This window comes from Sorex fumeus, unplaced genomic scaffold (genome assembly GCF_029834395.1).
Source record: "Sorex fumeus unplaced genomic scaffold, SorFum_2.1 ptg000008l, whole genome shotgun sequence".
NCBI classification, from domain to species: Eukaryota; Metazoa; Chordata; class Mammalia; order Eulipotyphla; family Soricidae; genus Sorex; species Sorex fumeus.
The window spans coordinates 7,137,492-7,425,849 of NW_026606065.1; the positions used below are offsets into that span (position 1 = coordinate 7,137,492).

At 38.0% G+C, this 288,358-nt stretch overlaps 1 protein-coding gene across 1 annotated transcript; it reads right to left on the reverse strand.

The window, feature by feature from the left end:
* Positions 1-58,318: 58,318 nt before the first annotated feature.
* MEI4 (meiotic double-stranded break formation protein 4) lies at positions 58,319-218,518 on the reverse strand. Its single transcript, XM_056110066.1, has 4 exons — positions 218,278-218,518; positions 184,418-184,953; positions 116,175-116,306; positions 58,319-58,567 (listed from the first exon to the last, which is right to left on the reverse strand). Exons 1-4 carry the CDS (start codon positions 218,507-218,509, stop codon positions 58,319-58,321), a joined length of 1,149 nt encoding a protein of 382 aa, XP_055966041.1. The 5' UTR covers positions 218,510-218,518.
* Between the last annotated feature and the right edge of the window lie 69,840 nt (positions 218,519-288,358).

The window sequence follows — 288,358 nt, forward strand, 5'->3', positions numbered from 1 at the left end:
CTTGGGGTCTTCTATGTATAAAGTCATGCCACTTTAAAATACTGATCATTTGAGTTCTTCTTTTAAATTTGGATACTTTTTGACTATTTTTTCTTGCCTGATTATTGTAGCCAGAACTTCTAATACTGTGTTGCACAAAAGTGGAGAGAGTAGAAATCCTTGCCGTGTACTGATCTCAGAGAGAATTCTTTCAGGTCTTTGCCATTAAGGATGTCACTGCTTGGTCTTGTTATAGATGGCCATAATACCCTCGAGTAAGGTTCCTTCCACCCTTATTTTGTTGAAGGTTTTGTTATGTCTTTCTGTGAATCAACTTATATGATTATATGATTTTTGTCTTTCCTTTTACTAATGTGGTGTACTGTTAATTGATTTGCATATGTTGAAGCATCCTTGCATTCCAGGGATGAATGCCACCTGATAGGGGATATGAATTTTTGGTAATCTATTGGAGTTAATTAGCTAAAATTTTGTTAAGGATTTTGGCATCAATATTCACCATGAACATTGCTCAAAAATTTTATGTTTTGGAAGTATCTCTGTCTGCTTTGGGTATTCATGTAATACTAGCTTTACAGATGGTGTTGCAAAGGATTCCTGTGTGATATTTTGGCAGAGCTTAAGCAATAAAAGCAGTAAATATTCTTTAAAGGTTTGATAGAAATCACCAGTGAACCCATTTGGATCATAACGTTTTGCTCTTGGGTAAATTCTTAATTACTATTTCAATTTAGTTACATGTAATTGGCCTGTTTAGGTTACTTCCTTCTCATTTAGTTTTGGAAGACAACATGACTCTAAGAGTCTGTTCATTTTGTCTAGGCTCACCAACTTCAGAACAATGTTTATACAACTTCTTGTTATATTTTGAATTTCTTAAGCATCTTTTGTAGTTTCTCCTCTTTCATCTCTGATTCTGATTTATTTGAACATTTTCTCTTTTTTACCTCATGAGTGTAGCTAAAGGTTTACGTATCTTTATTTTTTCAAAGTACATTAATTTTTTATTTATTTTTGTTTTATTAGTGAAACACCATGAGGTACAGTTGTAGACTTACAAGTTGTTGTGCTTGAGTTTTAGTTATACAATGATCGAGTACCCATCCCACCACCAGTGCCCATTCTCCACCCCCACCAATCCCAGTATACCTCCCACCCTGCCCCCCCATCTCCCATTCCATTCTGTGGCAGGTCACTCCCTTTTGTTCTATCTCTCCTTTTGGGTGCTGTGGTCTGCAGAAGAGACATTGGGTGGCAATCATGTTCGGTCTATAGACTACTTTCAGCTTGCATCTCCCATCCTGGGCGGATCTTCCCAGCACCCTTTATTTGGTGCTCCCTTCTCTATCTGAGCTGCCTTTACCCCTAGAGTGTGCGGCTGGCCTCTAAGCCATGGAGTGAACAACCTGGTATTTATCACAGCTGTACTTGGGTGTTAGTCTCTTATTTTGTTAATCAAAGTACATTATTTTTTTTTACATTGCTTTCTGGTTTTCTATTATTATCTCTCTCCTTCTACTACTTTTTTGATTTGTTTGTGATTCCTTCTCCAGATTTTTTGAGATGTATGTTTAAGGTTGTTGATTTGGGCTTTTTCTTTTTCTTAAGGTAGGCTTACATTGCTATGAATTTCCCTCAGCAAAACTTTTGCTATATCCCATAGATTCTGATATCTTATGTCTTCATTCTCATTAGTTTCAAGGAATTCTTTTTATTTCTTCCTTAATTTCTCTTTGATCTCTTGGTACTTAGCAGTGTTTTGTTCAGCTTCCAAGTGTTAAAAGATTTCCCCTCATTTTTTTCCTGTGGTTAATTTCTACTTTCATGGCACTGTGGTTGAGAAGATAGTTTGTACAATTTCTATATTTGTGAATTTATGTGTGTTTGAGTTATGTCCTAATAATGTGTTCTGTGCTGGAGAATGTTTTATGTGCATTAGAGAAGAATGTGTGTTCATGTTTGAGGGAATACAAAGCTCTGTATATGTGTAACAATCCCACTTCTTTCAGTTCCTAGTTTAGGGGTCTTTTATCTCTACTGATATTCTGTCTAGATTATCTGTCCAATAGTGAACGTGGTGTAGAAAAATCTCCCACTACTACTGCATTTTCATTAATGGGTTTCTTTAGATTTGTTACCAGAAGTTTTATGAACTTTACTAAGTCTTAATTTGGTGCATAACTGTTGATGAAAGTATCTCTCGATCCAATAAGTAGTATTCATCATTATATCTAATTACTTTCTTTATGTTGAATGGAATTTGGTCTGATATAAAAATGACTGTCCCAACTTTACTTTTGTCTACCATTGACTTTTGTGATTGTTTTCCATTCTTTCTATCTAAATCTGTATTTATCCCTGAGTTTAGGTGTATTTTCTGTCAGCATTAAGTGAAAGAATTTTCTTTCCTGATTCAGTCAGCTACTTTATGCACTTTTATAGGGGAATTAATCCATTGATATTGATAAAAATTATTATTTTTATTAGTTAATCACTGTGAGGTACAGTTACATAATAAAAAGTTCCGTACTTGCATTTCAGTCATAAAATGATGGAGTACCCATCCCTCCACAGTGCTCATTCTCCACCACCAATGATCCCAGTATCCTTCCCACCACCCTTACCCCACCCCACCCCGCCTCTGTGGCAGGGCATTCCCTTTTGTTTTATTGAGAGAAATTATTGACACAAAGAGCTGTGTGTGTGTGTGTGTGTGTGTGTGTGTGTGTGTGTGATCTTGTTATTTTTGCAAGAGTTTTTTTTTTAAATGCCGCCTTTCAGTAATTCTTACAGGACTGGTTTGTTGTCGTGAATGCTGACAGAGCTTGCTTGTCTAAAAAAGGCTCTTAACACTTTCTCAAGTCTAAATGTTAGATTTGCAGGGTAATGCACTCTAGGATCGAAGTTTTTTTTAAGTCATAACTTTGAATATGTCATTTCATTCATTCCTAGCTTGTGAGATGTTATATGGAAGGTCTGTTGTGATTCTTAAGTTGTTTCTCTTATATTTGAGGGTTTTCTTCTCTTTTTCTACTTTAAGTAGATTGTCTTTGTCTTTTGATTTTACCATTTTGATTACTATTTGCTTTGACATTCTTTTGTCTGAATCTATTTTGTTTGGGCCTCTTGAAACTGTGCAGGATCTTCTCTCAAAATATCAGAAAAGTCCTCAATTATTTTTTCCACCAGTCATTTTTCCCCTTTTCCTTTTTCCTCATGGGTATTTTTATGATTCAGAATCTTCCTCTTTCTATTATCTATTACAAATTTTACATTATCTTCTATTCATTTAGGTTTCTTTTCTCACTTTGATATTGATGGTGACTACTATTTTGCCTTCAATATTACTGATACAGTCCTCTGCATATTAAATTCAATTGCTATGATTCGCTATTATATTTAACTCATTCAATTCCATTTGTATAACTCTTTGATATCCTTGATAAGTTCATCTTTAAGTTAGTTGAATTTTGTTATCCCTGTCTACTACAGCATGTGAAAGCCTTTTTTTCACCATTGTTTCTAAAGATTTTTGAGTGCTATGATGTGAGCCTCAGATTCCCAGATATCTCAGACATGATGGAATTTGTTATTTTTCAGCAAGCAGTACGTTTCATAATTGATAAATCTAACAATTTCTGTTCACTTAGAATGATATTTCACTGGTAATACAGTTCAATATATAATATTTCTGTTTGTGAAGAATGGCTAAAATAGATATATTTGGGGAAATATATAAGACACAAGAATCCTTGGTATTGGTGGGAAGAAGGGGTAAAGGGATAGTATTGTTTTGTAGATGCATAAGTAGCTAAAGGTTCGAGAGAGGCGGAGAGGGACTTCTTGGGCCTGAGGGACTCAAAAAGGTTAACAGAATGTGCAGGTGCCACAGGCGAGACTGGGGCTGGAGAACTCAATATACCTGGATGATGAAAGGAGCCAAAAACAGCATCTGAGTCCCTGGGTATGTGCCTGGGTTTGGGAGAGGGGCTTTATTGGTTGGGGAACTGAATCAGTGGTTGCAGATGGTGTAGCGAGAGCCATGGAGTAGAATGAGGGTTGGAGCCCTTGAACAGCTGGGTAACAACAACAACAAAAAAGAGACAACCGTCAGCTTTCGGGATCATCAGGGCATTACTTAGGGTCCAGAGGGGCTCGAGAGGAGATTCTTCAGTCAGGGGGACCCAGGAAATGGTTGCAGACAGTTGTAAGAGTCATGGTGCAGGATCCAGACCTGAGTTCTTGATGCACTTGGATGATAAAAGATGCTGGTGGCAGTTTTCTGGATCCTTGGGGGTGTGGTAGGGGCCTAGGAAGGACTTCCTCAGGGACAGGAACCAAGAAAAGAGGTCTCAGAGGGCACAAGAGTCAAAGGACACGATTAGAGCTAGAGCCCTTGATGCACTTGGATGAAGAAAGTGGCAAGTGTCAGTTTTCTGGGTCCTTGTGGGTGTGCCGGGGGTTCAGGAGGGACTCGGTCCTGGGGGCCAAAGAAGAGGTCTCAGAATTTGCAGAAGCCAGGTGTACTTGACATACACAGATGACAAAAGAGGCCGTAATCAACATTCTGGGTCCTTGGGGGTGTGCCTTCGGTGTGGGGAGTCATCTGGAGGGACTATCTTGGAACGGGGAACCAGGTAGAGGTTGCAGACTCCACAGCAACTGAGGAGAGCAAGGATGTCTAGGCTGAATAGAGGCTGGGTCCCTTGAAGCATCTGAATGATAAGGGTCCAGTGTCAGCTTTCTGAGTTCTTACGGGTATGCTATGGGTTAGCGAGGAGTGGTGTGTTCCGGAGGGTGTTCCTAGGTTTGAGGTTTCCAGAAAGAGGTCACAGATTGTTCAGGAGTCATGGAGTGGTGTGATGGCTGGAGTCCTTAACATACCTGGATGACAAAAGAGGCTATAGTCAGCTTTCTGGGTCTGGGGGTGTGCCTTATGTTCAGGAGGGACTCTAGAGATGTTTTCTTGGTCCTGTTAATCAAGGAAAAAGTTGAAGATGACTGCAGGAAACAAGGTCTGGGTATAAATAAATTTAAGTCAAGTATATAGATACATTTAAGGGAAGTGATATTTTTCTTCACCAATCTTAGATATCAGTAATGTATTATATCTTAGTTACTAGGAAACAATCAGCCATATAGTTGGCAGTTCTATTTAAGGCATCGTTGTGTACAAAGGTTCAACAAAAAATTATATATTTATATTTATCTTATTTATTTATTTATTTTGAATACCCATCCCTCCACCAGTGACAATTTCCCACCACCACTGATCACAGTATCCCTCCCACCCCCCATCGTCCCCATCCCACCCTGCCTCTGTGGCAGGGCATTTCCTTTTGTTCTCTCTCTCCTATTTGGGTGTTGTGGTTTGTAAAAGAGTTAAGCCTGATTTTCAGGGAGAAACGTTGTATGATTTACTTTCCATTGATAAAAATTTTGTAAAAAAATTTCTTCAGCTTTTAATGTTTGAAAAACCATATTGGCTAGTATTTGTGTGGCTCAGAAATCAGTCAAATTCTTGATATTTTCTTTTTCTAAAGTATATATGTATTATAATTTAAACAAAAATATTCTAAAAATTAATACATGTCCTGCTTAAATATGAGTGAAGGTTTTAATGTTAGGAAGGGAATATTAGAGATGATTAAACCACAGTTCATTAAACTGTTCTGTTGGAAAATATTTAAAAAGACAATTTCTAGAGCAACAAACGACTTAATGATTTTTTAAAACTACAGGTCTGCAAGGCAGTATGAATACTCGTCTTTTGCTTTTTCATCTTTCTTTTGAAACAAATTGAAAAAGAGCATTTGAACCACCTTTTATCTTTACCAATTTTTATTAATGTAAAATCATAAAAATTTCTGAGAAGTCTGATCCTTTTCATATCACCATATTCATAGCAGTTTCAATTGTAAGTATGTTACCTTGCAGAGACAGAACTTTAATGCTGATGAAATACATTCTGAGTTGTAAACCTTACTAAATTGAAAATAGTCTATGAAAATGGACTATGTTGAATTAGTGTCAAATAGATTAAACAATTGAGGAAAACTCAATTGCAAGTGGAAGATTATTAAATCCATAATTTGGAGAGTTCAGCAGTTTATTTCATATAACTATAAAATATAATGAAATTATATATAATAATCCCTCTATATAAACTTACTCTGATATGAGAGAGAAAGGAAATATCTCACACAGGAAAGATTTTATAGCAGAACTGAGATGTATCTTGAATGATAAGCAGAAATCAATAAGTAGAGAAATCTGTGTAAATTATATTTTAAATGCTGCATATCAGTTTCTGAGTATAGAAGACAAGGTCAATGTTAGATCAATGAATTATGCTTACCGTGTATTAAAGTAGTCAAGAGTCCAAAGATCATTCTGACAGCATGACTGCGCCAGACTAATAAAAACATAAGGCAAAATAACACAAAACAACCAAAAATATATCCACATGTTTTCTTGATAAATATAGTAACCAGTAGTACAAAAGTAATAGCATGAATAATATAGAGGGAATGGAATAGGAATCCTGCAGAAATGTTACAGAAAATGCCAGAATAATGGGAACCATGACCTTTGTGTCTTCTGTAGTTCAGTGTGAAGTTAAGTGACTAGAACTTTGTAGTTTTGATTACTAAGAAGACTGATTAGTGAAGGGAACAAAGGACGGATTTCCTTAAATGAATGTAACTATATGAGACTGTGAGTATAAGATGAGTCAGGTATATACTAATATTAATAGAAATATTGGCTAAAGAGGATCCAGTTTCAAAGGATTGGAGAAGAAAGCGTATGTTCATTTGGGGACGCTTGATATTTTTAAAAGACTTTTGAAACTGGTTAATGTCTTCATTGACCTTTACTCTTCATCAGCAATGAAGGAGTGGGTGTAGTATGAAGGAAATATGTGTGTAAAAGATGTATGAGGAGAAAACAAAAAGAAAAAAATAAATCTTTGTTTTTACAAAAAATATTTGTATAACAAAGAATCTAAGAAATAGTAATATTAAAGTTAGCAGTTGATATCAAGTGAAAATATAGATAATTAATCACTTTGTTTTATCCATCTCCCTTGGATTATTGTAGACCATCTCTGGTGTATTCCCAACAGAAATGTGTTTTTTAAAAGAACGAATAAAGGACTGAAGTTTTTTAATAGATAATGGAAAAATGAAATTTCCAAAAGACAGCAAAAAGTTGAAAGAATTTATTAAGTTGAGAAAGTGCATACATGTGAAAGGAAGTTTGTGAAGAGGAGGTGATCTTAATTTTTATAAAAAGGAACTATGTGGTCAAGCTTGAAGAAAATTTACAGAACAAAATGAACGTAAAAGAAAGTGCTTGAGGATTGTGTTTTAAGAAAAGAAACAGTTGTCAAACTGGATTGTTTTAAGGAGTTCTTTAAATTGTATCTGCAGAATTGTTCTAATTCTTTTGATTTAAGGAGGTCTATAAAAAAGACACAAGCTCCAGACTCACCATTAAAATGAAGAACAAAGTTACAGTGCTCTTAGAAAATAAAAAAAGAATTAAAAATAAAGGGAATTAAGGTTTTCAGTATGGGACTAAATGGATTAAATTAACATATAATCATATGTTCTACCTCTACAGATTTTAACAATAACTCCTGGATCTGACCCACAGCAAAAAGGGTGGGTTGCGTTGTATGTAAGGTGAGAAACATTTTGCTTTTCTCTCTTCTTTATACCTTTAGTATTTTTTTTAGAAATTTGATTAAAGCACTGTGGTTTACATAGTTTTTCATAGTATAGTTTTAGTCAGACAATGTTTAGTACTGATCCCACCAACAGTATCAATTTTCATTTTTCCTAATAGGTGCATAGCATTCTATTATGTAAATGTACCATAGTTTCTTTATATAGTCATCTGTTCTGGGACTCTCCACTGAGTTTTTTATTTCATGTACAAGTTCCGTCATTTCTGTCTATAGTCTCCTCATTTCTTCTCACATATCCTCTTGAGTTTTATTGGCAGTCCATTCCATTGTTTCTTTGAGCTCTTTATACATCCGCAAAAAATTCATCTCTAAGGCAACTATTATGTATCACGTTTCACTGGATAATCATTGCCATGTTTTTCTAACATATACTCACAAATATTCTGGGTACCCTAATGTTGTACCAAAGGTTGGTAATGATTTTTAATTTATTTTTCAGATTTTTTATTATAGTTTATTGTAACAAGGATATAGTAAGTAGTATCACCAAATTGCCCAAGACTCTCTACCACTTTTTCCATGTCACCTCTAGTCTGCCTATTCATTCCCCCCTCAAATGATTTTAAGCAAAACTGACAATATGTTTCTTCAAGTAATGGTTGCATTCTACCATTTTGCAAACAGGCATTTTGCATGAAAATCTGCAATGACTGTAGTAAAATAAAAGTCATTCTATGGCTATTTTGTTTTATAATTGTGAGGCATTTTTTTTGTTTAGTTTTTGGTCCGCAGCTGGTGGTACTCAAGGATTACTCCTGGCTTTGTACTCAGGAATACTCTTGGCAGTGCTCCATATAAAATGCAGAGGATCAAGCATGTGTTGGCCCATGCAAAGCAAGTGCCCTTCCTGCTGTACTCTCTCTCCATCCTCATATTGTGACAGGTTTTCTTTGCTATTCTTAAACATTGATTCATGTAATCACTACAAAGTCAGTAATAAAACAATCAAAATAGATCTACTAGAAACTCAGTACTATCACTCACATATCTATGTGCCTCTTTTAATTGCAGTGTCCTTTTTCCTATTGATTCATCACAACCTTGGCTTTATTGATGAACATTTATTAGCTTGTATTTGGAGATTCAGCATTTATGCATATTTCCCAAGGCAACATATTTAAGTTTTATTTTGAACTTTAGATAAATGGAATATGGAGACTTATTCAATATTATATATTTAATTACAAATATTATTGAACACATATTATTCTTTCACATTATAGTATAAAAGCTTTTGTATAAATAAATTTAATATGTATAAAATATGTAGCACTCTCCAACCTTTGTTCATTGATATCTTGAGCGGGCACCAATAACATCTCCATTGTGAGACTTGTTGTTACTGTTTTTGGCATATCGAATACTGCACAAGGAGCTTGCTGGCGGGATACTCTCGGTACCTTGCTGGACTCTCCAAGACAGATGGAGGAATCGAACCCAGGTCAGCTGCGTGCAAGTCAAACACCCTACCTGCTATACTATCGCTCATAAATATATCTCTGATAAAATATATATTTATTTTAAATTCCCATTGAATTATTTCTATTTTAGAAAGAAAGGATTGTAGCACTGTCCTCCCATTGTTCATCGATTTGCTCAAGTGGGCACCAGTAACATCTCACAAGAAATTGTGAGACTTGCTGTTACTGTTTTGGGCAGATTGAATACGACACAGGTAGCTTGCCAGGCTTTGCTGTGTGGGCAAGATACTCCACTGGGTAAGACCTATACCACTTCCACCAAAATGAAAATTGTCATTATTTGTTATTTGCACTTTTAAAAAAATATATAAAATTAAAGCATAATGAAAGGTTAATTAACAAGAGGAAAAACATAAAAGAGAATCAGGGTCTAAAATAAAATGAATGGGAAAAAAATAGTCTATAGAGCTGAAATTCACTGAGTCTCTTTATCAGTTTTTTTCATTTGAAAATAAGATCATTCTACCACCAAATTACTAATGTTTGCTGATTACTCATGATGACTCAAAAGATAGTTTACATTTCCTTAAAATAATGCTGCTAGATTGTAGATAAACAAGCATTATGTCCTACACTGAATTTTCTGCATTATTTTTCTGCACTGTAGGGGTAAAAATAACTTACATATAACTCATAGCTCTTGATTTGTCTTCCACTATAGCAAAATAACTATTTAGTGGGTTTTTGTATTATAAGTGTATACATTGGGGGATTTATATGCAGATATGTAATACTTTCTTTAATCTGCAGGAGACTAAGGAATTATGGGCTGGGGGATGGAGGGGAGGTGGCCACAGTATTATTATTGTTTTGAAACTTTTAATGGAGTTAACTTCTGAGGTTTTAAAGATATTAGCAACACTATAATTTCTGTATGATGAGTGTAAGCATCCATTACTTTACTGGGGAGTTATGTAGCTCTTAATTTCTTTTAAAATCCGTGCTTTCCTTCAAATAGCAGGCTGTCATGAACCTTTCTGATGTGATTGTGAGTCATAGCATATCTCACGACCTGTTAGTTTTGTTTCTTTTGTGCTATGTATTCTGAAAACATATAAGACATATAAGAAAAGTGTCTTTGGAATGTCATAGTGAAAAATAAACTATAAGTTTCTGAAGAGTTAGATGATGATGACTGAAATTAGCACTGCACGGTAGCATTATCCTCCTGTTGTTCATCGATTTGCTCTAGTGGGCACCAGTAACATCTCACAACAAATTGTGAGACTTATTGTTACTGTTTTTGGCTTATCAAATACATCACGGATAGCTTGCCAGGCTTTGATGTGCGGGTGAGATACTCTCGGTAGCTTGCCGAGCTCTCAGAGAGGGGTGGAAGAATCGAACTCTGGTCGGCCTCATGCAAGGCAGACACCCTACCCGCTGTGCTATTGCTCCAGCTTGACTGAAAATTATAGCTCAGATTTTTGTTTTTTAATTTTGGGTTTTAAAAGTTTACATGTGATATTATTTAATTCTTATAGTAATCCTTTAAATGATGTACTATTTGACAGATGATATAAATGAGGCTTATGTTAGGCCATTATCAGATAAGAAACAGTAGAATTCTCTGTAAGAATCTGAGGTGGAATCTTTTGAACTTTCCAAATCTGTCCTTAAGAATTAAAGGAGTGGCTACACCCCTTAACAATAATGGCAATGATCCCTTTTCTAAAGAAAATCTTCCTTACAGGATCCTAATGGATTTTGGGAACCACTCCTCAATCAAGTAATACTACTTATCTTAAATAAGAAAAATATTTTCAGAAGACTAAAATATTTGTTAAAGAACATAGACTCTTTCACTGTCACAGTTATAGCCCTCAAATGTGTAGATTTATTGTGCTTAATGAAAGGTTAAATTTGGATCTTGAGTAGATACCTAAAAGTAAATACAATTCTATTAGCATGCAATATTTTGTTTTAAGGAAACCAGATGCTTCATTACCAAGCTTTTCAAAACTGTGAACTGTTCCTCAAATTAGTTCTTATGTTGAGATGATACTATACTCTAGAAATAAAGAAAATCAGAAAATGTAAGAGGAAGTTTTAGAAAACAATTTAAACCCAGAAGAAAATTATTGCAAGTGTTATTTTTGTATATGAAACCATAAAGGCTTCAGAAACAAAAAAAGAGAAGGAGTATATGGAAAAGGAGAGATATTGAGGGAGAAGAGATTGGAGGGGGAGAATGAGAGGAGGAAAGAGCTAGAGTGGTAGAAAAATCATTCTGTTACATTCATATGTCTGGCTTGCGTGTAGTTTGGTATGAAATTCTAGTGTTTCTCCTGCCCCAAAAGGAAAAGTAAATGAGAAAATATAATGAAGATCAGAAAACAGAAACAGTAAGCCTACTTGATAAGTCTCATATCATTTTGATTCCATTGCCACAGCAACAAAAATTCAGTTTAACCAAAGCCACACACCACCATATACAACTTTTTACATATCATATAATTTGCAGGAATTTCTGTTTGAAAATTGAATACTGAAAATCTTGTGCTCACTGGTAGAGCAAGGTTTTAAATTTTCCAATACTCTAATTCAACCAAGGCAGTGATGCTTAAGAAACAGCATGCCTGTCTCCCTCGTTACCTAGTTTCCTTAAGAAGAGACCACATGCACAGTTCTGGACATTGGGATGTAAGCTGAAGCAATTTGTGTAATTTATTCTCCCATCTAAGGTAGGGTATTAAAAAAAAAAACCTGATTAGTCTTTGGTTCAGTTCTAACCCCTTTAGGAGAAGACAAAATAACAAATGTTGGCAAAAGCATAGTTATGCTTTTGAAAGAGTCTATATCACTGAGCTGTCTCATCAAATTTGGCTTCCTAGAGAATTCTAAAACGTAAAGTACACTGTACATGATTGAAACAAAAAGTTTGCACTATACAGCAGAATTAAACTTGATTCTCAAGGACTATACAGGGGTGGGTGACCTACACAAAAAGAGAGATTCTGTTGACTAGCATGAGCAAATTCGATGCACACATTTTCCTTTATTTTGAGATGAACTTCGAGTCTCCTAAAAACTAAGAGATCTGACTGGTTACCAAAAACTTTGTAATATAATTTCTGTACAAATACTTTGAATTAGTCTTGATAGTTTTAAGCCTTCTTCAGAATTGCCTGGAATATTCCAAGACCCAGAAAAGACCTGGTTTTACTCAGTTTCATTTTACTTGGCTTAGAATCAGCCTGGATGGTTCTGGGGCTGAATGTAGTCGATACATATTAAGACTGATATTCAGTAAGCCAGAATTAATGAATAGTTTTACTTAGCATTTAAGATGTTTCGAGAATGACCTCAAGATCTATGGCCCTTGTTCACAGCTGGATAAATATTTTATTTGGGGAAATTAATGTCTATTACATATTAACTATTTTTAAATTTAAATATATTTTAAGCTATTGAGGTTTGTGGTTGGAATATTATCTCATTACAATCTACTCTTAAAATAGAATATAACTGAATTGTTTGAGATTAGCTGAAGTAATTCTGTAGTTGATGGGAAACAAAATTAGTTGCTACAAAGTAGACAGACTATTAGTCACTTTTATTTTTAAAAAGCTCTTTGCTGATATATTAGTTTTCTGTTAAGAATAAAATTGTATTTGTTCTGGATATGAATACATTAGTAGCTATTTTCATTTTTACCAACAGAAAGATCTTTGATTGTCAAATTATTTATATTTTCCTTAATCCTTATTAAGGTAACTTATTTTTGTAAATATGTGGGGGAAATTTAGGGAAACATACATTTATAGAAATTAACTATTTTATTACATAGTTATAAATTACACATATTAAACACTTAGTAGGACTGGATGAAAGTTTTAGTAAAACCAAAGTTTGTGTTCAACTTTGTGTTTTGTGTTACTTTAATGAATCTATTAGAATAGACTTTTAAACACCACCAAAACACTAGTAAATGTATCCTAATAATAAAGGTTTGACTAGTAAGCCATTTTACTTATACTGGTATAACATATAAAAATTATTACTAGGTTTTGGAAGCCCTGACTGCCACCTATTTGACAAGGATTCTTTAATAAGTTTTCTGTGTGTGCTGATATATCACCAGTTAATTTGTGAGAAAAGAGACAAAATGAGCCCCTTCAAATAATGGAGATAAAATAATGGAGATAACTCATATTTACTAAAATAACTTGCATCTTCAAGGTCATCAAGCTGCACAGGTATATGGAACCTGTGATAAATAGTTGTACAGATTCTAAGTAAATATTGGTAAGTTCCATGGCCTGAGATAAGATGGGAACACTTTGTACACCCATTTAATATTACTAACAAATAATATGGTTCAATAACTAAATTTTTCCAAGTGGGAGGAAAAATATCCAGTTTCGTAGAGATTGGAAGATTCCAAAGATTTACCCTCTCTATTTATTTTTAAATTTAGGCATTGTGATTTACCAAACTATCGATAAGAGCTTAAAGCATTCAGTGTTCCAATTCCAAACACACCATCAAGGTCAATGTCCCTCCACAAATGACTGAATGTTCCCTTTCTCTTCCCACATACCTCCTTAGCAAATACATTTTTCAAAATGTACTTATTATAGTTTGGATCTCATACTTACAGTAGCATTGAATCTAATGGCTTAGATGCACATCTTTGCCACCTCATTGAATTGGGCCTGCAGTTCATCACCTAACATTTCTGCAGTCCATCACCTAACTTTGCCCCTGGTCACTTCCCTCCTTTCTGGATTATAGCACAGTAGCACTGTAGTACTGTCCTCCTGTTGTTCATCGATTTGCTCGAGCAGGCACCAGTAATGTCTCCATTGTGAGACTTGTTGTTACTGTTTTTGACATATTGAATCCATCACAGATAGCTTGCTAGGCTTTGCCATGTGGGCAGTATATTCTGTGTAGCTTGCCAGGCTCTCCGAGAGGGGTGGAGGAATAGAACCCAGGCCAGCTTCATGCAAGACGAATACCCTACCTGCTGTGCTATCGCTCCAGCCCTTCTGGATTATAGACATTCTTATTTGTATAATCCAGGACCAAGAGTTTACCATAATTTTATACCTCCCATTCCCTCCTCCCGCCCTTTATACTCTAGATCAGTGAGTGATCCAGTATGTGTCCTTCTTCCCCTGACTTATTTCAGCCACCATTTCCATCCACATTGCAGCAAATAGCATGGTTTCACCTTTTCTTAAGGTTTCCTAGTATTCCTGTGTCTTTATACACCACAACTTTCTGTTCATCTGTCATTGGGCATTTGGATTGTTTCTATAACCTGGCTACTGTACTAACTGCTGAAAATTGATGTCCATATATACTTTTGCATTCATATAATAGATTTTTATTATTTTACAACACCCATGTAACACTGTTAGAATAAATTATAGAGTATAAAATTTCACATTACTTCTGAGGTTCTATTACCAAATCAAGAAATTCCAAATTTAGAGGGCATCACCTGGCACTGTATGTACAGTGTGAATAGTAATTAAAGGAAGATGGAGAATTTTTTCTTCATTTATAGCATTCTTCCATTGTTCCCTGATATTTCTTTCTATTGATGATATAGTACACAGGCTAAACATTATATCTGTACTGTAATCCAAGAAGATATTGTACATTGTTGTATTTTTATTTTGCTGCGAATATCAGGAAGTATCCTGACCCACAAAGATTGAGCTATGAATTAAAGGAGTCAAAGGTTCACTATTTTATCTACACATCTTCATGATTTCATCGTTCTAAAAAGTATTTTATTTATTTAAATGGAATTACATGTAACCATTGAGGGATATGAAGAATTTATTCCATCAAAAATATGTACAAAAGATAATTAGAAGATGTATTTGTATTTGTTTCAGAACACTTGTATGCTCTGAAAGTCTCTGTTAGTATTCCATTTTAGACTAGGTAGAGAAGACTAGTCCATCGAGGACCAAAGGGATTAGCCCCTTTTATAAAGCTGAAGCAATATGGTACTAAAATATGCATTTAGCTTTCAGTTAAACTCCTGGACATGTACTTACTTAGTAGGCAGAACCAGTGGTGTGCTCTTCATTATAAACAGTCAACTACACATTCTTTAATTTTTTGTTGTCTAATGTTCTTTGTACAAACGTGAGGTGAATAATCCGAGGACATTATTAGCCTAAGTAAATTCAGCAAATAAGATTTCTGTAATTTTAGCTGAGATCCAGACTACAAAGTATCATTTAAAAAATTAGGAGAGAAAGTTCTTATGGGTGATATTTAACAAAAATTACAAATTCAGTAATCTTTACCTTAAATGTATTCATCAGTACCCATAAGTCCTCTCACTCCTTCCACATTCACAAAGAACAAATACTGCTAGTTTATTATGACCTGTTTCCCTTTCTCTCTAAACTTAGATTTCTTATGAAGCAAAAAAAAAATGATCATCCATCACTAAAAATAGGCAAAAGTCCATCTACTTATATATGCACCTCGTTTATAGCATAACATGGTCTTGCTATTAGGAAGGGTATATTAAAATTTTAGTGCATTAATAAAACAAATGCTTTTTGCCCCTGGTAGCCAGTCCCTAGCAGGTGCTTTTCCTGTTGGTTGGGTAGAGAATTCTGTTCAAGGACCTAAAATTGGAGTTTGTACCATCATGAATACATTTAATAGGTCCATACTGGATTGATTTTCAGTCTGCTGAGAGAAGAAAAGAAAACACAAAATGTATCATCTCTTCAAAAGGAGAGGGTACTTTGGATCCTTTGACCCAAAGAAGTCACATTCTTTCTACTTATGTTCAGTTATCAGGAAGTATTCACAAGACCCCACTCAGATGCAAGAATGATAGTCCAGTATAACCCCATAACCGGGCAATCACTTATTAAAAATAACTCCACACCACTCAAGTTGGTGATGAATCTTTGGTAAAGAGTTGTTCATGTTTCATTCCTAACCTATAGCACTTATTCTCCAAGTCACTTTTATATACTACTCAATATTTTAATAATACATTCAATTTATTTTATAAAATATTGTGAATGAGCCTGAAAAGCACCCTTCTGCTTTGTGGAAACACTGATTCATTACCCTGTAAAGTAGTATAGACTGACTCTGGTTATGATCAATGTTGCCACACTAGAGCAATTTGCAGAAAATATGTGATATATGATACTACTTTTGTATACCTTACCTAATGCAAGCATGATCTGAGACCAATAAAAATAAGCACGGGTTACTAAATGTGTTTACATAATGTATTCATCTCTAAAACTAACATTTCAAACAAACGTCCTTTCATTCTATTTCCCAGCTTTTTAAAGAATGTATGTGTTTTGTAGGTGTTAATGGAATCAAAGGATCTCCTAAGAAATAAAGCATAATTTTGCATTTCCAGTATGTAGTTTAGCTTCTAGAATAATCCAGGATATTTTGTATTATATTTTTGGAAAATTTTTAGTTGTGGAATTCACGCTGTTGTCAATGATAATGCAATGACAAAACAAGAATCAAAATTCAATTATTTCACTCTTGTACTTTCTCTGAATCTGATTAGTATCCAAACCCATTAGAACTTTCAGTTGCTGTGATACAATGCCCTGAGGCGGAGTGCCCTCACTTACTTGCTATAGTAGACGGCCCTGTGGTAGAGTTCCCTAAGGCACTGCTCTGCAGTTATCTCTGAGACTGTGCTATAAGTCATGACACAGTCATTGACCATCGTGCATAATAACAAATTGGTTTTTTGGTAGTGTTGGATTGTTTTTCTTCTCTTGCTATTCATTAAAATCCAGGTTTTTTGTTGTTGTTTGTTTGTTTGTTTGTTTTTGTTTTTTTGGGTCACACTCTGTGATGCACAGAGGTTGCTCCTGGCTTTGCACTCAGGAATTATTCCTGGTGGTGCTTGGGGGACCATATGGGATGCTGGGAATTGAACCCAGGTCAGTCACATGCAAGGGAAACACCCTACCTATTGTACTATCGCTCCAGCCCCAAAATCTGTATTTAACATAGAGCAATGAGCTTCAAGTAACTTCAGATACTGCTGGGTGTGGTCCAAATACCAAAAACCAACCAAACAAATAAATAATATTCTTAAAAATGTATGAGCCGTCAAACTCTCAAGGTAAGAGAAACAAATACTCTAGTTATTGATGTCTACAAGCTAACACAGTAGCAATAATTTTAATAATTGAGCAGACATGCTAGAAAGTTGCATAGCAGAATTTTATACCACCGAATCTTCAAGTTAGAATTCATCATTAACATCTCTGCCTCTAGCACAATTTCTTTCTATGATGTTGACTCAAGAAAAACTGTTGGATGAATTTATGTACAGGTACTAAAAGTTATAATACTCTGGTTTATCTTCAGATTGTATAAATCTTTTGCCTTTTACTAAAGCTTACAAAAAGCATTTAATAATGCTACAGTAGGATTTTAAAAAATTGTATCGTACTTCCTATTAGTCAATAAATTTGATGAACAAGAATTATATTAAATGTAATATTAAGTTAATTTATATATTTTTGTTTGTTTTTGCTTTTTGGGTAATACTCAGCAATGCTCCGGGGTTACTCCTGGCTCTGCACTCAGGAATCACTCCTGGCAGGGCTCAGGGGACCATATGGGATGCCAGGGATTGAACCCAGGTCAACTGTGTGCAAGGCAACTGTCCTACCCACTATCCTATCGTTCTGGCGCCTAATTTGTATTTGCTTAACATAAAGTACTCATAATATATTCTGTTCCTGTTAAGCAATGTAATTTCAAAGATGTTGTAAACAAAATAAGCAACTTAACCCCTATACTATCTCTCTGGCTCTTGTGCTCTTGTGGTATATACCTTTGACATAGGCAACTTAATGTGGAAAAAAACATTACTAGAACTATTAGTTTGTTCAGAGTAAGAAAAAATAACAGTGTTTTTCAGACTTAAACAGGTAAGTGTATAAGCAATGTTTGCAACATGATTTTTGATTGTCATGATCTCAATGCAAGTTTTGACACTTACTGAAAATTTATTGTAACTTGGTCACATAATCATTTTTCTCTTAACCAGAAGTAACCTGGTAGAGTAAAACGACCCAGACAAAAGCAGCCACTGGAGGGCGCACTAACACTGTAGAGACTTAGAAGCCATTCTAATTCCTAATTAGTCAAATCCTATCACTTGGTATTATATGTATGTGTATAGAAATAGTTTTATAAGTTATGCTTTAAAATTACAGGACAATTAATGTGACCTGAAATTTTTTGCTCTACATTTTCATACTGTGGTGGAATTATTTTGGCAGAACTTGTACTGTACATATTATTTGGTGACATGTAAAATATATGTAGAAAACTAAGATCATGTTTGCCATATAATTATATATTTGCAACTGATAGTTTATGAAATTTATACATTTAATTTATGGAATTTATTATCTATATTCATACTTATTTCTATAATTTATGAAATTTATACATTTAACTTCCTCAATGGAACAGATACATGATCATATTGGCCTCTTTATTTACACTTTTTAAAGTTATGTTCTAATATATGTAACTATAAACAAATACACCTACTTAGATTAAAATTTTATATTATCAAGAATAAGTTTTTAAAACCATAATAGTCAAATTTGTCTTAATATAGTTGTGTAATTTCATTGTTTTTTGTTTAATGTTTTTGTCTTTTCTGTATCAATATAATCCATTAATATTGGCTTTTAATTTCTCTTATTATCTTTTGAGTATATGAAGTAAAGTCAGGTTTTATTTGGAAGTTTTGAAGAAGAGATAGAAAGAGAGAGAGAAAAAAAGAGAAAGAGAAAGTGAAAGTGCTTAAGTGAGAACACGGGCATTTCCAGAGTGGAAAGGGCGCCCCAGGACACAACCCAGTATAAGATCTGAGAGTACGCACGCACTCATCTCAGGCAAGAGTGGAAATGCAGGTGACACCTGCCCTTACAGCAACACATGAGCACAGGCAGCATATGGGCTCGGGCAGCATATGCGTGCACTTCCTTTGTTCAAGTAGCTTTTATAGGGTTTCTCCCAAGCTGCCCATTCTAGGTACCACGAGATACAAAGTTCTTGGAGAGTGAGGTTCAGTCATACAATGTTCCTATACCCATCACTTCACCAGCTTATGCTTCCCATCACCATTGTCTGCAGTTTCCCTGCAACCACGCCCACAGCCTGCATCTACAGTAGACACCTCTCTCTGTCTCTCTCTCTCTCTCTCTCTCTCTCTCTCTCTCTCTCTCTCTCTCTCTTCCCTTTCCTTCCCCCTCTCCCTCTTCCTCTCCCTCTCTGCCCTCCTCCTCTTTTGGGCATTATGGTTTGCAATACAGGTAAAGAAAGACTATCTTGTATATCTTCTTTATCACTTTTCAGCACTCAGTTCTTGTCCAGAGTGATCATTTCCAAATATCATTGCCGCAGTGTTCTCTTCTCTGTCCTAACTGCCTCTTACTACCCCTATGCTCTGCCACTTATAGAAAACTTCCAACCATGGACCAGTCCTCCTGGCCCTTGTTTCTACTGTTCTTGGGTATTAGTCTCATACTTTGTTTTATTTTTTTTTTTTACATCCCACAGATGAGTACAGTCAGTCTGCTTGTCCCTCTTCTTCTGACTCATTTCCCTCAGCATGGTACTCTCCACGCCCAACCATTTATAAGCAAATTTCATTTATCCTGGTGGCTGCCTAATATTCCATTGTGTAGACCTACCATACTTTTCTTTATCCAGTCCTCTGTTCTTGGGCACTAGGGTTGTTTTCAGATACTAGCTGTTGTGAATATTGCTGCAATAAACACCGAAGTGCATAAGGCTTTTCTGTGTTGTGTTTTGGGGCCCCAGAGTATATTCTCAGGAGTGGTATAGCTGAATTTGGTTGATAGAAAATGACTTACTGTGTTCAGGTTCTTCTGAGTATGGAAGCACCAGGCCATTCACTTACATTGGACCTGGTAATAAGGATGTTTAATTACAGAAAACGTTTTTTAATGAAGATTTATGATCTTCCAAAGAGGTTACCAATATATTTATTTAAATAAAGAGATCCAACAGGGCAGCCATAGGTGCTAGATAGGGCATAAGCCCACACAGCTAGCACACACTTTAATTTTGCATACTGGTGGGTCCACTCCAGGAATGTGTTAGGCCCTGTTTCTGTCAGCTGCATACAAATAACTATTATTAGGAACCATTTGGAATAAAGAGATATGATACTTAGCTTTTAGATGAGGAGTAAAGGTAAAGGTAAAGGCCCTCCCGTTGATCATCGAGCAGGCCCAGTAATGTCTCCATTGGAGATTTTGTTGTTACTGTGTTTGGCATATCAAATACATCACGGCGAGCTTGCCAGGCTCTGCCGTGCAGGCGAGATACTCTCGGTAGCTTGCGGGGCTCCCCGAGAGGGGCGGAGGAATCAAACTCGGGTCGGCCATGTTGGCTGCGTGCAAGGCAAACGCCCTACCGCTGTGCTATCGCTCTAGCCCCAGATGAGGAGTATTCCCTAGTTTTCCTAAAAAAAAGAAGCTTTAGGTTCTTGATGGGTTTACAGGAGTAGGATGTTCTACTCCTGTAAACCCAGTTGGAATTTCATCACTGCTTGGTGTAGATGTGATGCCTCTTGGGTCTCTGGTTGACGTGTATGAATTGGGGAGGAGAGAGCAGGTAGAAGGGATTCTCCAGAAGGGAATCGGCTATTTTCCCTCTATCCAGCTTTACTACCAGGGGAGCAGCTGGGACTATGAGCCTTGCCCATTAGATGAGAGGAACGTCATTTCTAGGCCTTACCCAGGGTTTTAGGGTCCTGACCTTTCCACAAAGAAACTGATTTTAGGAGAGAAGTGAGTAGTGAAGAAAAAAAAACAGATTTTATTGGGAAGTTTTGAGGAAGGCAGTAGGGGTCTGAAGCAGAGCAGAGGGAGGGATGGAGGGAGGGAGGAGAGAGAGAGAGGGAGGGAGGGAGGGAGGGAGGGAGGAAGGAAGGAAGGAAGGAAGAAAGAAAGAAAGAAAGAAAGAAAGAAAGAAAGAAAGAAAAAGATTCTCCAGAATGAAGAGGGAGCCTCATTATACATACCAGGATTAGACATAAAGTATACATTTCAAGAGTGGAGATGCAGGTGACATATGTGCTCATGTACGTGTACTTGACAGCAATACATGGGCCGACCTCTTCATTCCTCTCCTACCCAGTTAAACCCCTTGGTAATTTCAGTTTAGTAATTCAAGGTCAAGAGCTTATAATTCATTACTATCTCCTGCCCCCCCCCCCATTTTTTTGTTTCTCGCTATTTTTCTCACAGATGAGTGAGACTGCATTTTTCTTTCTTTCACTTAACATGATAGTTTCTAGTTATGTTCAAGTTGCAGCAAACTGCAAGAAATTCTTAATTTCTGATCCCACATCAGATTCCATGTTTACATAACGAAGGTGCATTCACATATTTTAAGATAATTTTCAGTTTAAATCAATACAAATTAAAGTCTAAGAACCACAAGGAGTTCCATGGTTTAGTATGGAACTGATCATGCTTTTTCAACTTGGACCACCAAGATAGGATATGACCTAGAGTTGGCCAGGCAGAGCACCACAACCTTAAGGTTTATTTGCTTGGTTCAGTGATGGTTGGGAAAACCAGCCTATGTAAATGAGTTTCTTCCATGACACTTGCCTGGACTGTTGAGATAGCTCTATCTATTAAGGTTGCTCAGGACTTCAATTATAATCTATAATCCACGTGGTAAGTTTTTCATTACATATAGAGAGAGTTTGCCTAAGACTAAGACAGCATAAGAAATAAAAGGCAAGGAAGCCAATTCTCCAGAACAGATGGATGGATAAACAAGTTAAGGTACATATACACAACTGAATATTGATCAGAACTAAGAAAAAAAGAAATCCTGAAATTTGCTGTTTGTGGTGGGATCTGGAGAGTAATCATGCATACTGAAATCGAAGGGAGAGCATCAAATGCAAAATTATCTCTATTATATCTCATGTGAGATTCAAGGAAACATAGTAAGTGAATGACAAAATCCCAAAGGCAATAGAAACTGAGTATTGGTTTTGATTAGAAAGCTTATGGGGACGGAGTGGGTAGGGGAGAAATGGTATGGAGGGACAATGGTGGAAGGAAGCAGATGATCTGGCGGAGAGTGTAGTGCTAGAATGTGTTTCCTATTCATGAAACTCTGACATTAACGGTATTGGAAACCATGTCACTGTCACTGTCCTCCCATTGTTCATCAATTTGCTCAAGCGGGCCCAGTAACATCTCCATTTTGAGACTTCTTGTTACTGTGTTTGACATATCGAATATGTCACGAGTAGCTTGCCTGGCTTTGCCATGTGGGCGAAATACTCTCGGTAGCTTGCTGCTCTCTCCGAGAGGGGTGGAGGAATCGAACTCGGGTTGGTCATGTTGGCTGCGTGCAAGGCAAATGCCCTACCCGCTGTGCTATCACTCCAGCCCATTGGAAACCATAGTGCCTAAAATCAAAAAGAGAAAGAAATTAAAGGTAGGTTAGGAAAGTATAGATGGAGAGAGAAAAAAAAAGAAAAACAAAAGAGGAAAAACAGAAGAGATGAAGAGAAGGGAGAATAGGAGAGAACAGTAGTTGATAGAAGAAAAGGGGAGAAAAGTGGGAACGATCAAAAGGAAAATATAAAGAATTACTATCCATCATTAGGCCCTAAAACCATCTGTGCCTTGAACCTCATCACCTGGGAGAATTTGCAATTACAAAAGCCATTAAATGATACTCCTTAAGTTGGAGTTAACTTTATGATCCTTCCAAATAAAAAATATCCTAATTGTACAGACAATGAAATTGTTTCCATGAGGAATTAAATTACTAAACTGTCAGTGGTCTCAGTGTGCCTTATATTTAGAAACATGCTTTGTCAGCCTCAGCCTGATTTGCTCTTTAATGTATTCAACAAAGCAAGCTCACGCTTAAAATTCTGGAATCTCAAAAACATCTTCTTTTCCTTAAAATGTGGTGCCAGTTGATTTTGTTATAATGACTGTGTTGGTAGTGGATAACAAAAATGCCAGGGTTTGGAAATTTTACTTTGTGATTAATATTTCTTGGTCTAAATTATTTATTAGTTCCATGATTTTGAAATTAAGCATTTTCTTAATATATGATTGTGTTGAAATGCTGAAGTACATATTTCTGAAGAGTGCAAATGAAAAAAATCAAATTCTGCTTTCATTCCCACCCTTCCTATTCCTTGCTCTCCTCCCCATCCTCTTTCGTCTCCCCTCATTCTAGTTATGAAAAACGTTTCAGGGGCTGGAGAGATAGCACAGAGGGTAGGGCGTTTGCCTTGCATGCGGTCGACCTGGGTTCGATTCCCAGCATCCCATATGGTTCCTTGAGCACCGCCAGGAGTAACTCCTGAGTGCAGAGCCAGGAGTAACCCCTGTGTATCACCAGGTGTGACCCAAAAAGAAAAAAAAAAAAAGAAAAAAGTTTCCAATAGATAGTATATGACCTTTTCATGGGAATATTAAATATGCAAATAATTGCAAAGGTAGGATTAGGCATAGCTTAGACATTTATATCATTGGAACATTTATTTTAGGGGCTCTTTTTGTTTTATTTGGAGGGGTGGAATGAAGCAAGATTTTTTTAATGAAAAAGTTTGCAGGAGCGGTAGCACAGCAGGTAGGGCATTTGCCTTGCCAGTGGCCAACCCGGCTGAACCAAGTTCGATTCCTCCCCCCTTCTCAGAGAGCCCAGCAAGCTGAGTATCTCACCCGCAGGGCAAAGCCTGGCAAGCTACCAGTGACGTATTTGATATGTCAACATAGTAACAACAAGTCTCACAATGGAGATGTTACTGGGCCCGCTCGAGCAAATCAATTAACAACGGGAGGACAGTGCTACAGTGCTACAGAAAGATGTGAGTAGGGACAATACCTCTATTGCAAACCACAACACCCAAAAGGAGAGAGAGAACATAAGGGAATTTCCTGCCACAGAGGCAGGGTGGGATGGGAGTGGTGGAAGGGATACTGGGATCATTGGTGGTGGAAAATGGGCACTGGTGGAGGGATGCGTAAAAGGTAAAAGGCCCTCCCGTTGATCATCGAATTGCTCGAGCAGGCCCAGTAACGTCTCCATTGGAGAATTTGCTGTTACTGTGTTTGGCAAATAGAGTACATCACGGTGAGCTTGCCAGGCTCTGCCGTGCGGGCGAGATACTCTCGGTAGCTTGCCGGGCTCTCCGAGAGGGGCGCAGAAATCGAACTCGGGTCAGCAATGTTGGCTGCGTGCAAGGCAAATGCCCTACCGCTGTGCTATCGCTCCAGCCCCAGCTCCAGGGGCTGGAGCGAGGGATGGGTACTCGAGCATTATATGACTGAAACACAAGCACAAAAGTTTGTAAGTCTGTAACTGTACTTCACAGTGATTCACTAATAAAAAAAAATTTAAAAAAAGATGTTAGTGGGGAGAAAAAGAGGAAATATATATTCACGAGAGAACAGAGGTCTCTTGAGCATGGAAAAAGCAAGCAGATACATAGAGATAAACAAGAAAAAACAAGGTAGAACAAAGGCTTGAGATGACAAAATTAGCTTCTTAAATCACTTTATTTTTAGAAAAGATTTTCACAAAAGTGAAGATTATTTATCAAAAAATTTTTAAAAATTAATATTGCAGCCCTATGTAGGTAGGGCGTTTGCCTTGCACGCAGCCAACACGGCCGACCCGAGTTCGATTCCTCCACCTCTCTCAGAGAGCCGGGCAAGCTACCGAGAGTATCTCGCCCACACAGCAGAGCCTGGCAAGCTCCCCGTGACATATTCGATATGCCAGACACAGTAACAACAAAGTCTCCAATGGAGACGTTACTGGGCCGCTCGAGCAAATTGATGATCAACGGGAGGGCCTTTACCTTTACTTCCTAATATGATGATGCATATTTTTCTTCCCTCCAGTAGCCAGACTTTTCATGATAGAGTTGGCATAACAATTGTGCTAGTTTCTGCGCCTATAAAGAGAAGTTCTTCCTTTATTCTTGAAATCCATTTCTTTTTATTTCTTAACATTTTATCTGGGATGGGGTGTGTTGAGGCCACATTCTGCAATATTCAGGCCTTACTTCTGGCTCTGTGATCCTAGAGATGCTCCAAGTATTGTATTTCGGGCCTGGGATCAAACTCACTTTAATGCTGTGCAAGACAAGCACCCTATCTACTGTACTATCTCTCTGGCCCTTAGAAATCCAACTTAAATTAATTTCCAGAGAGGAATAACAAAAACTATTTTTCACTGGCAAGCTAAAGTCTCCTGCCCCTGCACCTGGCTGTCCTCGCTGGGGCCCCTTGGAGGAGGTGGGTTGAGTTTCCCTCCTTGCCCCGAGCAGAGCTCCAGCAGCTGACGACTTCCAGAACCCACCACAACCATGCTGAGACCACTGTCCACATGCATGAAAGTACTGGTGGAGGAACAAAGGCATGCAGGTCCTGGGGCTGAGATCTCCAAGCCTGCTCGGATCAGGGCTGAGCATCCTCCATCCAGATCCTCCATCTTCCAGTAGAGGGGGTCACACCCACCAACTGACCCCTGGCGCCGTGTAATCCCATCAACGGCCAAGACCCAGAGACTATAAAACCTGGATCCCAGAAGACATCTTATTATCTAGTCCTTACTCTGGAGAACCTGGCAGGCTACCGAATGTAACCTGCCCACATGGCAGAGTCTGGCAAACTCCCCGTGGCGTACCCAATATGCCAAATACCAGTAACAAGGATGGGTCTCATTCTCCTAACCCTGAAAGAGCCTTGAATATGGCACTTTTTAAAATCTCAGGGCTAGGATGAAGGAGATGTTACTGGGGCCTGCTTGAGGCAATTGACGAACAACAGGATGATTGTGATTGCGATTTTTCATTTGGTCAATCTTCGAACAATTTTGATTAATTGAAATATTTTTAGGTTCTGTGGGAACCTAAAAATTTGGGATAGAAAAATGGATGATCCATTGTTCTCTCCTTGAATACAATATGTTATTTTAGGAAAGCAATTGAACATTGGAAGTCTGAGAAAAGGCCCAGCTTACAAATCTTCTTGAGAGTTATTATCAAAATTTCTATAAACCTAGATTTCATCTTTCTCCTTCCCAAACTGAGTTTATATCAAAATTTGTACATGTCCTCATGAAAAATTTTTTTCAAAGCCTGTTTCCTTCCAACATATACCAACTTGCTGGGATGCATCTCCCACTTACACCCACTATAAGGTGTTACGGGAGCCAAGGTCAGAGGGCACTTAGGTCTATTTAGAGAAGAGTGTGAAATCTAGGGAAAATTTCTAGCATATTATTTTGTATTTGAGGTTGATCTTAAAATATTAGAATGATACCTATAGTGGAGAAATAGGAGAAAGAGAGTCTAGTTTGTTTAAGTGAAGGCATGAGTTTTTGGACACAGCCAGTGGTTCTCAGGGCTTATTCCTGGCTCTAGACGTAGGAATCACTCCTGGCAGCCTCAGGGGACCATACGCAATGTCAGGGATAGAACTTGGGTTAGCCTCATGCAAGGCAAACACCCTATCTGCTATATTATGAGTCAGGCCTCTCTACAAGTTCCTCTTTACAAGGAACTTCACACATTTCTCAGGTTATGGGAATGAAAATAAAACAGATGACATGATTTTCCTATGGATTCATGGGTAATGAAAGATGGGTCTGATAGGAGAATCCTGTTTTTCTCATTCAAAATGTATTCTCTATGGCTTCATGCTTGTATTTAGTGAATAAAGTAAGTTTGACGTACCTGGGACACTGTTCATTGGGGTTATGAACTTCTTTGACCTTGTAGGACCCACCAAAGTGTGAAAAATGACTTCATGAACAACATAGTAGTAATTGAACTATCTCTTAACATATTAATGTTGATGTTTGCACTTTTACAGACTACTATAAAAATTAAAAGCATTTTCCTCAAAATCCTTTAACCTATCTTCTCTTCCTCATGGTAATTTCTGTTTGTATGCATAAGTACTATATATGTGTGTGTATACATATATTGTGTGTATCTATATAAATACGTGTTTGTGCATTTCCATTTTGATATATATATATGATCAATATTATATAACTTTATTCATATAGGGCTGGAGCGATAGCACATCGGTAGGGCATTTGCCTTGCATGCAGCCAACATGGCCGACCCAAGTTCAATTCTTCCACCCCTCTCTGAGAGCCCGGCAAGCTACGGAGAGTATCTCACCTGCACGTGGAGGGTCACGGTCCGTGTTTCCCACTTTGGATATATTTGTTTGCAGAGCCTGGCAAGCTCCCCGTGACGTATTCGATATGCCAAACACAGTAACAACAAAGTCTCCAAAGTAGACGTTACTGGGCCCGCTCGAGCAAATCGATGAACAACGGGAGGGCCTTTACTTTACTTTACTTATTCATATACTCAAAAATATGTAAAAATATCTGTGACTTCGGTATGATTCCTCTACTTTGTATGTGTCTCAATGTACTCTATCAGCAGGCAAGTTTTATTCTAACAAGAATGTGTCACAGCTATTACATGAGCAGGTAACCTAGCAGCTTCCTGAGCTGTGAATTAAATGCAAATCAGTGACATGATCTTTCTAACGGAGACTTCTTTCCAAATAAAGATAGTTTCATTTTTCAAAACACAGATTTTCAAATCTAATATGTTTTGTAGATAAACAGTCTAGCTTCACATGTTCTTTTGCATGTAAAAATGCCAAAGAATATATTCTTTCACTGTCCTTTATCAGTCATTTATTCAACCCCAAATTCAGTCAAAATCCTTTGACTTATTGTTACTCAGACCAGAAATGCATGGCGTGTGATCTTGAAGGAACAGAGGATATTTCAAATATGAATAGAAAATGAATGTGGGGCTGTTACAGTAGGCCAGACACCTTATCTAGCTCTCTGTATGAATTTCCACCTCGCTGCTTACTGAGACTGGAAAAGACAGACTTCATTCACCCTGCTGAAAAAATTGCAGTGCCCGAGAGCTCACCCTCCTCGCTGATTGCCTCAGATAGCTCTATGCACAATGCGATTTTAAAGGGATGAAAAGATTCATTTTTAAGAATTATAAACTGAACATAATCTATATTTTATGTATGACAGTTGGGTTTTTAAAATGCCTCAAGTGGAGAAAATCTAGTCTTTTATATAGGCTAAGTCAATGAGTCCCCTGACACATTCTCAGTAAATGTTAGACATGTAAAGTGAAGCTGCTTGTACATCACAATCCTTTTCGTGATAAAAAAAAATTGATAGCATCAATGTTTCTTTTCACATTTTCTTGGGAGGACAGTGCCTTCTTGAATATTCACTTCCTACTTGGGTTTTGTGTTATTTTTATAGGATGCACATGAGAAAAAGAATCATTTTGCCTTAATGGACATCAAAAAGATATTTTCTACTGCTTTCCCACTCAAACATGGCTAAGGGCTAAGCAATTTCCGGGTGGGGGGGAGGGGGGGGCAAGGGAAAATGTATTTTGAAATCTGGTAGAGAGGCAAATTATGTGTGAGAAGTTCATTAATGTTACCTCTAGGGTCACCATGTACGATTAGATCCGTTTCATTATTAATCGAAGCACCATGATTTACTAAGTTATTCATAGTTGGGTTTTAGACATACTCTGTTCCAACACTGATCCCACCACAAGTTTCAAATTCCATCCATCAGTTTTTCCACAACCCCTTCCAAAGCCTTGAAAACACCAAATCGGCCTTTTTAATAGTATTCATGGTGTTTTTTGACCAGCAGAAACTGCCTTTTCATGCAAAATTAAACTATTCTCTGATTTTTATTGAGCAGTTAATATAAACAAAAGTACATAAGAGAATTGTTAGCTTCAATCCCTATTTGAGTGTACAATCCAATGACAAATTCTATTTGAAGCTTCATTTACTCAATCCTTAAATATACATTTCTAAACTGAAGTCTATTAAAATAATAAGGTATGTAGAAATTAAAAAAAAATCTGGCCCCTGGGGGAGAAGGCAGTTGGGATAGAGAAAGGACCATTATGACAATGTTAGTTGGAAATTATCATTCTGGATAGGAACTGCTGAAAGTAGGTAAAGGAACAAACTAATAATCTCTCAGCATCTGTGTTGCAGACCATAGTACCCAGAAAGGAAAGGGTAGAGGGGGAGAGGGAAGAGTGGGGAGAGAAGGGAAGAAAGGGGAGGAAGACTGGAGGAAGAGAGTCAGAGAATGGGAGGGAGAGAAGGAAAGTGCCTGCCATACTCTATGCCAGAGAGGCAGGCTGGGGGAGGGGGGAGTGGGGGAAAACTGGGGTCACTGATGGCGGGAAATGACACTGGTGCAGGGATGAGTGTTGGATCCTTGTATGATCGAAACCCAATCACGAACAGCTTTGTAACTGTGACTCAATTGAAAAAGAAAATTCTGGCTCATATTTTAAGTACGATGTAATTTTACACTGTAGTTGTTTTAGAGATGCAGAAAAGTTATGAAGAGATGACAGTGTTCTCATATACCCTACACCCTGGTTTCTAAGTTACTTCGGTTGGTAATTTGTCGCAGCTATTTAGTCAATATTATTACATATGTGAAGTCCCCAGTTTTGGGGGTTTTCCTCTTTATTTACCAAGTATCCTTTTTCTATTTACAAATATAATTCAGGGTACCATATTGCATGTAATTATAATGTTTCGCTCTCTCTGTTTGCCTCTGTTAGTTTCACATTTAACCTCTTGGATTAGATTTTAGATTCCAGTGATGGGTGTCGGAGAGAAAAACAAGAATTAAATCACAGCGCTAATCACTGAGTATTAAGGAACATACTATTAATATGACTCATCATTCAGTGTTAATTTTGTATTCTTAGCTGAGAAAGTGTCAAATTACCTCTTCATTATGCTGATTTTTCCTCTTCACACTGTACTCTGGAAGAAAGCTAATACTAAGGAATGGATAATTCCATCTCCATGAATGGGGAGTCATATTTAAACTATTTGAAACTTTTATTTTTTAAAAGTTTGGGTCATAAATGGCTGTGCTTGGGGTTTACTCTGTGCTCAGGGGGAACTCCTTGATGAGCTTGGGAAACCTGGGGATCAGAACCAGCTTGGCATCATGCAAAGCAAACATGGTATTGTACCCTCTGTACAACCACTTCAGTCTCTATTCTTAATGGGAGGTGTATATAGTCTTCTTTTTTGTTTATTATATTTTATTTGCATCAGTACAGAGTTATGAGTTTATATTTTAAATAATTTTCCAACACTAGTTATTTAGTTGTTAAAATTGTTTTCATTTTGGTTATTCGTAACACTTTTGGGTGACTTTTATATCCCTTTGATAAAGCATCACTATTGGTATTTTAGTTAGTTGGTTTTGAATATTTTTGCCCAAACAATCCAAGTGCATCTTGTATTTCCACTGATCACTAGATAGTCTGTGAGGATATTTCTTCCAGTAGCTCTATTTCTTTGTGTTGGGAAATTGTATTAAAATCTGACCTCTTGTGCCCTGATTGTGTTCATTGCTATAATACTCTTGGTATTATGAAACCCTTCTGGTTAACATTGCAAGGCATGAGTATGCATTTTAATTCTTGTATGTTCATACCAAAAATAGGTTAAACATGAGTTCATGATGGTGATTCTAAGTCTGATCTATACCACAATTTATTCTAAACTTTCTGCTTTGTCTGATTTCACACTTGAACCGTGAGAAACCTTTCTTGGAATATTTTCAATTTATCATATTTATTGTAGTTTCACAATAAGTCTTGAAATCAGATAAAGTCCTCAATTACTATTGTTCTTCAATACTTTGCTAACCTTTCTATATCATTTGCTTTCTGTATAAATCTTAGCATGTGTTATCTATAGAATAGCTTGCTCAGGTTTTGATTATTGCTGCAAAGGATAGTTATCTCAATTTAGAAAGAATTAATAATACGGAAGCCCAAGAGATAAGCTGGTAGGGTGCTTACCTTGTAATAAACCAACCCAAGTTTCATCCCCAGTACTGCATATAATCCACTATTTCCTGCAAAGAATGATACCTGAGCAAGCACAGAGGGAGGGGGAAAAAAAACCCAAACAAAAATAAGAAAACAAAAAATTTAAATGTTGGAGAATGGCACAGGATTTGATATTTTTAGAACTCTGATTTCTTTCATCAGTGTATGTTAATTGGTTCATATGTTTTTTTTGTTTGTTTGTTTGTTTGTTAGATCACACCCAGGAATGCTCAGGGATTGTTCCTGACTCTGCACTCAGGAATTACTACTGACAGTGAGTGGGGGACCATAAGGGATGCTGGGGATCAAACCCGGGTCGGCTGCATGCAAGGCAAACACCCTACCCGCTGTACTATGACTCAGGCCCTGGTTCATATGGTTTTATATATGTTGTTACATTTCTACCCATGTACTTGCGATAGCAAAGGCAGTAGGGCATTTGCCTTACATGCAGGCGACCTGGGTTTGAGTCCTCCATCCCTCTCAGAGAGCCCGACAAGCTACGGAGAGTATCCTGCCTGCAGGGCAGAGCCTGGCAAGCTCCCCGTGGTATATTCAATATTACTGGTGCCCACTCGAACAAATTGATGAACAAAGGGAGAACAGTGCTACAGTGTCACTTCTAGTAAACAGTGTATTTTTTTCAAATTCTAATTTAAGTAAATATGGTTAAATGTATATATAGTGAAGTAATTGAGTTGTTTTGTTGATATCTAGGATTATTTAGATACTTGTAGGTGTGTTTTTTCTCCAGATTCTTTTGGGGGACTTCTATAAGATTATGTAATCTTCAAAATAAAGCAGTTTATCTCTTCATTTCTATTCATTTATCTTATTGTATGAGCAGGACATTCAGTATGTTGTTGAAAACGTGTGGTAAAATGAACTTACTTTTTTGCATTGTGGTGGGGAAGAATCCGGCTTCCTATCATTAACTACCGTGTTAGATGTAGTTGTTTTCGTTTTATAATTTTCTCAAATTCTTCCTCATCTATTATTCTCTATACTACTGAGTAGCTTTGTTACATGTTAAATGTGTCCCATACTCTTCAGTAACTTTTTTTCCCTTCTTGCATGCCTTTGTTATGAATTGCATTGTTAAAGTTTCAAACATTAAACCAGCTTTGGATACCTGGGGTAAAATCCACTTATTCCTAGGGATCAATCCCACTTACTCCTAGGATACATTGCATATCGTTGAGTTTTGTTTGCTGATTTTTTTTTGAGACTTAGATTCTAACCTATATTCTTTCTTGTAATGATATTTGTTTATATACTAAGAAAGTTTTGCTGTTAAAGAAGAAATTAGGGAAAAATCTTTAAGCTTGTATTTTTTGGGAAAAGATTATAGAAAAGTATATTAAATTGTCTTTAATATTTAAATGATTCACTGTAAAAATATCTGGGTCTAATTTTTAGAAGGTTTAACAATGTGCAATTTCAATAGTCAGTGTAGATCTCAGCATGGTGGTGGCTGGTCCTGGAGGTCTTCGGCTGCTGGAGCCCTGGTCGGGGCGGGGAGGAAAGCTCAACCCGCTCCCCTCCAAGGGGCCCCGGGAAGGAACACCCAGGCGCGGGGGCAGAAGACTGCACTGTTCTCGTCCGGGATCTGGATTTTATAGTCTCTGACATCTTATCAGAAGTTTTTTTTATGACATCTTACTGTCTCATTCCTACTTTGGACAAACTTGCAGGCTATTGCATGTAGCCTGCCCACAGGGTAGAGTCTGGCAAACTCCCCGTGGCCTACCAAATATGCCAAATACCAGTAACAATGATGGGTCTCATTCTCCTAAAGAGCCTTGAATATAATCTCAGGGCTAGGATGAAAGAGACGTTACTGGGGCCTGCTCGAGGCAATCGACGAATAACAGGATGATGAAATGAAATGAAATGTAGATCTATTGGGGTTATCTTTTTAAAAACATTTTTGCAAATTCTTTCAATAAGTTGGTTCATTTTACCTTCGTTAGTAAATAGGTCAAAATAATGTCTGAATATGTTATAGTAAATGCTTTTTATATATAATAATAAATAAATATATAATAAAAGATATATAATGCTTTATATATCTTTTTTAAAAATTGGGGGCTACAAAAGGCAGTGCTGTTGCTATTAGAGCTTTCTCATTTTCTAAATGAAGCGTTTAATTCTATAAAATTTCTGCATTTTGCTGTACTGCTTACTCTTTTTTTTTCTAAGTACAAATGAGTTCTTTATTCAGTGATTTCATTCTTTTTTTTTCTAATTTTCTTTTTTTTTTCTTTTTTTATTAGTGAAACACCATGAGGTACAGTTATAGGCTTACAAATTTTGTGCTTGGGTTTCAGTTATACAATGATCAAGTGCCCATCCCTCCACCAGTTCCCGTCATCTATCCCCACGGGTCCCAGCATCCCCCCCCCCTCATCCCTCCCCCCCCCCCCACCCCGTCCCATCCTGCCTCTGTGGCAGGGTATTCCCCCTTGTTCTCTCTCTCTTCTTTTGGGTACTGTGTTTTGCAAGAGAGGCTTTGAGTGGCAATCATGTTTGGTCTATCGACTACTTTTAGCATGCTTCTCCCACCCTGGGAGGGCCCTCACAACACCCTTCATTTGGTACTCTCTTCTCTATCTGAGCTTCCTTTTCACCTAGAGCCTGTGGCTGGCCTTCCATTCATGGAGCAAAATTCCTGGTACTAATCTCAGCCATTCCTGGGTGTTAATCTCCCTTTTTGACTCTTGACTCTGTGCTTAGTAATCACTCATGGTAGTACTGGGGGTATGGGATATCGAAGATCAAACCCAGGAAGGCTGTATGTAAACCAAGCATCCTACCCGCTGTCGTGTATCTCTACTACCAGTGATGATTTTTTTTTCCATATCTGATACTGGTAATTCATGTCTTCTCTCCTTTTTCTTGGTTTACTTGATTAAAAGTTTATCAGATTAGTGGATCTGTGCAAAGAATCAATATTTTAAATAATCCGTTTCTTCTTTTCAATTTTATTTCTAAATTGGATTGTTTTTTCTTTGTATTCCATGCTGTTTTAGAATTAAAGTGCTCTTCTTTAATTACCTAAATTAAAATAGTAAGTTGTTGATTTTCGAGCTTTCTCATTTTCTAAATGAAGCGTTTAATTCTATAAAATTTCTGCATTTTGGTGTACTTTCATTTTCATTTAGCTCAAAATATTCCAAAATTTCTTTAGGGACTTTGTATAATTGGTTGTTTAAATGTGTGTTGATTTCAAATATTTAGGGATTGTTCAGATATCTCACTTTAATTTGATTTATTCCATCATAGTCTGAGGGCATGCTTTGTATGATTTCTATTTTAAATTTGTTGTGTTTAATGGTCTAGAACCTTGAATATTTTAGCAAATGCTACATGTAATCTTGAGGGGAAAAAGCAGATTCTTTTTTTAAGTGTAGGATTCTCTACATGACAATCACTTTAAGTTCATTGATAGTTCCACTTAGCTCATCTATATCCTTACTGATTTTCTGCCTGCCTGATCTATTCAACAATGAAAGGGTGTTAAGGTCTCCAATTAAAAATGGATTGGATGAATATTTGTTTTCTAAAAATCAGGGGCCAGAGAGATAGTAAAAACAGAGGGTGAGGCAGTTGTCTTGCAGTCAGCAGACCTGGGTTCAATTCCCTTAGCAAAGAGCCTGAGTACTACCAGGTATGGCCCCTGACCAAGAACAAAAATTCCAGAATGGGATTAATCAGGTCCTGAGAGATAGTCCAGAGATTATGGTGCATGTTTTGCTTATGACTGACCCCAGTTTGATCCCTGGAACTATGTATTCTCCCAAACACTGTCCGGTGCAACCTTGGAGGCCCCTGTTGCTATGCATATTCATTAGATGTAGGATGTAGTTTTGTCTTTCCTGCATAGCCTCAGGTAGTTTAGGTTTATTGGGTTGTTCCCATCACATTGCTCCCATTCCTCTGTGCTTATTTGTAACTTCTTTGTGCTCTGTTGACTTGTAACTATTGTTTTTCTCTTCTTCCTAACATATCAATTCTTATTATGTTCCAGTGAATTACATCTTATCCAATTTTTGTTTTATATTAGCATCAACCTAAAAAAATTTTAAGTACATATACTCAAATGGATATAATTATTGTTGGGCATAACATCAGTATTTTTTTAATGCAGTAGAGTGAACTAGTATAAACAAGGGGGAATACCTTATATACTTAGAAATAAGTTTATTGTATCATTTGGAATTTTGGCCTATTAGAGCCGTGACAATGAAGGATAGCTGGTTACTGGTACCCTAGACCAGATCTACATAAAAAAATAAAATAAAAATAAAAGTAAAACAATTCTTCAGGCTAATCTTTGAAGTAAACCACTATGGTGCCTTTTACTTCTTCATGAAAGTCTCTTTTATTATCTTTACATTATTTTTGTAATTCTTATGAGCATTATCACTTGAAAGACAAAATTTGGCAGAAAAAGAAACTTTACTAAGAATGACAATATTATTACCACTTCTAAGCCATTGTTCCCATGTCAAAACAATCTCAAAGAGCACTAGCACTTCATATTTTTGAAACAATGTCTGTTGAGCAACTGTTACTGGTGGTCAGCTTAGATTCTGTAATTATTCTGTGTTTTCCAAAACTTGTATTGAAGATTTTGTAGTTTTTTGTTGAGAAAATACTTCTGATATATTTCATTAAGCTTGTTGGGATAAGACAGGATACTATTGAGCAATAAGTCAAAGGAAAGACTGGAAAACTTATTTTGATCTTATTACTGTAACATTTAGGCATATTGAATTCCTGCTTAATATTCTGCCTAAGGCTTATAAAATGAGAGTAAAAGGAAAGATGCCTCAAATTCAAACTTTTTAGTGGAGAGTAAGATTTTTCCCAAATCAACAGACTGTTTAATTTCTACCAGTGTTATTTTGGGAACATATCAATAGAAGAAACTTAGAACAGGTTTAAGGACTCAATCCTCAGAGATGTCAAAACTTCTGCTTCAGGGGTATAAAAATAGAAATGCTTCTTTCCCAGAAGTTTTGTAAGCCACAGATTCTCAATCAATTTTTAAAAATTAATAAAATTAAAAATAGTTTTTTTACCTTTGTTAACAAATTAGATTTAATTAACCAGAGATTGACAAGAATTCGTAGAGCTTTGAACATTCAAAATCTGATACAACGTGCATGGGCATAGTAATATGCTATCAGTATGCTCTGTGTTTTGATGGGTTAAGGAATCCTGTCTTGAGATAAGAGTGAGCAATATTTTAAGATAATAAAAAAGACCATTAAAACACTGTATTTTCTGGAAAGAAAGATGGCGGCCACACGGGAGCCTTGTGGACAGCAGGTTTGAGCCGGGCTCGGCGGGAGCGGCGGGGACCTCATGGGAAGGGGGGCTTTGTGGGCCGTCCCCCACGCCCCACCGAGGTCGCCAGCTGCCCCCCACGAGCGGTTCTCCGGCACGGCCACGGCCCCGGAGGCACAAGGACTTAGCATAGAGAACCAGCCGCTTGGAGCAGAAAAGCAAATGGACTCCAGGGCACAGAAGCCAGTCTCTTAACTATCTAACTTTTAATAGAAATTCTTCCAGGGTCAATAAGTAAAATAGCAGAAATTCAAAACCGCGCGGCCGCTATCACGGCTGCGCGGCATCATTTTATTCTTAAACCAAGTTGTAGAAAGCAGATCATTTCACAACGCTGTTTCAGCATGTCTGATTGTGGGGGGTGGGTCGTAAACTCTAAACAATAATTGTGCATCTTCTATCGAAACAATCTATCTAGTCAAAGTAGATAGAGTATTAACTAGAACTCATCTGCCTTACAAGAATTGGGAGGAGTGGGAGGTGGGGGTCTATTGGGGTTCGGGGTTAAAAATAAGTATTGGTAAAGGGAAATGTGTTTGATATTTACATGACTCAGACCTAAACCTGAAAGCTCTGTAACTTTTCCCACAGTGATTCAATAAATAAATAAATTATAAAAAAAAAAAAGACAACTTGAAAAAAAAAAAACACTGTATTTTCTTATGATAGTTTTTATTTTAATAAGGACACAATGAGCATATACTGATATACATTCAGAAATAGATTCGGTTTTTCTAAAGGAGTCCCAAAATAAAACATGCTCATCACAAAGTAATAAATATTATTGACCACATACTTAGAAAAACTTTTAAGATTAGTTCAAATATATTTTTATGCCTGTGCTACTTTCAACAGAAGGGTGGTACTACTTTATCTAGGTTGGGCCTTAGGTGGTAGAAGTGGAAGGGTATCCTTTTAATGCATGACTGAGAGGCATGGTGAAATAGAGAAAGAATAGAAATGGATTTTTGTGATTTATTAAATTAAGTTATAGTATTAAGACCAAGATTAAGATCAAAATTAAGCAGATGGTGTTTAGAGGATAATCTAATACTTCTATTTGGGTAACTAACATGGATGTGAATTCAGAAAAGAATTATGGATCTTATTATTGTTGATTAAAATTTTTTAAAAAAATATCATATCAGACCAATTTTCATTATGTTACGTTATATACTAAAACTTGTGCTAATTTCAAATCCACTTTTTATACTCACTGGAATTCAAAGTTTTGACAGATACTTTGGGGCAGACTCCCATGTCATTTTCCCTGAGAACAGTTACTCATTTCTAATAGTGTATCCTTTGGAACTACAGTTCTATCATAGTACACTTGTTCTCTGGTAATACTAGAGGTGGCAGGATTATCATCTATCTCACACCCAGTTTGTACATTTGTCTTCATGAAAATGAAAACCACAGATCCTGAGACTTCAATGACTAGCGAAAGATTTCATAAACTCTTGATAAAAGAAAAAATCAAGAAGGACTATAGTCCTGTGGGGTATCATGGTCCATCTTTATAGTGAGGATGATCTCATTGAAATAGGTACATTTCAGTAAATTCCTGAAAAAGAAGTTAACTGTGAAATTGTTACCTGAAGGCATGTACCCCAGAAAGGACAGGAAAAAACCTGTATGCAAAAGTAGCACTGTCCTCCCATTGTTCATCTATTTGCTGGAGAGGGGCCAAGTAACATCTCCATTGTAAGACTTGTTGGTACTGTGTTTAGCATATCGAATACGTCATGGGTAGCTTGTCAGGCTTTGCTGAGCGGGAGAGATACGCTCGGTAGCTTGCCAAGTTCTCCAAGAGGGGTGGAGGAATCAAATTCAGGTCGACCGCATGCAAGGCAAACACCCTAGCCTCTGTGCTATCGCTCCAGCCTGGATCAAAAGTATATCTGGTTTATTCCAGAGATACTGAAGAGAACAGTATAATAGATGTAGAGTGACTAAAGAGGAGTCACAAGAAAGGACGCTGAAAAGATAGTGGATCAGGAGGACCCAGATCATTTAAGAGTTTGTGTTTACTTTTACTTTGATGGAAAACATTGCAGCGTTTTTAGGAAAGGGAAAAAGTCAGTTTTTTTATTTCCCCTCTCTGACGAATGAGGGGCTACTTAGGCAGAAGAAAGGAGACAAGTTATGAAACTTTTACAATAACCCAGCAGAGCAATAATGATCTCAACATGACAATGAGAAGTAGTAAGATTCTTAGATTTATTTTATAAAAGGAAACCAAGACAACTTTTTGATCAATTAAATATTGAGTATGGGAGGTAAAGAATTAAGAAAACCTTAGTGTTTCCGATGTAAATTTCTTCCCCATTTACACACAAATGCCCTAAGTTTAAAGCATAACTCACAAGCAATATAAATGTATGACTGTAATATGGAATGTCTGGGATTAAAAATACTCCAAGCAGAAGTTTCTTTTATATGCTCAGCCATCTCTGAATGTGCACTTTAAGCCTGCATATGAATATGGGTATGTTTTTAAGCCTAACGATTTAGAAACATTATAGACATAATCTGAAATTACTCATTAAGACATCTTTATCGTCTTTCCGGGCCAAGGGAATAACATACTTTATTTGTTTTTGAATTTTGCGGTAGACTCACTTTACTCAGAAGACATGATGAAACTTACCCATTTATCCAGGCTAAAGAATCAGTTTGTGAATGACCCTATGTAAATTCTATATTTCTTATGCCAGTAACTGAACTAAGGTTAAAATGGATTCTCACACACAATCTTGTTTAAAATGCTTATCTTTATTGTTATTTTGCCAAATACATCAGAAAATCATTTGACTAACAGTTAACAGAAAACATAAGGAACCAGAGAAATTGATTTAAATTCAACATGTTCTCATTTTTGTGCCAACTTCCAGTACATCTGTGGAAGTGAACATTTTTTCCCCCAAATTAAACTAATTTTACAGAAGAGAATTACCTTTTTTTTTTAGTCTACCCCATCCATAAAAGGGACCATCTGTTCAATGATCTTGACTTTCTAGAAGCTCAAGAGAGCAGCAGGAATCATTTTTCTAATTTAAGTCCTTGCTGGACTTTCAATAAATAAGCAAGTATCCCTTCCTGTTCCCTATATTCCTCCAGGTCAGTATCTGGAAAAGGATGCCTTCATCATTTCACATTCATTCAGTGTTAGGACTTAATGATACGTCGATGGGTCGCTGACCTCACCCAGCACAGACAGAGGGACATAGAATGAGTCAAGTGAAGAAATAGGAGAAGTTTAGGTGAACTTCTGGGTGGGTCCTACTGGACCCTGGAGAGGCTGGTGTAGAGTTGTGCCCTGGGAGAGGCTAAGTGTGCACTTAAGATATCTTGGGTGGGCAAAGGGAACAGAGATGGGTAGGACTGATGTGCTTGGTCCAGTCTATTATCTATATGTAGGGGGTGAATGTGAGACAGCATGGATATAGCCTGGTAGCTTCCAGGCACCAGATGGACCATAAATCCTGTCTTCGAGCTCTGTGCAGGGTGATCTTTGATTCTGGGAATGTCACTATCATATCAGCTGGTCCCCATTTCGTCCCAAGTGGTTGCCATTTGGTCTACAGCTGTCACCATTTGGTCCTGAACAAACCTTACACTTAAGTAGGACCTAACATTTTCCCATTTTTTAATTAAGAAAGCAAAACTGTCATTTCACTATAAAGATCATGAACTCTTTACATCTGTTGTTTAGGAAAAGGAGCACTTTTCTCACCTGATTTTCCTTAAACTATTTTGGAAAATATAGAATTTATTGTTTTTATTTGATCATTCCTCATTACTTCTCACCTTCCTTTCCTTTCTACCTGTATTAAGGACTTATCAAACATCTAGCATGTACCAGATATTTACTGTATACTGACAAGTGATGAATATATACAGGCTCACCTTTAAGCAATTCAAGTAAAAAAGAAAATAATAAATAATTATTCACAAAATAAATGGCATCCATATCAGCGGGATTAATGTTTCTCTTAACTCATTTTATAACCTACACTCCTGCCTACTACAATATACTCTCCACATAGCCAAAAGATTAATCTTGCAAAGATTAGATCACAGAAATCTTATGTACACATTTTTTCAATTAAATTAAATTAAAATGTGAGTCATTTCCTTTGTCATGCATAACCTACAGGACACTACACAATTGGGATAGACTCACTGCTTTTCCCGATCATGATGTTCAGGATATGCTGATTTGTCTGTAGAACTCTTCCAAATATTCCTTCTTCAAGACCTTTGCAAATATATCTGCTTGAAATCCTTTTCCAGAAGACTGTTTTATAATGCATTCTCTATAGTGTCTATTGAAATGCCATCTCTTCAGAATACTTCCCTAATTATTTCATTTATTTGAATCTGGTTAATGAGGAGATGGTGGGGATCACTCTGTAATATGGTCATTGTTGGCTTTTTGTTTTTTTGTTTTATTGTTAGGCCACCTCACACTCAGTAATACTAAGGGGTTGGCTCTGCATTCAGAAATTACTCCTGAGTGAAATGAGTCAGTTTTAAGCTATCCTGAAAGCTGAATTATAGAAAATTTTTCCTTTGACTAAGATAAGAAATATTAGAAAATAAAAATTTGCTAACTGTATTATGTATTTTACTACATTTTTGCCCAAAATGATTATTATAAATATCAAATTATAAATGAAGAAATTTCTGGAGATAAGGAATTTTAATTTATTTTTAACTTTTTAAGTTTTAGTGTAATAATTTTTAATTTTGTTATAGCCTATATATCTATATAGTTGGTGTTCTATTACATGCAAAGAGTTGAAATACATTATGAGACATGGTTACAGAAAGAGAATTATGTTATCACTCTCAGCAATGTCAAAACTTAATCTAACTAAAATGTCAAATACAAATTTGAAAAGGTTTTTAGTGCAGATAGTTACATAAGTTTTTGACCACCCCCACCTTTTCAAATTACTTAGTATAAAAAATGGCCATTTAAGCCAAATGAATGACAGTATCTCTAGGTTATTGCATTTTAACATACAGGTATGGAGAAGTCAGCAGAGAAGTTGGTCACCCTTGAAAAGTTAATCTGGTAAGCTCACAGATACCAAGAGGAGAAGGAATATGTCAAACCATAGTAGATGCTTGAAATAGCTGGGTCAGAGAGGAAGCACTGAGAGCAGAAAAGAATGATGGTAATAATAGACTTTATTGTGGTTTCCACGAGAAGGAACAGTAAAAAAGTAATCAGGTTTTGGATTGGCTAATTTGAAAGAGTTCAGCAATCTCTGCCATAGAAGATCTGAGGCCCATACCTGAATTTATTAGAGCTGGTGGAGAGTGTTGGGGTCCCATAAAGGAAAGTTGAATATTGTTCCTGGACTAGTTGGTTTACTTCTGGATGGAAGGTGTGATCTCAGATCACTAGTTTACTATCTCCAGGAATTGCTTGCTCTGAAGTAGTATCTTCTCCAGAGTCATTGAGGCCCCAAATGTTAAAAAATCAAAGATATTGAGATCTATGCCCTGTCTGTTAAAGGATAGTATTATGGGGGATTGAGACACCTATCCACTAACTCCCCACAGAAGAAATGTAAAGCAGCCTCCCCAAAAGTGAACTACAATAAGCAAAGTGGATATACTTATGTTTCAAATGTAGGATTTTAAGAAGGTTCAGATTATGACAGCCAGAAACCTGCCAGGTTACAAATTTGTCTAGTAGAAATAGAATCTTCAATAGTGTCTTTGATCTAGTCATGATGGTATGCAAGTTACATTGTACACAATAAAGATACAAGAAACTTTTGACTCAATATATCTCAATATAGTTATTAAAAAAGTTATCTGTCTCCATATAGAAAAAATATTATTGCCGTTCACTTTAATTATACCAAAGTCCCCTTTATAAAATGTTTCAGAAGACCACAATGCAACTGCTTTTTAAGTCTTCAAGGCTGTTTCTCATAGTTTATGCCCCTAAATTTGCATTTGTATGTTAGCTTTTGCAGTATTTAAATATGGCCTTGGAGAATACATTCTGATAACTCTTATGCACTCTTCAAAGAAACAAGGTGATTGAAGGTAACACATATCTGTGGAGAATTTGGATTCACTTTAAAAATCACCTATGAGATCTGCCAAATAGCTAATATCTACTCTAGTCATGGTGCTCATTAAGATACCACATTGGCTCATGATTTATTTATTGTAGAACAAATATCCTGGAAGACTCATAAATTACTCTTTGAATGGGCTTATAAAAATCCTGTCCCATATACCCTACCTGTAAAATTATTCAGAATTTTTTCTACCTGACATTTGCGATAGCACAGCAGTAGGGCATTTGCCTTGCCTGCAGCAGGCCCGGCCGAGTTGGGTTTGATCCCTCCACCCCTTTCAGAGAGCCCAGGAAGCTACTGAGAGTATCTCGCCCGCATATATTCAGTATGCCAAACACAGTAACAACAAGTCTCAAAATGGAGATGTTACTGGACCCGCTCAAGCAAATTGATGAACAATGGGAGGATGGTGTTTTGTTTTGTTTTGACATTTGATGGGAAAATTTATTTTTCCTAATTTCTATATCATTAGATAACTATAAAAAAAGATGATGGAGATAGAGTGTATTTAAGCAAAAGATTTTCCATTAACAAGACTAAATGCTAAAACCATTTTAAGAACAAATGTCATTTCAAATCTAATTTTAATACCTGAGAGATTCTGATGATATTTTCCCTATATATAAAGGATGGTACATTTACAAATATCAAGCTATAGATATTTTTGTTCCAAATAGACTTTCATTTGGAGAGAAAAATCAAAGTATTAACACTTTCTAGGTTTTTTAAAAAATCTATATAAAAGATATTTAATTCTTGAATCAAAAAATGTGTCAGCATTCTGTGCCAGCATGAAGTGTGAGAAATAAAATACCCCCTGGTTTCTGAAACCAATTAAGGCTTAAACTAACATAATTTTATCCAAGAAATAAGCTGTATTTAAGAAGAATAAATGAAAAAAAAAGAAAGAACAAATCGACAAATCACGTGATGCAAGCTAGCAAAAACAGTACAATTAAAAAAATGTTTTTGGATCACACAGCAGGGTTTACCCCTGGTGGTCACAGTCACGGTCCCTGTAACGTCTCCATCATGAGACTTGTTGTTACTGTGTTTGGCATATCAAATACGTCACAGGGAGCTTGCCAGGCTCTGCCATGCGGGCGAGATACTCTCGGTAGCTTGCCGGGCTCTCCAAGAGGGGCAGAGGAATCGAACTCGGGTTGGCCATGTTGGCCGCTTGTAAGGCAAACGCCCTACCGCTGTGCTATCGCTCCGCACGGTACTCAGGAGATAATAAGTGACACCAGGAACCATAAGGCAAGTGCCTTGTTTATTCCTGCACTATTGTAGTGTTATTTAAAAGAATCTACCAAGTTAAAAATAAAGCTGGACATGGAATTAAGTTAGTAGAACAACAAAATAGCCAATCAAATTGGAATTCTGTCATGAAAGCATTTTCTACATGCCATTATGTATGTATTCTATTTCATAACCTCATCCAAAATTTATTATTAACAGTCTATGTTCATATTGAAGAAACAATAACACACAAATGATCTCTTATTATGAAACTCAAAAATTTCATGGGAAGATAAATGTCAAGCAAGTTATAACAAAAAAGAGCAAGACTAAGCACTGCCTCTGATTTTTTTTTTTGAGATATGGTGGATTAAGGAATGAAGGCATTGCTTCTTTAGGCAATAATTTTCATTATGGATCACGGCCACGGTCATGGTCACGGTCCTCCCGTTGTTCATTGATTTGCTCGAGCGGGTCCAGTAACGTCTCCATTGGAGACTTTGTTGTTACTGTGTTTGGCATATCGAATACATCATGGGTAGCTTGCCAGGCTCTGCTGTGCAGGCGAGATACTCTCGGTAGCTTGCCGGGCTCTCCGAGAGGGGCGGAGGAATCGAACTCAGGTGGGCCATATTGGCTGCATGCAAGGCAAATGTCCTACCGCTGTGCTATCGCTCCTCATTATGGATATAAAGAATATATAGACATTAGCTTAGTGATAGAGTACTTTTCACGTGTGCTCAGATTCAGTGCCAGAAAATTAAAAAACAACAAAAACAAAAACAAAAAACCACCATCATTAGAAAGGAGAGTGAATGGATATAGTAAACCAGAAGGAGTGGCAATATTAGAAACTCGATGTGGTCGGATGGTGAGAAAATTGGTTTCAGACAGAATATGTAACATTGGGAATGTATTTCTTTCTGAATTTTGTGCTCCAGGGCTAAGTGTTTGTTATAGTTTATTCCCTTGTTTTATTTCTCTATAGACTACAGATGAGGAAAATGATCAGCATTTGTCCTTTCCCATTCAACTTATCTTGCTTAACGAGATACTTTTCAGTCCCATCCAAGTTGCAGCAAACTAAAAAATTTCTTTTCTTGAAACTGCAGGGCACTCCACTGGGTAGGTTTGCCACAGCTTCTTAATGCATTTATCTGTTTTGAGATATTTGGTTTGCTTCCCTATTCTGGCTATCGACCTAAGTGCTGCATGAATAAGATGTGCATGCATTATTTAAAATTATCAGCTTCTGTGTTCTTAAGATAGATGCAAAGAAGAGGGATCTCTGTGTCTTCTTAAAACTGGTTTAGAATGGTTAATAAGCGTTTTATATGTAAAGTATCTTTTGTTTGCTTTTGAGTCATACCCACTGGTGCTGGGAAGCTACTTCTGGTTGTGCTCAGGGGATGCTACTGGTGGTGCTTGGGGACCATTTGGTCCTGGAGATTGAATCCAGATGTTCTGCACGCAAAACGTGCTTAGCACACTGAGCTCTTTGGCTACAAAACTATAACTTTTTTTTTTAGGATTGCTAATTCAACTCAGGTGATTTTGCAATTGTTGTCATCATTTTTATGACCAACTGATGGGTTAAGATGAATGTATTGAATATTTTCTGATGCACCTAAGGGTGTAGCTTACATTACATAGCTAGTTTCTTGATACAATCAGAGATAAAGTTTCATAGTACTCACAGGACCCTGGCAGATAATAGCCATTATCTGAATAAAAAAAACCCAACCAGCATTTAAGCTTAGAGGCTCTGTGTGTGTGTGTGTGTGTGTGTGTGTGTGTGTGTGTGTGTGTGTGTGTGTGTGCACAGAACCATTTCTTAGACAGACTGGTATTTAGCTTTTCAGTGTGAGGTTATTACCAGTCACAGTATTTTACTTTTATTTGTTATTTCCTTTATCTAAAGATACCTTGATAGAAGATAGTTATGGTACAGAATATGGTCTATAATTTAAAGTGATGGAAGTAGCACAGAGAGTAATCTTCTGCAGACACCAAGTTAAATTTGCTGAAATGGAGGCTGTGAGAGAATTGGTCTGAGATCTTTTCATCTTCAGAGTATGTAATGTGTCGTATGTTTTAACACATAGACTCTATCTGTACTGGAATGGAAATAAATCACTTTTATTAAATATGTAAGAAGTACTTGAGGGTTTTATCATAAAATTAATGGATATATCATAAAGTGTAAAATGTTACAAAGTTTCTTGACTTCTCAAACATACTGGTATATAGGACTAAAATTTCTTTCCAAGAAAAATGTAAATATCATATAAATTAATGTTTCAGAGAGTTATATTTGGATTTACAAAACTGTTCCATGCAAATTTTGTACTTATTACATAATAATTTAGGGGAACATCTATTTATACCCAATTAGTATTTACTTGAGATTCTGACGGAACTGGTTTTAACTTCTTGTATGCATACACGATTCCTTTAATCACTAATTTAGGGTGATATAGAGTTAGAACAGCTATGACCAATTCACAGACCTGGTAGTGAACCTAAACTGTGGTCAAAGCATCTGACTTGCCTATTTCTCTATAGAAATAATCAAATAAACAATAAACAGTACAAATTAGATTTGATCTAAGATGCTATAAAATTTGAAACATTCGTTTCTCTATTTGGCTAAATATAAAAAAAGAATATGAATTATTTTTCTTTTAAAATAAAAATATGAATTCTAGTGCCTTCTACCAAAACAATTAAATTAAAATACAACTATTAACAAAAGCTAACCATAATAGAGATTTTAATCCAATGATGCCCATACATGACTTCATGAATAATATCTCTTTAAGAAGACTGGATGTTTTATCAAGGGGTTGCTCTATTATGTTTTAAATGTTCTTCAACTATTTTTATTAATGATCTAGAGAGATAGCAAAAATTATTCTAAAATCTGTAAGGTGTAGAACTTTTGTACTAGAGCATATAAAAATATTTTGTATCAAAATATTTTCCTTTTTGGGTACTCGGGTTATTTCCAGATTCTGGCTATTGTGCATAGTACTGCCAAGTACACAGATGTACAAGTAGCATTACTTTTGTGTGTTTTGGCACTCCCAGGGATATATTGTCAGGGGTATTGCTGTGCAATATTGAAGCTCAACTTCTAGTTTTTTGAGGAATGCCCATATTGTTTTCCTAAAAGTCTGGACCAGTCAGCATTCCCACCAACGAGTCCCTTTCTCCCCACATCCACACCAGCGCTGGTATTTTCTTGTACATTTTGATGTTGTTGTATCTGAGGTGCAAGATGATATCTCATTGTTGTTTTGATTTACATCTCCCTGATGATTAGTGATGTAGAGTATTTTTTACATGCCTTTTGGCCAACTATAACTGTGTTACATCTACACAATGGAATACTATGCACCTGGTAGGAACAATGAAGTCATGAAATTTGCTTATAAATGGATGGACATGGAGAGTGTCATGCTGAGTGAAATGATTCAGAAGGAGAGTGGCAGACATAGAATGATTGCCCACATTTGTGGGAGATATATATATATATATATATATGTATGTATACATATATGTATATATATAGCATAATATAAAACTGATACCCAAAGACAATAGAAATATGGACAAGGAGTATTGGTCCACCGTTGGAAGCCTGCCTCAACCAAGTGCTGGGGGAAGGGTAGTTTGGATAGAGAAAGGAAAACTATGACAATGATTGTTGAAAGTGGTTGCTATTGATGGGAGATGCATGCTGAAAGTAGGTAAAGGACCAAGCATGTTGACCTCCCAATATCTGTATTACAAACCATAATGCCCAAAAGTAGAAAGAGAGAAAGAAGAGAATTTCCTACCATAGAAGAAGTAGGGGCGCATAGCAACAGGGATACTGGGGACAATGGTTGTGGGAAATACATACTGGTGGAGGGATGGATGTTGGAATATTCTGTGATTGAAACTCAATCATGAGCACTTTTATAACAATATATTTCACAGTTAAATTAAACAATTTTCCTTTTGAAAAACCAAAGAATCTAATGGAAAATATTTCTTGGTATACAGAGATTTTGCATGTTTGTTTTATAATTTTTGTTTTTGTATGTAATCTAAAAATGCACAAAATTGAATTATTAACTTCAACACAACACTATTATTGTTGGTCCATCCATCATAGCCCTCTTTGCTCACTTTCTCCTTAACCTCCTTTTTTCTATTAAAAAAATACTTAGGAATTACTAGACAATAATAGTCTACATCTAATCCAGTGGTTTATCTTGGCTAATTTGTTCTCCTATCTTCTGCTAATTTGAAGTTAGTATATTCTATTCCTTTATTTACTATTTTCTTTTATTAGTATTTATCATTTTTATGTCTCCATAAGATTACGTATTTTCTTTTTCATTTTTAATTCTGTAAAATTATTTTATGCTGTGTAAAATCATTGGAATTTATTGATTTTACTTTCAGTCCTATTGCTGTGTATTACTATAGTTCTTTTAACTCTAAGATACTGTAATACTGATTGAAAATAAGACAACTTATTCACCCACATTCTCATTTATAAGCATTTGGGATTTTGCTCTTACAAAATCCTGAATTAATTTTGCCTCTAACACATATGCAAGAATTTCTTCTGGGCTTCTTAGCAGTGTAATTATTGCATTATAGGATATTTATGTATATTTCCTATTAATATTTTTCAGACTTAAGTTTTTAATATTTAAAATTAGGCTAACATAAAATAAGAAAATTAAAATAGGAACATGGTTTCTTCAATGGAGGCTTGAAAATAGTTATCAGTTTTAGTAAGAAGTGAATATAAAAGAATGTAGAATAATTATATATAAATGACCCCTTTGAACTTTGAAAAACTCATTTTTCTCATGATATTATTTGCTGTTATGCATTCAGTGAGAAGTAAGCCGCCATCTTAATTATAAAGCAAGTATCATACTGACAGCTAAAAGCCAATAGTTAGCTGGTATGTTATTCTAATATTATTCTATAACATGCTGGACAAAGGTGAACATCTGAACAACTCTTGAGTATTTACTCCCCTATAAGAACAAATATCGGAAAAGAAGATCTCTGCTATATAAATACATATCTTCTTGCCTGATAATGTTTACTTTTCATTTTTAAAGATCTTTAATATTTTCTACAAAATGCTTTTGCATTACATGCACTCAATTATTTTCACAATAACTAAGATACCAATAATTTTATTTTCAAACATGAATTTTGTGTACTTAAAATCAAGTCACCTTATTTATTCTGATAGCAAGGTCCAATGTAGTTTTTGTTATATAATTGCCTGTTCAGAAATGTTTCCTACTTGTTAACATTGCCTCTACAATATATATTTTGTGACACTGTGACATTTTAATGGATTTTACATATTCCCTCTGAATAGCAGCTTGACTTGATGATAGTCCTTCAGACTGTTAATAAATTCTGCCATCATTCTGTCATAAATTATTATATTTATTGCGATGCTTCTCTTGCTTCACACATGGCACTTAGAAGGTTGGGAGCATATTCTGCAGTTTCCCAAATTGTGTTCCATCTGCTCTGAACTGGATAGTTGCAGATCAATTCAAAGTACTCATTATAAAGAGGAAAATTAAGTATTTTCTATATATTCATTTAAAAGACATTAAGATTTCCTATGAATTGTCCCTCTTTTAAAAAAGTTGAATCACAGTTATCAAGTTCTTCATCTTGGGTTTCAGTCGTACAATATTCCAGTAACAGTCCCTTCACCAGTCCAGCCTGCCTCTCTTTATCTCTCTCTTGTTCTCTCTTTTCCTCTCTTTCTCTTTGATTAAATAGATGAAGTAGATACAACTTACAGTAATCACAAAAATATAAGCCAAAGCCTAACTTATTTTTCCTTTTTTTGGATGCTCTTCCACATTCTGTTACTGTCATCTTCATTCTTCTTTTGTCTTGGGGTCACAGCTTGTGGTTCTCAGTGCTTCCTCCTCGCTTTATACCCAGAGATCACTTCTGGCATGCTCAGGGGACCGCACGGGGTGCTTGTGCACTACCCACTGTGCATTCTCTCCAGCCCTTCCCATCTTCATTCTTGAGCTGGCAAGAACTAGAAATGGGTCCTTATATAGCTTCAAACATGCAGAAAAATGTAGCAATCAAGATTGAACTACACCATCTACTTGGTTCACATTCTTACAAACAGAATCCTTTCAGAGGAAACAAGGAAACGAGAGAGAGGGAGAAGAGAAGAGGAGGAGGAGGAAGGTGGAGAGAGAGGGAAAGGATGGGGAGGAGAGGATGAGGGGGAGAGAGAGAGACAGAGAGAGAGAGAGGAGTAAAGTTATATATCATGCATGCAGTCAAACCTGGTTAGATACCCACACCATATACTTACCTGGGCATTGCAGAATATAGGTTCGGAGGCCCCTCAGCACCAAGAGGTGTGGCTCTGGATGTACCTGAGCATGACCAGAATGGTTCTCATGCTTCCTGGCACTGAACAATTTGAGCAATACTACATCAGTGAGCCCTGTGTTATGGTTCCAAGCCCCAGATTATGGTTCCCAACCCTGCAAACATCACATTCGAGTTCCCCTACAAAGAAAAATAAATACAATTCCATCATTTTATTTCTTCACTAATCACTAAAACATAATATGAACTTAAAATGAAAATCTTATGTCCATCTTTCCACTATAAGCAACACATGAACTTCCATTATATTTCTTTCTTACCTTATTTTCTACTACTTGCAGTATTGAGAAGACACTTTACATGTTCAAAATGTAAAGCTTATCATCAAGCAGCTCTGTTTGGGGTGTGGCTTTTTTGGAGGGTGCTGACAGAAAATTATACCTGGAAGTATTCAGGATCTCCTGATTCTTTGCTCCAGAATCATGGTGATGCTCAGGGGAGACCATATGCAATGCTGGGGACAGAATTAGGATCAATCACATACAAAGCAAGCACACTAATCCCTGTACTATGTCTCTGGCCTCCACTATCATGTGTTTTTAAATTAATTTTTTTTGTTATTTAGCTCAGGTAGTGATCTGTGTGACATGAGTTCACTGCTTATCTGTATCTGGCTTTTATTATTATAGATGTTTCTATAGACGTTTCTTGCATTTATTTTATAATCTATAATTAAGAGCAATGAATTAGGTAGCATCAAGTTAAAAAAATTAAGTTAAAAGATGGGGGACAAATTCAAGCACAGAAATGGGAAATATGAATGACGGTTCATTTAGTGATAGAGGAGAAATCATTGAATGGTGACTCATTCCATGTTTCCTGTCGAAAGCCTCCATATGTTCTTAGCAAGAGTCTTGAGTGAGAGACAGTGAGCTCACCAGAAAAAGAGTAGAAAACATAAAAATATCAAAGTTTGGACTCACAAGATTCGATGAGTATGCAGAACTGAAGTTTACTTTGGTCAGATCATTTTGGAGGCAGTCGGTGTAAGATATAAATTTCACGGAATAGTGATGTTTAGTAGAAGGTCATTAAAAATGCTTGTGTCCACAGAAAAGACGTTAGGATTGATGCAGCTTAGCTTGGTCAGTCAGTGAATGGAAAGTCACCAGATGCTGGGAGGACTAAGAGTAAAATATTGGAAGTTTAGCTCAGCCATGATAGAAAAGGCAGTCATAGTACTAGACAAGTGTGCAGGACCGCATTTCAGTGGGCATATTAGTTAAGGATCAGCAATTTTAATCTACTGAAAAGGTCTCTGGTTAGCATAAGCTGAAAAGTGATGCCATCAAAGAACATCTGGTAGCTCACAGATTCAACTGGCAAGCTGGAGAGTCAGCTGAGAGAAAGCGTGACCAGGCAGCTCTGGGAGTCCAGAAAAAAGAAATGCCCAACAGTCTCATCTGTGTACTGTCACCACAATGGATGACTGACAACTAACAGACTGCACACAAAATCCAAATTTTAGAGAGGTATCTTTCAAATGGCTTGACCTGTGTGACAGGAACAAACACCTTACAGGTAAGAAAAATATTACAACAGACAATACAAAGAAGCAAAATCCACAAAAACAAATTAAGATGTTTACCTCCAAAAGGAGAACTGGTGTCTAATATTACCAGCTAGCTTTCCAAAGGAAAAGAATGTAAATTAGGAACTCGGGCAGGAAGTCTGCATTGAAACTTGTGCAAAAAAAAAAAAAAAAGCATCCGGGCTGATAGAAAAGAGATTTGTTAAATATATCACTAAATCTCAGTGACTCAAGACTGTTAAAGGATGGAAATCCTATGGGAAATTTAACATATTAATTTATATAATATGACAAAGCACATTGTATAGCTGTCACTGTCACTATCCTCCTGTTGTTCATCGATTCCCTTGAGATGGCCCAGTAATGTCTCCATCATGAGACTTTGTTGTTACTGTGTTTGGCATATCGAGTACATCACAGGTAGCTTGCCAGGCTTTATTGTACAGGCATGATACACTCGGTAGCTTGCTGGGTTCTTGGAGAGGGGCAGAGGAATCGAACCCGGGTTGAGCTGGGTCAGCTATGTGCAAGGCAAGCACCCTACAGGTTATTATTTATGTACATAAATTATATATAAAGGTGTCTTTTATGTATCATTTATGTGTAAACACAATTCTCCTAGCTAGATAATCTTTGTACTTTATACTTAAAAATGAAAAAACAGATTCTCTGTAAGGAAAAAATGGTGTATTAAATTCTTGTCCTGAATTACAAGATGTCTTGGCCAATGATGGTGGCCTGACAATTTCTGTGCCTCCCTATATGGGCCCCAGTCTCTCTCCCCTTTTGTCTACATCTTCTAAAAGGAGTTGTCTCCTGGGCTTTATTGTTTGTTTCATCATGGTGTAAAGAGAAGCTCTCTTAGATGACATTGGAATGTAGTGCTGATTAAACAGGAAGAATACAAGTGAAGTCCTTCATATTGCTAGTCCCCAGATCTACGGACAGTTGCATAAATAACAGCTGCTTAAAGGGTTTTTGTTTCGTATATGTTGGGGGAACAGATCACTGGGATGTTTTTAATTAATTTTTCCTTTGGTGATACAGAGAGCTATAAAGACATATTCTTTCTGCTTTGTAAGATGGCTTAGAAACATGAAATACTAAGAAAAGATTCAGATCAAACACTTCTCATCATTAAACTGGTCTATTTCCTTACACATGCAACAATAAAAGTATGATTTTGGAATCAGCACAGAAAAACTATACTTCACATATATTATTTATTTCCATGTGTTAAGACTTAGGAATTAACACTAATCCATACATGGTTGTCTGGTCTTGATCCTTGCATTTTGGAAGATTTAGCTTGCTTTATCCTCATGAAATGTTTTGCAAACTGATTACAAAACAATCAAATGCTAAAGTAGAACTTTTATCTATTTCATTTAAATAAGAGTTATCAATTGGAGACCTCTGGTATCTTCATTTTTTCTTCCAAATTTTAAGGAATATGTATCATTCCACTTTTTTTTATTATTGCACAAATTTCCCATCATGATAATTGTCACTAGCACATGTACACATGTCTAAATATGAGTGTATGCCTGCACACATACACATATCCAGGCATACAAGCAAGGGTGCAACAGGAGTCAGGATAACTTTACTCCTTACATTAAATTTTACTTCTGCATAATTAAGACCTGACAGCTGTGGAGAGCTGAGTGCCAGCTATAGACATAGTTGCTGACTGACTGTATGGATCCTGGGCATTTGTTTTCTTTTCTCCAGCCCCATTAATGGCAAATTAATCACGTGCTCTGAGACTGCTTCCTCTCCTGAGGATAATCATATAATTCATTCATGTTGTTTGAAGGATTAAGCCAAATACACTTTCAAACTTAGTGGAATGCTTGGTACATACCAAGGTCTTAAAACTGTTGATTATTACTATCTGGTTAATAAATTGATGGTGCCATGGATATAGGTTACACACAGATTTTTCTTTTAGAAGAAATTACTTGAGAGCCAAGACTATATTTCCGTCTGAAATGATTTTGTTTCATCAAGGAAATATTATATCTATTGAGATCAGGAGATATTCTTTTCTATAAAACAACTTCTAATTGGGGCAGCTACATTCCCTGAGTTCCTGGATCTCTTTCCTAGGCTTTTTATCAATTTGCAAGATAAGGTATCTAGTCAGCAGGGGATCCTTTACTTCTTGGTCATGAAAGGGAAAAAGTCACATTTTCACAAAGATGGGGCCCTCCAGCAGTGCCTGTAGTTACTAGAGCTTCACTAGCGGGTGTCAGGGGGTCTCGTACTGTCAGGCACTGAACTCAAAACTTCACACATGCTAGGGCTGTATGCTCTACCACTTGCACTATCCCACACCATGAGCCCCAGGGCTCACAGGCTTGTGGTCATTTCTCCTAAGGACCTGCCTTGTCCTGAGTTTCCTCAGAGGGGAAGGTCATGCCACAGTAGTGCCAGGATCTGTGCCACATCCTTCATGTATGTCAGCACAAAACGATGCTGGTAGCACCCCTTCTGTGTGCAAGGCCAAATATAACACGGTCAAGGTTACGGTCCTCCTTGTTCATGGATTTGCTCGGGAGGGCAAAGTAACGTCTCCATTGTGAGACTTGTTGTTACTGTGTTTGGCATATCGAATACGTCACGGGTAGCTTGCCAGGCTCTTCTGTGCGGGCGAGATACTCTCGGTAGCTTGCCGGGTTCTCTGAGAGGGGTGGAGGAATCGAACTCGGGGATTTATTTTCACAAAATTCAGGCTAAAGAAATTTGGAACTTTTTTTTTAAATGAATATGGAATTTGAGTTTTAGAGATGAAAGAACAAATGCACCTCTTCCTCTGCTGGTTTAGTAATTGGTGTTTCTTGTGTTGGTTAAATGAGGACTCATTCATGAAAAGGATGCCTCCATAGTTGTTATGCAAAGTGAGGGCAGAGGTAGCTTTGTTCCCTCCTGACATCAGAGGTTATGTTGTCCCAGGACAGCTCTGGGACTCAATAGAAACACAGTGAAAAGTCAACATGGTAGAAATAAATTGAGCATGGGAGTTAGGAACAGGCAAGCATTTGTTAATTATAACACACCGTGTTCTAAAAGGATTGGAAAAAGATAAAACTACATCTCAAGCTTTGAGAAATAAAATGGCAGAGACTTAAGATATCTATCATCTATCTATAATTTATATAGTTTTAACTCTAATTTGGGCTAGAGTGATAACACAGCGGGTAGGGCATTTGCCTTGCACGCGGCTGACCCAGATTTGATTCCTCTATCCCTCTCGGAGAGCCCAGCACGCTACTGACCGCCCCCACGACAGGGTCTGGCCTGCTCCCCGTGGTGTATTCGATATGCCAAAAACAGTAACAACAAGTCTCACAATGGAGACGTTACTGGTTCCCGCTCGAGCACATTGATGAACAATAGGAGGACAGTGCTACAGTGCTAACTCTAATTTATATATCTGTAATTTATATAGTTCTGAGGTATCTATACATATCTACCTATATAATTTGTATAAAAGCAGGTCTCCTGGAATGAAATGAATATTCTAATATTATTAGAACCTAAAACCACCGATTAAAAGTAGCATCATGTCTACGTCTCTGCATGTATGTCATTCTGTAGCAGGACTCATGCGGAAAGCGGGAATTGATTTAAACTGGGATTATAATAATAAAATGCCACCTGTAGGGAGTAATCATTGTTGAGAAGGAACTACAAGCTAAGTGTAAAGAGGCTAATTTTTCAGATGCTCTGAAAGTAGAGCGATATCTTTATACCTCTGCTACTCATTTTAATGAGTCACGAGTAATTTGGCTTCCCCAAACCTTTCAGAATGTTAAGGCACAGAGAGAAAATTTTTAAATATCAAGAAAGTAATTTTGGGTAATTTAATATTTATTTCGAATGATTTTATAAGTGGTCTTCCTGCCGAATAAAAGCAATGATTATCACAGTGGTTCTCAACTCTAGAGGACTTAATAAAACATATATCGAGGAGTGCTAGCATTGGCTTTCTGAGTCTGTAAACAGGGTTCTAGAAGAGCTATAGAATTTTGTTCTAACTGGTTCCTATTGCTAGCTGATATTGCTGGGCTAGAGATTTGGGAACTGTTTTATCACAGAGAGTCTTCATATTATCAGCTAAATTTTGATTATCCAACAGATTGGCTTTGGGAATCAATGCTATACAAATGCATGTGTTTATATGTATATGTATGTACTAGGACTTGTTAACATTTTTTTTATTTCCTTCATTTTTAGGATTGCTCCTTAGTCCTCTATTTCCTGTCATATTCAATTCCAATGTAGCATAGTTTCTATTATTCTAATGGGCCTCTAGTATTCTCTCCTAAATCTCACTAATAAAGTTATTTTATTACTTGACACTTACAATCTATATTTTGACATGACATAACATTAGCTAAGTCCGAATTGCAACATTTAAAATTTTATTTCAGTCATTCATTTCTTCTCAAATTTTCACTGTTTTACTGAAATACAGAAACAGGATAATGAAGGGTTAGTAATCATATAGTGACTAAAGTTGATTTTTACACTAAAATGTCAAAAAAATAGAAGTGCCTATTTTGTGTATTAATGACTGACACAAACACTTTGTAACAATGTCGATAACTAGTACATCTCCTGGGATAATTTTCAGATCTGGGAACATTAAAAACTACCAGAATTAAGCTATCAGTTCTAGTTACAAAAGGCTACAATGGGAAAAGGGGATATTGCTATTCCTCTGTATATATTTCAAGCTTTATTAACATTCAGGAGAAAAGAGAGATTATAGAAAGATGTTCTGGGCAATGGACTTTAAGTAGTGCCATCCACTGATATGATTCAGATAAATCTTCAGAGGTTCTCCCAAAGAATTAAGTTTAGAGAAATGTCTCCTAGCATCGTATCTGGAATATCCTCCCTTTATTTCATTGTATGTATGGTGGGGTCAATGATTTATTAGGATTAACCACACTATTCTGAATCCAATGTCCTTTGTGATGTAACTGAGAATTCTTCCATTCAAGGTGTTGGGTACTTCCCTACCCTTTACCTTTGAAATTCACCACCTGACATAATTTGGGCAATGCAGCAATGCATGTGAATAATAATAATAATAAAAAAAGTATTATACTTGTCAACTAAACCCTTTTCCTCCCGCAAGTCTGCCTTTGGGACAAGGAAAGCTACTTTAGAATAGCTGCTTTCCCTCAATCCAGCCCTAAAGTAGCACATTTGCAAGAGACCAGTATCTAGTTTAAATCCAGCAGTGTGTCCTCATTGAGACTAACTTAAGCAGTCTTGCACTGTTCAGAAAAGATGATCCCCAAGTGATCTGAATACATCTTAGAAAAGCTTCTTGCAGGTCATTAGGATTTTATGGTAATTTGTTTCATAATAATATCTGTTACATCATGATTTTCAGTCTTTTCTTTGGTAAAAACCACCCTAAAAATTAATGTGGCAGATAATGGTGTAATTTTGTCTATGCTGTAGAAAAAATAGTTTTTTAAAATCCTAATGGCATTTAGAAATGGTAATTAATGTATGAAACAATATCATAGTAATTAACAAAACGAATTTGTAGTTCTGTAAATTAAACTATAGGAAAGTACATAATGAGTGCTCATTAAGTTAGTTGGTTGTGATTTTTTTTAATTGAAATAAAGTCAATGAAGCTATGAGAATGGAAAATTCAACCAGTTCTTTTAATAAGCATAAAGTATTTTTTCAGACAGATGTTACAATTTGTAAAAATATTCTTAGTGGCTTAATTATACATGACAACTACATTCTACCATAGCAGGACTGTTAAATATAATAAACAGAATCAAAACAAACATTTTAAAAAAGAACAAACACAATCAGTACTTTTAAAATGACTTGACAAATATTGATTATATGAAACTTTGGTCATTAGGTTTCCAACATTGAAAACGTCTCTACTTTCACATAAGTCCTCTGAAATTATGTTTTAAAATAGTTCAAAATAATACAGTTAAAATCACTGATCTTTAATACTCCAACTGTAAAGCAAAAATTTATAATCTTTTTTGATATATTTATGTCTATTACATGCAAATCTAAGATGTCAGCATATTTTATGATCTAGAAAAAGGACCCATTTTAGAGTACAGAATTTAACTATATTGAGTGATGTTATCATATACTTACATGTGAAAAAGGAAGAACCTCTCACGATACCTATTGTAATATAGGAATATGCTACATCATCTTTTGTGTGAAATCTAAGACTAGTTAACTGAATTACAGCTTGTATTTGGAGATTAAAAATGCTCACTTAAAATACTCTTGAAAATACTTTAAATACAGTATCTTTATATGTCCAATTTTAATATGTTTCTGATAGTTGGAAAATAACATGGAAAAGAATCATCTTCAAGTTTCTGTTTCTTTTGAGTTCAGGAGAATGCCCAATCTCCATAAATAAAATGTAAATAAAGGAAATGCATCAGAGAGTTGGGAAATAGTTTCATCGTGCTTCTGAAGAAATTTCTTGATTTCCTGGTCATCTTGTCCTTTGTGTGAAGTATTACCATCTTCAGCTTCCTTTTGAAGAAGCTGCTCCAGAACCCAGAGTAAGGAGAAAATATTTTCATAGCGTGTCACATCATAACTGCATTGAACCTACAAATAAACAACGTACTCTTTGTAAAAATGCTTCTTGTACTTAGTTCAGTAAAAAATGAAATAAATTATTTTTCAGATAAAGAAGTAGATACTTATTTGACACCTTTATTCTCTTCCTTTAATTGATATTGGGAAAGAACAATATTTTATCAAAAAATTATACAATATTAGTGGATGAAGTGTTGTTAATTTTGTTTGGAAAGTCCATACAAAGGTCCAAATTCTTTCTGTGTATTTCTTAGTCAAGCACTGTAGCACTGTCCTCCCGTTGTTCATCGATTTGCTCGAGTGGGCACCAGTAACGTCTAACAACAAATTGTGAGACTTATCGTTACTGTGTTTGGCATATCAGATACATCACTGGGAGCTTGCTGTGCGGGGGGAGATATGCTTGGTAGCTTGCCGGGCTCTCTGAGAGGGGTGGAGGAATTGAACCCGGATCGGCCATGTCTACTGCGTGCAGCAAGGCAAACGCCTTACCTGCTGTGCTATTGCTCCAGCCTTCTGAAAATATCTGGTAAAGTCTTACACATTATATTCATTTTATATCGAATCCAACAACTTCTAGTGTCCGAAATTCTTGCTAATAAAAAAATAAGATTTGTTAGGGGTACAGGGTTTTTAGGACTCTATTTGGAATCACAATTAGGTCCCAAAGCAGTGAGAATAATGTCTGTAGGTGAAAAAGATGTGTTTGCAAACTGAGACTGCACATATCAGGCTGTGTAGAATCAGATCTAAGGTCATTAAGAAAAATGTAGGTTTGTCTTATAGGAATTTTTGTTTGACCAAGATGACTGAAAAAGGGGTGAGTCAAAGACAGAGAAAGAGGACAAGAAAATCATAACAAGAACACAGAAATAATGTAAAAATACAAACTATAATTCGCCTACTTAAAAATGTGCTGGAAATACCCAGCAAATGTATTCACTGAAATGAAAATTACAGGAAACACAGATGCAGGAACATTTCTTTATACTCTGTATAAATGTATTTTTCAACTACCTGACCCAATAAACTGCACATAGTATGCAAAATGAATTATCTAACCAGATACTTGGTTCTTTCTTGAAAAGCTTGTTTTATGATGCTTTCTTATTGCCTTAGACTTCTCCCTCCTACCAAATTGTACCACACACTCTTAAGTGAATGAATATACCTATTAACTTGATGCTGATCCCCCTCTGGAATGAATGGCCTCATTGATCTCCAATACCAGAGTGGTGTAAATAAGAGCTGCAGTATGAAAGTATGTTCCCATAGCTTTGTACATGCTCCGGGAATCTCAAGCTGAGGTCTGCTTACTGATGGACTAGAAGTTTTTAATTGAGGGTCCTGTTTCTTTGTGATTCTGAACGTTACTCTGACTCTCACCAGAATTGATCTGTCTTGAGTTCTAATTATTTTGATGTGGGAGGGAGGCACACTTGGCTGTGCTCTGGGATCACTCCTGGTGGATTAGAGTGTGGTTCCGGGGATCATTGTGGTTCTGGGGATCGAACCCAAGTCAGGATCAGCCACATGCAAGGTAAGCATCCTATTTACTGTATTATTGCTTTGGCCTATTGATTTCTACTCCTATCCTGTGTTGCATCTAACAAGTATTTACTCTTTTTTTGGGGGGGGAGGGGGATGTCACACCCGATGATGATCAGGGATTACTCCTGGCTCTGCACTCAGAAATTACTCCTGGTGGTGCTTGGGGGACCATGTGGGATGCTGGAAAATGAAGCCGGGTCAGCCATGTACAAGGCAAACACCCTAGCCACGGTGCTATTGCTCCAGCCCCTGGATAAACTCTTACACTTCTAGGTATTTACAACTCATAGAATACTAATTTGGAACTAATTCCTTTGTAATGGAGAGTATGCACAGAGCCTGTATGCCTTAGCTGTCCTTCCTCTCCTGGGACTGAAAGGCAGTTTTGGTGCAGAAGTGGTGGAGTTTCTTCCTGAATTGCCTGGACTTCATCACTCTAGGAGCTTCCTGTTCTGCTTAAAGTGCCTGGGCACTTTCTGAATAAGTGAAAAAGCTGAATTTTTTTCTATTAAAGTCCTTCAGGATTGAAGGGATTCTGAGAGGGAGCTTTATAGGACCAACGTAACATTTAATTAACTCCATCTTGTTTAGTAGTTGACTTTCAGAAGAGAAACTTCTACCTTCATTAAAAAAAAAAGAACTCACTAAACATTTTTTGTAGCACATTTTCAAAATTAAATAATTTCTTATAGTTATATTTCCAAGCTGCACTGAAAAACAAAGTATTAAAATATTTTAAAATTTTGAGGAATATTAGAATTTCTTTACATGTTATTGAATTCCTTTTACAAACTGTAAAACTGAAATTGAGGGCCTGGGCAGTCATGAGTTTCCTAATTGCTATTTTAGATGGGACTCAATCAAGGTTAAAATTATATTTTTATCATGGCTTATTATCTTTGTAGTTGATGCTGATTAACGGGTTACTTCTCCATATCTATTTCTTCCTCTGTTTTGGAGAGAGATAGAAATTAAAAAAAAAACTTGAAAAAAGTAAATAAATACACATTCACACATACATGCAAGTATTTTATGGTAAAGAGATCTGAGCTTCAAACGCGCTGTCAACTGATTTAGAGAAATTACATGCAAACATAAAGCGAGGGGGGTTGAGGGTAATTCTGAGAAAATGAAGAGATAGATAATTGAAGGGTGGGTGGAGATACTAAACTAACTGAACACAGTGAAAAAACTGGTGAATCTACTGAAGGTTATATGGAAATTCCTTGTCTAATTCTTGCAACTTTTGACTAAGCTTGAAATTGTATCAAAAGGAAAGCAACCTTATGCTCTATATCCTAATCTCTCTCCAGAAATACATCACTTTGGTTATTTTATAGAACATTTTAAAAAAATTACCTGAGTAAGTTAAAAACCAAAACCAAAACAAAACAAAAACTGGGAAAAAATTTAATAGCAATCATATTTTGCAAAATACATCTTTCTTTCGCCGTCCCTTTTTATCATTTTTCCTACTTGTATTTCCTGTATTGTTTGAAGTCGAGAAGCTGTCTTGTGAGATTCAGAAGTGGGGTCAGCCAGCCCCATTGTGGAGGGCTGTGCTGCCCGATATACCCACACAGGTACAACGTTCCATGCTATGGTCCCCCTTTCATTTATACAGGAAGAGACCTCTATGGTTTCCGAAATTTGAAAATGAGATGCCTTCTGGATCTCACACAGGAAGAAAAGATTCTCTAAAAGGATGAATATAAATCCACATTCTTGGGCAGTAAAAAATGGAGAAAAGGCTAGTACATATTTGAGGTATGACTTGCAGACTGGATGCTTATATTTAAGCTCCAAATATCAAACTGCTTAAATGTTTACATCTTTAAAACTTTGATAATTGACAGTATGTGCTAGCCAAGGACACTGTCACTTTCAGATACAGACATGATACTACAGGAGGAGGAACACAAACATGACTTTTTTTTTTTATTATTGCTACAAATACCAAGAGGTGAAGGAGAAAATTGGATCATTACTGAGTAGAAAATCAAGGCAAAGAGTATAGGCACCTAATCTAAATGTTAAATTAAATGTTCACCGACTATAATGTACCATTGGCTCAGTATTCTGCATGCCAGGTTTTATTAGACAGAAGCAATAAGGAAGATACAACTAAAATTAGTGGCCTCTAAGAGAATGAATTCAACACAATACTTTAAAGGAAAAGGTCAGTTGTCACGATAATTAAGTGGGAATCTTACTGCTGAGTTTTAATAATTTAGCTTTTAAAAAAAGCTTCTAAAAGGCTAGGAAGGCAGTAGATTTTGGTCAAGGAGATGAGGAGAATGAAATTAATTTCCTACTAAGCAGTCTGGAGAATGCACCGAAAGAGCTGAGCTTTGCTGGTGGGGTTGAGCAATACTGCAAGGACTGGTTAGCAGTGTGCTTTAAGCACAGAGCAGAAGAGTCATATGCATATGTAAACATATGTATATACATATATATGCATGTGTATATGGTGATATATTATACATTATATATAAAATAAACCAAATGGAATTTATTTATTTCAAGCAGATCAATACAGCATCTCCTACAAATACTAAATATATATGTGTGTATATTATATATAATATATATATATTTATCATGATCACGATCATCCTGTTGTTCATTGATTGTCTCGAGCAGGCACCAGTAACGTCTCCTTCTACCAAGCCCTGAGATTTTAAAAGAGCCATTTCAATGCTCTTTCAGAATTAGGAGGATGAGACCCATCATTGTTACAAGTATTTGGCATATTGAGTACGACTTGGGAAGTTTGCCAGACTCTGCCGTGCGGGCAGTATACTTTTTGTAGCCTGCCAGGTTCTCCAAAAGAAAGATAATAAGATGTCGCTCAACCGCAAATGCGGCCGCACGCTTCTGGGAGCTGGTTTTATAGTCTCTGCATCTTGGCCTTTGATGGGACCAACCTGGCGCTGGCAGCAGCTGGTGGGTGTGACGCCTACCTACTGGAAGAGGGGGGTCTGGGTGGAGAAGGCCCAGTCCCAATCTGAGTAGGCTTGGTTTTGGAAACCTTTAAATATATATATATATATATATATATATATATATATATACACACATTCTTTTTTTTCTGGTCCTGCAGCCTGTGTGCCAGACCCATACTGAGAAACTAGAAATTTAAAGGATGATCAAAGAGTCAAATTAATTATGGAAGACTTTCTAGAGATGAACCATGAGCCAAGGTTTCAAATGGTAAAGGTTATAGACTGATGGATTATCTTTAGATGACATTGGGCACTGAGGAAGATAAGAATAATTTAATTGAATATTAACCTATTTTGTACTATACAGATGATAACATGCTTATCTGCCTGAAATGGTGAATCCTAGAGTCTGGTTCTCAAGAACTGAGATCTGATTTGGGGGTAAATTACACAAGGATTTCTAACCAATTAAACATCTTTATTTTAATTGTTTTTTTAAATTATTTTAAACATCTAATTGTTTTCATTAATTAACATCTGCATTCTTGTGCCACTACTGTGTTTCATATAGGAATTAGTTGAAGTATGCACATTTTACACATAAAGATATTGATAAAAATTATATATATATGTAATTACAACACCATATTTCATGGGGTTCAGACAGTAGGCAACAAATAATAGAGAAATATATATTATATATGTATATAATACATATGTATGTATATATGCCTCTCGGAGAGCCCGGCAAGCTACTGAGAGTATCCCGCCCACACAGCAGAGCCTGGCAAGCTACCTGTGGTGTATTCGATATGCGAAAAACAGTAACAATTTAATGGGTCTCATTCCCCTGATCCTGAAAGAGCCTTCAATACAGCAGCGTTGGGAAAGATGAGTAAGGAGAGTCTGTTAAAATCTCAGGGCTGGGACAAATGAAGACATTACTGGCACCCACTTTAGTAAATCGATGAACAATGAGATGACAGTGATACAGTGATAAACAGGAATTCAAAAAATCACAAGTCTTGTATAAAGTAATAGTTTTCATTTTAACTAACTTATCTATATATTTAAAGATGTCCTTGAGGCTAAATTCATATAATGTAATACCTAGAAATACACTGAAAAGGAAATGGCCTACAATGGAAGAGGAATTTTGACACGATTATCAAAAGGGTAGCACAGTTCCTATTTGTTTGACTCCCAGCAACAGAAGATGTGAGAGAGGCTGCCATGGGTTGAGATGCCATGGGTCTGAGAAAAACATAATTTCAGCACATTAGGTTTTCATAAAGAAATACTGTCAACATACATCCTATACTTATTAAATTCCAAAGCCATTCACTAACCTGAGACCTGGGCCAGTAATTCAATCTCATTTACAACTTGGACATAATAACAATAGTCCTTCCATTGAGATGTGGATAAAATTAGTTATACATTTAAAATGGTACAGGAACACACACACTGTCAAAGAATTACCAATTTGATGTCATGATTATACTTAAAATAGCTTTTTTAGAGTATTATAAATGCACCTGCTATCATTCAGGTACTTACCATGGTTAATTGTGGGAAATATGTCAAACTCACTAAAAACTGTTTAGTGGTGCATAAAAATCTATGGGTGTATCTCAATTTTTTCTTCTTTATCAAGAAGTTCCTGAAGCCAGTAAGGCACTTGTTTGCATGTGTACAACCTGGATTTGATCCCTGGAACCGTTTTCAGTTTCCTGAGCACCACTAGGAGTGTTCTTTGAGCACTGTTGTGTATCAGTACATTTCCCCACCACCACCACTGGAAAAAAAAAAAGGAAAATTCCTTGATAGTTGATAGTTCTTTGATCGTAGCAATCTGGTGGGAAATTCCAGTTTGCATAGCAGGATGTTATTGAGAAACCTAAATGCAAGATGAAATTTTCAAGTCCACTGATGTTATAAGGGCCCTAAAAAAATTTTAAGCGTTTGGCTACAAATAGAAGTTTCTTATAGGATACAAACAATTGCAAAAAGTTCTATTTCAGCCTAATCTCTTATTCCCAAACAAGGCATGCTGTTTAAGCAACCATTTGATTATGCTTTTCTCCCCCTAACTAATATTTCTCATTATCTGAAGTATGATATGATGGGTATTTGTTCTAGACTATTCCAGAGACAAGTTGTGGAAAAAGTGGTGTATATATATATATATATATATATATATATATATACATATATATATATATATGTTGCTTTTTGGGTCATACTCAACAATGCTCAGGGATTACTCCTGGCTCTGCACGCAGGAATTACTCCTCGCGGTGCTTGAGGGACCATATGGGATGCCGGGAATGAAACCCGGGTCCTCCGCATGCAAGGCAAACACCCTACCCGTTGTGCTATTGCTCCAGCCCCCAAAATGATGTGCTTATTCCTAAGCAGTATGCCTTTTGGTTAGTGGCTCAATTATATCATAGGTTATATTCCAAATGTGCTTTAAGCTTTATATTTGCAGAGTTCTCTGGGGAATTATCCAGTAGTTTGATTCCAATGATCAATCTTGGTCATTAGACTAAGCAGATTGTGGATATGATAAGACAGGCTTCATAACAATTTGGATTCTGATTTTTTTTTCACCTTGAGTGTAGTTCCAACAAAGAGGTATCACTTTTCTGTGTTCTAACAACTACAATGAATCAATTAAAAAAATCCTTTATGGCTTCTCTACAACCTTCTCAGGATCCAAACCCTTAATAGTGGGTCCATACCCCCAATTACAGGACATTTTTCCCCATTATGTGTACCATAATATTAATACACTGCTAGAACTTCCTTTCAAGAACATTTGAGAAACACGTGGATAATTTACTAATCTTGATTTTCCTCATAGAAGTTCCTGACAAGGCAATACACAGCAGACAATGCTGTTATTAATGATAGCACAGTGGTAGGGCGTTTGCTTTTCATGCAACCAGCCTGGCCGAGCCAGGTTTGATTCCTCCGCCCCTCTCGGAGAGCCTGGCAAGCTACCGAGAGTATCTCGCCTGCATGGCAAAGCCTGGCAAGCTTCATGATGTGTTCGATACGCCAAACACAGTAAAAACGAATCTCAAAATGGAGACATTACTGGGCCCGCTAGAGCAAATGGATGAACAATGAGAGGACAGTGACAGTGGACAATCTATTAAGTCAAGAGAACACAATTCACTGAATTAAGTAAAGGCTATATTCTCTAAAGACGAATTCAGACAAGAGCATATACTTTTTCTTTAATGTTTTTGCCTACCTTGCCATTTTTGCATACCTTGCCATCTCTCCCTTCAGTCCTATTACAAACATTTAATGGTGGAAACCCTTACATGTCTCACACTATGGTTAAGTGCTGGGGATAGAGAGGACAGCTACCAATAGAAGAGCTCGATGCATCGAGGGAGACAAAAAGTAAATCCAGGACCATACAGTGTGCCAGCTAGAGGAGCTATAAGAGAACTCCAAAGAGACTACTGTTATGAGGTGAGAAAACATGAAAAGTCATAAATAAAGTTTAGCCATATGATCACGGAGAGCCCGGCAAGCTACCGAGAGTATTCAATATGCCAGACACAGTAACAACAAAGTCTCCAATGGAGACGTTACTGGGCCCGCTCGAGCAAATCGACGATCAACGGGAGAGCCTTTACCTTTACTTTACCATATGATCACACATTTCTAGATGGAAATACAGGATTCTTTTAGAGAAAGAACTTAAAATTACTGTCAGCATACATAAAACTGTTTGACCACTACCACCCACTGCCACAGGAGCCTCTATTTCTGGCAGAGAGTTTGAATGGGGAATAGGCAGAGTCATCGCCAATCCCTGTAAAGGCTCTGTCAGCAGAATCTGCAAGACGTCTTCTCTAAGGCCACTGTACCAGAGAAGAATAATTTGTAATGTTCAGTCAAGAGCCAAATCAATTGTCCTAACTACACATTAGCTTGTATGTTCAGTTTCCTTAAGTCTATGGTCACTTAAATACTTGACACCTCCTCAGAGAAAGACACAAATAAGGAAACACTAATGTAAGTTTTCTTGAGAAAAGATGTACTAAGTTGTCTTCCCTAAAAGTTAGTAAGGCTGTTTAATAAAAGTAAGTTGGCATATATGTTTGGGTCAGTAATTATATTCGGTAGGATTTTTTATTTCATTAAAACACCATGAGTTACAAAGGTATTCATGGTTGGGTTGTTGACAAACAGTGTTCCTCCACTCATTCCACCACCAGTCAATTCCTTCCACCAGTGTTGCCAGGTTCCTTCTCCAACTCTCTAAACTCCAGCCCCAGCCTGCCATCTTTACAGGAACCTTTTAAGTTTGGTTGTTTAAGTTTGGGTCTCATGATTTCAGCGTTGTTGACTCTGGTTTGGATTGTTAGCTCTATTCTGTATGATTCTTTGTTAAAGGAAAATAAATATCTAAATAGCCAGCAGGTGTGAAATCAATGAGATACATTCTTCTTTAAGAGTGCCAAAGATGCTACCCACAGCAGCATCAAATTATGACAAACCAGGCAGAATGCAAGAACCAGACTTATTGGAATTGTATCAGTGACTACCCACTCAGACAAGGGCCAGAGCATCAAATAACCACCTGTGGGGACATATAGCTTAAGCTTTGATATGCTCGCCAATGTCAAGCAAGAAATGTACATATTTTTATACTATACTGGATCCAAAGCTCATGATTAGTGATAAGAAAGGGATGAGTTCATAAGTGACCAGATAGTTAATAACAATTTTGTTTCAAAATTGTAAGCTAAATATGATTGGCTCATATAATCTACTAATTACCTCCCAAAGTCAACGGAAAAAATGTTGGATTCACAGACATTAGTCAACACATTTGTCCCTACCCCCATCTCAATATGTGCATTTCATCAATAACTGAATAAGTTTATTGGAACTTGATATCAAAAACTAAGTGGAACTGCACAACATAGGAATTTGAGTAACAGAACAAAACCCCATTCTTTTAAACATTTTCCTTTTCAACTAGATCTGGGTCTAAATCAAAGTAAGCAATACATTTCTTTTTTTTTCTCCCTTAACTAATCACACATTCCAGTTTTATAAAATTAGGTTTTGGCATTGATATAATTGAAATACAGTAAAATTTATCCTTTCCAGTGCTTAGTTTTGTGATCTTGATAAAATATTCTTAAGATTAGGAAAAATAATAAAAGTAGTACCATTTAAAGAGCAATAACAATACAACCTTGTGATATCCTTTAAGACCATGTAAATTCTTTACTTCCTCCTACCTAGTATGCATATTTCTATATCTTTATCTAATATTATAGACTTCTCCATATCTACTTCTTTGTTACCTGAAGATACTTTGCATCTGTTTTTATTTCAATTAATTAATTTTGTTTTTAGGGCCACCCTCACCAGTGCTCAAGTCTTTCTCCTGCTGGATGTCAAACCTGGGTCATCTCAGTGCAATGCAAATGTTTTACGTAGTCCAACCCCTCTACAGACATTTTAAAACAGATTCATATACCTGGTAAGCACTTCATTCACTGTTCTATTTCTCTTTCATCCCTGGCATCCCACATGATCCCTTAAGCATCTCTAGGTGGTTCCCCCATCCCCCCCCAAAAAGTACAAGGTCCATATGTAATATAGGAAGTTTAGGAAAAGGAAGTACACTACAAACTGAGATCGATTTGCTGGTTTTACTGTTTTCATTATCTTCAGTCTGAGAAGCTGCTGTGGAAATTCATCTGTCATAAAAATACTTGCTGGCCATAAAGAAAGCTTTCTTTTGTGACTGCCTGGGTGAAGTCACGACTGATACCAAAATTAAAAAAACATTTTAAAAGAAAAGTCATATAGAACTGGAGGAGAACTTAGACTTCATTAGTTTTCCCCTTCAAATAACACATCCTCAGTAGCTGCTGCCAAGCATCATGCTGAGGTGGAAACTGCACAATGACAAGAGGTTTGGCCTTAGGAGTTCCAAGGAGAGTCATTTATGTAAATGTGTTACATATGTAAATAATCACAACACAGTAAGTGAGAGTGTTATTATGGTGGCAGTGCTGCTTTAAAAAAATACAGGAATGCACTCAGCAAATTTTCAGTGAGAATTCTAAATGCTACTGTTTTGGAAAATTAAACTAGCAATGACTTACAAAGAAAATTAAACATGGGAAATCCACATGCTCATTTAAATGCACTGAAAGTAAACCAAGTTGGAGGATAAATTAGTATGCATTATTAATACATCAGCTATAAATGTGTTCTCCATTTTTTTCAAATACAATTATAAAACTATAATCAAGAATTTCGAGAAGGCTGCATCTATGAGACAGTAATTGGTTTATTTAACCAACAGTGCTATGCACTTAGATATATGCTTTATAAGCAATACCAGAAAAGAATGAATGTTTCCTGGAAGTTAATTAAAATTGGTTAATTTGGGAGTAGTGTCCTCTCAAGCAGTTCTGAGGGATTCCAGGGGCCACTGATTCTGGGTGACAACCAGGTCAAGTGGTCCAGTACTTAGGTCTAGCAATGGTGCTACTTGGGGCATGCTAATTAAGAGCCATGGGAGGAATACGGTGTTGGTGACGGAATTCAGGATCTTGTAAGGCTTCAGACCTTTGAGCTAACTCTCCGGTCCCTAAAATTGGTTCATTTTAAAGAAATGTTTAAAGAAACACTGGCCACCTTTTAAAATTGTATTTGACATTTTAAAATGTAAAATGTAAAATGTAAAATTTGACATTTTAAAAGTATAATTTCAGTTTTACCTGTCTTTAAAACTGTAATTCTGCTACCAAGAAAAATTTACGTAAATGTAACAGGTGAATCTAATGCAACAATGTCATTGAGAATGATGATATATTCACAAAACAACAACAAGAACAAACACTCTAAATACGGTGTCTGCAAGAAAAAAAATTCCTGCAAAGGCTTTCTTTGTATTGTTCATGTTTCATACGTATGAAATGCACAACTGACTGATCATTTTAACTGGTTGATTAAACATGCTGGGAGTGGCCTTGGAATACTTAAGCCTTACTTCGAGGCCCTCTACTCCACAAAAATTAACTTTGCGTGGGAGGGGAAGCCCCAATTACCTGAATGTCTAGCTTCCAAACATCAAGCACCTTAGAATATGTAGATGCAGACAGGAAAAGGGCTCTGTGAAAGCAAGCTTGATAGACTGCCCATGGGTCTACAGGAAAGATCACTGATTCCTCACTTACATCCTTTCAAATCCATCAGGATTTCATTCTGATGGCAACACTGAGGTACAGAAGTTTCTCCCAACCCACTGTGGTTCTTCTGAGGCCAGGTCACTGAATGATATAATAGAAGTTACATGCAATGCATCAGGGACCTGAGGCGTAAGAGAGGTGTGGGAAGTTTCACATGCTGCAAGACCACAGTAGGTACACTGGAGGTGACACAGGTGTAGTGGTGGGCTTTCATACTTCACTTTCTTCATCACAAACACCAACCAGACACAACATCAAGATAGACACAAGAATCTCAGATGAGGAATTGGAAGAAAAGAGACTAAGAGACATGTACAGGACCTTCCACCCACAAGCCAAGTACACATTCCTCTCAAGGGCACAATGGAACATTCTCTACACAATTTGAGTGTTTAAAATGTCATGAAAATAGAAATCATACCAAGTATATTTTTCATACCAGTGTCATAGAGATAGAAGTATAAAAAGAAATTAAGGGAAAACCAATATTCAGAAACTGATAAAATTCTTGAATTCATTTCTTTGAAGCCAAAGTTTTTACTGAAAGAAAGTTAGAGAGATGTGAGGAGAGAAAAGAAAGAAAAGAGACAGAGGATGAGAGTGTGTGTGTTACATGTTCAAGAGAGAACAGGCTTTTCCAGAGTGGGGGGGGAAGCAAAGGAGAGAAAGAAAATTCCATGTTCAGGAAAGAACACAGTCTTGAAGTAAAGCAAAACAATTCTGAACAGCTTTTGGGAGGAGATTATAGATGATTCCTCTGAATTGTTAACATCTGGAGTTCTCCACATATATAAAATTTATTCTGGGTCCTTGAACAACATTCTTTATATTTTTACATTTAAATTAAAAAAATTATGAACGCACTGGGAATTATATACTCACAGATGAGTTTGCTGGGTATACTGTTCCAATACCAATCTTACCACCATTGTACCCAGGATCCCTTCCACTACTTTTAAACTGCCATGGGATCAGAGAGAAAATCAAAGGAAAAAAATAAACATTCCTCAAAACAAACGAGAATACGAACACAACTATTGGAATCCATAGGACACATCTGAATTTTTTTTTGGGGGGGGCTGTGGGGTACACCCAGCAATGCTCAGGGGTTACTCCTGGCTCTGCACTTAGAAAGTAATCCTGGAGGTGCTCTGGGGATCATATGGATGCCGGTGATTGAACTCAGGTCAGCTGCTTTCAAGGTAAATGCCCTACCCGCTGTATTATCACTCCAACCCTAGAAAGGGATGAATTCTTAGACTCATACAACTTCCCATGACTGAATTAGAAGAGGAAAACCTGAACAGATAAAGTATGAGTAAGAAAGTTAAAACATCAATTTAAAAATATCCGCAAGAACAAAAACCCAGCTCCAGATGTAGTGAGTTCACTAATGAGTTCTACCAAACCTTCAAAGAATAAGTTTTTCCACAGTATCAAAACATGGAATTCTTCCAACAACTGACATTACTTAAATGTCATACAAAAACTAACATAACTTTTTAAAAATCTACTACGGTAGATTTCCGTAGTCTAAGAGAATACAGAATAATCACAAGATTTTCTCCTCATTTTTCAAACTTCAATGAATTCACAAAATACTGTTTATTAGAGGTCACTTTTATTGTTTAAAACTCTTAACTTCATTTGGATTCCTCCTTGTCCAGCTCAGAACATTTTAAGTAGAGAGGGAGGTAGCATAGAGAATCCAAAACACAGTTTTTTATGACTAACAGTTGATGTAAACAGCAGATAAAAATTTACTCTAGTGGCTAAGGCAATTGCCTTGCATGTAGCCGACCTGGTTCAATTCTGGCATCCCAGATCGTCTCCCAAACCCCACTTAGAGTGATTCCAACCCTACATGGAGTGCAGAGCCAGAAGTAATTCCTGAGCATCACTGGGTGTAGCCCAAAAACCAAAACCCCAAAACAAAACAGAAGAAAATTTACTCGAAAATACTTACCCTTATCAGAAATCATTAGAAAAAATCTTATGTTCAACAGAGAGGATTTTATTAAAGCAAAATTTTAAACGGCGTATTTAGTCTAGTTCCCCTACCTCCCCCAAACTCTGGAACCATTAGTTTCTTTCAGAAGGGGATTCTGTGGGTGGAGAAAGCAGAGAACAGTGTGTATTATAAATATTTCATTGTAGACTAATAATTCATTCAGTATTTGAAGATTTCAGCAAATTAGTTATATTAGAACAGTATTTTACATTTCAAATGCTTTTTAGTTTTTCATGGAGAATTACAGTTTTGTAAAATGCAATGCTGATATTAATAAGTGGTATTAAGCAGCTCATATGGGCTTTAAAACAGTAGTGGAGTCACTGAAAAAATATATACCTATATTCAAGTGGCAACTATAGATGGGATCATGTTTCTCTGTTATTACTAAGTGTATTATCTTAAGAAACAAACTATTACCATACACTGTATTTTTAGTTAAAAACTTTATCTGAGGTCTACTTGATTTTCTATACTTACACACCGGTATAGATGTAGAGCTAAAAGACCAATTCACCAAGGTGAATAAGTCATAAAGGAAACTTTCTATTTTCCTAGAGTCATTTTGTTGAAGAGAAATCCATTATCAAGCTTTCAGGCATTTCCATCGTATTTCAAAGGGTCATTTACATTTCTCTGCAGCTAGCCAGTTTCTGAAATGTTCAGAGGGAGGGAGGTGTCTTTTTTCATAACTAGTATTCTTAAGGTCAAGAACACCTTGCAAAGTTCTTTGCAGATTCTCTCAGAATAAGCAAAAAATTTTTTTCTTTATACTCATAATTTTATGTTCAACATAGTCCTTGGGAAAGGTGGAATGTTTTTCCAATTACTTCCTCTTCCCCCAAATTTGTAACCATTAATAATACATTCCTCATGCAAAAATGAAATATGGAACAGTATGCCACTTAAAACATACCCACATTAATACCCCCAACAGAGACAGTTCTTTCCAACAAAGTAGATGGACAGTATATGAATAACTGACATAAAGATATAGAAAATCTATCATAATTATTATAAAAGTCCTCTTCAATAATTGACAGGCACTTGCCAAAAACTTTAAAATTAACTGCTGAAATCTCCTTTATATTAAACTTAAAATTTGAAGCCTTACCTAAAAATTAATATTGCAGTAGTTATTCAAAAGGAACATGTCAATTATTTATTGCCACAATTTTGCAGGTATTCATTACCAATTCAAGACACATGCTTCCTTTAAAAATATGCTTCCTTGCTCTCTATAAAGAACTTAATAATGCAACTACCTGGTGAAAACCAACATATCACAGTTTCACTAAGTATAATTACAGTTCTGCTTGCTCTGCGGCATTCTTGTTTGTAAACAGCTTGAATGGCATGTAATTATCTGTTTTCCTAACACATCCCTTGTATCTCTCCCTTAAATGACTAGAAAAGCCTTTCCAGAATTTAAAAAAGTCAAATTAAAGCTAAATACATTAATGTTACAATTTGGACATATCACTTGAGGAAGTAAAGTGACATTCAGCCTATTGCTAAACTCAGTCTAAACCTAATTGATGGCTCTTTGGTTCCCTTTTCCCAGGCATGCAAAATGAGGATTTAACACACACCATTAAAATGTTTGCATCTGAAGGGAAGTAGTTTACCCATGTTCTCTCCATCTCTCCTTCTCTCTTCCATTCTCTCTACAATTTAGGCAAATACTGTGGCTCTTCCTCATTTCCTCTCTAGGGAACTATTAGTTAGCCCTTAACCGCCCTTCCCCCACTTATTACTAAGAATAAAGTCTACTTAAGTCTGGGACCTGCATGTGCAGAGAAAATGGAGTTTTCAGGAGTGGTGGAAGATTGTAGGTATTCAGTTCATCCCATCTTTATCAAATCAGGAGGTACTTCCAAGGACTGAGCTCTCCACATTAACCATTCACATATTCACCAAATAGTTATACCAAGTACTACACAATTCCAGGACCTCTGTGCCTGCAGCCCTCACCCTGAATCTCTTTACCAAAAGCTCATTATCTCTTCTTTTATTAATCCAGGATAGTGTTTACATTTCACCTCTGTAAAACAGTCCCCCCTGCTGCCCTATTTGATGTCATAAATCCTTAAAATCCTATCTCCCTTCTGTCATGTATCTTTTTCCTGATGACATTTATTTAACATAATTTATGTTTGACAACAATCACACAACATTTATTATATGCCAGACACACAGGGTTAAATACTTCGTATGTACTATGGTAATTAATTTTCACAACAGATCTTTATGATCAGCATTCTAATATTTTAAAAGTGATAAAATTCAATCACAGAGAAATACATGAACTTGATTAAGTACACGCAGTTATAAACGTCTGTGTGAGGTTTTGAACTCATTCACGCTTAATACTGAATTTAAACTTTTATAATTATACTGGACTCTCAGAGAACCACAACGACCCAGAAAAAAATGAGAAATTATATGTAGTAAAATATACTAAAAATATAAGAAAGCATTGATCACGATCACGATCATCCTGTTGTTCGTCTATTGCCTCGAGCAGGCATCAGTAACATCTCCTTCGTCCTAGCCCTGAGAATTTTTTTAAAAGTGCCATATCAAAGCTCATTCAGGGTTAGAAGAATGAGACCCATCATTGTTACTGGTATTTGGCATATTGGGTATGCCACGGGGAGTTTGCCAGACTCTGCCGTGTGGGCAGGTTACATTCGGTAGCCTGCCAGGTTGTCCAAAGTAAGAATGAGAAGAAAACATTAAGAACTTATTAATAACACAAAATCTCTACTAAGTGCCTGATATTTTCCAGGAAATAGAAATAGATCCATTGATATTAGAGTTGAGTAGACTATAGTCCGAACAAGATTGCCACTCAATATCTCTTTCCCAAACCACAGCACTCAAAAGGAGAGAGATAACAAAAGGGAATGCCCTGCCACAGTGGTAAGGTGGGATGGGGGGTGGGGGGAAGGGTGGTGGGAGGGATACTGGGACTGGTGGTGGTGGAGAATGAGCACTGGTGGAGGGATGGGTATTTGATCATTGTATAACTGAAACCCAAGCACAAAAATCTGTAAGTCTGTAACTGTACCTCATGGTGTTTCACTAATAAAAATTTAAGGAAAAATAAATCCAGTAACCATGACAACAATGCTATTCTTATTTGTAGAAAGTATTACGTGCTTGTTGGTTTTTTGTATGGCTAATTTGCTGAACTGTGCTTTTCCATATTTTTTTCAGTTACAAAAATTGTCCATGATTGTCAGTCATACAAGTTCCCCACACTCATTTGTTCATCAGTGCATATTTCTTGCCACCAATGTCCCCAAGTTTCCCTCCCTCTTATCTCCCACTGCCTCATCCACATAGCATGCCTCTTTGGCAGGCTCTCTGTCTCTGTCTCTGTCTCTGTCTGTCTCTCTCTCTCTGTCTCTCTCCCATTTTCCTTTAATACACAATTCTGTTACTTAAAGAGTATCAAGCATATCTCTTTACCTCCTTTAAGCACTCGGTTTTTGTCCATAGCTATCATTTCAACTGTCACCGTTACAATAGAGGTAACATTTCCATGTCCGAACTGCAAACTTCCTACATGGATCAGTCCTCTTGGCCCTTGTTTTGACTGTCTTTGGTTATTGTTTACATATTATCAACATATTATTTTTTTATATCCCACAAATTAGTACAATAATTTTCTTTGACCTTCTGACTGATTTCATTCAGCATAATACTCTGTGTGCATCTGTGTATCAGCAAAATTCCTGACTTCATTTTTCATAACAGCTGTGTAGTGTTCCATAGTGTAGATATACCATAGTTTCTTTGTCCACTCATCTGTTTTGGGGTACTTGGGCTATTTTCCGATAGTGGCTACTGTAAATAGTGCTGCAATGAACATAGGAGTGCAGATGGCTTTTCTGCATTTAGTTTTTTGGTCCCTAGGGTAGATTCCCATGAGTAGTATTGCTGGGTCTTATGGGAGCTGCAATTTCTAGTTTCTTGAGGAATGTCCATACTGTTTTCCAGAAGGGCTGAACCAATCGGTATTTCCACCTGCAGTGAATAAGTCCCTTTCTCTCTGCCTCCATGCACTGGTTGTTCTTTTTGTTATATGCCAGACTCTGTGTCATGAGATGATAGCTCATAGGTGTTTGATTTGCGTCTCCTTGATAGTGATATAGAACATTATTTCCATGAGCTTTTTAACAATCTGTTATTTCTTTTTTTGAAGAAGTTTCTGTTCATCTCTTCTCCCTATTTTTGGGTAGGATTGTATTTTTATGTATTTTAGATAGTAACTGCTATGAGATGCACGATGCACAAATATCTTCTCCCTCAAGTAGGATGTCTTTTGATTGTAGTTTCTTTTGCTATCCGGAACATTTTTAGTTTACTTTCACTTTTGTTACTCTTGCTGCTAGAATTCCCAAATACCTCTCTTGGTATCAAGTTGTATTTGGAATATGCTTTCTACCACGCAATTTTGTGGTTCTGGGTCACATATTTAAGTCTTTAATCCATTCTTAATTAAATTTCTGCATGATAATAGACAGTGATCTACCTTCTTTCATTTTTATAAAGCTTTCCATATCTCCCAAAAACATTAATGTGACTTTTCTTGTTTCATTGTATGCACAGGGTTTCTTTGTCATAAATTAACTCTACATACATGTGCTAGTATATCTCTACTCTCCACTTCAGTGATCTTTGTCTATCTTTATTGTAAGACCATATTTTTTTCTTTTTTATATTTTTTAAATTTTTATCATTTTGTATTTTTAAATTTTATTATAAGACCACATTTTTTTCATTTTTATTAACAAACAAGCAAACACTGTCCTCTTTTTCATCGATTTGCTCGAGTGGGCCCAGTAACGTCTCCATTTTGAGACTTGTTACTGTGTTTGGCATATTGAATACGTCACAGGTAACTTGCCAGGCTTTGCAGTGTGGGCGAGATTCTCTCGGGAGCTTGCCAAGCTCTCTGAGAGAGGAGGAGAAATCGAACCCGGCTCATCTGGGCCGGCTGCATGCAAGGCAAATGCTCTACCACTGTGCTATTACTCCAGCCCATTCATTTTTATCATTCACTGTCACTGTCCTCCCGTTGTTCATCGATTTTCTCGAGCGGGCCCAGTAACGTCTCCATCGTGAGACTTTGTTGTTACTGTTTTTGGCATATTGAATACGTCACGGGGAGCTTGCCAGGCTCTGCCGTGCAGGCAAGATGCTCTCGGTAGCTTGCCGGGCTCTCCGAGAGGGGCGGAGGATTTGAACTCTGGTCGGCCATGTTGGCTGCATGCAAGGCAAATGCCTTACCCGCTGTGCTATCGCTCCAGCCCTCTGTGCTATCCCTCCAGCCCATTATTATTTAATTCAGGTACTATGATAACCTCCAGTCTTTTCTAAGATTGTTTTCGTTATTTTTGTGACTTTTGTGTTTTAATACCAATTTTAGTATTACATATTCATTTTCTTGAAAAATACCACTGGCATACATCATCAACAGTAATTATTAAAAATCTGGAAATATAAATTAAAACTATAATGAGCTATTATCTCACACCTGTGAGAATGGTCTGTTATCAAAAATATTAGAAACAGCAAGTGCTGGCAAGGGCATGGAGAAACAGAATCCTTTTATTTTTGGTTGGGGATAGAAATTATTTTACCTTTGATAAAACCCAGCTCCCAGAAGAGAGCAGCACAGAGTCTCCTGCCCCTGCATCTGGCTGTCCTCACTAGGGTCCCTAGGAGGGGGGGCGGGTTGAGTTTCCCTCTCTGCTCCAAGCTGAGCCCTGGCAGCCGGAGACCTCTGGAAGCAGCCACAGCCATGCTTAAGACCACTCTCCATACGTTCGGACGAGCCTCACACATGAAGGAACTGGCAGAGGAACCCAGATCTCCAAGCCTGCTTGGGTCAGGACTGGGCCTCCTCCACTCAGATCCCCCATCTTCTAGTATGTAGGCGTTACACCCACCACCTGTCCCCAGCACTGCATTGTCCCATCAATGGCCAAGACCCAGAGACTATAAAACCCAGCTCCTGGAAGTGCACAGCCACATTTGTGGCTGCGCGACATCTTATTATCAAGTTTTTATTCTTGGAGAACCCGGCAGGCTACCAAGAGTATCCTGTCCACACACAGAGTCTGGCAAACTCCCCGTGGCATATTCGATATGCCAAAACCCAGTAACAATGATGGGTCTCATTCCCCTGACCCTGAAAGAGCCTCGAATGTGGCACTTTCTAAAATCTCAGGGCTAGGATAAAGGAGACGTTACTAGTGCCTGCTCAAGGAAATCGATGAACAACAGGAAGAGAGTGATACAGTGATGGGTTTTACTAAAAAAAATAGAAATGCTACATAATTCAGCAATTATATATCTAGGTATTTCTCCAGAGGGTAAGAGGACATTAATTTGAAAAATACATGCAACTCTCTTTCTTAGCAACACTTCCCTGTTGATATAACCAAGACTTGGGAATATTTTAAATGCCCATAAATGAATAACTGAATAATTATGTAGAATACACACTCAGTGGAATACCATGCAACTCTAAACAAAATCTAATTTTTGTTTTTGCAATTCTACTAGAATTTGAGATGATTTCCTAAGTGAAGTAAGATAAAAGATGAAATCTGTATGGTTTTCCTTATATACATACTATAAATGAAGCAATCTAAAAAAACTCAACAAAAATAACTCTGAGAAACTGAGAAAAATCATAGTTTCCAGAGAAGTGAAAGAAGAATAAGAAGAACAAGTGCTGGGGTTAGTTTGATCATGTGAATGGTGCTAGCACTCTGCAGTGTCTGTGATATGATTTGCGCATTTATCAAGGTACAAAACTATGCCCCTGAACAGTATTATTCTAAACCAACGGTACATCAATACAAGTAATGAAGAAAAATAGTAAGATTATTCTCAGTTGGTACAAGCCTCTTTAAAAAAAAGAGTCTTAGAGTCGAAACAAAGTCTTTCAATAGAAGAATCAGGGCCTAGAAAGGTATATTGTTATTTTTTGGGTGATAGGAGACACATAAACAGTTGTGCTCAGTGCTTGCTTACTCCTGGCTCTGTGCTGACTGGGGGCATGGGGCATATGTGGTTTGAGGGACTGAAACTGGTACATTTCACTTTATCAAGCTTTAGAAACCAGATACCCCATTTATTTATAAATGTGTACAACTGATTAAAAGGACACCTGGATCACAAATGTACTATTAGTGACACATGGATGGGCACAAGGATTTAAAGATTTTCCAAAATCTCTCAAATCTCTAAAATGTGTTTTAGACAGGACCTCTGAGTCCCGCTGTTCAGCTCAAGTGTATCTTGAACTAAATGAAGTCAGTCACTCAAATAAATGAAGATTGCTGTTTTTCATGAATTTTGGGGGGTGAGCAGTTCCAATAAAAATCCTTCTCAGGAAATGCCCTGCCACAGAGGCAGGGTGGGATGGAGTAATGGAGGGTGGGAGGGATACTGGGATCAGTGGTGGTGGAGAATGGGCACTGGTGGAGGGATGGGTACCCGATCATTGTATAACTGAAACACAAGCACAAAAATTTGTAATTCTACCACTGTACCTCATGGTGTTTCACTAATAAAAATTAAAAAAAAAATCCTTCCTCACTTAAGTCCCTTAAAATTCTACTTTACCAGGAACTTAAAATCAGAAAGATAGTAGAAAAACAACTTATAATGGAAATAAGAAAGCATTTTTTAAAAAATAAAATTCTTAACTCTTACTACCTCCCCAAAGATGTAGCTTTTTTTGGGTGCCTAAAGTACACTTTTTAATAGATTCTCAGCTACACTTAAGTGCATTTCCTTAATTGCAACCCTTTACAACTCCTAAATGTTTTTAAAAAGAAAAATGATTTTGTAAATATTCTAGTTATTCAATAAATATTAAGGAAACTTAGAAGGTTCACAAAATATAATTATATGAACAAGAACAAATTCCCAATTACCACATGTAATATATGAATTATTGTTTCAAAATACTTTAAAATTGTTATGATAAGTAAGTTAAACATACTGTTAATGCATGATGATCCTTTTTGACACTGCTATTTTTAAAACAACATTACTAAGATTATGACTGATTTAAAAGGTTCTGGTCAATTGTACATGCCTCGGACTATGTGTAAACAAACTCATTTGTACAGTTTATGTATTTTTCTAAGATTAGATACATTTATTAGGTGACACTGCTTTTTAGTAGCCTCAATGAAAAACACAAAACTTAATCTGGATCCTTTTTTTTTTTTCAAAAAACAACATAAAACTGGAAAATGAAGTCATATTTTACCCAAGAGTATTTTAAAAAGTTTTTTTAATTGATGTAATGTTGGTGTAAAAGATTATGTATATATGTGTGTGTATATATGTATATATACACACACACACACACACACATATATATATATATATATACTTGGTTTACAAAACTGATCAATATATGGGGGAGTGAGTGGGGGAATGAAAACTGGAACAGAAGTAGCAAAGAGGCAATGGTGAAAGAGTTGAGAGTTCTTTGGTGCTGGTGAGGTGCAGTAACTGTCCATCAATACCATAAGCTTTAAATACTGTTGTAACCATCTTGCCCAGATTAAAATAATAATAATGATAATAGTAGTAACGAGCAGGCCCAGTAACGTCTCCATTGGAGACTTTGTTGTTACTGTGTCTGGCATATCGAATACTCCCGGTAGCTTGCCGGGCTCTCCGAGAGGGGCGGAGGAATCGAACTCGGGTCGGCCATGTTGGCTGCGTGCAAGGCAGACGCCCTACCCCCTCGGAGAGCCCGGCAAGCTACCGAGAGTATTCGATATGCCAGACACAGTAACAACAAAGTCTCCAATGGAGACGTTACTGGGCCCGCTCGAGCAAATCGATGATCAACGGGAGGGCCTTTAATAGTAGTAACGTTAAAGGACAATATGTGTTTTAGGAGTACATTTTCTTTTTTTTTTTTAGACATCAATTTTTTATTTTCAGTATTTTTTTAAAAGGTTGCATAGACATATACAAACACATAGTCTATAAGTATATAATATAAAATGTAGGAATATATATAGATTTATATAATTTCTAGTTATATAAATATCTATAAATATATAAATATTTATATAAATATAAATATCTAATTATATAAATATTGCTGGAGCGATAGCACAGCGGGTAGGGCGTCCGCCTTACAAGCGGTCAACATGGCTGACCCGAGTTCGATTCTTCCGCCCCTCTCGGAGAGTCTGGCAAGCTACCGAGAGTATTCGATATGCCAGACACAGTAACAACAAAGTCTCCAATGGAGACGTTACTGGGCCCCCTCGAGCAAATCAATGATCAACGGGAGGGCCTTTACCTTTACCTTTACCTTCTAATTATATTATATTTAAATATATATAGTTTTGAGACGTTACTGGGCCCGCTCGAGCAAATCGACGATCAATGGGAGGGCCTTTACCTTTACCTTTTATTTATTATTTATTTTTTATTAAAAATTTTTTAATAGTGATACATCATGAGGTACAGTTGCCGACTTACACATTTTTGTGCTTGGGTTTCAATTATACAATGATCAAACCATGGGACACTGGGATCCGTGGTGGTGGGAAATGGGCACTGGTGGAGGGATGGGTATTTGATCATTGTGGGAGTACATTTTCATCTCTCCTCAAAATATCTTACCATATTGCACATGCCTTCCATTACTAATAACTCTCTAACATAGTGAAGGGCACTTCTTTTGATGGAAAGATTTCTAAATAAAATTTTTTCTATTGGAAAACCAAAGTAACTTTACATAAAAACATTTATGGACTAAATATATTATCAATTCACAGCTAAATATGTGATACATTTTTTATAACTATAGACATTATTTACAAACATGCAGATATGGCAGCATATTGTTGAAACATATAAAAATACCTATGTAAAGACTGGTGTTTCTAATGTAATTTTCTTACTACTGTGATACAGATTATATTTTATCAGCAGCATCCTGAATGTTACTTTGCACAGAACGTCCCCAAAATAAAAGTGGCTTTTATTTATGAACATGCTTCACAGGAAGAAATTATGCACTTCAAAAAATTTTGCTTGCTTGAGTTAGCACTTTGCTAGTTTATATATAGTCCATCAATTTATTTTATACTTTTCTCTTTACTTTGTATATAATGTACACAGCCTACTGCACTGTTAAGTAACAAAGAATATATAAACATTCAACTGAACCAACTGTTGGATTTCAAAACTGTATTAGAAAATAACTTAATATGGAAACATTACAGGTAGGAAAGAATTATTTCTAGAAACTGTTCCAAGAATCATATGGAACATAACATGAAAAAATATCTGCAGATGGGATAACTCCTCTGGATAATGTGACCAAAGTGGTTCTAATGACCAAATGTGAAATGGTCAGTTGGACCAGATGGACATATACAACTAGATTGTCTGTTAGGATGGCAAAATTCTATCCTAAGTCATACACCTGAGACTTTACAGTGGTGGGGAATGTCTGGCCCATGGTTTTAAAAGGTGTGAAAAATCATGTAGTCTTGCCCTAGTATATGCTTCATGAGGAATGTCAAGAGCAAATTTACCCATGAATGTTTATAACTATTCAAATGACCCTTTGCAAAAAAAGGTTTCTAATCCCTGCTTTAATAAAAAAAAAAAGGTAAAAGTCATACACCTGAGACTTTACAGTGGTGGGGAATGTCTGGCCCATGGTTTTAAAAGGTGTGAAAAATCATGTAGTCTTGCCCTAGTATATGCTTCATGAGGAATGTCAAGAGCAAATTTACCCATGAATGTTTATAACTATTCAAATGACCCTTTGCAAAAAAAGGTTTCTAATCCCTGCTTTAATAGGTAAAAAAAATGACAAATTATAGCATGGATTTCCCAAAATTTCCACTTGTGAATCATGAGAAAATACCCAAGTAACAGAACAGAATTTTATATATATATACAAATTATATATACATGCTTGCATGTTACATAATTGATATACATAGCATGTATAGTTCTATATGCACATAGTACACATAGTTCATGCAGTATTGGGGATCAAACTTGGTTCTCTCTCATGCAAAACATTCCAACAGAATCATTTGAATGGAATTAATTTTTCACCCTTGAACAGTGTTCTTACACAGGTCATTCAGAACTTCCTATTCCTTCTAACAATTTGCTTAACGGTAATGAAAGTTTTAAACTGTTTATATTTTAAAATATCTCAAGTTGTTTTTTAAGAAAATGAAATTAAGCAAAATGATAACTTTGGTCTTGAGTAATGATATTACTCAGCCAAATATACCTTTTCAGGTATCTGACATCTCTAGATTCCTAAATGTTACAATATGATCTGAAAATTTCCCTCACAAACTGTTTCTTTAATGTTAGAGATGCTTGTCCAAAGAAATGCTTAAGGAAATACTTTAGCAGATGAAAGAAAACTGTAAAAAGAAAACATTTCATAAGGATATAAAATGGAGTAAACACAGAAATTAAAATGTAAGCTTCACTTAATCACTTAACTTCCCGTTAATCGTTGATTTGCTCGAGCGGGCGCCAGTAACGTCTCCATTTGTCCCTGTCGCGTGCTAGTGTAGCCCAATGGCATCTGTTCGCTCTAGGAACATGAAGAGCCTCAAACCGATTGTTCATGATCTTGATGAAGAAGTCTCTCCATCTGGTAGAAGGGCGGTCATGTGGTCTTTTGACATCCCATGGAATCCAATCAGTAACAGTTCTAGTCCAGCGGTTGTCTTTAAATCTCATTACGTGACCAGCCCATCTGATTTTTGACACCTTGGCAAATGAGACAGCGTCCCTGATTCTTGTTCGTCGACGGATGTCGGAACTCCGGATTCTTTCTCTCATTTGAGTGAAACGTGATCTTTCAAGCATAGCTCTTTCAATTCCTCTTTGGGAGACCCGAATAGTGTTCTCATCCTGTTTGCGTAGGGCCCAGGTCTATGAGGCATATGTTAATGCAGGAAGAACAGTGGAATCAAAGAGATGTGCCCGGAGCCAGAGTTTCTTCGTCCTCTTAGCTATTTCTTCGACGCTCTTGAAGGCGTTCCAAGCCACTCTCTTTCTCCTGCACAGCTCAGGTGCCAGGTCATTTGTCATGTTGACCTCTCGACCTAGGTACACATAGCTGTTGCATTCGGAGATGGTCGTTCCATTGAGAGCGAATGGGGCGTCAGGAACAAGGCTGTTTCTCATAAACATTGTCTTTGTAAGATTCAACTGTAGTCCGACCTTTCCACACTCACGGTCAAAGTCGGCCAGCATTTGTGCTGCTTGGCTGATGTTTGGTGTTATTAAAACAATGTCATCAGCAAAGCGGAGGTGGTGTAGTTGCCGACCATCTATCTTCACTCCCATTCCTTCCCATTCCAGTCATCGCATGATGTTCTCGAGGGTGGCACTGAAGAGTTTCGGTGAAAAGGTATCACCCTGCCAAACCCCTCTCTTGACATCAACGATCACTTCTTTGTAGAATGGTGAGATCCTGGTAGTGAATCTGCAATACAGCTCACGGAGGATCCTGATGTATTGGGCTTGAATGCCCTGATTGGCTAGGGCTTCAGTGACCGCTTCCGTCTCAACAGAATCAAAGGCCTTCTTTACATCAATGAACATTAAACAGAGCGGCATCTTGAACTCCCGAGAAACCTCAATGAGCTTGGTTATCCTCTCGGAAAGACTGGCAAGCTACCGAGAGTATTCTGCCCTCACGGCAGAGCCTGGCAAGCTATCTGTTGTGTATTCAATATGCCAAAACCAGTAATTACAACTGGTCTCATTCACCTGACCCTGAAGGCTTCACCGACATGGCAGCACTGAGAAGGATGAAAAAGGAGAGGCTGATAAAATCTCAAGGCCGAACTAGGCTGCCACAACGAAGGAAGACAAAAATGTTCATCTGTTTTTTCAATGCACGTACTCTAGCATCAGATGCATCCATTGAGGACCTGATGGTACAAGCATGAAAGATCAAGTATGACATCATTGGTCTGACCAACACAAGAAGGCACGAATCTCACCATGCCGTTTTCGACACTGGAGAAGAATTGTTCCTCAGAACATTCAATAAAAGAGGTGTCCATGTCGGATGTGTTGTTGTCCTTGACAACAGAAACTTGGCCATGAGCATTGATTCATTCAAATGCCTAACAACTGGAATCAGACGTTTACATTTGAATAGATGTGGTTCACTGCAGGCAGTTTCTATCTTCATTGTCTATGCACCAACATCTCATTATGATGAAAATGTAAGCTAACAAACCAAAATTGTGTTGTTGAAAGCAACCAGTGCAAAGAACTTTATCCAAAAAATTATTACTATAAAATGTAAAACACAATGTATGGAAATGAAAGTCTCACTTGGACACAATATGTAGGGTCATATGCATGTGTTCAATGTAGAAATAGATGAAAAAAAATAAGAATTCTTGGATTGATTAATAAAAGCACAATCTCAAAAATTATTTGATATTTTATTATATCTAAATGTAATTTGAATCTTCAAAGCTATAAAGTGAGAAATAAAATACAAAAATTAAAATTAACTAAATACTTAATAGTAAAATAGAAAAAAAAACACATCACATTTAGTTTCTCAATAGTCTCTTTTTCCATAGGCTTATAAATATTCTCTTTTGGGGTGCCTCGCCACCATCTTGCTTTATTAGAACAAAAGTCCCATAACAGGGAGCTTTTTACTTCATGTCCATCCACATATATTCTTTGTTACTTGTCAGTGCAGTAGGCTGTGTACATCAAATAAAAATGAAGAGAAAAGTACAAAATAAATGGATAGACTATAGATGAAGTAGGAAAATGCTTACTCAGACAAGCAAGTACAAATGATAGACAAAACATAAGTCAAGGTAAAAAGCACTGAAAAGATGCAAGGTATATTTATTACTGGGGAAGTCATAAGTCACCAGAAATATACATAGCTCATTTATCATTGTGGAAAAAAAAGGGAACAAATGAAAACTCAAAATAAGCTGATGGGCTTATATCTTATTACAATACACTGACATTTCTAAGATTATAAAAGATTAACCTTAAGACTACAAATTATATGGCTAGATATTTAATATACAGAAAAGTCATCAAAAACCAAACAGGTATTTCATATTATTGGAGATTATCACGGGAGATTTAAAAGCCAGGTCATACAGTAGATAGACTACAAAGAGAACCCCTAAAACACACCAAAAAGGTCTAAATCATAGTATCCATATTTGAACATAATAAAATTATGAAATAAAAATAGCAACAATACAATATTGACCAACTTGAAAATAGGTATACAGCACAGATAAAGACAATATTGTAAAAATGTAAATTTTGCTTTTTGAGAACAATCACTGTAACCCCAGCAAACATTCTGAGAATTTTTGTTATACCAATGATTATAAATTTCACTGGAGATAGAAAATAATGTATCAATCTATGGATAAATTAACAAAAACATCCATAAATAAATGACTCATTCATGGCTTAATCTAAAATGCAATTAACAAGAATAATCTGTTATTTGGATATTCTAGTAAAATCTTAGATTGTTTTTGAAGAATGACAGTCCTCAAAACAGATCTTCTCTAACACAGACCCCTGAGTACTGTTGGGAATCCTCCTCAAGATAGAAAAATTCTCCAGATCTTTACCTTTCTTAAGAGTTTCGATTTTGTTTTCAAAGTACCTGTTGCACATTGTGTCACATGCTTTTCACAACTCTCAAGTTTTTATACTGTTTACTAAGATTCCGACTATGATTTACAAAGTAGTTCATAGTTGTTACAGGCCTACATGGTCCCTAAACCAAATTCACCATCAGTGTCCACCTTCCCTCATCTCTGTGCCCAGTTTTGATGTAATTCAGAGTAGTCCTACTGTTTTTCTGTTGCCTTTGACAATGGATTTCTATCACTTTTGAGGTCCAGATCTTGGACAGTGCTGTCTATATTTTCCTCAATATATGTTATGGGTTCTTGTTTGATTTTTGAGGCCTTCGGAGTATTTTGAATCGATCTTTGTGTAACGTGTGAGATACGGAGCCAGCTTCATGTTATAAAAACGTGCTTATTTAGTTTTTCAATACCATTCGCTGAGGAGGTTATCTTTACTCCATGTATCCATCTCCCTTGTGGAAGTTTAGCTGCCCACAGATTTGATTATAACCTATTGGTCAGAGACTCTAGCATTTAGTATCACGCTGTATGAATCACTATAACTTTGTAATATTATAGTTTCAAGTTAGGAAGTAAGATATCTCACAGTTTCTTATTCTGAATATGGCTTTGGCTGTTTGGGGTGTCCAATGATTCCACACAAACTTTATCACTGATTGTACTAAGTCTTTGAATAATATCACTTGAATGTGGAGGTCATCAGAATTTGAATTATGTAAAATTACTCTTTTCATTCATGAACATGGATATTTTTCCATTTCCTAAGGTCTTCTTCTATCTCTTAAGTGACTCAGTTTTCATAGTACAGATGTCTAACCTTTTCATTTTAAAGTTAATTTCTAAATACTTGATGTTTGGGGACACTATTCGAAATGGAGTAGACTGATTGCTTTCACTTCAGTTCACTAGTTACACAGAGGTTTATTTATACGACAAATTTTTGTGTGTTGATAGTGTAGCCTGCTACTTTGCTATAATGGTTTACTGTTTCTGGGGTTTGGTGTGACTCTTGAGTGTCTTCTATGTAGATTATTGTTATGTTATCTTCAAACAGTAATAACTTCTTTTAAATTTGGATTCCTTTGATTTTTCCTTCTCTTACCCCTATTTATTTATTTATTTATTTATTATTAGTGAAACACCATGAGGTACAGTTGTAGACTTACACATTTTTGTGCTTGGGTTTTAGTTATACAATGATCAAGTACCCATCCCTCCACCAGTGCCCATCCTCCACCATCACGGGTCCCAGCATCCCTCCCACCCCCCGTCCCCCCATCCCACCCTGCCTCTGTGGCAGGGCATTCCCTTTTGTTCTCTCTCTCTCTCTCTCTCTCTCCTTTTGGGTCCTGTGGTTTTCAAGAGAGGCATTGAGTGGCAATCATGTTTGGTCTAGAGTCTACTTTCTTACCCCTATTTTGTTGAAGGTTTTTTACTATGAATTGCTACAAGTTTTAAAGTTTTGCACACACACACACACACACACACACACACACACACACACACACTTGACTTCAACAGAGGAACTGAAACTTAGAGGCACTAAGCAATTTTCCTTAAGACCACAAAATCTTGAAATTGTAGTTCAGGCAGAGCACTCCTGTTCCTGGTACTCTTGAAATGAGCAAACTTAGGCACATTAATGAACTCCTTTAAGTTCCCGGTAATTTATTAATGGGCTGGAACAATAGCACAACGGGTAGGGCAAGCTACCGAGAGTATCATGCCCACACGGCAGAGCCTGGCAAGCTCCCCGTGGCGTATTCGCTCTACCAAAAACAGTAACAAGCCTCACAATGGAGACGTTACTGGTGCCGCTCAAGCAAATTGATGAACAACAGGGTGACAATACTACAGTGCAGTAATTTATTAATAACATACAGAGATAAATCCAGTTGACCTTTTATTATTCTCAGGACAAAAACTGAAAGTATAAATAAAATAGGCTTGATTTCATGTTCAAGTATGATGATGTTCACAAGAAATATGAACTGTGTAATTAAAGTGCAGGCTTAACTACTTTTTACATGGAATAAGTTTTAACTTCAAAAAATAGCTTAAGATGGGGCCGAGAGAGTACATTAGGCAGGACATCTGCCTTGGACACAGGAGACCTGAGTTCACTTCCTGGCATCATATATGATCCTCCTGAGCCCCACTAGGTATAATCCCTGATTTTAGAATCAGGAGCAGCTCTGAGCATGGTTGAGTGTGGTTCCAAATAAAACAAAACAAGCTAAAAATATCTGTGAATGAAGTGAGACTATGATTTCAAACAAATTTTGCTAATTATTACTAATAAATTCATTTTTAATGTAGGAGTACTGCTATTTATTCGGCCATTGATTAAGCTGATTGAAATGGTCATGAACTCCACATTACTTTTTTTTAAAAATTGAATCACCATGAGCTACAGTTACAAAGCTTTCATGTTTGAGATTCAGCCAGACAATGACCAAACACCCATCCTTCCATCAGTGCACTGTTTCCACCACCAGTGTCCACTCCTTAATCCCAGTCCTCACCTTGACTCCATGGCAGGCAATTTTCCCAATACTCTCTCTCTACCTTGGGGCATTGTGTTTTACTCGAATTTTCCCACCACCATTCAAGGCTGCCTGCTTGAATGCTAACATTTATTGTCCACTGCTCATTTTGAATATCATGGTTGCCATGGCCACATGCTTCTGGAATCATAGATTGTAAATGGTTAGGTTCCAAAGACATTTCTGTAGGGCACTAATCCATTTTGGGATTCAGTTGGGCATCTCTGGACCACGGCTGTTAGTGCACTAAGATGGCTCCCAGAGGCACATTGTGGATGTGACAGTCAAGCCATTGAGCTGGCAGGGAGCTGGGGAGGGACAGCCCAATTGCCTCTGCTGCCATGAGGCATAGAGATTTGGTCCTGGAACCTGCATACCTGGGCCTTGCTTGTGGAAAGCTCTTTGTTGCCAGGGTTCCATTTGGAGTAGGCAGGGAGAGTGCACCTGCTCCATCTGGGGTGCCCCAGTGAAACTGGCTTGCTATGGGGCCCAGAGAGACCTCTGGCTCTGTGATGTTTTACGGGACTCGCTGATGCATCTCTGGCTTTTGATCTCTTTTGAAACTTATTTATGGGTCTCTGAAGCAAGGTCAGTAATTGGGTTTACAGGGTGGCACTGGAGTTCATTTGTGAGGGTGACTGCCAGAGCTTTCATGTGTATTGAGAGGTGGGGAAAGGTAGCCCGCCCCAACTCTGGAAAAGCCTGGAGATTTCAGTCACAAAACCCGCATACCCGAATTTACAGCAGATTGTATCTTCTGAGGTCTGTGCTGAGACAATGGAGTGAGACCGAGGGTATGGCAGCCATTTTAGATTTTGGAAGCAAGGAGCTCTGCTTGGGCAGGCACAGGCCAACCTGCCCCCCTCCGATATACCCCAGTGTGTCAAGCCATGCTTAGGTCCAAGATTAACTGTGGCTTTTGATCTCTTTTGGGATTTATCTATGGGTCTCTGAAATAAGGCCAATCAATGAGCTTGTATAGCTGAGCCAGAGGTGGTTCGTGGGCATGACTCCCACATACTTAACTTTTGGCCATTTGATTTCTTGGTTAACTTGGTCCCAAGTTGTTGGGGGTCTGGACAAAGGCACAGCGGCAATTCTGGAGTGTCAGGAAGCCTGAATGCACCATTAGGCTGCTGGTGCACTTGCCTTTAGAGGTACGGATTGACCTGTTGGTAGCACCAGAGCCCCTCAATTCAAATTTTAAGCATTAAAAAGCTTTAAATACTTGTATCTGGCATAAAGATTCAAATGTTTCCTAATACTTCAAGACTTTTCTGATTGGATTAATGATAATATTCACAGATTGTGAATTTTAAACATATTTGTTAGAAAATGTATAAACTTGTGTAACTCAGTGAAACAATATTTTCCAGGTGGCTTAAAACCCCCTCAAAGCTCATAGCAGACCAATGGAATTTAATATAAGAGAGTACAAAGGTTCACTGTTATAGTTTCAAATAAGTTGACTCCCATATATGGCTTTTCTCATCCTTTGTGAGTTTTCTCAATGTGTGTATGTTCTTACTTTTTAAGGTTTATCTAATCTAGCAAAGAGGAGGTACCAAAAATGTAAACAAATGCATTATGAACCACCATTTTCCAAACGTCAATAACTTATGAAAAATGATTTATTGATTATTTCCTTTAAGGCATTGAGGGCTTAGAGGTATACAGAAGATACTTCCTGCCTTGAGGGTATAACATCCCTCCTGCACAGTCTCTTCCTACAAATTCACTACTGCAACCGAATCTCTTGTGGTATTTTACCTTATATTGTGGAAAACACTTACTTGAAGCCTGTCAGTTCTATGTTTTCAATATACACTTCACTGCTCAGCAAGAGTGCAAAACTGATGAAAGCTTGCTGAAAATGTTCTAGCACAATGAATAATTCATCTGCTTTCCTGTCCAAACATAGATATATTAAGATCATTTAGTTGTCTTTTTGTAAAATTTTTTTTTGTTTACCAACTTGATTTTACAAATAATCAAATCAGTTGGGGCAATGTATGTGCCTTATACATGATACTGTTTATAAAAAAAATAGGCAGACAATACTAATGAGTAGGGCTTCTATTTTTAATATAAATATGAAAACAATGATAACATAAATAATTCAGACTCTATCAAAGTGCACTAATGATACCTATTAGCAATGCATACAGCAATAAACCTTCTGACTCCATCATTATAATGTGGTTCTTTTTAAATTTTACTTCACAGAACACAACTTGTTGATTTGTGTTAAAATTTTAGACAGATATAGCATAAGCAAAATCAAAATTTAATTCCAAACTGATGCTACTCATGTAATTCATTAACAAAAGATAACAAGTGTTATTTTCAATTCAAAATATATTTTAAAACCTTTCAATGTTTGACAGAATGAATATTTTAGGTAATATATTTTTATTAAATTAGTGTCACTGTCACTGTCCTCCCATTGTTCATCGATTTGCTTGAGAGGGCCCAGTAATGTCTCCATTGGAGACTTTGTTGTTACTGTGTTTAGCATATCAAATACATCACAGGGCGCTTGCCAGACTTTGCTGTGCAGGCGAGATACTCTCGGTAGCTTGCCGGGCTCTCCGAGAGGGGCAGAGGAATCGAACTTGGGTCGGCCATGTTGGCTGCATTCAAGGCAAATGCCCTACCCGCTTTGCTATCGCTCTAGCCCATTAAATCAGTCTATCAATTGATTTAAAAAAAAAAATCAAATAGAATGCTGTTGGTGCAGATGTGGCAAGAAAGGAACTCTCCTTCACTGCTGGTGGGAATGCCGACTGGTTCAGCCATTTGGAAAACAGTATGGACGATTCTCCAAAAATTAGAAACTGAACTCCCATTTGACCCAGCAATACCTGGGTCAATATATCCTGGGAATATATCCCAGAGATGCAAAAAAGTATAGTCAAAGTGACATCTGCAGTTGCTTATTCAACGCAGCACTGTTTACAATAGCTAGGATCTGGAAAAAAACTGAGTACCTGAGAACAGATGACTTGATACATGTATACACTGGAGAACTATTTAGCTGTTAGAAAAGATGAAGTCATGAAATTTACATACAAGTGGTACTACATGGAAAGTATCATGTTAAGCGAAATGAGTCAGAAAGAGAGGGATAGACATAGAAAGATTGCATTCATCTGGGGAACATAAAGAAGAAAAATAGGAGAATATCCAAGAATAGCCAAGATAAGTACCAGGAGGTTTACTCCATGACTTGGAGGCCAGCCACACATGCTAGGAGAAAAGGGAGCTCAGATAGAGAAGGGAGCACCAAATAAATGGTGTTGGGAGGATATTCCCAGGATGGGAGAAGCATGCTGAAAGTAGACTATAGAACAAACATGATTGCCTCTCAATGCCTCTTTTGCAAACCACAGCATCCAAAAGAGAGAACAAAAGAAAATGCCCTGCCACAGAGGTAGGGTGGGATGGGAGTGGGGGGTGGGAGGGATACTGGAATTAGTGGTGGTGGAGAATGGGCACTGGTGGAGGGATGGGTACTCGATCATTGTATGACTGAAACCAGCACAAAATTTTTGAAGCACAAAAATTTGTAAGTCTACAACTGTACCTCATGGTGTTTCACTAATAAAATTTAAAAAAAAACAATTCTAGGTTTCAACTTCTATAGATGCTTTTCAATACATAAAACCTTTAACATCTAAATGAAATAGAATATATAACAGAGTTTTCTTTCCAGGTCCTTAACCATTTTGTATATATTGAAGAAGATAAAATTACAATCATTCATTAAATTCTGTCACTACCATATTTTATTATTAGATGTACTAATTATTAAATCAACCTGCCATATGGAATCAATGCTTCCAGAGCTGAATAGATTATGCCTCAAACGTTAATATAATACTGCTTAATAAAAGCAGCTCCCCTTAATAGCATCAGATCCTTAGAAATAAACATACACTAACCTGCAAACCAAAGAGATGGTCTTGTGCTGCTACAGAGATTCTCATGGAATTATAACACTGGTATGTGAAGCACCAGTCTCTAGCCTATCATAAATTACGTACATAACCTCATAATCTATTACACATATAACCTCATAATCAAGATAGTTTAAAGAAGAGGACTTTTGTTCATCCATATCCTTGCAGCTCTTCATGTTTTTTTTTCATTATATTCTTTGGACATCTAAGGAATTTCACGAAAATATATAACCAATACCAACATCTCAAAACTGTGAAAACATTTATGCTTTTATTGTACAAAAGTATAGTAGCTCAGGACCTTGAAAAGGCTCCAAACACCCACCCATGTTATTATGTTACTTGAGTCCCATTTTTTTCACTCTCCTTTACCTACCTCCTTGCCGCTTCACCCTGGCCACACACACACATACTGTTAGTGATCACCAATCAGTAATAGAATTAGTAAAGAAACCGGTATCTCTTTGAATGAAAACTATTGGGTATGATTAAGACTGTAAGTCCAAAGAAATGATTAACTAAAATACTGAGCATGGTTTGTTTCCCATGGTAAAGAAAAATGCAGATAGGATCTTTTCAGCTCACCTTGCTCACATGTCAAGTGTTGGTCCAGGCCATCAGGACTAATCTATTTAAGTCTCATGCTTACTCACTAGTTCATCTTACCTAGCTTAAATCCCTTTCTGTGTGTCTGTCAATGGAATATTCAGCCACTTCACACCCCTATAAAATTCTTTAAAGTTCCCACACTGCACTGAAATACCATCTTACTATAAACATATTAAATTCTCTTTTTGTTGGCCCTCCCATTGATCGTCGATTTGCTCGAGCGGGCCCAGTAACGTCTCCATTGGAGACTTTGTTGTTACTGTGTCTGGCATATCGAATACTCTCGGTAGCTTGCCGGGCTCTCCGAAACATATTAAATGATCCACAGAAATATCTCTTCAATCATTTTGTTTAATTTCATACAAAATATTTACTGATGACCCACTTAGGTCTGGATGCAATGATTTCTCTTCACGGCTAAACTATGAGTCCCTAAAACATTTAGCACTATGCCCATCTCATGGTCAGAGATGAATATAATACGAATACCAATCATGGAGAACAAGAGAGTTTTAAAAGAAGCTACAGTTTATATTCAAAATAATGTAGCTAATGACAGTGTAGAACACAAGATGGGCAGCACACTATTTAACAGTGTGAGTCATAATTATCTGCCTCTGTGGTCTCACAGAAACTAGGCTTTATGCATACTATGCTAATAGCTTAGAAAGTGGCAATTTAGTTAGGAAGGAGTTGCAGCAGTATCTCAAAATAGAGGGGATGAGTGCATCAGGACCAAACCTGACCTTCCCAAAGATCTCCGAAGAGTGAAAACCAATGCCCAAAGCAGGGATTTTAATCATTCATCCATGTTTCTTTTACTCTCTATCTTTATTTCTCTCCACACTCTTTCTCTTTTTGGGGGGGTGCCACTCCAGGCAGTGCTCAAAACTTACTCTTGGCTTTGTGTTCAGAGATCACTTCTGGTGAGCTCCAGAGACAATATGGGTTGCCAGGGGATGGAACCCATGTTGGCCATGTGTGGGGCAAATGCTCAACCCATTGTACTATATGGCCATATTCTCTACTTTCATTCAGTGTTTTCATTCATTCATTTTACTGAGGTACTATGTGCAGTGTACTCTTTTCAGAGGAGGTAAAGGGGCATCCACGGCGGTGGTCAGGGCTTATGTGCTCAAGGATCACTGCTAACAGGGCTCCATGGACTATATATAGTGCCAGGAATGAACCTGGTTTGCAAGCATGCAAAGAAAGGTCTTTGCCTGCTGTACTATATACCTCTGGCCCCAGAAGAATAATCCCCTGATCAAAATACAAGTCACATGTCTCTCAGGGCCATTTATTTTCATTTCACAAAGAGATGATGACATTTTGAACGACTCTTATGCCCCTAAGAAAAACTACCTAAGGCCCTGACATAATTTCTTGACCCAGTAAACTGCAGTGAACTTCATTCCTACTTCAACAGTGTTGGCTGAAAGTGCTTCAATTCTAAAACTTTAATTCAAACATTTCTACATTCAGATTATAGCTTTACTTATTCCTGTTTTTTTAATGACTGAACTTGCCACTGGATACACACAGGGCATCCCAAACTCTTCTGTCACTGTACTTAATACTTGCTTTATTTCGTTTTTCAGTTCTATTGAGACAAAATGATTTGACACATGTACGTAGTGTAAAATTATTGCCACCATAACTCTAGTAAATATTCATCAACCCCCAATGTTTTTCTTGTAAAAAATTTAAAGTAACTTTCAAATATGTAAATCACTTAAATCACTTAACTTCCTGTTAGTCATCGATTTGCTCGAGCGGGCACCAGTAACGTCTCCATTTGTCCCTGTTGCATGCTAGTGTAGCCCAATGGCATCTGTTTGCTCTGGGAACATGAAGAGCCTCAAACCGATCGTTCATAATCTTGATGAAGAAGTCTGACCATCTGGTAGGTAGGCGGCCACATGGTCTTTTGACATCCCGTGGGATCCAGTCAGTAACAGCTCTAGTCCAGTGGTCGTCTTTAAATCTCATTACGTGACTAGCCCATCTCATTACATGACCATCCCATCAAATATGCAATATGATATTATTTATTAACTGTAATCACCATGCAATATCCACATGGTTTATAATAGAAAAATTGCAAATTTAAATACCAAAATAATTTGAGTTTTAATAATTTAATAATGGGCTGAAGCGACTGCACATCAGGTAGGACGTCTGCTTTGCACGCCACCGACATGGCCAACCCGAGTTCGATTCCTCCGTCTTTCTCGGAGAGCCCGGCAAGCTACTGAGAGTATCTCGCCTGCACGGCAAAGCCTGGCAAGCTCCCCGTGGCATATTCGATATGCCAAACACAGTAACAAGTCTCACAATGTTCCTGTGACCGCTCAAGCAAAATCGATGAACAACGGGAAGACAGTGACAGTGAATTTAATAATAATATAAATGAGAACAATAGTGAATAGTGGTACCTCATGAAAACACTGATTTCATCTTGAAGAGGAACTGCTTAACCATAAGGTTACTCCATTTTTCAAATATTTTGAATCTCCATGCTGTTTTCCCCAATGTCTATATCATTTGCAATACAGTGTACATGAGTTCCTTTGCCTCTATATCCTTAATAGCCCATGTTATCACTACCTCTTGGGTGAGAGTTACCCTGCGAAGTATGGGGTCATAATCTCACTGTGTTTCTTATTTTCTATTTCCTAGCAGTGATATTCAGCATCCTTTAAATGGAAGAGTTGGCTGTGTGTGTGTGCATGTGTGTATATACACACATATGTACACTTATCTATATTTATATGTATATGTAATGTCTTTGTTGTCATTTCCGAACATAAATTTTAATGAAGCTTTAAAATTGGCAAATATTTTCTCCCATTCTGTATGCTGCCTTTTGTTTTCTGTTGATGACTTCCTTTGCTGTGCAGAAGCTTTTTCCCTTGCTCAATTTTGCTTTTGTTGTCTTTGTTTGGATGTCAAGCCCATTGTTATTTATTCCTTCAAAAGTACTTTTTTGAAGTGCTGAGATGTACTATGCATATCTCCTAACTTTTCAGAAAATATAGAGAATCACAAATTAGTCCTTTGCCTCAAAACATTATTTTAGTCTTTTGCTTCAAATCATTCATTTGAGACACTTAAAGAATTTCTGCATAAAGTGAGCATGATGAGAAGATGCAGATTCCAATAATATTTTCTTTCATTTCTTTTATCTAAATTTGCGCGAGTCACTAAAAAAACTGTATTGAGTTTCAGGGTCACTGAAAAGTGTTGATTATAGGTTGCTTTCTTTCATTTAAAGTGAAGTAATTTTAGTCAATACATTTTTTTTCAATCACAGAAACAAAACATTATTAGTTACAGGAACAATGGAGAAGACATTTTCACTAACCTTAGCACATTCAGTAAGGAAGGCATAAAGCACTGGATCATAAGCATTTCCAATAAAATGTCTTAATATCTATAGTGCAAAGATGGGAACAGAAAAGTTTCTGGGTGTTTCATGAATGAAGACTGCAGAGAAGCCTAGGTTTCAACTACATCAGAAACTTCTTCAGGGCAATTATCATTTGAACAGTGAGCAAAAGAGAAAGAGTAAAGAAGATATATGTTATAAACATTATGGTCACGGTCCTCCCGTTGTTCATCGATTTGCTCGAGTGGGCCCAGTAACATCTCCATCGTGAGACTTGTTGTTACTGTGTCTAGCATATTGAATACGTCACGGGTAGCTTGCCAGGCTTTGCTGCAAAGGCGAGATACTCTCGGTAGCTTACCGGGCTCTCCGAGAGGGCAGAGGAATCGAACCTGGCTCTGCCAAGCCAGCTGCATGCAAGGCAAACGCCCTACCGCTGTGCTATTGCTCAAATTTTCTCACAACACAGAGGTGAGTCTTAATTTCAGTTATTGACAGACCTTATCATAATACCATTAAATTACACTTATGCATTTGAGCAAAAGCACGTGAGGAATTTAATCCCTATTTTATCTCTAGCATGGCAACATACTGAGGAAATGAGTGCCCCCTTCCTTTCTTTACTCACTTAAAACTTCTTTTGGATTTATAATAATTTAAGGCACAGAACTGTTGGATTGGCAACTGAGGTTCCTTCACACTCATTGGTTCCTGAATCCTGTATAGAATACTCCATGCATTTTTAAAGAGTGAATAGAGAGCACCACCTTAATTTTTAAAAATTCAGCACATTTTCAATTTTTTATTAACTCACCAAAATGGGTAATACAATTTCCTCAATTCACCTGGTAGTAAAAATCAGGGATTCTTGTTAAAAAAATGACCTCATGAGGCTGGGAAGAACTCAGAAGGTTGAGTACATGCTTTGTTTGATAGCGGCAGGTTTGCTCCCTGGCATCACACATCCTGAGACAAGACTGCCAAGCACTCGGCCAGCAGTTTCCCGAGCATCACTGAGTGCAGATCAAATCCCTCTGTCACCTACCTCCAAAAAAAAAAAAAAACAGAAAGAAACCAACAAATAAACCCCAATTGCCTCCCTAACAAATATTCACCCAATTTCACACCAAATAATCTGACAGAAAAAAGTTTTTTAAGAAAGAAAATAGTTGAAGTAGCTAAAGAATCATATTCCAGCACTGAACCCCCAATACATTCTATGTCTCTCTCTCATAGGTATTAAACAAAATCATGGGGAATCAAGAAATAATGACACTGTGTTTACAGAAAGATTCAACGATCAGAGAGAACAGGAGTGCTTAGTGCTTTCCGTTTTTTTGTTTTTCCCTTTTTTGTTTTGTGTTGGGGCTGTGCTCATGTCTTATTACTGTCTCTGCAAGCAGGAATCACTACTGGCAAGACCAAGGTCATCCATATCAGGGCTTGAACCCTGGGTTGTTGCATGCAATGAAAGTGTCTTATCTGCTATACTATCTGTCTCTCCTAACCAAGTCTTACTAAATACAATCAATGCTTTGCTGCGCTATTGCCGAGGGTGCAGGATACAATTTCAGGATTACCTGAAATGTTCCAGCAGAGGAGAGATGTTTTGGTTTGTTCATCTGTTTTTGCTGAGACCTATGGCGAAGGATAAGGACCATCAAAATGTACATATGGGGAACCTCAATCAAATCCAGTAATTTTATCACTATAAAAGAGGATAAGGAAAAAAGGCAATGAAATAGGCAAAAAGTATAGAACCGATAAGAAAATCTGACACAGGAAAAGCAAAAGTTTCTAAATATCAAGAAGGAAAATCAAGATGGAAAATAGCTTAATACACAATGAGCAGAAGAGATATGGTTGACTTAACGTGTTCAGTGGCATAACAGGGCAGATGTTAATTTGAAGAGATTGAAAGCCAATATAAAAAGAAGAGAAACATACCGAATCATAAAACATATATAAAGAGTGAAACACAAATGGAATGTAGTAAAGTTAGGAAGATTATTACTAAAATTCCTATAGAAATCTGAAATACTTATTGAAGCAACAAGATCGAAAACTAAATGGGTAAGGCATAACTTAAGAAATTTACCTGTCATGCAGTGAGAAAGAGATAAAAACGAGAAAGATGTTAAATATCAGTAACAGAAGCTCTAAGCCACAATAACTGATCTTTTATAGTATAACTTTGTATAAAAAAAGATCCCTGCAAAAATTTAAAAGAAAATAAATTATTTTATCTTTTTTTTTTCAGGGGGAGCTAGCTATATTCAGGAAAAATTCTCAATTAAAAACTATAGTTTTATCTTTGAACTTTGAAACAATTATTCTTAAGAACATTTGGAAGTATAAATAAAACACCCAAATAAAAAGCAGTCATAACATAATAAAGCAAAATTAAAGAAAAACCTAACTAACTCTGGATAGTAGCGGCAAAGAATTGAAGGCTGGAGAGAGACAGTGGGCAGGATGCTAGTCTTGCCTGCTGCCAACCTAGTTTCAATACCTGGCACCTTACTTGGTCGCCTTAGTCCTGCTAGGAGTGATCCCTGAGCACAGAGCAAGGAATAAGAAAACTCCTGAGCACTATCTCATATGTCTCACTTCACCCACCCCAAAAACTTAACGGGAAAATTAACAAACACTGCATATATATGTAGACATATATGCAGACACACATAAACATATATACATTCATCTATAAATGTACAAGCTATGAAATACTAAAAAAACTATTAAAATATACAAGCCAAAGAAAGAATTCAAATTATTATTTTACCAATTTTTCCACTTGGAACTTCACTCTGTGAATCAGATACTTTCCAAATATATTAAGTAACTAAATGTAAAATGGAGGCAACAATTAAAATACATTAAGTATAACTATATCATGAAGCAGGTAACTAAATTTACCTTCCTGCTACAGACTACCTAAGAGCATAAAGTAAGCATGTTTCTCTTCACAAACACAGATAAACACATACCCTAAAATTAGCAATAGAAGCTAAACAGTCTGGAAAATAAAAAAAAAATCACATTTGAAGGTCAGAAATAGAAAAACTAAATGCAAAGAGATTATCTGTTTGACAGTGCTAAATCTGTATTCTTAGGAGAATTTTCCCATCCTAGCTGATTTGTATCTTGAGTTTTACCTGGCCACCTCCACACAGTGTAGAAGACAAAGGCTGCTGTCTACACAAAGTGAAATTGTCAGACGAAGGCGCCCTTACATGCCAGCAGTCATTCAAAGTAAGCATCAGTAAGTGAACTAAGAAAAACAATAAGATTCAGAAGAGTGAGAATGTGAATTTCTGCCTCCTCTGCCAGGTTCCTCAGGAATATAGAAATAGGAAGTCTCTCTGAAAATGGGGGGTCAATAAATTCCCCTCAGAAAAGATGGGGCTGATGTTCACTTCTATTTTAAAACGCATAAGGGTTGTCTTGTTTCCAGAAGGTTTAAGGGGTCATAGTTTAGGCTGCTCTTAATTTTTCTGGGAAGTCAAAGGAAAGGTATGAAGATCATAGATTCCATTTTCATCTCCGAATATCATCCATGTGATGTAGTTATTTGCTATTATATAAAGCATATTAGACACACACAATACAAATAGAATAAAATCTAAACGATTGCTTTTTATGTCTTTTCACATCCACGATATGTGGGTGAATTTGTGGATAGTAATATTTATAAATAAACAGTAAGGGTACTCTGATATATTCATTGCATAATTTAAATTTTAAAGCCCGAAAACATTTACAAATTACAGACTTCTGTGCATATAGTGTTTTGTATTTATCCCATCTCCTTCAACATAGAGATTACAGTTCGTAATGAAAACTTCTGAATTGATACACAGTAATTTAGGGAGCTGAGAGGTTTAATCAGTTCACTAAGAAAAGATTACCTCAGACCTTCAGAATAGAGGAAATTAATCCAAAGCAATAAAGTATTGCCAGAAGACTTAAGTTTTTAAAGCTTTTGAAAGATGCTTTACTGCCAACGTGTAATGTAGACAGAGAGCTTTTATTTGCAGGTATAAAAACAATTAGAGATTTCTAAATCTAAATCATAAGACACGTTTTGTGATTATGAACTCTACTCACACACGATTCAGAAAGCAATGTCTAATGATTGTGTCAAGAGAAAGACAAACACAAACAGATTAATGAGCCATTCAGCAAGCATTGGTAATGTTGTCAGGCTTTCTGTGGGCATCTGTTCTACCGAACCCTTGAGATACTTTCCAAATTAAAATGGCAAAAGGGCCAGGAAAGCAGGGTGATCATGATTGCAATATTTTAAGAACAGCAATAAGCCACATGTTAGACTGGCAGCCACTTCAAAGACTTTGATTGAACTGCTTAAGGATCAAAAACAAACATAGACACAAAAAAGCGACTTTTGAAACCTCTGATTAGAGACTTAGGCTGAGAGGGATGCGTTTTGCAAAGCCACTACACGGGATAGTGTTGAGCCAGAACAGAGCCGGGAGCTCCCAGGTGGTAAACACTTGCCTCTTGCCGCAAGTTTTTATCAGTTTCAGCGCAGTGCTACTTTCATACGAGATCAAATCAAGAGTAAGTTAATGACTTTTCAGACATGTCAGGTCATTAAAGAATAACTCATTTTCCTACTTTGGATTGCAGTGTCACAGGGTTTTCAGATCCAGCCTCTGAAACCAGAATGTAAAGTCCATCTAATACCCACAAGTTTATCGGGCCTTTAAGTAGAAATCATCCTGGTTTTACACTCATTCTGTCCTCTGGCATAAACAAGATGGGAATTCAAATGGTTATCACTTGTCATTGAATAGGTTTAATAACACTCGTCTGCATGTTCACCTAAATCTACAGAGCTTTCTCCTGAAATGCTTTTAATTCGACAACCATAGAGCTTTGATTTGAAACAAAGGGGCACTAAAATGATTTTCAAGAAATCTTATGGTAAAATTTTGCAAAATACATGTTCAGTGTTTCTAATGAAATTTTATATATAGATAAAACAGATCAAAACATTCGGTCATTGTATGTTAACATCTCAGCATCTAAGTTGGAACTGATCTTAAACAAACAAACAAACAAACAAACAAAAAACTGATGGTGTTTTGTTTTTAACTGCCACCATTTACCTGCCTACAACTCTTCTGCGAGTACAGCAGGAACATGAGCCTTGTTGCATCAGACTGCAGAGGAAACAAAACCAAAACAAACGCCAAAAAGCTGTCAAGAGCCCCATCCCTATTCCTCTTGTCAGAAAGATGCTTCTGTAAAAGAACTGCTATCAAACAAACACCTTACAGTTCACTGACTGGAACTAATTCTGGGTAAAACACAGAAGAAAGAAGAAAACTGGCAAACACATTCTACGACATTATGTCATCTTCAACTTTGTTCTCTTAAATTCACATGCTGATTTTCATAGTTACTTTTTCACATTAAAATCATTTTACTAGTTTTAATCGATAGAAGAGACTGCTACTAAAAAGCAGTTTGTTCCTTCCTTCTCATCCTGCACCCTCAGATACACTGAGCTTTAAGAATTTAGTTTTATTCATTTGATAGTCAGCAAAATTTATTTTCTGGCCTCTCATGGCAAATTTTTCAACCCCCTTCAGTTCTTCATCACCACTTGACTAATCTGATATTTTTTCAAGGTGTTTCTTAAATACTCAGTATTTATTTTGTGGGGAATAAGAATGCCATACATTTATATCCTACTATAAAATGAGACTCTTTATTGTAATCCATATCCAACTTTCACAGAAGAGGATTTAGATACCATCAGTTTTCAAACAATACCTGAAAAATTGCTCTTTAAGATAGTTCTACTATCACAACACATTTATAAATGCATGAAAATATGAGTGTTTTATAATTTTTATATACGTTGTTGAAAAGTATTAACAATAGGAGCTGACCGTCTTTGGGTACATTCAATGTCAAATTTCTTTTTTATTTGACTTTTTTTGGACACACCAGGCAATACTCAGGGGCTATTTCCAGTTCTGTATTCAGGAGCGGCTATTTGTGGTGCTCGATAGACCATGTGGTGCGAGGGCTTAAACCCAGGTGCTTTTTAACTCTTTGAATTATCTCTGAGGACCCAATGTCAAATTTATTAAACACTAATACAGGTTACTTAATAAGACTCAGAGGAACCGTACACAATAAGTATTACTGCTGCTAAGTTTAGAAGAAGAAAAAAATGAAGCTTGAAATACTGTTTATTTTAAATCTTATTTATTCCTTAGTGTAAATACTTCTAAAAGCCAAGGCCTTATAAACACAAAACAAAAAATCACAGGCACAAATAAATAAATCAGCAATTTATTCATATCTTGATATTCTTCTAGATTTCCTCACCCATTTAAAAACTGTATTTTTGGGGAGGGAAGGGAATGGACCACACCCAACAGCTCTCAAGGCTTACTCTTGGGCTCTGTTTTCAGAGATCACTCCTGATGGGTTCAAGGGACCATACGGGGTGCCAGGGCGAGCTGTGTGCAAGGCAAGTGCCCTATGCACTATATTATGGCTTTAGCTCTAATATGTTGTATTTCCTGAATTATTTAAATCAGGACACAAATAAGATTTATATATAGCAGAAACTGGGCAAACTTTGCAGAGTCAGATAGTAAATATTTGGTGCTTTGGAGGCCATATGTTCATCTCTGCTTCTGTAGTGCAAAAGCAACAGACAAGACTAAAGAAATACATGAATGAACATGGCTTGCTCCATTAAAATTCAACTTTTAAAAGAAGGTGGCAGGTTAGATTTGGCCCGCAATCCATTAATCCTGATGCACGGCAATAAGTTAATATGTCTTTTTGAATATCGGTCCTTCTTTCTTTCTGCCTCCACTTCTCATTAGAATGCAATCTATTTGTTAAATGTGTGGTTTTTCCAGTACAGTCTGAAATTTATCAGCTGCAACTTCATGGTTAATTTAACACGTTCCTCTGTTCCAGTACTGCCTGTAAGTTGTAATTCATTCTAGAGCCATCTGACTTGATGTGTTGGCAGGAGAGACTACTGCAGTGGTCTTAATGCATTTTAACCAGGCATGATTCCAAAGTCATCCTTTCACAAACCCTCGGTGATTTTTTTAAACAGTCTCAGCCAGTATTTTAAAAGTGCCATAGGATATTTGCATCCATTATGCTGACTGAGTACACTGATAGAAGGCTTTTGCTGGCTTTTTTTTTTGTTTTCAGTTAATGTAGGTTTTGAGTTTCCAAAAGAAAACTAACATAAAAATTATTTTAAAACTAAATATCTTCTAAAAGTAAGAATGAATTAATTAGGTCTTCCTGCAAGTAGCAGTATAAAAATGACGTGATATAAAAATTTAAGGCTAATTTTGGGAAGTTTTAAGCTTTATTTTATTCTCAATATTGTTTTCACTTTTAAACGTGGTTATGGAGTAGCTTCACTAATCTAAGTTAGAATGATCAGGAATTTCTTCTAAATTCTGATGAAACAATTGCAAATAAAAGAAGAAAAATCAGGCTCAGGAAGACTCCTAATAGCTACGCTGTTCACTTGAGTCTGATGTAAACTGTTAGTATTGCTGACAGCTGCCAGAACCAGGTTTTCTAGATCTTAGCTTCGGTAAAAATATGGGGAATTTTAGAGAACAATATGACTCCTTTCTCAGCTGAACTAGGTCACCTCTTTACCACTCAAATTACAATTACTTTTTTTATCCTATTAAAAACGTTGATTTTGTTGCTACATCTCCTCCTAAAATATAAAATTAGTTTACTTTGAGGAAAGTGTGTACAAACTCACTCCAGGTTACTTAAGGTTCTATATTATTTTGGTTGTTGCAAGGGCCATACCTGCTGACACTCAGGGGCTGTCCAAGTCACACATGAGGGTACTCTGGGAGGCCATTTGGTGTCAAGGAAAAAACCTGCACTCTCACACATGCAAGGCATGTGATCTACCATTTGGGGTCATAAATTCTGGAATTTTTAAAAGAAATTTTAAAAGTGATAAGCTGAAAAAACATTACATGTATCTGAGTATTTGTAAGTTGTTCTGTGTACACAGTTCTGAACATTGGTATATATGGGTATTTCTCTTCCCTGGATATTTCAAACTTGTTTATACTCAATTATTGTTTCAAAATCTTTCCCGATTACTGTATGAATACTTAATCCATTCAAATTTAAATGCCATAAGATACTTATTTTTGAAGTAATTTTACATTAATTTTCTTGAGTCTGGCAAACTCCCCGTGGCGTACCCAAGATGCTAAATACCAGTAACAATGATGGGTCTCATTCTCCTAAACCTGAAAGTGCCTTGAATGTGGCACTTTTTAGAATCTCAGGGCTAGGATGAAGGAGACGTTACTGGTGCCTGCTCAAGGCAATCGACGAACAACAGGATGATCGTGATCGTGATCTTGAGTTAATGGTGGTTTGTAATTCTGAAAGTATTTCACGATTACAGTGTTATATTTCAAAATCTGTGATGACCATCAAAAGTCTTGTTCCCACCTACAACCATGCACCTGACCCCCTTTACTAATTTATTGACCCCTTAAAACATTTACCCTTCGGAAGTCACCATTCTGTTGTCAGAATTTAAGGCTTTGTTTTGTTTTGTTCTTACATATATATATGAAACAATTATACACTACAAGTCTTTTTCTGACACACTGCACTCAGCGAAATACCTACAAGGTCATTCCATATAACCAGAATTGCGAGGATGCCTTTCTTTTTATTTCATCCTTATTAATAGCTGAGTAACAGTCCATGTGTATATATACACCACCTGTTCTCTTTCGATTTCTCCATCAAGGATTTCTTAGGTTGTCATATAGCTTAGCTACAGAAAATAGTACAGCAATAAACATAAGGGAAAAGCTTATGTGGCATAGCTGTTGGAATTGCTGTTCTCATTGTTTTTAAAGGCATCTCATACTATTTTCTATAGTTGCACCAATCTGGGTTGGCTGCATTCAAGGCAAGCATCCTATCTCTCCTGCCTCCTACGTTTATTGTTGCTTTTGTTAATTTGCAGCCTAATTAAAAAAAAAAAAAAACCTCTCAGGCTGCTATCAAAGAGGATAATACGTATTCTCTCCTGTGTGCTTTGTGGTTTCAGATATCATATTTAAATCTTCGAGTCATTTCATTTACAGTTTTGGGGCCACACCTGGCAGAGCTCAGGGCCCACTCTTGTGGTACGTGGGGAACCGTCTAGGGCGCCAGGGATCATACCTGATTTGGGTGTCGCATGCAAAAATTCACTTACCCACTTTAGTATCCTTTTTACCCCTTCACTTTTAATCAATTTCATGGATAGCACAAGATACTGATATGATTTCATTCTTTTGCATTTGGCTATTCAGTTTTCCTAACATCCTTCATTTAACTTTATTTCTCCATGAAAGGCTATTGGTCACTTTTGTTATAAATTAGCTTTCCTAATATATGAGGGTTTATTTGAGGACCTTCTGTTCTTTACCATTAGTTTGTATCCGTTTGAGTGCTGTTTTGTAGTCGTTTGAATATATTATGACTTATTTTCTTGGTATTGCTTTGCTATTTGGAATCTTTACTAATTCCATGCAATTTTAATATTGCTTATTCTAGATCTCAGAAATATGTCACTGGAGTTTTGATAGGCATTACACTGAATTTATATATTGATTAGGTTAAGATGGTTATTTTAACAATATTCTTCCAGCACATGAGCATGAAATTTGTTTTGATTTCACTGTATTATCTTAATCTTAGTGTAAAACATTTTAAGAATTTTTAGTATACAGCTATTTCATGTCCTGATTTAAGTATCTTTACAGATACTTTACTCTTGATGCCTTTTAATTTCGCTGTTTGTTAATTATTTGATGCTGTAAATGCAGACAAAATTCTACTGATTTTTTTTTTTAGTGGAGGCACACCTGACAATGCTAAGGGTTTATTCCTGACACCTTGATAAGGGAAAATCATGGGTGCTTGGGGGACAGGATACAGTATCAAGGATGGAACCGTGGTTAGTTGCATGCAAGGAAACCTCCTTACACCAGTTACTTTAGCTCTTTACTAATATTTTTGACACTTAATTGTACTTACCATTTATAAGAGCTTTAAGTGAAGACTTTAGAATTTTCTAAATACAATATCATGTTAACTGAAAATTATGATAGTTTTACTTCTTTCCAATTTCAATTATTTTACTTATTGCATTGTATAAGACTTTTACTGTGCTGAATAATAGTGGGAAAAAAGCAATAATAATAAAAAAAAGAAAACAGCATCCGGGGCTGGAGACATAGCACAGCGGGTAGGACATTTGCCTTGCACATGGCCGACTCAGGTTCGATTCCCAGCATCCCATATGGTCCCCTGAGCACTGCTAGGAGTAACTCCTGAGGGCAGAGCCAGGAGTAACCCCTGTGCATCGCAGGGTATGACCCAAAAAAGAAATAAAAAAAACAGTATTCGTACTTTTTCCCTAATAAAGTTTTCCTAGGGGTAGATATAATTTTAGTAGCAGTTTTCTCATATACCATCGTCGTTATTTTTAGGAATGTTTCTTCTAGTCCAAAAATAATGAACTTTATCATAAGTGGATATAGAACGTTTTCAAATGTCCTTTCTGCTTATATTGAGAGGATCATATTTTTCTTTTTTCTTTATTATGTGATGTCACCATAATTTTTTTTGTTGTTGTTGTTATACAGAACCTTTGTGGATCCGTGGAAGAAATTCTACCTGGTTATGATATTTGATACTTCCAACATACTGTTGAAAAAATTTAATAGATTTTGTTAAGAATTTTTGCATCTAACATGCTTTTAAGCTATTAATTACTTGTTGAAGAGATTCTCCATTTGCTTCTAAATTGTTTCTATGGGTGATTCTTTGCCTGCAAAAGTGTCTGGAATAAAGATGAACATGTTCTCACCATAAAAAAAAAAGAATTTTTGCATCTATTTTGATTACAGAAAACATCTGATAATATATTATAGGACAATAATTTTCTTTTGTGATTTACTGTCTGATTTTGGAACCAAAGTTATGTTGTACTCATAATATGATGGAAAGAATTCTCCCCACTTTTAATTTTTTGAATACTCTGACGGTGATAGTTTTATTACATTTCTTAAATATTTGGTGTTCTTGATATGATTTACTAGTGAAGTCTTATGGTCCTGGTCTTGGATTTTTGTTTTTAGAGAGGGTTTTCTATTACTAATTCTATTTTATTAGTTTTTGATCCGCTCAAATTTTCTGTTTTTCTTTTTAACAAATCAGGCTTAAAAAGTTGTTTGATTCTATGAATCTATAAATTTAATTTAGAGATCCCTTAGTGTATGTGCACTTGTTTTTTTTTTTTTTCATTTTGCTGATCTGGGTGAGTTCTATTGCTTTATTTCAACTCTCTTATCTGTTCCTCTATTCAGTTTGCAATTGGACTTCTCCAATAAATTCTTTAAATCTATTATTTTGTTCATTAGTTTTGTGAGTTCTGAGTCTTTCATAAACATTCTAGTCCATTCACTCTTTTTCTGAGACGAGTGAATATCTTTTAAACCATTACCATGAAATCTTCTCCAGATATTTGCTTATCTCCATTTCATCGAGGTGTTTCTCCAGGGTATATGTTTTATGTATTGTTCCTCTTTAACTCCCATTTGCCATTTTTATATCTGTGTATTTGCTTTTATGTGTCTGGCAAATCTACAACCCCTCCTAGTCCTGAAGGACTGTTTTAATGTAGGTAATATCACATAACATCCAGTTCACCTGCGATTGTCCTCATCTTTGAAATTATGCGTACAGTTGCTATAGAAAAAGGTCTCTTTCATGGAATGCAATTTGACAGACAAATTATTAGTCTGTTCACAGATGTCAGCAGATATTTTGCCAGAACTAAGACCTGAACTCCTATAGAATCTATAATTCTAGTTTCTATCTGCTGCAGCATTCTCTCTTTCTGCCTATTTGATTTTACTCGGCAAATTCTATAACTAAGTTTCTATTGATTTTATTTTGATTTTTAAAAAAATACCTTGTTACTGGGCTGGAGCAATAGCACAGTGGGTAAGGCATTTGCCTGGCACACAGCTGACTTGGGTTCAATTCCCAGCATCCCATATGGTCCCCTGAGCACTGCCAGGGGTAATTCCTGAGCGCAGAGCCAGGAGTAACCCCAGTGCATCGCCAGGTGTGACCCAAAAAGCACACACACACACACAAAACAAACTGCGTTACTTCCCTGTAAATTCTTTCCTCAAGTAACTGTTCAATTCTATTTACCATTCTAGCACAAGATGATTTGGGATTGCTATAATCAGAGCCTTGAAAACAAAGAATTAAACACAGAAAAGTAGCACAGCAAATGATTTTTATGACATTTTTTCCTGTGTGATATTTTGTGTGTGGGGGGGGGGGTAGAAATTGCTGAGTACTGAACCTTGAACTTCAGACATGCAAAGCATACTAGTGAGTTACTTTCCTAATTCCCAGTTGTTTTAGTTTAAATGGCATCTAAATTGGAATTAAAACTAGAATTCAGATTCTTCAATGCAGATTTAAAATTATAATTCACAATTTGTAAATTCAAATTTAAATAAACTGCCCCTCTTGGAGATCCCGGCAAGCTACCGAGAGTATCTCGCCCACACGGCAGAGCCTGGCAAGCCACCCGTGATGCATTTGATATGCCAAACACAGTAACAAGTGTCACAATGGAGACATTACTGGGTCCACTCGAGCAAATCGATGAACAATGGGAGGACAGTGATAGTGACAGTGATAGTGATAAATCTTCATGCCACTTTTATCACAATCACTTGATCACTTGACATCCCCTTACTCATCGATTTGCTCGAGCAGGCGCCAGTAACGTCTCTATTCGTCCCTGCTACGTGCAAGTGTAGCGTCTGCTTCCTCCAGGAATATGAAGAGCCTCAAACCAATCACTCAAGGTCTTGACAAAGAAGTCTGACCATCTCGTAGGTGGGTGGCCACACGATCTTTTGACATCCTGGAGAATCCAGTCGGTAATGGCTCTAGTCTAGTTGTTGTCTCCAAATCGCATTACGTGTCCAGCCCATGTGATTTTCAACGCCTCGGCAAATGAGAAAAGCATCCTTGATTCTTGATCATTGAAGGAGGTCAGAACTCTTTCTCTTTCTCTCACCTGAGTGAAGCATGATACTCCAAGCATAGCTCTTTTGTTTCCTCTTTGGGAGACCCAAATAGCTTTCTCATCCTGTTTTCAAGCTGTTCACTAGAGTCATCCTGAATGGGATTGGCAGAACACTAGATGAAGGAAAACCATGTGAGCAAGCCAGGTTCCGAAAAGGATTCAGCACCATCGACCATATCCACACGATAACCAAGCTCATTGAGATTTCTCGGGAGTTCGTGATGCCACTCTGTCTAATGTTCATTGATTTAAAGAAGGCCTTTGATTCTGTTGAGATGGAAGCGGTCATCGAAGCCCTAGCCAATCAGGGCATTCAAGCCCAATACATCAAGATCCTCCGTGAGCTGGATTGCGGATTCACTACCAGGATCTCACCATTCTACAAAGAAGTAATCATTGATGTCAAGAGAGGGGTTTGGCAGGGTGATACCATTTCACCAAAACTCTTCAGTGCCACCCTCGAGAACATCATGCAACAACAGGAATGGGAAGGAATGGGAGTGAAGATAGATGGTCGGCAACTACACTACCTCTGCTTTGCTGATGACATTGTTTTAATAACACCAAACATCAGCCAAGCGGCACAAATGCTGGCCGACTTTGACCGTGAGTGTGGAAAGGTAGGACTACAGCTGAATCTTACGAAGACAATGTTTACTAGAAACAGCCTCGTTCCTGATGCCCCATTCGCTCTCAACGGAATGACCATCTCCAATGCAACAGCTATGTGTACCTAGGTCGAGAAGTCAACATGACAAATGACCTGGCACCCGAGCTGCACAGGAGGAAGAGAGCGGCTTGGAACGCCTTCAAGAGCGTCTAAGAAATAGCTAAGAGGACGAAGAACCTTCGGCTCCGGGCACATCTCTTTGATTCCACTGTTCTTCCTGCATTAACATATGCCTCAGAGACATTTATCACAATAACTAGAACAAATTATTTTAATTAAAATTAAAGAATAAAATACACTGACAAACCAGCATCAATAGTATAAAAATGTTATTGATGGGTGATGTAAATATTTAATTCTGGGGCCAGAGCAATTCTGGGGCCAGTACAAAAAGTGGGCACCCGGATTTTTTTGAAAACATGTTTGCCTGAAGAATTATATTCCAGCCTTTGATTGTGAGTCTGTGTTTGTTCCGATTGTTCAAATGTCTTTCTTGTAGGTAGCAGAATGTTGGATTCAGTTTTTACTCCATTTGTCACTCTGTGTCTCTGAATTGGTGCTTTTAGACCAATGTCATAGAGTTTTGTGCTATCCCGATGCTTTCTGCAGCTCATCTTCAAGCTCAGTGATTCTGTCTTCTACTGTTGAGGGAACTCATTGAGATCTTCATTTCATCTACTCATTTTTTAATTTTTTATTAATGACACTTCTGTTTGTAGTTTTCTTGTTTCTACTCTCATTTCCTTCTGTATTTTATTGTATGTCTGTTCTATTGCTTGAGTTCATTAAACATGTCACCATTTCACCCCTAAATTCTTTATCAGAGAGATTAGGTATGTGGGTATTATGTATTGAGGCTTCAGGGATCTTTTCTTCATCCACTCCTCATGGAGAGGATCTACACTGTTTCCCCATGATGCTGTGGTAATCTGACGTGGATCCTTCCAGTTCCCTATCAGTGTCCTCCTCTCACTGCCAGGTAGGACTTTGGGGGATTTGGGTAGATGGTGGTCATTCCTTTTCCCCTTCAAGAATATTACCTTACTCTTTGGTGCACCTGTGTGACATGTGGAGCGTCTAGCACTAATTCTGAGGACATGTTCTTTTAGATTGGGGTTGTACATATATGAATATGTATATATTCACCATTTTTGGGTGAATTTTGGGAGTATTTTGATTGGGATAGTCTAGCAGACTAGTGGCCTTATGCGGTTAGAGTAACCAGGCTGCTCTCATAAGAGGTCAGTACAGGAGGCTGAGATATGGGTCCAGTGCATTATGAAAGCAAAAATTAACGCTGCTGGGAGGCCATGCACACCACCACTGGTGTACGTGGGGGAGGAGCAACCGTGTGTTGGCACAGATTCTGGGTTACAGTACAAGTCCCACAGCCAGCACACTTCTAAAGAGGCAGGTGTCCCCTTTCATCTAAGGGTTTATCTGGGCACCTGACTCTTCTTTTCTTAAGCACAAATTGAATGCTTTTGGGTAGGGGGGAGGTAGTGGATAGAGTAAAGTAAGTTTGAAAACTATATTTTAGGGATATAATGTTATGCTTTTTAAAAATGCTTATAACTACACCAAAACCATCAGCAAAGTATCAGTATTTCTCCATCACAGTCTGGTGGATCCTAATTCTTCTTTTTCTTAGATGTATCATGATTTACAACGCTATCAGAGAGACAGTCTCATGCATACAATGTCCCAACGCTATATCCTCTAGCAGTGTTCTCTTCCTTCCATCATTGTCTAGGGGTTCCAATTTCAGCCTCCTCTCCCCACTCCTTAGTATGACTAGTTCAATTCCATTCACAACTGCACCTCAAAAAAATCAAGTCCCAAAGGTCTGATCTCTTTCACCGTGTTAGAGTGCTTACCTTAAGTCTTCTAAGAATTTAATCCTACCACATGTTTTGTTTTATTTTCTTGGATTATTGTTCTTAGTATAGAACATTTTTAATTCATCCAGGCCTTTGTGTGTATTGCTGCTTTAATATATTCTGTAGTCTAATAGTATTACACTGCATATGTCTACAATCATTTATTGACTTTCTTCTGTTATAAAAATAGGAACTGGTTTTCAGACCAATATTCCTAAAATTAAAGACACTGTGAATATTTATGTACATTTACTCAAATATAGGTGTTAAATCGATCAACCATATGGTTACATGTACAATGAACTTTCTGAGAAAACGTCTGTTTTACAAACAGTTCACTTGATTGATATATATATTGCCTTTATTTTTATGTAGAAATTTCCTGTTTTCCCCTTTATTACTCATGCTTTCTTTAAAAATCTTTTAGCATATTTATAATATCATCCTTAGCACTTGCATGTAAATTCAATTATTTCTGTCATTTCTGTTTCTATATCTATTCTTGTCTCAAGATTATGGGCAATTCTTCCTTCTTGACAGGTCATAATTTCTGAGTACATGTTAAGGCATTCATGATTTCCCACTATTGAGCTTCTCTATTACCTTGCTTCATTAAGCAGTTAACTCAGTTGTAAATCAGCAAGTCTCTTTTAAAGTTCTCTAAGCAATGCTGGAATCACTCTACCCTAGCCCTTATTCTAGGACTATTCTTTATCACATAAGTATAAGTGTTGCAAGTTAAGATCCATTATCATTGATTGTCCAGGGTGTCAAGAAGGTCTTGCTATTATGGCTAGTGCAGACTTACAAGTGCCATGTGAGTTCACCATTTGTTCTGCTCAGATCTTTGCAGCTGTTTGTTCTGTTTTGTTTTGTTTTGTTTTGGGGTCATGCCCGGTGATGCACAGGGAGGGGATACTCCTGGCTCTGCACTCAGGAATTACTCCTGCTGGTGCTCAGAAGACCATATGGAATGCTGGGAATCGAACCCAGGTTGGCCGTGTGCAAGGCAAACTTCCTACCCACTGTGCTATTGCTCCAGGCCCTCTTTGTAGCTATTAATTCCTAAATTGTTATCTTTACTAGGCTTTGTTAGGTGTGTGTGTGTGTGTGTGTGTGTGTGTGTGTGTGTGTGTGTTGACAGAGATTGAATCCAAGTCCTCTTACACTGCAAGGAAACTTCTCTACCACTGAGCTACTTCCTAGCCCTTTCACATGGCTTTGTGGAATATGCTACTGTATAGGTACAGTTTAGCATTAAACAAATAATCAAGAAAACCGATGTTTAAATTTTTGTCTCTTCTCAACTTTCTTCTCTTTATGACCTCAAACATGAAATACCAACTATGCCATGATTCCTAAATGCCAATCTCTACACCTCTCATAGTGTCAGAGCTGCAATTTATGGTAGAATCTATCAAAGAGTGCAAAAGTGAAGGCAGTGATGGGACTTAGACTATTTGTTTACTTTAGGTCACAAGCTATAGTTTTGCACTGTCTGGTGCTTGGGATGTAATAATTCATGTGTCCAAAATTTTAGGATAGTTTATTTTTACTTCACTGTGATTTGGAGGTCATACCTGGCTGTGCTCAGGGCTTAATCCAGACTGTGCTCAAAGATCATACCTGGTGGAGATCCAGGATCCACAAGGTACTAGGTAGGGACCGAGATCCTAATTCAGCTGGATGCAAGGTAAGCAACATACCAGCTGTACAAGTTCTTTGGCCCACATACTCTGTTTAAATAATACCCAGTGCCTCTATATTCTGCTGTCATCGATTTTTCAAGTAAAATTTATCTTGAAAGTTGTTTCTTACCCATGAAACCTTTTCGGGAACTTTAAGCTACACTGTTCACTTTCTAGGTCTTGGAACTCTTTAATTCCAGCATGCATTTTAATACTTTGTTCCCTTTTCAATTAGTAAATTCAATTAGTAAATGCATTATTTCTTTCCAAAATGGATTTCAGCTCCTTCAGATCACCAATTAATTACTTAACAAATATCTGACAGGTCTTAGGAAAGTTTACAGCTCATTAGTCACTTGAGAGATGATTAGGCATGAGATATACCATATCGAACTATGAATAGAATTAGATTATAAGGTTGCTCAAGTTATTAAATGCAGATAAGTTAGCTGTACATGCTGGACTTAAGCTATTTCATATATGTTTTCCTTAATAATTTCTTCTGGACCAAAACATTTCTACCTGACTCTGATTTTCCTTAATTATGCTTTGTAATTCTAGCATGGAGACAGCAAGAATATTAAATGAGTTGGTAAAGTGAACACATAATATCCCAACATCAATAGTGAAATATGGGATGACTTCTGTTTCTTAGGCACGTTTGTCTGCAGTGATATATGAGACTTTGCATAGATTAAAAGGTTGATTTAAAGCGCAGGTTTTCAACACTGGCTGAGAACAGAATCACTTGGAGAGCCTTAACAATACTAATACCTGCATCCTAATGCTAGAGAGTTCCACTTAATTAGTTTGGCATATGGCCTGGCAACAGGCTGAGTAATTAGTGGTAAAAACTGGTAGTTACCTATTTCTTTCAATTTACTCTTCTCCTCCGTTTACTTTTTTTTCACTGCTTTAGCAACATGCTGTGAAGCTCAAGTCATTCATCTAAGCATTCCCTTCACTGTCCTTAGGGCAACTTTGGCACATATGTACAATTACAGATGATTCAATGGGCTTATTTTAAAACTGTTCTCTAAATGTATCTTTCCATAATTTCGGTAGAAAGTAACAACATCCACAAACATTAGACATAAGGTAATTACTATGATATAAACCGGACAAGGAGAGAAGCAGTGAAAAGGAAGAAAAAGCCCATAGATATAACTAGAAATGAATTATTGTTATAAGTCACAGTTATACATACCTGACTGATGGTACCCAGATCGTCAGCAAAGCTGTTTATTTCTGATAGCAGTAGCAATATTGTAGGTTTTCTCAACAAGCTACAACTTCCCAGGGTTACTAGGTTTTGAGAGACATAGTGCTGCATCTGAAACTAAAGATGAAAATTTTTAAAAAAAGGTATTTATATAGTAGTAAATTAAGTAAAAATATATTTCTGGTGGGAAATTTTTTAAGACTTCATTGTGAGATTTATGGAAAGTGTCAGTGTGTTTCTGTGTCATTCTGAAGCACTTCTGTTTCCCAGGTGTGCTGCTGAGTCACACAAAGCAGTGCTCATACCTGACCCCGGTTGGCAATGTACAAGAGAAGCGACTTCCTCACTGTACTAGCTCTCTTGCACATCCATGTGATTCTGAAGCAAAGCTATGCAACAGGCAGATTGTAATAGCATTATGCGATTAGCTTTTCTATGAAGCTAGTATTATAAAGCATATGACAGAGCTAAACAAAACTTAGCTGAAGTATTAAAAGGTAACTGGATAATCATTGGCATACATAATTGAGGATAAAAGAAGACTCTTAAGGACTTACTAGAATATGAATATGGTCGTATATCCAGATATATTGGCAGAGATGAGAGAAAGAAGTCTGAAGCAGTCTTTAGGGAGATCTATTCATTCACTCATTTCTAGGCTGAAGTGAGAGGTGGTGGAGTAACTTCTCTTTTGATCACAAGTCAAAAGAGAGTAACTTTCCCAGCAGTGCACAGGGGACCATCTCGGTTGTTGGGAATCAAACCTGGGTTGGCTGCCTGCAAGGAAAATGCCCTACCTGCTGTACTATAGCTCCAGCCTTCAAAAGAGAGTAACTTTTGAGGAAAAACTGGGGATTCTAAACTTTTATCTAAAGGTAGCAGAAGTACTCATAAACAAATTAAAGAACAGTGGGAGACAATAAAATATATCTCTTAGTTACTAGAAAAAAATCCCATTGGATTATTAATCACACTAAAATTGTGTAGCTAATAACTGGAAATTTATTAAAACTGTCCTTTACTAAAGTAATAAAAGGATATTATCAAGGGTATAGCAGAACACATGCAAAAAAGAAGTGCCTATTTGACACTGTTCTATATGAAGTTAAAATTATTGGGGATTTTGCTTTCATGTATATTAAATGCTAAGTAAATATGTATAAAAACTGTAATGTGTATATGAAACTGTAATAGGTATATGAAATTGTCACCTGTGGCCTTGTAGGATGAGCATTTATATATAATTATTTCTTAATGTTTTGAAAAAATAAAATCTAATAATAAGAATGCAAATGAACTGCATACATCAATAAAAATGTCCACTTTATAAATCTGGATATGAACTAACTAGCTCTCCTACGTTTTCAGATCAACTTATCAACTTAATACCAAAACGTATATTTATCACCATAAAAATCATAGTTCATTATCATTCTAATTTCCATATAAAATATTTTTTTTTTGCCCAAAGCATCTATAATCCAGTTGCTGCCATGTTCACAGCTGGACTCCACAGACTCAGGGCTAGCCTCAACCAGGAATGAATCTATTGAAAAGCTCAGGTATGCAGATTCTGTGACCAAAATCTCCAGGCTCTCATGGAGTTGGAGATTGGCGACCTTTCCCTATCCTCATTCTTCCGGGAGCCTGACAGTCATGTCCATGAATTGTCTCTGGAGACAATTAATAAGCTCATTAACTGGCCATCATCCACAGATTCATCAATAAATCTTGAAAGAGATCAACAAACTGCAGGGATGCTTCCAGACCCCAGAGATGCTTCCAGAACCATCTGGTGAAAAAATGTAACTCTACCTGTATCACCCCATTCAAAATTTTAGAATTCCTAAGGCGCGCACAACATCTCATACTCTACAATACTGATATACCAGAAGTAACATACCACACTGAATGCGACATAAAGTGGAAGGTAAAAAATATCAATTAAGAAAATATTAATACACAAAAGTTATCCTGAAAGAATATGTTAGTTATCTCTTATACAAAGGCTTTAGTGGCTTCAAGGTGAGATACAACATTCCTTTTTTTTTTTCCCTTAAATTTTTATTAGTGAAACACCATGAGGTACAGTTGTAGACTTACAAATTTTTGTGCTTGGGTTTCAGTTATACAACGATCGAATACCCAGCCCTCCACCAGTGCCCATTTCCCACCACCACGGGTCCCAGTATCCCTCCCACCCCCCATCTCCCCATCCCACCCTACCTCTGTGGCAGTGCATTCCCTTTTGTTATCTCTCTCCTTTTGAGTGCTATGGTTTGCAAAAGAGACATTGAGTGGCAATCTTGTTCAGACTATAGTCTACTCTCATCCCGCATTTCCCATCCTGAGAGGAACCTCCCAACACCCTTTACTTGGTGTTCCCTTCTCTATCTGAGCTGCCTTTTCCCCTCGCATGTGCGGCTGTCCTCAACGCTATGGAGTAATCCTCCTGGTACTTGAGATACAACATTCTTAAAACATTTTCTTCAAGGAATTTTTTTTCATTTTTAGCAAATTATTCATAACAAACAATACAAAATAAATTTTTTAGGGTCCACTATTGGGGCAGCCATGGGTAGTGGTTGGGAAAATGGAAAATAATGGTGGTAGGAATGTGTGATGGCAGCGGGATTTGTGGTGGAATAGTGAATGTAATAAAACATCATCACCAACTTTATAAAAATAAAATTAAAAAAGTTATCTTTGGTTTCTGAGCCACAGCTGTAAGTGCTCAGGGATCACTCCTGGCAGTGCTTGAGGAAACTTAAAGGTGATGGGGAATGAACCAGGATAAACCACATGCAAGGTGCCTTAACCCCTGTATTATTTCTCCAGCTCTCCATTCAAATATTTTAATATATAATGAGCTGAGATTCAAACCATCTGTAGCTTTCTAGGACCAGTTACTAGGTTTTACTTGCTTTTTTAAATGTTTTCCTTTGTACCTGAATAAAAATGTACCTGAATGAAAAGCTCTACTAAACTGTTTTGAGGTTGCTTTTTTTGTTTTTTGCAGTGAGGGTGGTGCACACCCTTCAGTGTTCAGGGCTCATTTCTCTCTCCCTGGCTTTATACTCAGGAACCACTCCTGACAGTGACTGAACCCATGTACAAGGCAAACACTTTATTTGCTGCGGTCTCTCTCTGGCCCCCATTTGAGTATTTCACTGATGCTTTCACTTTTTATGTTCTTCCTTTCAAAAAATTTGTGTATGTAGAGGTGTGCGTGGCCATATCTGCTGGGTCCAGGGCTTACTTCTGGCTCTGTGCTCAGGGATCAATCCTGGCAGGGTGGGGAGACCATTTGCAGGGCCAGGGATCAATCCCATTTGGCTTCTTGCAAGGCATATGCCTTACCAACTATACTATCTCGCAAGCACTCGAATATTTAATTCTTTAAGAAGATAACTCTTAAAAAGTTGTCACACCGAAATAAGAGATTTTAGGGGCTGGAGCAATAGCACAGCGGGTAGGGCATTTGCCTTGCACACAGCCGACCTAGCTTCAATTCCCAGAGTCCCATATGGTCCCCCGAGCACTGCCAGGAGTAATTTCTGAGTGCATGAACCAGGAGTAATTCCCGTGCATCGCCGGGTGTGACCCAAAAAGCAAAATAAATAAATAAATAAATAAGAGATTTTAAAGCATGGAAATAAAATGAAGGCAGTCATGAGATTACTTGTACACTCTGGCATTCAACACTGTCTGAGTAGAATCCCATCACAGTACTACTTATAAATATGCACCACCAATTACTCATTAACCTTTTAGACCATAACTTGCATATCTTCAAACAGCAACTCTGCTGTCGGCCACCTCACAGAGCTGTATGCTGGCAAGAGCAGACAGCAAAAATGCTTACCAGTGTGAAGCATGTAATAAGTTCTCAGAGAATTATATTATTATAAGATAGGATGAGTGTAAAATCGCTGATGGTTATATAAATTTAATTAGTGATGCTTGAAAAGTTATTTGCTAAAAATAAAATTAAAATCTACTTAGTAGAATCTATTTTCTAGAATTAGCATGATTAAAGAACACTACTGAGAGAAAAAATTCATTTTCAAGTGTTTCCAAATTCTTCTGTAAAAATTACTGTTGTCTCCCAAATATGACAGAAGTTCATATAATTATAGACAATAACCGTTTGAGTGGATTAAAATTCTGTGTGCATTATAAAGATGATCTCTATTCTACTTTACAATTTAATGATATTTGTCCTTTGGTCAAACTACAGTGGAACATCTTTTTTTCTTTTTGGATCACACCCGGCAATGCACAGGGGTCACTCCTGGCTCTGTGCTCAGGAATTACCCCTGCCAGTGCTCAGGGGACCATATGGGATGCTGGGAATCGAAGCCTGGTCGGCTGCGTGCAAGGCAAATGCCCTACCCGCTGTGCTATCGCTCCAGTCCCAACAGTGGAACTTTTAAGAGAGGATAACACAGAAGCAAAAAGAGACAAAAACAGTCTTTGTGAGCTTACTTAGTCAGAAACTGTAAAGTGTCTGATTTAATAACTGCTTAACAGGGAAATCTTTTTAATTTTTTTTTATTTTTCCGTGAAGCACATCTTTATGCATATCATGAATCAGAGAGCCAGAAATAAAATTTCCCAGTTCCCTCTGTATTTAGAATTTCAAATATGATTCCAAATATGATTTGAGTTCTGCTGATGAGACGTACTTATTGAGACCTTGACTTAATGTAAGAAGAGAACCAGGACATGGGGTATACATTGTTATACAAATTTAGGCAAAGGTGACACTGTTCTGGCTGATTCTCAACTTGGTTAAGACATCCTATGGATGTAATTTCTAGAAGCAGCAGGAGATATCTTGGTATCCCAGTGCTTTATCAAGTCATTCCTGCAAATTCAATCTTCCCAATGATGCTCTGATCTCTATACATACCCAAAGCACTCACAGAGCTCAGTGACATAAATCAGTCTTGAAATTTGCAGAGGTAGATACACTTACCCATATACCCAATAAATCTATTCGACCTGTAGAGAAAATAAATCTTGGAAAATGAAAGTCAATTATCATACCCTTTTCTCCTTCGAAAAATAAAAATCTCATATTGCCCTAATTAGAAGTCATTCAGTGCCTTGGAACAAACCCAGGGCCCTACATGTATAAGGCTTTTCCTTTCCTCAGCCCCTTCGGTGGTGGTAATTCTAATGCTATCATTCTATTCTTCTAGACGTTATTTCCTTCCTAGAAAGATCAATGCTGTAGTGTTCAGGATGCTTCTATGCATATTTTGATCTAAATACTTAAAAAAAATACGGGTAAACTAAAGCAGTTTGCATTCACCAAGGAGAGAGCAATATAATTTTTCTGTCCAATTCAGTTTCTGTCAACTCTCTAGCTCTGTTTGATTGGTTTACAGGACCCTGAACACCAAAACACCCTATTGTTGACACCATACTGACATGGAAAATATTTTGAAGACCTTGATAAAACATGCATTCCAGAGACTGCATCACAGAATTCGGTTTCTTGATAAACTTGGGAAGTTTCGTTATCTGATTCATGTCAGAACACCCCTTGGAAGGGAAAACCAAGTGACTAATCAAAAAAGTTTAACGGGTATTATGTCGATTTTTGAGGCAATATACTTTCATTTGCTCGAGCGGGCCCAGTAACGTCTCCATTGGAGACTTTGTTGTTACTGTGTCTGGCATATCGAATACTCTCGGTAGCTTGCCGGGCTCTCCGAGAGGGGCGGAGGAATCGAACTCGGGTCGGCCATGTTGGCCGCTTGTAAGGCGAACGCCCTACCCGCTGTGCTATCGCTTTTAGACAGAGCATTATTCCATAATCAGCTAAAAAATTAAGATCAAATGGCAAATAAAAACAGAATCTAGTGCTCCTTGAACAGCGAGTACTTAGTTTCAACTAGGAAACCACTTCTTTTTATTTTCAGTTACAAAGTTGTTCATCATTGGGGGAAACTACTTATTACAAAGCTGAGTAACAGGAAATCTATGTTCTAAACAAGTACATATAGATCTGTAGATAGAGTTATATTTCTATATACATATATATGCATCATATCACTGATAATTTCTAGTAAGAGAAGCAAACAGAGAACTACAGAACCCAGATGAGACAGTAATTTCATGAGGAACCATAGGTCAGATCTTAAAGTTTAGAAAATCTAGCTAAATCTTACTACTGATGTCTAAGGACACTGGAGAATGTGAATGGCTACAGAGGATAAGCAAATTTGAAATTATGGACTTCTGATAAATACTAGGACTTAAGGTCACAAAAGATAATTTTTTCCTCTTAGTATAACTTATTCACAAATTACAATATACAAAACCAGAATTATTCTAAATCTAATTGTTACTATATGATCAGATGAAATTGTATTACAGTACATGAAATAATTGATGAAGAGGCCCAAACATTTTGACTTCTGTAGCACATAGTGTGAACTGTATTTGTAGAACACATCGCTACTGCTGAGAAAGTTTGAAGTGGAATAAAAGGGAATAAATAAAGGTTGAATAATAAAAAACTTAGTCTACAGTATACTGCAGAATATACAGTTGAACATTCTTTGAACCTGTTTCCAGCGCCAAAAAGAAAAAGAGTTCTGAATGCAATTCACTTAAAATTCTGAACTCAATTTCTTAATCAGGTGATCTTATGGAAAAATAAAAAGTTACCCGGGGTCAAAGGCAGGCAGGCTACAGGCAATCCTTTAGAATAAAGCTACAGTCTGTAATCAGTACACTGTGAGTTTGGAAAAATTATGATGAGAGTTTTAATTGGAAAATTCTGGATTCCAGAGATCCTCAATTAATGACAGAAAGTGCTAGTGTTGTGACTCTGGAAATCTTGAAATTTTATATATCTGCCTTCATCATGGCAGAAGAAGCAGCAACTCTAATTCTGAAAAAAGAACATTTATATTATAATTTTGGCAACATTGTTATTGTGATGTTAATATTTATGTCATTGTACAAGTTACTTGATCTCATCACCACCAAAGTGCTCATTATAAGATAGATATTAGAACTATGCTTAATACTAGTACTGGCCAAAAAACTCTGAATGCCCTCAGAAACACTCATGGAATATGTTTTAATAATTTCTTCAGTTTTGATAAGAATTTCCATTTATTACATATTGAGCTAAGGACATATAATTGCTACTGTGTGCCCAATCAATTTCTATTAACAGACTAAACAGTAAGAAAGAAAAAAAATCAACATCAAAGACTCAAATTCACAGGAAACTTGGTATTGACTGTTAAAGTGGGCAGATGTTGTACACTAAGCATTTCCACATTTCTGAAGCAACTAATTTTATATTTCACCCTCTTTAATTTTCTTTTTTTTGTTTCTTTTATAAAGTAAGAAAACCAGTGTTTGGGGGGAAGATATCTCTAAAAGATATTATTTCCAAGAAACTGAGAAAATAAGCATCTATAATTTTTTTTGTACCATAGGGCTATAAAGTATACTGGTAGAACACTTGAATAACCAAGATTATTCAGCAATATCAACCAGAGCTATTAATATAAATGTATCTTATCAGTGTGTAAGAAACCACAACAGATACACTTCTTGTAACCAGAAACATCCAGACAATGAAACGATCTAACTAAGGCTTTATTAAAAAAAATTCAAGAGTAAGAGGTTCTTCTCATTTGCTGGTTCTTCAAAACCAGAGCAAAACCAATTAGTCCTGTAAAACAGAAGGTGTTTCACCGAGATTTTAAAACTTTAGTGTGACAAGGCAAACAACCCAATTTAACAGAAAGTAAGTTATCATATGAAAAAAAAATGGGCTCCACGTGAGTACCTATGTTAGTGTGAGTCAAAGTGAGCAAGGCAACTGATTTAATAAAGTAATGCAAAAAATAACTGGATGTATTAAGATTGACTATAATAAATTATTCATGAAACCGTCATGATGCTAAAAGATAGGACCCAACAAAGTTACCGCTCACGAGAAGCTAAAAGTAAAAAAAATCAGAATTAAATAGAGAATCATTCAATCTCCAGAACAAATCCTGACTGCTTGGAATCCAAGTGCCAGTGACTAGGCAAAAATCCCATATTATCACTAACAATCCATAAAGAATAAAGTAAGATTATTTTGCTCCAGTGCTGGTAATGGTAGGCAACATACAATAAAAAGCTATCAAAATGCAATCCAGCTTGATCCCGATGTGGAAAGGATACTTTTCTAAAAGTTAAAAACGTGATTCTTAGACAAACTTGGAGTGAACACATATCAGTGAGGGATTTATATCATTAGTGAAAGTAGAGAAAGTATGCTAACTTATTCTAGCAACTAGAAGACAGAAATATAAAATTTTTTCCATCACTACTGAGATAGTTTGTCCATCATATAATTTAAAATGTACAATTTGTGATGGTTTCAACATAAATGCATATAATAGAATTTCCTCATTAGACTTAGTTAACACCTCCCATTTCCTCACAGTATACGTTGTGTAAGGTGAAACACTTAAAATCTATTCTGCAATTTCAGTATTATTATCATGTAGCAATTAGATCCCTAGCACAGATTCATTCTTTGTCCACTGTCTACCCAGTTGAACTAATCCCTTTACTCCCAAAGTCTACTATGTGTATCTGTTCGTTTTTTAGATTTCAAATGTACTAATATTTAGCATTTTTTCTTTCCTTCACTTATTTCACTCCATATAATGCCCTTAAAACAAGGTTGTTACAAATGGCAGGATTTTCCTCTTCCTTGTGGCTAAATAATATTTATGTAAAATCCTCATGTTTTTATGTATATACACATTCTTTATGAGCACAGATCCTTTTTCCACTTATCTATAGACAGATGTCTGTGTTTCCAGTGTTCTTCCCACCGCCTCCACCCCCCATCCTGCCTCTATGGCAGGCACGTTTCCTCCTCTCTCTCTCTCTCTCTCTCTCTCTCTCTCTCTCTCTCTCTCTCCTCCCACCCCCACTCTCATTTTGGACATTATCGTTTACAACACAGGTACTGTAAGGTCATCACGTATATCCCATTTCCTACTTTCAGCACTCAATTCTGTCCAGTGATCAGTTTTCTTTGAGAGAGAATATATATATAGATATATATATACACACACATATATGTATATATACATATATTCACATACACATAAGTGTGTGTATATATAAATGAACATGGAAAACAATACAGAGGACCTTCAGAATTAAAGCTGAGCTACCACATCATGCAGAAATTCAATATTTCTGAATCATATGGTAGCTCAGCTTTAATTATATATAGATAGCACAGTGGTAGGGCGTTTGCCTTGCGCACAGCCAGCCCGGTCGAGCCAGGTTCGATTCCTCGGCCTCTCTCGGAGAGCCTGGCAAGCTACTGAGAGTATTCAATATGCCAAACACAGTAACAAGAAGTCTCACAATGGAGACGTTACTGGGCCCGCTTGAGCAAATGATGAACAACGGGAGGACAGGCTATATACAGGCAACTTAATCCCCGTTATTCATCGATTTATTCGAGCGGGTGCCAGTAACGTCTCCATTCATCCCGGTTGCGTGCTAGCGTAGCCCAATGGTATCTGTTCGTTTTAGGAACATGTAGAGCCTCAAACCGATCATTTAGGGTCTTGACGAAGAAGTCTGACCATCTTATAGGTGGGCGTCCACGTGATCTTTTGATGTCTCGTGGAATCCAATCAGTAATGGCTCTAGTCCAGCGGTTGTCTGTAAACCTCATTACATGTCCAGCCCATCTGATTTTTGATGTCTTGGCAAATGAGACAGCGTCTCTGATTCTTGAGCGTTGACGAAGATCAGAACTCCGGATTCTATCTCTCATTTGAGTGAATCGTGATATTCCAAGCATAGTTCTTTCGATTCCTCTTTGAGAGACCCGAATAGTGTTCTCATCCTGTTTTCGTAGGGTCCAGGTCTCTGAGGCATATGTTAATGCAGGAAGAATAGTGGAATCAAAGAGATGTGCTCGTAGTTGGAGGTTCTTTGTCCTTTTAGTTATTTCTTCAATGCTCTTGAAGGCATTCCAAGCCGCTCTCTTCCTCCTGCGTAACTCAGGTGCCAGGTCATTCATCATGTTGATTTCTCGACCTAAGTATATATAACTGTTGCATTCGGAGATGGTGGTTCCGTTGAGAGCGAATGGAGCGTCAGGAACAAGGCTGTTTCTCATAAACATTGTCTTCGTAAGATTCAGCTGTAGTCCGACCTTTCCACACTCACGGTCAAAGTCCGCAAGCATTTGTGCCGCTTGGCTGATGTTTGGTGTTATTAGAACGATATCATCAGCAAAGCGGAGGTGGTGTAGTTGCCGACCATCTATCTTCACTCCCATGTTTTCCCATTCTAGTCGTCGCATGATGTTCTCGAGGGTGGCACTGAAGAGTTTTGGTGAAATGGTATCACCCTGCCGAACCCCTCTCTTGATATGGATGATTACTTCTTTGTAGAATGGTGAGATCTTGGTAGTGAATCCGCAATAGAGCTCACGAAGGATCCTGATGTATTGAGTTTGTACGCCCTGATTGGCTAGGACTTCCATGACCGCTTCCGTCTCAACAGAATCAAAGGCCTTCTTTAAATCAATGAACGTTAGACAGAGCGGCATCTTGAACTCCCGAGATACCTCAATGAGCTTGGTTATTGTGTGGATATGGTCGATGGTACTGAATCCTTTTCGGAATCCAGCTTGTTCACATGGTTGTCCTTCATCTAGTGTTCTGCTAATCCTATTCAGGATGACTCGAGTGAATAGTTTGTAGATGACAGACAATAGGCAGATTGGGCGATAGTTGCCAATGTCGTGGATGTCTCCTTTCTTGTATAGTAGTACAGTCTTGCTGGTTTTCCATTGGGATGGAACCTTGTATTCAGACAGGTAGCGTGTGAAGAGTCGAGCTAATGTATTGATGAGTACTGATGGTAAGTTCTTCAGGTGTTCAGGTCTGATCTTGTCTGGGCCAGGTGCTTTTTGTTTCTTTACCGACGAGATGGCATGTTGGATTTCAGAAGGGAGAACATTGGGAACGACATATCCATCATGTGGTATGTGGTATGTGGGCAAGTGGATGTGGCTATTAAAGAGATCTGAGTAGAATTCATGAATAATCTTCTCCATTGCCCTTCTGGAAGATGTGATAGATCCATCATGATGTCGGAGGGCAGTCATCTTGGTTTTGTAGTTGGTGAAGGACAGGCGGGCATTACGAATGTTTTTCCCAGCTTCTGCTGCATCTACCAGTACTGCTGCTCTCCTGTTTTTGAGGTCATCCTTGATGGCTTTTCTGCACTGTTTTGCCAGTTCGGACGTTTGCTTGTGGTTGCCTGAGGCACGTGCCACGCCACGTTGGCGAATAAGTTCAAGAGTGTTCGAAGAAAGACGGTTTTTTGTGGTTATCTCTCTCTTGGCATTCCTTGCACAATCATGGAGGTGTTGAATCATTCGATCGTATTCCTCATCAATGTTGTCAATGACGGCATCTTCCCATGTTGCTGCAACAGAGCCAAAGAGTTCCCAGTTGGTGGTTGTTCTGGGAGTCTTCTTCTTAAACCTTGCATTCTTTTCTCCTCGTTCTGTGAGGTAGAATTTTGCACGAAGAAGACGGTGGTCTGATCCCGTTTGGAATTTTGGGACAACAGCAACATCGGTTAGGCAAAACCGCCGATTGAATATGATGTGGTCTATTTCATTGTGGAACCGTCCATCGGGAGACTCCCATGTCCAACGTTTAGATTCAGCCTTTTGGAATTGTGAGTTACCATGGAAGGTTTTGGTTGACATGATGAACTCAGACAGTCTGTCACCTTGTTCGTTCCATTCCAGGCCATGGGTTCCGATGTGGAGTTCATCGACTGATCTTCTTGGTCCTATCTTGGCATTAAAATCGCCGACAATGATCTTGTAGAAGGTGTGATCTTCTTTATAGAATTTCTCCAGCTCCATGTAGAATTTCTCAGTTTCTTTTTCACCATAACTGGATGTTGGTGCATAGACAACAAAGATAGAAACTGCCGGTAGTGAGCCACATTTATTCAAGTGTAATCGTCCGATTCGGGTTGTTAGGCATTCAAATGAATCAATGCTTGTGACTAAGTTTGTGTTGACAAGGATACCGACACCACCGACGCCTCTTTTATCACATGTTCCAAGGAACAGTTCTTCTCCAGTGTCGAAAACAGCATGATGGGATTGATGTCTTCTCGTTTCGGTCAGACCAATGATGTCGTACTTGATCTTTCGTGCTTGTACCATAAGGTCTTCAATGGATGCAGCAGATGCCAGCGTACGAGCATTAAAAGTACAGACAATCATTTTTGTTTTTCTGCGTTTTGGCAGCCCATGTCTGCCTTGGTGTTTTATCAGCTTCTCCTTCCATATCCTTCTCGACTCTGCATAATCAGGGTTAGGGAAATGAGATCCATTTATTACTGGATTTGGCATATCAATTTGGTCTATTTGGCATAGATCACGGATAGCTTGCCAGGCTCTGCCGTGTGGGTTGGATATTTAAGGATATTTAAGGTATCCTGAAAATTATTAAATAAATAGTCGCGCGGCCGCAAATGCGGCCGCGCGCTCCCGGGAGCTTGTTGTGATAATCTTTGGATCCTGGCCTTTGTTGGGGTTACACGGCAGTTGGAGGGTGTAACTGTTTAGCTACTGACAGGTCCAGTCCCAAACCGTGCAGGCTTAGAGATCTCAGTCCCGGGTCCCACACACCTGGGTTCCTCTGCCAGTTCGGTTATGTCTGAGGCTTATCCAAGTGTGTGGAGAGTGGCTCCAGTAAGGCCTTGGTTGGGGCCTGGAAGTCTTCAGCTGTTGGGCCCTGGCGAGGATAGTCAGACACAGGGTAGGAGACTCTGCCTTGTGCTCTCCCGGGAGCTTGTATATATATATAAAGATATATATATATATCATGATCACAATCATCCTGTTGTTCGTCAATTTCCTCGAGCAGGCACCAGTAACGTCTCCTTCCTAGCCCTAAGATTTTAAAAGAGCCATTTCAATGCTCTTTCAGGATTAGGAGAATGAGACCCGTCATTGTTACTGGTATTTGGCATATTGAGTACGACACGGGAAGCTTGCCAGACTCTGCTGTGTGGGCAGGATACTTTTGGTAGCCTGCCGGGTTCTCCAAAGGAAAAATAAGATAATAAGATGTCTTCCGGGAGCTGGGTTGTATAGTCTCTGCGTCTTGGCCGTTGATGGGACCAACCTGGCGCTGGCGGCAGCTGGTGGGTGTGATGCCTATCTACTGGAAGATGGGGGTTTCTGGGTGGAGAAGGCCCAGTCCCAATCCGAGTAGGCTTGAAGACCTCAGCCCCGGGACCTGCATGCCTGGGTTCCGCTGCCAGTTCCTTTATGCATGAGGCCCGTCCGGATGTGTGGAGAGTGGTCCCAGCATGGCCGTGGCTGGCTCCAGAGGTCCTCAGCTGCTGGGATGAGTTCAACTTTCTTGTGTTTTATATATATATATATATATATATATATATATATGTATATATATATATATATCCACAAAATGGAATTTCTGGATCATATGGTAGCTCTGTTTTACTTCTGAAGGCCCTCTGCATTGTTTTCCACAATTATTCCACAGTGATTGTCCCAATTTACATTTCAATCAGTGGGGCACAAAAGTTACCTATGCTTTATATCTTTGCTAACATTTCCTATTCACTGACAACTATTCTACCAGGAGAAAGGTGACAACTCATTGTGGCTTTGATGGCCATTTTCATGATTAAAGATGTTCAGCATCTCTTTATCTTTGTAAACAATATTTCTATGTCTTCTTGGGAAAACTGTCCATTCAGCTCTCATTTCTAGATTATTTTTTTACCCAGATTGTTTAGTTTTTTGTTGTTTTTCTTGCTGAGATACATGAATTTATTTTAATATAGGTTGGGCTGGAGCAATAGCACAGCAGGTAGGGCATTTGCCTTGCATGTGGCTGACCCAGGTTCGATTCCTCCGTCCCTCTCAGAGAGCCCAGCAAGCTACCAAGAGTATCCAGCTCACAGGGCAGAGCCTGGCAAGCTCCCTGTGGCATATCTGATATGCCAAAAAAAAAAACAGTAACAAGTCTCACAATAGAGATATTACTGGTGCCCGCTTGAGCAAATTGATGAACAACAGGAGGACAGTGCAGTGCTATATTATATGTTAACTATCAGGTATATGACTTGCAAAAAGTTTTCTCCCATTTGTTGACTTTTTTTTCGTTTTCCATATGGTTTCCCTTGCTGTGAAGTAGTTTTTAGTCTGAAGTTGTCTCCTTTGTGGTTATCTGATTTTGTCGCTTGTGCTTTTGTTGTCATATCCAAAACCTCATTGCAAGACAGCACTGTCAAGGAGCATTCTCCCTGTTTCCTCATGGAGTTTCACAATATCAGATCTTACATTTTTCTCTTCAAAACATTTCAAGATAATGGGGAATGGTGCAAAATAATGGTTCGAATTTACTTATCACATTTGTTGGGAGACTTCTCTTTTCCCTAATGAGTATTCTTGGTTCTATTGTCAAATGTTAATTGGCTATCCCTATGGGATTAATTTCTGAGCTCTGCATTCTGTTCTTTGTGTCAATTTTAAAATCAGTGTAAAACTGTTAATTTCTTTAGCTTCTTGATCTATTTATAAATCAGGAAACATGATCCTTTCAGATGTATTCCTCATTCCCTACTGTATTGGTCTGCTTTTGGGGTTGTTAGTGGTTCCACTGAATACAATTTTTATTTCTATTTCTGTGAAAAATACCACTGGAGTTTTGATAAGGTTTGCACTGAATTTATATACTAACTTGGGTACTATGAGCATTTTAACAATATTCTTCTAATTCACAAACATGGACTATCTTTCCATTTACTTATATATTTTTATTTCACTCACTGGTATTTTACAGACTTCAGTACACAGCCATCTTCTACTTATAATTTATTTAGGTCTTTTGTAGTACACTTAAATCTGCACCAAAAGAAGCATGTTTGAAACTAATATTTTCTGATATGGTCATAAAACTACAGAGTACATAGTGAATAAAATCATGAAGAAAAAGTTTAAGTCCTTGGGAAGTTAAGACAAACTCAAACTTAATTAGTATACTGAAATAATAAATGAAGAAAAATAGAGAAAAGAAGATTCACATAAAGTTAGATATTATGAAAATCATTCCTTGAACAAGAAAGTTGAACTCATCCCAAAAACTCAATGTAATCTTCCTAGAACACTTAAGTACAAGAAACTAAAGGAATTCATGTTCCAACAAATTACAATGAACCCAATACCAAGATCTGTCTAGGGTATTTTTAAATTCCCATCCACAAGTGTTTATATTTTAAACAGAAAAGAGAAAGCTACCACCTAACTTCTAATTCTACAACATCATGTAAAAGTATTCTTCATATTGAAGTACTCATTGGAGGAGGAAGAAAAGAGGAAACTGAAGAAAACTGTAGAAATAAATTGAACTATCACTGAGTAATTATTAACATCCATATCAATTTGAATTAAAAGTAGACTGAGAGGTTACTGATTTCTCTTTTTCTTTCTGGGCCTACACATGGGTGCTAAAGACTTTATGGAAAGGTGGGAACTGAACCCAGGTCTGCCAAGGGCAAGGCAAGCACCCTGCCTGCTATACTATCACTCCAGACCCTGAAAGGTAATTTTTTAATACAAGGAATAATAGCAGAAAACAATTAATTGCAGTGTTGGTCAGGTACTGAGTCTTTCCTAAGTACTGTGAAGAAAAATGATTCAGGCCAAAAACTAACCTAAAGAAAAATTTTAAACTGTAGGTAATAACTTAAAAAAAGAGAGAGAGAATAAACCTACTGAACATGACAGAAGAGTCAATAATGATCATTAAAAACTAAGCAGTTAAAATGTTTTCTACTCTGTAAGATTATTAGTAAAAATATAAATGGCTGATTCAGAGGAAAATAAACAGAAATATTAAAATAAACTTAAGGGAAATGAGCTCATACTTTGTTTTAAACATATTTAAATGTGAAAAATGAAAAAGCTGTATGCTTACATTGAAATTTTATTTTTTAACTACTAAATGTTACTGGGCCCGCTCGAGCAAATATCTAATAATAATACACAGCAAGTATTAAAATGGTGAAATAGGTATCTTAATGTCAAAATTTTTTTCATATGTTTACACAGAACAGAAATCAAAATTTAAATTTCTAGAAAAGTTGAAATTTAAATGTAATTTGATTAATTTTCAGGGGAAGTGGTGATACTTTTGTTCAGAAATTTCAAATAGGAACTCAGGAAGCCAATTTAGATTGGAATCAATGTAACTCATATTTTAATCTTCCAATGGGACATACAATTTTTTACCATATAAAGACATAGTCAAACAAGGCTTTAATTTTGAAAGATCCTCTTCTACTTTCCAGATATGAGCTAAAGAAAAAAAATAGATGTAAAGTTTTGCAGTAATATTGCTTTTAAAAAAATTTTAAATAAAAACAAATGGTCATAAATATAATAGAAACAAAACAATGACATTTCGAAATGTAATCTATATAGCACTGGACTTTAAAATTTCCAGACCGGGGCTGGAGTGATAGCATAGTGGATAGGGTGTTTGCCTTGCACACAGCTGACCCGGGTTCGATTCCCAGCATTCCACATGGTTCCCTGAGCACCATCAGGAGTAATTATTCCTGAGTGCAGAGCCAGGAGGAACCCCTGTGCACCGCTCGGTGTGACCCAAAAAGTAAAAAAAAAAAAAAAAAAAAAAAAAATTAAAAAAAAAATTTCCAGCCAATATGGTAGAAGGAGGCAATCAAGTTCTTAAATAGAAACCCTGAAGCCATTTTCAGTTTGATGACACTTTGAAAAAGCCCTTCTTTGGCCAACTTCAATGATCTGATTTATAGATTTAAAATCATTAATTTTTTAAATGGAATCACAGTGATACACAATAACAAGGTTCATGATTGGATTTCAGTCATATAATATTCCTATCCCTAACTAACCCCTCCCTAACCAGTGTAGATTTTCCACCACCAATGTTTTCCTCCCATCCGCAACCCCTGCCTGCCTTTATGGAAGGCACTTTTTTTTTTCCTCTGTAACAGACACAGCATGGTACTCTCTGTGTCTATCCATTTATAAGCAAATTTCATGACTTCATTTATTTATCCTACAAATGCATTGTATTCCCCTCAGTCGATGTACCATAGTGTCTTTATCCAATCGCCTGTTCTCAGGCACTCCGGTTGATTTTAGATCCTGGCTATTGTGAATAGTACTGCAATGAACACAGAAGTGCAAATGTGTTTCTGGATCCCACGGGGTATTATTCCCAGAAGTGGTATTGCTGAGTCAAATGGGAGCTTTACTTATTTATTTTTGAGAAATTTCTATATTGCTTTTCAAAAAGGTTCAACAAATCGGCATTCCCACCAACAGTGGTGAGAGTCCCTTTCTCCCCGCATCCATGCCAGCACTGGTTGCTCTTGTCCTTTTGGATGTTTTCCACTCTCAGTAGTGTGAGATGATATCTCAACTTTTTTTGATTTGCATATCCCTGATGATTAGTGACGTAGAGTATTTTTTATTTGCCTTTTGGCCATTTGAGTTTCTTCTTTGAGAATGTTTCTTTTCCTCTTCTTACTTCCTCTTTTTTTCAATTCTTCACATTTTTTGATTTTTTTTTTCTTGTAAAAGCTTTCTGTACCTTTGATATTAACCCCTTACCGGATGAGTACTGGGCATAAAACTCCTAGAAATAATAGATTTATGTAGTAGAGTGGCATTACAAAATCAGTACTCAGAAGCCCCTGGCTTTCCTATACACAAATAATGAAAGAGAATTGATACAAAAAAAAAAGAAATCCTGTTTACAACTGTGCCTCAGAAAATTAAGTACCTCACAATCAGCTTAACTAAGAAGATAAAGGGCATGTACAAAGAAAATTACAAAATGCTACTCCCAGAAATAAAAAAAGGACAGGAGTAAATGCAAACATATCCCCATTTGGAAATTTTTTTATTAGGGCCCCGCGTTTATAGTCGTGTAAATGTTTATGCTCTAGGCATCAGCTTGTTCCTGCACCACACCCGCCACGGAAGCGGGCACTGTGTCTCCGTGGCTGTTCAGGTGCCTTCCAGCTCAACCCCTCCAGCTTGCTAGCCTGAGTTCTGTAGTCAGGGCTTCATATTTTCTTTGTGTTTGGTGGTACCAGGGATCTTCCCCAGAAGGCTACTGCTGAGCTCATGCAGTCCCCCAGGGTTGAAGGCTTTTTATTGACGTTGGCTGGTCCTATCCTTTGTTTCCCTTTTTATACCATCTATGAGTGAAATGGTACTTTTTTTCTGAGTCATTCAATTTGATTCCCTTCTAGGTCTGTGTTGTAGCAAAAATCAAGATTTTATTTTATTGCCGAGTAGTAGTCTATTAGGTGTATATTTTCACAATTTGACATGTTCTGACCCCCCACTTGGCTGTCCTCACAGGGACCCCTTGGAGGGAGGTGGGTTGAGTTTCCCTCCCCACCCTGAGCAGAGCCCCACAGCTGAAGACCTCCAGAACCAGCCACCACCATGCTGAGACCACTCTCCACATGCATGAAGGTACTGGCAGAGGAACAAAGACATGCAGGTCCCGGGGCTGAGATCTCCAAGCCTGCTCAGATCAGGGCTGAGCATCCTCCACCCAGATCCTCCATCTTCCAGTAGGCAGGGGTCACACCCACCAACTGCCCCCCTTGCCCCCCCCCCCCCCCGCCATGTAATCCCATCAATGGCCAAGACCCAGAGACTATAAAACCCAGCTCCTGGAAGCACGCAGCCACATTTGCGGCTACACGACATCTTATCTCATTCTTACTTTGTTCAACCTGGCAGGCTACCGAATGTAACCTGCCCACACGGCAGAGTCTGGCAAACTCCCCATGGCGTACCCAACATGTCAACTACCAGGAACAATGATGGGTCTCATTCTCCTAACCCTGAAAGAGCCTTGATATGGCACTTTTTAAAATCTCAGGGCTAGGACGAAGGAGACGTTATTGGTACCTGTTCGAGGCAATCAACAAACAACAGGATGATTGTGATCGTGATCGCCATTTGGAAGTACTGGAAGAATTAACAATATCAAAATGGCAATTCTCTCCAAAGCATTATACAGATGCAATGTGGTCCCTATAAGGATATCCATAACATTTTTCAATGAAACAAACCCAACATTTTCCTGAAAGTCATAGGGAACAATAAATCCTCACAAACAAGTTAAAACAATCCTTGGGAAAAAGAAGATGAGAGGCATCACCTTCTCCAACTTCAAAGTGTACTACAAATCAATAGTAATTTAATCAGCATGGTATTGGAATGAAGACCGATCCATAGACCAATAGAATAGAGTTAAATATCCTGGCACAGATGTTCAAATTTATGATTATCTAATCTTTGTTAAAGGAGTATGAAATATAAAGTGGATCAAGGACTGTTGCTGGGAAAACTGGCCTGCAACCTGTTCGAAAGTGAATTCAGAACTCATTCAATGCCACGCACAAAAGTTAAAGTTCTCAACATCAGACCTGAGTCCATAAAGTACATGGAAGAAAATGTAGGCAAAACCCTCCATAATACTGAAGCTAAAGGCAACTTCAAAGATGAAACACCACTGCCAAAGCAAATGGAAGCAAAGATTAACGAATGGGATGACATTAAATAAGAAGCTTCTGCACCTCAAAAAAGAAAAAAAGAAAAAGGTGACTAAGATACAAAGAGTATTCTTATACACTGGCTAAGATCTCTGAGATCCATGAGCTTTGCACTTTAAGCTCACAGGAAAACAGAGACTCTGGGTAAAATGAACTAGGACTACTGATCAGTGACAGAAGCACCTGGACTGCTGCACTTGAAAGGAAAAAAAAAGGTGAGCCACAGTGCCCTTTCTACTTTAGGACCCTAAGCCTTGGGCTTTCATCAGCCTGCATAGTTCTAGCCTATTTTAGAGAGGGAGGGAGAGGAAGTAACGTCTTTTATGAAGACAAATAAAAATCAGAGTAGTATGAGTAACTATTACAGAAACAGGAACAGGTTTTATAGACTAAATGATTATGGTGTGGTCTATGACATATGGTAAACTTAATTCTGATGGTATAGATTTATGGGAATGGAGAAAATAAAAAGTCAACAAAAATATTCATGAAGGCAGCTCAAAAGGACTAAACTTCAGGCTGCAGAGGTCATCCCGATGTGAGAAACTGAAGGAAAGGATCCTATGTTCAAGAATGCTCCTTTCCTCTTGGGGCACTTTTTTTTCATTTTTCCCCACTTTATTTAAACACTGTGACTTACAAAGATGTTCATGATGCCTTTTTTACAGGCATTCAATATTCCAACTTCAATGCCACCAACACAGTTTGTCCAGGGACATCTTTTTTTCTGCTTGGGACCTACTCTTGGCTCTGGCTCTGTGCTTACAAGGCCATATGTAGTATCAGAATTTCAAACCAGCGTCAGTCACATGCAAGGCTTACCTCCTATACTGCCTCTCTGGCCCCAGCACTCTTGTACTTGATCCTTTTTATCCTCACAGCAATATATATCTTCCTAAACATATACATGAAGAGCACTACAAAGAGGGGCGGGATCTGTCAATATTTGGCTTTTCAGGGTCTTCTCTGAACCTAGCCCAAAGAGGATTGAAAACAGCTCCTTCCTACGTCATCCAGTCTTTTTTTGGTTTTTCACTGTTTCAGTTATGACGAGAATAATGTACACAAAGTAAACAGAGAATTAAACTGCAGGGAAAATGCTGGTGAGCAGGAATCTTTGGTAAACAAAAACAATAGTGTGCATGCACGCTAGTACTATCAAGCAATAAATACAGAATGAATTACAACTCCCCCCAGTTACAATGAAAGTGAAAAGAACAAAACTACAGAATACAGAATAATTCTATTTATAAAGCTTGCTGAAAAGAGAAAGCTGTCCTCTGTAGAAATATTTATGAGATATGATTATTGATGGGGGGTGGAGGTCTCCAAAAAAGTGCTCAAGAGGCCTGGGGGTCCACCAGCAATTAAATGAAGGGCCTGAGGATGTGATGGTGCTTAAATCCTACAGTGCTACTGATCACCTGGACCACCCTAATGGCGACAGGGCCTCCAAACTGATACATGTTGATGCTGGGAACTCCTAGCCTATGTCCAGTAATGTTTAGTACTAGGAATGCATTGCAAGCACTGTACTATCACCCTGTTTCAGTACGATTTAATTTTAAAGCAGAATTTATTAGCTTAGAAACCAGCAAAGTGTTTATCTGGAGAAGGAAAAACGTGTTTATCTGGAGAGAAAGGTTTACTTTTTACCTGATATGGCAGTTGTGTGGACCTCTAATTTTATGAATTGTTTTAAGTTTTTTTGCTATTGGGCCACACCCCACTGTACTCAGGACTTACTCCTGGCAGTGCTTGGTGGGGGCACATGGGTGCTAAGAACCGAACCCTGCTTGGCCATGTGCAAGGCAAGAGTTTACCTACTATACTATATCTTCAGTTCCTATTAATTATCTTTGTAAAGAAAAGGCCTCAAATAAAATATTACATTCTTCATACTCTTGCACATCCAAGAGAAATGACAATGGTTGTGCCACGGATGTATGGGTCCACACACAGAGAATATTCCAATCAAACATTTGGTAGAATGCTCAGACCTTCAGGATGTCCAACACTCAGTTTTCTTGTGAGGAGATACTAAGTACAATTTTAATGAATCACATAAAAACAGGATTTCTATCTAGGAATAAAATTAGACTGTGGAAAGACATGCACAGGAGATAAGAAAGATTCGTTTGGAGACATGTTTCATATTAGCAGATTTTGTTGAGAGTTTGAATAAAGACCTTTGAGAGTCACTATATCACTTTGTCTCGAAACTACATGTCCTTCTCCCCCACACAGTACGGGAAGGACTGTGACTCTGCGTAGAGCCGGACCAAGATCTTGCTATTTTCCAGATTCGGGTTTATCATTTGTCAGCACTCCAAAGATCTTGTTCCTTGTCCTACAGGTGAAAAAATAAAGCAGTGATTATAGGAAGAGGAAGTGATGTGTTGTCTCTAGTGTCAAGAACCTATTTTATGTGAGAGGAGGCAGCAGAGTCAAGGCCAAGGAGTCTACGGTGAACAACAGTAACCTGCAGAGAATGTCCCAGAGGCTGTCAGAGGAGTGGAATGGAAATGCCTCGAGATGATTTCCTTTGGCTCTTGGGGCTTTATTTGATTTTGTTTTTCCTCATCTGGGTCTTCACTTTTCTTTGGTCTATCAGGTGACTTCTATTGAGCTGAGGCAGATTTATTGTCCACCAGAGGCCAAAACTAATTTCTAAACGTGCCCTCACTATACACAGCACTGGCTCAGAGCCCTTTAGGGGATCTTCATAATACCTTTTATGTCACTTCTGCCGAACACTTGAAGTATAGAGCTAATATTTTATGACCAAGACATTTTTATTAACAAAAAAAGGTTACTGCTTCTTTTCTTATTGACACTTCAGACTAAGCAGCTCTCTCTTTTTCTTATTTGTCAGTTTTCTTTGATTTGCCCTTGATTTTTACTTACTATAACAACCATTCACTAATTCCCTTTCATCCCTGATGTTTCTATAAGCAAACTTACTGGCAGTGTTCTGGGTTGATCTCGTCCTATACAAGATGCTTTGTAAGAGATGTCCTTGTCCGGGCTCTGCTGTGAGGGCCATGAGTTTCCAATCACATTTCTTTCCAGGAAGGCACAAATGGATCCATTTTCAGTTTTTGAGAAATCTCCATATTGTTTGCATTTGGGGAGGTTGTTTTGGTTTGGGGACCACACCCAACTGTACTCAGGGCAGACTCCTGACAGTTTCCTCAGGGATCAATAATGGTGGTACTTAGGGGGCCATGTGGTTCTGAGTATCAAACCAGCATTGGTCACAAGCCAAGCAAGTACTTTACCTCCTGTGTTAACTCCCTTGTCCCTTCATACTGTTTATACAGGGCCGGTAGCAATTTCCATTACCATTACAATGTAGATAAATCACTCTTCTTAACATTCAAGTCAACACTTGCTTCTTGTCATTTTGATAACCTTTAAGAAGTGTGATATGTTTCACTATGGTTTTGATTTCACTCGCCTAATAAAAAAAAGATGATGAACATATGTCTTGCAGTTGGATGAGGAGAATCTTGGAGAAGAGCTCCAAAACTCAGGAAACTGCCAATTCGATAAAAAAAGGGGGGGGGCTGAATTCCATGAGAAATACTTTAAAGCTACTCAACAACGCTGCTTAGAATGTTGACAAATAAAAGTAAATCTTGTACTGCATCAAACTGTTGAGATTTAGGCATTATTAAATAAATTGACCAATAATAATTAATATAAATTTTGTAAGATTTTTCTATTATAAAGAAATTCATGATAAAACCAAATTCATATGGCAGTCTTTATTGTTTTGTTTACAAAGGATTATATTCCAATTTTACTTTAACTATGTTTAGCTAATTCAACTAGTTTAACAAGTTCAGTATAAACTGAAGGATTAAATCAGTGTTCTTGGTTTTTCGGTTTGCTTGTTTTATTGCAGTTCATTAGAAATACAGGCGATAACACAAGAAAACATTGGAAATACTTCAGGAATCAAATATCTAATTGCTAAAATAATCTACATCAAATCAAAGGTTGAGCTGACTTAAATCCTAGCTTACTAAAACCACTGTTTGCAATGGACATATGGTGCCCAGAGAAATACCAGGAATGATCCAAGAGTCAGGAGAAAGTCCTGAGTATCACCAAGTGTGGTACAAAAACAAAACAAAAATGTTGAAAACTGCAATTAAGCAATACTGGGTACTGACCTTCTGTTAAACATTAGTAGCTAAAAAGTCTTATAATCTTTTCAAAGCTTAGTTGCTTGATGTGTAAAGTACTTTCTGAAGACTGATCAACCAGTCAACTTTAAGATTTACTTCATTTGCTATGTCCATTAATCCAAAGTTATTCCATGAAAAGATCTTCCCATTCCCTATCACTTCCCTCCATTTATTAACAAGCACCTAGATATCACTGAGCTCAGCCCCCAAAACTCAGTAAATTATCTTCCCTTATTTTCCCACATAAAAACACTATAAAAAACTTCATGGGCAATATGTTTAGTTTTTCTTTATCAACAGTTTCTCTGAGGTGATCTTTTGGGACATGAATACTAGTGATCCTAGAGTCCTCACCTGCTCTTCCATAAATTAGGAAACAGAAGGGCTCATGTGTGTATATAGTAATTCTCCCGATGGTGTCCTAGGGAGAATTACTATAGATTTGCTCAGTATAAACGTCCTGACTTTTTATCAGGCTTCTCAAGTCACCCTTACCCAGCAAGGATTCAAACTTCCTATTACCCTGATATGACCTACTTCCACAACTTCTTACTACAAATGAAGTTAGGAATGAAAGCTTGACACAATACCACTGAATAATCTATACGATATAATATTTGATTTTTATCTTCCAAAATCTCTACTTAATGTTTTTCCCTACTCCAAATAAATTTTTATCACTGGTAGTGTAAATCTATCAGCATCTAAAGAACTTTGGCATATCTAACATTTTTATAATGAAGGGATATAGGGACTATTTCTCAATTCCTACAGAAACTAGTTATCAAAGTGAGTTCATGATAGATTTGCAGTGTTTATTTTTTCAAGATTCAATCACGAAATTATGTACTAAGGCCCCACACCCTTACAGAAAAATGCCTATGCTGTTGGAAGTGTGTTTCATAAGAAACTGCCAAATGCATTGAAAGAAGATCTGCCACATTTACAAGCAGTAAATGAATTTTATTGTTCCATATTCTCACAGTTTATTTGTGGTGTGTGTTTCACAAGTTTCGATCACCCTAACTGACATGCAGTGGCATCACTATTTTAAGTTTTCCTAATTACAAAGGATGCTGAATGTCTTTTAATGTCATCATCTACCATGTCTATGTTTAGATCTTTCTAAAACTTTATATGACAAGATTTACGACTTCTGTCAATGATGAAGTACTTGCCTTTCATATAACTGACCTCAGTTTTACCCCCTGTATCACATAATCACATTATCATATGATCACATACAGTTTCTGAAGACCTGCCTGGAATGATCCCTGAGCACTTCCAGATATGGCTAAAATAGCAAAAAAATAAATTTTAAATAAACATTATAGTCATTTTACTAGTATATCTGATTATTATCTACCAAGATATTAAGATTATCTAATATTTACATCTAAGGTGAATAATTATAGGAGGTACGGCAATTGGCTTTGCATGAGGCTACTTCAGACTCACTATGTGTTCTCTCTACTTCAGCACACTATGTGGTTCCTAAGCACTGGGGTTCACTCATAATCACAGAGTCAGTAATAGCCCTGAACACCAGTGGATATAGCCCCAGACACACACACCCAAAATAAAATTCTTCGGAATAGTTATTTTAAAATTACGTCATCATTGACAGTAGTCATAAATCTTGTCATATAAAGTTCTAGAAAGATCTAAACATACTTTAGATCACAAACTTTAATTATGTTAGGGAACTTGTAGTATTTCTAAATTGATTAATCTTTGTTTGGTGTTTTGGGCCACACCCAACAGAATACAGGGCTTACTCCTAGCTCTGATCTCAAAGATCACTCATGACAGGGCTTGAGGAACCATATGATACCCGGGATAAACCCAGATCTCCTGCATGCAAGATAAATACTGTCCCTGCAGTACTATTTCTACAATCTTTCAAGATTACTTTAATTCTTTTTTTTCAGACTTATTTTATTATTATTATTATTATTATTTTGCTTTTTGGGTCACACCTGGCGATGCACAGGGGTTACTCCTGGCTCTGCACTCAGGAGTTACTCCTGGCGGTGCTCAGGGGACCATATGGGATGCTGGGAATTGAACCCGGGTCTGCCGCATGCAAGGCAAATGCCCTACCCGCTGTGCTATCTCTCCAGCCCCTTATTTTTATTATTTTTTACTTTATTTATTGAATCACAGTGAGAAAAGTTACAAAGCTTTCAGGTTTAAGTCTCAGTCATACAATGATCAAACACCCATTCCTTCACCAGTGCATATTTTTCACCACCAAGAACCCCAATATACCCCCCATCCCTCCCTTCCCCATGCGTGTGAGGCAGATGATTTCCACTTAACTCTCTCTCTACTTTGATTACATTCATTATTTCGACAAAAGATGCACCATTATTATTTGGAATTCTCCCCCAAAAATCAGAACTGCTGAAAAGGCATTGTGAAAAAATTTGTTTTCTATTGCTGGTTATGAAGACCATATGATGTTGCGTGATGCACTAGTGGCTGCACGATTTTGAATTTCTGATATTTTACTAATTAAGTCTGGAGGGATTTCTGCCAAAAGCCAGATAGTTACGAGATTGGTTTGTGTGCCTCTGAGGTCATGGCCGTGCTGGAGAGACGCTGGTGGTGGGGCAACTCATGGCCTTGGCAAGGTGGGAAGGACATGCCGGTTCCACCCTCCATTCCATGAGGCTGCAGTTTCCCCATCACCACTGGCTCATACCTGGCTGTCCAATAAGCTCTGAGGCGGGGGCTACTGTGCTGCGGGGGGGGGGGGGGGGGGAGGGGGGAGGGGAAGGTGGAAGAGACAGACACCCTTTCCCTCCCAGGGGTGTACGGTACCATAGTTTAACACATAGCCCATTCACATTTCTGCTGCAAGCTGCTGGGTTCTGAATTAGGTCCGTGTGCCTCTGGGGCCATGGTCGTGCTGGAGAGTCACTCGTGGGGTGCCCTCAGCAGGGTGGGAAGGACATCTAGATTACTTTAATTCTTAGAAAATTCTTATGAATTAGGTACAATTATTTGTCCTCTTTTACAAGATTAGAGAAAATTCATGGGGGGGAAAGTGACATTTCTAAGATAGCAAAGGTGAAAAATGAAGTCTGAGGATCAAATGTAAGAGTCTATGTTCTGAACTACAACACATACTAATACGTGGGTGTGCTTAAACAAATTTGTTTTCTGTTACTAGAGATGCATCTATAAACAATGAAATGCTGCCACTGACGTCTGTTTACAAAACTTTAATCAACTGTTTAAAGAAACTTAGAATACAACTAAGCTTTAATTAAGTATGATTGGATATCCAGCTGCACAATCAATTTCAATATAAGTATTTCTGATTTTAAGTATAAAGTTTTTCCTTTTCTCCTGATCACAATAAGAGCTCTAATCAAGAAGATATATTCAAATTCATTAATTTGGAGACAGATCATGGATTCTTACAATATAAAAATAAACCATTTATAACATTAAGGACAGATATTGCTACTTTAATGTCTTAAAAATTTATTACTTTTTGTAGCCACCAGCAATATGTGCCCAATTTTTAAAAGACAAATTATTAAGAGTTTAGGGTATACATTCCATGCTTTCTCTTTAATAGCTGAAATGTTATACTATTAAGACCAAATATTTTAAAAAGTCCTCAAAGTCTGAGGTCTAATCACCTTTTCACATTATCCTCAGATTATAATAAGCTTTAGATAAATACAGGTGTTCAAATAAATGCTGATGAAACGTACTTACCGACCTTTATTCCTTGGGACCACACAAATGCTTTCTTTACCTCTTGTTGAATAAGCTCAGAAACAGTTTTACTTCTGTGATTCAACTCTTAAAAATGCCTTCTTGGCCATAAGCTGGCCTAAAGATCAGAATCTAATTACGGCGAACTGGGACAAATTGTTCATATTGCCTTACTTCCCAGAACATTTCCCATTCTGGAACAGAGCAAGGCTGCCACAGTCCTGAACAGGTGGCTTGCAGGAAGATTTGGAGATCCATTCAAGTGTTCACTACCTATTTGTGCTTCTTGGCACTAGGAAACGCTAGACCATCTGCCAGGTACACCTCTACACTCATTAAAACTTTCTCGTCATGTCTCTTCTCACCCAGGAAGACTGGGTGAACATTAATGCAATTCTGCATCTGACAGTGAGCAACATTTACAAGCCAGGCTTGCCCAGCAGACACTGATCACTACAACCTACATGCATTTACTCATGGCCATCAACGCAGGTCTTATATTTGGCAGATATTAGATTTTTAGTAATGTTCAGCGGCAGTTACAGGAGAGTCAATTCTCCTTTTTTTTTAAATTTTTCAATACAGACTGTACACAAATCTGAAAATTTCATTGTCATACAGCAACAGCTGTCAGACTTGGCAAATTAATATACAGGAAACCCACCTAATTTCAATTTCAGATTACCAATGAATTTTTTAGTATAAGCAGGCTCTGAAATATTGCATTTCATATCTCAACTCCACAAACATTATAATTATCTGAAATTTACTAACAAATATTTAGATACATCCTAATTCTAACTAGTTAATAGATTTACTCAATTTGATGGAAAAACCAGTGGGAGCCATATCGAGATGTGGGTCTCAGTTTCATCCCACCTCCTACTTTGAGTTTAGATTTAGATATATCTCTTGTTTCTGTGAACTCCAGTATCCTTCCTTATAAAGGGAAAAAAATGGTGCTGAGGACCAAATAGAAAAATATCCAAAATTGCAAAATTTAAAGTATTACAATCACATTTGTGACTATAAATTCTTTTTGATAAAGGCAGTTAACAGTAATCCTTTCAAACAGAAAATCTCAGCTCACGTCTATGAACATGAAAGTGTTCAAGCTATTCCACTGTTTCTACCCAAAACACTCCACTCAACTATTTTAAAGGTCACAAACAACAAGCTACGTAGACAAGTATGTTCCAACTCTGCAGTCTCTATTATTTAACTCTGTTCATTTAATTCACGTTACAGATTCCAAGGCATAATAGTTTTAATATTTAACCACCAGCGCTTAGTTCCCTACCCAGCACATACTTGGGTCTCAGTAAAAATAATGCACGTGTAAATTAGCAAAGGTCCATTACAGGTCATCTAGCTTGTCTTCCCTGGTAGACCCTGTGACTCACCCAGACCCTCATTTGGGAAGGGCTTTGTCTCAACTGCTCTGAGGGCTGTCTGCAGACTGACTTCAGGTACAGCCACTTCAGATACTGAGTCAGCAGCAGACAGCCACCTGGCCCAAAGCTGTGCCTGTAGGAAAGTGGGTCGTGCTCCAGAGAAGGTTTAATGATCGGCCTTTTGAAGGATCTCAGGGCAACTCTGAAAGACCATTGAAGCTCCAAAGCCCCCCAGGGGCCAGCCAAGACTAGTCTGTTTACAAATCCAGCTCCATTTACCCTCTTAATCTTCCTTTAAATTCTCTTCCCAAAGGCGTTCTAAAGAAACATCCTATACACTGTACGACTTCTCAGAATTTGCTTCCCAGGGGAAATTTTGATAACCTGACATTAGCATTAATAGAAGTTAAAGTCCCACTTTGAAACAGCTTGTTCCCAAGGTTTTCATCCTTTGACAGTCCTCTTTTTCCTCTTATAAACACTCAGATATTAAATTCACCCTGAGCCAGTTTGGCATTAAGCATCTCTGCGTTTCTTGATACAGGGGGATTCGAACACTAATCTCTGATCCACAGTACTCTCCGAATTTCACAACAGTACAGTCAACCGTGCATTAATGAATGGCATCCCCATTTGACTCCATTGTGTGGAAGAGATAGATGGTGCTATTCATTTCTTCATACAGTGACTGCTAACTACCCTTTAAAACTGATAGAACCAGGTTATTCTGTTTCAGTGGTTTTCCACTTTGTTCTTAAAAATTCAAATACCTTCTGTTATTAAACGTAGGCTTGCCTGGCATACAGGCAACCTGAGTTCTTTTCCTGGAACTCTGTATGGTTGCCAGAGGGCTCTCAGGACTGACTCCTGAGTGCCTAGCCAGGATTTAGCCCTGATCACTGCTGGGTGTGGGTGTCTCAAACAAACCAACCCAAATGCTGCTTTTTATATTAGTAAATATTCACTTTTCATGTTCAGCCTCATTTATAATTATTTAAGTTGGAATCCTTTAGAGAGTAGCACAATCCTTAACAAAGAATTAATAATTATTCCAGGAAAACAGAAAAAAATCAGAATTAAATCAGGTAATTGGAGACATGGGCTGGAGTAATAGCACAGTGGGTAGGGCATTTGCTTTGCATGTGGCTGACCTGGTTCAATTCCTCTGCCTCTCTCAGAGAGCATGGTAAGCTACCGAGAGTATTTCATCCGCACAGCAAAGCCTGGCAAACTATCTGCTATGTATTTGATATGCCAAACACAGTAACAACAAGTCTCACAATGGAGACATTACTGGCCCTCTCAAGCAAATCAATGAACAATGGGAGGACAGTGACAGTGACAGTGACAACTGGAAACATGTATTTATTCTATGTGTAAGGCACCAAGTACATTGTCTTTATATTTTTGAACTTATAGAATATACATCCTGTATTTTTTATTATAAATAAAGTTTTGTTTCGTATTGGGATCACAACTAATGCTGCTTAGGGCTTACTCCTGGCTCTGCACTTGGATACTCCTGGCAAGATTGGGATATCATATTGGATGTGGGACCGAACCCAGGTCAGACACATGTAAGGCAAGCACGGACCTGCTGTACTACCTCTCTGTCCCTATCAACAGTTTTCACATCTAGGTATTCAGAGCTTAGACGTGACTAAGGTCCTGAAATTACATTATGCTTAAAAATTAAGTAACTGGGCACATATCCCACTTGGGCGGAATCACATGATCTCAACCTGAGGTGTGCACTCTCAGATTTTGGTTCCCCCTCTTTGAAGAAGCCTATTTGTTCGTCCGTCCGTCCGTCCGTCCCTCCCTCCCTCCCTCTCTTTCATTTCTCTCCCTCCCCTGCGTCCTCTCTCTTTCCTCCCCTGCATATTTATCTGAATGTAATTTTTTACTTCCAAACAATTATGTATCTAAATTCTGTGTAGAAAACAGATGATGATTTTCCTGGACTTGTAGCACTTGGTGCTCACTGACATTACCTCTGTACATTTTCTGGCTTTTTGGTGCTGAGATCAGGAGTGACTCCTGGTGGTGCTCAGGGGACCACGTCTATTGCAGGAGATCTAGCTAAACTCAGCAACATGCAAGTTGAGTGCCTCACCGCGTGCGTTGTCTCTCTGGCCTGACCATATTCAAAATGTACAACCACAGGACTTTTCCAAGATATCAAATCAGTATGTCTGGGTCCGGATCGAACATTTTGGAAAACTTCCTAGTGAGAAAGATCTACTCTATGAGAAGCATTGTCACAAATATATTTGAAATTCAGTGGGTAAATACAGTAATATTGATTGTGCCTTTATTTTTAAAAAAGTATTAGTACACTTAGTAGTGGGCTGGAGTGATAGCACAGTGGGTAGGGCATCTGCCTTGCACGCGGACAACCCGGGTTTGATTCCTCCGTCCCTCTCAGAGAGCTCAGACAGCTACCAAGAGTATCCCACCCTCACGGCAGAGCCTTGCAAGCTCCCCATGGCGTATTCGATATGCCAAAAACAGTAACAGCAAGTCTCACAATGGAGACGTTACTGGTGCCTGCTTGAGCAAATCGATGATCAACGGGATGACAGCGCTACAGTGCAGTGCTATACTTAGTAGTACTGATTAATCATCTTAGACTTTGTCTTTCTTTAGACAGAAAGACATAATACATGTCTTTATACTCCAGAAATATATTTTTGAGGAGTTGGGATAGATGAAATATTAGCAACTTTCGATGTTAGTAGACACTGAACATACATAGCAATGTGTCCTTACTTTTACATATAAATTCAATAGCTACAATTTAAAAACAATACTCCTTATTAAAGATAAAGGTTCATTAACTAAATGATCCAGTCCAGCTAATTCTATTTCTTTTTTTTTTCTTTTTCCATTTTTTTTTTATAATTTTATTTATTGAATCACCGTGAGAGCAGTTACAAAGCTTTTGGGTCTAAGTCTCAATCATACAATGAAACATCTGCACCTTCACCAGTGCCCATTCTTCACCACCAAAAATCCCAGTATACCCCCATCCCACACCCTCCCCCTGCCTGTGGGGCAGATGATTTCCACATTACTCTCTCTCTACTTTGATCACATTCACTATTTCGACACCAGACCCACCATTATTTAAGATTTTACCCCAACACTCAGATCTGCTGAAAAGGCAAGAATAGACAATTTGTGTTCTATTGCTGGTTATGAATAACATGATGTTGTGTGGCTGCAGTAGGGCCATGTGGTTTTGAAGTTCTGGAATTTTAACACTTAAATCTGGAGGGATTTCTGCCAAAAGCCACTGGGTTTAGAGATCTGCTACTGAGTCTCTGGGATCATGGCCGTTGAGCAGCTTGATGAGGAGCCAAAGAGGCCATTCATGGGTGATGACTTTGGGTCTCATTGGGGTGGGGAAGACAGGCCCAGCTCTACCTCCCCCCCATCCCATGAGACCCAACAAGTTTCGTCACTGCGGGCCCAAGCCTGACTGTACAGTGGCCTCTGGAGGATGACAGCCACCAAGTCGCCAAGAGGGAGCAGGCGGAGGGACAGAACCCTTTCCTCCCTGGGGTGGCCCGGTGACAGTAACCTACTGCGGGGTCCGGGCACATTTCTGACAAAAGCCACTGGGTTTCAAAATCTGTTTCTGAGTCTCTGGGATCAAGGCCGTTGATCAGCTTGATGAGGAGCCAGAGAGGCCGTTTGTGGGCGATGACTTGGGGTCTCGTTAGGGTGGGGAGGACAGGCCCGGCTCCACCTCCCCCCCCCCCCCATCCCGTGAGACCCAACAAGTTTCGTCACTGCGGGCCCAAGCCTGACTGTCCAATGGCCTCTGGAGGATGACAGCCACCAAGTTGCCAAGAGGAAGCAGGCAGAGGGACAACACCCTTTCCTCCCTGGGGTGGCCAGGCGACAGTAACGTACTGTGGAGTCCAGATGCATTTCTGCCAAACGCCACTGGGTTTTGAGATTTGTTTCTGAGTCTCTGGGATCATGGCCGTTAAGCAGCTTGATGAGGAGCCAGAGAGGCTGTTCGTGGGCGATAACTTGGGGTCTCGTTGGGGTGGGGAGGACAAGCCCGGCTCCACCCTCATCCCATGAGGCCCTGTGTGTCTCGTCACTGGGGGCCCAAATGTGACTATCCAGTGGCCTCAGACGGATGGCGGCCACTGGGGAATAGGCCATGGGGAATAGGCCAAGGCACGAAACCTATTCCCACCTGGGTTGGCCCAGCACTGGTAGCCTACTGCAGAGACCAGACGCATTTCTACCTAAAGCCACTGGGTTCTGAGATTCGTTTCTGAGTCTCTGGGATTATGTCCATTAAGCAGTTTAATCAGGAACCAAAGAGGCCTTGCCTCCTATTATATAGCTGAGCCGGAGGTGGTTTGTGGGTGTGTTTCCCACATACCTAACTTTTGGCCGTTTACTTTCTTGGTAAACTTTGCCCCAAGTTTTTGGGGTCTGGCCAAAGGCACAGCAGCAATTTTGGGGTATCTGGAAGTCTGAAGGCGCCATGAGGCTGCTGATGCACTCGCCTCACAGGTACAGATTGACCTGCTGGCGGCACCATACCCCCGCTAATTCTATTTCTTAAATTACTTCAATTACTATTCCCATAAGCCTTATCCCAAACCTTGATATCTTACCTGAAATCTGAATTTACTCTTCTGAAATACTTTTATTTGGTAAACCATGATTTACAATACTGTTGATTATAGAATATCACCCATGTAACATTCCAATACCACACCCTCACCAGAATGTCTGCTTCTCTGCACCATAGTCTCAGACCCCACCCTTCCACCATCTGTCATTGGTAAACTCAGTTCTTAGGTGCCTTTGGCCATTGATACTACTATATTGTGTTTCTTTATGTCACACATATGAGAGGGACTATTCATTTTACCTTCTACTTTTTCTTTTTAGCTCATTCTGATATCCCTTATGAATATATTTAGTAATTCTTTCATTTGTTTTTCAAAACATCTTCCTGAAGCATGTCTATTTGCAAGAAACTAAGATGTGTCAAGAAACCACAAGTATTGTCTTAGCACTGCCAAAGTACTCAAAATCATAAACATATCAGGAATTTTCCAGGAAAAATAATACAACTAATATAGAGATTGGCAAGTTTTTTGTGTGTGTGACTGTAAAATTGTTAGATTTTGTGGGCAAAACGGTCCTTAGTTTGCGAGTACAGTGAAAAAGCTATAATAGGTAAAAATCAAATGAATGTAAATAAGTTCCAAAAATGCATGTGTAGGGCCTGGAGCAATAGCACAGCGGGTAGGGCGTTTGCCTTGCACGCAGCCAACCCGGGTTCGATTCCCAGCATCCTGTATGGTCCCCTGAGCACCGCCAAGGGTAATTCCTGAGCGCAGAGCCAGGTGGAACCCCTGTGCATTGCCGGGTGTGACCCAAAAAGCAAAAATAAAAAAATGCATGTATACATGGTAATGGTCCTCCCGTTGTTCATCAATTTGCTCGAGCGGGCCCAGTAACGTCTCCATCATGAAACTTGTTGTTACTGTGTTTGGCATATCGAATATGTAACGGGTACCTTGCCAGGCTTTGCCATGCGGCCGAGATACTCTTGGTAGCTTGCCGAGCTCTCCAAGAGGGGTGGAGGAATCGAACCTGGCTTGGCAGGGCTGGCTGCATGCAAGGCAAACGCACTACCGCTGTGCTGTTTCTCCAGCCCCAGGTATATAAGAACAGGGAATTAAATTTATTAGTCTAGCTTTCTTACCCCAAACTTATATTAACAAATATTTTAAAGAGTAAATCTAGAGTTTTAATATGTTCCCAAACTATCTTTGTCACTGTCAAATAAACTACATAAAATTAAATATCTGCCAAATAATATACAATGTCATGTTTTGGAAGTTCCTTTTAACTAGCTGTTGGCAGAGAACATATATTCTGGACAAACAAAACTCTCAGATATAACTTTACTCTGTACCAATATCTTAGCAGAGTTAGCACCACCCCATAAATAACTGGATATAAAATTTGGAAAACTTCTTTTCACATATTATAGATAATTTTTAATATATCTACTACCAATGACCTTGTTAACCTGAAATTAAGGCAATTTCTGGGTCACCAATAAGCATAATATTACAAAAACCAGTCTCATATTAAATATGCCTTTTCTATAAAAAGATAACATAGCAACACTAATAACATTATTTTTCAAGTTCAAATTAATAAATACATAGAAATATGACTTTTGAAAATAATACCATAATTAGCATGCAAATTATGTGCACGCTTTTTTTCTAGTTTCTCTTGGTCCTCATTTTTTTTTAACAAAACCCTATAAAGTCTTCGAGCAAAAAGTTCTACTCATACAACCCAGCATAAATTAAATACCCAAATCAATGGTTGGGAAAAAGAAGAAGGGAGGTATCACTTTACCCTACTTCAAACTGTACTACAAAGCATTAGTAAATAAAATAGCATGGTTTTGGAATAAGGATAAAACTTAGGTCAACAGAGTAGAACTGAAAATCCTCAGACAGACCTTCAGGTATAGGATCAGTTAATAATCAACAAATGAGCAAAAAATATGAATTGGAGCGAGAAAAGTTTCTTTAGCAAGTTGTGCTGGGAAAACTAATTGGTCATAAGCATTACCCAGATATCTATTAATTTTAATTTATCATCATTTCTTCAATTTACTACTCACTTTCAGCAAATTACAGTAAGCTTACATAATTTTACCCTATTGCACTACTATAATATGTGTGGTTTTGTATATACAATGTGCCATCATACATTCTGTTCATTTATGTGTCTGATTTTAACTTTACTGAGAAATATTTGTATCAAAATTTAACAGGTAAAATGCAGAAATATATTTCCTTGCCTTTTGCCACTTCTGGTACTCTTCATTCCTCTTTAGATCCAAGTTACCAACTATAATGATTTCCTTTCAATCTAATGAATTTTGTATTGTTTGAAGTGCAAATCTGCTAATAAATTTTCTTAATTTTCTTTCTTTGCATTATCTTTAATCTATCTTAATGGTATAAGGCATAGCTACTTAAAAAGGTACAGCTACTGAATCTAAAAATTTAGGCAACCAATTTTTCTTCTCAAAAAAGTATTTTGTGACCTCTGAAGCTTCCATCAACAGAAGCAGGGTATGATACCCGATATTTTGCCTGGGATAACATGAGTGATCTAATTCACAGAACATAAATTTTCATGAAAAAATATGTGTTTAGACACAGAAATGTGTGTATTATTGATACAGGTAACTCCATCTGGAGAAAGGAGTATGGGTAACTTGATAAGGCTCAATTGCTGAGAAAGCATTATGCTTTAACACCGATTTCCTGAAAACTCTGGATAGGTAGCTCATTAGAAAGAAGGCTACAGAATATTAATAAAGGTTGCCAAGGATGGCAGTGAAAAAGAACCTAGATGGTCAATTATATTTTATTCTCTATTTATCATAGAGTAGAAAAGGAGAAATCATGCAAGTAAATATGGTTCTCTTATAAAAAAAAAAAACAGGGCAAGTCAATTTAATTTGACATTTAAATTTAACAATGCTCAGCAAGTAGTCATTTGCTATTACTTACCAAACTGCAAATTTTAAACCAGCTTCTTAATAACCCCTGTGATTAAAATGTTGTGCTGCCAGCTTTAATTGACACTACTCCACTGGCAAACGTACAATATTCCTTCAGTATTAACTCCTTGGGTATTAAACTCGTGAGCAATGCAGCCTCACGTTCACAGACTTGAAATGCACCAGAGAAATATATTAATCTATTTTTAAGTAGCATTTTTCCATGAACAGACAATCTCTTCTAATTGCTGAGTCAGGTTCTATCAGGCCAACAATTGCCAAGTCAGCCTGAAGTGGCAGTTCAGGAGGAGTTTCCTCAACAGAGGCTGAACATAAGGATACACTATGAGAGATGAGAGCTTACCCCAGTCCACACCACTGACTTAAAAAAATTTTAAAAAAAACCCTTCAGTTCATGAAAGGGACATTATGTACATTTATGTGGGATGATAGTACCCATGTATGTAAATATACTATCCCTGAGTGTAATAATACTATCTTTATGTGTGTTATAATACTACCTTCATATGTAAATATATACTATGCTGGAGCGATAGCACAGTGGGTAGGACGTTTGCCTTGCATGCGGCCGACCCGGGTTTGATTCCTCCGTTGCTCTCAGAGAACACATCAAGCTACTGAGAGTATCCCACCCGCATGGCAAGGTCTGCCAAGTTACCCATGAAGTATTCAATATGCCAAAAACAGTAACAATAAATCTCACAATGGTGACATTACTGGTGCTTGCTTGAGCAAATTGATGAACAACGAGAGGACAGTGCTACAGTGCTACAGTATGTAATAGTATTCATGTGTGTAACTATACACCCCTGAGTGTTTAATACTACTATGGATGTGTGTAAATATATTACTCTTGTATCTCAGTGGTTCACTACGTACGGGACACTACATTCATCTTTCAAATTTCTAAAAAAACATCAAATGTCCCTAACTTTGTTTTGATGACTCTGGCAAGAAATTCAGGTACAAGTGTTTAAATAATAATAAATAAATAAATAAATAAAAATTAGAAAAGAGGGAAGAGACATCGTTCAAAGAGCCTTGCTTAAGCTTTACATGCAGAGCTGGGCGTAGCTCTGAGAATGACTGGGTGTGGCCAACCACCTTCTCTCCTCCAAGAAACAATAAAAATCATAAGGAAACATTAGTAAATTCATGACAGTAAACATTATTTGAAGATTAATTCTACACTAATGTTGTCTGAAACCATCCAATGTTATTTCTCTTAATTAAATTATTTAAGATTAGGTAGCAATAAAAAGGAATTTTCAGTACTCTGAAAATTCAGTATTCTGCCCTGTCTCGGTGGCTCAGCAGTGACACCCATAAGCCACCCCTGGCTGGCACCAGATAATCTTGACATCGGCCACCATCCAGATCACACGTCCTTCTCTCCCAGAAGGGAACAATATGATGCTTGCCCTAATCATATCACCCGACTCTGTACCATACTATTTCACTTGGGGCACACCAGAAGGGTACATGTGAGGCCCCTCCCCACCACAGGGGACCCAGCCCCGGCAGACAAAAATCTCCAGAACTCAACCGCTGTCCTGCTCATGGCTGATCTCCACACACTTGGGCCAAGTCTCACCCACATGTGAACCTGTCTCTGGACTGTGCAGGCACATTTTCGGTTGTGTGATACTTCATAGGATACACCCTACCCTTACTCCAAGAGTATCGCACCACATTTGATGGGATTCAAAGTAGGAGGCAAACAATCTTAGAGGGAAATATTATATTATTTTGGTTCTACTTTGGGCCAGGGATTGGGGTTCAGAATGGAAATACCCAAAATATGATGGTGGGAGGGTGTAATGGTGGTGGGATTGGTGTTTGAATATTAGATGTAATCAAATATTGTGAACTACTCTATAAAATAAAAAAAAGAAAAAAGCAGAAAAAAAGAAAATTATGTATTCTAAACTTAGCAAGCATAGCAAACAAATATTTGTAAGTACCTACATATAATTCTTGGTTTAAAAGCAGTATAGATAACATTTAAGCATTCTGATTTTATTATTTCTATTACTGCCAAGCAGTGAAAAGATCAGACTGACATTTAATTCTTAGTATTTTGTTAATACTGATCGTCTTTCACAAGGAAAAATATGCTTATAATGTAATAAATATTCCTGAAAAACTGCTAAAATAAAAGGTAGGTTGAAGGCCACCCATCTCTCAGTAATATTTGATGGAGGAAATCAGAGTTCAACTCTTTGGCTTCAGGCAAAATATATACCCTGTTTTCCTCTGAATGTGCATGCAGCGATGCTATTGATCTCTTAAAAGTGGATTTGCTAAGAGATACAACCATCACTCCTAAATTTCAAAAATCTGTACATAAAGTCAATCTAAATTGGGGTTTAACAATGTTAATGCTGCATTTATTCAGCTGCAAATTTGAAGGTGCTTTATCTTTGACTGAAAATTAAAAAAATTATATTTTATACAAAGTAGCACTGTAGCACTGTCCTCCCGTTGTTCATCGATTTGCTCGAGCGGGCCCAGTAACATCTCCATTTTGAGACTTCTTGTTATTGATTTTGGCATATCGAATACGTCATGGGTAGCTTGTCAGGCTTTGCTGTGCAGGCGAGATATTCTACGTAGCTTGCCGGGCTCTCCGAGAGGGGCGGAGGAATAGAACCCAGGTTGGCTGAGTCAGCCGTGTTCAAGGCAAACGCTCTACCCACTGTGCTATCGCTCCAGCCCTTACATAAGGTATTAATTCAAAATTCATATTTAAGTTACCTTTATTTTAATGTTATCATCAACAATAGTCATACCTCTACTTTAATTATTTCTACATACTTTTTGATTTATGCATAACGTTTTGGCTTATATATGGCAACAGCTGAAACTTAGAAAAGAGATTTAACCTTTCATTCTCCTAATCTCAACTCTACCCACCTCTCTCCTTAAAGATAGTCTATGACATCTCTTAGGAAACTTTTTCCTTATTTACGTAAAGATGATTCAGTACCACCTGGCTAAATATCTCAATCATAAAATAAACTCTGTCACATGTTAATATTCATTTAATATTTAAGGCATAGGACTATCAGAAACAAAAACAAAATGCTAGATTTGGGGACTGGAGAAATAGTAAAGTGGGTAGGGCAACTGCCTTGCTCACAGTTGACCTGGGTCCAATACTTAGTACCACATGAGGTGCCCTCAGCAAAGTTAGTATCCCTGAGCACAAATGGATGTGGGTGAAAAATAGAAAAATAAAAAGACAAACAAAAATTTTGTCTCCTGTGAGAACTGTAGACAAATCTTAAGTACATTTTTTTTTTTTTGCTTTTTGGGTCACACTCAGCAACGCACAGGGGTTACTCCTGTCTCACACACTCAGGAATTACACCTGGCAGTGCTAGGGGGAACCATATAGGATGCTGGGAATCGAACCCGGGTCACCAGCATGCAGGGTAAATGCCCTACTCGCTGTGCTATAACTCCAGCCCCTTAAGTACAGTTTTTTTTTTTAAATTACATATTTTAAGGCAGTGTTGGTTACTTTAAAACAGGCTAACATAGCTTGTTACAAATCTAAGAAAATGAAGACAATATTTTTCTAAATTAGTGCTCCTTTCTGTTATTTCTAAAATCACATGATATATGGCCAAGAGTAAAGATGCGTCTACTTACTTCAGTTTAGGGGGTCTAAGGCAAAAGGGACTCAGGTTCTCTCCTCTTTACTCATCTTTTCTTTACCCCAACAGTTTGACTTTTATTATCCTAAGTGAATTCTAATGAAAGACCCCAGCTACATTCCCAACAGTCCCCCATCTCTGTTCTTACACCTTAACACCTCAGGTGTCTCCTTAAGGATAGAACACAAAAAGCCCACAATTATGCACATGGCTCTTAAACCCTCCAGCAACCAGGGCAGAGGGAAGGTGAAAATTCTCCTGAAAAAGTCTTCTAGTTGGCCCAGAAGGCAGACAGAGATTCTTGGAATTTAAAAGAACAAAACAAAACTGTTGGAGCATAGGGTGCTAGACTATGAGGAATTAAAGCTATGGATTTGGGAAGGTAATGATTTTAGGATCAGGGCTTCTTGGTAAAACTGCTTGGGTTAGATCCAGGGCTTAACTAGCTGTGCCCTCTGGAAAGTTATTTCCTCTTTATGCCTCAATTTTTTCATCTGTAAAATTTGGGCAGTCAGAAGACTTTTTCTGTTTGATAAAAGGATTAAGTGATAAGATCAATTGAAAGTACTTCGTCATAATATTTTGGGGATGAAGAACAAAATTTATTTCATAATACATGCTTCTCAAAATTAATGTGCATTTAAATTACCTGAAAATCATTTTGAAATGTGAAATCAGATTCCATAATCTGGGGTGTGTTTTGAGATTTTTGGATTTCTAACAAGCTCTTTCACATTTTAAGAATTCCTTTTCCTAAGAATTCCTTTTCTTAATAATTCCTTTTCTTAAGGAGGGATGGGTACTGGATCATTGTATAACTGAAACCCAAGCACAAAAATCTGTAAGTCTACAACTGTACCTCATAGTGTTTCACTAATAAAAATTAATAAAAAAGAATATCTTTTCTAAATTTTAACCTTCACGTGTGTGGTTAAAATTAGGCATGTTTGGTGCTCCTGGCTTGATGATCTTGTCATACACTTTCAATGTATGAATTACTCCATTCAATTCTTCAGTAATAGCACATTAGAATTAAAATTATTTAATTCAATTAAACTAAAATACAGTAGGGACTCCACTAGGCCCAAAATTATAAGTAAACTAGAGAAGCACATCAGCCGATTAACAATTTTATAATAAAGTAGAAAGGCAAATCATGAGATGGTTAAAGGAAGTACCTACAGCCCAGGCTGCTTCTGACCTGCTTGCCAAGTCAGCCTGCATTTTTCCAATAACCTATTTTTTCTTAAAGCAATCTGAAGAAATTCCTGTTTCTTGAAATCTCCTATAGATGCAATTCTATTCGATGACTACTTATAAACTCCTGACATCCAAACATTCCAAACTAATTTCAAGTAGCTATTGTTTCCAAGCAGTCCTGGGTATTTTTCATTAATATAAACCAGCGTTTATCTGAAAACATTAAGGATTCTCCATATGATCGCAGGCAATTATAGCCATCTAAATGTCATATTTTTCTGTTATATATTCTTAGGAATTTCTGAAATTTTAAAAGAAAATACAAAATCAAAATACAAAACTGAGGGGCAATGAAGGAGCTTTCTGACAAAACATTTTGATAGAAACTCAGGAAAGGAATAAATTATTAACAGCAGAAAGACAATTGTCGAGGGTTGGTACAATAGCACAGCGGGTAGGGCGTTTTCCTTGCATGTGGCCGACCTGGGTTCGATTCCCAGCATTTCATATGGTCCCCTAAGCACCGTCAGGAGTAATTCCTGAGTGCAGAGCCAGGAGTAACCCCTGTGCATCTCTGGGTGTGACCCAAAAAGCAAAAAAAAAACAAAAAAAACAAAAAAAAAAACAAAGACAATTGTGGTTAAAAAGGTAACATCTATATTCACTAAACACGCTGTGAAGAACTGCATGGTTCATAAACCTTAAGGAAACCATGGCCCCTGGATGTGTCCCCTGAAACAAAACAACAACAACAAAAAAAACTCAAATTTTTGTAAGCACCTCACCCATCACCAAAGGACAAGTATCTTTCACCAATTTCCCAGTCACCTTCCCTACCTTTCCTCACACCTGCAGATTCCTAGCTAGCAAATAACTTTGCTTATCAGAGGCTAAAAGCTGTGTTTTTATTAGTTTATTTATATTCCACATGAGTGAAACTATTAGAAAGAAAATGTCTTTCTGATTTAATTCACTATTTCCATTTCCATCCATGTTGCAAATGGCAAGATCTCATGATTCAGCATACGCTCAATAGGCAAAGCTCAATTCTGTTATCCGCTCATCTACCGATGGACATGAAGATATTTTATAACTTGGCTTTAACAAATAGTATGGCAATACACATGGGGATGTATGTATCATTTCCAGTAAGTGGTTTCACAGACTGGATAAACACCCAGAAGTCAATTGTTGGTGCATAGGAAAGTTTCTCATGACTTTGAGGAACTATCAAATTGTTTTGTATAGTGGCTGGACATTCCCACTAACACGAGAAAATTTTTCCACAATAAAAATTTGTTGTTTCTAGTCTTTTTTTGAAATATACAAGTATTAACAAAATTTTTATGTAATTATTTTAATTACATGAAACGTTAGAACTCTTAAGCTGGCCATAATTGAACATATATTTACATATAACTATATGGAAAATGTTCTCAGTTGAAAGTCTTACAACACACAGAAGAAGGTGAAAAACACTTTAAGATATCATATACATGATGTCATTCCACCATTATCTTTCTTATGCCCCATATCTAAGGAAGATCCAACTCAGTCAAAAGGTGGGGAGAAGAGATAAACAGAAACTTCCTCGAAGAAGAAATACCAATGGACAAAAGACTCATGAGAAAATGCTCTACATCACTATTCATCAGAGACATGTGTATCAAAACAACAATGTGATGTCATTTTATAACACAAGGACTGACAGAGCAAAAAGAACAAGAGAACAAGAACAATCAGTGCTGGCATGGCTGTGGGGAGAAAGGGATTCTCTTTCAGTGCAGCTTTTCTGAAAAATACGGAAATTCCTAAAAATAATCTAGGAATTGAACTTCTGTTTGATCAAGCAACCATACTTTTTAAAATAAATCTCCCTTCATTCTTGGGGCTGGGGAGATATACAGGGATTAAGGTTGTCTTGCATGCAACTAAACCGAGATCATCCTTGGCACCACAAGATTTCCTGAATATTACCAATCAATTATGAGATATAATAGAAAAAACATTTTTAAACCTTAAATCATGATCAGTTATATTTTATTTATGTTGTATATTATCTTATAAATTGAACGTAAGTTTACCCTTTATTATAATTATAACTTGCATTTTCTATATAGCTCCTTTTTAGACTATAGCTTCATACTAATTTCTACCAAATTATATTAATGTTCACTATCTTTAGAAACCAGATCAGTGCCATCATTATGTGGTTGGAAGTATGTCAATAATAATTAAAAGAATACTGACCAATACATTTCTTAATCTATGCAGATACCTTTGAGTGTTTTGAAAATGCCTTTTAACTCAGAAAGGGCATATTGAAAACATGCCCAGTTCATACATTTCTAGTCTTTTTGATATACAGGATTTTCACAGGTATGAAACAGTATCTCATAGGTTTGAGATTTCATTTTCATTTCTCTAATAAGTACTGATGAGCACTTTTCCATAAGACTTTTGCTTTTCTTCTGTGAAGTAGTATTTATTCTGCTCTTCTGCCTATTTAGGGCTGGAGCGATAGCACAGCGGGTAGGGCGTTCGCCTTACACGCGGCCAACATGGCCGACCCGAGTTCGATTCCTCCGCCCCTCTCGGAGAGCCCGGCAAGCTACCGAGAGTATTCGATATGCCAGACACAGTAACAACAAAGTCTCCAGTGGAGACGTTACTGGGCCCGCTCGAGCAAATCGACGATCAACAGGAGGGCCTTTACCTTTACCTTTTATTCTTTATTATTGTTACATGAGATGTTATAGATAATTCTGAGTCTTAAATCTCTTGTTAAATAAGTGAAGTACAAATATTTGCCGTTCAGTAAGATGCCTTTTTATTTTAATGATAATTTCTTTCTTACATTCTGCAGATTTTTATTTTGATGTAATTAATCCAGTACACTTTTTGCTTTCTGTTTTCCTTACCATTGGAGTTGGATTCCCAATGGTATCTTTAAAGTCAATGTCTAGGAATTAATTATTTACCTTTTTTCTGTGTATTTTTACAGTTTCAAATATTTTTTGTGAATATGGTGAGAGAGTAACCTTTCTTTAATTCTCTTGGATGTGGCTATTTTTCTCTTTTTAAGCACCATTTACTGAAGAGTCCTTTCTACATTAATTCTTGCTCCAATGGTTATCACTGATTTTTGTCTGATTTTATTTTGAACATACAGTAATCTAATTATGTCTACTTTTTATTTTTGATATATTATTGCTGTGAAGTATAGCTAGAATTTAGAGTGTGTGATTTCTATACTTTTTTCACCCCTCACTACTGTGTTGTCTATTTAAATATTTTCATTGGTTCAAACAAAAATTTTTATACTGCTTATTAAATTTCCTTGAAGGATGTCAAAGTAATTTTGATAGTGTCTGAATTAGATCTATATATTGCTCTCAGAGAACAATTCTTATGTTAGTACAGTTCATAAGTATAAAATATATTTTCATTATATTATGCATTGTTCTATTTAGCAGTATCTTCTAGTTACTAGTGTAAAACTTTAACTTTGTTGTATACTCCCATAATCTGATATTTTATCTTTTTGATATGACAAATTTTTTATCTTTTTGTTGGTGTGTATTAAACTGAAAGTTGTAGTATGCCAATTCACTGTTGCATCTTAGAATAAATTTTACAATTTGATGCATTATTTTAATGTATTTTTAATTTCATTTTGCCAATATTTGGGTGAAGATTTTATTACCTACATTTGCACAAATACTGGTCTTATGTTTTCAGGTATGGCACTAGAAGCAGGGTAACTCTGGCTTCATGATACATATGTATCCCTATCTGATACTTTGGAAGAATTTTAGAACAATTACTAAGTTTGGTAGGATATATTAATTAAGTGATCTTGGTTTTAAATTTGAGTATTATCAAGTTTAATATTTGATATTAAATCACTTGAGTATTATCTTAGTCTTTCCTTATCTATTTAATCCTGATTTGGTCTTGTATGGTTGTATTACAAGAACTTGTTCCTAAGAACTTGTTCGTTTTTTTCTAGATTGTTCAATTAGTTGTATACAGATGTACATAGCAGCAGCATATTATGATACATTATATTCTAAGGTATCTATTATAAATTTCCTTTTCACATCTGATCAGTTTAAAGTCTTTTCCCTTTTTTATTAGGGAGCATAACAAACAAATGTTTATTAATTTTGTTGAACTTTTCAAGAGATAGCTCTTGATTTCACTGATCTTTCTGTACTCTTCAATTTCTACTATTTGTGCTCTAGTTATGATTACCTCCTTCCTTTTCCTGATTTTGGGTTTACTTATTCTTTTTTATGAGATACATGAAATGTCAGGTTTTCTTAAAAAATTCATGACACAGACCTATGTTGCTATGAAATTTGCTTTCAGTTATCACTTTTTACTGCATTACCAACTTTGAATAGTTGGTATCTTCATTTTTATTTGCTTCCAGATAAATACTTCTATTATTTACAAAATCAATTGAGAGTTATTCACTAACATGGTGGTTAAATATTTACGTGAAACATGTAATTAAAGTTTTCAGATAATCCATACTATGTTGCCCCATGGAAAGTATCATGTTAAGCGAAATGATTCAGAAAGAAAGGGATAGACATAGAAAGATTGCATTTATCTGGGGAAAATAAAGTAACAAAATAGGAGTCTAACACCCAAGAATGGCTGAGATTAGTACCAGGAATTTTACTCCATGACTTGGAGGCCAACCACACATGCTAGGGGAAAAGGGAGCTCAGATAGAGAAGGGAGCACCAAATAAAGGGTGTTGGGAGGATCCTCCCAGGATGGGAGAAGCATGCTGAAAGTAGACTATATACCAAATATGATTGTCACCCATTGCCTCTTTTGCAAACCACAACACCCAAAAGGAGAGAGAGAGAGAACAAAAGGGAATGCTCTGCCACAGAGGCAGGGTGGGATGGAGGGGATGGGGGTGGGAGGGATAGTGGGATCCATGGTGGTGGGAAATGGGCACTGGTGGAGGGATGGGTATTTGATCATTGTATGATTGAAACCCAAGCACAAAAATTTGTAAGTCTACAACTGTACCTCATGATGTCTCACTAATAAAAAAAATTTTTTAAAAATTGAGTTCATAATACCTTCCTACCTAAGGTTAAAAAAGTAATTATATTCTATATACTTGCTATTGTTCTATACTGCAAAAATATTTAATAAAATGAATTTTCATGGTAAAAAAATAAACTTATTTAATGTGTAAATAACATGATCATCAGCACATTCAGATTTGAAAGTATCTTCAGCAAATTTTTGCCAGCCACCCTAAATTCTCTAGCCCTTGGTTACATAATGAAAGTATGAAAAGAGCTAGACACTGAAGTTGCCATCAGACTTCTGAATAGTATGGAGCAAATTGCTTATACCCTTCATATTGAAATTGCTTTTCCCTTCATGTCCATTACATGAACAACCCTTTCCTAATTTCCCCCCTGCCTCGTTTTTCTCATAATTGCATCTTTCCTGTGCAGGTTCTTCTCACTAAAACTAGTAAATGTCTAGTTCCTCTAAGCTCAGTTCTTGGGCCCCACTCTCTGGTGGTGGTTTCTTCTTATTTTAAATAATTTCATTATGCTGATGACCACCAAATTTATCTTCAAATCAGTTTTCTTCTTTGAGATTCATACTGATGAAGTTACCTGCCGATCCATTTTACAATTAATCTGCAATAAATCAATTTTACGGAGTATAACTCAGTATAACTCAGCCTATACCTCTTTTTAATTAATTGATTGATTAATTTTTTAATTAGTGAAACACCATGAGGTACAGTTATAGACTTACAAATTTTTGTGCCTGGGTTTCAGTTATACAATGATCAAGTACCCATCCCTCCACCAGCGCCCATCCTCCACCACCACAGGTCCCAGCATCCCTCCCACCCCCCGCCCCCCAATCCCACCCTGCCTCTGTGGCAGGGCATTCCCTTTTGTTCTCTCTCCTTTTGGGTCCTGTGGCTCACAAAACAGGCATTGAGTGGCAATCATGTTTGGTCTCTAGTCTACTTTCAGCACACATCTCCCATTCTGAGAGGAACCTCCCAACACCCCTTATTTGGTGCTCCCTTCTCTATCTGAGCTTCCTTTTCCCCTAGCACATGTGGCTGGCCTCCAAGTCATGGAGCAAAATTCCTGGTACTAATCTTGGCCAATCCTGGGTGTTAGCCTATACCTCTTTAGGTCCTCTTTGAACTATAAATGATATCTCAGTCACCTACTCAGCAGTAAAGAGAAACTTAAGGAATCACACTGGATGCCAAATTAGTCCTCATACTCATACCGACTCGATAACAAAATACTGTTGATTTGTAGATTCTCTAACGGAATTTTGTCCAGCCTTCATGATTATTGATATTTAACAGGCATGTACTGCCAGCAAGTTTTATAGTATCTATCTATCATACCCTTTTTCACCATCATTCCCATTATAAAACTCTATTTGATTCTTTTGGTATTTACCTTATACTGAAATTTTAAAATGCTTTTTAAAAGTCCTGTTTTTCACTAGGGAAGCTTATGATTTTACGACCCTCCTTTGCCCTATACTTATGTCCCTCTGTCCTCTCTCTCTATCCTGTTATTACAACTATCTATACATGATGTGTAGTCAAGTGCTGTACAGTACATCAACTTTTCTTTTTCTGTTCCTTTTTCTGAAAATTAATAATTCTGTTCAATAGCTATTGCACTTAACAAAAACTCACCCTAAACTTTTAAAAATGTATTAATGCGCTGATTTTTTTTTGTACAGGCACTGTAATTTATCTATTTCATTATCTTAAACACTTTCTCCAGGAATCCTTTGACTTCCCACATGTGATCCATAACAGTGTTCTCTAGGCTTTGCTAAAATCCTGATATTTCCGTTCAGAATCTCCTTCTCTCACGTATTCTTCCTTAAGTTTGTTGTATGTTTTATCTCTTATTTTTGGCTGCCTAGCTCATTTTAGTACAGAAGTCACCCGTAGTTTAATGAGAACAGGAATGTAGGACTTTCATTGACTAAACAGTGTGTTCTGAGGCTGAAATAACTTTTCTGAAAATATTGAGACAAGCTCTATCGTTTCCAATTGTTTGCAGTTTCGCTACCTGAAAGAAGTAATTGTATTGCTGCTTTTGTTTATGAACTGTATTTCCCCCCTTTATCTCTGAATTTATAAAGTCGCTTTTATTTTTCTAAGTATGTTGACATTTCACAGTAGTAGGTTCCATATAAATTTATTTTGATCCAAGCACAGGGAAGTTGGTAATCATTGTTTTTAGATAAACAGGGTTTTTTTCCCCCTTTCAGGAATTTTCTTAAATTTTGCCTTTAATGTTTCCTTTAATTTTCTTTTGTTAGTTCTCTCCAAAACCTCTTCTTTTCAAATATGACAGTTCTAACATCAGGGCCTCTAAATTTCCTTTTTTTTTTTAAACTTGCATATTTTCTATTTTTTCTCTACTTTGCGAAATTTTTCATAAACAAATTTCAGAATCTTTGTTTAATTCCTATGTTTTTACAATCATAGGATTTTTTTATTTTCAATTTTTAAATCTACTTATTATTCCCCAAAGTATTCTTTCAAGTACCCATTTTCCTTCACAAAACATGTTTTAACTTTTCTTAGTATATTAAAAATATGCTTACATTTAAAAAAATTAACATTGTAAAGTTTGTTTTATTCAACAACAAACTTTGTATTACGTATTCTCAGAAATATGCTAACTCTTCATTGTAAGATCTAGATCAGGAATCTAACTCAAAGCTTCTGGTTTGTTGGTGGAAAATGAGTTTGACATGTTTTCAAAGCCTACTCCGTACTAGTTCCTATATTTCATTCTAACACTGGAATTTTCCTCTTTCCAGAAGTAACTAACAGAGCTAATTTCCGAGTCACTGAAATATTCATTGTCTAAATTAGCTGCTTATTAACTTCTTCAAATGATATTCTGTGTCCTGTTATCTTGAATTTGCTAAGGCACTTACCAGTTACCCAAGCCCTTTCTAGAATCTAAAGTCCTACTGCTGTTTTAAGTTTCTCATTTCCCCCAATGTTTATGCCTTTAAAATAAAAGCATGCTATTGTTTCAGTCAAGGAAGGCATCAAATAAGATGTGTTTTCAATATATCAAATTTAATGAGAAATCTTGCAATATAAACTTTACCTTGGTATTTATTTCAAATTTGTCAATCTTTCTCTATTTTACTTACACACTCTAGCTCAAAGCATCATTAACATTAATCTGGACTGTTCCATGGAACGACTGATTTCCCTTGTTTCACCTCTCTAATCAATTATCCCAGTCACCATCAAATTAAGTTTCATATCTTAAATGAAATTCAAATTCTTTGCCCTAGTGTGTCCAAACATGTTTTGTTCTGCAAGCTGCAGTAAACTAACTCAAACCACCTTAAATGACAATCAAATGTACTCAGTCCCACAACTATAAACCCAGAGATTGAGCAGACTGCTGGGTTGATTTAACTTGGCTCTGCTGGATTTACTGGGAATCTCAGGGCTTTACCCTTCTCAAAGCAGTCGTGTTGCCCTTCAGATGGCAGTAGATGATTTTAAGAGTTCCAGCCTTACATCTTTACAAGACAGTTACCAGATAAAGAGAAAGAATTGCCTCTGTAAATCTCACAGAGAATTAGAAAAACCTTTATCCAACGTCAAGAAGAGGCATGGCATGATGCCTCCTTGGGCCCAAATACCTTTATGATTGTTTCTGGCAAGGATGGTAATAGCAAAATTATCTTTAGAACATAGAGTTATGGAGGTAGATTAAATGTTGGATAGATGTGGTAAAGTGAATAACAAAGGTCTTCCCGAATCTTTGTATTAAGTCCCTGACAATTCATGAATATTGCTTCTTATCTAGGAAAAGGATCTTTGCAAAAGTGTTTGAGGATAGTGGCATGGATAGGTAATCCTGCATTGCTCAGGGGAAAGCCTCTAAATGCAATCACAAATAAACTTTTAAGAGAAAGGCATAAAGAGATCAGATACAGAATGAAGAAAGCAGTGTTAAACTGAAAAGAGAGGGTGAGAGCCATAGTAAAGTGGATAGGGCATTTGCTTTGCACGCAGCCAACCTCTGTTCAAACCCCAGCATCCTATATGGTTCCCCAAGCACCTCCAGAAATAATTCCTGAGTACAAAGCCAGGAGTAAGCCCTGAGCATTTGCCCAGTGTGACCCCCACAAAAAAAAAAAAATTCAAGACGTAAACAGAGTTGTGATCAGAAGTAAGTCAATACCAGCACCACCAGAATTTTGTTCAGAGGCATGAAATAGACTCTCCCCAGCACTCCTATTTTAGACTTAAATGACTGAGGGGAAAAAAACAAAATTCTGTTTTTCAGTTATCAGTTTCTGCAGCCTCAGAACACCGATATGGTAGGCAATATGCCAATCCATTAGCAGTCTATTCTTGCCAAATTCATTATGCTGTTATCTGTCCTCCGCTTTCTCAATTTGGAGCATTTTTACCTACTTTCAAATAAATATATTCTATCAGATTCTCTCTACAACTGTTTTGAAACTCCTTTTCCAAAGTTCCTTTCATTCTATTTAAGAGGAGCTATTACCTCCATAAGGTCTATAATTCTCCATTAATTAAAATTAGGCCTTAACTTTTTAATTCTCTCTCATTGCAGGTTTGTATATAATCATTTTACATCTATCTATTCATCTATCACGTGGATCTCAGATCTCTGGATTGTTGGTTCATTGTGTATGCAAGGTTCTATCTTACTAGTTTCTCACGCATATCCAATATCAGTAACGATAACTAGCACACAAAAGGAATTCGTTTCATATTATGGACTTAGCACAAGAAAAACAGCATTTTAGGGAGAAAACAAGTACATGATTAACCCATATATGTTGCTTAAAAACTACTATTGCATATAAATAAATGAGAGGCAATTTTATGTTTTTAGAACGGAATTTTTTCCAAGTCTCATATTTGATAACTATGATTTAAGTTTTTCTTATTCCCTTTTACAAGAACAACCAAATGTAGGCAGAAGTACAGTAAACAGGCTGCAAACTCAGAGAAAAAACACTACAGCTTTTAAATTCCCATTTAAATTCCCACTTATCAAAACTTGTTAAAACAATGAGAGGAATATTCTTATGCGGACACAAGCAAAATCACATAGTTTAAGATTATGGAACAGAAGCTCAAGTGGTAGAGAAAATAGGTAACATGTGTGAGGCCATGAGTTTGATCCATGGCAGTACACGGCCCCAAAGCACCAAACACCAAAAGGTCTCAGTACAGGCCAATAATTATGGGTAGTAGTGTCCCACATATGCAATTAAAATTGCCTACAGATTGCTACTTACTCTCCAAAAATAGGATGTGATCTTATATATTATAAAACGACAGTTTTAGGGACAAATTGACTTTACTATGACTTTCTTTAAAATTTTATCTAGTCATGAGGTAAACTTCTCAATTTTCTTTCATCCTACAAATAAAATTTCTCCCCCTCTACCTCCCCACCTCGTTCTTTTTTAGTGTGAAGGGACACACCTGGCGATACTCAAGGCTTACAGGATCATATGGGGTGATGGAGATTGTACCCAGGTCAGCCGTGTGCAAAGCAAGCACCCTACCCACTGCATTATATGCTCAGGCCTCTGAATTTCTCCTTTCCGATTCGTAAGGTAACACATGAATGAGTCTACTTTTGTGTATGACTTTTTGTAACTGGGCTAAATAAGCTTTCCAGAAAAGCAAATTAGTTAAAAAAAAAATTATCTAGACTACGACAGACACTTTAAACATGTCACAAGCTGATGACCGTTCTTAAAAACAGTTGAATAAATGTACCTGATTTAGGAAACAAATTCAAAGCTAAAATCTAAACAATGCACATGAATTTTTAACTGTTTTGGCTTGTGACTGATTTTTTAAATCATGGGACTTTCAGGGTTTAGCTTAAATAAACCTCTTAATAATATTCACCAAACCTACCACACTGAAGTTCCAGTTCCAAATAACCACGGAAAGGATCTCAGAGTTCCCTCTTAACACCCTCCTCTCCTCTTTGCCAGTGATATTTGCCAGAACTTTAACTGATTCTAAATAAGGTAAAGGTAAAGGCCTCCCGTTGTTCATCGATTTGCTCGAACGGCCCAGTAACGTCTCCATTGGAGACTTTGTTGTTACTGTGTCTGGCATATCGAATACTCTCGGTAGCTTGCCGGGCTCTCCGAGAGGGGCGGAGGAATCGAACTCCGGTTGGCCATGTTGGCTGCATGCAAGGCAAACGCCCTACCGCTGTGCTATCGCTCCAGCCCAATTCATTCAAGATTTTGTTTTGTATTATTTATATTCCACAAGTGACTGTTCAGCATCTGTCCTTTACTTCCATATTCACATAACATATTTCACCCTAACAACCATCCACTGCATCACTTAAGCCACAATTTTATTTTAGTTTCAGAAATTTATTCTATTACATACAAAGGGAGAATACTGCATTATCTGTGGATGGGCATTTATATTCAGTTCATATTTGGTCTATTATTAAAAATTCTGTAATGAAGAGAGAACAGTAAAGATCTTTTGAATTAGTGTTTCTGAATCAGCCTGGTGTGGTATTGCTGAAAATTTGAAATTTCCATTTGTTTTCTTGCAGTATCTCCACATCATGTTCCATAGAGGGTGCTGAAACTTAAACTCCCTGCAATAATATGCCACAATACCTTTTTCTCTGCTTTCTCACCAACAATTTCCCCAATCTTTCTGGCATAGTCATTTTCTACAGAGTTTTCCTTTTTACTCTTCACCAAGGACACGATATCTCGTTCTGACTTTGATGTGCATTTCCTCAACAATAAGTGATGCTGAACATTTTTTTTCATGTGTCTATGACCCTTCTTTAAGGAGTCTTTAGAGAAATATCTAATTAAATATTTTGCCCTCTTTTAAAATTGAGTTGCTTATTTCCTGTTCATTTCTAAAAATTCTTTATAGATTTTGGCTATTAACCCCTTGTTGGATGTATGCTGTGCAATTATCTCCTTCCAATAGCTAAACTGTCTCTGTTTTCCCAATTGTCAGAATTGAGCCTCCAAATGTATCTCGGATGTCAAGACCAGGAATGATTTGAGGTCAAATATTTTAGTCTTTAGTTTGAGCTAACTTTTGTGAAGGACCAGCATCACCAGTTTTAATTTTTAAACCTATTGTCTTTTACACATATTACATATATCATATGGGCTGGAGCAACAGCACAGCGGGTAGGGCGTTTGCCTTGCATGCAGCCAGCCTGGTCGAGCAGGGTTCGATTCCTCCTCCTCTCTCGAGAGCCGGGCAACCTACTGAGAGTATCTCGCCCACATGGCAAAGCCTGGCAAGCTACCTGTGATGGCTTCGATCTGCCAAACACAGTAACAAGTCTCACAATGTTACTGGGCCCGCTGGAGTAAATTGATGAGCAACAGGAGGACAGTGACAGTGATACATTCTATATTCTTCCAGTTTTTGTAGCCCATGTGTATCTTTATGATGCTCTTCCGAATTCATTTTTACCTCCACCAATTCTGGATCTTTTACATTAAACCCTCTGAGTTTTGTCATTTTATTTGAGGACTTCATTGAGACTTTAAACTATTACCTACAGAATCTTCCAATTAAGCATTTGGGTTTGCTTTTCCTGTGAATACAGAGCTGTAGTTTCTTCTATGAAGTACCAGTGAGACAGATGAGACAGAAACAGCAACTGGGAGTTATTCTGTATTTACAGGTATTGAGTTTCATGCTCAGCCTCAAACTTGATGACCACTCTAATTTTGATTCATGCCAAACGTCTGTATTATAGTTCTGAACTGGTGAATCATCTCTGTGCTATTTCCTGAAAGAAGGGGGGGGGGGGGAGGTCTCAATCTGTCCAGCTACGAAGCAGAAACTAGCAAAGACTTTGGCTTTTTATCCCAGAGCTCAGTTCTCAACAGCCTCTGTCATTCACCTCTGACATTAGGTTTCTGATTGTGGATGTTTCTAACAGGGTCAAGTTTTGTTAGAGCAGGGTTGGCTGGTGCTACCCTTGTGTATATTTACCAAACTATATTCTTTGATGCGGTCACCCAATTTCAGATAGATGCATGGGTCTTTCAGGCACACCACGCTGTGAGCTGATAAGGTTTTCTTTTTCCCCCCTGCAATATGTAGTTGATTTCCAGTTTTTCTTTAGTTGAGGGTATTATTTGGCATCTCTCACAACATTTCTCTGGTGTACTTATTTTTATATTTGCATTCTGTAAACATAAAATATTTGTCACTGTCACTGTCCTCCCGTTGTTCATCGTTTTGCTTGAGCGGGCCCAGTAACATCTCCGTTGTGACAACTGTTACTGTGTTTGGCATATGAATACGTCACGGGTAGCTTGCCAGGCTTTGCCGGGTGAGCGAGATACTCTTGGTAGCTTACTGGGATCTCCGAGAGGGCAGAGGAATTGAACCCGGGTCGGCTGGGTGGGCCGCATGCAAGGCAAACGCCCTACCCACTATACTATCGCTCCAAAATTTGAGCAGCTTATTCCAGCATACTAAAATTGTTTTTATTAATAGCTTCATTTTCTAATCAATTTTTAATTCATTAACAGTCATTTAAGAACAGTATATATTAAATCAGTGATGCAAATAAAGTAATAGGGAGACAAGAATTTGTACTCTTATACTTAAGTTTTAGTCCCTGGTCTTCAACGACTTTTTTAGATACTTAGAATGACTCCTTTACCATAATAATCTGAAAACTTGATTATTTATAAGGGTAAAGTATATAAATATGAAGATAAAGTTGTTTACTCTCTTAAAATGGCTATAAAGTGAACAGTCTCAGTACCTTCTTCCTTTTGCATGAGCAAAAAATTAAAAACACTGCTTTGGGAACGTTTGACTTACACACTGACAGTGAGAACAAATATTTAAGAGTATTTGTATGATACAATTGTCTTAGTAAATGCTTATCAGTGTGCATTAAAGTACCACACCAGAAACACTAGTGCAATTTTTTTCCTTATTTTTTATACAGATTCACACAGGCATGGTGCTTTAACCTTAAACTCTGCTTCTGTTTCCCACAAAAATTTTAAGAGCTAAGTCAATTTGAGTAACTTTACAAATCCATCAGGGGCGGGGGGAGGATGGCATGGCTTTTTTTGGGAAGTGAGCACAGAAACAAAGGCTATGTCATTACTAAAATGATTGTTTATACTCTTCTCCTACAATAACTTCAAAGAAGAAAGTATAATAAATGCTGCTGTTTGGACAAAGTTAAATTTAAGTCAGTCAGTATGATTTTAGCATGAATTAAGCTGTAAGATGCAACTAAGAGATATGCCCTGGTGAAAAAAAACAGATAATTTTGTGAACATACACTCAGGGATGTGACATCACTAATAACAAAAGCAATAATGACAGGGGCTGGAGCAATAGCACAGCGGGTAGGGCGTTGCCTTGCACTCGGCCAACCCGGGTTCGATTCCCAGCATCCCATATGATCCCCTGAGCACTGCCAGGGGTGATTCCTGAGTGCAGAGCCAGGAGTAACCTCTGTGCATCGCTGGGTGTGACCCAAAAAGCAAAAAAAAAAAAAAAAAAGCAATAATGACAGTCTCAGAATCCCTGTAGAAAATCCCAGATCAAATGTGCTAAGGCATACATCTCTATAGGAAAGAATGACATGAAGACTAAGTGAAACTAACACTTCAATAACATATTTTCTATATTGAGAAAGAAAAAAATGCTGATGTATAGTAAGTGCTCAGGAAACTTTGGCAGAAGCAGCAACAACACCATCGGATGACAAACCAAAGGATGGGTCTTCATGGAAGTGTGCTTAGTATAATGTCATTTATTTTCAATGAAAAACGTTCTGTTTTGCTCCTAATACAAGCTGAACATTATACCAGAAATAATGCGATAATGGTATAATGGGATATAACTCTTTCCTTACGAAGAGCTGCAACAAGAAACATTTGTTACTCACTTAGGTTAATATACACTTTTCTCACTGAAAATTTCCAACAACCCTACTGGTAGTAAGATTTATTGCCTGTTTTTCGGACCCGTGGGGATGGATGACGGGCACTGGTGGAGGGATGGGCACTTGATCATTGTATAACTGAAACCCAAGCACAAAATTTGTAAGCCTATAACTGTACCTCATGGTTTTTCACTAATTAAAAAAGAAAAAAAAGATTTATTGCCTGTTTTTCAGATGTGGAACTTGAGGTTAAATGTTATGAAGTGACAGCTAGGAAATAAAAGTTTTGGAACTCTGTGCTAATAATTACCACTAAAGATGTGAAATTAATAAATGTTTGAGTCAAGTCTTGCAACATAGGTAAAATATAGATCAGAAGATGGCACATAGGAGTGTGCAAAACTCTTTAAATTTCCTAAATGTCTGTTTACTTTAGGGATCAGAGCATCTATTCTGAGTCAGGTGGAAACACTGGGCAGGTTCCACGGGGTGTGTGTGGAAGCCAATGCTGACACAGAAAATTGTGCCTGCAGTTTTAAATTGTGAGCCTTGGGTCTGCAGCGGAAGAAATTCAAGTACTTAATAAAGCGATAAGAACTTCTGCTCCCTTGACCTTTTCCATTACTTTGGGCCCATTCCTTACTGAGCTCCACTTCCCCAACAAAAGTCACAAACATGTGGCAGTTCCTGGTCTCTGTTCTCACAGAACCTTCCACCATCATTCATCCAGCAAGCAGTCAACCTCAATTTTCCAGATAAATGTTAGAAGCTGGAAACACTAAACATGCAAAACAGTCATCAAATGTGATAGGAAAAATCAAGAGCAAAAGAAAACAAAAGCATGTTTATGTGTGTATACAAAATAGCAAATGTTAAAGAATATAAACAGAAACATTGATGTGACAAAGAGGTAATAGCTATTAAAAATACCTCTAGATGAGGCAAGCTCCCAGATTTTAAAAAATTAGACTATATATATATATATATATATGTATGTATATATACAGTTTAGGGGTCATACTTGACAGTGCTCAGTGTCTGTGGGCCCATACAGAATGCCAAAGATCAAACCTGGGTCATCTATGTGCAAGGCAATGATCTACCTTTTGAAATATATTGTTCCATTTTTCAAATAAATTTCTTAATGATTTATTATGAATGTTTTATTTATATACCTATTTTTATATGCTAGGTCCTCCAAGGTCACAAATTTCTCAGACAAGTTATAAAGTGAAAGATAATTACCAGATGATTCCACTTCTAAATGGAATGCAAATAAAATCAAACAGCAAAACGTTTTTAAAAATCACTTAGGTTGGAGCGATAGCACAGTGGGTAGGGTGTTTGCCTTGCACGCAGCCGACCTGGGTTCGATTCCCAGCATCCCATATGGTCCCCTGAGCACCGCGAGGAGTAATTCCTGAGTGCATGAGCCAGGAATAACCCCTGTGCATCGCCAGCTGTGACCCAAAAAGCCAAAAAAAAAAATCACTTAGAAAAATATGATGGCTACCAGTGGAAAAATAGAAGTCCAGTACTGAAAAGATGGGTCATTTGCATCGTTTAATCACTGGTATTGGATATAGGCTACTGAGCACCACAAGGGTCACTCATGAGCATGTGAGCCGTGGCCCCAAAACAAGGGAAGGACATTGACATGTTTCTATGCCCACGATGTGCGCTTACAATCTCTATGCCTCTTACTATGTGCAAGTGCAAACCCAAAAAGACCGACTGACCAGATAAGGACAGATACAAAGCTTGTTACCAGATTCAGTCTAAGCTTGAATATTTTATTTTAAAAAAAATATCAGATGTTTAAAAATATCAATGAAAGTACAAAACAGTAAGTTCCCTGGATTTCTTTTTGACTTATATGCTAGACATGGAGTTAAGAAAACAAACAAACAAAAAAGCCAACAATCCTGAAATACCAGTGAGCACAGACGAAATATAAACACCACACAATAAACGTTTGTTCTCTCTGGCCAAAGGATCAGAATAGAGTCATCCAACCAGGACAGAGCAACTTTTCAAAGGTAACTTCTCTCATGTAGTCAAAGACCAAATGAGGGACATCTACCTGCACCCTACCCAGGCTGTACTGAGCTGCCTGATGCCCAGGCACTGCAGATAAGTTAAAGCATATGAAAACAAGACAGTTGGTGCAGTTCAGAGTACTGTGCCTCAAGCTGAATTTACGTAAAACATGCACAATCAGCAAAGGGCAGAAGCTGGGTTTCTTTAAAGAGTTCATCCAAGAGCTCAATTTGTACGGACAGATGAAAAAAGAAGCCAAATGGGTGAAGGGTGTTTTAGGGCAAGGACATGTCTGACAGATACTAAGGCACAGAGCAGAGGAATATAACAGGAAATACTTAGACAACTATAAATAATTCGGACAAGAATGAAGAGTACTTAGGATGGAATGGAAAAAGATGATGTCAAAGAGATTGGATCGAGGGCAGCTGGAGAAGGGTCTTGAGAGCGAAGGTGGAGGATATATGTACCTTCTGGTAATGCATAAGGCCACTTAAGGACTTGGAGGATGGTGAGGGAAAGGGAAGAATCTGACAGAGCTTTACTGCAGGAATCCAGACAGAAAGGAAGGCTGTAACAGCTGGTTTGCTATTTGTCATTTAATAACATTATTCAATATATATTTAATTATAAGTTTAAATATATGTTTAGGTCAGTTTTACCAAACCCACAGATTGTCAGGAAATGGAATGAATAATATTCAAACCTAAGACTAGGGGACAGGGATAGCACAGAGCCTGCAGTGAGTTTGAGCTTGGGCACCGCTAGCAGCACTGCCAGTTGGAATTGCAGAACCACACCAAAGTGTGCGACAAGAAAGGGAAAGGAAAACAGACACATGTGCACATTTTAAAAAAATTGCTAACAACTAGCTATGTGATCTTCTTTTACATATTGTACATAATGTATAATCCGTAAAAAGTGAAATTTAAAAAATTAATTTAGGGCCGGAGAGATAATACAGTGGGCACAGTCCTTGCCTAACACATGGCTGGCTGTCCTGACCAGGTTCGATTCCAGGAATCTCATTCCAGGTTCCCTGAGCATCTCTGGCCCATAAAACAAAAATTAGAAATATAAAAATTAAAGGACCTAAACTTCACCTGAGAAGAAAGCTTTCTAAGAAAATCAACTAGTATGTCTCCCTATTGTTAAACAGCACAAAACGATATGTGCTAAATAACTGAAAGCTCATAGATGATCATAATGAACCTGGTATTTAATAGTATAATTCTTCCCATCTCTCCTACAATGAAAATTTAAAAGACACTGAAAGAAAATTAATATATACACAGAATCACAGCAATTCCAGAACTCAGTTTCTATGACAGAACCAGGGTCTATAAAATATATGTCGCTTAAATGCTCAGATTAGTTCATGTTGCTTCTTTTTTTTTTTTGGCATTTTGGGTCACACCTGGCAATGCTCAGGGGTTACTCCTGGCTCTGCACTCAGGAATTACCCCTGGCGATGCTCAGGGGACCATATGGGATGCTGGGAATCAAACCCGGGTCGGCCGCGTGCAAGGCAAACGCCCTCCCCGCTGTGCTATTGCTCCAGCCCCAGTTCATGTTGCTTCTAATCAACAATCAAGCACATCTTGAGTTCTAAAATATAGGGAAGTTTAGGCTACTAAACAAAGAGCAGATATTGAATACCTAAGAGAGACAATACTGCTGACTCCAGGCAAAGAATGAACTACTCGAGTGGCCATAGTACTTTTAAGCCCGATTAAAGCTAGACTACTTCCCAAACCCTGATCACAGGCCTAAAGCACATCCCATAAGCCGTGTCAACTCTGTGGCTGACCTTCTAGTCCCACCTAATTGTTCTCCTAAAACTATAATACAGATGTAAGACTAAGGCTTCCTAAAGAATTTAGTACTTAAATTATTTAATGGGGTTAGAGAGATGGTACAGCAGATAAATTGTTTACCTTGCACACAGCCGGACCCACTTCAATCCGATGGTCCCTGAGTCCCACCAAGAGTGATCCCTGAGCACTGCTCAGTATGGCCGCAAATTATTAAACAAACCCCACAAAACCCCAGTTATTTTATACAGATTATTAGCTCACTCATATGTGGGATATAGATAATGTCTGATGAAAACAAACCTTTAGGGGCCAGAGAAATGGAGAGAGAGTATCCGGTTTTAGGCACTTAAGTTGCAAGCTTCTTATTCCAGTTACAACTGGTACCACATTTGGTCCACAGAGAACAGCCAAGAGTGATCCCTAAGCACAGAACCAGGAGATCAAAGTCCTAAACACAAAGGGTGTGGCTCAAGGACCAGAACAACAAGAACAAAACAACCTTTCAACTCAACTTTGTCAAAAGAACTGAGCTTACCAAGTGAGGACAAAACGGGCACGCAGGGATGTGGCTGTACACTGTTGTGAACCATGTTGCCTCAAGGAAAAAATAAGCAGAAGAAAGTAAATAAAATGGGGGCTGGAGCAATAGCACAGCGGGTAGGGCGTTTGCCTTGCATGCAGCCAACCTAGGTTCGATTCCCAGCATCCCATATGGTCCCCCAGGGCACCACCAGGAGTGATTCCTGAGTTCATGAACCAGGAGTAACTCCTGTGCATCACTGGGTGTGACCCAAAAAGCTAAAAAAAAAAAAAGTAAATGGAATGATTGATTACATAGCAAAGTACTGTCAATGTTCTGTTTTGTTTTGTTTTAAGTTACCATTAAGGTAAGTAAGTAAGGCCCTCCCGTTGATCATCGATTTGCTCGAGCGGGCCCAGTAACGTCTCCATTGGAGACTTTGTTGTTACTGTGTTTGGCATATCAAATACTCTCGGTAGCTTGCCGGGCTCTCCAAGAGGGGCGAGGAATCGAACTCGGGTTGGCCATGTTGGCCGCTTGTAAGGCAAACGCCCTACCACTGTGCTATCGCTCCAGCCCCAAGTTACCATTAAGGAGATGTTTTCAAGGCTGTTCAAGATTGGGTTTCAGTCATGTGACATCCAACACCCATCAGCTTCCCTCCCACCAACTTGCCTGTGGTCTTTATGGCAGGTGCTCCCCACCCCCACCTCCCAACCCCCATGCCACCTCCCTTCTTCCCTCCCTCCCTCCCTCCCTCCCCTTCCTCTTGGGCATGATGGTTTGCAATACAGACACTGTTCCTTTACCTACTTGTGGCACACAGTTCTTACCCAGAGTGATCATTTCCAAGTAGCACTGTAGCACTGTCATCCCGTTTTTCATCAATTTGCTTGAGCGGGCCCAGTAACGTCTCCATTGTGAAACTTGTTGTTACTGTGTTTGGCATACTGAATACATCACATGTAGCTTGCCAGGCTTTGCCGTGCAGGCGAGATACTCTCGGTAGCTTGCCAGGCTCTCCGAGAGGGACGGAGGAATCGAACCCGACTCTTCCAGGTTGGCCGCAAGCATTTCCAAGTATCTTTGTCATAATGGTTCCTCCTCGATCCCAACTGCTTTCTCCCCAGCACCTAAGACAGGCTTCCAACCATGAATACAAGTAGAATGATGGGCACTAGGAGATTCCTTACACTATTCCCTCTAGGAAACCTCCTTAATAAAAACACTTCAATAATACAAACAGAAAAACAAAAATAATACTGATTCAAATCTGAAAAAAACATGGAAAGATCACAAATCACTTATTGAAGAATAAATTCAATGTAGTAATTTGGGGGTCAAAGAGAGACCTCAAAGAGATGAGCAAATTCTTCTCCTGTGACAGTTACACGTTTGATTCCCAGCACAAGGTTCCCTGAGCATCATCAGTTATCACCATATCACTGTCCTCCCATTGTTCATCGATTTGCTCGAGCAGGCACCAGTAACGTCTCCATTGTGAGACTTGTTGTTACTGTGTTTGGCATATTGAATACGTCACAGGGAGCTTGCCAGGCTCTGCCCTGTGGGCGAGATACTCTCGGTAGCTTTCTGGGCTCTCCGAGAGGGAAGAAAGAATTGAACCCGGGTCGGCCGCATGCAAGGCAAATGCCCTAGCCGCTGTGCTATCATTCCAGCCTAAGCATCATCAGTTCTGGCTTAAAAATAATGTTAACCAAGCTATTATTATGGAATTATGTAAATAATAACTAGGATAGCTTCTTTCAACCATCTATTTCTTCAGTGCACACAGCCCTCCCTGAAAAATAAGTGATACTTAACAAATATCTAAACATTCTGAAAGATAATAAATATTTATCATTTAATGTTAAATAATGGAAAAAATATTAATAGCAAGTAAATTAGAACCAATTTATTGAATATTCAAGTTGCATTTTTTTTTTGCTTTTTTTTTGGATCACACCTGGCTCTGCACTCAGGAGTTACTCCTGGCAGTGCTCAGGGGACCATACGGGATGCTGGGAATCAAACCCGGATTGGACGTGTGCAAGACAAACGACGTACCCGCTGTGCTATCTCTCCAGCCCCTCAAGTTGCATTTTAAAACTAGCTTAATCCACAAGATCTAATAATTATTAGTATCAACTCCAAAAGCCCAAAAATACTATTTAGAAAGGATATTTACATTACTATGTTCACTGCAGCATTACTCACAGTAACCAAGATTTCTAAGCAACCGAAGTGCCCAACAACAGAAGAGTGGATAAAGAAACTTTAGTACATATACATAATGGAATACTACAGAGCTAGAAGAAGGAGATGAAATCCCGCAATTTGTTTCTGTGTGGATGGAACAATCTAAAGATTCCATCAAACTGAATCAAGTCAGTTATAAGTAGAGGTTCAGATAGAGAATGATTTCTCTCACGTGTGGGATTTAAGAAATATTGTAACGGAGTAAGAAATGGTCAATGGCAAGCGTACCTGAGAACTAGACTGAAAAACTGAGTTTATGAAGGTAGTGGGTGGGGGTAATGGAGGATCAAGCACATCTCGCAGAGCTCAGGGGACCACAGAGACTGTCAAAGATCAAATTGGGGTTGAGACTTTGCAAAGTAAAGTCTGGAACACCGTGGAAGAATGCTGATACTGGTAGCGAGATTTGTGTCAAAATATTGTATGGCTAAAACCCAATAATCAATCACTTTGTAAATCACGTTGCTTTAATTTTTTTTTAAAGATAGAAATGTATTGATAAAGACCAATTGTTGGTTCAGGGGTAAAGTTACCAAGACAGCGATAGAGGACGTTCCTTAGATCCCAAGAGAATCACACAATAATAAGTGAACAGACTCACTCTGAGAATCCCACAGAATGAATTCTGAAGCATCCCCGGCACCTCTCAGACGAACACAGTGCACACTACACAAAGTCTGTGCAGTTATGCATGAGTTATGCATGAGTCAGTGCAGAAAGAGAAGCAGTGGATAGCAGACGAAGGCGGTAGGAATGCTGGCCTGTCCAGGATTCTGGAAAGGGCGAACAGACACAGAAGGCAGACACATACCCTGGAGTGGTCCATGAGGGGCCCAACGAGGAAGAAAACAGACAGGTTTCCAGTCTCAGTCACTGCTGGTCCAGAGATAAATAAAGACTGAAAACGTTCTAAGAATCTAAGACCCCAGATTCTTACACTTTAGGGTTTCCTACTGAAGATGGAGATTATTTAAAAATAAATTTCTGTGTGAGCTATTATCGGTAAATGTTTGATTCATATCACACCCTGCTCCAGACCAGCATTTCTTTATTTGACACATTTTATGAAATTTTTCATAAAAATTTCACAAGAAAAATTTAGGTGACCTTGGGTATGGAAATAAGTCTAAAGTAACATAAGGGACACGTGGGTAACTCCCCAGTTTCAAATTATTCTGAAAAATAACAGTAAATAAGAGGCCGGGGAGAGAGTTCAAGGGTTGCAACTCACGGTTTGCATGCATGAGGCCCAGGCTCCATCTCTGGTACTGCATGGACCCAAGCACTAGAAGGAGTGTTTATTTTTTTAAAATTTGAGCTCCCATTTGACCCAGCAATACCACGCCTGGGAATCTATCCCAGAGAGGCAAAACAGTATAGTCGAAGTGATGTCTGCACTTGTTTGTTCATTGCAGCACTCTTTACAATAGCCAGAAACTGGAAGAAACCTGAATGCCCAAGAACAGATGACTGGTTAAAGAAACTTTGGTACATCTACACAATGGAGTGCTATGCAGCTGTTAGAAAAGATGAAGTCATGAAATTTACATACAAGTGCTACTACAGGGAAAGCATCATGCTAAGGGAAATGAGTCAGAAAGAGAGGGACAGACATAGAAAGATTGCATTCATCTGGGGAACATAAAGTAACAAAATAGGAGATTAATACCCAAGAATAGCTGAGATCAGCACCAGGAGGATTACCCCATAACTTAGAGGCCAGCCGGGTATCCTAGAGGAAAGGGCAGTTCAGATAGAGAAGGGAGCACCAAATAAAGGATGTTTGGAGGATCCTCCCAGGAGGGGAGATGCATGTCGAAAGTAGACTATGGACTGAACATGTTTGCCACTCAATGCCTCTTTTGCAGACCACAACACCCAAAAGGAGAGAGAGAACAGAGGGGAATGTCCTGTCCCAGAGGCAGGGTGGGATGGGGGATGGGGGGTGGGAGGGATAACAGGATTAGTGGTGGTGGAGAATGGGCACTGGTGGAGGGATGGGTATTTGATCATTGTATAATTGTAACCCAAGCACAGAAATTTGTAAGTTTACAACTATACCACATGGTGTTTCACTAATAAAATTTAAAAAAAGCCACAGTCAATAAAATAGGATGGTATTACAATAATAACATACAAGCAGATCAATGAAAACAGAATTGAGAGCCCCGAAACAAGACCATAAGACACTGACAACAAAATTTTGACAAAGGAGTCAAAGCATAGAATGAATCCATGATCTATTAATAAATAGTAGTGTTGGGAAAACTGAACAGCCAAGAAAGGCTAGGCCACTGTGTAAAAATCAATATGGACTGATGACTTGGATTAATAAATGAAATAATATACAGGACACAAAACACTACATTCCCCATTGGCATTATCTTTTGTACTATCTCTGGACTCAACTCCAACAGTAAGAAAAATAAAAAGTAAAAACAAATGGGATCGCATCCAACTAAAACATTTCTGCAGAACGAAAGCAACAATTATAAAAATAAAAAGACATCTTACTCTGGGAGAAGAAACTTCCACATCATATGTCTCAACAAAAGGTTAATTTCCAAAATATAAAAGAAACTCATAAAACCAACAAAAGAGGAACCGATATAAAATGGACAGATACTTTCAACAGACACTTCAGTGAAGATGCACGGGTGACAAACACACACAAAGTTATTCATTGTCTTTTATAATTACAGAAATGCAAATCAAAACAATGAGCTATATATCACCTCCTATGTATATGAACAGCTACTATCCAAAAGATAGGACACAAGTGTTCAAAGATGTAGAGAGAACTCATATACAATATTGGTGATAATAGAACTTCCTAAAAACACTGTGAAATGCAATTGAAGATTTCTCAAAAAATTAAAGTAACTTCATATGATCCAGTTTTACATCTTCGGGATATTTGTCCAAATAATCAAAGAAATTTAAGAGATCTATAAGTACCATATTTACTGCAGTATTACATGAAATAGCAGGGAATAGAAACAACTTAAATGCGCACAGAGGATGGATAGATGATTGAGCAGATACGGTGTTACACACGGATGACTTATTATTCAGTTATGAGGAATAAACTCTTGGCATTTGCAACATGAAGCTAGAGAATATACTTATTACAGTAAGTCAGATGGAAAAGAACAAATACTTTGTGAGTTCAGACACATGTGGAACATAGAGAAACAAACAAATGAACTGATAAAACAAAAATCAAACTTTTAGACTACAGAATCAACAAAGGAAAAATCAAAGAAAGAAAAGGATTAAAGGGCGACTAAATGAGGTGAAAAACAGGCTTGAACTTTTAATGGGGAACAACGTAGCTTGATGCATATCAGAAACATATACAATGCTATAAATCGCTACTTAAAATTATAAGAAGTAGCAAGTTGGTCAACTTTTTTCAGTACAAGTCAAATTTTCAGAACATATCTGGAAAAAGCTATGTATAGTAATAATGATAATGATGATGATTATAATACCAAAATATTCTGAATGAGCATCTTACTTTAAGATGCTCTCAGAGGAGAAAAAAAATTTTTATAATCTCAAAGTCTATTTATGAATCAATATCTAACAATTGATGCAGTGAACAAGTATATAATTCTCCATTTTCTAAATGCAATGATAACCTTTCTAGAAAAACCCATAGCTATTTATTCACTTATTCTTCTTACGAGCTATTCAACAATAGCTTACAGCATGGAATATAATGTTAAAAAAATACAGACTCATCTATGTCATCATAAGTTTCTTCTACACACTCCCTCTTCCCTCCATAAAATTCCCAAGGTTTTTCATATGTAGTTCAATCATTTAGTGATAGACTAGACTAAGAATATATTTGCATTATCTGTTAAGTAATATGAAATAAGTGCCAGACTCAGAAATTTCCAAGTCACATAAGACCTATTTAAAGTAGTTAGAAAGAATGAAAATTATTTTATAAAGACTTAAGGATACTAAGTATTTACGGTATTATTGGTGACTAAGAAATTGTTTGTATTCCTTAGATACTACCACAGAAAATCTGTTATTTAATACTTCATTCACTGTGTCCTGAACAAACTCGTATGGTGTCCATAAACTTCAGTCTTTCACAAATGCCAAGAACCTAGTAAAGTTCTCAATAACGTTGATCAAATCATATCTAACACAGTGGTACAGAAGTATATGTATTAAACAAAATTACTAGTTTAAATATGTTTGAAAATTCAAGTAATGCCTATCCTATAGACTGACTTTGAAAATTAGATGAAACTAAGTACAAATATTGAACAGTGAGAGACAAAAAAGGAACAAAGTACAACAAGATTATCTCTACAATGAAATAGTTCATAAATATGATACACCTTTTGGTCTTCTATCTTTAGTAATCATTTAAAAAGGATTAAAATGTTAAGGCATCGGGAGGAGTTTCCCAAGGATCAGATTGTAAATAAAGATAAAGTACAAAAACAGAAACTCTCCATTATGTCTGAGTCAAATGAAAAAACAATTTGGAGTTAATTCAGTGTCATCAGTTAAAAACAATTCCTGACTCAAACTTTCAAAATAATGTTTTTAAAAAATGAAAATAGAATAGACAATTTACTCAGTTAACCTAAATCTGCAGCATCCAAGAGGTATTGTACTTTTTACAAGTGAAATTGTAAAAGAAGAAAAGCATTTTTTGACCTCCAGGCATTTCTTAGTCAATGCACGTGAAAGAACACATTCAACACAATACAGGCAATCCATCACAAGAAATTTAAGAAGCAGAAGGGAAAGTCTGGGACTCCCCAAGTGTTTATAGTCATTTGAAAAATATTGAATAATAGGAAGTGAATTTAGGCAGGGGGAGAAAAGAGAGAAGAAAAAAGTATTTTTTTAAGGAAGGTAACTAATAAAGACACAAGCTTCAAGCACAGAGATCAGAGTATAGCAATTAAAAGCCAGAAGTGGAGACACTAATACCTACGTGCAACAATGAACATCCAGTTAGAGATTCTGACCCAGTGAGTCCAAAGGGACAGCACCAAGCATACAACGGCAATGTTCAACGGTTATTTCATAAGCAGAAGAGTTTTCTTGCTTACCCGGTTTATATCACTGCTGTTTAAAATAACACGTAGCAAAGTTCTCTCAAATTCTTCCAACTTCTTGTGACAAGTCTTAAGAATATCTTCAGAGAAGTGACTATCACCGATCAGCTTAGCTATGGTATCAACAGCTTCAGTCCAAAAGCTTGAAAAAGGAAATTTGGGTTTATGGTAAAAAGCGATCAAGCCATCTAGCAACTGAAGAACAGAATCTGACACGGTGGAAGAGTTGTTTACAAAGTGCCTTAAGTCTGTTTTCAGATCTCCTGATTCTGTCAAGCTCTTCAACTCAATTAAATGTTGCAAAAACCGCATGTGAGAAGGCAGAGGGTTTTCTGGAACACCACAGTCTTCTTTCCTAATGGGCAGGGGTAGAAAGGTCAAAGGGGTGCAATTCTCCTCCGAATGCTGAGACATCTCTAAAGATTCTAGTCTCTGCTCACTTGATAAAACACACCCAGAATCTTCCAGCAGGGCTGATGTATTTTCAGAACTTGCAGGTTCCTGAGATTGTAACTGGGAAGAGGAGTCTCCTGAAACAGAAACAGAAAGAAGCAGAAATGTGATCTTTTTGTAGCTAAAATTCCTTTGTTTGTGGTTTTCTAATAAAAGAGAATTTTATTTTCTAATAAAAGAGAAAATATAACCTGCAAACATTTATTAAATATTTTAAAAATAGTACAAAAACTGAAAAATTTGTGAGGAAAAAGTGTTTCCATTGTGGGTGCTGGAGAGATAGCAAAGCGGGTAGGGCATTTGCCTTGCACGCAGCCAAACTGGGTTCGATTCCCAGCATCCCATTATGGTTCCCTGAGCACCACCACGAGTAATTCCTGACTGCATGAGCCAGGAGTAGCCCCCGTGCATCGCTGGTTGTGACCCAAAAAGAAAAGAAAAAAAAAGTGTTTCAGTTGACTGCAGGAAAGGTCTTTATCTTCACTAGCAGAAAGCAGATACTTCCCATTATCCAGATCAGTTCACTATCTCTCACACAATCATGCCCTATGTTTGAAAGGAGGAGAAAACAGTCCCAGAACAAGGAGAGTATCTGGCACATAGTACAATGAGTATGTCAAGCTATACAATTTATTCAGGACCAAAAATTTGCTCAAGGCATTATGAAAAATGGGAGGAACAGCCCAGTCAGGTTAGAAAAGTGTTAGTATCTGAAGGAAAAGATGGTAAGACTACTTTCGAAGTCAAAGTTGAAAGTTAGGGGAATGGGGGAAGACAGGAATACACCACATACAAAAGGGAAAAATATAAAATTTAGAGAGGGAGGGGATCTTGTCTAAATAAAGATCTACAAATAGTTGGATAGTGCTATGACAGAAATTAAAAGGCAAAAGTTAGAAAATACAAAAAAAGAAACCCATTGATCACAAAAGACCTATTACAGATCTTAGACGTTACAGGCTGGGTGTAAAAGTGAGTATAATTCTAAAACTAGATAATGTGAGATCCCAACAAAAAAATTATATATGTGCACTCATCTGAAATAAAAATACATATAATGAATTTATGTATTCATGTGTACTGATTTGTAATTATGCAAGTATTCATATATCTTGCATAATGGAGGTTCTTGCAACCTCTTATCGATGAGGTTCCCAAACTTATCTGGCTTAACATCCACTTTTTAGAAAAAAATTCTAGAACCTCCTCCCACTCAATTGTATCCAAGCTCAGTCGAGTATACTTTGCAGGGGCGGAATTGCCTGCTTTGAGAAAAATTGATCTATACCTGTTAGAAACTACTGACATTTGCTGAAAAATACAATTAAGACTTCCCCTAAGTGAATCTCTATCTTGGTGATCCGCCTGCAGCTCCAACTGAGATGTCTTTTCTGGGTCATGAAGATCATACCCCTCCTCCACCCCCTTTCTATCTCTCTCCCTACTAATGTTTCTCTAAATGAGACTATTTTACCTAAAACATAAAAAAAGAGAGGCTCACTCTAGTAATCGGTCTTTCTGTTGAAGAGATAACATAATAAAATACAAAAAAATAAGAATTGTCTCATACTGAAGCACATACATGTATCTGTAAATCCTTGTTTGAGAAATATTCCTGTCAACAATGGGAAAAAAGAGCAAGGCACTAAAGGTTTAATGCAGGAAAATGAAGGAAAGTAAAGTGATCTTATTACTTCACAGATTGGCTATGTGATGAGCAGGTCTGAAGAGAACATAATCGAATACTGAAAGGTCAATTAAAAGGTACCTGAAGAGGAGACAATGAAAGAAGTGGACCAAACATCTATGGTGCTAAGGAAAAAGTTGACCAGGAAACTAAATATGAAATATCAAAATAAAATCTTGAAGCCTGCTGAATAGGAGCTACAAGCAATGAAATGTAGCACTGTAGCACTGTCCTCCCATTGTTCATCGATTTGCTTGAGTGGACCCAGTAATGTCTCCATTGTGAGACTTATTGTTACTGTGTTTGGCATATCGAATACCTCATGGGTAGCTTACCATGCTTTGCCGTGCAGGAGAGATACTCTCGGTGGCTTGCCAGGCTCTCCAACAGGGGCAGAGGAATCGAACCCGGGTCAGGCAGGTTGGCTGCATGCAAGGTAAATACCCTACCTGCTGTGCTATTGTTCCAGCCCAGGAGTAGCCAACCTAAATCTAAACTTAGGGTAAGTAGAAATAAATACATCTCATGGTTTTGATCTAGATTACAGCACAGATGACAGTGCAATGAATTTCTGCAGACAGAAATGGTAAACACCCACACAGAAAAACTGACTTAGGAGAAATGATCAGAAATGTCGGCTTGGTCATAAAATGTTTGAAAAAACGAGAGGAAGTTTGGGCAGAGATATTCACCTAAAACTGTCCATCAGCCAGTTCTAAACTGAAAATACATTTCAGGCATCATCAACGTGCATGTGGGAAATCAAACACTGAAAATGTCAGGTTCAGATCACTTGGTGTAAGAACTGTGACCAGAAGATCAACGAGGGACTCTGAGGAGAATCAATATTTGAGGGCTGAGTAGAGGAGAATAATCATTTTGAGATGACAAAGATTTTTTTTTAAATCCTGAAATTCAAGGAAAGTGCACGTAATTTCAAGGATGACTGTAGGTAACAAAGAATTCTAACAAAATGAAGGACTGAAACTATGTGGGAATGGATGAAAGAGAGTTGGGGACAATAAGCAAAAGTCAATCAGAAGAATCTAAAATGGTGATTAGCTGCAAAGAAAGGCGGTATGACAAACTGAGAGACACGTGAATAACCATAATCGAAGAAGGAGAAAAAGTGAATCAAAGTCAGAGTTTGAATAGAAAATTTAAATGGCAGGTGATAGAGAAGAGACCGGTATGACAATAATAGCTGGAAATTATCACGCCGGACAAGAACTGAGTGTTAAAAGTAGGCAAAGGGATATACTCTGAAGAACCTTTCGGTATCTGTATTACAAAACACAACGAGAGAGAGAGGAGAGAGAGAGAGAGAGAGAGAGAGAGGAAGAATGAGGAAAGGAGAGGAGAGAAAGAGAGAGAGAGGAAGAATGAGGAGAGACAGGAGAGAGAGGAGAGAGAGTCGAGAGAGAGAGAGGAGAGAGAGAGCTGAGAGAGAGAGAGAGAGAGAGAGAGAGAGAGAGAGAGAGCCTGACATACAGGAAGGCTGTGTGTGTTGGAGGATGATGAGAAGGAAACTGGGGACACTGGTGCTGGGAAATGTACACCCGGAGAGGGACGGGTGTTGGAACACTGTATGACTGAAACCTAATCATGAACAGCTTTGTAAGGGTCTATCTCACAGTGATTCAATAAAAAAAAATTTTTTTAATAAAATTAAATGGCAGGTGAGACAAGGTCCTGGAGAGAATCAGAGGAGGCTGAGGCAAGCACACCAGTGAATAGTTTGTGCTTCCTGTGAAAGTAATTTTTTCCCCTCTGAATGAGGTGGAAAATATACAGAGATATGAAAAAGAAAAATACCCTGGCATACGGGAAATTAAAGGCACTCTTATCTAGCAGTCATATTTATTGTTGGGGACACTAACTTAATAGAAGATAAGAAGAATAGTGGAGGGGCCAGAGCAATAGTATAAGGCGCTTGTCTTGCACACAGCCAGCCTGGGTTTGATTCCAGCATCCTCTATGGTCCCGGGAGCATTGCCAGGAGAGATTCCTGACTACAGAGTCAGAAGCAACCCCTCAGTATCACCAGGTGTGGCCCAAAACAAACAGCAAAATAAGTGAAAATAACATCTTCCAAATTCTCCATCATATATTTAGAAATATACCTAATTTTTAAAAAAAAATTTCTTCTTATATTTATTTATTGAATCACTGTGGGAAAAGTTACAAAGCTTTCAGGTTTAAGTCTCGGTCATACAATGATCAAACACCTCTCCCTTCACCAGTACTCATTTTTCACCACCAAGAACCCCAATATACCCCACTCCCACCCCTCCTAATGCCTGTGAGGCAGATGATTTCCACTTATCTCTTCTCTACATTGATTACATTGATTATTTCAACAAAAGATGCACCATTATTGTTTAGAATTCCCCCCCCCCCAACAATCAGAATTGCTGAAAAGGCATTGTGAAATACTTTGTTTTCTATAGCTGGTTATAAGAATCATATCATCTCGTGTGGTCGCAATAGCGGCCTCGCAATTTTGGATTTCTGCAAAGAGCCAGATAATTATGAGATTGGTTTCTGTGCGTCTGGTGTTATGGATGTGCCCAAGAGCCGCTCTTGGGAAGCAACTCGTGACCTCAGTAGGGTGTGAAGGATGAGCCAGTACCGCTCCCACCCATTCCCATGAGACTGCAGTTGCCCCGTCACCCCTGGCTCATACCTGGCTTTCCAATAAGCTCTGAGGTGGCGGCCACCTTGCTGCTTGCTACCTATGATAACCACTGTAAATAAACTTGCTTGGTAATTACCACCAAAATATCTGCCTTCAAGTTAGGGAGATCATGAGACACCCATGATCTCCAGCATAGAAAGTAATCCCACTCAATTACATTTAATGTACAAGGCTATTTCTAGTCTAAGTTAAGATGAATACCTCATTATTGTAGGTTAATAGGTACTTCTCTTTTTCCCCCTTATGAGCAAGAATAAAACTTTTAAATGAATTTTCAAGATATCCATATTACTCTTCATAAAAGCGAAGGGGGTGGAGTTATTTAATTATTCAAGCATATACTATTTTCTCTGTGGAATGAAAAGGCTCTTTAAATGGATTTCTTCTCAGAAAGGTAACACAAATTTTGGATCGAGAGCGACAGCCGGGTAGGGCATTTATCTTGCATGTAGCAGACCCAGTTTTATCACTGGCATCTCATACGGTCCCCCAAGCTCGCCCGGAGTGATCACTGAGCAGAGAGCCAAGAGTAGCCTGAGCATCAGTGGGTGTGTCCTCCAGTCCCCCCACCAAAATGAAAGGTAACAAGAGCTTAGAGTATAAATCGACTCAACATTTCACTACAACAAGCAGAACTTCGAGGGTAGAGAAAGCTTTGTGAATTCTCTACCAAATACTAAACAGGGATGTAACAAAGGGCTGTTGTTTCGCGTTTCACTCCTCACAGGTGAGTGTTTGGGGAAGTCATAGCTTCCTGATCCAGTCTCCATGTGATGAACGGAGAGGAAAACACAAGGCCACCACTCCTCACAGTTGCTGTGCTTCTGTGCCTGCAGTAAAACAAAGTTGAGGACTTCCACTTGAGATGCCAATGAAGAAAGGACACATTAAGAACCCTTCTCTCAGGGAGCACCAAATAAAGTGTGTTTGGAGGATCTTCCCAGGAGGGGAGATGCATGTTGAAAGTAGACTATGGACTGAACATGTTTGCCACTCAATGCCTCTTTTGCAGACCACAACACCCAAAAGGAGAGAGAGAACAAAAGGGAATGCTCTGCCACAGAGGCAGGGTGGGATTGGGGGGGGGGAGGGATATTATCCATGGTGGTGGAAAGTGGGCACTGATGGAGGGATGGGTATTTGATCATTGTATAATCGAAACCCAAGCACAAAAAATTGTAAATCTACAACTGTACTTCATGGTGTTTCATTAATAAAAAGAAAAAAAATGAAAAAAAAAGAACCCTTCTCTCAGTACCTTTATGCCCCATGCATAAGCCATGAGAGGACCATATGAGATGATCTGTCATAGGCATACATTCAAAAAGGTGCGCTTGCAAGTTAAAGAAAGGGATCATAGTTAGATTTCACTTTACAAAATAGTTTCATCAAATAATTCAATTGGTATTACCAGCATCCCAAAAAATATCATCCTAATTTGCTAACAGAATCCAAGTGGATCCAATCAGGATCCACTTGATTAAGAGGCCAGGGGAAAGCAAAGGAAACCAGTTCTTTAGGTGAACATCCTCTCATCTCCCAACTGTATGAGAGAGGACCGTATCTTCCCATGCCATGTTTGTAGTCCCCTCACTGAACAAAGTTATCAGCTACAGAAGACAGGACATGCTATTAAGAGACATGCTTATTAGTGCTACAGCTTTTTGCTGGCTCTGACAGATTTCCTCTTTTAGTGTTTGTATAAGTCACAATTAACTTTTTTGACAATTTATACCAAACCAGAATAATAACACAAATTATAGAGAGTAGAGAGAGAACAAAAGAGACATAAAGTATAAGTATTTGGTTCTTTAATAAGTTAAAAATCTAAAAATGCTAGCTAGCAAAGGCCAACAATATGTTTCTTATAGAATTTACTAGCACCTTTAGCCAATAAATCAATTTGTTTCTTCTTTTATTTGTCAAAAATGAAAACTTTGAAAACTCATCATGCTGCATTTGTATTAGAAACCAACATTTTCTCAGTGAAAAACACAGCTGTAGAAGAAATAACATGGATGGGGTCTGGGTATTACATACCTTCCAAAGATGAAAAAGAAGGATCAGGAAAAAAATCACCTCAAGAAGATTAAACATTTACACTAACACCGAGTGTTAATAGGTTACAATCCCTGATTTTTAAATACCCATCATTATAGAATTAATAGTAGCAAGGATAGGGACATTAATATACCCCTGGCCCTTTAAATACATCTTACATAACTACCAATAGGTTCTTCTTATTTGGTTGGATGTGTGTTCTGAGAAAAATCTCAAAGCATAGCGAACAAAGAATCATGCCCAGCGAAGAGAAAAGAAAATAAACCCATGCTACTGCAACTTTCTGTAATTACAATATTTCCAGGAAGGATTAAGGTGAAACAGAAATCAATGATGCTTCTCACAATTTCTTACTAGTCTGAAGGGACTAAGGACTTCAATTCCTCTCTCAGTCCACAGATCGGGATTAACTGTGCTTGTCATCATATTTAAAAGAAAACATTAACCACATACATGCTGATCAAGTCAAGCACATCATAAACATTCAGTAAATGGCAGCTATTTTTATTATTAAAAGTTATTGTTCAATGATCAAGCACCCATCCCTCCACCTCATGGTGTTTCACTAATAAAATTAAAAATATATATATTGTTATTAAATAAATATAAATAATTTATGTCAAAGCGTGAAATCAAATAGGAAAGTATATTACTGCTTAGAACTACAGATTTAGCCTAAAATATCACACAAGACCAGGAAAGGGCCAGAAAATCCTGGAATACTTAGCTTGCAAGCCCTTGGTATGATACCACATCCAGCACCATCAGGCATGATCTCTAACACCAAGATTTGGAGAAGCCCCCAAGCACTGCCTAGTACAAGCCCAGAAAACAAAAAACAAACACAACAACAAATTCTATAGTTTCTCTCATTCACTGGATCTCAGAGATCTGCTCATTTTACTGGGCCCTCAAAAACTTTCCATTTTCTGTTTCCCGTTTCCTCTTATACATTTCATATTGACATCGATTCTTGGTGCCACTCCTCACCTATTTCTATAATTCATAAGTCACTAACAGAGCTGGAGAGAGAGTACCTGGAATAAAGTGCACGCTTTTTCATTTGGCAGACCCTTGCTCTGTACTCCCCTGCCCAGTGTTTGTGATAAAAGAGAAAAAGAGTAGAAAAGAAGAAAGGGAGGGAAGGCAGAGGGCGAGAGAGAAAGTATAAGAGCGGAAAACCAATATAAAGTCCTAGTCCAACTATAAAGTCCAGGAAATCAAGATTGCTGAAGGTATAAGTTCCAGCCTAAAAGTCATCAGTCTGGCAACCAGAGATGATGTTTCCACTGATGTCGAAAAAACAAGAAAAGACATGTTCAATGCAAAAACAGTTTGGCATAAAAAACACTTTTTGTGCTGAGTCTTTCTGTTCTACTCAGCAGTCAAGTTACTGGATCAGATCTCAACTCCATTATAGTAGACAACCTTCCTTACATAATTTACTAGTCTAAATGTTAAGGTCCTCATCCAACCCACCTTACCGACATCCAGAATGTCCTGGACCAAGACAACTGGCAGAAACGGTAGAACTTTACAAGAAAAATACATCCAACCCCATCAAAAAATGGGGAGAAGAAATGAACAGACACTTCCTCAAAGAAGAAATATAAATGGCCAAAAGAAAAATAAAAAAATACTCTACATCGCTAATCATAAGGGAGATGAAAATCAAAATGACAATGAGACATCATCTCACGCCACAGACTGGCAGACATCCAAAAGAATAAGAGCAACTAGTGCTAAGATTCAGGGAGAAAGGGACTCTTCATTGTTGGTAGGAATGCTGATTGGTCCAGCCATTTTGGAAAACAATATGGGCATTCCTCAAAAAGCTAGAAATTGAGTTTCCATACAATCCAACAATACTTCTGGAAATATACACTGAGAGCCGAAAACATACAGTGGAAATGTCATCTGCACTTCCATGTTCACCACAGCATTACCCACAACAGCCAGAATCTGGAAAGAACCTGAGCGCCCAAGAACAGTCAACTGGTTAAAGAAACTACAATATATCTGCACAATCGAATATTATGCAGCTGTTAGGAAAAAAATGAAGTCATAAATTCGGTTATAAGTGGATGGACATGGAGAATATCATGCTGAGAGAAATGATTCAGAGAGAGAGGGACAGACAGAGAATGATTACTCTAATTTGTGGGATGTGTAAAAGCATAGTATAGACTAATACCCAAGGACAGTAGAAAGAAGGGACAGGAGGATTGGTGCACAGTTAGAAGCCTGCTTCCAGTACTCGGGGAGAGGGCTATTTGGATAGAGTAGGGAGGTCTATGACAAAGACAATTGGAAATGATCACTCTGGATAAGAAGGCAAGTGCAGAAATCAGGTAAAGGAATGAACATGATAACCTCTCTGTATCAATATCGCAAACCATAATGCCCAAAAGCTGGGGGGAGGGGGAGGGAAGACAAGAGAGAGAGAGAGAGAGAGACAGACAGAGAGAGAGAGAGAGAGACAGAGAGGCGGGGGGTGGGGGGAGTGAGGGATCAAGGGAGGAAGGGAGGGAGAGAGAGAGAGAGAGAGAGAGAGAGGAGAATTAAGGTGCCTGTCATAGAGAGAGGATGGGTGGAGGGAAAGGGGTTGGTGGGAGAGAAACTGAGGCACTGGTGGTGGGAAACAGTACACTAGTGGTGGGATGGGCACTGAAACACTTTATGACTAAAACCCAATCACGAACAGCCTTGTAGCTATGTATCTCATGGTGATTCAATTGAAAACAATAAATGAAAAAAAAAAGAGAAAATAAAGAAATGTGCACAAAAACAAAAGGAAGAAGAAGAAATTATCAAATGTGCCCTGATCCTGCCTCTACTCCTTTCCACAGCTTCGGGTCACACAGTTATCATCTCCTTTACTCTGGCGAAAGCAATTATCTTGCCTGACTAATTTACTAGCTCCTCCAACCACCCTCTTCTAGGCTACCTCCTGAATCGGCTTGAGAATCACCCTAGTAAAATACTCCCTTGGTACAAGATTCCCATCCTTAACACCTCCCAAAGGCTTCCCTAAGAAAACAGGATAGAGGTCTTCATATTCCTGAGTCTGGCCCACCAAGCTTTTTATTGTGCATCTTCTGCCCATTTCTTCGCCCGTATTTATGAGTGAGCAATAATAAACTACTTACAGTTTACCAAAACAGACCTCAGAAATTCACAAAACCCAGAGAGGAACTGATTCTTCAAGTCTTTCTTCAAATCCTCTTTGCTTTTATTCCTTCCCACGTATGCCCCACACAAAGTAAATATCTAGGCAATCTGTTCATTACGCATAATTCAATTAATATACACATAAACTTGTTTTGAAAGTACTGGTGACTATCAAGCGTAATTCTTGAGTTCAGAAAGAGCTTATTGATCTGGCAATTTCTACCGCCTAATGCTTGCTCTCCAACATTCTTGATATAAATATATATTTAAATATGCATGTATGTATATATGTATGCATAAACAAAAGTAAAATCAAACGGTATCTCCTTACATATACTGAAAAGTCATCACAGGTATATATAATTCATATACTTTGTCACTATCAACTATGATTTCCTTTTATTTTTTGTTTTTGCCACATCTAATTATGCTCAGGGCCTACTTAGAACCCAGGTCAGTTGTGTGCAAATCCAACACCGTAGTCTCTGTACTATCTCTCCAGCCCACAGATATGACTTTCTTCATAATAATCACATGCCTGATGAACTGAACTACTTAAGTAATATTTATGCCACCTAGTGGTCAAATAGGAACGGCTGATTTAAAGTATTTCATAATTGATCTGAGTATTTCACTTTAAAGGAACTATTTCTTCTGCCTCTGAAAGAACAGATTTTAAAATGTGAGAAAGCAGTTTTTGAGAACTGCTGACAAAGTAAGGCTACAACTGTGCTTAATAGCAACATGCAACACAGCTCTAACTTTGAATATTGCAAAAATGGTAGTGGTAATCGTATATATCAAGTTATGCGCGAATGCAATAATTGCCTTTAGTTATATGTCTTCCCTCCATGAAGTACATTAAACAGTGATTATTTATTCTTATATATCAACTAGCTCAGGACTACTGGACAGTATAATCCCTCGCACTTTTAGGTGTTCAAAGGCTGCACTTTCCTGATTATACCCATATCATTATACCAATCCTTCACCAAAAAAACTAAGATTTTATCCGTTTTGGCTTTTCTTCCACTGCCCCAATTCCTGGGATTCTTCTAGAGCCTGAAAGAATTTATTGAGATAAATGGTTCCCAAATCTCTTTATCCCGTTTTGCTCCCGTAGTTATCTCACTGAACAAGACTCAATCTCAGCACTTTGTACTGTAAGCTACATCTAGCCACACACTTGATTCAATTTCCTGCTATTAATTTCCAGTCTAGACTATCTGTAACTTAAGAACTCGGACTTCTACATTTTACCCTCTGGAATATGCCATCAACGAATAAGAATGACCTTCTGTCTTTTAGAACCATTAAATCTGTCCCCAATTTTACAATCTTTGCATTAAACTTCCCCTCTGTCTAAAACACACTCCCTGGTCATCAGCCCCCATTTTCTTAAGACTGGCTAATCATTATCATTTCATCGTACCTTAATGGCACTTCTTTATAGATGCCTTCCCTGACCCTCTTATCTAACGAGGCTAGCAGATGAGTCTTCCGCTCCCATGTTATTTTAATAATCTAAACATTTCTAATCACGACTTGATCATGTCCTGCTGGCAGATTCTGTCTCACTCACAAGAAAGTGATCCATGACAATTTTGGCTAGCTTGATCTACTGCCATACCACAGAGTCTGGCATATCATGTAAGAGCTCAATAAATAAAAATCTCTTTTCATATCATCACCTCTTTTATTTCAATGCCAAACTAATTACATGAAAGGCCTGGGTGATGACAGCGATGGCCTCTCCTTTTCCCTACCAATTCTAAATACAACAGCCCAATTACTCTACCAAAATAACTTGTCCTGCAGATCACGTAGAGGAATTACTTTCGGAAAGCACAGTGCTTGGGCCATACATAGCACACACCCACTAAAGGTTTGTTTCCCTTTTATTTCTCCTCGGAAAATCTCCAAAGGTTCTTTGCTGCCTACATAATAAAGCATGTTTTTCACAGGCTGTCACACCTCATCTTAATAGACTCAAACCTGGTTTTTCATTATTTTCCAGAATACCCCTTCATGCTCTGTATGTTACTGTCAAATTAAACCTTTTGCCAGTTGATTCTTGTGTCTGTGTTCTACAAAATTCCCTCCTGTTTGAAATTTCCATCGCTTGATAAATCCTACTCATTCCACAAGGTCAGACTTCTTCCAAAAATAGATTAAAAACTCAGTGTTCAGCTCTCTTTCCCTACCCTCAAGTCTCTCTCACCTCAAATTATGCCATTCCCTAAATCATAGCTTTACGAAGTGTAATTAGTGATGTGATCTTGCTTCGAAGATGTTATATGGTCAAATAATCAGGGTCTGGATTTATACCACAAATAATAAACAAAAGTGGACAAAATTACAAGCTGATAAGAAAAAAAATATTTCTTGATTCAATTATTCAGGACCAATGTATAGAGTATAGGAAAAAAAATTTGGTCCCAATTCTCTTTCCTAATAAATAGGAGTATCATAAATAAGAGACGACAGACCCCCTCCAAAATGTTTTAATTTAAAAACATAAAACATCATTTTATTTTTGAATCATATAATCGATTCCCTTCAAACCTACAAAATCATCTGAAAATACTAGTAATGCTCCTTTATGGACAATCCAGAAATTTAAAAATTTTAGAATGGTTCAATTCTGAGTCTAGAAATAAGATACCTTTCATATCATCATGGAATACAACCTTTGGAGGATAACATGATAGGTCACACCATCCTTTATATGAACTAATCACAAGTATTTTATTAAGACCAAGAATCATTCACATGTACAATCTGGAAATAGATGCATTACTATAGCTATTTAAAAAAACATTTTTAATAGTACAGCCTATCTGCCAGCAAACCATCAAATGACAATTCTATAAGAATATATAGACATGATCAAAAGCTATATATGGAGTTCTGTAGAATCTGTTTTCTAGCGTAAGCAAGCAGACTGAAAATATTCTTAATTTTGAAAAAGAGGTGGGGCCAGAAAGAACTCAGTTATTACACTGTAATTTTTAAACAAATTCTTGTGAATAGTAAAAAGAACTGAAATCAGTTAATTTTCCACGGATATTTTATTGCTAACCAAGAAAAATACATATCCTATGATTTTTAGCATTGTGATATTCTTGAAAACAAAGTTTATGTTCAAAGATTCCTGTTTTTATACCTTGCCAAGGCCAACTCACAAAGCAGTAAGAAGCACAGCTTTAGTGCTGAAGTTTATTCATCTCTTGTAAAAGTAGTCTAGAATATTAAATAAACTTGAGCTTAAAAGACCAACACGATCTCTTACCATGAGGAAATGAAAATAACACATAGTTTTCAAGGAGAATAAGTGAAACTAATTGTTTTATGCCTTGCCAGAATAGGTAATTTCACAGAGCTTAATACTGTACTCAATTTTATTCATCAAAAATAGGTTGTGTTTTGCAATGCAAAGGCACTGTCATAAGAGCTCAAGGAACACAGACGGCAAATAAGATATAGTCTCCGACCATCAAAGAAATAAGAGAACAGGAGGCCAACAATTAACTATACTAGAAGGAAATAAAAGCAATGTAAGGCGGCAGTTCAGGTGAGATGCCACAGAAACAAAGAAACTTGTTCCAACTGGAGAAAAGTGAGAAAGATTTCATGCCGTATGATCAGAGAGCTTTCATTAAGCAGATCTTTGATCCCAGGAATGGACAGAAACAAGGGAAGCAGGAGCGGGCAGCATGGCTCAAAGAGAACATACCTGGAGTGGTCTGACTACAAAAAAAAAAAAAAGAGTAAGATACAGGGATAGAAGGATGCTCTGAATGAAAACGAGAAATGAACTGAATACAGCTGTAACAGATAACAAAAACTAGCCACTGCAGTTTCATTTTTGTATTCGGATTTTTTGGTTTGGTTTGAATTGATTTTTTAGGCCACACTGGCAGTGCTCAGGGCTTACTCAAGCTCGGTGATCACTCTTGGTAGAGGCAGTGTCAGAGATGAAACTTGATTAGCTGCCCTCAATTCAAGCACCTTATATGCTATCCTAACGCTTTATTCCTCCCAAGTAGCCACTGTTTAAAACACGATCTTGGGGCTGGAGAGATAGCATTTGCCTTGCATGCGGCCGACCCGGGTTCAATTCACAGCATCCCATATGGTTCCCTGAGCACCTCCAGGAGTAATTCCTGAGTGCAGAGTTAGGAGTAACCCCTGTGCATCACCAGGTATCACACACACACACACACACACACACACACTCACACACACACACACATACACACACACACACACACACACACACATACAACATAATCCTAACTGCATCTTAGGAAAAATAAAGGTGTTTTAGAGAGAGAGAGAGGAATCATAGAACTCACCATGGAAAAATAACCCTGAAAATTGTATGATGGAGAAATGAGAACAAAAGAATAGCAAAAGAATAGCTATCAGATTGTAACGTTTTACAATACTATAGAGAATGAAAATTAAGTTCTATAAATGTAAGTCCCAAAATAACTGAGCAGAATAGCAGCTCAATTCTTACAAAAGTTTCGACGGGAATCATTGTGCCAGATCTGTAACATACTGAAGATCTCCCACTTTTGCTACTGGAATGGAACTAAAAACATGATTATGATGACAATTTTATTATTGGAAAGAGGAAAGTCATACTGACACTCCAACCTTTGCTCCATTTTTCCCACTCTAATAATCTGTTGAAGCAGTTCACAGTCTTTGCAGATAGGCTGAATGATAAAATTACTTAAATAAAAGTATTTTAAGGTAATTTCCACCAAATTATCAAGGCCAAGGAGGAAGAAATTAAAATTTATATTTTGTCTAAGGGGCAATGATGGGTCTCATTCACCTGACCCTGAAGGAGCCTCCAACATGGCACATGCTAAAATCTCAGGGCTAGGACAAATGGAGACGTTACTGGTGCCTGCTCGAGGAAATCGATGAAGAACAGGATGACGGTGATACAGTGATTTTTTTCTAAGTATCAGAGAGTTTCGTACCAAACACATTCTCCCAGTAAACCCCAACAATAGTGGTCATTATCCTCCTTATCATCACAATCCTCATTTCACAAAGGAGGAAAGTTGAGTTTCATGGGAAGTAAATAATTTTCCAGAAAGTTCATCACTGATACTGAAATGAGATCCAATCCAGATTCATCTAATCCCCAAACCAACATTTTAATATGCTATTACTAAGTATCTTCAACAACCCCCTCTACATCAATAATCTCTTTTTTATTTGTTTTCCCTTTTTCTATTTACGTATGCACATTTACTCTTAAATTAATTATTGAGCACCTACTGAGCACTGAACCTTACTGAGGATCATAGAGTATTCAAATGAATTTGAAGAACAGTATTATAGGTATCATATTTTTCCCTCATTCAAATATATTGTCAGAATCACATCACTTCGCTTCATTTACTCCCAAGATATCTCTTAGACACATAAATACATTTGGGTCAAGTGACAGTACAGAGAACAGGGCACCTGACTCCCACACAGCCGACCTGGGATAATCCCCAATATCCACACTGTGCCCGGAGCACCACCAACTATGGCCCCCAAAATAAAACAAACAAAATATTATCATTTCTGTATCATAAAAAGTGAACAGCTACTTCCTTTTAGTAACTATAAAATTATTTAGTAGGAAGAAAGAAAGCATGTAGAATGAAACTATCTAAATATAAAGGCTCCAAAATTTACTTGCCTACTGCCCTTCTTCAGAAATAACAAAGGAGTCAGTGCTCACCACACTGGAAATCTATTTTATTTAAGTGAACTAACTGAAAAATCACATCCCCGCAATTGTAAATGAGACATTTATCAACCTGCTATATCATTCCAGCACCTCCACCCCAGTTTTGGGTGATAATCACACACATGAAAAACATGACAGGACATGTTAATATTCTATTCAATAAAGCTTAATAATGAAAATTCTTGGTCAAGATATTAAAAATATTAAAGTAATAATCTTTGAATTGAGACCATTCTGGAACATTTTAAGTATAATTTGAGCATACATTATATAGCTGCGTGCAGATTTTCTTCATTACATATTAACTCCAAAACTATGCAACAGAAAATGTCTCTGCATCAACTAATGTAGGTTCTGAGAAATATTTCTAACTATCGTAAGCAAGATTTAATAAGCAAATCATATGAAAAATTGCCTGTAGCATCAGAATCACTTTGGAAGCAATGATACTTGTTCCTTTTTAAAAGCATCCTAACTACATTATGCGCTTCTGAGTATTACAACTAACTTGAGGACCCTGAAAAGCATAGTAACTCTACCAAAAACACAAGAAGATTCATTTTAAAAGCAGATCACAATTTTTCAGTGAGGAATATACTCTAATATGGAAGTTATTGAGAAGGAAGAGCAGAAGTAAAAGAACTATATATTGTTTAAAATAGATAAGGTGTATAGTGACATCTTATCATTTCTACCTTCTGCAGGTAGAAGCAGTATATCATAGCTGTGCACTAGTCTCAAAAAAAAAAAACCAAAAGCCTGAGGTCCATGCCAATAAGGCAACTCCAAATCTTGCACTTTACTAGCACATATTTATGCGCACAATTGAACCCCCTTTCCTCCAGGATACCCCAAAGACCCACCCTCCTTACCTCCCACCAGTCTATCCATGCTCCCAGGTCTCACAATCACAAGAAAACTGGTATAGACTAAGCTTTCTTTCTAACAGAAACATGGCATAGTAGAGAGAAAACTCCAGGAAAAGAAGAGAATTAAAACTGGGTGGGATCACTCAGGAATAGCTAAAGCAATCCTTGGGAAAAAGAAAATGGAAGGAATCACCTCTCTAACTTCAAACTCTACTACAAAGCAGTAATAATTAAAACAGTATGGTACTAGAACAAAGGCAGAGCTGCAGACCAATGGAACAGGGTTGAATACACTGACATCTCCCCCGAAACATATGATCATCTAATCTTTGATAAAGGAGCAAGAAATGTGAAGTGGAGTAAGAAAAGCCTCTTTAACAAATTGTGCTGGCAAAACTGGACAGCTACATGCAAAAAATGGGCTCAGATTTCTGCCTAACACCATGTACAAAAGTAATATCAAGATGGATTAAAGACCTCAACATCAGACCGGAATCCATAAGGCACATTGAAGACAAAGTTGGCAAAACACTCCATGACACTGAAGCTAATGGTATCTTCAAAGATGTCATGCCACTGGCCAAGCAAGTGAAAACAGAGATAGACAAATGGGACTATCTTAAACTAAGAAGCTTCTGTACCTCAAAAGAAACAGTGACCAAAATACAAAGACAGTCTACAGAATGGGAAAGGATATTCGCCGAATACACATCTGACAAGGGGTTGATAACAAGGATATACAAAGTACTGGTTGGACTCCACAAGAAGAAAACATCCAACCCCATAAAAAACTGGGGTGACAAAATGAACAGAAACTTTCTCAAAGAAGAAATCCGAATGGCAAAAAAGCACATGAGAAAATGCTCTACATCATTAATCATCAGGGAGATGCAGATCAAAACCACAATGAGATACCATCTCACACCTCAGAGACTGGCCCACATTCAAAAGAACAAAAGCAACCAATGCTGGCGTGGATGTGGCGAGAAAGGGACACTCCTTCACTGTTGGTGGGAATGTCGACTGGTTCAGCCTTTCTGGAAAACAGTATGGACGATTCTCAAAAAATTAGAAATTGAGCTCCCATTTGACCCAGCAATACCACTCCTTAGAATATATCCCAGAGAGGCAAAAATGTATAGTCGAAGTGACATCTGCACTTGTTTGTTCATTGCAGCACTCTTTACAATAGCCAGAAACTGGAAGAAACCTGAATGCCCAAGAACAGATGACTGGTTAAAGAAACTTTGGTACATCTACACAATGGAGTACTATGTAGCTGTTAGAAACGATGAAGTCATGAAATTTACAGACAAGTTGTACTACATGGAAAGTATCATGCTAAGCGAAATGAGTCAGAAAGAGAGAGACAGACATAGAAAGATTGCATTCATCTGGGGAACATAAAGTAACAAAATAGGAGACTAACATCCATTAATAATCGAGATAAGTACCAGTAGGTTCACTGCATGGCTTGGAGGCCAGCCACATATGCTAGGGGAAAAGGCAGCTCAGATAGAGAAGGGAGCACCAAGTAAAGAGTGTTGGGAGGATCCTCCTAGAATGGGAGATACATGCTGAAAGCAGATTATAGACAGAACATGATTTTGCCACTCAATGCCTCTTTTGCAAACCTCAGCACCCAAAAGGAGAGAGAAAACAAAAGGTAATTCCCTGCCACAGAGGTGGGATGGGATGGGGAGGGGCAGGAGGGAGGGATACTGGGATCATTGGTGGTGGAGAATGGGCACTGGTGGAGTGATTGGTACTTGATCATTGTATAACTGAAACCCAAGCACAAAAACTTGTAAGTCCACAACTGTACCTCACAGAGTTTCACTGATAAAAATTTTTTAAAAAGTGGGTGGTATCAATAATGCAAACTGGAATTAAGAACGCCTGAGCTGAACACAGAATATGAAAGTTCACCTTAAACCAGTATTTCACAGCCCTGGCCAATTTTTGCAATAATCTACAAACTTTGAAAAACAACTGATGTGTTTCTCTGATTTCCAAAGATTCTGGTGCAATCAGTGTGGTGTGCGGTGGGCTATCAGAATTTTTATGAATGATCCAGATCATTCAGGTACCTCTTAATAGGGAGTCCCTGTCTGGAACTTTAACCATAAGTCAACCATTAGCCCTATTTGTGACTTTCAGGTTTTTATTTTTAAATGATTTTTCCAAAAGCCTTTGAAAAATCACTTAACAATAAAAACCTGAAAGTCACAAATAGGGCTAATGGCACTTCTCATTTTCGTAGAGACCAGAGGCAATTCAATGTGACGTTTCCTGTTAAATAGGTAAGAAGATGGCTCAGTTTGAGGTCACTGTGTTTACTGTTGCAGACGCTGAAGCATGACACAGTACAGAACTGGAGAAGCACAGTCGATGCAGGCACAGAGCTTCCAGGTTGAGACTGCTGTGCTGCTGGGCTTCTCAGAGGCCTGGGAACAGCACAGCCACACCAAGCGGCCCACCAGCATGGACTTGGCCCACTTTGAATCGACTACTGCTTGGAAATTACAGATAATATGAGACACCATGTGGTTCACATAATAAAAAATAATAAGATAAGGACAAACACCATAAAATACACAGGTAAAAATAACCTGAAAGTTATTAAAGTCTATTAACAAGGTTCAGTGTTAAAATAAGCAAATTTTCATAAAATGTGTGTGACGAGGTAAGAACAAGGTCATTCCATCCCCCAAAATGCCATTTTACAACAGAAATTACAGGAAAGCCCAGGTAGGGAAGGTACCTGTTACCAGAGTAACAAAGGAAGGAAAGAAAGATGCCTAAACTTTGCATATTCTATCTTACTACAGGTGTTTAGAAAACCCCAATACATTAAAATGCAAAAGCATCAAATTATTTAAAGACTTTCTTCTCCACCAAGTGGTTATTTGTCAAAACGATATAAAATGTTAACACTGTGTATGTAAAATTACATTTTACATGAAAAATCCAACTTTATCTCATGAAAATTATTTCTGCCAGAACTATTAACTGGTCTAATCCTAGACAGTAATTTAAACATCAATCCCAGAAACATCTTTGAAAACCCACAGTGTGTAAGACCCCACTGAATCAAGCACCATGGGAGGTGCAAATTCAACCTAGTCTTTATTCTTTGTGCAATTAATTAAAATAGGGATTCTTAAAGCAGGGTTTGGGAAAATATTTAAACCAACTTTCTCTGGAAGCAATCATTTTCTTATTTATTTCAAAACACAAATCAGCAGACAACTCGGAATGTATTAAAAGACATATTAGCAGTATTTCTTTTTGACTCCCAGAGAACGAGGAGACAGCGAAAGCAAGAAAAAATGATCACGCCCTTACTCAAAGGTAATTGATGGTGTGAAACACTGGGTTTGCTGAGTGGCTGAGAGCAGCTCATGACCTCAAGGTCTCCTTCACACTACACAGAACCCAGAGGCTTTTTCTGTGCGGTTCATTGCCATCCGACTCTAAGGAACGCTTACAAGCCATTCAAATTTCAAAAGCCACATGACTGATACTTCTCTAATAGGAGCGTCAACTGTAAAGACCCTTCCACATGTATACAGACTTCCCACCCAGTAAGGATGCTATCACCCCATCATCGGGGGTGCTGGAATCCTCCTGTTCAGGACACGCAAAGCCTACCCTGTGCTGCTCAGTTTTGTGAAAATTACGCGTGTGTGTGCGTGTGTGTGTGTGTGTGTGTGTGTGTGTGTGTGTGTTGTTTCTGTCTCCATACTCCATTGAGGAATTCACTAAAATATATTTTATTTCAAGCTTAGCTATTTCAATTTCTAGCTCTCAGTACAACCCAGATATAAGACATGCACGTTCACAGATCCACATATGTGATATGAAACTTCATGGGTAAACTGTTTTGCTTATGCCTGCGAGATACTGGCATTTATTTTCTACAAGATGTTCCTTTTTTTTTGGATGATGTATTTATATATTTGTTTAGGATCGGTACAATCCAAATTGAAAGTTTTCTCAACTGTTTTCAGTATAATATATGCTGCAGTTCATACACAAAACTTTCTCCTGGCAGAGGTCCTTCAAATTACTTGAAATGCGAATGGAGAGAGAGAACAAAGTTTCAGGTGCTTACTTTGCATGTGATTGATGCAGGTTAAATCCCTGCATCACAAAGGGTTCCTGGAGAACTGCCACAAGTGACCCCTGGACATGGTGCTAAGAGTTAATACTGAGTGTGACCAAAGGGGGAAAAAAAAAGATTCTACTTAAGATATAAGTGAGAATAGGGATGTTTTCCTCTGCAAACAGAAAAGGGGGGGGGGGGAGATGTGCCTTATAAAACTGCATCTTTTTATATCAGAAAACATGGCAAATATTCAAAATCTATGACAGCATAAATGAGTGCTTCTTAAGCAAAAATAGGGAAGTAAAGACAGTAATGACTAAAGACCAAGAGAAGAAGGATTAAAAAAGAAAGCAGTTTTTCCTAGAAACAGGGAAATGCATGATGAGAGTAGACTATAAACCAGACAAGATTGCCACTCAATGTCTCTTTTGCAAACCACAGCACTCAAAAGGAGAGAACAAAAGGGAATGCCCTGCCACAGAGGTAGGGTGGGATGGGGGGATGGCGGGTGGGAGGGATACTGGGACCCGTGGTGGTGGAGAATGGGCACTGGTGGAGGGATGGGTATTCGATCATTGTATAACTGAAACCCAAGCACAAAAATTTGTAAGTCTACAACTGTACCTCATGGTGTTTCACAAGCTACCAAGAGTATTCGATATGCCAGACACAGTAACAACAAAGTCTCCAATGGAGACGTTACTGGGCCCGCTCGAGCAAATAAAAACTTAAGCAAAAAAAAAAAGATTAAAAACAACAATCAAAAACAAAAACAAAACAAAACAAAAGACAGATCAGCTCTAGATAGATAAGCAAGGAGGTATTTCATTGAGCAATAAGGAACAATTCACTTGTTAGGGTCCAGTTAATGTTACTTTTCACTTGTTAATTTGCTTTCACTGCAACTACCTGCCTCAGCTCTGATGGGTGCTCCATAAAACACATTTCAATTCTTTGAACTGGGGTGAAAAATACGGTTAAGACACCTTTCAGGAGTTCGAAAAAGGAAGAAATTTTTCAGGGTCAGGCATGTGGTCCAAGTGGCCTTCCAAAGGCCCTCATCTTCAGGTCAGTGCCCCCACAGGTGGCTTATGTGAGGTAGAGAGAGAGAGATCATCACTTTCTTCCTATCTGCCTCTGCCACCCAGGACTGGCTGGGAATACAAGGACTGACAAAATCTTTGATGAGCCCTGGTGAAGCATGGGCCAGGCCCCCAACAACCCCACCAGGTTGGCGGGGGGGAGTGTTTGCTCTTTGCAGGAAAGGAAAAGTCAGTTCTAGACCTTACGCAGGGTTACCAGGTTGCCTTGCATAAAAGAATTTCAGGAGTAGAAGAACAGTGAAGTAAAAAAAATAAATAAAATTATTTGGAGGTTTAAGAAAGGGAAGGAGAGAGAACCAAGGGGGGGGGGGGGAGAGAGAGAGAGAGAGAGTAAAACACTCTCAAGAGAGAATGTGGGCTTCTCCAACGGTGGGGAAAGCATCTCAACGTTCGATATGGAAGCATGAAAGTCCACATCTCAAGAGGGGAAATGCAGGTGACACATGTGCTCGGCCACACAGGCACAAGCAGCACATGGATTCGGGCAGCATAGGCGCGTCCTTCCATTGTTCAAGGTGGCTTTTAGAGGGTTTTTCCAACCTGCCCCCCACATGGCAAAAGTGCCCCGGTAGAAGTCTGTGGCTAAGGCAGTTGTCAAGGCAGCTGAATGGTAGATGGTCTTCTTCGAAATTCCTTTCCTTTTGCTCCTGCTGGAGTTTCTCTTGAAGGGGGGCCCAGCCTGGCTCTGGGTGTGAGTCTTAGAGGCAACAGTTCCTCTGTTTGCAGCCTTGGCCCTACTGGATTTACTACTTTCTGGGAATTCCACTGTCATAGGGGCCCTTCTGTGACTGCCTACATCAATGTCATTATTCTTGCCTGCTCCTTCTTCCCAACCCCAGAGGGGAGGGGGTATTACTCCTTACCTGGAGTCTTTGGGAGGTGCATCCACCGGTCTTGATTTATCCGAAGATGGTTCTGACAGAGCATAAACAGGTTCCTACTGGCCCCTTTTCTGAAGAGGCCAGTCTAGATTTCTTTGATATATACTAAACCTGATTTTTTCAAAACATAATTCTCAAACTTCTGGTTACATTAGAATCACCTGGAGGTGACTGATTGCTAAGGCAACATTTCCCAACGTTTCCAATCAAGTCCAGTAAGGCAGAGAATCCAAAAACTGCACTTTTGACAAATTCCAGTATGATGCTAAGACAGCTGAACTGGGTACCACACTTTGAGAACCACTGGTCTAAGAAAACACCTTAAAGTACATAAATGTACTAGAATTAATAAATGTTCTAAAATTCCACAGGAATCCCACTCTATTCACTACCCGTTTAAAACTTAAGACAAGCTACCGAACACACCTTTCTTTTCTTTTTCTTTTCGTTAGATCTGCATCAAGACAAGAAGTGAGTATATCTCAGAGTTTCAATAGCAAGAAAAGCAAGAAAATACATGCAAAAAAGAACATTGAAAGGTAGTTTCAAAAAAGAAACAGGAGTGGGGTAAGTTAAAAAAAAAAAAGTGACACTAGGAAGAGCTGGGATGGAGTGGCAGGATGAACTGAAAAAGTATCCCTAGAAATGAACTCAGTAAAAGTGAGAAGAAAAGTCATCTTCAGAAGTATCTAAGGACAGAACGGCTGTTACTTGAAGTCCAAGACTAGCTGCTCTACTGACCCTCCGGATTTCCTCTAGGTTTTGGTTCCCGAGATTACATCAGCATCCTTTCCTTTCCTGCCTCCCACTTTCCTCTCTCTGCTATCCCCTGCGTCCAAAGAACCAATGTGCAATTGTAGTTCCTATATTGACAAACAGAATGCTTCCTCAACCACAGGTTCTCCCCTGAAAACCTATGTTATGTTTCTCATCTTTTCTTCCAAAGCAAACTACCCCAATAGTCCAGAGTTCCTTAATCTGAAAATGGTGGTTTTATTTTTATTTACTTATTTATTTATTTATTTTGCTATTTGGGTCACACCTGGCAATGCACAGGGGTTGATTCTTGGCTCTGCACTCAGGAATTACTCCTGGCGATGCTTGGGGGACCATATGGGATGCTGAGGATTGAACCCAGGTCGGCCGCGTGCAAGGCAAACACCATACCCGCTGTGCTATGACTCCGGCCCCCAGAAAATGGTGATTTTAATATCAACAGCACGAGCATCACCTGGGAATTATCACAAAAGAATTAAAAGGTGATTGCATTCTACAATGACATTCAGAGCTGGTTAGAGGAAGAGATTTGGGAAGACTGGCATCCTTCTGGGACTCCGCGCCAGGCTGTGGGGCTAGTGAGAGCCCTAGCCACCCCAAGGGATCCAGCCCTGGCAGCCGACCTCCACTACCAACCACCACCAAGTTCCAAGCAGCCTTCTGGACCGCGCAGCCGCACGACACATTAGAAGATACTTCCTACCCATTTATGCCTCTTGAAGAGCTTCACAAGCTACCAAGAGTATCCCACCCACAAAGGCAGAGCCTGGCCAGCTCCCCGTGGCATATTCTATGTGCCGAATACAGTAATGACACTAGTCTCATTCCCCTGACCCTGAAAGAGCCTCCAATCTTGGGAAAAGATGAGGAAGAAGAGGCTGCTAAAATCTCAGGGCTGGAATACCACTCCTGGGAATATATCCCAGAGAGGCAAAAATGTATAGTCGAAGTGACATCTGCACTTGTTTGTTCATTGCAGCACTGTTTACAATAGCCAGAAACTGGAAGAAACCTGAATGCCCAAGAACAGATGACTGGTTAAAGAAACTTTGGTACATCTACACAATGGAGTACTATGTAGCTCTTAGAAAAGATGAAGTCATGAAATTTACATACAAGTGGTACAATATTGAAAGTATCATGCTAAGTGAAATGAGTCAGAAAGAGAGGGATAGACATAGAAAGATTGCATTCATCTGGGGGATATAAAGTAACAAAGTATGAGATTAATACCCAAGAATAGCTGAGATCAGCACCAGGAGGATTACTCCATAACTTAGAGGCCAGCCGGGTATCCTAGAGGAAAGGGCAGTTCAGATAGAGAAGGGAGCACCAAATAAAGGATGTTTGGAGGATCCTCCCAGGAGGGGAGATGCAAGTCGAAAGTAGACTATGGACTGAACATGTTTGCCACTCAATGCCTCTTTTGCAGACCACAACACCCAAAAGGAGAGAGAGAACACAGGGGATTGCCCTGCCACAGAGACAGGGGGGATGGGGCGATGGGGGTGGGAGGGATATTATCCATGGTGGTGGAAGATGGGCACTGGTGGAGGGATGGGTATCTGATCATTGTATGATTGAAACCAAAGCACAAAAAATTGTAAATCTACAACTTTAAAAAAAATAAAATAAAATAAAGGGAAAAAAAATCTCAGGGCTGGGAGAAATAGAGATGTTACTGGCACCCGCTCGAGTAAATCGAGCGATGACAGTGATAGAGTGATACAGCGACTTCCTTCTACATGCTGTGAAAGGCCTGGCTGCCCTCACCTCAGCCTACTACGATGGCCCGGACCCCATGACAGGATCTGTTTGGTGCTTCCTACTCTTTATCTCCCACACCAATCCAAAGCCAGATCCAGGTAAAACATCAGGGACTACTGTACAACCGAGGCGTCTTATATTTCTAAATGATCGCCTTGTCCTAAATAAAGACAGTTAATGCCTTGAGAAGTTTATCACCTCAACCTTACTATTTTTTTTTGCATGTTGATGGTCTCTGAGATCAAAACATTAGCTAAATTTCTATATGATGAGTACCAACAAGCATATCTATTGTATAATTATAAGTTTGGGTGTTTTTTTAGTATTTTGTGAGCCTTTTATTAGAATCAGATTGGATATATGTTGTGTGCAATATGCACGTAGGCTGAAAGTCAAGTGAAATCTTAAATTTATGTCATTCAACTTGACTATATTATTAGTGTAAGTAAAAATTTAAAGAGGAAATGGTCCCACACTGACTTTCCATGCTCTATGAGCATCTGAAAAGCAGCCAACATGCAATATACGCTAAGATCCACACTGTGTCAATAAGTCAGTTACTCATGACGTGCCCTATGTGTGTGGTCTGGGCCAGGGTGTGACAAAGGAAGACACAAGCCCGAGACAGAAGCTCAGAGGGCCCAGACAGGAACACATAGTGGTTAAGAACTGGTTAAGTAGTGGCTCCAGACTGTGGCAGGGCTCTCACAGGCTGCCCGTAACAGCCCTGATGCCCCTTCAACACCCACCCACCCACCCACCCACCGAAAGTTCTTCTTCTGAATCCAATTTTCACCAGATGAGTAGTAGAGCTGGGAGAAGCACTGAAATAAGCATCTGATCTCTAGTGATTAAGCAGCAAAAAAAAGAGACATCAGGTAGACAAACTTCAGTACTGTCAGCTACAAGAGTAGGACGCTCCTGAAACGTGAGTTAGTGTATCTCCACCATATTCCTACCAAGCAACACGCATATTTTCTTTATTGCTTGTTCAGGTATTTACTTAAAAATTCAGAGGGGTCGGGGCTGGAGCAATAGCACAGTGGGTAAGGCGTTTGCCTTGCATGTGGCCGACCCGGGTTCGATTCCCAGCATTCCATATGGTCCCCTGAGCCCTGCAGAGCAAGGAGTAACCCCTGAGCATTGCCAGGTGTGACACAAAAAGAAAAAATGTATAGGGGTAACGCCGGAGTCATTGGGAATTCAAGACTCCCTTCTAAACTTTGATTCCTTTCTATGGAATCAAACTTCTAACTTTGGTCCCTATCCGACCTGCCGGCGCCCCCTACTCTTGTTCCCGAATCTATGTGATTTTTACCCTTTGGCATATCCTGGGGGTCTATCAGGAGCCACCTGGACCCGCCTGAGAAAGCCAGGAGAGTTAATATCTAGAACCCCAAACAAAAGAGTCACGTTCTTCCTGGCTCCCAGTGCTGCTAATAGTGCTGTTCTGCCCACCACCCCACCCAGCCCAAGCACTTCACACGTGAGCTCTGTGATCAGTTAACATTTACTAAGTGGAGACAGACATCGAGAGCATAAGCTGGTTTAATTTTTTCCTTCATTTCAGCCAGCTTCTCCTCCAACTGTGTGGATCCTTCAGAAAGACATGGAGTATGCAAAACTGTAGGAGGGGGGAGCAAGTACCTGACACTTCATTCATCTGCTTCCCTCCAGTGCATGCTTAATTTTGTATAGAAGCAACTCTCCAGATCCCAGCCTCCCTCTGTCCTTCCGCCTCCCACCTCCCCTCCCTCTTCCCTCCCTTTATCCCTCTTCTCTTCTTTTCTCCCTTCTCCTCTCCTCTCCTCCCTCCTCTCCCCTCCCTTGCACTGGCTCTCTGTCTCTCTCTCTGTCTCTCTCTCTGTCTCTCTGTCTCTGTCTCTGTCTCTGTCTCTCTCTCTCTCTCTCTCTCTCTCTCTCTCTCTCTCTCTCTCTCACACACACACACACACACAATTTGGCACATTTTACCCTACTAATAGGGCCCTACTCAGGTTACTATGTCCCTTCAATCTCTGATCACCATCCCCAACACCAACTAGCACCCCTTCACAAGTCTCTGTGTTCTGCTTCTCTGTTCAAATCCACTCAATACCTAGACAGAACCCTTGTTAACATGCTGAGGCATCTTGAGCAGACAGTTGTACCAGACTAGAATGGCGTTCTTTCTCATTTCTCCCCTGATGTCAAGGGAATTCTTCGAAGAAAAAGAGGTATTCTAATTCGGCCACTCCAGAACTTACAGTGTACTCAGATCTAGAGAAATAAATAGATAGTTGTGATGCAAGCCACTGTTTATCCTCTTCAATTTTTAAAATAAAGGAGCTGGTGGAGGCTGAGGGATAGCACAGGGACAGAGGTGCCTGCCTTGCATGCGACCAAGACCAGCTAATGCCCAGTACCACCAGGAGTGATCCCTGAGCACAAAGCCAGGAAGGAGCCCTGAGAATCACTGGGTGTGCCCCTCCAAAACAAAATAAAGCAAAAAAAAAAAAAAAGAAAACCAATTCATAATAAGGTAATTCTATTGTCACTTTGCCTTCTCAGCAGTTCCAAGAAAGACCCAAACTCTTTTTGGTCCTCCCACTTCACAGACCTGAACATATTGGCACTGGTTTTCCAGTATGCCTCACAGTTACAAAATGGCTACCATCATTCCAGGCACAGATATGTTATATTAGGGAGAGTCCCACATAACAAACAAGGCGGCTGAAGTTAGCCGAACAAATTTAATTACTCTTGATTGGGTCCCATCTCTGTATACGAAAAGGTATATATTTAATGAAAACTCAAGAGACTGGAGTCAGAGCAAAAGTACAGAAGGTAGGTTACTTGTCTTGCACATAGCCTACCCAGATTCAATCCCCAGCACCCCATAAGGTCCCCAAGCCCACCAGAAGTAATCCCTGAGCAAAAGTAAAGCCAGGAGTAAGTCCTGAGCACTGCTGGTGGGTGTGGCCCCCAAACAAACAAAAAGTGACTCAGATTTTTTTTTTTTAAATTTTGATTGCGTTCTGCCAAATCTCAGGATGCTATCGAAGAAAATCTAAAATTTTTTTTAAAAATTTTTATTAGTGAAACACCATGAGGTACAGTTGTAGACTTACAAATTTTTGTGCTTCGGTTTCAAGAAAATCTAAACTTTTGATGGATTAGCCCACTTTATATATAAACGCATTTCAACAAAAACAAAAATAGAGTGTTGTTGTAAGAAAAAAAAGGAGCTGATTCCTGAGCAGACAATTTTGGATCATGTCTGCCACACATGGCCCAAAAGATTCTGAGAAATATGACACTAGTTACCTATGATTTCTGATGCTTTCTCCCTTCCTCCATCCTTGCCTTCTTTTTTCCTCCCCCATTTTAATTAGAATTAAAAGGTGGAACAATTCTAAGTACCTATAATACCCTCTTTGAAAGTCTGGTCCTTTGCAAGTGACAAAAAGGAAGCATATTTCTCTTTAGAAAACTCTAGAAAAGTCAATCAGAATAAAGAAACAGCTGAGTTCCTAAAATGCCACAGAAACCATATCATTCTTTCTTATTTGTTTACCGTCCATGTTAACTCTGCTTTAATTCTGAATCACTCAGTGCTTCAATGGATAGTTGATGCTATAAATTAAGTTCCCCTGTCTCTCTCTGTCAATAATCATTTAATTTAACATTTATTGAGGCCCCGCTGTCTCTAACTTCTAGCGAACAGTTGCACAGGCGCAGTAATCCTAAAACTTACAAAAAGGAATGTTTAGTGGCATTAATGTATCTAAAATAGAGTTTTAATTGTTCGGGTATGGCATTTTCTTAGAGCAGGCACATTATATCAGTTTTCCTAAGCATACATTTGTAACTAACAGTTGCATTTCTTTTATCTTCCCATCAATCTAATAACTCCCTTTCTGAGCTTCTACTCTTTCTCCTTTAATAGTTCTGCTATTTATCTGAATCTGCCTATTTACTCCTCATTTTTCAAGTTTAAGCTAACAGATGGAGAGATAGATTACTTTCCAACATCTGCTCTGCAATGCCTTTACCTGCACTCCTGCTGTGAGTAAAACTGATTTTAATTACAAGATATTTGAAGATTTTCTCAAAGGCACAGTAAGTGAAAGTTTGCAGTGTAAGAACAACTTATCACCTAAACTCTCACTGGTGGGCACAGTCACAGTCCAAACAAAACTGAGCATCCTGAAAAAGCTATAAACAAGACTCTTGCTGATAAACAATTTTAGTATCATGGATCTTCACCATGGTCACAATTTATGATTACTGGAAAGTTTTACATGAGGACTATTATATCAGCTTTCTGCACAGAAATAATTTATGATGTTTGTCATGTTTGGGTATACTAAAGAGGCCATTACTTGGAAGACTCAAGAGACTAAAATGGGCTTATAAATCATCTAACGCTTTCTTGCTCACACTGATAATGATATTTTAAGTAATATCAGCCTTATTGGTTTGTGCATTTTCTTGACAATTCCCCCCAATTAAAGTCAGTGAGCACCCTACTTCCCACAGCACTGTCTGTACCCTTCCTGAACACTCATTTATGGTCCCCTTTTCCTCCTTCTACCCTTGGAATGTTAGAATCTACACTGCCACCCCATCACAATCCTCCCTCAAAAGCTCCATTCTCCTTTAGTCCCACCTATACTTGGACTAACTAGCTTCAACTAACATTTAAATAAATATCAGTAAATCCTAAAGCTAGGTCTTTATTTTCCTGGTGATCCACTTAAGAGTTTTAAAATCATACTTCACCTTCCTTTTAGGTTATTCCTATATGTTTAAGGATTAGCCTCTCCTCAGACAAACATTGACTAAACTTTTTATCCTATAAGCTTGGTTCTAAGTTCACTATCCAGATTCAAAGCACCAGAATCGATTCAATAAACTAGGCCTGGAAACCTCAATAATTCTCATTGAATCTATCTCCTTCAACCATGCTCAGAAATCATACACAAATGCCTGGAATGTCTGCTGTGAAACCGTTCATGTCTAACCTTTTAGTTTTCATATTCATGAGTCCATTTCATTTCATATAGGCTTTGGTAGATACCTTTATAACTGGTCTCCTTATCTCCAATCATGGCTACAGCAAAGCCTGAGATGTTCCACTCTCTTTGATGAGAGCACTTCTGAGCGCCCTCAGAAAGTCCGGCCACTGGGAAAGTTATGAATATAAGGTGGTAAACAAAGACTCTTTACTGAGCAAACTTCGACTAGTTGGAGAATATCAAATATGCTTTGTGTTTAATAGACTTTATTTGCCCCTTTCTGCCTGATTTTGAGAGTTCTAGGTGACAAGAAACAGCCTATCTAGATATTCACCTGTGTATTGTCACAGCAGACCTCCACTTTGCAGCCTTCCTTCGGTCACTAATCAGAGAAAGACACCTGGACTGAAGGACCAATTCAAAAGTTTCACCACAAAAGACCTAACCTCCAACCACCTTCCTACCTGATGTTTTAAAGGTTCCCTGTGCCCTGCCCCTGATGGAAGTGGCCCTTGGCAAAACACTTAGATCCTGATTCCTCTCCTCTATAATGTAGCTTCTGATCAAACATCAGCCTGGTTATTTCTTGGTTGACAAGCAATAATACCGCAACCAAGTAAACAAATTTATTAAGAATTGACAAGGGGGTAGTTGAGGAAAGGATAACCCAACTGGAGGAGCAATATATATATATATATATATATATATATATATATTGCTGGATATATATATATTGGGCTGGAGCGAGCTCTATTACGGATTCACTACCAAGATCTCACCATTCTACAAAGAAGTAATCATCCATATCAAGAGATGGGTTCGGCAGGGTGATACCATTTCACCAAAACTCTTCAGTGCCACCCTCGAGAACATCATGCGACGACTAGAATGGGAAAACATGGGAGTGAAGATAGATGGTCGACAACTACACCACCTCCGCTTTGCTGATGACATCGTTCTAATAACACCAAACATCAGCCAAGCGGCACAAATGCTGGCCGACTTTGACCGTGAGTGTGGAAAGGTAGGACTACAGCTGAATCTTACGAAGACAATGTTTATGAGAAACAGCCTTGTTCCTGACGCTCCATTCGCTCTCAACGGAACCACCATCTCCGAATGCAACAGTTATATATACCTAGGTCGAGAAATCAACATGATGAATGACCTGGCACCTGAGTTGCGCAGGAGGAAGAGAGCGGCTTGGAATGCCTTCAAGAGCATTGAAGAAATAACTAAAAGGACAAAGAACCTCCAGCTACGAGCACATCTCTTTGATTCCACTATTCTTCCTGCATTAACATATGCCTCAGAGACCTGGACCCTACGAAAACAGGATGAGAACGCTATTCGGGTCTCTCAAAGAGGAATCGAAAGAACTATGCTTGGAATATCTCGATTCACTCAAATGAGAGATAGAATCCGGAGTTCTGATCTTCGTCAACGCTCAAGAATCAGGGACGCTGTCTCATTTGCCAAGACATCAAAAATCAGATGGGCTGGACACGTAATGAGGTTTACAGACAACCGCTGGACTAGAGCCATTACTGATTGGATTCCACGGGACATCAAAAGATCACGTGGACGCCCACCTATAAGATGGTCAGACTTCTTTGTCAAGACCCTAAATGATCGGTTTGAGGCTCTGCATGTTCCTAGAACAAACAGATACCATTGGGCTACGCTAGCACGCAACCGGGATGAATGAAGACGTTACTGGCACCCGCTCGAATAAATCGATGAATAACGGGGATTAAGTGATTAATTAATTAATTAATTAATATATATATATATATATTGAGCTGGAGCAATAGCACAGCGGTAGGGCGTTCGCCTTACAAGCGGCCAACACGGCCGACCTGAGTTCGATTCCTCCACCCCTCTCGGAGAGCCCGGCAAGCTACCGAGAGTATTCGATATGCCAAACACAGTAAGAACAAAGTCTCCAATGGAGACGTTACTGGGCCCGCTCGAGCAAATCGACGATCAACGGGAGGGCCTTTACCTTTACCTTTATATATATATATATATATCTTTGTTCTAGTCCCTGAGGAGGTGCCATTTAGAATTTGACCTCTAGGGCAGAAATCTCTCAGCTACAAAGAGAATGAGAACAAAGGCTTGAGGAAAGAGCTCTCTAAACCTGGAAGCAAATCCAGGAGGAGGGAGGTCTTACAATGGGAAAGCATTTCTGCAATGAGGAAGAAGTGAAAAAAATTCCTGGCATCATGAGCCGCAGTCATAACGAAGAGCCAGAGAAGATTCTGACAACAGAATAATATGAGTAACATCTTCTTTAAAAATTAAGATTATGTTTCTCAGGCACAGCACGACTCCCAATGAACAAGCGACCGCATGTCCACTTTGTGCAAAGGAGTCCTGTGTTTTGGTCTGTTGTCTTCAGCATTAATATCCCTCCCTTTATCTTTCCTGGGCTGGAGCGATAGCACAGCGGTAGGGCGTTTGCCTTGCACGCAGCCAACATGGCCGACCCGAGTTCGATTCCTCCACCCCTCTCGGAGAGCCCGGCAAGCTCCCGAGAGTATCTCGCCCGCAGGGCAAAGCCTGGCAAGCTCCCTGTGATGTATTCGATATGCCAGACACAGTAACAACAAAGTCTCCACTGGAGACGTTACTGGGCCCGCTCGAGCAAATCGATGATCAACGGGAGGGCCTTTATCTTTCCTAATGTTTTTGTGTACACCATAAATTGTGCTGTCAGATTAATGACAGGGAACAGAGACTTAAAATCCACATGAACCTAATCCCAATTCTCCTTTCTCCCTTTCTCCACCACCTGATATTATGACCTCACCTTTGTGGTTATCAACACATCTGCCACATGCCTTGTCTAGAGCTAGTGCTTGAAATGTAATGCTGGCAGTTTCCACTGGTGAACCTTTTGCTCATGAATTTGTCTCCTGCTGCATGCACTGTGATCATCTCTTTGAGTAACTGAGAGGTGCCTGAAGGCGAGGTCTCTGCCTCCAGAAGCCTGGTAGAATGGTTTCTCCTCTGAGCCAGTATCTCTTCCGTGCCCTTTATCACAACTGGGTGAAGAGGTCCATTTCTTCTGCTGGGCTCTAAGTAGCGAATGGCAAAGGTAACACCTCCTTGGGTGCCTTGTGAGTTTTCAACACATCTACCACCTGCCTTGTCTAGAGCTAACGTTCCCATATATGAGTTATAAAATCAACATAAAACACACGGTAAACTAATATTATTGATATGTACAATGAGATGTTTATTTTAGCCGGTATGCTTATCACATTGCTGCCTTAACATCTACTCTATTTTCATTTTTCCAATTTTGAATTTATGTCTAATGTGGTCCCATTTGTTATAAACCGTCAATAAACATTTAATGAATGACTAGAAGCAGTAAACATATTCACAGGGGTGAAAACGAGTCTAATTTTTATAAAACCGAACAACTGGCACTTTGCAATAAATTTCTAAATAATTCTGAAGCACAAATAAAATGCCAAAAGGTAATTTCATACACTTACCTCCCTTGACTGATTCTGAATAAATCCTATTCAGAAGAAGTTTTTGACGCAATTGCAGAACTTCGGCTTCCAGGGCTTCAACTTTTGATCTCCACATCGATTCTAATCCAGACCCCATCCTTGCAAGGTCCTCTGTGTATTCTCTGCTGCTTTTGTTTGCTGGTTTCGAGTGGATAATTGCCAAGGCCAGAGCCAGCTTTGAGGTTCTCAAATACCATGCTTGATCATCCATTCTGGCTTTTGTCCCTGTCATTAAAAAAAAAAAAAGTATTGCAGAGACTCTATAGTTTATGCAGAGTACTTTATTTGTTCAAAATTGATCTTTCACAGGAACACTAATTAATAACTTTATAACTTTACACCAGTAACAGATTTTTAAAAATTTCTCAGGAACTAAAATCAGTACTGCAAATATGCATAAAAATGCACCTTAAGAGTTTTAAGACTCAGAACGCTGTGCCGCTCTTCTTCCTCCCAGGTCTCTCTGGCCTCTGTCCAGGTCTCTCCAAATTATACAGATTATAGTCTTCAAACCAGTCACATCACATATGCTGTGCGCCTAATCTGAATCTCCTAACACCACCATGAGCATATTTTTCCAAACCAACACTGCAGCACAGACTGATAATATGAATGTACTTAAAAGGAAAAAAGGGACCAACAGCTGCATTTGTTGGTTATTTTATCATTACCACAACCGAAGCATATACATATATATATATATGCACACACACACGCACGCATATATATATATATATATATATATATATATATTTGAAGTCTTGTGAGCCTCCACTTTATGGAATAAATTATTACTGTGTTTGAACATAAAATATTACCAAAAAATTAACTATAGTCAAAAGTAAAAAAGAAAATTTAATTCTCATTTTCACTTATCACACCTATTCCAGTATTTCAAATTCTTCAAAGCACACTTCACATTTATTTCCTTCCGTTTCTCAAAACACCCCATTGTGGTTGGTTTACACTCAGGCAACCACATGCACACAGGCCAAGTTACTACTTTCACATTTCTGTTCATGAATTTCCCCCAAGGGTTGATGTACTTTCTTAAAGCAGTCACAGCCCTAGCTACAGATCCTTCAAAGAGCAGCTCATACAGTACCCTATACAAATATCTTCTTTCTGTTAACTGTAACTTCATATTGAAAATGTGCACAACACAAGGTGATATAATGCTGGGGTGTTTTTACAAATATATACTTATGTGTATTCATATTTACATATATATGCCACTGTGCTTTACAATATGTTAGTGGTAGGGTTTCATGCACAACACATTCAGTATCCCACCCTCCACCAGGATCCACTTCTTTCAATCTCTGTCCCAGAGCCTTCCTTTCTATCTTCCACATCATCCCTCCACAGTGGTAAACTTCCTACTAAAGATCAGTTCTCAGCACAAACATGTATGTCCAATATGTTCATCACAGGACTATTTGTAAGACTGAGGCCTGGAAAAAAACAATAACCGCTCAAGTAAATAACAAATGACTATAAACAGAATGCTACGTATCTCTTAAAACGTGGGTTTTCTGAGTTTTACTTATATTTCTGGTATCAGCATGGCAATGTGGTAATGGCATGCAGATATAGAAAGGATCATGCAATTTTATGTAGTGTAAGATGACAACAAAAATGTAAAATTGGAAAAATATAAAAACCTAAATAAAATAGATCTCTACTACAGTTATCCTTCATTTTTATTTTTTTTTATTTTCACTTCCCTAAATTTTCTTCATTTTCTGAAGTGAACATCTATCAAGGAAAAAAATGGGGGACGCATTAAAGAATAGATTTCTGCAAACCCAGCACTGTGATAAACGTCACATCCAACACTGCAACAAAAGCAACGACGAGTTCAATAGCAAGGGACAGCTGTCTTTTTTTAACATGTCTACAGAATACACCAAGAATATGGTACTGCTGGTTTTGGTTTGGGGACCACGAAGGGCAGTGCTTGGGGAACCATAGGTCATGTCAGGAATTAAGCCATTGCCAGCTATGTACAGAGCAATCACTTCACTGCTGTATTATCTCTCTAGCCCCATGATCAGACACTGGTCACATGAACAAGTAAACGTGGGTTATATCTCCACTTATTTGAACTTTCCCAGTAACCATTTCTCTCAACTGCTTCATCCTCTGTTTGCTCCTTCAGAGACAGGAGCTATGGGCTCGCCCCCTCTTACTGTTTCTGGAAACATCCAAGATACAGAACAGAGACATCTGAGTAGTCTGCCCTAAAGTAAAGTTCACTATCATATATAACAGAATTGACTAAAATATAGCAACAACAATAACAGACAGGATAGCACTATCACCGTCCTCCTCTTGTTCACAGATGTGCTCGAGCGGGCACCAGTAACGTCTCCATTGTGAGGCTTGTTACTGTGTTTGGCATATCGGATACACCATGGGGAGCTTGCCAGGATTTGCTGTGTGGGGGGATACTCTCGGTAGCTTGCCGGGCTCTCCAAGAGGAGTGAAGGAGTTGAACCCGGTAGGCCGCGTGCAAGGCAAACGCTCTACTTGCTGTGCTATCGCTCCAGCCCAACAGACAGGGTAATAACAAATAAACCATTTTAGAGGGTTTGTCAGAAAATGATGGCATTAACTTTTGAATGATACAAATCTATTATTTAAAAAAGGAGGGGGATGCTTTATTAGCATAAGAGGACAAAGCTCTCTGGAAAATTACAACACAGCACGTCATCCTTAAGAGACACCAAGCTAACTGAATAAAAAAGTTGATTAATATTTTGTTTTAAATATTTGTATAGTCTAAAACCATAGTACATGTTAGTCGACAGAACATAAAAATATCTGATTATAAAGTCTTTTGTTAATTAAATTGTCTTCATTAGAATTATACCACAAATTAAAACTACTGCTAACAAAAAGCCTTGCTGTAGGTCTCTATAGTATAAATAACACTCAAAAATACACTTAAAAACCAGAACCGGGCTTTTAAAATTGCTTCCTCGTGTTTTACAAAAAGAAAGACAGATGGGGTGTACGCGTGATAGAAAGACAAGGAGGGAATGTGTATATGGTATTTAAACAAATATGCCATTTTTATTTTAGAGTTTCATCTCTACAGTCAAAGTGTCATTTACAAGGTAAAGATGTTTTTATTTCTCCAAAATTTCATGGAAAAAGACTAACTTCCTAAAAAATAACCTGTTTAACTCAGAAATGATCAGTAGTACATTTCCAGAAGTCTTTTTAAAATTCAATTAATGCTCAGGTAATTACAGTAAATAATTAAAATGAACAGTTAATGTTCCCCAAGAAGGTATTTAGTGTCTCTGAATTCTTAATAGCAGAAAATATAAAGTGTAACGGTCTTTTTAGAGTACAGCATTAGCGCAAATAGGCTTTTTTTTTCCCCTTTGCATTTGGGAACAATTCTTACTGTGGCAAAGTCCTCCACAGGGACACAGTAAAAGCTGTCATAGTTCCTATGACCCCGGGATTTTCTTTAAAGCAAAATATGCAAAAGCTGTTGTTCTGCTAGTATCGTATTTGGTCATTCTATCTACCCTTTTTCTCCCACCTTCATCCCCCATATTGAAATTTAATTGGGGGATGTGAGAGGCCTGGAGAGAAGGTAATGTCAGGACATTTGCCTTGCTAGTGGCTGACCCAGGTTCAATTCCCAAACCGGTTTTTTTTTTGGAAGTTTTAATGTAATATTTTCTTTCAATTATTTATATGATGAATAAAGTACATCAAATTCTTAGACATATATTGCTTCTTTCCCTTCTTAACCTTGAAAAGCCTTATTTGTTGACCACCTAGTTTCATACCTTATTTCTAGACATGTCTGCTTGTGGTATTAACCAAGAAAGATTTGGAAAAACTCAGTCACTCTATTTCTATGGTAATCAGAACTCTCCCTTTCTGAATTTTTAGTTAACTTCATCTCTCTGAGCATGACTGGTATTTTAAGGGTGAATTGGATAATTTCTGGTTTTCACATTTTTAATTATAATATTCGGTACTGTGCTTATAATAGGATTTATTTTTATAGTATTGATGTATAAAGTTACTGCATCTACCCACCAAAGTATCCCTGGCCCTCTACCCCTGTCCTTATATCACCTGATTCCATCTTCCTTCTCCTAATCACTCCCTCAACAGTTTGTTGATTGACAGCTAATGTTCTGATACTGCTACTTCCCTCAGCCAACACCCATGAGCCCCAGACTCTCTGTCAATGGTCCCCTGTTTCTTCTGGTCCACTTCATGCCACCTCACCCCACCCTGGCACTCTCAGGTCTGTAAGCCTGTATCCAAAGTTTATTATCAGTTGATACTGTCCACACAATTGATCTGTTTCTCTATATATGATAGATTAGTAAGGTCATCTGGCATTTGTCCTTCTGCCTCTGACTTATTTCACTCAACCTGATACCCTTCAAGTCCATCCAAGTATTTTTTTTCTTACAACTGCACAGTTTTCCATTGTATATATATACCACAATTTTTAATTCACCCATCTATTGCTGAACCTATAGTTTGTTTCCATATCCTAACTACTAAGTTTTGTAATGAACATAGGCGTGCATACATCTTTTTAATTAATCATTTTTTTTAAATGTGGTGATACTAGGACTGAGGGCCTTGTGAAGATCTCAGGAATTCATTCATTTTCTTGCCCTTTGCATCTTTTATTATTTATTTATTTATTTATTTATTTTTGCTTTTTGGGTTACACCTGGCAATGCACAGGGCTTACTCCTGGCTCTGCACTCAGAAATTACTCCTGGTGGTGCTCAGGGGACCATATGGGATGCTGGGAATCGAACTCGGGTCGGCCACTTGCAAGGCAAACGCCCTACCTGCTGTGCTATCGCTCCAGCCCTTTAATTAATCATTTTTTAATTGATGGGAGTAAATGTGTAAATAAGGGTTGAACTTTACTAAAAATGCCAAATTATTCTGAATTATATTTCCAATTCTAAATCCAATTTATCTCCAATATAATGAGAATTCTATAAAGCAGTGAATCCCAGATTGCTCCTGAAAGTATTCTGATTTCTCTTCAGATCGTATAAATATTTCTCCTTTTACCAGATCACTCCTGTAACAATCTGGTAAAAGTTTAATTTTATATAAACATTAGGGGGAAAAAAAGTTTGTTCGGTTTTGGGGTCATACCTGTTGGTGTTCGAGGATTATTCCTGGCTCTGTGCTCAGGAATTACTTCTGGTGGGCTCCGGGACCATCCGCAGTGCTGGGAATAAGACCCAGGTCAGCCATTTGCAAGGCAAGCACCTTACCTGCTCTAGTGTTGCTCTAGCCCCAGGAAAAATGTTTTTACTAACATTTGTCAAACATTCTCAAAATATGTACCCATCTTTGGCCCAGCAATAAAAGTTCTACAATTTTATGTTTAGGAAATAATCAGAACTATACCCAAGTTTCTATGACACAGATAAATTCAGGAATACTTACAATTACCCAAAGAAAAACAAAACCTGGCACCAGCTTGTAACCAATTGCATCTAACAACAGAGATTCATTAATTAAACTGTTACATAGTACACAATTGAATTTTAAATGATTTTATTATATTTAAAGTGAGAAATTATTTCCCATATGATATTAACTGTAGCAAAAAACATAAAACAGTAAGTGCTACAAAACTCAAAATTCAAGGGAGTAGACTCAAAATCTATGGTGGCTGATGATAGACTTCTAGACTGAAATGGGCATGAGGAAAGTGAATACAAAGAAGAAAACCTCTTAGACTTATTCACCAAAATACTATCAATACGATTCATTATGCAATGAGAAAGTCTGATTTAATTTTCTTAAGTTATATTTTTCTATAGTCTCCAACTATTGTTTATAGTTTGTCATAATGCACATTATGAAATGTACTATAAAATGTGACTTGTCTTATTTGATCCTACAGAAACATTCTCTATTGCTGTTTTACAAATATAAATCCTATGAAAATGAAGAAGGGTTTTGCTGCAGGTGACTTGTCAAATTGGAAGCCTTGAGAGGGAGTTTTCTGCCCTCCACAACCAACTGCCTGGCAGCGTCAGACTGAGAAAGTCTCCTGGAGCATTTGTGGCCCACTCGCTCCACAAAGCAGTCGCCAGACAGCTCCTGGGTCGCACTTGATCTACACAGCATGAGAATTAATCCCCATCACCCCATTTCTCAGAAAGCTATGGAACTCAGGGTGGAGCAAGGGACTGCTCTTTGCAGAGATCGGGAAATTAGCCTGACCTCTGACCAGGTTCTTTTCAGAGCCATCAACTTAAGTGGCAGATAAGAATTCAGGAGGAAATGAATAATAAAATCAAAGAGTTTAATTGAGCGGTTAAGTAAAGGGATGGAGAAACCGTAACACATTCCAAAGAGAATGCAGGCTTCCCAGAAGCAGGAGAGGAGAGATCTGAGAGTACCTTGTACAGTGAAAGAAAGGAATTATACATCCCAAACTGAGATGCAGGTGGGGAAAGCATGCTACCTGGCTTTGTAAATTTGATTTTTTTTATGTTGAAAACTAACCCAACTGCCCCCATTTGGGCTTTCTATACTCATAAGAGTTCATTGCTGGAGTGCTTATGGCAAGGGAAGTAGTTGTGAACTTCCGATGGTCCAGCTTCATGTCTCATCAGAGCCTTTTGTTCCTGTAGTTTCTCCTCTCTGGGTTGATGACGGCATCAGGTAGTCTTCTCTGTTCCTGTATCCACAAAGTGGTTCTTTAGGTATTTGGGGTTACTGTGGTGCTAATGATCGTGATCTCTTTGTATCCCATCTTGGTTTTATTACTCCCTGAGAACTCAATGTCATCCCCTCCCTCATCTGCCTGCTTGCTAAGTCCAAGAGCTCTATACCAATCATTTGAGGTATTGATAAAATCTCCAGCCTACAGACTTCACATCCTCAGTTCTGAGACATCTTGAACTTTAAGACATACTATTAGTACCAAAAAAAAAAAAAAAATTCTTGGGAAAGGAGGCAGGTGGGTGACAAGAATGAAACAAGAGCCCATTAAACATATTCAGCAATTTTAAAATGCTTTGAGAATTTAATACATAATCAAATAAACAAGAAGCTTGCTTTCTTGGAATTCTTATATCCCTTCCAGATGAGCTTTCCCTAGATTTTACTGACAAGAAACCTACTGACTTCAAATCTCTCTGTGTCCACAAGTGCTTGTTACTTCATGCAGGTGTGTCTGGTTGTTATTTCCACTAATATGAAGGTAACATCGGAGTTTTAGAAGTGGAACAGAAACACTTTCCTAAATGACCAAACAGTAGGCATCATACTCACAATGCCATTAAGATGACTAGCTCTCACTTGGTAGATACTTTACTTAAATGAGTAAATGTATCAAAAAACCTCATGCAGTCAATCAAAAAGCACTGCTTGGTCATCTTAGCCTCAGCACTCATTAGCAAGTCTTCTCCATTTCCCATCTAAGGAACATGGAGTTGGAGGAGAAGAGACAGAAGGAGAATTTAGTTGGTTAATCGGAAGGTCACATCTATATTTCACATTGCAACACATCCTTTCCTACTTTCGGTGAGTCTTTTTCTCTAAACATATGGTTCTATAGTTTTTCCTAAAATTTTTACCAAGATATTTCTTGAGTGAAGAAAATACAAGAAAGGATCATGAAAATCACACTTACACCAAAAGCACTCTATCCAGGTCTGGTAAGCATATTGATTTAAGATCTCATGTAAGAATTGAAGGGCATTTGAGGAAGTGACGAACTATGTACTTGCCCTGCTGCTAATGGAAATATAAATTGGTGCATCAATTAAGAAAAATAGTATGAATACTTCTAAAAAAATTAAACAGAATATGCCTATTCCACATGGCCGACACAGGTTCGATTCCCAGCATCCCATATGGTCCCCCAAGCACCGCCAAGAGCAATTCCTGAGTGCATGAGCCAGGAGTAACCCCTGAGCATCGCTGGGTGTGACCCAAAAAAGCAAAAAAAAAAAAAAAAATATATATATATATATACCTATTCCACTTCTGGGTAGTTACTCAAAGAATCCAAAAATAAACAGAAAATTTTCTTATGTTCACTGCAGCATTGTACACCAAAACAAAGATACAAAGATAACCTAAGTACCTGCTGAAACATGAACGGGAAGTGAAACTACAGTATGTATATATTCAAAGGAATAAAGCTCAGCTATTAAAATAAATGAAATGTCATTTCCAATAACGTGAGTGAGTTGACAGTTTATGTTAAATGAGGTAAGTCAGAAAATGAAGAAACTATTACTAAACAATTTCATTAGCGTGTAATATGAAGAAAACATAGTTTTAGGAACAAAGTGACAGAGAGGGAAGGAAGGTTAGTAAAAGGAGTAGAGGATCAGCTATGTGGTGGTTATAGAAACCAGAACGTTGGTGATGATAGAAGGTGTATATACAAATGTCACTGTATAATTCTTGATACCTGAAACATATAATGCTGGTGCTTTAAGAGGTACAGACAATATTACTATACGGATTCTACCGATAAAATGGGATGTGTAATTAAATAACAGAAAAAAGTATGTTCAGTCATAAGAAGAGAGAGATAAAGTGCCATAGAAGGTCAAAGATGAGAAATATTTAGGTTTACCCTTGAACTAATGGGGCAAAGGGTACCAACTCCTGCACAACTGAAAATCTTCATATAACTTTTTTAAGTCTGCCAAAACTAAATTATGTACTGCTATTGTCTAGAAGTATTAGTTAACATGCAATTATGCAATTAATTCATAATGTGTATATATTTGATATAGCACTGCAGCAGTGTCCTCCTGGTGTTCATCGATTTGCTCAAGCGGGCCCAGTAACGTCTCCATCGTGAGACTTGTTACTGTGTTTGGCATATCGAATACATCACGGGTAGCTTGCCAGGCTTTGCCGTGCAGGCGAGATACTCTTGGTAGCTTGACGGGCTCTCCAAGAGGGGTGGAGGAATCGAACCTGGCTCGGCTGGGCCGGAGGATTGCAAGGCAGATGCTCTACCGCTGTGCTACTGCTCCAGCATATCGATATACTATGTTACAATTGAGAAAAGATGTTATTTTAAAAAATCATAAGGAAAATACACCTATAGTACTATACTGTACTAATCAATACCATAATTTTGTGCTATCCATTACAAGCTGAATTGTCTGTCAATACAAACATCAGTACTGTTTTTTATGATACTATAATGCCACAAGAACCAATACGCTGTATTGGCATAAAGTCAAGCTTAATAGATCAAACAGATAATATTTAAGAGTTTTTAAATAAACCTGTTCTTTCATGGTCAATTGATTTTTGACAGTATGCCAAGGCAATTCAATAAGAATGATCTTTTTAAAAAATGGTTCCTGATGGCAGATCAAATGGATATTTAACTGGAAAGAAATAAAATCTTTTTGCAAAGTACTATATATGTAACTTAAACCCTTCCTCCATATCACACATAAAAAATAACCTTAAGGCCAAAACTACAGGACAGCAGGTAGGGTGCTTGCAATGCATGCGGCCAACCTGGGTTCGATTTCCAGAACCCCATATGGTCCCCCGATCTCCACCATGAGTGATCCCTGAGTGCACAGCCAGAAGCAAGCCCTAAGCAGCACCAGATATAACCCCAAAATTAAAATAAGTAAATAAGACAAGCCAATTCAAAAATATTAAAATTTCACTCTTTTAATTTCTTTTATTTTTTTGATTTTTGGGTCACACCCAGCAATGCACAGAGGTTATTTACTCCTATGCTGGGAATCAAACCTGGGTCGTCCGTGTGCAAGGCAAACGCCCTACCCGCTATACTATCGCTCCAGTCCCAAGATTGCAGTCTTAAAAAGACATACAAATAACTAGCATGCACAAAGAAAAAAATTCCATATAAAATCTAATTCATTGATAGGTCTAGGTCAGAGGAAGTTAGAAGAAAACCAGATGTTAGCTCATATGAATACAAACAGTGAACTTGCGAGTCAGGCAAAGCAAGAATTGAAAAACACTAGCAGAACATTCCCCAAATCATTGAAATCTAAGAAAAAAATCTGAGTATAGAAAGACATTCTCATGTACTATGATAATCAAATATTTATCAAATAATTATCAGTCTGAGGAACAGCAGAACTCTTACAAGGTCAGAACAATAAAATATTCCATGACTTTTTAGATAATTAGTTCCGGTAAAGTTTAGACAAGGTCTTAACATGTAATTTTTGGAAGAGATCCAACTGACAAATTCCCTAATTATAGCTGTTGCACATATTGTACTATGAAGTGCTCAGCAGATTAACATCGTAAGAAATTTTATATAAAAGAATCAGGAGTTAATCAAGATTTCAAATCTCTCACTTTAATTATTAAGGGGCTCTTTAGAAACCTTTCAGCCAAGAGTCTGCAGAACAAGACAAAGGAATACCTGCCCCACCCCCGCCCCTTTATGTCTCACTCATCAAAGCAAAGCAACTACCTTCATATTTTCCTTGCTCAAGGAGTTATAACTAATCGTAGATTTTACTCTTCAAGTCTTTTAATACTGTTTTTGTTTTCTAAAACTCTCTACCCCTCAGCTTTGGTTACTCAGTGCCGCTGGAAAGATTTCCTTGCTGTCATTTGCCATAAAAAAATACTTCTGTCGATTCAGGCAAAGTAATACTGTAGAACTTTACATGTGGGAAAAAAATGCAATCCACATTTTGTAAGTCAGCAAAAACTGCACTGCTTCAGAAATCAAAGTAATAGATCTACAGACATATCCAGTGTGCTACAGAGAGAGAACAATCAGCAATCATGTTTTACTGTTGTTAATTCACAAGAAGAAAAGAAGACCAAATACCTTCTATTTATTGACAACAACAACAGGTGAAAGAATAATACGTGCTTCCTGGTTGCATTGCTGTTTCACTCACTGATGTGGAGGGGCATAATTACTATCACAAAAAAATATATGCTCCTCATACAGAGTCCATTCCTTTTAAAAGTCTGATCATCTATACTACTCAAACCCACAAACTTGGCAAATCTGGAGTTTTTCTGAGCCTACGCTCTGGAGCTGGAAAAAGTGACATGTCATAAAATGAGTATTATTATAGGGAAAATAAAACACAAAGCAAACAATATTTGCTACTTCGGCTCTGAAAGATTCAAATGAGAGAGGTTCGGTCAACCCCAGTGGGACAGCATTGGGGATCTGGAGATCAGGTGACTCAGAATATAAGCTTCAAGAAAAATATTAAAGGAGGAGATGATAAGGTACAAAGTTATGTGGAAAAAAATAAATATGCGGCTCTACCCAAAGAAGCTCATGCTACCTCAGGAAACGGGATTTGCCAGTTATTGTTCTAGACCTCACTTCTGGGCTTTGCAAAGATACTTCTCACTGAGGCTCAGGTGAGGACTAGGAGAAGCATACGGGCCCAAATCAGGAGGTCACTTAAGAGCACACTACCACGCTCTCTTTTCATGTCACAGTGAAAGTCTAGTCACAGCAGCAGGAGATGGTTGTCAATACAGGACAGTCACATAGGAAATAGAATCAAAATAACTTTGTTATTCATTAGACACGTCAGATTAGAAAAGGAAATGCATCCAGAACGACCCCCTAGGCTTTTAGCTTGCATTGCTCTCTCGATGATGATTATAGGAATGAAGAAAGAGAAAACAGAAATGCAGAGAGACGAGCCAGGCAAGGCTAACGCGTTTCTGAAATCCCTGAGCGACAGCAAGACAGAGACACAACAAACAAGTGGGCACTGGTGCCAGAACTCAGAAAAGAAATGAAACTGAGAAATGACATAGGTTGCGGCCATGAGGCAAAGATAAAATAATATAAATTCACCTTTAAAATAAACAGATAGGGGCTGGAGAGATAGCATAGCAGGTAGGGCGTTTGCCTTGCACGCGGCCGACCCGGGTTCGATTCCCAGCATCCCATATGGTCCCCTGAGCACCGCCAGGAGTAACTCCTGAGTGCAGAGCCAGGAGTAACCCCTGTGCATCGCCGGGTGTGACCCAAAAAGCAAATAAAATAAAATAAAATAAACAGATAAAAGAAAAATATTTGAAATTGCTGTCAATCAATTTATAATTGGGGTTCTCAATGTAAGAACCTCCAAATATTTCTCATGACTTTCTAAGATTAGAGGACTGAATTAATACAATGTTCAAAGGATAAACAAATTTTCTTCTTTTAGTCCATTAACCTCACATTTTACATACAGACACTAATCAATCACGTGGTGAGTTTTGTTATAACATCCAAGTGTGGTATTTGGTAACGCAGAGACAGTAATCCAATTCCACAACCATTGTGATTACATACCACACTGAGGTCAAAACTGTGCTGGAGTCTGACCAAAAGACTAGATTTATGCCTTGCTCTTTTTGTTTTAAAAAATGCATAAGATACCAGGTGGCAGAAATGGGAGGGCAGAATCAAGGAGAAAGACTATCAAAACATTAAGCATGATCATTTGGAAAAAACATCTAATCAAATTCAGAGTACAATGACCAACAATCATAAAGTTATACTAACATTAGGCTCCTTAACCAAAATCTCTCAAACTCATACTCAATAAATGTTTAGGGGGCAAAATGATTAGAATGTGCAAACCCACATCCAAGACCACCACCCATTTACTACAACACATATAGACATTATTTGGGAATGGTACTGAACAGTTCATAGGAGGTTTTTCATCCTTTTCTATCACCCAGTGGCAATTTAACTTTTATTTATTTATTTATTTATTTTGGTTTTTGGTTTTTGGGTCACACCTGGCGATGCTGAGGTTACTCCTGGCTCTGCACTCAGGAATCACCTCTGGCAGTGCTCAGGGAACCATATGGGATGCTGGGAATCGAACCCGGGTCGGCCACGTGCAGGGCAAACACCCTACCCGCTGTGCTATAGCTCCAGCCCCAATTTAACTTTTAATATTAACAGCAAATCTTTAAAACAACCAAAAGCATTCTAATGTGCAATGTCACTATAATTTATGATCAGGGAAGGTAAAACAGAGACACGTAGTTATGACTGATGGCAAAAGGTATCACAGATGAGCCATTCTTTCTCCAGTTCTTATGAATGGTTTTGAGAAAGAGAACTAGATTTCAAGAATTCTGGACACGGACAACCTAAGTTATAGAAGACAGTTCAGCTCCTAAACTGCAGGGCTGATTAGCAATTATCCAGCTAGGCTTGAACCATGACTTTGTAACTGAAAAGCCATGAAAACACTATTGAGAATAAAATACCTCAGAGTTATCCCACAAAAGTTACATCCAAAGTCGTGTTTCTTTCTTTGTGACAATTAGTAGTGTCTATCTGAATTATAGACAGTCACCACTTTACCTACACAAGAAGAAACGTGGGAATTTTTACTGAAAAAAATTATTAATAAATAAAGCAGTGAAAATGTTCTTAATATTTCTTTATAAAAATATATCATTAAAAAGCATAAAATAAGTCACAACCTAGGGCATATATTGTTAACACTTCTGTTCAATTGAAAGTAGTCATGATACATTAAAAACCTACAAATTAATAAATGATGTTTTTTTGGAAAGAAATGGGCAAAGCAGAAGAACAAAATACTCAGAGAAAACAGACCAAAATGGTCTATAAACATATGAAAACACTGTCATTATATACACAGAGATATGTTCAAAATTTCACAACCTAGTCGTAATAGATATTATAAAAGTTAAATTTTGGTTAAGAGTAAAATTTTTATATTTGTTCAATTAAGTGCTATTATACAATAAAAATGAAATAGCTATATATAAACAACTTTTATAATAGAAATTAATATTTTAAAAAACAAAAATATTTGAAACATTTGATCATTGTATAATTGAAACCCAAGCACAAAAATGTGTAAGTCTGCAACTGTACCTCATGATGTCTCACTATTAAAAAAATTTTTAATAAAAAAATAATATTTTATTAATAAAAAATATTTGAAACATTTATATGAAGAGAACAAAAAAGAAATTCACAGGGCTATATATTCCAAACTTAACAGAATGATCACCCCAGGAAGAACAGGAACAGGTAATAACCAGGGAGAGATTTTTTTTGCCTTGCAAAGACCTAGTTTGTCAGGCCAGAGGTAGTACATTCGTTGTATTGCCTTAAAGCCTTACTAAAATTACCTTTAAATGTAGTAATAGGTGTAATAAAGGCCCTCCCGTTGATCGTCGATTTGCTCGAGCGGGCCCAGTAACATCTCCATTGGAGACTTTGTTGTTACTGTGTCTGGCATATCGAATACTCTCGGTAGCTTGCCGGGCTCTCCGAGAGGGGCAGAGGAATCGAACTCGGGTCGCCATGTTGGCTGCGTGCAAGGCAGACGCCCTACCCGCTGTGCTATTGCTCCAGCCCTAGTAATAGGTGTATATTTTATTTTCTGTAGGAACAATGAAATCTTAGATATAATCTGAAAACATTTTATATATACATATATGTATATATTTGAAAATATATATATACCTATTTTTCAAAAGATAAGATTTAAGGAAAGAACTCGTGGTTCGAAAATAGTAGAGTCCAGTCCAACTGCCAGAAGCATTTATTGTGTATGTTATATGCCATGAAATGGAAAACTAACAAGTCATTGCTCTCTTATGAAATAGCACTTCCTTTTATTTTTTCATAAAGCACATCTCTGAATTATCTTCTCCATTAATAAGATGCCATTAATAACCTAAAATTTTCTGCTTCTATATTTTAGCAAAGATAAGCAATCAAATGTATCTATTTTTAGAAATATACCGTAACCTATAAAGTTCGTTTTCAAATTATTTCTAAGTTCCCAAAACTCCTTAAATGACAAACAAGGCTAGAATTCTACTAGGCTGCCACTCACAAAATCCTTAGCAGAATCTGAACACTAAAGGATAAAGAACATGCAGCAAGAAAGAAAACTGACTATGCGTTGAAACAGAGCTGAAATTCTACCTCTCCCAGAACATCTTCCCAAATCATTTCAGCCAATGGTGATTTTCACATCTCTAAGTGCCATGGAAGTACTCATCATAGACACATTTGATTCCGACTCCCTTCATCAACAGTGATCCGCTTCTCCCTTATCTAACAGGATTTAAGTTCTTTGGGGTTGGGGGCTATGTTGTCGTTCTTCATACTCCTCCACCAGAACCCTCAAGAGACTCTGATAAGTAGGTACTCAACTGAGTTGGGTAGCCGAGCAACCAAGACTAAGTGACTTCAGAATGGATGACTTGCAGGCTGAATCGAGTTGTGTGTGCCCTATGCGAGACAAACAAGGAAAATCACTCACCCACTCACCCGGGGGCTCCCATGAAATTGGAAAACCATGGTTAATAAACATTGTATAAGACTGTTTAAAAGTAGATTATGGCTGAAAAGCAATCATGATAGGGCCTGGCACGTGGTTTTTACTCAAGAATTGTTGGTTATTTTTGTGATTGCTAGCACTATTACTACAGCTATGCTATGCTACTACTTATTTTTAGGGGAGACATGAGACAGAATGTTCCTGGCCCACAAAATTCCTACTATTCTATTCTCCAATAGTATTCTCTATTTTTTTTCATTTTAATTATTAATCGGTCAGCATCTTCCTTTAAACTCAATCAGGATGCTTAAACCCCAAAATAATTCAAATGTAAATAGAAAAACTATGATTGAACTCTGCCTGAATGTTCACTTCCCTAAACAAGAGTAACTATTTAATAAAAGCTACTAGGATTACTATTATAAATTGTCTGCAGTGACCATTTATCTCTGCTGTTCCATGTAAACTTTCAATTCCACAGAAAATGTTATTTTCACATATTCACAAATATAGTTTCTTCTTAAATGTATCCCCCTTCTCATTTAAAACAAAATGTATATGAAAATTTATTTATTTGATCATTATTCCCCATTACTGGGCCTGCTCGAGTAAATCAATGAACAATGGGAGGACAGTGACAGTGATTATTCCCCATGCCAGGAATATCTGCAATATTTCGGTATTTAGCAACAATATATTTATAGCATTCTGCTTGAAAACTCCTTTGTGATTAACATACATATCAGTACAAATTAAAAATAAGTTTCAATAAGCAGCTGTGCAATTTTTTTCAGGCTTGACTCAGAACAAACATGATTCTGCAGATTTAAATACAGAATAGTTTAACACGGTACTAATCGCTGACAGCACTACTAAACATGAAAACATACAACAGAAAAAAAAAGCGTGTGTTAATAATTCATAGGGCTGGAGTTAACTCTCTAGAGTAAGTGAAGTGTACCTTTTGATTTTGTGTTCCTATACCCATAGGATGCATTTTTTTCCTGAGAAGAAATTCTTCCCTCTTCAATTTGCAAGTAGACAGATCACCTCTTACAAATCCAATGTTCTGCTGACTTCAGAGGTTTTAATCCATTAAGACCAGGCAGCCACCTCACTCGGCGTGCAAATGTTAAACCTCAAAAGAGAGCAACCAGTCTGGAAATTCAGCACTTTCCACACCCCTTGTAATCTCGACCACAGAATCACCTTTAAGTAGATGCATAAAGTTTTCCTAAGCCAACTCTGAGAACTGTATCTGGGAGGGTCCTATGTTTTCCAGACTCTGCTCACACTGGTGGGGAAAATGAGATACCAGCACCCTCTGGCCCTACAATTATAGGACCTAAGCAGATCTTCATTTCTGTGCCCTTGACCTATTTAACCACCAACTCCCAAAGCCGGTATAAACAAACAAACAAGTCAACAAACTGAGGCTATGATCACTTTGAGACAGAAGTCTGGAAAGCCCAAAGATACCTTGTCATTTGGAAATCTGGATGATGAATAGCTACTGTGAATACATAAACAGGAATTCAATGATCTCTTGATTCTTTAAATAAAAATCTGTATGCATTTACCCACCAGACTGTGACCCTGAGTCATTATAAATTGAAACCAGTGATAAACTACATTTTTTTCATTTTCAGTAACATTTTTTAATTTGAGAATTCTCATATTTTACTCCAGGAGTTCAGCTCAGATAACTCTTCTGTCAGAAAGTAACCTTGAAGCACAAGGAAATTAACCAGCCAATTAAACTATGAAATTGAAATATTAAAGGAACAATCCAAACACTGGCTAGCTGTGCTCTCCTGCTGTCAAAAAATTCTGGGAAGCATCTTCTTTGTGCTTTGGATTGTCAAGCCACACCAGAAATATGCCCATGATGAAAACTCATTCATTCATTTCACAAACATTTTGTGATCATCCAAACTCCGAGAATACACCAATGATGAAATGACTTCCTCAGTTCCACTGTTTACAGTCAAGTGGCAGGGTGCGGGCTGAGGGGAGTCACGAAAGAAAAAAGTAAAAAATATGTATTTCAAATGGTAATAAAATGCTGGCTTACAGAGCTAAGATAAAGAAAGCAAGGGGTCTGCACAATTTTACATATAGCAGGGGAAGGCTTCCATCAACAGTAACTACTGCATAACGTTGCAAGGAAACAGGTTCATAGATGTGGAAGTGGATCCAACAGGTTAGAAGATGTGTGTGTGTGCATGTGTGTGTTTGTGTGTGTGTGCGTGTGCATGAGCGCACATGTGAGTGTGTGTGTCTTTTACACAGTCCTTTCCCCTTGTGTGTGTGCATGTGTGCGTGAGCGTGTGTATGTGTCCGTGTGTGTCTTTTATACAGTCCTTTCCCAAGCACCTTCTCACGGGACGACAATCAAAATACTGTAATTAGTGTTCCAGACAAGAGTCTGATGCGCAGTCAAACTGCCACTTGCCCAGATTCACATGGCAAGCCATGCTGCTGACACTTTAACTTAGATGTTTTAGCTCAGTCCAGACATTTTCCCAGGGCACTCGCTGCCACCTTACTGCGTCCAATTCTGTGTGCTGCGACTTGTCAGAAAGAACCAATAAATGAGACTGTCAGAGAGCGGGAGTGTAATGATGAGAGATCTGGAGGCAATGCAGAACTGCTGAAAAAAGAGAGAAGACTTGGAGCACAGCATTTCAAGAGGCTGCTAGAGAGAGAGAGAAAGAGAGAGAGAGAGAGAGAGAGAGAGAGAGAGAGAGAGAGAGAGAAGCCTGTTCAATATGTCTCCAGAAGGACCAATACCAGGAAATTGGGGGGGGGGGGGGGGAGATATATTTACAGCACATAGATGAAAAAGTTACCTAGTGATGGGAGCAGTGTAACAGTGGAAGAGGATGTATTGGGAAGTTATGAAACTCCAATTACTGAAGCTACTCAAGCAGAGACTGAATAGCCATCTGTCTGAGATAAAGACAGGTTTCAACACTGATGTTAGGGCTACGTGGATTCAGAAGCATCTTTTCCAGTTCTCAAGTGGTGATCACACAAGCACCTGGGCCGCATCGCCTGACAATTAAAACTTCCATCTGTTTGTCAGACAGCATGGTTAAAATCCAGTCTCCAGTGCTTAGAAACTTAGACACTTCTATGCCTCAGTTTGCCTGTCTGAGGGCAAATATTAGAAGCTTCTTCTAGGGATCGTTGCTAAGGACAGTACTCAGCACACAGGAAAATCTAAAAAAATATATATGACTTGTACATAAATGCATATGTGCATATACAAGAAGTATGTGGATATAAATATATATTATGAACCTGAATGGTAAGAGAAAGCCTCTATCTTTACGCAAAAAAATTCCACAAAGTCACTGTATATAATTTTCTCTGCATTAGGTTACTCAAAGCTTTTTTGAAAAGCCAAATGTGCAACATTAAAGGAAAAAGAATACTTTCAACAATAGCATATGATACACAAGCACATTATGGAATTTTTGTCATCATACTGGTGCCCACAATAACCCTGGTACATAACAGCTTCTATCTCCCACCTTGTCAGCATGCAAACAGGGGCTAGGGAGTAACAAACTTAATGTCAAACAGCTAGGAATGAAGATTCCACTTGACTTGAAAAACCTTTCATCTTTCTGGACTGTCTGTCATGCATGCACATTAGATTAGCAGATTTTGTTATAGATAGCCCAGTTCAATAGATTTTAAGAACGACTAAATTTACTTAGCACGAAAACTATGCAGAATACGTGTCCTAGTCTCTGAAGTACATAAAAATCAGAGGGGAGGACCGGGTCTGTTATCCAATGACAGGCTCAAAAATCTACCCCAATCTCCTAGAAATGGGCCTCCCTAGTGATGGGTTTACAGAAACTCCTGTCTTACACATTCTAACTTCTACTTACTTGTGTCAGGTCTTTCTTAAAAGCATGCACAGGATACAGTACACTGTCCCGGTCACCCTCGAAGGATTGAAGTGAGCACACTGGCCTCCATGCTGCTACAAAAGACCAATCCTGGATAGACATGGAGAGTATCACGCTAAGTGAAATGAGCCAGAGAGGGACGGATATAGGAGGACTGTACTCATTTGTGGAGTATAACGTAACACGAGGCTGACACCCAAGGACAGCAGACACAGGAGCCAGGAATACTGCCCCATAGTTGGAAGCTTGCCTCATGAGCTGGGAGAGAAGGCAGCTGGAACAGAGAAGGAATCACTAAGTCAATGATGGTTGGAGGGGTCGTTCAGGATGGGAGATGTGTGCTGAAAGTAGATAAAGAGCCAAACATGATAACCTCTCAGTATCTGTATTGCAAACCATAATGCCCAAAAGTAGAGAGAGAGAGAGAGAGAGAGAGAGAGAGACAGAGACAGAGACAGAGACAGAGACAGAGACAGAGAGTATAGGGAATATTGTCTGCAATGGAGGCAGTGGGAGGGTGGGAAAGGAGGGGGTATACTGGGGATATTGGTGGTGGGGAATGTGCACTGGTGGAGGGATGGGTGTTTGATCATTGTGTGATTATAACTCGAACATGAAAGCTTGTAACTATATCTCATAGTGATTCAATAAAATTTTTTTAAAAGTCCATTATTTTCCATGACACTGTAGACAGCCTCTCTTTTCATTCAGGCAGTTTCCTGGGATGGAATTCCTCCAGTGGAGCGGAGTAGAGGGAGGAATTTTCATAAGGTGGACATTGGCTTCTCAGAGCCATGAGAATATGAGTTTAGTTAGGGGTGCCGCCACGTCCCTCTCCACACACACTCCTCCACCCAGATCAACTGTCCTTTTCTGCAGACCTCGAGAGAGATTATAGGAGACGCAAATGGAAACAGAACAAAACCTCTCCTACCAAAACCCCTCTCCAGTGACATCCAGCATAAGACCTCCAATTGGGTGATGAATGTCATCAGATGAATGTAATCAGCCGAACAGTGATGGCCCAAATGAACGGAGCAAATAACTAAACTTTTATTCTCAAAGTGACTTTGAAAAGAAAACTAATTTTTTGATGCCCCAAAGCACTCTTACCTGTCTGATTTTAACCAGTCAACCACTCTAGGATAGGAAACAGCCACCGAGGGAAAGAGTTATAACCCCAACTAATCTCATACTCTCATGACTTTTAGAATCCGATGTTCACCTCATGAAATGCCTTCCTCTACTTTCCTATCTCCAGATCTCTGCACAGCCTCCTTGATCTGGACCAACTGTCCTTTCCTGTAGTCCTCTAAACAGGCCTTCTTTAACTCTCCTATTCACCATTTCTTTTTCACAATCACGACCATCCTGTTGTTTGTCATTGCCTCGAGCGGGCCCCAGTAACGTCTCCTTCGTCCTAGCCCTGAGATTTTTTTTTTAAAAGTGCCACATTCAAGGGTCTTTCAGGGTTAGGAGAATGAGACCCATCACTGTTACTGGTATTTGGCATCTTGGGTGCACCACAGGGAGTTTGCCAGACTCTGCCGTGTGGGCAGGTTATTCGGTAGTCTGCCAGGTTCTCCAAAGTAAGAATGAGATAGTAACTCATTTCTTTTTACCCAAGAAAATACCAAATACTATCTCATTTCTTATGACCCAAGAAATTTTCATAGAGCCCCAGGTAGATAGGTACCTGAAACAGGTATGTAAGAGCAAACATTTACTGAGCCAGAGAGATAGCACAGCTTGCCTTGCACGTGGCCAATCCAGATTTCATCCCTGGCATTAGAGATGGTCAGCGGAGCCTCACTAGGACACTAGCAGTGATCCCTAAGCACAGAGCCAGGATTAACACCTCAGCACCACTGGGTGTGGCCCCCAAAGAAACAAAAGCAAACATTTAATTTAATAAATAATAAATTTCCCTTTCAACATGACTTTAATATTTCACAACCGCATATGGGGATGAGACCCACAGTTTCAAAGTGAAGTTCTGGATTCCCCCTTTCTCCATCCTCACCCTGGCTCCAATTACAGCTCCTTCATCTGCCTCTGCACTATATCTCTTGTGATTTTTATCACCAAGTAGTATCTGTAACCTTTAGGGGAGGGAGGGGGAGGGCGGTCCCTTCCTACATGAGACTGAGCTCCTAAGAGGCAGGCCCTGTGCATTTATCTTTCATTAATTCAAGTGGGAGGCTCAGTGGGAAAAGTTAAACTATAATATGCGTGGATGACTAGATTAAACATCTACAATCAGAGTAACTGAAATGGAAGAGACTAATTCTGGCTTAGGAACAACACTCAGTTTCATGAAGACAGTATTTAACGAAAGATGGGAAAAGGTTGAAAGATTTAGCAATATGGACATAAGGGCTTGGCAGGGTTAAAAGGATAAAAGAAAAGGCTTCAGTGAGAAGAGCAGCCAGGAGTCTGGCTGGCATTTAGAGGCCCAAAAGGAAATATAACAAGGATCTCTTGGGCACCTCTGTCAACCTGATACTCTGCACTCATTTCACATTCAGTATCTCATTTTATTACCTCATTTAATAACTCTTTAGTGCTATGGACACTGAATTTCAGAGAGGGTAGGCAGTCTCCTCAAGGACACCTACTTAACAAGTAGAGGGAGAAACTGTGTTCTGAATATTAACCTTTCTGTACACAAACTTCCTGCAACAGTGTCTGTGGGTTTGAGAATAGGAGTTCAAGGTAATCTGGACAAGAGGGGCCTCCGTGAACTTCTCTGGAGTCATCCTATAGCTAGTCCACTGTCCTCCCCACTAATCCACAAAAACACATATGTACACATGAGCACACTAACTACAAAGTGCTATTAGATATTCCCCCTGAGATTTCCAAATGAGAAAGGAAAGAGCACCAGTGCTTAACAAACATAAAGAGCCCCATTAAAACTGGCTCCAAATATTGTAAAGAGCACAGGGTCCTGGTGGAGGTGCAGGACCAAGGCTTCCAAGATGTCCCTTACTGGCCGGAGTTACTCAAATCTACTTGTGTCTCATCAGTAACATAGAAAGCAAAATAAAACATAACTCATAGTTTCTGAGGAATTGAAACTAGTTAAAGCACAGAAACTCTAAGGATTGGGGGGCAGAGAGTCAATACCCCGAGGAGGGAGTGTTTACTAGTACAGAGCTGGGTTGATCGTATCCCAGGCCCCAGTCTCCAAAGCGTTTTGTCCACATGCGTGTGACTATTCATCTAAGAGCCCAGGGAAAGAGATACCTATGGGCTGATGTGAAAATGAAGGGAAAAAATGATAATATACTTGGAGGAAGGAAGGCCCGTTAGAGCAAAGCTGGAAGCTGGAACAGATGAACAGCACTCAAGAGGGGCAAAGAGACAGCCCACAAAGACACCTCCAGTGGAGTGGACATTGTGAGCAAGCAAGCAGCAGGTATCACATTGATATTTGTAGGGAAGTACGTGGGTCTCTGTTCCCCCCCCCCAAAACAAAAACTGGTATATAAGGGAATAAAAGGAAGTAACTTCGGATAGGGAAGTTAGATCATTAAAGTTAGTCAAAGAAGTTTGAACTTCCTGCAGTAGATAGGCTGGAAATGGTCTTCCAAGCAGACATCTGATAAGATCCCTGTTGTATTCTAGAAAGAGGATTTATGCTGGACAGGAAGCACATGGGGATATTGACAGTGTACAGTAAAGGAGGGCTGGGGGGGTGGGGACCAGTCCAGCACTCTTGAGAGTGCACAAAGATACAGGAAGCTTTGAGATGTTTGTCCCAGATTGGAAAGAGAAAGCAAAGCAAGACTTGATATAATTCCAATAGTAGACCCATGAAATGATGGACTCCGGTCAAAAACACACAGTAAAATTACTGTAAAGCACAAAAACAGTGCTGATAAAATATTTACCTGGACTATTCTCTGAAGTTGCCTCCTTGATTCTTCACTGAAACTTAGCTTTTTATCAATGAATGATGCCAACGAGGAGGCACATTCATAATTAAAGCGGCCACTTTCCTGCCATGTAGTTTGAAACCGTGCCTTTCTCTTAGGAATCAGAATTTTGGACTGTACTGGGAAACTGGTAATTTGTCTATTATTTATCACTAAATATTTTTTAACAGCAGCGATTTAGTATAAAACGTACTGTTGGTCTTTGAACAGAAACAGCTGCTTCATTTACTGTCTAGGGTGATGCCAGAGTTAACAGCATGCACAAGCACGTAAAATACCAAAATTGGGGGTTTTGAAAACTTATGCTGATGAAGGGCTTACTGAAAATCATGTAAATGTAAAAATTCGCTCTTTATATAAATATAGTGCTTAGTGATGATCAAATATATGGCTGTCGGATCATGAATGCATTTGTCTTAATTAAAAGAGTAAACAGTCTTTTAAAAGTGGCAGTGCAGAAGTCCTCTTTTATGTTTATGAACTACAACCAAAAAAATAAGTAGAATACTTTTAAAAGAAAACAGATTCTGTCAAAAACATTCCCTATCACTTACAAGCTAACTCAGGAAGTGAAGGTGAGTCTGTACTTTCCATCAGGAGCACTTCTTCTAGTGGGGGAGGAATATAAATTAGAAGAGAAAAATACACAAAGTAACATGAATAACAAAATTTAAGACAAAGTACACCAACAGTTCAGGAGCAAAGTATCATTCTCCTCTTATTGTTCCAAGAGATAAAAAAGAAATGCATCATAAACAGCTATTGTAAAACTCATTTGAGGAAAATTGAAAAGAATCAAGTATATTCTATTTTGGTTTGCAATGCTGCAAGAGACATATGAAATGAAGGCATGGGAAAAGAAGCAATCAGTAACCAGAGTCTAAAATATATTTCCTAACTATCATATTAAAGATTAGGAAAGTCACAGTTTCTCTAACAATCAAAATTGCTTCCTAATGGGATGTTTTTATTCTTCTATTCCTCTAGATTATCTAAAGCACACATTAAATACAAGAGGATTTATTTTCCAGAGTTCTGCCATGGAGAAAGCAATCTCATCAAAAATGAAATGGAGAATGAGCTGACTGAATAAATCAAAAGGAATAATTAAAGAAGCTGACAGATATTTTGGAGGCCTGTTAAAAATAAATTGAACCTTTATTATAAAAATTGATTTAAATGAATGATATACTTAAAACCTACTTCAGAACATTTCCTTATAGAAGATTTGATTATGAACCAAAATCATATATTTCAATGTTTTTTTGTTCTAGTTTATGTCACAAGATATACAGTAATGGGCATAACATAAAGCAAATACCCAGAAAAAAAAATAAATACCGAACATTCTAAATCTACAGGTGTATTCTGTTCAGATTTAAAACATAAATTAAAAATTTGATCATTGTATAATTGAAAGCCAAGCACAAAAATTTGTAAGTCTACACCTGTACTTCATGGTGTCTCACTAATAAAAATTAAAAAATTAAAACATTTAGAAAAATAATTAAAAAATCATGCTCCCTAAGGTCATTAAAAATGATTAGGTAATTTTGATCTACTGAGGAAAAGCAAACAAACAAAAAACGTGTATCGTATACATAGCTCTTTAAAAGATATACAATTTGTAAACTATTTTACTTCCTTAAGAGCCTTAAAACATAGTTAAATCCAATTATAAGTAAAAATTAAAGAGCAACCAACAATATTTCACAGGACAGATGAAACTTAGGTGAGCAGAGGAGAAGAGTACTACGCAGTACTAAACACGTGCTTCTCTTGGCAAAGCCATGAAAGAAGAGGATTCGTTGATCCTGTCCATAATGAAAGCCTCTGGGTAAATTCAAAGGTCCCTGCACACCTCAGCATGATGAGTAAAAGAGATTCTGTTCCAGGCAGACTGCATCAAAGTGAAGAGAGATGAACTGGGAAGTAAAAATCCCATCTGAAGAAAAGCAAATCACTTAATCACTTAATCACTTACTAACTTCCCGTTAGTCGTCGATTTGCTCGAGCGGGCGCCAGAAACGTCTCCATTTGTCCCTGCCGCGTGCTAGTGTAGCCCAATGGCATCTGTTCGCTCTGGGAACATGAAGAGCCTCAAACCTATCGTTCATGATCTTGACGAAAAGCAAAGTGTAATGGAAATCCCATGTACCCCCGTTACAGGACACTGGATGGATGGGTCTAAAGAGCTGTAAAAGGGAGTTCATCCAGTTCCCACATAAAAGGTGTTTGAGTATAGCAAGGTGTGACAGGAAGGGAATCCCAAGCTCCCTCTGAAACTTCGAAGAGAAAAGTTAAATGGACCCCTCTCCTCCTGAGATCCTGCTATTGTCTGAAAGAGAAGCAACGGTCACTAAATCCAGGGAACTTAAAAGTGACCTACGAAAGGAGTCTCAGGATTCAGGCAGAGAGTTAACAACACTTGATTCAGATCATGTGAAGATTTAACAATGAGACTATTTCCACAAGTATGGGGGCGAAGAGTGGAGGCGGGTAACACAATGCTCTGGCCAAGAAAAACATTATGAGTGGGGCATGCCCAGGGGAGAGAGAGCAGTTACCTCCCCTGGACAAGAAAGCATGGTGGGTAGGGAACCCTCCATAGGAGACAATATTTTCAGCCCACAGGAGGGATCATCCTTAAGACTGCATACAAGATGGGGCTGGGGTGATAGCACAGCGGGTAGGGCATTTGCATCACACGCAGCTGACCCGGGTTCGATTCCCAGCATCCCATATGGTCTCCTGAGCACTGCCAGGAAAGATTCCTGAGTGCAAAGCCAGGAGGAGCCCCTGAGTATTGCCAGGTGTGACCCGAAAAGCAATAAATAAATAAATAAATAAATAAATAAATAAATAAAAAGAGTGCATACAAGAGGGGCTCATGTGAACCCCCAGGACAGAGGGTGGGGAAAAAGATCCAGAAGACCAAACAGGTATCCAGCACAACTGCTAGCCAAGTGACCACGTGCAAACTATAAGCCCAAGGAATGAAGCTGCACTACAGTCCAAGACCCTTCCAAAGTACGTTCTAGCGAGGAAACAGAAAGCCGCTGTCTGAAACTAGCCTTCTCACACTTTTTTTTTTTTGCATTCTTCTAGCATCCCTCTATATTTGCTGTGAGTCTTCCAAGGCAGCATTTATTCTACACAAAAAGTTCGAGCCATAGATTAGTACCAGGAATTTTGCTCCATGACTTGGAGGCCAGCCACACGTGCTAGGGGAAAAGGAAGCTCAGATAGAGAAGGGAGCACCAAATAAAGGGTGTTGGGAGGGTCCTCCCAGGATGGGAGAAGCATGCTGAAAGTAGACTATAGACCAAACATGATTGCCACCCGTTGCCTCTTTTGCAAACCACAACACCCAAAAGGAGAGAGAGAACAAAAAGGAGTGCCCTGCCACAGAGGCAGGGTGGGATGGGGGTGGGGGGTGGGAGGGATACTGGGATCATTGGTGGTGGAGGATGGGCGCTGGTGGAGGGACGGGTACTTGTTCATTGTATAACTGAAACCCAAGCACAAAAATTTGTAAGTCTATAACTGTACCTCATGGTGTTTCACTACTAAAAAAAAATAATAATAAAAAAAGTTCGAGCCATAGAATGAATACGGTACCTGGAAAATAGAAGCATCCAGCAGATAACCGCAATCAGATACTCTTCCACCCTAACTCTACTACTCGTTTCTTTATTCATCAGATATGCTTGTCTCCCACGGCACTAAATACAGGACACAATAATCTAAAAGTCCACATCTGCCTTCATGGTGCTTTCGGCCTTTCAGAATTTCAACTTACATCATTGCGATTTTAATTGTTCCCGTTCAGAAATATCAAAGGAGCTATACATTCTAGTTTCTTAAACTGCAATGAAATTGAAAATTGTTTTTAAAATAAATTTATTCATGATCTATCAGTAAATATGTCAATTTTATAGAACAATGTAGCTGAGCTCGCATGAGATATCACAGCAAAAGGAGGTCGTGGGTGAAAATAGTTTGCCCTGGTATAGATCAGAGGTTGGCAAAGTATGGCTCACAGGGCTGTCTAGGAAACTTTCTTCCATAAACTATGTTTTATGGAAACAGCCATGCCCATTTGTTTATATTTTGTCTACTGCTACTGTCAATGCTACAACTTCAGAGTTGAATTATTTCTACTGAACAGTACAGCCTACAAAACCTGGAATATTTATTATCTGGGGCCATACAGAAAAGGTTTGCCAGCACAGCTCTAAAGTAACCTAATGTTTTAGCATGTGTATTAAAATACCCATATTCTCACTCATAAAACTTCTCTTTTGTCCTAGTTAGAAACCAGATCACAAGGAGGGTTGGTTTCCCTCTAGTGTTGTATTTTTAGCGTTGCATATTCTTATTTTGTTTGTAGTTTTCTTCTTTAATTGTAAAGAGTAACTTTTTAGAAAGCATCAGAGTCAGACACATAGTATAGGAGATAAGGTACTTCCTTTATATGCAGTGAACCAAGTTTGATCCCTGTTACCACATACGGGCTCTGAGCACAAAATCAGGAGTAATCCCTGAGCACTGGTGGGGGTGGCCCCAACACAAAATCACTTGTCACTGTCACTTGTCATCCCGTTGTTCATCGATTTGCTCGAGCGGGTGCCAGTAACATCTCAATTCATCCCTGTCGCGTGCGAGTGTGGCCCGATTACATTTAGATATGAAGATGTGAACATAATCTGAAGAGAGTTAACTGTTACTAGAAGACATTTACTACTCAGTACTTTTTTGGTGCTATTTTGTGTTTGCCAAAAAAAAAAAAAGATCAAGCACAAAATAGCACCGAAAAAGTATCAAGTAGTGTCTTCTAGTAATAGTTAACTCTCCAGATTATGTTCACATCTTCATATCTAATCTTTCGGAGATCAGTATATCCCTTCATTATACAAAGTCCATTTTCACAAAAGATCCTTTTCTTTGAATCATAGCAAACGAAATTGACAGTGGTGACTTCAGGCTATCTCTTAAACTGAACAATAAAATTGATGATAAAAGCACTTAACCATCACTCAAGTGTGATTTAAATGCAAAAATCACAGCAGTACCAGCTCCTTCCCTGCAGAAAGAAACATGGGTGCAAGCTTCTTCCCCTACTTCCTAAGCCAGAGAGCATTACAAGCTAAAACAAAAGAAAAACAAACACCAAACTTGCTTTCAAAGACTACTAACAGAGATTTCTAATAAAAAGTGACAGCACCTGTGGCCTGTGGTTCTTCCTAAGGATGTTAGAGGCTAAATCAGTGGTGACTGCAGATCACAATTGCCGTGATCAGAACCCTTTTCTTAACCTAATGGAATCAATGTGGCATGGAAAAAAAATTAAATGCCCACTTAGTTCATAGTTAGTCACTCTAAGTAAATTACTTGAAAAATATTCTTAATGGACTCCAAACTCCAGAAAGTTTCCCCAAGCCCACAAACCCACAGATAAGACAAATTTCAAGTACTTGGAAGAGGAGAGATGGAACCCAAGAGCCAACACAGAAGTAGGACTGAAATAACAGGGAATAGCACAGGAAAAGATGGCTGACTTAGCAACAAGGGCAGTTTCTTAGAGGAACAATCATCCTGCTTAAACATGTTTTATAAGAAGATGCTTTCTTAGGGTTAGGGATAGTACAGCCTGTCCGATACCTGCCTTGCATTCAGCTGGTCTGGGTTCGATCCAGGCATCCAAAAGGGTCCCCAAACCCCACCAGGAGTGATCCTCAAGCCAGGAGTAAGCCCTGGGCAACACCAAGTGTGATGCCCCCACCCAATAAATTAAAAATGCCTTCGATCATGTCACTCTAATATATGTGATCATAGTACTCAAAACTCTGATTTCCCATCAATTATCACAACTGCAGCCGGCTAATTCCTCATATATTAGTTGTTTGATATCTATGCCCCTCTGTGGCAAATGAGCTACACTGAGCTGATTAACCTGTCAAAGCAGAAAATCCCTACAACATATGATGAACAATGAAAAAAGTATCAGGAGACTGAATTAACGAACCAACAGGTAAGCCAGAGCCTAAGCACTCTGCTAGCATATTAAAAAACCAGTTAGATTCAAAGATACGCTCCTCAATGCCAGTGGCCAATGTCTCTCTGTCCTTGTTTGCCATAAGCAATGTTCTAGTTCTAAGAATGTCTCTAATTGAATATCAATGACTTGTATCTTCACCAGGCTTCTCTCTCCTCTGCTCGTCTTTTATTCTGTACTGATTTCTGTCTCACAGTACAGAACCATGCTCAAGTTCCTCCTAGCTTTAAATGGGGGTGGGGATGAGGGAAATCTTAGCTATCACTCCTATGTGACCTCGCCATTCCTACCTAGGTGGAAAAATACTGTTTTAGTTATTGTCATGCTGATCCCTTCTCCATCCTAATGGCCCTTTGCCCTCCACACACTCTTGTGGCAAGCTTCCAACCATTGAACAGCCCTCCCGGACCCTGTGTACCCTGGCCTTGGATATCAGACTCATATCATATATACATATACATAAAATATCCCACAAATGATATTCTATATATATTTCCCTCTCCTTCGAATGCACTTCACTCAGTATGATATTCTTCATGTCCAGTATTGAAAGTAGATAAAGGAATATACCTGATAACCTTTCATTACCTATATTGCAAACCTTAAGGCCCAAAAGGAAGGAGGAAGGAAGAAGGAGGAGGAAGAGTAGGAAGAGGAGCAGCAGGAAGAGAAGGAGGTGGTAGGAGGAGGAAGAGGAGGAGGAGGAGGAAGAGGAGGAGGAAGAGGAGAAGGAGAAGGATAAAGAAAAGTGCCTGCCATTGCGGCAGGCAGGGGGGTGGCAGGCAGGAGGGAAACAGGTACCATTGGTGGTGGGAAAAGTACCTGGTGACAGGACGAGTGTCGGGACACTGTATGACTGAAATCTAATCATGAACAACTTTGTAAATGTGTTTATCGCTGTGATTCAACTAAAAAAATTAAAAAATAATCTAACTAAAAAATAATCTAAAATAAAAAAATAATCAAAACGTTTTGCTATTTGCTCTCTGGCTTTAGTGGAACTACTCTTTCCCATTATCTTTCTACAACCCAATGCATGTAAAAATAAACATGTTTTTCCCCTCAAGCTCTTAGTACTTCTTTCTTGTCTACAAATGCATCTGTCCTCCAACTAATTTCTCAGCAATTACCATCCATTCTTCACTATATAATCATCATGTCCCCAAGTGACCAAGCCTAATTTAACAAGCTCTATTAAACTTTATGACCTTCAGTCTCAAGTGTCTTTTGTACAACCTGGTATAGTATACACCAGGCATATAGATGTCCAATGAAAGAGACAAAAATCTTCTCTGATAGTCATGATAGCCACTGGTCTCCTATACATCTTAATAAATGCTAAAATGTATATATCTAAGGTAACATTTTCTAGGCTTTACCAAAGTGTCCACAATACTGCTTTGGAAAATTGGTTCCAAAACACCACTGTGCTTGGAACACTACAGGATACACCGACATGCATGGAAAGGGAATAAAAACCTAACAGTCTTCAATTAGTGCTCCGGATCCTCATTCCAAAATTTCATCTCTGAATTTTGTCATTTGTGGTACATTTTCCTGCTCTAGTATGCATCCAGGCTAAACATGTTCCAAATTACCCAGACTCTTTATTGCATTGGATCAAAACCTTGCGAAGCGGTAAATCTTCCCAAATTAAAACAATAGCATGGTTAGCAACTCACAAATCTCTGCCAGCCACTGAGTCTCACAGCAGCAACAGGAAACAGATTAAATCCCTCCATTTTAAAGAGGGAAGAAAACAGTAGACAAAGCAAGTGAATCCAAGAAAGTAACCAATCACATCCTTAATTTGATGTAGACAATATTATTGAGGATATATTCTACCTAGGAATAGACTGCATGTTACATGTTTTTTCCTACAACATGGCCATTCTACGGATATCAAACCTCTCGCCTCCTAACAATCTAAAAATTCTAACGGGAGTCAAGTGAAAAACGTGGTCCAACAATTCCAGAACACAAAATTACGCCTTGCAAGCAGCAGACCCGGATTCAATGTCTGGCACCCCAGTATATGCCCCTCAAGGGGTGATCTCCGAGTGCAGAGACAGGAGTGAGCCCTTGAACACCACCTAGTGGGATCCAAAAAAAAACAAACAAAAATCAAATCTACCTTTTTATTTCCATCCTGGACCCTCTTTGAAGTCTTCTCTTCTCTTCAACACTGCTCAGGCCAACTTTTACCAGCTATTTCTAATGCAATTTTACCATTTCCCTTAAAGGATCCCAGTTCTCCATAGAGCCATCTCTAGGGTGGTCCCCTGTGGTCGTCGCTGGGCCAGGTGGTACCACAAATCTGACGTCTCCAGCACATCCTCCAGAACCTGCAGGAGGGTGGCTGGACCCGCCACAGCCCCCAAGTTTCTCCCGGGGAGACTTGAGCATCCGAATCCGAATCCGAGCCAGCTACCAGGCTGGGGTTCAACGACCAACCTGCACATAAGGGGGCTGGTCCTGGCGGGGCTCGGAACCCACCCACCCTCTCACTCAGCACCTGGCCCAGTTCATTCCCTCCTTGAACTTCAGAGTTGCACGGGGCTCGGAACCAACAGGCGGGATTGGGAGAAACCGAGGCAACTCGTGCCAGGGGCCACGTGCCCAAAGGCCTCTGAGGGCCAGGAGGGGAGAGGGCAGAGGTGCAGAGGGGGAAGGGGCGGTGCAGGCCCCTCCCTGCCTACCTTGGGGGTCGCTGCCCGGCGGCGGGGGCTCCCTGGCCACGAGGCCGGAGCCTGCAGGGCGCCCAGGGCTGGGGCGGTCACTCTGGGCCATCCCCCTCCTGCGCTCCAGGAGCCGATGCAGGCGCCCCCAAGGGGTCTCCGCCCAGGGCTGCGCAGAAGCCCGAGGACCACAAGCCCCAGCAGGCCCCGCGCCTTGCTGGGGGGCGGGGGAGGGGGCAGACCGGAAAGACTGGAGGCTCCTTGCCAAAGGCTGCTGGCTGGCCGGATGGGCAGTGGTCCAGGGGCAGCGCTCAAGGGATGTAGAAGCATGATCGGCGAGCAAAGCACAGCACCCCAAAGGAGAGAGAGAACCACAGAGGCAGGGGATGGGGGGATGGGGGGTGGGAGGGATGCTGGGACCCGTGGTGGTGGAGGGTGGGCGCTGGTGGAGGGATGCCTACTGGATCCTTGTATAACTGAAATCCAAGCACAAAAATTTGTAAGTCTTCAACTGTACCTCATGGTGTTTCACTACTAAAAAATAATAATAAAAAAAAAAGGTAAATGATGGAGAATGGGCACTGGTGGAGGGATGGGTACTCAAAAATTGTATAATTGAAACCCAAGCACAAAAATTTGTAAGTCTACAACTGTACCGCGTGGTGTTTCACTAACAAAAATTAAAAAAAAAAAAAGTAAATGATGGGGAATAGGCACTGGTGGAGGGATGGGTACTTGATCATTGCATAACTGAAACCCAAGCACAAAAATTTGTAAGTCTGCAACTGTACCTCATGGTGTTTCACTAATAAAAATTTTTTTAAAAGTAAATGATGGAGAATTGGCACTGGTGGAGGGATGGGTACTCAAAAATTGTATAATTGAAACCCAAGCACAAAAATTTGTAAGTCTGCAACTGTACCTCATGGTGTTTCACTAATAAAAATTTTAAAAAAAGTAAATGATGGAGAATGGGCACTGGTGGAGGGATGGGTACTTGATCATTGTATAATTGAAACCCAAGGACAAAAATTTCTAAATCTTCAACTGTACCTCATGGTGTTTCACTAACAAAAATTTAAAAAAAATTAAATGATGGAGGATGGGCGCTGGTGGAGGGACGGGTACTGGATCCTTGTATAACTGAAACCCAAGCACAAAAATTTGTAAGTCTACAACTGTACCTCATGGTGTTTCACTAACAAAAATTAAAAAAAAAAAAAAAAAGCAAGCGAGGGGAGTCCTGATCCACACCAGAGTGGGATCCCTGCCAGGATTCTGGATGTGCCAAGCTCTGAGGAGTGGAATAAAAAAGTCCACTGAGGGCTGCACCCCCTGGGGTTTCAGACTGGAGAGAGAAGCTGAGACCTTCAATTAAAAAATGGGAGGTTAGGGGGCTGGAGTAATAGCACAGCGGGTTGGGCCTTTACCTTGCACTAGGCCGACCCGGGTTGGAGGCAGGATGTTGCAGTCTTCGTCCAGTATTATTCAGTGCTTTATTCTGACGGCAGAAACCTCAACACCTATCTACAGAATAAATCGTCAACCGTTTCTGCACGTAGTGTTGTTTGGCTTACTTCACCATATGATGACCCCTCTTCGCCAAGAGTCAATGATTTTAAGTATTTTTAATTTGTTTCATGTATTATTCTTCATCAATTCTGCACAAGCAAATTCTAAATAAGCCAAGGTGGATTGTCTTGAAGTCCAAATTAATGAAACTAAATGAATGGTTTACTGTATTTCCTTTTCAAAAAAAAAAAATCTGAGAACTATGAGTCCATTCAGAGTTTATCTATCAAAAAAAAAAAATCAAGAGACATGCTGCACACTTGTCTTGTGTTACTGCCCGTGTGAAACTCAGTCCCTATACATTTATTCTTTAAGCCAATTGGATTGAACTGTAATTAAGCGCCAGGATCTCTAACCAAGTGCAGTTTGGTAACTAAACCAAATGAATTTCAAACCATCAAAACACAACATAATTCCTGAAATCTTTTTTTAATTTTTTTTTCATTTTGGGTTGCACCTGGCATTGCACAGGAATTACTCCTGGCTCTGCACTCAGGAATTACTCCTGGCGTTGCTCAGGGGACCATGTGGGATGCTGGAAATTGAACCCAGATCGGCCACGTACAAGGCAAACACCCTACCTGGTTTGCTGTCGCTCAAGCTCCAATCCCTGAAATCTTACTGGGATAAAAGTACAACTGCGTATCTATCCGTTCTCATCAAGTCTTTATTGGCTATTATTAAGCATAGTAACATTTGCAGTTTATTGAATTTTTGAAGCTGCCATTCTTATGGATTTTACAAACGTGTATAATAGAACATAACTCATGAAAATTTTAGTTGTTTTAATTATTTTTGTTTCGCTAATTCCAAATGGGAATGTATAATAAATAATCAAGACCTAAGCATGAATAAAAAATAAGAAAATGAATCCATCCACAGTATCTTAAAATATCTTATTTATGTATTTGTAGAAGCACAATAGTTTCCTATTGTGAGACATACCCTCTTGCTCCCTCCCCCACCAATGAAAAAATTTCTAAAGGAGCTTATATGGAAGTGAAAATATAAAAACATGTAAATAAGGTCTCCTAGCTGTTCCTTGTAGGTCAATGTACTTTGATTTGAAAAGTCATGAGTGAATAAGCTGAACAGAAGGTACTAGAAATCATGGTTTTCCCATGTTAAAATTTGAAAACCAATTCATTAAATGTTAAACTTTATAACAAAGAAAATTAGTAGATAGTTAATTTATGCAAATTTTCAGGATACAAATAACACAAAAGAAACTCGTTTGCATCAATGAAAAATACAAAAGCCTATGTAGCAAATTCTAAGCTTTTATTATCTTAAATTAAATTAGCTGGTTTAGTTTAATTAAAGGAAATTGATAAAATGAGTGCAAAATATAATCAAAGAAAATGTCAGTTTCAGGTGAGATCTGGTGCATTCAGAGTGGTATGGCCATAGACTGAAAATGTCAGTTCCAAATGTCTGTTTTTCTTTAGGTTTTAAAGAACTTTTATTTTTATATTCATGGTGATGCTTATATAAAATTAGTGTGAAAATAAATATAAATACTTTAAGATACTTTTTAATTTCTCCCTCAAACTCAGATTTTCAGAAGCCATTAATCCTTTTAACTTGATTTTTAAGAAATATGGCAACTATTCAAAAAAAAGAGAGAAAAGATTTAAAAAGGAAGAAAGATATATGGCATCTATGCTACTGAAAGAAAAAAGAAAGACAATTTTGTACAAAAACATATCAACATATAAAAATGTTAATTCAAAAATGGCTGGTAGACCCACAAAGAACAGAATATTGATGTGACATCACGGTCACGGTCCTCAGGTTGTTCATCGATTTGCTCGAACGGGCCCAGTAATGTCTCCATCATGAGACTTGTTGTTACTGTTTTTGGCATATCGAATACATCGCGGGTAGCTTGCCAGGCTCTGCCATGCGGGAGAGACTCCTGGTAGCTTGCTGGGCTCTCCAAGAGGGATGGAAGAATTGAACTCGGGTCGGCCAGATGTAACATCAAATAAAGTAAATTATTAAAAACTTTATTATAGGGACTGGGCAGATAATACAGCACATAAAATGCTTTCTTTGCAAGTGACTGACTATAGTTGGATCCCCAGCACCCCATATAGTCCCCACCAGGAGTCATCCCTGAACACAGAGCCAGGAAGAAGCCCTGAGTATCAATGGGTGTGAACCTCCCTCCTTAAAAAAAAAAAAAGGCTAACCCAAAACCCTTCTGTGTTCAGAGGTGGTTGAAAATATTGGTAATGTCCTGGTTATCTTTTCCTAAACATTATGATAATAGAAACCCAAATCGAAATCTTTCCTGGTGGTTACAGTTGAAAATATCTCAGTATGTGTACCAGGAGAATTACTCCACGGCTTGGAAGCCAGCCTCAGAAGCTGGGGGAAAAGGCAGCTCAGATAGAGAAGGGACCACCAAGTAAAGGGTGCTTGGAGGGCCCTATCAGGATGGAAGATGCCTGCTGAAAGTAGACTGTAGACCAAATGATGGCCACTCAATACCTCTATTGCAAACCACAACAACAAAAAGGAGAGAGAGAGAACGAGAGAGAGAAAGAGAGAGAGAGAGAGAGAGAGAGAGAGAGAGAGAGAGAAGAGAGAGAGAGAGAGCAAAAGGGAATGCCCTGCCACAGAGATAGAGTGTGGTGGGGGGATGGGATAGGGGTGGGGGAGGGATACTAGGATCATTGCTGGTTGAGAATGTGCACTGGTGGAGAAATCGGACCTCGAATATTGTATGACTGAAATGCAAGCACAAAGTTTGCAAATCTGTAACTGTACCTCACAGTGATTCATTAAAAAATAAAATAAAAATTTAAAAAATATAATAAAGTTCTTTAAAAAAAAGAAAGTGTCTCAGGAAATGAGACTATGGATGAAGTAATGGTCACCCTGGGACACCCATCTGTAACCGCCCTTCTCTAAAATATTTGCTTCCATATTTCCATTTCTTATCAAAATACTTCCTGTGACCATCCAGAGAGATGAGATTTGAAGGGGGGCCATAAGTCCACCATCTTCTTACATAGCTTATCCCTAAATAAACCTATTTTAATCACATAAATGTTCTCTCAAATATTACCCTTCAAGTGAGAAGTACCAGAACTTGGGTTTGGTAACATCTCAATAGAGGATAAAGTAATATCTTAGGTAATTGGTTAATGAGTGACAAAATAAATAAAGTCAGGTGGTATGGTAGAGGAGTTACCAGGGAAAATTGTCAGGAGAGAGGATAATCGCAACATAAAAACAGATAAAACTACACTTTTAGAAGTCCATTTTGAACAGGTGTTCTCAATATTGGGGCTTTCATGAGATCTTTGAAGTTTGGCCCAATTCAAGGATCTTGCCAAGAAAAATGAGGACAGAAATACATTATCCTTTCCTATGGTGACTTCCGCCAGCCCGAACCTGAAACTAACTTTTATACTAACTTTTTTAGTACTCTAAATTATCTTATTATGTAAGGAGTTAAAATTAGGGACTCTGGTGGAATGTCTTGAGCACACTGTTACTGATGAAGGTACATCAAAACCTTAAATGTTAACACTATAATAACCGTGATATGGAAACATTTATGAAATCTGCAATCTACTCTCCTTAATATCCATGCCATTTTTTAATTATAGTTGCATTGTTGTATTGTACTAGAAGTATTTGTATCACATGGCAACAGACTCTTTTTTCTTAGTTTGCATTATAGGAAACAATGAACATATGTAGTTTCCACTTTCACTTGTGATATCCTGGAATAGATATTGGATTTAGTCAAAGACAGGGATTTAATCTGTATTTCACCATTTATTTCAGCATGACCCTAGGAAAATCACTTTACCTCTCTGTAATATAAAGGATTTGGAAGAGATGGCCTCAGAAATTTCTCTCTGCCTTAAAATTCTAATTATGCCTCAGACCATGCTACTAATTTTCATTTTACTACAAATTCCTGAATTTTCTTTGTACTTTTTTTTGCATGACCTAGTCATTTCCAATTATTATTTTATAAAAAAAAGAGAAAAACTCCCTACTTAAAAAGTTATCACAAAACCATTTTAAGGGGGAAGAAAAAATTATGTGTGTAATGTGGATTGCATGTGGAATTGAAGTATATTCAATTTTTTGCAAATCTTTAAGTGTGTTGCCATGTCCTTTATAAAAATCAGGCTGTATTTCTTGTTCCAGAAATATGTAAGGATTTTGTACCATGGGCTTTTAAGAAATTGGGGGGAAAAATGGAGCTGGGAGTGGGGGCATGGACTGGCTGGCGGTTAGAACAACACTAGGCAGTGCCCAGAGGCTATTCCTGGTTCTCTGCTCAGAGTGACCCCTTGCAATGCTCAGTGAACAGTAAATGTTGTCAGGGATTACCTCTCCATTTGGAGACTGGAAAGTCTTGTACTCATGTCTTGGTACCTAAACCAGAATACTCACTGAATACCTTTCAGATGCCATGCAGAACCCTGAAAAAAAAATAATAAAACACAAAATGATGAATAAATAACTATTAAAATGTTCTTGGGTATGTAGTTCATGCTTGCTTCAGTCAGCTTAATCAGTGGCTGAGTATATAGCAGTACTCCTATGTTTTTTTTAAATATATATATATATATATGTATATATTCTTGGGTATAAGTTTGGGTGGGAGCATCCAGATTGAAAGCTTTGAGAACACCCTGCAGCACCAAAATTGTGCATAAAAACAGAGCTAAACATGGAAGCCAGAGAGCCCCCTCACTGAGAAGATGAACTGGAGAACATAACCATCATGTCAGATAAATATGACACTATAACAGAACTGCATGCAGACAAGTCAGAGCTAAGGAACCACTCAACCAGGGGAGAAGAGAAGCAGATACTGAAAAACAAAGGGACCAGCAACCTATTTGGGGACCTACGTGCTGCGCCCAAAGGTGTTCTAGGAGTTCACCTTTAAATCTGCCCTTGCTGGTTCAAAGCAGACATGTGACTTACTGAGCCCAAAACCAAGGTCCAAACTGCCCCTGGCCAGGCCTTGATGGAGCCATTCTCAAGGCGAGACCCATTCAGCAGGATCACATACCCGTTCTTACCCAATAGGTTGTTAACTGTGGTGTGCAGTCAGAGCTCAGATCTAAAGGGAGCTTCCCCAGGATGGGTGCAAAAGACAGAGGTCGAGTACAGTCCAGGTAAAGGACAAATACCTAGTGCAGAGCCTCTACAGTCTCTACTCTGCGCAGTATGCAGCGTGTGTTTTAATACGGACCAACAACACTAGATGCTGTCAAAAGCACCATAATGGCCTTGATTCAGTTCTCGTGAGGGAAGTAGAAGAGGATGCTGAGAAGGGAGTAATGACAAAGAAATGACAAATGAATTCTGAAAAAAACAAACACACAAACAAACAAACAAACAAGTAACATTATGCCATGGGAGAAAAGTGCCCATACCTAGATCCAAGGCCTTATTGATGTGGTATACCTGTTGTGTATTCAAGTGTATCTAGCAGTGATTTTACGTTGCTAGTAAAACCAAAATCTGCTTTCCAATTTGTATTCCCGGAAGATGTTATCAAAATAATTTTGAGATGTCTGGTAGATTAATAGCACCCAAATATTCATTTTCTCACCTGCTGCTTAATTCCTGCTTGAAAAGTTATTCCCAATTGTGTATTGTGAAAAGAACTTCATATCCCAAGAGTGTTCATCCAAAATTATAGTAGTCTTATTGATTTCAATTCTTACCTATCCTTCAAGTTGTTATTCTTAGGCTTAAAATCAGTAGCTTTTGTTCAAAGATAATAATTTATTTTAAAAAATTAAAATTGGAACTCTGATTCTATATCTTGAGCTAACTAAAGCTCTTTGTTCAAGTTATTATCTTTTGGGAATGCTATCCTATTGAAGATTGCTTTTTATATTATCTGTCTCATCCAGATAAACAATTTTTTAATATGCCAGCTGGAGGTAAGTGTTTGCCTTCATGGTAAACTCATCAGAAGCTTATTGTCTTCATCCATTCCTAGATTCTGCTTTTTAAATCCAACCCCTAGCAAATCCTCTCCTTTTGTTAATTTCTCTGTTTGATAGGGCATATTAATGGAACAGATGCAGTAACAGTGTGAGCACGTATTTGGAAGAACTAAAACTTCATTTGTAAATTGTTCCTGACCTAACACTTCATTGACTTCCTATGTCTCCATGCATTATTGAAAAATGCCTCTGACATTCATAATGATTTTCCCAGTTTTGAGTGGCATGACATGCCAGCTTTGACTGTGATCCTAGTGCACAGCTTTATTTTGTGATACCTACAGAGGTAAGGTTTGTGGTGTGAAAGGATAACATTCATAGAGATACTTTTGTCTATGTCTTAGACTTAAGTAGCACAAATATTCTGAAAATGGGTTTTGAAATAGAATCTGCTTATTAGTCTTTCGATGTGCTGTTTCCTATAGTCTTTTGAAAACACCTGATTTTCATTTGAAATACGCTGGTGAAACAAAATGCAGTCATTTCTTTTGCAAAGAAAATCACTCCAAACAAAGTATTATATATATTATCTCTCTCTATATATATACACACATACATATATATAAAATATATAGAGAGTGTGAGTGAGAGAGAGATAGAAGAGAGAGAGAGAGAGAGAGAGAGAGAGAGAGAGAGAGAGAGAGAGAGGAGACAGAATGGAGATATGGAGATAGTGCAGTCAGTGGCATATGTTTTGTATGATTTGGAAACCCAGATTCAAACCCTGGAAACGCAAAGCCCCCAAATCACAGCAACCTGTAGCCTGTGTAATGCTAATTAGATTGGCACCTTTGACCTCCATTCAGCAGGTTCTATCTCACAGAGTGAGGCAAACAGACACACATGCATGCACTGACTGTCCGGGCTTTAGGGTCGCCTGAGAATCCCTAAATGAGCTCACTGAACTGGCCATTTATTTATTCAATACAGTATCATTATTCAATACAGTATCAATCCTGCACCCTGGTTCCCAGCACATGAGTTATTGTTTAAGTTGACAGAGGCATTAAGAATAGTCAGTAACATCCAATAAGATATTATCCATAGCCAGCAGACACCCTTAAATATAAAGTACTGACAGTTCCCCTATTCTATGATGCATATAATGCCTTTTACATCTAGAAGACCCTAAACTTTTATTCTGGGTGCATTTTTGTGCTACCAGTTTGTATCCTAAGACCTATGCTGTTTTACCCAGGAGACTTTCGACCTTTGGAGGTTGAGATTTTGTTATTGGAATGATTTCCCACAGTAGCCTTGGAATCCACCCAAGCAGACTGGGCATTTAATGCCATCCAGCTCAACACTCTCGCCTAGCAAGAGGCGAGACTTCAGGTCTCTTCAAGTGTTATTGAAGAACAGCCTCTCAATCTGCTGTGTATAGCTTAGCCATCCACCCCAAACAACCCCCAAAAATAAAATTAAAAAAATAAATTAACAAATAATAAAAAAGCAACGGAGGTCAAAGATGTTCTGAGGAAAAAGCTGTGGCACTAAGGACCAGTTTGCTTTTTTGCTCATTATATGAATTCTTGTCTAAATATCTTTAGAACATGGATAGTAAGAATTTCTTTAAGAGAATGGTAAGGCAGAAAACTCTCTTCTTGAAATCCAATCCTGATTTAAGCTTAAGCTATCAAGTTAGCTGTTCATTTTCTTCATGTGTTATTTTAGAGTTTCAAAGGTACTGGAGCCTTTCAGCATTGGGGCTGAATTTCAAATACAGGAGTCGGATAACTTCGATTCGAATTCCAGCTTTGTAACTTACTGGTGCCCTGGAAAATATGTTTAACCTCTCTAAATCTCAATTATCATATTTATAAAATTAAGGATTTAATAGGGTTGTTTTGAAAGTTAAATGAGTATAATTCATTTGGAGCACATAGTAAATAGTGTGCACAGTGAACTTCCAGTATGTTAACTAATATTGACATAAGACATTAATTTTCTAACTCAAAACTACCTACAGAATATAGTAATGTTTATCCATTCAAATCATCTGTAGCATGTAAATACGTGCCAGAGTTAATGTATGTGTAGTGGTGTAGCAAATAGGTAGTTTTTTCCCATTTCCAGCCATCTGTGATTCTGCATGCAACTTTTATTTTTCTTTTCTGGGCATTATATTCTATTGCGACTTGCTTTTCATTATATCTACAAGCCCACACTATTTTAGAAATTTGGATTTCAAATATTATTTCTAAATTTAGGACAGAACAGCAGGAAATAATTAAACATACATGTTTTTCTACCTTAAAAATTATTGCCAGAAGCATATAACATGAATAGAAAAATTACCGCATTAAATATTCATAACAACACATTAAGGTTTTATTGCCTAAGAAGCTAATTAATTTACTGAATCAATCCAAAAGTAAAAAAGATTGCTAAATATGAAATATGGTTATATAGCCAGTCATTTTAATATCATTTTTATCTTCTCTAATTATCTAATTTATTTTTAGCTGGTAAATTAATACAAAATATAAATAGCCAAAGAAAAATGGAGAATTTTTAATTTCCATTAAAGTGCAAAAAGAAAAAGGCAAAATAAGTGATGTCTTGCACATTGTAGGTTGTTACTAAATCTTTGCTAATAATAAAATTAAATACAAAGCAAGGTTAAGAATAAGTCAAGTAATTCAGGATTGGGAAGTAAAAGAGAGTTATAATGGAAGGAGCAGTTTGGGGAAGTTTTAAAACTGGCCGCATATTAACCTTTTCCTTGGCAAGAACATGAAATTTCTTATTAAATTTCCAATTTTAAAAGGAAGTCAGCTACATTCACTATACATCATTTTCACTTTTAAGGAATCTGCTAGGCTACATGTCACTTAACCCTGCTGGCTTCTACATCAGCTAATCTGTAAAATTAGCTAAAATCTGTTGACCCTCACATCTTACCCTGTGTTGAGAAGACCTGATAGATTTTGTCAGCAAAGCACTTTCTAGAACCAAGTTCGAGTCTCTTAATCAAATGTTATGAGCCTGGGACAGAAGTTCCATGTTACAGTGCCTACCTGTGCAGTTCTTTTTCTTTTTTTTTCTTTTTGGGTCATATCCAGCACTGCACAGGGGTTATTCCTGGCTCTACACTCAGGAATCCTTCCTGGCAGTGCTCAGGGGACCATATGGGATGCGGGCAATCGAACCCGGGTTGGCAAACGCCCTACACACTTTGCTATCACTCCAGCCCCTCTATGAGGTTCTTATGTAGACTGATCTTAGAGAAACCACAAATCTTTTTTTGTTTGTTTTTAAAGTGAAAATATTTTTATTTTTAAATTTTATTGAATTACCGTGATACAGTTACAAGCTTTCATGTTTGGGTTACAATCACACAATGATCAAACATCCATCCCTCCACCAGTGCACATTCCCCACCACCAATATTCCTGGTATATCCCCCCCTTTCCCACCCTCCCCCTGCCTCCATGGCAGACACAGACAATATTCCCCACAATCTCTCTCTACTTTTGGGCATTACGGTTTGCAATACAGACACCGAGAGGTTATCTTGTCTAAGGATAGTAGATACACAGGGCAGGTAGATTGCTCCATAGCTGGAAGCCTGCCTCATGAGCAATGGGCAGAAGACAGCTGGAATAGAGAAGGGATCACTAAGAAAATGATGGCTGGAGGAATCAGTCGGGAAAGGAGATGTGTGCAGAAACCACAAATCTTGAGAAAAGGAATCTCAGAGGAACAGCAATGAATTGAACCAAAGCATCCTTTCTTCTTTGAAAATAATTTTGATGTCCAATGTTTTGTTAATAAGTAAAATAAAAATTTGAAACTGTATGAGGGGCCAGAGAGCTAGCTTAAGGGGCTGAGTGCATACTTCGCTGAGGACAGATCTCAGGTGTCACATGATCTCCTAAGCACTTCTGGGAGTGATCCCTGAGTAAAAAACTTGAAGTACCCTGGGAGTTCTAAAGTAAACAAAACAAAAACCTAAAAAAATATATATGCAGAAGTAAAAATAAATACTATGCTATAGTCAGCTGCTTTTTTGTTGCCTTTAGAATCAAAATAATAAAAATATTTTCTTACATGAGTAGTATATTGCAGGCTTAAAAATTTCTAGTTATTCCTGAGAATTTAGATCATTGCTATTATCCAGGTCTCTTTTACTTCATCTTTGTTTTTAGTTCTCAGATCCCTACAGGGTACATGTTCTGTGGAGTGGCATTTTAGCACATTATAAATTTTAATAAATCTAATAATCAAACACACATGCTGGTTTCTCTGCTATTATATTAGTTTCTATTCCCAATATATGCTCATCTTGGCTAATAGGAAGTCGAATTAATCAAAAATTCACTTTCTTAATATAATATTGTTTCTTCAAATTGGGAATGTGAGAAGAAGTATACACTTCTGCTTGAGCCAATTCTATTAAACTTTTGGTCACCTTGTTAGGAAAAGCTAAAGGGCGCACACAAACTTATTCATTACACATAGAAAAGGAACACAAATCTATAAAAAGGTAAAACAAGAAAATATTCATTTTTGAATGCATTTTCTTTTTTTAAAATCTTTTGCATACCTCGATTAGCCTGGGGAATGCACAGCCTCAAAAATACATAAAAACTGCAGAATTGTTCTCAGAATTTTTTTGTGAAAGGAAGAAGATTTAAACAGTATGAAGAGAAGACAGAATATTTGAGTGTATTTTCTCATGGAGATTTTTTGTAAATGATGTTCTTAATTTTTTTTGTAACTTGTAATTTGAAGAATGATTTTTTTCCAAAAGCTTTTAAAATTTGTATTATCTATCTATTTAGGCTTCTAGTCCACACCTAGCAGTGCTCAGTGCCCATCCTGGCTCAGTGCCCATCCTGGCTCAGTGCTCAGGGATCACTTCAGGCAGTGCTGAGGAACAGGCACTGTCCCTGTGATTGAATCTGGGCCAGCTGTGTGCGAAAGATTCATTTTAGTCCCTGTACTATCTCTTGAGCTACATTTTTTTTTGTTTGTTTTTTGGTTCACACTCGGTGTTGCACAGGGGATACTCCTTCCTTCCTTCTTTCCATCCTTCCTTCCTCCCTTCCTCCCTTCCTTTTGCTCTCCTTTCTTCCTTCCTTTTTTCTTTCTTTCCCTCAAAAATCATGTACCTGTTCTGTCCCTCTCCTTAAAATTAATCCTATTTATTTACCAATTTAACAGAAAGCTATAAGCTTAATAAATGACACTGTTACATATGTATAAAATTGAAAAATTTAATATCTTCAAGTGTCTCAAAGCTTTCAGACTTCATTTCATATCTGGTGTTCATGCATTTTTTACATTCATTGTTTTCTCCAAATCACCTTTACTTTGTGTATGTGTGGATGAGAGGTTGGGCTGAGGTTGGGCTCTGCACTCGAATTATTTCTGGCGGTGCTCGGAGGCCCATATGGGATGCTGGGGATTGAACCCGGGTCTGCCGTGTGCAAGGCAAATGCCCTACCTGCTGTGCTATCACTCCAGCCCCTCCAATTATTAACTTGTAAAAAAAAAAATCAAACTTGAATATATGCTGACCATTGTCATACCTCAACTAATTAAATAAAATTTTTTTTTCTCAGTGTAAAAAAGCCCCTGAATACTGTTATTAAAAATGTTTCACATGGTATAGGGAGGTGGGCTACTCTTTAGAGCAGTAGAACTGGAGAGAAGCTTGTGAGTGGAGATAAGTACGTAAGTTTGAATTAGGTCAAATATTTTTCTGCTGGTTTCCTATCTCTATACCATAGAAACGTATTTGAATTTTTCAGAACTTCAGTGCATTTGTTTATAATTCTTTGACCCACAACAAGAATACGTCTAAACAGAACATAGGGACTAACACATGTGACCTAAATTAGAGCTTGAAAACTCCTTCCTTCTTTCTTTCCTTCCTTCCTTCCTTCCTTCCTTCCTTCCTTCCTTCCTTCCTTCCTTCCATCCTTCCTTCCTCCCTTCCTCCCTTCCTTTTTCTCTCCTTTCTTCCTTCCTTTTTTCTTTCTTTCCCTCAAAAATCATGTACCTGTTCTGTCCCTCTCCTTAAAATTAATCCTATTTATTTACCAATTTAACAGAAAGCTATAAGCTTAATAAATGACACTGTTACATATGTATAGAATTGAAAAATTTAATTTCTTCAAGTGTCTCAAAGCTTTCAGACTTCATTTCATATCTGGTGTTCATGCATTTTTTACATTCATTGTTTTCTCCAAATCACCTTTACTTTGTGTATGTGTGGATGAGAGGTTGGGCTGAGGGTGGGGTTATGACTCTCTAAAGCAATTGATACTTGTAACCCTAAACTATCAAAAAATGGAAAGTGATATGCATTTCCTCAGAAATTTGTTATTTATTTAAAATATTGACCTATTTTAAGACCTCTATAGAACATAATAATAAATACTTATCACATATGCTACTAGCCTGCCATTAAGATTGTTTCCTATGTGGCTGGCCTCCAAGCCATGGAGCAAAATTCCTCTCTGGGATATATTCCCAGGTGTGGTATGGGGAAAAGGGAGTTCAGATAGAGAATGGAGCACCAAATAAAGGGTGTTGGGAGGATCCTCCCAGGATGGGAGAAGCATTCTGAAAGTAGACTATAGACCAAACATGACTGCCACTCAATTCCTCTCTTGCAAACCACAGGACCCAAAAGGAGAGAGAGAACAAAAGGGAATGCCCTGCCACAGAGGCAGGGTGGGATGGGGAGGATGGGGGGTGGGAGGGATACTGGGATCCGTGGTGGTGGGAAATGGGCACTGGTGGAGGGATGGGTGTTTGATCATTGTATAATTGAAGCCCAAGCACAAAAATTTGTGAGTCTACAACTGTACCTCATGGTGTCTCACTAATAAAAATTTTTTAAAAAATTGAATCACAGTGACATACACCGTTAAAAAAAAAAAAGATTGTTTCTTAGCAATAAAAATACAGCAGACTCAGTGGTTGAGGAGCAGAGTCATGACTTCTAGGTACAGCAGTTAGGAGTCAAAAGACTCTAATACAAAAACAGAGCTGCTCAGAAACAAGCTGGACCAGAGTCTATAAACGTTTAAGTTGTGTCCAGAATGGAACTTTAAGCAGATATATTGGCTTTTATTAAAGGTGAAACACTAGGTTGAATATTTATAGTTCAGGATTACCAGTTAAGAGAATAAATATTGGCTTTGTAAATGTATCAATAACAAAGTCTAACATTTAAGATATTTTTTCCTCTCACAAAAAGTAAAAAACCCTTAATTTCTCAAATTGTACAAAAAATACAAATTTTAAAAGCATTATTCAGGATGACCCACCTTGTTGATTCTTGCCAGCAGTATCAAACTACACACACTGTCCACTGTCCTCCTGTTGTTCATCGATTTGCTCGAGTGGGCCCAGTAACGTCTTCATTGTGACACTTGTTACTGTTTTTGGCATATTGAATATGTCACAGGTAGCTTGTCAGGCTTTGCCCTGCAGGCGAGTTACTCTTGGTAGCTTGCCGGGCTCTCCGAGGGGGGCGGAGGAATCGAACCCGGCTCAGCTGGCCGGCTGCACACAAGACAAATGCCCTACCGCTGTGCTATCACTCCAGCCCTATTCAAACTACAAGGTTTATATTAAAAGATTGCTAAAAAATCTTAAAAGTATGGAAGATATATCTTTTATATAAGATATAAAAGCATGGAAGATATAAGATATAAATCACTGTCACTGTCCTCCTGTTGTTCATCGATTTGCTTGAGCGGGCCCAGTAATGTCCCCATCGTAAGGCTTGTTGTTATTGTGTTTAGCATATCGAATATGTCATGGGTTGCTTGCCAGGCTTTGCTGTGCGGGCGAGATACTCTCAGTAGCTTGCCAAGCTCTCCGAGAGGGGTGGAGGAATTGAACTTGGATTGGCCATGTTGGCCGCTTGCAAAGCAAACGCCCTACCCGCTGGGCTATTGCTCCAGCCCAAGATATAAGTACTCCTTGACAAATTGTACAGGTCAAAACAGTAGTTTTTCTTACTTTTCACTGCAAACTAAACTTCATAAATTTCTATAATTCTAATATATAAGTATATATCTATACATATATGAACTACTATAAATAATAAGAGTGAAAGGAATTAAGTATCAAAGCAAATAAGGAAGGTATTATTTAGAGTTTTTGACAAAGCAAGACTTGGAGGCTATGCTTTCTTTTTGGGAAAGAGTAAAAGGAATTTTATGCTAAAGTAAAATTTTTGATGTTTCAACTATTCCAAATGAGAAAAGGAAAAACACAGGACAAAAATTAAAAGAATGAAAAGTTGTAAAAGATTTGTGATAAAGGAATCTTGGGAAAGAAATCAAACTGACCATTTGAATGGAGATTTTAAATTTTTAACAAAATAAATTTTAATACCAAAACAATACTGAAGAAAGGCTAAAATCTGGTTTTCTGCAACACAGGACATTTTTTCCCTTAAATTGTTTGTTCTCTTTGTTGTTGTTGTTTGTTTTTATAATGTAGGAGCACTGCTACTTATTCAGTCATTGATTAAGCTGATAGAACTGGACATGAACTTCACCTTCCTTTTTTTGTTAATTTTTTAAATTTTATAAGTTAGTTCACAATGTTTGATTACATTCAATATTCAAACACCAATCCCACTATCATTACACTTTCCCGCCACCAAATTCGGGATATTTCCATATTAAACACCAATCCTTGTCCCAGAACACAACCGAAATAATTTATTCCGTTATTGTCTGTTATGAAGAACTGCTGAACATGCTTACAAAAGAGTGTTCATACAGGAAACAGTGTGAAGATAGTTCTACAGTGGCAGGAGGCATTAAGACATTATATAGGATATCACTAACATATTGTTAAAGTTTGGGTGATGTGAACTTTGGTATATATATATATATATCTGAAAATATGTACATATGCACATATATATATATTTCTCTCTATGATTTGTTGCCTACTATCTGAACCCCATTATATGTGGTATGATAACTATGGAGAATGGGTAGGGAGTGTTTTATGATGTGTCATGGTCCAAGAATATGTTTACACATGTGTGAGAATTGTCCCAAGCATGTGGGGAGTGGCCTTGAGTGTGGCGGCAGTTGGGTTGTGGAGGTTTTTGGCTGCTGGAGCTGGGGTCCCTTGGGGGCAGGGAAGGTTCTCACCCGCCCCCCTCTGTGGCACCCCTGTGAAAACAGCTTAGCGCGGGGTCAGGATATTCTATGCCACTCTCTTTCGGGACTTTTAGTTTATTGTCCCTGAGTCTTGGCTGTTGATGAGATTACATGGTACTTGGGGCAGAGTGTGGATGTGACTAACAAGTGACTAGAAAACTGGGGACCTGGGGGGTCCCAGTTTCGATCCAAGCGATCCTGGAGCTCTCAGTCATGGGTTCCTGCCTATCTCTGTGCTACAGGCCTTAACTGCGTCTTTTGGACTCTTTTGAGATTTATGGGTCTCTGAAATAAGGCCAATAAATGAGCTTATATAGCTGAGCCGGAAGTGGTTTCTGGGTGTGTCTCCCACATACCTAATTTTTGGCTGCTTAACTTCTTGGTATATCGACATATCGAATACTCTCGGTAGCTTGCCGGGCTCTCCGAGAGGGGCGGAGGAATCGAACTCGGGTCGGCCATGTTGGCTGCTTGTAAGGCGAACGCCCTACTGCTGTGCTATCGCTCCAGCCCATAGCTGGAGCGATAGCACAGACACAGTAACAACAGACACAGTAACAACAAAGTCTCCAATGGAGACGTTACTGGGCCCGCTCGAGCAAATCAACGATCAACGGGAGGGCCTTTACCTTTTTTAACTTCTTGGTAAACTTGGACCCAAGTTGTTGGGGTCTGGCCAAAGGCACAGCAGCAATTTGGGGGTATCTGGAAGTCTGAAGGCACCATCAGGCTGCTGATGCACTCGCCCACAGGTATAGGTTGTCCTGCAGGCAGGATCTTACCCCAACTGTTTGTTCTTATTGAGGTATAATGAACATTTTTTTCACATTTTAAGTAATTCACCTGTACAGCAAATATTATGTGTCTTAAAAATCATTCAATACATTTTAAGTTATCTTTATCAACAAGTCTTTGATCATTTAATCTTCCTCAGTATTAAAGAGCTAGGTTCATCCCTAGCCCATCAGGAGTAACTCCAAGCTCAGAGCCAGGAATGAATCCTGATTATCATGGGATGTGGCCCCCGGCCCCATCCTCCCCAGGAGAGCTAGATTTCAAACACAAATATGAAATACAATTATGTGGGGTTTGCCTTTAGAACATCCTATTGTTCTTACAGTTAAAGAGTGTGAATTATTTCATAAGAATATATGTCATCATGATCCTATTTAGTCAAATGACCAAACCACTTGACATTTTGACTATTTCCAACATCATATTGTAAATTGAGTTTCTTGACTTTAAAGTTAATTTTACTGGTCCCTGGAAAACTTCAAAGGTTTATCCTTGTAAGAGAGATTTTACTCTGTAAAAAAGAAGTCTTAGGAATTATATTTATTTATTTATTTATATTAAATAGACTGGAGAGCATTTTCAAAAAGTTAATGTAGGAGCTGTGGATGTAGTTGAGAGAGCAACTGTCTTGTACATGTGAGGCTGTGGTTTCAGTCTCCAGCACTGTCCTACAATGAGTCTGACCTAGGAACTGTCAGTATGAACCCAATGCCAGAAGTGACAACCCCCACACCCTTGACCCAGCCCAGCATACCACAATAAAGTATGTGAGCATCAGACATAGTAGCAACACAGATAAGGGCAGGGGGTCGCAGAACTGTAATAATAAATCTTAGGTGGTAGTATATGTATGGATATATGATACTAATATAAAATTCTAGAGATTGTTTCAAGTTCTAGAAATTTGGCATTACTCCTATTGACCAATTATTAGCTAAAATAGTAAACACCAGAGGAATAGCTATTTCCTTGCCAAATGAATGCTCACTCGATCTCTACCCATGGATATTTTTGTGTTCTATCATTTTTCAGTTACTATTTTATTCTAGTTCATTTGTAAAATATTTATGGAATGGACGCACTACTCTCAACCACTGATGCTACCAAATTACATGGTGTTGAACCTGGGGTGCATGTTTCACAAGTGTAAAAGGATCCACCTGATATTTGTTCCTAACCAGAGACCTCAAAATCAAATCTGTCAAGGAGTAGTTGACTTTAAGGTAGGCTGACTTCTTATGGCCTTAGATCAAGAATATTTCTTTTTATAATACTCTTTCATGGGCTGGAGCGATAGCACAGTGGGTAGGGAGTTTGTCTTGCATGTGGCTGACCTGGGTTCAATTCCTCTGCCCCTCTCTGACAACCCGGCTAGCCACCGAGAGTATCCTGCCCACATGGCAGAGACTGGCACACTCCTCCCGTATTCGATATGCCAAAAACAATAATAATAACTCTCACAACGGAGACGTTACTGGTGCCCACTTGAGCAAATGGATGAACAACGGGATTACAGTGCGATATCCTCTTTCACATGCTAATTATAATTTTATTAATTGTGGCAACAAGAAAGTATTTATGATTTTTGAATTTTTTGTCTACATTTTGCCTTTCAATGACCTGGAATGGTAATGCTCTTGTTCACATGGAGGGTAATTCAAACTTCAAGTAACTGTTGAATTTGCTGGCAATCTTATAGTTCTTTCTGCTCCGTTCTAATCATCCTACTTCCAGAAAATATTTCTCTCTAGTTTCCAGTACTTCCATTTCTTTGGAACAAAGTTGCAGGAACACTTCCAAGGAACACAGTAACATGAAATATATAAGCAAATCAACTGAATTAAGGCAGTATTCCCCAACTATGAGATATCATCTCACACCACAGACTGGCACACATCCAAAAGAACAAAAACAACCAATATGAGTGTGGATATGGGGAGAAAGAAACTCTTCTTCCCTGCTGGTGGGAATGAAGACTGGTGCATCCTTTTTGAAAAACAATATGAACATTTCTCAAAAAACTAGAAATTGAGCTCCCATCTGACCCAGCAATACCACTTCTGGGAATATATCCTGGAGATGCAAGTAAGAACAGTAGAAATGACATATGCACTTATATGTTTATTGCAGCATTATTTACAATAGCTAGAATCTGGGAAAAAAACGAGTGCCCAAGAACTGAGAACTTTGGTATATCTACACAATGGAATACTATGCGGCTGTTAGAAAAAATGAAGTCATGAAATTTGCATATAAGTGTACCAACATGGAGAGTATCATGCCAAGTGAAATGAGTCAGAAAGAGAGGGGCAGACATAAAAAGACTGTACTCATTTGTGGAATATAAAGTAAAATAATAGGAGACTAACACCTAAGGACAGTTAAAATAAGGGTCAGGAGCCCCATGGTTTGATAGTTGACCTCATGCGCTAGGGGAAAATGTAGCTAGGATGGAAAGAGGAGCACTAAATGGTTGGACAGATCTACTCTACCATGAGCTGGAGCAATAGCACAGCAGTAGGGCGTTTGCCTTGCATGCAGCCATCATGGCTGACCCGAGTCGATTCCTCCGCCCCTCTTGGAGAGCCCGGCAAGCTACCGAGAGTATCTCGCCCGCATGGCAAAGCCTGGCAAGCTCCCGGTGATGTATTCGATATGCCAAATACAGTGACAAGAAGTCTCACGATGGAGACGTTACTGGGCCCGCTCGAGCAAATCGATGAACAACGGGAGGACCGTGATATACCGTGATATACTCTACCATAGTCTTCTTTCAACATGCTTGGGATAGTAAATGTATGTTGAAAGTCGACTATGGACAAAACATGATGACTGCTTTTTTACCTGTATTGCAAACCATAACACCCAAAAGGACAGAGAGAGGAGAGTAGGAGGCATTGTGCCTGCCACAGAGGCAGGAGGTGGGAAGGGGTGGGGGTGGGGGGAGGGATACTGGGAACATTGGGGGTGGGGAATGGGCCCTGGTGGAAGGATGGGTACTTGAACATTGTTTGACTGAAACACAATCATGAAAGTTTTTATGTCTGTAATTGTATCTCACGATGATTCATTAAAATAAAAAAAAAATTTTAAAGGCAGTATTCCTTTCTTCAGATAGTTTCTTGACTAATTTTACCCAGAATGGTTTGGGTCACAAGCTAGTGATGTTGAGATTGATAAGAAGCATACATCTGTTTGTTTATTTAGGTGATCTAAACATATTTCTCAAAATATATGTAGTCTTCACCCTCAATTTCTGATTCAGAACTCTCCCAAACCCTGAAAGAGACTGCCATCTTATGAGTCTTAAAGGTGTCTCTTTTTGCGTAAACAAAAGTAACTGTTGGAGAACAATTAAGAAGAGAGGGTTAGTTTCCAGGGAACTCAATAAGAATAAAAGACTCGACTTTTAGTCACTCTCCCTGATTTCCTAGGAGGGGAGGAGGGCTGGGATATGAGTTCAAATGCCATTGGCTAATGATTTAATCCATTATGCTTATGTAATGAAAGGTCCAGAATATCCTGGAAGGAGGAAAGATTTGGAAAGAATGCTTATATGGAGAGGGCATTGAAACTATACTTTTACCTGAAATCTTATCCTTTGCAGCTCTCACATCAAGCTATTCCTGAGCTTATCAGTAATACTCTCTGTCATCAGTAAGCTCTAGCAAGTCTTTGAGCTGACTGCAATCTAGTTCTTCATAATAATATCAAGTAAATTAACTGAACCTGAGGGTTTGTGGTCATCTCCCAAAACAGGTCAAGTAGCCTGACTTGAAAGAGCTTTTTTTAAAAATCTATAGAATATAATGCTAATTTTAATAGATTGTGGTAGAATTTAGCTGGAATGAATTGAAAAATTCTCTTCACACTCCTATCAGAAATTGGTTCTAAAGACCAAATTCAGAGACTTCTGTTAAAGAACAATTTCCAACCCCTATATTGTTTCGATACTAATATTTTTTTTCTCTAAAATGTAGTATTTTCTCAAAAGTTTTAAGAGCAAATAGGTAGGCATTGACCAACTGACAGTATTGGAGTGGAATTACAGAATGTCATCTCTGGGGATATTATTCTGAGATTAAAAGAGGCAATGATAACCAAAATTCACTAAGATTACTTTTTAAGAAAGGGACTTCCCCACTGTATTAATTGCCTGGGGAGAACTCCTAGTGATATTCTGATATGGCCATGCCTGTCCAGTGTTTATGTGGGGTACCAGAGTTGTACCCAGGAGTATTCAGGGGGCCATGCAGAACTGGGTTTAGATCTTAGGGTCTCAGGCACGTAATTTATTCTTTCTACACCTTTGAGCTATTGTTTTGGCCAAAAAAAATTGATTTTTAAAATTAACTTGCTTCTCGGGGCTGGAGCAATAGCACAGCGAGTAAGGCGTTTGCCTTACATGCGGCTGACCCGGGTTCGATTCCCAGCAGGTAGATGTTGTTTTAGATCCAGACAAGGAAGTTCTCAAATATGGCATGCCTTGGCAACAATCAAAAGCTTAGATAACCATGACGACAGTCAATAAGATCTTTTCTACTTATCTTCATTTATTCTTTCGTTGTTGCTGTTGTTTTTATTCTATCCTGTGAGTTTTTTGCCTCCTACAATATTTGGCATTTGATAAAAAGAGACAATATACTTCAAAAAGTCTTCAAGTTTATATGTGTCACTTAAATAGTCTGTTCATTTTTTAAAAAGAGTCCTGGGGAAAAGAAAGTGGGCAGCAGAGTCCAGGCATTGATTTATATTTATTTATTTGGGGAGGGGGTGATGGAAGGAATTGGGTTTGGGCAACACTCTTAGCTCTGTATTTGGAGTAACTCCCAGCACTACTCACACAGGGTCAGGGGTTGAACAAGTTGAACAAGTTGTCAACTGCACGCAATGCAAGCATCATAAACCCTGTACCATCTCTCCACCCATATATTAATTTTTATGATGGTAAAGAATAATTAAAAGTAATAATTAAGAAAGTATTAAGAGAGTAAATGAAATACAAATATTATATAAAAACAAAACCAACACAAAATAGTTAAAAAAAGAGTGAAATGGAATATGATTTAAAACCACTTAAAATAGTTTTAAATGTAAGAGTTGTGGAATGTGATGAGTGTGGAGTTAATTCAATGACGAATGGGAATATTCATTTCTATATAGACATCTATCCTGAGTTTGGATAGGATATATAGCAGGAAAGAGCCATTTGCAAGAACCAAAATGGTAACATTAAAATATGTCTGAAAATATGTCTGAGAGTTTCCCAGCAATAGCTTCATGGAGGAAGAATAATTTTCAGAAGTATCCTGAAGGGAAAAGTAAATTTAGCCAAGTGAGATGAAAGAAAAATGATCAAAGGTTGCCCCTGAGTTGCTTTCTTGAAAGCAGTGACAATAATGGGTAGGGAAGATGAGAGGAGACGCTGAGTAGAATCATTTTTTCTTTCCTTTATTTTTGAAGTGTCACAAATATAATTTTGTTCACATAGCGGCTGAGATAAGTCAAATCTATAAACATAGGCTTAATTTGGCCATGTATGATTATGATTAAAGCAATCAAATGGCAGAAAGTTACAAACTTCACTTTTAAAGATTTAAACATTTCCAATTGGATATTAGCTGTTACAAAAATAAGTATCCGTTGAAAGAATGGTGAAGATGACAAACTACAGTAAAGAAAAGTGATAAAGTAATGAGAAAGAGCTTATAAATTGTATGACAAGTGAAGTCAATATATTCTCTATTTGGAGAGGTAGGATTTTTAGTAATGACTTTCTTAAAAGAACACAATACCTAAAGAAAGTAGTGGATTCAAGTTTCTATCAGTAAAACAATTGACGTTAAAGAACGACTTCTTTGTTGCTCGATTAGACTTTTCCAGAAAAAAAGACATTATACTTGTTTATATCAGTAAAATAGTTTTTTTCCTATCATGTCAAACTAGAACAAAATTATGAATGTTTTTTCCAAAGCTACTTTTTAACTTATGATTTCTGATTTATGTTAAAAAAATTTCCAAAGATTATTAACATTATTAACATCAGACAAACATTTCTAAAAATCAGACAAACAGTGTATCATTTCAAGTTGGAAACAAACTACTAAATTGTTTAAGTAACATTATCATGGGAGGATGGAACGTTGGTCTTGTGGAGTTTTACTAAGTTAATATTTTTGGTAAACTATATTATATTGATGGCTAAAACACTCTGGAAAACCCTCCAGCAATGATTATGGATTTGATATGCCATTGAATATTCCAATATTTCAATATTCCACACAAGTTATTAACATCAGTTCAGAATATAATATCCCCACAGTACTGCTTCAGTGATTTTTCTTTCATGTAAAGATTTTATGAACTTCAAAGTAGAATTGCTGCATTTTTGGCACTTTTTCATCTCTAATGTAAGAATCTGGGGGGGGGAAGTTCAGAAAAGCTAATTTAGAATGAGTTATTAATGGTAAAGGCAAAAGGGGGTGGAGGAATAAAAACATACTGCTTCAGGATTCCAAGGGTCTTGTTCTATCCATCCAAAGAACTGCATTGGGAGAGAGACGGTTACAAACATCATGGCTGCTCCACAGCATAGCACAGAAAATAATTTTTGGAGGAGACACATAGTGAAGTAAAATCATTTTATTTAGGAAATACAAAAGGAGAATCCCCCAAGTAAAGGAAAAATACCTTAAAAAGGATGTGGTCAGCTGCAGAAGGAAGTATTATAGAGGAGAGAAGGATCTTGCATCTGAGCTGGATGGGGTTACTGATGGTGGAGTGAGCACCTGAAGCTTTCCGAAGCTGATTTTATAGGATGTTTTCACAGAGTTGATTCAGTTTGGAATGAGGGTCCTCAACAGGCAGCTGTCAAAGAAAATGGGCTTTGTGGGTTTCATTGTGGTCCCCTACCAGTCTTGTCAGTGATATTTACTGCCATCAGTGAGCACCATCCTTGAGTTGGCTGTAGTCTAATCCTTTATCAGAAAACATTTCATCCCTTTAAGCATTTATTATGTTATAGTTTTTTTGTGTCTCCCCAAAATTACTGCCAAGGGGTCAACTACTTACTTCCTACCTTTATGCCACAAATAAGATCTGGACGAATTCCAATCCTAAATATTAAAATCACGCTAATGAGCTACTCCTTTATTATTGTAGTAACATTAATATTAAATAAACAAGTCTAACGAAATATGTTACAATGCATAATAATATTTCAAAAATGCCAAATTTGGAGGCTGGAGCCATAGTATAGCGGGTAGGGCATTTGCCTTGCATGCAGTCAACTCGGGGTCTATTGCCAGCATCCCATATGGTTCCCTGAGTCCCCTGATCACCGTCAGGAGCAATTTCTCAGTGCACGTACCAGGAGTAACCCCTGTGCATCACCGGGTGTGACCCAAAAAAGCAAAAAAAAAAAAAAATAAAGTGCCAAGTTGGTATTGTCTTATTTTTCTCCAATAATTACTGCCCGCCAAATCATTGTCTGTATAGGTAGGATACTCAAGGCAAGTGCTTTATCCAAGGTAATTCTTGCCTTTTTTAATCCAACAGCTTACATTGCAAAGTGATCACTCAGAATTATAATTAAACGTTCCCCTCCAGGACACTTGTCTCACATAAGTCAGGTCCTAGGTTTGATCCCCAGTATAGTAAAAAGCAAATATACTTCAATGAATATAAAAACAGAGTTTATTCAGATACACACATCCATCTTTCCTAGACAAATAATTTTATGTTTCCACATTGTCTTATTCTGGTAGCAAGAAAATTGAGAGCCAGTTTCAATGATAATTAAGGGCATGCTCTTGAGAAATCCCATGCGTAATAGCATTTACTAAATTAATGGAGAGTAACAACATTTTATCAGTGAGTACCCATAGATTCAAGAATATTCTGTCTTGCACTATGGAGATAGGAATGGGGGAGTAGTTTAGCTATTTATGCAAAAGTTGTCTAATCAATGGTAATGGTTAGCAAAGCAAAATTTGCTTTGCTACTTAAATTTGCTTGCTTCTCTACGAAGTCCTCACATACTTAATGTTTCTTGCTTTTAATTGGGCTGCAACGATAACACAGCGGGTAGGGCATTTGGACTGATTACCAGACTATTATTTTTATTTTTTGGGTGATTTATTAATTTTAGGTCTTTAAATATTACTGACCAACAGAAAATTCTTTCATTTTTTATCTCCATTCTCTTTTTCTGAACTCTAGTCTCTTATCTTGCATGATTATTGAGAATTTTTGTTCTGTGACTAAGAGACATTTTCCAAAAAAAAAAAAAATGTTGAAATTTATTGTACACAGCTCTTTCTCCTGTACCGAAAAGGATTTCTCTTTTTAATGTATTTTGTTGTTTATTTGTTTGTTGTTGGGTCACACCTGGAGATGCTCAAGGGCTTATTCTTAGCTCTGAGCTCAGGGAGAACTCCTGGTGGACTAGGGGTACTGCATGGGCTGACGGATCGAACCTGTTTTGACCGCATGCCAGTCAAAGGCTCTACCCAACAGTAGTAATGCTCTGGCCATTTTCTAGCTGAAGAATGCTCCTAATCTCAACTCTGAAACTGATTGTAAGAATTTGTGTCACTTAATTTAGACTTTATTTAATGCCATATTCCCCGCCTCCTCCCCCCCTCCCCCCCTGCCCCCGTCCCAACCCGTGCCCGGCTTTGTGTAAATCTTGGTGAAGAAGAAACCCCTAGAGAATTAGAGTAGGCACAGAGTTACAAGAGCAAAGAGAAAGGAGCTTTTTAAAAATCTTCACCAGATTTTTTTGTTTTGGGTCCACACCTGTGATGCTCAGGGGTTACTCTTGGCTCTGAGTTCAGGGAATACTCCTGGCATTTCTCAGAATTGCAAGGCAAGCATCCTACTCGCTATACTGTCACGCCACCCTTCATCAGCATTCTGAAAGGTGCTAAACTCCTCATAAGGTAAACTGGAAATTTCCTTCAAATGTAGTAATATTATTCCATTATGTAGCTGTTCCAAAGTTTCTTTAATCAGTCATCTGTTTTGGGGCACTTGGGTATTTTCCAGATTCTGGCTATTGTAAATAGTGCTGCTTTAAGTGTACAGTGCAGTTGTCATTTCTACTGTTTTTTTTTTCTTCCGGCATATATTCCTAGAAGTGGTATTGCTGTGTAAAAAAAAAGGAGCTCAATTTCTAGTTTTTTTGAGAAACGTCCATATTATTTTCCAAAAAGGCTGGACCAGTTGGCATTCCCACCAGCAGTGAAGAATGGGAACTGGTGGAGGGATGGGAACTTGATCACTGTGTGACTGAAATGTAATCACGAAAGTTTGTAAATCTGTAACATGTATCTCACGGTGATTCATTAATTTTTTTAATGTAGTAATATTGTTGTTAGTGCCCATATTTGAAGGTGTATTTTTTTTTTTTGCTTTTTGGGTCACACCCGGCGATGCCCAGGGAACCATATGGGACGCTGGGAATCAAACCCGGGTCGGCCGCGTGCAAGGCAAACGCCCTACCTGCTGTGCTATTGCTCCAGCCCCGAAGGTGTATTTTTAATAGAAATGTTATTATACAATGGGTGGGGCATAAATTTAGGGCAAGGAAGTAGAGAGGGATGTATAAAACACAGGAGAAGTTTGGAGGAAACTAGTCCAAGGAAAGAAAATAGGGTGAAAGCCTGAGAGCATATATGGTTGTAAAGAAAGGTTTGTCATTTAACTGATTTGCCTCTTTCCATTATTCTATTTGTAAAAAAGCACTTATAACCTCGATAAAACCAACATATCTAGTACACTATCGCATATATATGTATATATTATATACACACATAATATTCTATGTACAATATTGTATGTGTATATATTGATATGTGTATATATTATATATACTCATATATAAACAGCATATTTAATTTAAACAAAATTTCCCAGAGAGCAGATGATTGGGATAGAATCCCTTCCAACAAATATGATGACTTGACCCTGTTTGGAAGATACAGCCCTCTGCAGTTCAAACGAACTTCTTCCTCTAAATTAGATACGTGGTTAGGTTAATGATGGGAAGATGAGTGTGTTTCAATCTCTCCTGCTAATTCCAGGATATGTGAGAGAAGGTCATTCATTCATTGAAACTGTTTGATGCGGGGTGTGTTATGGTATTTGTATAAGTGAAAAGTGGAATATTTTCCTTAGAATTGGGAAAAGTTAACTGATTAAAGAAGCACGGAAGAGCAGCTGACATACTTAGAGGACAAATTGCAACTAATAGTCATGAATTCTTAGTTTAATCAACATGCCTGGTTGTTTAAAACATTGTTCTGATATAGATTGCTAATGTATTGTGTAGACAGTTGAAGGAAATTGGAAAGTTAGTTATCACCCAGGGTAGCCAGCTGGAGGCTCCCAAGGAACATTACAAGATCACATTAATCTTGGTGAATTCCCCACAAATTGAAGACTAGATTGCTGTTCTGCTCTATCAGAACTTTGATCTATCAGCAGGATCAGAAGGATTATACATTTTTAAGGAGCAAATCTGCTCTCAGAAGCATTAGATACAATGTATAAGGCAGAATCACAATTTATTATTTATAATTATCACTTAAACGGATATGTTCATATGGGTATGATTACCATTTTCCCTTTTGTGTTGAAAATACTATATTATAATAAAACAGTGGCTTAATGTGCATGAATTTAGAGCAAATAAATTTAGATGAATACATTATATAAAATGATATAAAATATTTCCAAACTTAGATGAGTACATTATATAAAATGATATAAAATATTTCAACCTTGAAAGCAGATGAATTTTGCAACAAAGGCAGGCATGCCAGATGAACTGGATCAGAATCACACTGCTTCACTCTCTGCTTTGGCAACAATATTTGGTACATAATCAGTACAGATATCTACTTTAATTTTTAGTTTTTCCCAATTTGTTCGACTTTTCCTTCAACATTACACATTTTCTTTAAACTTACTCAGACTCATTATGCAATGCCAAGTGACTTTGCTTATGTCTATTTAATTGCATTATGGGTGGATTAAAAATTAATTTGTACATGGCAATTTTAGTCTTCCTTTTGCCCATATTCTTTCATTTATACTTTGGTAAAACTAGTTTCTTTGTAAAAACTGGTTTATTAGCACAATTTAGTTGGGAAATGTCATAAGTTGTATCTTTCCCAATGATTTATTACAATTCAGTATTTTTAGTATATGAACAATTTATGAGAAGAAAGGCATTAAATATAATATTAAAACTTACAAGTGATATATAAAATTGAAGTCAAATTGTTTCCCTTAACATTTATCAACAACTTCTAGAGAAGAACTTAAAAATCTTACTGCTAATTACAGTACTTCCACCACTGAACAAATAACATTTCTGATAATTAGTACATTTTATACAAAGTAAACATGGCATTTTTACCTATAGCTGCAATAGTTCAAGATCAAAGTGAAACTGCATGACTGTTTTGTTTCTTCAACTTTACACCGTGCAGGGCTAAAATGCTGAATAAAGAATAGTCTTTCCTCTAGTTTCTCAAGCTAGTTCCACCCATGAGACTTTTAAAACTCCACTTTAAGAAATTCGTGGTCAGGAGCTGGGAGAGTGCTTACTCTGCATGTGTGAGAGCCTAGGCTTGCATGCCAGCACAAAAAGAGAAGGAAAAAGGAGTAAGAAAAAAACCTAGGAGTCATAGAAGTATATTAAAAGAAATCATGAACCTTATCAGAGTGCACTTACTTCTTACGTTCTTTTTGCAGAAACCTAAGGGATATTTATATTTCTTTTAGTTTTATAGTCTGACTGTTTCTTGGATCTACTCGTGCTAGATCTGATGCTTAAATGATTTCTGTCCTGAGTTCGTGCAAAAAGCCTGATAAGAAGAAGTAATGCGTTATGTTTTCTTTTTGAGATGTAACTGAGAGACTTAATTTCTGATCCTCTAGAAGTCAGGAAAGAAGTTAACATTGAAGCCCCCCAAGTGACCTCAATCCCAAGTGTTTGTGCCGTGCTACCTTAAAGACATATAAAATTATAGCTGTAAGGGTGCTATTTTCAAGAAACACAGTGTTTAAGGAACTTTCTGTTAAAGGCCTGTTAGAATAATATCCAGAGACTCCTAGGAAAATTTTCATCATGATTTCTCTATACCAGAGATTTTGGATGAGTTTATTAAGTACATACAATTCCTTAAATAATTCCGGGATGAGTGAAATGCATCTGACCTATGTACAAAGGTTTCCAGCTTGTTGACAAGCAATACTATTTGTAAGATAATACGATAATACACAGTAAGGTACATCTGGAAGAAAACTCTCAGGGCTTCTCAAATTCTCTTGGATCTCCACTTCTTCCCCATATCATAGCCCCAAATATGCATCATCACCAGTTCTATCACAGTTACATTGTCTTGCATCCTACCTACAGGGGGAATCATATTCCTCTGCCCCACATGGCATTTATTTTCCACAGAAGTTCCTCTGCCGACTCCCTGAAATAACCTTCAGATCAGAAAAATGTTCCTAATTAGGCCTTTTCAATAACTTGAGCCTACTCTCAGAGTAGATGCTCAGAGTGGTAACACAGTATTATTATTTCTTTTTATTCTGGAAAGAAAAATATAAAGATAATACAACTAAGTAAAGCAATTGTCACATCTAGCTTTCAAACAGATAGGAGTGATTTAAATAGTGTTATCCTATATTTCACTGTGACATTGCTGTAATAGGAAAATGACCAAGGGATCGATTTCTTTTAACTGAGGAGTCACCTTAAGCCTGAGTGACACTCATAGTCTTAGAGCGGCCATTTCCAACCTGCAAAAAATGTTATACACATAGCACTTGTGCCAAAATGTTTAGATTTTTTTAAAGGATTATCATTTTTTGATAAATGCTAGAGGAGTTGCCGCTAGAGATCAATGAGTAGAGAATAGGGATGCAGTTAAATATTCTTCAAGACACAAAATAAATGTTTTAGAATAAAGAACAAACATATCTAAAATGATGTTCATATAAAATAATATTGCACTTGAGATACTCAGCCCTGCAGGTGTTTTGTCTTTTATAAAATAGAACAGCACTTTGAGTGTTGGTAGGCAGATGGGATTTATCTCTCGCTATTCCTCACCTTCCCTTCTGGGTGTATTTATCAGTTGTGAAGTTTCTTACTCAGATACTGATCTTTCTGGAGAAGTAGGATGATGCGCATTCAAAATTATTCAAATTTATATATATATGTTTTATGTTTATTAATTCATTTATTTTTTCTCTATGCCTTACCCGCTGTGCTAGGCTGGAGCGATAGCACAGTGGTAGGGTGTTCGCCTTACAAGCGGCCAACATGGCCGACCTGAGTTCGATTCCTCCGCCCCTCTCGGAGAGCCCGGCAAGCTACCGAGAGTATTCGATATGCCAGACACAGTAACAACAAAGTCTCCAACGGAGACGTTCCTGGGCCCGCTCGAGCAAATCGACGATCAACGGGAGGGCCTTTACTTTACTTTACTTTTTTTCTCTATAGGGCGAGGAGTTTTAGACAATATAAAACAGTGCTGGGGATTACTACCGGTTCTGTACTTTGAGGCTGCTCACATTGGTTCTTGGGGTACCAGGTGGTGCCAGGAACCAAACTTGGTTCATTAATCTATCAAAGCATGTACTTGACCTACTGATCTATCTCTTTAGCTCCTACTAATTCAGTTTTAGTTGGGTGACACACAGTGGTACTCCAAACTTACTCTTGGTTATGTGCTCAGTGATCACTCCTAGGGGAAAGAGAAGCAAAGGATCAAACCTGAGTCAGCAGCATGCATGGTAAGTGGCCTACCTGCTGTACTATTGTTCCAGTCCCCTATTCATACAATTTTAAATAGTCATATTATTTAATTTTATGGTTATAAATATGCTTTTCAAAGGCCTAAAATTATAGTTTAGCACATATTTTCACTTACTAATCTGAGATTCACACATAAACATAGCTAACAATTTTTTAAAGTGCTTTAAGTGCTGGTGAGATAGCAAAAGAACCAGCGTGCCTGCTTTTCAGTGGGAGTTCTTGGTACCACATGCTATGTTGAGATCCACCTGGAGTATCACTATGAAAGAAGCCTTTAAGTTCCACAGGTTTGTCCCCAACATAAAACAGCAAAGGAAAAGAATATTAATATTATGTTAGCACACTACAACCTTTAAAATGTGATACTTTCTCAGCTCAGAAAATAGAAGAAATGTAGAATTTGATAAATAGGCTGCCTTCTTATGACTAAAGAAACAAATAGAGAAGAAAGATTTTGTTCCTGAAGAGAGGAACTTATTAGCCTTAACAACTACAAGAACAAAGAACAAACATAACAAACTTATACCTCATGAAAAATGAGCGAATGGCTTGTATGACATTTCTTCGAAGAAAACGCACACAATGGTCAATAAGTATATGAAAAGATGCCCATAATTACTAATGTTTAGGGAAATACAAATTTAAAGTATAAAATTATAGCTCATACTAACTAGATGGAAAATGAAAAATAACAAATGTTGACAAGGATGTGGAGAAATTGGAGGCCTTGTGTCATAGCGATCCGATTGTATGGTGTTGCGAACACCCTGGAAAACAAAAAGAGAGAGAGAAAGATCGGAAAAGAAAGAAAGAAGGAAAGAAGGAAGGAAGGAAGGAAGGAAGGAAGGAAGGAAGGAAGGAAGGAAGGAAGGAAGGAAGCTGGGAGGGAGTGAGGGAGGGAGGGAGGGAGGGAGGGAGAGAGGGAGGGATGGAGGGAGGGAGGGAGAGAGTGAGGGAGGAAGGAAGAAAGGAAAGAAAGAAGAAAGGAAGGAAGGAAGGAAGGAGGAAAGAAGGAAGGAGGAAAGAAGGAAGGAAGAAGGAAAGAAGGAAGAAGGGAGGGAGGGAAGGAAGAAAAATAATTACCATATAAAACCAAAACTCCTTTAGGTACTAACAACATCTCCCAAACTGAAAGCATGCTTGAATAGATAGCTGTATACTCATGTTCACAGAAACATTATGAACACCTTTTGTAGTTTCCAAATGTATAAGCAGCTCGTGTCCATCGTTACATTAATAAAAATATGATATATGTAGTTGATATATTATCCAAAAATGGAAATTCTACCATATGTTACAGCATATACAAATCTTGAAGACACGTTAAATGAAATTAGTCAATAACAAAAGGACAGATAACATATGATTCCACTAACAAAGTACTTAGTATAGTCGAATTCACAGAAACAAAGTAGATTGTGGAGTTTATGACCAGTGACCTTGAATTTGGAAAGGTGAAACAGTCTGATGGTGCATTCTTATGTTGATTGCAATACAATGTGAGTAAACAGTGCCATTTCCCTTACCTTGAAGTGTTATGTTTTACATTATAAATACTTTACCAAAAAAAATTAAAAAAAAAAACAAGCCAAACTGAGAACAAATAAAATGTCTATTGGCACTAAAATGGCTAAGTAAATTGTGCATGTTCATATTAAGGAATGCAACACAGGAATGCCATAAAAGTTAGAATAAATTTCAGACAAAATATTGAATTAGAGAATTCATGACTGTTTACAATTAGGATTCATTTATATGAAATGAAGTGCCAATAAAACCAATTTACGGTTATGTCATAGAATTGGAATTCAGATCAATGTTTATCTTTGTGGGGGACATTTAATGAAAAGGGGCATGAAAACCCAGTGACTGGAAATGAGTTACTTATGTCTTGATCTCCCTGGTTGTTGGAGGCTTTTGAGTATCTGTGTGATCTTTATTGTCTTTGCTTTACCTTAATTTAAATAGAAAAGAAAATTTAATAAGCAATGGCAGTGTTCCCTAACTTTCCATTCACTTCCGAAAGCAAAGACTTGGGTGATATTCTCATGCTCATGAAAGGTGTTCAGGATTTTGACTGATTCTGCAGTTGAAACAGTACTGTCAGAATGAGGAGGTGGGGTAAAATTAGCATGAAGAAATGCAAGGGAATGTAGGCAATACCAGAGGTCACCACTGAGTCAACCTATTCCATTAGGTTGGGGAAAGTTATCCAGCACTTCTATTCTGAGAACTGAAACCCCACGCACACCCCACCGACACATCTACCCTAGAAATTCCCTTGCAGAGGGTTTGGAGAGATTATGTGTCATAGGAGATTGCCACAAAGAATATAGTACCTATAGACTCAAAACAATTTTATACATATGGTTTAAGATAAATTCTGCAAGATTAATAAAATGCAAATGTAATGACTTGATATTTTGCTCAAAATTTCATCATAAGATTCTGTATTCAATGTCATTTTTTAGTGAACTATATATTCAATGGAACACAAGTTAAAATACAATTCATAATCAGAAGTTTTGTAGAAACTTTCTAAAAATAACCTCGAGCTAGTATGCAGTTTATGCCATTTTTATTAACCTGTAATATTTTCTCCTTTTTCCTCATTTTCTGTGGTTGTGCTATCTTTGTTTGAGCTGCTTTATCAGGAATCAACAAATTAACAACAAGTTTCACTAATGTATTTTGCTTCCTAGGAGAAGTTGAAGAGGTGTAGGATAGCATTGGCTTGTCCTTTCTGCCTTGCCACAGGGAGCTTATGTTTATGGGGTTACTCCCATCACAGTGCTCCCATCCCTCTGTGTTTATTTTTAACCTCTTTCTTTGTGGTCTGCTTCCCCAACTGGTCAAGTACCTTTATCTCCTTCTCAAACTCTGTTAACTTGTAAATATTGCTTTTCTCTTACCATTAAGTTCTTTGCATAGTTAATTCAGAGCAATGTCCTTTTTGTATGGATACAAGAAGACAGTTAATGTTATGCTTTTGTAGCTTGGTAGTTAATTGGCTCCAAAATATATTCACCCCTGGGCATTTGTTCTTTCGATTTAAGCTCAGTTGCCCTTAGTTCCTAGCACCCTAAAAGCAGGGTCCGGACGAGGGACTGGATGGACCCAGGGCAAGCTGTGAGCTACCCTGGCATTGAAATGGGCCAGGTCAAAGCACCATAATACTTAACTGTAAGTTAAGAGTATGGTCATGGGAAAATTCTGTCATGATCTAAAAAGTAACATCTAGATTAGCACCCTGCTAGGGTTAGGAAAGATTAATCTGGCCTGAGCACTGTAGTCTGAGATCTATAGCAAGATGTGCCCAGAAGAGCCACCTTACAAGTTCAACATATCTCTTACTGTGCCCATACAAAATAACTAATGTTAAGAAGTAGAAGTAAGATGTTAATTAAGACGTTAATTAAGTTATAGGACTAAGGAGAGGAGAAACAAGAGCCTAATGGACAATAAGGAAGGGTTTTTGATATGTTGATTGTGCTACCCCCAATGCAGGGGGGTCAGAGACACACTGAAGAGAGACAAGGCTATGAGATGGAGCAAAGAGATGAGCAGAAGAGATAGGAAGAGACGGGAATGACGGGCAGTGTGAAACTAAAAAATTGAAAATGTATCAGAAATCAGAGGTTAAAATTACTGCAAGTGACTTTAGGAAGACCTTCCAAAATTTTGAAAACTCCAGGGAAGTCCAAAAGTTGCCAAGACTTTCCTATACATTGTGAAACATGTGAAATTCCTCCCATTAGTCACCTCTGCAGTCTAAATGACAGTAAACTCTAATTATCATCGTCCCAAACTCTAGGTATTTTATGAACATATTCCCCCAAAATTATTAACACTGGGTTAGGAATTGGACTTTCTAAGCTAATCTCATCTAAGTACCTGCCTGCTACACACAGGTACTTAGATGAGAAATAAGCATCTCAAATTTATCCACAACAAAAGCTAACAGGGGATCTCTCCAACTGCATCCACTTTACTTTCCACATCTCAGTGAAAAACAAATTTATTACTCTATGTTGCTTAGATAAAAACAAAAACAAATGTATTCTTTTATACGCCACATCTTACAGAATTCGTCGCAATTGCAATCCCTGAAACCATTCCCACAATACCAGGTGAATCCAGCTCACCCTCCTCACTCACCGAAATTATTGCAATTATCCTCTTGATTTTACTCAGATACTGGCAGACATGGATACTTTTTTAGTCTTCAGTCACAGGAATCAGATCACAGTATTCGGTTGAAAAATCCCTGGGTGTTCAAGCAAATATCCTTTAGGGATCAATGAGATCAGTCCCACCCCTTCCCTCTCTGACCTCATTTTGAACCTCTGTACCACAGCTCTTTTATTTTCAAGCTTCTGCTCGCAAGCCCTGGCCTCAGAGTGTCCGCCCTTGCCAGCCCCACTTTCTGGACTCCTTTCTTCAGATGACCTCATCTCTAGCTCCTACATTTCCTATAGATCTTTACTCAAATATCACCTCATCACTCTTTTTTATCACCTATGTAACAGGTACCATGGCCCATCCCATCACTTTCATAACAGCTGAATGTACTATTCCACTAAAATTACTTGACCACAGTCACTAATAACTATTATGTGGCAAAAGAGAAAGAAAAATCCGGTAGTGGCCAATATCATTTCCTAATCCACAGGGGATAAATATTGGATGAGGGTTTACCTTTCATACCTCGGCTCATGCAATTTTCTGTAAATATATATTTTAAAGCACGCTTTGTTTTCATCCCAAGGTCCAATAATGTGGCTGAGCAGTGACACTCTCGCCTTGTGTATGTGTGGCTTGAGGTTCAATTCCTGAAATAATTAAAATGAAATAAAATCTCCTAGAATATAAATCAATAAATAAATTATCTGTTAACATTATAAATAATCCAATAATTCCCAAACTTCTCTGAGCTGATAGATAGTACTGAATTCTACAGATTTACAGATTATTAAAAGGTTAGTGCCTAAAATTATTTATGATATATCATCAAAAGACTTACTTTATTATATTTCCTATATTATGTTACTTCTAAATGTATTTTATATAAAATTTCCTATATTAAGGACTAACAAGAAAATTAAACTTTCCATTCTTAAAGGAAGAAGACAATTCAAGTTTCAAATTTTTGCATAAATAACATTTTGGTTTTCATTTTTTTCAAAAGTAAACAGGATAAAAAATCATATATTTTCTCTAACAGTTATATTCAACTTTCTTTTTATTTGTTCTTCATTTTCTTAAACACAATAGTAAAAGGCAGAAATTTTTCTGAGTTCTGTTCAAATCATTAAGTATGAAAAAAAATGACATGATATCTGATCTACTTTATCCTTCAAGTTTTTAACCTCCAGTAATTTCTGGAATAATGCTGGAATAACCTGTGTGCCATCAGTAAACTTGACTAAATTTTATATATTTTGTACGTCATTTCAGATTTTGTTGCTTTAAACTGGAGATTTAGTAAATTATTCCAGTGGTTCCCTTTTCAGATGGTTTCAGCATAAACCAAGCAATGAAATAACAAATTTAGTGACTAAGGAAACTAATGATAATGTATTATTTACCACTCAGTGATTAGACATATTCTTTTCAAAGAATATGATATTGACAAGAAAGAAGCACTGAAGACTTCAAAAGACAGTTTAGACTAAGAGGTGTTTCAAGCTAGAAGCACTTGATCAATTCATTCCAGTTGCAGGAGCCTCTGTGACATGGTTCTGAATTCACTATTAATAGGAGAACTAAATTGCACTTAATGTGGAGTTCAAAGAAGGAAAGTATATTTCTCAGAACTTGCTCTTTTGCAAATAAGAGCAACATAACGCAAAACAAATTAAAGCAAACTCAAAAAAACCTATTTGCTGACATAACTCAAAAACTCCTGTGTTCCTTGGGGCTGGAGAGATACCACAGCAGGTAGGGCGTTTGCCTTGCACATGGCCGACCCGGGTTTGATTCCCAGCATCCCATATGGTCCCCTGAGCACCGCCAGGAGGAACTCCTGAGTGCAGAGCCAGGAGCAACCCCTGTGCATCTCTGGGTGTGACCCAAAAGAGCAAAACAAACAAACAAACAAAAACTCCTGTTGTTCCCTGTGCTTAAATTTTGTCAACAGGATCCTCTTCTCTGTTTCTGTTGTTATCACTTGCATCTTACTTTACTCTCAGACAAACCCTCTCCTTAGAGAGAGTAGCAACCACCAGCAACCACTGTGCTAGCATTCTCTTCATAATTATGCACCATCAGCAAAAATCTTCTTTTTTCAGTAATTTAAGCAGAGACTAGAGAAAAAAAGATAAGAAAAAAAGAAAGACCCCACTGGTTTTCTATAAAGGTGAGATACTGAGTATTAATAAGTTGAGAAAAGGGAGAATGGAAAAGAGGTTCCCATAGGAACAGTTTCCATTTAACTAAAAAAAAAAACTGTGTGTGTGTGTGTGTGTGTGTGTGTGTGTGTGTGTGTGTGTGTGTTTGAAGGGTTGGGACTGAACCAGGACCTCAGGCATGTAAGACAAGGACTTAGTAGTGAATATGATTTTTAGTCAAGGAGCTTTCCCTTTCTGTAAACTGACTCATCCAAAGTATGTAGACTGTGGGATTGTGGTTTCTAGTTTTATGGTCCAGGGGGGTATTTCTACACTTGAACTGCTCAGGTAAAAATTAAAGTCTTCATTTCTTTTTATTTTAATTTTTTTTTATTAGTGAAACACCATGAGGTACAGTTATAGACTTACAAATTTTTGTGCTTGGGT

What these genes read in the sequence shown, in the direction of transcription:
- MEI4 (XM_056110066.1), bottom strand. Translation starts at nt 218,509, where the DNA reads ATGGATGATCAAGCATGGTATTTGAGAACCTCAAAGCTGGCTCTGGCC. An exon ending in TTCAGAATCAGTCAAGGGAG is followed by an intron (nt 184,954 to 218,277) that starts GTAAGTGTATGA and finishes TTTCTGTTTCAG; the next exon opens with GAGACTCCTCTTCCCAGTTA. An exon ending in ATCTGGGTACCATCAGTCAG is followed by an intron (nt 58,568 to 116,174) that starts GTATGTATAACT and finishes GTTTATTTGTAG; the next exon opens with GTTCAATGCAGTTATGATGT.